At 36.5% G+C, this 288,358-nt stretch overlaps 3 protein-coding genes and 1 long non-coding RNA gene across 12 annotated transcripts in view; 1 reads left to right on the top strand and 3 right to left on the bottom strand.

Moving 5' to 3' along the window:
* Positions 1 to 142,746, bottom strand: part of fam184ab (family with sequence similarity 184 member Ab) — a 182,253-nt gene extending 39,507 nt beyond the window's left edge. For 3 of the 9 annotated variants that reach the window (XR_003598534.1, XR_003598535.1, XR_003598536.1), the window contains exons 1-20: positions 141,639 to 142,746; positions 82,957 to 83,076; positions 80,817 to 80,975; positions 79,386 to 79,625; positions 78,601 to 78,684; positions 77,430 to 77,681; positions 69,782 to 69,917; positions 67,655 to 67,836; positions 65,598 to 65,783; positions 59,802 to 59,924; positions 58,475 to 58,636; positions 58,230 to 58,351; positions 54,498 to 54,648; positions 50,716 to 50,928; positions 43,858 to 44,011; positions 41,433 to 41,560; positions 32,170 to 32,354; positions 29,545 to 29,691; positions 21,764 to 21,881; positions 21,039 to 21,143 (exon numbers count right to left, since the gene is read on the bottom strand). Coding sequence is in view for 2 of the 9 variants with exons in the window: in XM_028041115.1 (XP_027896916.1) it covers positions 12,169 to 12,250; positions 17,571 to 17,821; positions 21,039 to 21,143; positions 21,764 to 21,881; positions 29,545 to 29,691; positions 32,170 to 32,354; positions 41,433 to 41,560; positions 43,858 to 44,011; positions 50,716 to 50,928; positions 54,498 to 54,648; positions 58,230 to 58,351; positions 58,475 to 58,636; positions 59,802 to 59,924; positions 65,598 to 65,783; positions 67,655 to 67,836; positions 69,782 to 69,917; positions 77,430 to 77,681; positions 78,601 to 78,684; positions 79,386 to 79,625; positions 80,817 to 80,975; positions 82,957 to 83,076; positions 141,639 to 141,806 (3,468 nt within the window). In the remaining 7 variants the exon portion in view is untranslated. Of the gene's footprint in view, positions 1 to 1,815; positions 2,470 to 11,354; positions 12,251 to 17,570; positions 17,822 to 21,038; positions 21,144 to 21,763; positions 21,882 to 29,544; positions 29,692 to 32,169; positions 32,355 to 41,432; positions 41,561 to 43,857; positions 44,012 to 50,715; positions 50,929 to 54,497; positions 54,649 to 58,229; positions 58,352 to 58,474; positions 58,637 to 59,801; positions 59,925 to 65,597; positions 65,784 to 67,654; positions 67,837 to 69,781; positions 69,918 to 77,429; positions 77,682 to 78,600; positions 78,685 to 79,385; positions 79,626 to 80,816; positions 80,976 to 82,956; positions 83,077 to 141,638 lie in introns of those variants that run through there. The other 6 variants (XM_028041113.1, XM_028041114.1, XM_028041110.1 and 3 more) reach the window with 4 other exon arrangements.
* Positions 9,562 to 10,182, bottom strand: ptrhd1 (peptidyl-tRNA hydrolase domain containing 1). Its single transcript, XM_028041118.1, has 2 exons — positions 9,937 to 10,182; positions 9,562 to 9,838 (listed from the first exon to the last, which is right to left on the bottom strand). Exons 1-2 carry the CDS (start codon positions 10,144 to 10,146, stop codon positions 9,668 to 9,670), a joined length of 381 nt encoding a protein of 126 aa, XP_027896919.1. The 5' UTR covers positions 10,147 to 10,182; the 3' UTR covers positions 9,562 to 9,667.
* Positions 142,747 to 163,231: 20,485 nt separating the features above from the next.
* man1a1 (mannosidase, alpha, class 1A, member 1) lies at positions 163,232 to 284,894 on the bottom strand. Its single transcript, XM_028040415.1, has 12 exons — positions 284,162 to 284,894; positions 255,402 to 255,498; positions 236,747 to 236,862; positions 230,576 to 230,656; positions 195,339 to 195,433; positions 177,745 to 177,868; positions 177,579 to 177,672; positions 173,526 to 173,641; positions 170,479 to 170,698; positions 169,332 to 169,504; positions 168,254 to 168,369; positions 163,232 to 167,333 (listed from the first exon to the last, which is right to left on the bottom strand). The coding sequence occupies exons 1-12, from the start codon at positions 284,663 to 284,665 to the stop codon at positions 167,207 to 167,209; spliced, it is 1,863 nt and encodes a 620-aa protein (XP_027896216.1). The 5' UTR covers positions 284,666 to 284,894; the 3' UTR covers positions 163,232 to 167,206.
* Positions 178,386 to 180,310, top strand: LOC114158683 (uncharacterized). Its single transcript, XR_003598461.1, has 2 exons — positions 178,386 to 179,513; positions 180,176 to 180,310. It is a non-coding gene; the product is annotated as an uncharacterized LOC114158683 (long non-coding RNA).
* Positions 284,895 to 288,358: the final 3,464 nt, after the last annotated feature.

Below are 288,358 nucleotides of genomic sequence, written 5' to 3'. Positions count from 1 at the left end.
TTCTTATTATTGGTCCAATGTAATTTTTGTTGTTTTTATTAGCTGCAAGCAAGAATAATAATGAACAGTAATAAAGGTTTGAAAACATCAGCCTGGGTGGAATTAATCTATATAAAATGAATAGAGTTCGTGAAATAAATCAGATTTTTATTCATATTTGATTTATTGAATGCTAAATATTATTATCAAAACATAAAAAAGAAATAGCCTGCAGACCATCTAGATTGTATTAAGTGGAAGAAGTTTCAGGATTTAACTATTTAGTTTGAAAAATAATGTCAGTTCAATTTATTTATTTTTTCCTTACTTAATTTTTTTTAATAGTCTGTTGGTCCTTTTAATTATAAAAATATCACATATAACAGTTTTAATTTTGATCTTTTGGGTGAATAAAAGTAAGTTAACAGAGTTATTCTGAGCACTAAAAAGGTAATTGTTCAACATTTCAAGGCTTTTTTTTTTTAAAGCCTGAAATTAAAACATTTTTGGGATTTTGTGTCAACATTTCACACGTTTTAGTTAGAGCTCCTTAAAATATATTGAATTACAGCAATAGTTAAATAATCAAATAAACATTAATTTTGTTACTGTACTAGAACAGGTACAGTAGATATTTTAAATATCCAAAACAAAACAACCAAAAACAAAAAATAAAATGGAAATAAAACCCACACATAACCAAAAACATAAATAAAATGGATTAAGAAGTATCTGGAAATTATTGAGCTCATTTATCATGTTAATATATCATCATTAGGGCTGAACAATAAATCTATAACAATATACATCTTTCATACATGTGATCAATATGAATAAATAATAGATCTGATAGAATATTCAACCCTTTAAATGAATTAAAATCTAGAACTGCACAGCATTGTGGGAGGTGTAGGCTTCAGTCGTTCAACCTCTCCTAGCAAGCTAAGCTAGGTTGGTGGAAACAACTAACTCACTCCCTCTTTGGTTACCTAGCAACTCACTCATTCCTAGGCTGCCTAGCAACAACCTGTTGTGTAACAGTAGCAGATTAAGGTTTTCCCACTTTGCCTCATAACATCTTAAAAATAAAATACAATTAAAAAATCAACATTGTAGAGTGAAAACTGAATAAAACAGGAAAGGTCACGCCACAAGTTTGTCAGTATTTCAGATATTTACAATAACAAAAAACTAATCAATAATTATAGATAGACTGATGTGAAACTCTTACATTTTACAGCCATATCGTCCAGCCTTAATTATTGTCATTAATGTCGGCCCACATTTTCAAAGTCGGTGCATCCTGACTTCCTAAAGTGCTTTCAGATAAAAAAAAATATTTAGACTTTAAACTCAAATTTTCTAACATGCTAACCTATTTTCATTTATATATGTATTTTTTATATAAAATATCTGAAGAAACCAACACAACTTTCATTAATTAATGATAATTAAACCAGATATCCGCAGTTAAAGCCGTCCTCGCATGTTTTTAAGTGTTTTTCCAGTGAACATGAGTTACTTGTGTGGCTTATTTTAAAAAAGCCTCAGATGCCATGTGTCAGGAGGTCAAGGTGTTCTTTCAGTTTTCGCGTTCAGGTTACAGAAACCCCCCAAAAGAGCTGCGACACCTTCAGGCCGTCTCCCCCGGCTCCACGTTACATAACAGCCGCCTGCTCTGGAGCAAAGCCGCCCCTCCGGAGCGACGCACGGTTATACTTTCAGCAGGAGTGGGAGAAAAACGTAGAGAGGAAAGAAAAACTCAACAATGAGCCGAGGCCTTGCAGCACACATGAGGCGCCCAGGCATCCATCTCTCACATGGAGCCTCCCCTACCTGTTCGGGCTCCAGTTCGGCTTGGTTCCGCAGATCCGTCCGGTTCCGTTGATTACTTCCCAGCTTCAACCAATGCCAGTCGGCTAACTTGGCTAACCAGCTTAACCTACTGCTTGGTCTCAGCGAGGATACTCACTCAGCTGTCTCACTTTTTTTTTTATCCTCTCCTACTTTAGGTTGATAATACTGCGGTCAAGCGTCGCGACCATGTTAAAAACACGCGTGGGTTAATCTGGAAACTTTCCAGAAGTTGTATGTAAGCTGGCTCGCTGTCAATTTAACGTCAGCTTTTGTTGACAAACAAGCCTGCGTGGTCGAAATCACACACGACGTGAAGTTAGCCAGGCTGCTAGCTCGGTTAGCTCAGCCAGCTAGCCAAGCTTTTGCTAAATCTCGCTCCAAATATCCGTTTTTCACGCCGTCCGTGGGGGCCACGCGAGTCCGGTCGGGAGCAGCGAATGGCGGGGGACTCAGTGGATCACGCTCGCGGGTTTGTGCGTGTCGGTGGCGGTGCAGTTGCGTTTGCTAAACCAAGTTATCGCTCTCCTCTCTGCTCTCCGCCATTTCCAATCTCTCAACACAAACAAACAGGGCTGCTCGTGCACGGGGGACGCGCGTTCACGAGGCGACCGGACTAAAGTCCCAGCCTTTGATGTATGACCACAACAATCAGTGAAGTTGTCAATTTAACTCTAATTATTTATGTTTTACTACATATATCGAGAGAAGGATAGCAACTACTTATATTTACTTGAGTAACTTTAGAAAAAATTACTTTTAGGAGTAGTTTTTACTTTTAGGGCTGACTCGATTAATCGGATCAGTCCTCAAGAGCCGCAGTCCTGCAACTTTTAGAAGTGCCTCTGCTGCACCACCTGAATAGAATAATTAGGTCATTAAGGCTCTGGAGAACTGATCTACACCAGGAGGAGGCAATTAAGCCATTTCATTCCAGCGTTTTGTACCTGTGGCCCTTGTGAACTGGAGTTTGACACCTGAGGTTTTGCTACAAAAACAGAAAATGTATCGATTTTAATTGAAAATGGCTCCTATAAGTGGATAAACCAAAGTCTGCTTTTGAGAAGATTTGATTTCACATCTTTGCATTAAAGTAAGAGTCAAAAGATTGATTTAATAAAGAAAATACTGTTGAACAATAAATCTAATTAATAGTTATTATTTCAAAATTAATTAATTAATTTAGGAATCAATTAATAGCTAACTGAAGTTGGCAATTAATTAACAAACTTTTTTTTTTGACCTTTTATGCTATATTAAAAAATTTAAAAAATAATCAATAATTATTTTTAAATCAATAATTAAAAATTAATCAACAGATCAGCTCTTTACTGTATTAATGTTAACAGAAAGAGCTGAGCTTTTCACATGTGAAAGGTATTTTTTAGCTACAAATTCCCTAAAGGAATGCTATGTTATTACTATGTTATTTAGATAATAAAATGTTTATTTTATTATTTAAAATAAGAATTGAATTATTTGTTTAACTGCATTTGAAACAATTTCTAATATTGTATGAAAGAGGCTTTAGTAAAAACCAATTCTGCAGAACATACCAATTTTGTAATCCGATTAATCTATAAAAAATCAATTAATCATTTTTACATTTGTGTGCTTCTTGTTTTAAAGCACAATTCAAGATAAAGCCACACTATAAGCTCGATGCAGAAATGATCCCATATCTGAACGTGTTGTCAGAACTGAACTGTTGCTCAATCTTTCGGACATTTGGTGCCATTCTTTGAGACATATTTTCAGCTAATCTTTGCTGCAGGGCTTGTTCTGCTCAACTTCTCCCATGAAAGTACACTTTAACTGTTCTGTTAAATTACTTGCTTGTCCAGGTCTTAACATTTTTTGCATATGTGACGACTCCTGTATGTGGACATCCTTTGTCAACACATTTCTTTTCTCGTTTTAGTTGAAAGAACAAGGTGAAAATCAAAGTCTGACTCTATGAGACATATATCTACAGAATCACAAAGGCTCACTTTTCTACACGAGGCAGCCATGTTGCATTTTAATGTGGTTTGCAAGAAATCTTCAACTTTTCAAGTTGTTATTGTAGATATTTTAGCACTAGAACTGCAATTTGTTTGGTGCAACTTGCTTGTTGTAAGGTGCTGCATAAATAAAGTATCTGTGCAAAACCAGTGCAAACAGATTATTATCCCAAAATCTACATGAACAGAAGAAATTTGAGCAAAAAACAGATGAGTTTTATGATGCTCTATAGCTAAATCCTTAAAGCCAAAAGGAAACATATTTATTGTCATACAGTATGCAAAGCTTTTGCTTTCTCATTGCATGGCTTACATTTTTACATTTGTGCATTTTTGCTGTTGTTTGGAGTAACTTGCTCTTACAGAAACAAACTCTGTGCATATATTGTTGTTTGAATTTGATTTTTTGCCTCTGTGTGTGTGTGTGTGTGTGTGCAGACAATTGTGATGCTGCATCAGTGATTTTAAATATTTTATTAATAGAGAACATTTTAAAATATTCGTTAGAACAGAAGAATGCAAGCACATGTAAGAAAACCCAGATAGACATATTTTTATCAATGAGGTTGACATTTTTACAGATAAAATATTTTTTTAATTAAAAATGTTAAGGAAGGACATCAAAATTTTTAAAATATCTTAATATTGTAGTAAATAGAACAACAAACATCCAGCTACTTTTACTCAAAAGCTTCCATTAATATAGCAAACACTAAAGAAATAGTGACTCAAATATTATTGCTGATTAAATTTTAAAAATTCTTCAAGCCCAACAAAGGAAAGCAACTCAAATAAATTTCTATACTATACTGATAGATCACCTTTCTAAAAAAGATCTATTGGACTATTTGAATTAAATCTTCCATCTTTAATTTATAATTGAGCAGATACAATTGAAAAAGGCACAATAAATTAATTTGTACATTTTTAAATAAAAAAGGCCCTCTGTTTCTGTCAACTTGATTTTTGCCCTTGTTGCAAAATGTTTCAGGTTGCATGACTACCATCCGACCACAAGGGGGCGAATTTTCATAAATATTTGTCGTGCCGCCATTTCAACCGTCCGCAACTCATGGAGGTTTCAAACCAACTGCTAGCTAAAAGCTAGCGACTCGGCTGTGCTTTAAGTTAGCAGTTGTTACCTTGGGAAAGATCCAATTTCCCATGCTAACATTTTCTTTGTACACGTCGATGTTTACACAGTGTACTATTTTCCAAATCAAACAGGAGCTGTGTTGCTATGCTAATGCTAACCGGCCATAGACATGAATACGTAGTTATGTCTATGCTAACTGGGTACATACAGTTAGCCTAGCATGTCCCCAAACATAACAATAAATTCAAGAAGAGCTTTTTTTGGCTCACACTTAAATCTTTCAAATAAACAAATTTTAATATCAGATGAAGATAACATAATTTTAAATCATCTATTTTGTAAAAAGTTGATATGATCTAATAAAGGGGAAAAGCTACACAAACGAGTAGTTTCTTCCCAAACCTAATAACTGGTTGGAGCAATTGCTATCAAGTAGGGTAGAAACGATTAATCGGATTTATTGTGATAAACAAGACATTTTTCCATGTAATAAGTAAAAAAAAAAAAAAACTGCCAGTGGAACTAGAGAATTTTAAAATTAATCTTAAGGGATTATTTACTTACGCTGTAATGTTTTGCTGAAAAGTCACTTGTAAGTTAAGATTGTTTTATTTCTAGTAGTATACTATGATATTTATACCAGAAATTAGAGCAAAAATACTTGAGAAGATTTTGTTTTTGCAATGTACCCACCTATTTTATTGAAAAAACTTAATATCTTTTTTTGTTTTTAAGCCATTGTTATTTAATTACAAGAACAAATTTTTTCATAGTAAATATTTAGCAAATATTATAAGCAGTGTTTTTTTTTCTAGATATCCTAAACAAGTTTTCTTTAGCTGGGCTGAGGGCAAAATGGCTGCCAGACAAAGAAAGGTTTGTTGTTTTTGTTTATATTATACTTTAAGCCAATTATCTTTTGGTTTTAGGTGAATTCAGGATGTAAACAATTATTTCAAAATAATCACTTTACATTTAGTGAAGCTAACTCATATATCTGTATTTATATCTTATATATTCAGCCTTTTACAGAGGAATTATGGCAGATAGATGAAACACAACCAGAGGAGTATTTCCAGGAAAACATCAGGGAGAAAAACTGTACACTGCTATATTTATTAAACTGGATGAGGGCACAATTATCTGGTGGGTCAAGGCAAGCGAGGGCTTTATGCCTGCTTTTACCCAGACAGGCGCTTTACACACTTCTGGCATTTTTAAAATGTTGTTCACCTTCATCTTGTTTTGCTGATAAAACACAGGAACACCAAGTCACAGAGGCAACGTCTACATTTAACGCCTTGTGATCAAACCGTCGGGCAGAGACAGATATTTAGGTGAAACAACAAGGTCGAGTCTAAAGTACTCACAGTCCAAAACAATTTAAAAAAATCAAGCAAATTAAAACATTTAAAAAGGATTTGCACATTTGGTGTATTAAAAAAGGCATCTAGGTTTCAAATTTCTTTAAAACTTGGTTTAACAAATTTATTCTAAGTTTTAGTAATATTTAACCAAATTCAATACATTTTAAAAAAACTGAGGACAGCTTTTCTGTAAGTTTGGAAAGACTAAATGAACTTTTGCAAGGAAATCATGTCAATAGTAATTTTACGTCAATTAGAAATATAAAGTTTAACAAACAAATTTGTATAATAGTCCAAAAATAATCAGTTCAAGGCCACAGACCCTTTTCTGAAAGTTGTTAGAAAATAATACTCATTATTTCTTTATGGAGTTAATTTCCTGCCAAAATGTTCCAAACAAATACAACATGCTTCACAAAATGCCCTGTAAACGATTATAGTTCAGAGTGATGTCAGCGCTCCCAGGGCGGCCATTTTGTTTGAGAAGCGTATTACAAAGCTTCTACTTATTTTTACTTTGAATTCACATCAACGCCATGATGGAATATTATTTTAATTATGAGAACAAAGTCATCATATTAGGAGAATAACGCAATAATGTTATGAAAACTCCAACATGAAAAATCACAAAAAATGAGGAAATGTTGAGAATCTTTCAGAAGTTGTACTTTGGTGTAAGTTTCTAATAAAAATGTTAAAAGTATTTTTGAAACAATTGTGCATAAAAGAAAAAAAAAACCTGAGACAATAAAAATATATATTATGACAGGCAGGTGATCAATATCAATAGTTAATACATTTGATTTTCAATATTCAATAAATAGAATATTCACGGAACCGCACAGCATTCTGGGGGATGTAGGCACAGGAAAGGCTAGCTGGTCACTGCTAGCTAAGCTAGGTTAGTGACTTTAACTAACACGCTTTCTCTTTGGTTACCTAGCAACCCACTCATTCTTTGGTTACCTAGCAACCCACTCATTCTTTGGTTACCTAGCAACAGCCTATTGAGTAATTGGCGAAGCAGCTCCGGAACTGCTTAAAAATAAAGGGAAAAATAAAAAACAACGGTGTGGGACGAAAACTACGGATGTAACAGGAAAGGTTACGTCTCTAGGTTGGCATATTTCAGATATTTAAAACGAAATGCTTACATTTCTTAGCCAAATACTTATAACTAAGCTTTTTTTCTTCTGGTAAAATTGCACCCTTATATTAATATGACTATATTCTCAAAATTAAACAAATAGCTTCAATATTTCAACAGGTTTTACAGGGAATGAATGGATGATTGGATTTTCAAAAGCAAATTGCTCGTATTTCCGGTCTGCAGGGGTAAATTTGATCTGATCAGTTCTGCTGGTTTTGTCTTCATCGCTCAGTTTGTCTGATACGTGATGAAAAACAGACATTTTCTCCGCATCCTGTCCGTTTTCCTGCTGTCCCTCAGGTAAACACGTCTGCAGCCTGCGGACGTGTTCAACTGGTTGCTCCTGTGCAGCTCAAACGATTCCCAGTTAGAAAATGAGTCAGACTGAAACTATTTCAGTAACAGATCATTTCAGGCGAGTTTAGTCCTGACAAAGCAAAGCGTCGCCATTCTGCTCTGAAAACTCAAATTAACCATTTGCTCTATTTAAGGCTGCTCTAAAACATATATAGTTTTATTGTTATTGAGTAAAAAGTATCTTATTAAACAGGAACAAATCCATTTCATTCGCCACGCCTTGTTTAGATTTGTATATGATGTCAAAGTAAAACATTTTCGACTTTTGAAACCCAGAAATTTCCAAAAGCATTTTTTTTTTTACTTTTGAAGCTCAGAAATGTCCACGTTTTCCCAGAAAACTTCGAAGATCAGGATAAAAGTTCTCACATTTTTTGACTTTTCAAAATTCCAAGTTTTTTCTAGAAATTTTCTGATTGATTTACCAAATTTTCCACTTTTCTCTGAAGCCCTCTGAATTTTTCTTATTTGTTTCCTACAATATATCTGAGATTAATCTAAATATAAAAATTTACTCTTGTTTTCTATAGTCGCTGCAACACGCCGTCATGAGTTAATTATAACTTTGTCTCCTTTTATTACTGAAGACAGTTACAACATTGTACAAAATTTAGACTTTAAAAAAAATCTTTTTAGATCAAAAGTTATAATTTTGAGATTGAAGTCTCTTCCGAACCTTTTAGTCTTACTGTGCTTTTTGAAAAGTATTTTATTCTAATGTGATTAATTATGCTGTAAAAACGGAGCAGTTCTGGGATGAACACAGTCTGCAGTTATCAGGCAGGTCAAGGCAGGAGCATTTCAGGGTTACGCCTCTACCACGGGAAATTCACAAAGTTGAAGAATATTGTTTAAAAATGTACATTTCCACAACAAGGGATAAAAATCTGCAGGCGACAAAAGAAGGTCAGCCATAAAATATGTTTCCTCTTAGCGATTGTTAAACCTTTGAGAAAAAGCGGCTGCTTGTATCTTTAAATAAATTTTTTATAAAATGTTGTTTATAGAAAAACTCACATTATTCTTTCTGATCGGTTGATAATGGAATTGCAAGAAATTGATTATCAGTGGCGCAGCGATAAAAAGTTAAAAATCCAGAACAAACGCCTTTTCAGGAATTATCGCTATTTTTTAGCGCCCTCTTGTGATGAAAAATAATATAAAATAAACATTTCTTTAACTTTAAAAAACGAAAACGCTTCACTTATTCGAAATAACATTTCTCCAAACAATTTAGGTTTAGTCGTTAACCTGATTTTTTACATTCTTTCATGTTACAACCACCAACTTTAACATATTTTATTGGGATTTTCTGATTAAAAATTGAAGAAAATAAATTAAATTAATATTATGTAAAAGTGCAAAGATTTCCTTTATTTTCAATTCCAAAAACAAAAGAAGAAAACCTTCCAGCAGGACATCGCCACCAAAGCATCGAGCCAGTGATACAAAGAAATGTCAGATTTTTAGAATTTTTTTTAAACTAATCTCAAATTTTCTAGCATATTTTTGACTTTTCAAACTCAGAAATTTCCTTGTTTTTTCTAGAAAATTTGAGGGATTTTTTCTCCAGAAATGTTCTCCATTTTTTAATAAAAATCTTAATTGTTTTACCTTTTCAAATAATAAAAAAAGGTTATGTCACTTTACAATTCAACTAAACCGAAAATACTGCATAGAGTTTGTCGTTTCTGTTGATTTTCCGCAGTTAAAGTAACAGTTTTTTTTAAAAGACAAATGTCTCTTGAGACAAACTGCATTCAACAAGGATTTATTCATGTAAACATGGAATCATTGTGTAGCTTCATTTTGGCGCCACCCAGTGGACACATAGATTTCTTTCACTTTAAGTCGTTTTCCATTATTTAAACAGTTTGAACTTCTTCATCAGCGGCTGCACCGTCTCTTTCGGGTACGGCTTCAGGGCCAAGCAGGTGGGGATGTTTTCCGGCTGCTCGATCCAGAGTTTGTGGGAGATTCCGGCCTGAGTCAGGGAGTCCGACAGTCCGGAGAGCGCGGCTTCATCCGGGGCCTGCGGAGCAAAAACAACCCGGTTTTTACTCACATCTGGATCCGTTTCCATCTCCGAGGAGTAAAGGAGGACTAAACGCTGCTCGCGGCGCCGCTCACCCCCAGCACCACCTTGTGCATGGCGTCCAGCTGCTCCAGGTACCGCCGGGTGTCCGGGTCTCCGTAGTGCAGGTGGATGGCGGCGGTAGCGGCGTGGCAGGCCTGGGTGATGACGGCCCCCAGCGGCCATGACAGCTGGTGGACCAGATCCGAGCGGACCACCACATACTGGACCAGCCGGCTGGGAGCGCCGGCACCGGGGGCGGCCATCTTCAAGCTGTGACCGGAAGCTGGTTTGTTTATGTTCCGGGTTTGAGTGACGTCACCACTACGAACTTTAACACCGCCCCCTAGCGGTTTGTTTTTATACCACTACTTTAATAATGACTAGATAAATTTATGCTTGAAAAGATGCATATAAAAATTTCCAATAATCATAAATAAAAAGTAATTTTATTTTTTACTGCCTTTATGTCAAAGAATTGAAAATAGTAATATTTAATGAAGAGTTTTGTATTGCAAACATTTTTGATTTACTCTTCAGGTAAACTGGCCTAAATAAAAATGTCAATACCAAAAAATAAAATAAAAATTGAACATTACATTTTAAATAGAACATTGCTCTTATTACTCACTTCTCCTACTAATATATATGGTAAATACTGTAGACTACCACTTCCAGTAATAATGCAAATATTAATTTATAACAATTGAGCGAAAAAAATCAAATGTTCTGTTCTTGCTAAATAATTATTGACTATATCCTAAAATAATAGTAACTAGTGAACAACAAATAACTATTTGAACTATGAATTTTAAATAAATTTCTATATTATTGCTACTACTTGTACTACTAATTTTAATATTTAGTTTTTCTCTAGTAACACAAATACTTTTTCACATGAGTTATTAGATAATTCACAATCCAATATAAAAAAATTGTATCCAGTTATATTCAATAACATAACTGATTATTATTGATTATTACAGTACTTTATTGAATATTATCAAATCTGATTTAAAAAATCACCTTTCATCTCTTCGAGCTAAAAAATGAATCACTAGAATAATAACGATATTAATCGCTAATGAAAAACTTTCTTGTTATATTGAGGAATGTGGAGCACTGCAATAATTATTTGCTGTAGCCTAAATGCTAAATAACAACAAGTTATAATTAATTGCTTAATTATAAAATAAAATTCTAGAGCTGCGCTGCTCATGTTATGTTCTTATTATGAATCTTATGTTCTGTTTTGTCGACTTTTATTCATAATTTACTGGTTGAATCGTTGAATGTTTGGACGGTTTCAGACGCTGTGCAGCTGGAAAAATTTCTTCTCTTTTAAACAGCAACAGTCTTCCATCAGAGGCATCTTCAGATCTGTTGCAAGACTGACTGCTACTGGAGCTCCTTAAAAACAACAACTGCACTTTCATTCAAAAATTCAGACAGATAAATGACAGACAAGCACAGCTAAATGTCACAATAAGTCTTTAATAAGCATACACATTATATTATAAATATAAAATGCTATTTTTGTTTTTAAAATCGGTGAGACATCATTATATCTGTGTTGAGACAGACAACCATACAAACAGGTTTTAATATTCTACCAAAATCTGCTGAAACGTCTACACAGCTGTAACAAACCGTCCTAAAGTCCGAGCCTGTTGTCATGGTAACTGATCTAGGATCAGGTGAATGTCACCAGAAATGAGGAGGGGAACTGGTCCTGGATCAGCCCTCCTAGTCTAAGATGCTGTGTGCAGTAGAACCACATACAGACAGAGAGAGAGCGAGAGAGAGCACAATAACCTACCATTTATTTCTTTATATATATTTATTCTCACTTTAATCCAACTATGGCATTTAGCAGCATGATAACGCACCACTTGGTGTTTCCTAGCTCAAAGAAACCGCAACAGAAATCAGAAAGTAACGGAACCAAATAAACATCGAACGTACAGATGATTATAGTCACTGTACTAAGAGAGAAACTCGTCCATAGTGAGCCAATCAAATCAGGTCGGAGTGATGATCGGGCCGGGCTCAGTTCACGCTCGTCCCATCGGCTCTGCCAAAAGTGGGAATTAATGACATCAAGTTCTGTGCGTTTCACCGATTCTCCAACTGCAGCCGACTGAATCTGAGGTGAACTGACCCCAAAGCCCCAAGATGACAATAAATAACAAATAGTTTCAACATTTTTTCTCTTTTTTTTCTTTGTTTTTTTTAAAATCTCTTTAAGTTTGGTTGACATGCTGAATCCTTTTAGAAGTTCTGGTCAGTCAAAAGGAAAAGTACTGGGCGAACCACTCCTGGCGCTGGGCGTCGGCCGGGTCGATGGGCGAGTCCTTCGTCTCAGGAGGGCTTCAGGAGTCGCACACAAAGTCAGACAGGAAGTCAGAGTTAAATCACAAACCGGGGCGGAGTGTAACGGAGCGGTCCAGAGTTTAATTAGACTCAGATTTTAAAAAAACAAACTTCAGAAAGTCTGGCTGCTTAGGAGAACAACTGCTTTCACATTTCTCAGTAAAAACGCTTTTTGTGTCTAATTGGATCTGAATAAAACTTTGGATTTAATAATCTGTGTTTCCTGACTGAAGCTGTTAGATTTAGGATTTCTAAACTGACGTCTTTCAGCACCAAACAGCAACACATTAATCAGCTCACGATTATTTTGTTAATCGATTATTCTGACAATTAATTGATGCTTTCTGCTGATTTTACATTAGACAATTTCTACAAAATTAGATATACACAAGAAAATGCAAATAAACAAATTAATTTTTTTAAATAAAAAAACAATTTTGTTGCCTAAAATACAACAACAAAGTGTGGATTTAGAAACTATTAATTATTTGTAGCAAATAATGAATTAACTGCTAAAAATACTTCTAACATCAAAATGTGAAAATTTGTAGGGCTGATCTATTGATTATTTTGAATATTTTTTTTATTTTTAGAAAGTTTCAACCAGGTGAAGTTGGGTAGAACATATTTACAGACAATGGGTTTTTTTTTATCTTAAATGCAAAATGTATTTATTGTTCTGTAAAGTTTTGAGTTAATTTCTGCTCTGAATGTTATTTCAGGAAATCATCTTTTTCTAGAGTCTTTATACTCCAGTTAATGATTGATAACAAAATTAGTTGACGATTACTTCAATAATCGATTAATTATGATTAATCGTTTCAGCCCTGGGGAGGGTGAGCATGCAATGCACAGCTGAGCCCACCAGAGGGCAGCATAACCCAGTTATATGATACATGGGCTGCAAATGGCACCAGATATCAGAGGCTGAGTAAACACAAAACAATGTTTTTTATGATAATTTAATTAATTAATAAGGAAAAAATAAGCTAGTCAAACCAAAGAGCTGCGAAACAATAAAAGCTGCTAAATTTAATAACTGTGCCACCATCAAGTGTTTGTGACAACTTGAGTGTTGAGAAATTTTGTCCCTCTTTTTTACAGAACTGTTTTAATTCAGCCTCTTCAAGGCTGAGACCCAGACCATCACTCTGCCACCACCGTGTTTGACTGCATTAAAAATGCTCTTTTTTCTGAAATGCTTCGCTGGTTTCAAAATGACGAGTCAGGCATGAACTCTTCAAATAATTTTAGGTTTGAAATCAAAATTTTAATCATTTAAATATGACAAAAAGCGATGAAAGAAGAAATCTGTAACTGATTCAGTAGAAATATGTGAATTTTCTTTCTTCCTGTTTTACTTTGAGACAAATGTTGAGGCCTTACGGTATTTTTATCCATGTGACGACAAGAAGCTGCGGTTTTAATCTTCCACGCGTCTCTGGGGTGAAAACATGTTCCCCAAAGTTTCATCTAATTAGGTTAAGTGCTAAAAACAAACACCTACTTTAGGCGTTCCTGCTTCCTTAATTGGCTACTTCGAAAACAAACAGTCCCAGAATCCCTCAGTGACATAAAAGTTTTTTGCTATTTTTCATGTTCAAGGAAGCAAATCCCTTCCCTGCTGACTTCAGCATAATGAATCAAATTCGAAGCTCTAGAGCGTCGTTTAAACCGCCAGATAATAAATATATTAAATTAGTTTAGCAGATTTCTTTTCACAAGACAATGAAGTTTAGACGACAAGTTGTGCAGAAAAAGAGGAAAAGAGAGGAAATGTAAGGAGAGAGGCAGAAAAAGGGAGGGAGTAACGTGGAAAAGGCGTGAAAAAGAAATTAGAGGATGATAAATGAACATCGCAGGAAGCTAGAAAAGAAGAGGAAGGATGATAAAAGATGATTAAGTGATTTTTCTTTGCATTAATGGCCGAGAGGATGGAAGATTTCCAGAAATCCTGCAGAAATTCAAAGTACCTGGGCTAAGATTTTAAATTAACAACTTCAGCTCTTTCATTCTCTTTGGAAATTCAAACAACGTGAAAATAGCTGATGCGATTAATCCCTGAAATAAACTTCGTCCCACCTGAGAACAGAAACTAATGCAGGTAAGATGGGGCTGAATGAGGATTTGGAGTCACTTCTCTGCAATTTTACAGCCAATCACATCGACTGATGCTGTAAACCTGAAGCAACTTTTGATTGGAGGCTTTACATCGATTTTAAACAGATAACTAAGACTTAAAGGTGACTTATTGTGCTTCCTTGAACATGTTTGAATAGGTTTATGTTTTTTTTTGTACAAAATCCTTCTTAGATAATGAGATTTTAGCTTTGAGTTCCTTTCAGAATGAGCTGTTTTAGGGCAACCTGTCACTTTAAATCCAAATAAGTTGCTGCTGGCCACTCCTCCCAACTCAACGTTGCAAACAGATTCACTGCTATACAACCGTACATATTTGAAAAGCAGAAATGGAGCCTCCTGCACAACCAACAAGAATGCAGCAAGCGGTTTCAGGAATGTAAGTCAACAACAAAACACTTACAGCAGTAAAACCAGCTGAGCAAACATGCTGGAACTCTGTTTGGGTTGCTAGGTAACGGTGAAGCGCCTATGGAATGGGACATAACAATCAGCAGGTTTTTGAAACTCGTTTTCCAGACACCAATAAACAATCCACTTTTTAGCACCTGGGCTGAATAAAAACATGCAAAATGTGAATTTTTAGTGAAAGTATGGATTTCTTTTTATTGCCTTCACCTGGTTTCCTTAAAAAAACAGCTTCCTTAAATAAAAAATATATTCATGTAATATAATTACAGATTAGACATAGAGTAATGGGAATTAGCATAGAGTTATTTGGTTTTAGTACAATGGCAATTTAAAAGTTAAAGGTCATTAACTAAAACGTGGCCATTTATGCTGAATTCATTATAATTTGACTAAAATGTGAAAAACAGGCCTTTCAACTGTGTAAAAGCTTCTTTGGTGCCAGTTTTCAAACTGACATAAACTGACAGAAATGTAAACATGAACTAAAATCTACGTTATCGGACCTCAGACTGTAAGGTTGTAGTGGGTTAATGTGTTGCTGTAGTGCTGGGACAGTATATTTAATTTGTTTTTTTATAGTTAAAATCATTTCGGTGTGCGTGAATGTTTGTGTAGAGAAAATGTTTGTCCCAAGCTTTGCAAAGCAGCCATCTTGTTTCGTTCCTGAAACGAACTGCAGAAAAGCATGCAGCACACATGCTACACACCTAAACACTCCCATCAGAAAACACCAGCTGCCATGCAAAAAGATCCACCGCATGTGTTCATGTGTCACGTAATTTATCACCTGGATGCCACAAAACAAAGAGAGTCGCTTGTTGGACCGCAGAGTAGAGCTATTTGTAGGTCAGAGGTCACAGAAACAACAGTTCAGAACTTTTTATGACAACAATCATCATGTTTCGGAGCCGGGAAGGAAAGAGCATCATGCTGAACTTTGGATGAGGATGAAAAAAAATCACAAAATGACAAAATGCAACAACATAAAGGAACCACAAAGATTTCTGACAAGTGTTATAACTTCCTGAAACAAAAGACAAACCTGCAGGCATGCGGACAACATTTACACACTGACGCACACGACTGAGGAAAGAAAACTTAAAGGGAAAAACATCATGCCCCTTTTGCATTCCAACGCCATTCTTTGAAGCTTCAGTCGCGTGTGGGACTCTTGTGTTTGTGTCCAGCTGGTATTTTTGCCCCTTAAATATTAGTAGTTTATTTAAGGAGCTGTGCTGCAGCAGAAGCAGTCAACAGTGAATTTCAGGCCTGGTTAGGAGGCAGAAAGTATCTCCTGTATGTTTGCTGAACCTCCTTGTTGAAGAGGAAAACTGAGTAAAACACAGAACTTAAGTGATCAAAAGAAACTATAAAATAACTTTATGTAAATATAAGGAACAGTTTATCCACTGCTACTGCCCTGGAAGCCTCATTTACATTTAAAATGTACAAATATTAAGTTGCATTATGTTTTTTGAATTTGTTTTAACCAGAAAGGCAAAAACTAATTTAATTATTATAGAAAACAATAAGTTACTAAAATACCAAAATGCTAAACTGTAAGTTTTAAAATAGTTAAATATTTTTGCCTTTTTGCAATAAGCAACTTTTATGTGATTTTTAAAGTAATTCTAGTTATGAAGTTCTGATATATTGTGAAATGTGGAGGTTAATGCATCTGAAATAGCTAATGCTAACATTAGCCATGCTAAACAAGAATCATTCAGTTAGCTTATTAAATATAAGCAACTGCATCAGCTAGTTAAACTTTGGAAAGGGTTTGATATACAATTTGACAGATATTTTGTTGTTTTTTCTCACTTTAATGCTAAAAACTTTAGCAAAGATGATTTAATATGCTAGCATCGAAAGTGTTAGCATGATAGCACAACAGTAGCGCAGACAATCTTCAACAAATCAAATCAAAATAAAACAATTGTGTTTAGTGTTAGAATTGAAAATGCGTTAACATGATACATCTGTCTAAAAACTAACACCTGAGGCTGTTTTCAGTAAAATAGTAATAAAATGTATATTTCTGATGATGCTTTAATGTGTGTACATTATACTGGCAGTACACGTATATTAAATAACATTTTTAAAAATGTGATTTGTTGTTTTTGTCCACTTTACTTCTAAAAACAACGTAATGCCAGAAAACATTCATTAGCATATTAGTATTAGCATGCTAAGCTAAGAACAGTAGCCAAATGTTACTCGCTTTTCAGGTCAGTTTACAGCTGTTTTTAAAAAACAATAGTTGATTATTAAATGTTGTTGACCTTACTGATTTAAATAATTAAATTTCTATGTAGTAAATTTGAACTAATTGTATTTATACAAAGTAAAAAAGTGGATCAAAAATCAATGTAATAAAACACCAACCCACTTCAGTGGAATCCATATTTATTGGCACGGAGGCCAAAAATGTCAAAATGAAAATATTCTGAAGTTTTTTGTTTTTCTGTCTAATTATAACTGCAAAAGGCATTTTATTTATTTGTTTTTACCTGGTAAATAAACTAAACAAACTTTTTGCTCCAAACATGGAGGTCAGCAACATTTAGGCTCTTAGTTATGCTAACTTTTGAAAAGAGATCTCAGTATGACTGCACAGAAGTGTAAAAATACTTAAAATACTTTATTGTAGAATCAGAATCTAGATTTTTTTTTTTTTTTTACATTAAAGGCGAGCTTCGGCTCAGAAAGTTTCTGTCGGACGGTAAGCGTTTGCCGAGCCGCTGACCGTCGGCGGGAAAAGTCTCACCTCATGAACTTCTTGGGTTCGGTGGGAGGGGTCGGCGGGGCAAGAGGTTTGTTGGAGTTGAGCTCCAGGTGGTGGAGGGGGGAGTTGGGGATGGGCTCTAGGCGGCTGGGCGGGGGAAGGGGCGAGGTCAGCGGGGTCTGCCCGGTCCCCGTGCCTACCACACCCAAACCCATACCTGCCGCCTCCAGAGCCCTGAGATTAGGAGAGCTGCTCAATCTGCTGGCTGCTGCTTTCTCATTCTTTTTCTTTTGCTACACAGAAACAGAGAACAGGAGGGGCACCGGGGTCAAAACGGGAACGTTAAAGGAAAATATCAAAATGAAGGAGGTGGGGAACCAAACGGAGCACAGGGAGGTCCAGAGCAGGGCTGTCCAAACTTCTTACATTCAGGGATAAACTGCGACGTTACAACCGGCCATTTTGTTATGAACAGCGTTGGGTAGTAACAAGTTACATTTACTCAGTTACATTTACTTCAGTAGGAGTATTTTTACTATGCTGTACTTTTTACTTTTTCTTGGTTAAGTTTCTAGATTTTCTACCCACTGAATGAAAAACAAACATGTTTTAACCGAAAATTCACCACAGACACAAACCTGCAGCTTTTGTTAAAGTTTCATAAGTTTTATAATGAAAAACTGATTTGGAAACATTTTCTTTTGCCTGATTTTGTTATTTTTTTGTTACTTTTATGAATTATTGTCATTTTTGTCTTTAAAATACAAAAATTTCTACTTAATATTTTCGGCCATACGATTATGTAATTTTTAAATGATCATTTGATCAGTTACTCAGTTGTTGAATGTACTTCTTATTAAATACTTTTTACTTTTACTTGTTGAAGTAGTCCTAATCCTGAGTATACTTTTTGGGTTTAAAAAAAAGCAAAAATATTCAATTATAAAAAACTAAATATACAATATTTTAATAAAACGTACCAGCAGAAATAATTTGCAGATCATTGTAGATGTTTTCTAGTCTAAGAGACGACGATACGAGTCTCTTTTTCTAGTTAAAACATTCTTATTTAGTCCAGTTTCATAAATGGGTATATTGTACAACTTTTACTAAAAGTTGCTGGTGTAACCTGCACAAATTAATCAACCTGTATTTTATTTTGGAGGGTATACTTATAGGAAAATATTAATAGTATTATTATTATGGAATACCTCCCTAATATATGCAAAAATACAAGTTTGAATACAATAACTTGAACTTACTACCTGTCTGTTGGTGTTTTATTCACACACACAGGCTCCTTTCTGACTGCCTATTACCATATTTGGCCGTAGTCAGGCTCCTAGCCTTAATTAGCGATACACTGGATGCAACTAACCATTATTTCAGTCATCGGTTAATCGATTTTTCTGATGATTAATCACTTAAATGGAAAAGAAATTGGCCCAAGCAGCAGATTTCTCCACTTAAACTCTTTTTGGACATCCCCGCTCTGGAGGGAGCAGAAACCCAGCAGAAATCCAGCCGATGAGTGACAGGAAAGAGCAGCGGCTAACTTGATCCTAATAAATAGTGATTGAAGCAGACAGAATGGATCAGTCTGGAGGTCTTAGGAAGCAGCAGTCGCTCTGAGCGGAATGAAGAGATGAGTCAAAGCAGGAAACATCTCGCTCCAGCAAATGGCTTGGAAAGCAAAGGAAAGCTGGAATCAAAAAGCGGTTAGGAGGGGCGATCGAAGAGTCGCACACAAAGAAACGAACAAAAGGAGGGACAGAAAACGTACAGCGGTATGTAGAAAAAATACACGCAACGACAAAAAAACAAACACTGGAAGTTATAAAACTTGCGCTGCTGTTGACATTAAAACCCAAAAGTCCAGGAGATTTTAAACTGAAAGGTGGCAACATTTGATCTTTTTCTGATGTTTTATGAAATATACCTGCAGGTGAAATGACGACGTCTAAATAAACTAAACTGTACATCTTCAAGTTAACAAAAAACAAAACTTGTAACAGTTTTGAATCAAGAAAACATTTTAAATCTAATTTATTTCTGAATAAAAATCTAAAATTTGTAACATGCTTTTGTATTCAGAGTCAACACTTTCCAGTAGAGCTGGACAATATGGACTTAAAGTTTTTTTGAAGTACTATTATGATAACTATTTATTACATTCTATTAGGTTAGTGTATGACTGTGTGTCACAGCAATTACAGCCCCACAAACACAAACACTGCTGCTGAAAAACATTCCCATTTCTAATGCACTATTTCAGGTCAGATAGAGAAGCATCATTTGTGTCACTAAACTGGATTTTCAATTTATTTTGAACAGTGGAGAAAACCACCAGTCCTGACAATAAGGACAGTTTTGGAAGGTTTCAAAAATCATTCATTGAAATTTATTGTGACAATGACAAATCAAAATTCTTATAAGAAATTTATCACAATAAATGAAAAGATACCTGTATTTAGTGTTTTAAACTAATGCTACGTTCACATACCAGGTCTTGATTCTCCGTTCTGATTCTTTGCTCAAACATTTTTTTACGAGGTTGTTCATATTACTAACTAAATGAGACAGCAATCAGATTTTTTATGACCCCAAAGCGACTTGAATGCGCAGAAGAAGAACGCTGACCTCACACATCAGCGCTCTGTTTACAGAATTAATCATGGCCGCCGTCGTCTGAGGATCGATTTTAAAGTCTAACAAGATGAAGGAAGCTAATAACAAAAGTACAGCGAATAGCAGCGGCCTTTTACAGAGCAGCGACTGAAACGTGTGTAACGACATCAGTTTGGATGCGTAGCCAGAACTAGTGGTGAGACTGAGATGTGATTCAGAGACTCATTTCATAAGTATAACTTTCAGCCGTTGTTTACGTCTGATTTACAGCGTCTGGCTTCTTCTGGTGCAGAATTATGACGGATGTCTCACATCAATAACGTAAAAGTCGGATAAAACGAAACATTACTCTTTGAAAACAATCGGTTATGTGTCTGAATTAATAACATTTATATAAGTGGCTCAAATAAAATTTTTGGGGGTGAAAAGATCGAAATTGACTGCTGTGTAAAAGTTGCACAAAAAAAAATCGGATTTGGGTCGCAGTCGGCTAGCCTCAGCTACTCCATGGTAGCTCCTTTTTTTTATCTTTTGGTTCTGCTGGAAGTTGAATCTCAGCTTTGGTCTCAAACTCGATTTAACCTCCATCCAGGTGACATCGGTCCTGACTCTGATGGGAATGTGTAACGTTTGGTTTTCAGGGTCTCCAACATGGATTGTTGCAAACTTTAAATGTGATTTATGGCTTTCTTCCTACAATTCTTCCGAATACAAATGCTTGCCACATTTTTTAGGTTTTAAAAATAAAATACTTCAAAATTTGTGGTCATGATGTGGAAAACGTTTGAATCCGAGTATAAAAACCTCAGCGATGAACGTCCTGTCTGCCTGATCTGCAGGTAAAATGCTTGTGGTTTAGCATCACAGCGTTGCAGGACCTACCTTAATGAGAGGGTTGATGACTCCTACGTTTGGACTGGCGTTGAATACTTTGTTGAAGTTGGTCTCCCTGTTGACAAGTTCCAGCTGGTAAAACTTCTTATCGTCCTGGAGGAGAAATTACTGTTAGCCAACAGGCAGTGGAGCAGCAGAGGACTGACAGGGGGGAGAGAACATTTCATTTCAGTTAATAAGTTGTGCATGCGGAGTTTTCCAACTAAGACGCAGAGTTGGCTCTGCAGTTTTTCCTGCATTCATCAAATCTGCAGAAACAGCTGCTGACTTTTCAAACCGGCACTTTCAGTTTAAACTTTTCACCTTTCAAAGAATCTGGTTAGTAGCAAACTTAAAATATTTATTCCTCTTGCGTTTCACTTTCAGATTTTTTTATTTATTACTGGACAAAATTCCGTTTGCTGTTTCTAAACTGCTCAAACAGTTTTTTCTGCAGCTGCTGCAGGAAAATACACACACACACGCCAACACGCACACACATGCTCTCTAAGGATTTTGCCTCATGAAAATTTGTACAAACCAGTAAGAAGTCTCAGTTTTCTATAAATATCTCACAAAGAAGCGCTAAAACCAAACAGTGTCTCAATCCGAAGCCAGTCGCCTCATTCACATAAAGTAATATGCATGAATCTGAAATATTTGGGTGAGATACAGCTACATTTTCCTTTTGCAAAGATAAAAATCAAACATTTTTAATTTTCTTGGTTTCTTACCACCAGCTTCTTGACGAGAGATTCTCTCTCGGCGACCATCTCCTTCAGCTCGGCGATGACCTGCAGGTCTTCAGGTCGACTCTCTCTGTTCCTGAACTTCTCCTCTGTTCCCTCCAAACTGTGGGAGAACAGAACGAGATGGTTCGTCTTTGAAAAGCAGAAGTGGAGCCTGCTGCACAACCAACAAGAATGTAGCAAGTTGTTTCTGGTCGGTATGTCAACAACAAAACACTTCTCTTTTCTAGTGGCCATTGTACAGTAGTAAAACCAGTCGACAAACATGCTGGAACTCTGTTGGGGTTGCTAGGTAACAGTGGATAGTGACTTAACAACTGGGAGGTTTTTGAAGAGGCTCGTTTTCCAATCACCGAAAAACGTTCATTTATTGCCCCAAAAAACGGTCAGGTGTGTTTTTAAGCCCATGGTCTGTTTTTCTAACCCAAATTGAAGTATAAAAACTTTCGGAATGTAATTTTTGCATAATAGGTTCTCTTTAAAGGAACTACTCCTCAGGTCCCGTTGAATGAAACGTTGCAAAGTAAAATACCCGTTTACCACTTGGTGACATTTCATTTCATTGTTGCAACATTAGCAAAAGTTGCATTTTTGAGGAAGGAGAATGTCCAGTAATTTGCAGGTGGTTTCATTGCCTCACCGCTTGGTGTACAGCTTTCATAATGGCATTTTTATTTCTTCTCGACGTTGACTAGTCGCGGTGACGCCATAGTGACGTAAGCGCAAAACGCTTCACAACTACTTGGAGGCTTATCAGCTATATTCAAATATTTTCAGTTTCTCTTTGGTAAATTATTTACATTTTTATACAATTTGAGCTTTCTGACGAACTCATCTACTGTAGTTCACCTTTTTTCATTTCCTTGGAAAAATCTGTTTTGTCACGTGATTGCGACTTGTCGACTGGCCCAGAAAAAAGTCATTGCAGAGAAAAGAATCGACTAGTCAACTAATTGGTGCAACCCCTAGTTATTAGGAAGGCTTTCAACGTGATCAGAGGATGGACGTTTCTGTCATTCTCAGATGGGAAAACAGAGATGATTTTGCTTCATTGAAGAGGAAATGCTCACATCTGCAGGACTTCATGAGGTTTTTCCCACCAGCAGATAATTGGTGCTATTTGCTGTGTGAGTACAGAGTGCAGAAAACAATGGGGAGGAAATAGCTGTTGGCTCATCTTAGTGAATTCATGCCCATGTGTTTTTACTAGCAGCTTGAACTTCATCTGAATTTGCTAAGAGCAAAAAGAAACTGAGGCCAAATGTTCAATGCGAAGAGATTTTGCACATGAATGCAACAATGTAAGCATCCTTTCCTGAGCCTGAGGGACCGGGGGAGCCTTGGTCACGACAGGCCAGGAAGTCTGCTTCATCCCAGGCATTTATGATACTTCTTTGCCAAGCCATGTTTGCCAAGTTGCAGGCAAGCCAAACCAGATTATACCTCCTGCTCCTTTGTCCCCAATTCTGGTTGTGGATGATCCATTTGGAAGGGTGATTGTAGATTGTGTGGGGCCTTTGCCAAAGTCTAGAAATGGAAACCAGTTCATCTTGACTATAATGTGTGCTTCCACCAGGTTTCCTGAGGCCGTGCCCCTGCGGAGGACCACAGCTCCCATGATTACCAAAGCTCTGGTAAAGTTTTTCTCAGTGTTTGGTCTTCCCAAAGTTGTCCAAACAGACCAGGGCACAAACTTTAAGTCTAGAACCTTTGCCCAGGCACTAAAACAGTTGGGTGTAGAGCATGTCACCTCCAGCTCTTACCACCCTGAAAGCCAAGGTGCACTTGAAAGGTTTCACCAGACATTAAAAGCGATGCTGAGAAAATACTGTATGGATACCGAGAAAGACTGGGATGATGGTATCCCATTTCTATTGTTTGCCGTGCGTGGAACAGTGCAGGACACTTTAGGGTGTAGCCCCGCTGGACTTGTGTTTGGACATGAGGTTAGGGGACCTTTAAATGTCCTTAAAGACCAACTAATCTCACCCTCTCACTCTGTAAAAAGTATTCCAGAGTATGTTTCAAAGATGAGAGAGCGCCTTCAGGCAGCTTGCGCACTTGCGCAGAAAGCCTTGGCTTCAAAGCAGGTCAAAATGAAACAACGTTATGACCAGAAAGCAGTCGCTCGTGAGTTCAACCCTGGTGAAAAGGTTTTGATCTTGCTGCCCGTCCCTGGCTCTTCTCTAGAAACAAAGTTCTCTGGACCATATGTGGTAGAAAAGAAACTTAGTGAAACAAACTACATTATTCAAACTCCTGATCGCCGCCGCAAGACCAGGCTCTGTCATGTCAATATGATAAAACCATATCATTCAAGAGAGACCAACCCACCAACCCAGAATCGGGTTGAAGCTATTTCCCATGTAACCTGTGTGTCAAAGTCGGCTGAGGAGGATATGGTAACACGCAAAGATCCTCCACAAGTTGCCAGGCTTAGTAATAGTGAAATACTGGCTAAACTGCCTGACTATTTGTCACATTTAGCAGGTGACCAAGTGGAGGACATCACAAAACTCATATCAGACTTGGGGATGTTCCTACCAGGACTAATGTGGTGTCTCATGACATTGTTCTTTCCAATCCTGCACCTATAAAGCAGAGAGCATACCGTGTCAATGCCACAAAGAGGGAGATCATGAAAAAGGAAGTGGAGTACCTTGTTAAAAATGGACTCGCCATTCAGAGTTGCAGCCCATGGAGTTCTCCGTGTCTATTAGACATGAAGGCTGATGGGAGTCCAAGGTTCTGCACAGACTTTCGTAAGGTGAATGCTGTCACCATCCTTGATGCACACCCGTTACCCCTCATTGAAGACTGTATTGATGAAATCGGACCAGCAAAATTTGTCACTAAACTTGACATGCTGAAAGGGTATTGGCAAGTACCGCTAACCAAGCAGGCCTCGGATATCTCAGCCCTTGTTACACCAGACTGTTTTCTTCAGTACACAGTGATGCCTTTTGGGCTATGTAACGCACCGGCTACATTTCAAAGGCTTGTCAATAGAGTACTGGGAGATGTGCCAAACTACCGAGTATATTTAGATGACATTGTGATATATTCAGATGACTGGTCTACCCATCTTTCTGTTTTGCTTGAGGTTTTCAAACATCTTTCAGCTGCCTCGCTGACGCTCAATCTTTCAAAGTGCGAGTTTGGTAAAGGTACCATTGTCTATCTGGGCCAACAGGTTGGTGGAGGAAAAGTGTGTCCGGTGGATGCGAAAGTCAAAGTGATTTCGGACTTTCCTATTCCTTCGAGCAGGAGGGAGCTCCGTCGATTCCTGGGGATGGCAGGATTCTACCGTCGCTTTTGTAAAAACTTTTCTACGGTAGCTGCTCCTTTAACAACCTTGACCAGCCCTTCTACACCTTTTACTTGGTCTGATGAATGTCAGCATGCTTTTGAACATCTAAAAGGATTGCTCTCGTGTTCTCCTGTTCTTTCCGCCCCAAATTTTAGTTTGCCATTTCAACTCGACATAGATGCCAGTGCTGTTGGGGTAGGAGCTGTCCTTTTGCAGGATGATAAAGATGGAATAGAACATCCTGTAAGCTACTTCTCAAGGAAGTTTAATCTTCATCAAGGTAGATATTCTACCATTGAGAAGGAAGCGCTTGCACTACTTTTGGCATTACAGCATTTTGAAGCTTACCTTGGCTTGAGTGTGGAACCGATTACTGTCTTCACAGACCATAACCCCCTTGTCTTTCTTTCCAGGATGTTCAATCAAAATCAAAGACTCATGCTGTGGGCTTTGATCATTCAGGAGTACAACCTGAAGATCTGCCATAAAAAGGGGTCTGAGAATGTATTGGCAGATGCTTTGTCACGTGCTTTTTGAGCTTGTTTTCTCTTACCTTGAGTATTCCAAACATTTCTGTTTGGACTTATAAGGGTGGGGGTGTTACATGCCTGGCAGGCTGTTTGTTTCTTTTTTCCCTCCCCCTTTGTTTCTTCACAGGTACTAGGGAAAGCTGGTGTCAATCTCCTCTGATTGATCCTCATCAACTATGGGCCAATCAGCATGCAGGGAGGCCTTATTTAAGCAGCCCAGCTGGGGAGAGCGGAGGGCTGGCTTTGTTACCTGACGCATGTCTTGTTGCTCTTTGTGTGAAGGTTTGTGGTGGGAGTTAGAGGGCGAGGTAAGTTTGGGGTACCCTGTACATTTCATCACGTAGGTGTATTTTCTGTTAGATACACTAGGTAAGGAGGTGGGTGCCACCCATGTAAAGTTTTGGTGGAAACTTTTGTTAGATTAGATAAACAGGATTTTTGTTTTCTTTTTGTTTCTTTAGTTCAGACGGTAGTTAGGCCCTGTTTTGTTTTATTATTTTCTATGATTTGGCATCCCCCTAACCGCCCCTTTCTCCCCCACAGTTTGTGTGAGCCTTCCGGGATTTTCGTTATCAATAAATCCCTCTTTTTTACAACATTCACCTGGACTCTGTCAAATGATTGTGGCTGTCGTGTTACTCCCCTCCTCACAAAAAAAGGGGGGGGCCGTAACACAGGCTTCGGTTTGTTTGCAGACCATCAACCTGGTATTCTTCAACACATCTTGCAGGGTGAAAATCCACTGCAGGGGTCCGCTGATAAGAAACACGGCCGTCAAACGAGTCGGTAAAGACGCCAAGAGAGGTGCTGAAGAGCGGATTTTGAAAGTTGATGAACTGAAACTCACTCTGAGGTAAACATGAATTTCAGGAGGAAAAATTGTTGTTATCCTTTTAAGCTTCTAGCAGCACAGCAGCTTGTGTTGCAAGGCCTTAACATTTGCTGTATAGACGCAATATTTAACCACAAACAGGTCAAGGTAGAGCTGAAACGATTAATTGATTATTGAAATACTCATCAACTAATTTAGTAATCGATTAGTCATTCCTAGAGTATACAGACTCAAAAAAAGACTATTTGCTGAAAGGACAACATATTCAGAGCAGTAATCAAACCAAAACTGTATATAAAAAACGCTTAAGTAGAAAAATATACAGAATGTGCCATTTTTTAAAATTGATTACTCGATTAATCGCCAGAATAATCAAGTAGTAAAATAATCATTAGTTGCAATCGTAAAATGAATGTTTCTCCTAAGTTTGTTCCTTTTTTAATCTGGTTCCACAATTTTTATGTACCTGAGAGAATCCAAAGGACAGACTTATATTCCTTCACTTTCGATTAAACAGTTAATCGGATTCATCACGATGAATCGATTATAGAAATAATAGTCAACTAATTTAGTGCAACTGATCAGGCATACGCTAAAGGAATGCTGTTATTGCATTTCAGTGAATAAAATGTTTATTTTCTCATTTATTTAGTTTATTTTCCTCTTTTACTGTATTTCTAATATTGTACAAAAGAGGGTTAAATGAAAAATCTTTAGAATATCTATTTGTTTTAGCCGATTAATTGTGAGAATATTTGATTAATTGTCAGATAGATTAATCGATAACTAAAATAATTAAAATACTAAAAAATGTACATAAATCTACAGATTATTGTAAAGAGGAAGATGAACCAACGATGCAGATGAGCTGAAGGACGATATTAAAGCAAACAACTTCTAAACTATTAACTGGCAAGAGGCGAGAGACACCAGAAGACTCAAACTGAGGATCTGTTTTTAACGTGAAATATAAATTTTTAAAGAAGTTTTCATTAAAAAATCTAGGAAAAAAACAAACAACCCTGTGAAGAGAACTTTAAAGACGATTCAAAAATGGAGAAGAGTTTTCTGAAACAAAGAGCAAAACAGAGCTAAACTCTCAGAGGCTTCAAAGTGTTTACAAGCCGTCGGCCTTGGCTTGCAAACTGTTGCCTCAGGCTTCCTTTAACCTTTTTTATCATTTCAAAGCTTGAAAATATAAAAAAATACAAATAAAACTTTACTTGATGCACACCTTTAGGAAACGTAGGAAACTTTTATTTAGTTTTGTAACTTACAGTGAAAAATCTGGATCAATAGATACGAAAGGGTTGTTTTTATGTACATATAGTGATTAACGGTCAATGACAAGTGAAGGCTGCAGGTTTTCTGGCCATTTATTTGACCCAAATGGAAAATGAAACATTAAAATATGCATTAAATCCAATCAGTTCAGCTGGAGTCGTTACAGTGATTGATCAGGTAGGAACGGACTAAATTTGTTAAGATAGATTTGTGCTGTTCTTACTTAAATTAGTAGAAGTGAATTTTCCCCCAAGCAAAAAGCAGAAAAGCATCAACAGGAATTAAAGTCAGAAAGATGAAGAATAAAAACAGATGAGATTTAAGGTAAGCCATAAATTGAACTAACACTGGAACTAAAATTATTTCAGTCGATTATTATCACGATTAACTGATTAATCAATTAATCAGATAAGAAAATTTATACATTCTGTAGATTTTTCATTTAAGGATTGTTTGTACAAGATTGGAAATATATTAAAAGATAAAAAAATAAACAATCCAATTATTCTTTTAAATAAGAAAACAAACATTTTGTTCCCTAAAGTTCAATAATATTTCATTCCTTTGATGTAGGTTGTAGCAAAAAATGCATCTGCAGCTATAAAAATACTTATGTTCTTAAATTAATAAAAGTTATTTTGCTCCTGTGCAAAATAAAACAAAAAAGCATATATAAGAGTTGTTAAGTTTTTTTAATCTTAACTTTAACAGAGCTGGAGCTTTTAACCATAAACCAACTTAAAAATGCTGGAAAATGTAACTTTTTACAGGAAATTATAACAGAGATGAGATATTTTCTCCAGGAAGATGAACTACATTAAAGACTAAACTATTTTTTTTTCTGTACAGACCAGCAGGTGGCGCTGTGCTGTCACCAGAATCCGACTGAAAAGGAGGTCAGCTATGATGAAGAGGGTGACTGCTGCCTTTAAGAACAGCAGAGCGTTTATTTCACTCATTCGTCTTCCTCTGACTTTCACTCTGACTCTTTATAAATTTCAGGTTCGGTCTGTTCGCCGCCAGCAACTAAAAACCTTCCACTTCCTCTGCTTTTCTTTTCCAGCATCCATTGTTTTCTCTCCTGTGACATTTTATCTGACAGCTTTTTTTTTTCTTACACAAAACTGGCTTCAGCTAATGGCTGATGTCACCTTCATATCCCTGGAATAAAAACAACTTAGATCATCAGAAATAATTATATATATATATATATATATATACACACACATTTTAACTAAAATTATATCAATCTTCATAATTTCTCGCCATGATAAATCTATCTGGGTCACATTTTATCTAAATCTGCACATTAGTTTCCAACTCTTCTGACATTCAGGCTGATGAGCCGAAATCCAAATTATTTAATATCCTCCAGAGTCTCTGTTCTTTTTGTTCAATTTTTACAGTAAAAGTATAGAAGAAGATTTATGGAAAATTTCAATAGAGGCCAGACTTTAAAAACGAAACGTACAAAAACGACTGGAAGGAAGAAAAGCTGGACAAACGGATGGATGGATGGAAACAGTTTTCAGACGATGTAAGGAGTAAAAATTCAGGACAATCACATTTTTTTATGAATTGTAAAATCCTTTCGTTAAATTCCAGAGTTTTCCAGATTTCTCAGTAAATCTGATTTGAACAACAAAATGTTTTCACTGAATTTGTCTCATTAATGTCCTAGCTAAAGTTTGCTCAGCATCGTTTTCCTCCATCTTGTGGAAATAAAGTCCAGTTTTTAATCTCTTTCCAACCAAATCCACAACAGATATTCTCCGTAACAACCAAAGTCAAATTCGTTTTGCGTACGTACAGAATCTGAAGAGCCGAGATCTTGTCCTTGAGGAGTTCCTGTGCTTTGTTGAAGTCCGACAGCATGTTCTGGGTCTCCCTGCTGTGGGCAGCGCTCAGCTCCGTCAGCTCCCGCTCGTGCCTCTTCATCAGCTCCTGTTCATGAGCCCTGAGGAGAGAGGAAGAGCTGAGCGAATCGCAGCATCGATCTGCTGAACTCTGCAGGTTAGTTTACACACGCAGAACGAGCCCAACCCGAGCTGGAGCTGCAAAAAATCAACCCAGTTTATAAAGAAATGATGATAGCATGTCATTTTCTTACTTGGAAAAACGTAAATATGAAGTACAGATGTATAATTCAGCATTAAAAGCTCAGAATTGGGGGATGAATTTGGGAAAACTTATGCAAGTTTTATTTTAATGTTTTAACATAAAATTGTTTTAAAAGTATAAAAACGTTCCTTCAGAAACAAAATCAGATTCAAAATTTAAACAATTACCCACTTTCTGATTGAAAGCCTTAATGTTTGCCAGCATTTTAAAGGAGTGTTGTGTTAAGTCTGGCGCCATCTATAGGCAAAGCTGCACACTGCAGCTGTTTCCTATATAATCATCCTCCAATCAGAGTAAACATGAATTAAAATCTGGTTGAATTAATTATGTTTTATCCTGTATTTTAACTAATATCTAAAATAATTAATTTCAGAAATGCAACTCAAATTGCAGAGCGACAAAAAACATGTGACTCCAGTAAACCACATTTATTGGAAAGCCAACGTCTCCTCCTGGATGGATGGATGGATGGATGGATGGATGGATGGATGGATGGATGGATGGATGGATGGACGGACGATCAGTTGGATGGATGGATGGATGGATGGACGGACGGATGATCAGTTGGATGGAAGACAGCATGTCCATCCTTAATTTTTCTTCCTTGATCTGAACCAATTTGTTGTGGCATTGGGCCTTCACCGCCGTCATGGCCGCCGTCATGGCCGCCGTCATGGCCGCCGTCATGGCCGCCTGAACCAGGCGGCTCTGCGCCATTTTCCAGCAGAGCAGAACTGAAACAAATCTCCTCTTTCATCCCATTCAGCTCTGCGGTGCGGTGACGCACACAGAAAAATAAATAAAGAACCAGAAACAGATTTCATTTTAATCTGCAAATGGCCGACGTTTCGCCTGAAGACTCAATCAGGACGTGGCGACTGCGTGCGTCTCCCGGGAGAAAACATAATTGATTGCTCTGAGGAGGAAGCGGGAGTGAGATTGGAAAAAGGAGACGCACGACGCATGGAAATAACTTAAACAACAAACTGCATGAAAAAAAAACAATGGCTGTAATTAAGATGGAGGGGAAAAAATCAACCAAATGAAAGCAGTGAATGTGACATTAAATAATTTATTACGTCAAATAAACGATGGTGGAAGTTGATCGTCTTTGATGGAAGGATGTTTGATGAAAAAAAGGAGAAGAAGGGATAATGAAGAAGTCTGCCTCTCACTCCGACTAGGCCGACTCTCCCTGAGGGGCGCACATCTTCCTCTTTTTTTATTTATCAGTCTATTTTTAACCACAATTCAGATCTTATGTAACAGAAGAGGCCTGTCAGCAAACTAATGGCGAATAACGGCGCAACAGGAGGGCGGCTGGAAAAACTAAACAAAAAACCTTGAAACACATAAAGATGACTGATTTCAACGCATCAGCTGCAGAAAACTGCTATAAAAATTCACATGGAGCCGCAGGGAACAACATGGCTGCACATCAGGGTTTTTCTTTTCACCCAAAATAACTAAAATTCCCAATTCGATGATTTAATGAGAAGGCAAGCGAGGTGTCATCAAATATAACTAGGAGAGTTTAAATTTAGCACCAAAAGGTTGGAGACGGATCCGCTGCTTAATGGATTTAAAGGAAACTTGTAATTCTTCCTTTAACAGGTCAGGATAGGCCTGCGGCCTAAACAAAACATGTTCATTATATTTTTTGCACAAAATTGTTCTTAGATTGTGAGACTTTAGTCCGCTCCGTCCTCCTGTCACTTTAAATCCAAATAACCTGCTGCTGGTCATGATTCAACTCAACACTTACACTCAAAATAGCTGCAAACGAATGCACAATTATTAATACCGTAGTACGTCTTTGAAAAGCAGAAGTGGAGCCTCCTGCACATCCAACAAGAATGGAGCATGTGGTTTCTGGATGTTAAATCAACAAAACACTTTTTACAGTGCTCACAGCCGTAAAACCAGCTGGCCAAACGTGCTGGAACTCAGCTGGGGTTGCTAGGTAACAGGGCTGGGACTGGATAGGGTTGCTAGGTAACATGGAAGGTCACTTAACAACTGGGAGGTTTTTTGCAATGGCTCATTTTCCAGACACCAAGAAACATTAACTTACTGATAAAAAACAACAGCTGGATGGTTTTTTTAAGCGCTTGGCCTGTTTGTAGAAGCAGCTAAAGAGGATGTGAAAAAATGAACAAAATGTGAATTTTGCAGAATACGTCCCCTTTAATATCTTTAAACTCTTTACTCTCAACATGATTTACTGGTTTAAAAGCCTAAAATGAAGGCATCTCAAACTGTAACTGGATCTGGCAGAGGAAAACAATCATTTGGGCTTTGGGTTTCGTCTTACCGGATCTGCTGGTTGGCTTCGCTGCGGATCTTCAGCACCTCTTTGCCCTTCAGCTCCAGCTCCCTGGTCAGGGTGCTGATGTTCTCGTTGAGCGTGTGGATCTGGTGGTCCAGCTGAGCGATGTGGCTCTTCCTCCGGGAAACCTCCTCCTGCAGCTCAGAGATCCGGCTCAGCAGGTCCCGCTCCTGAAACCAGGGAACAAATTCAGTCCAATCATCAGCGTCTTTCTAAAGGCTTGAGATGGATCCCTGTTCAAGTATTTTTCAAGCATTTCCAAGGTAAGTTTTCAAACTTTTGCAGCATCACTTTACAGATAAAAACAACACAAATAGACTAAAAAAGACAGAATTTTTACATATCACTTATTACTGTTATTAATAATGTTTTGTGATAGACAGCAGGGACAAAATAAATTACAATAATAAAAAATATATTTTTTAAAATGTCTCTCATACACTTTATACATCAGATTGATTTGAGAACAAAACACTAATTTTACAAAAAAAATCCAAAAATGTCAACAACGTTGTTTAACGTATAAAATATAAACCAAATTAGGAATAATAAATATTCATTATATTGAAACAATCCAAACATATTTAGGGTAAGTTAGCTTCTTGCTTAAATTAAATGCTTAAACACAATATATAAAGAAAATCTCTGTAGGTTTTGTGGCATTTAATAAATAGAAATAATTTTGTTGATTTTAACTGACCTAAAATAGACGAAGTTTAGTCTGATTTATCTTTAGACAGCGAGAAAACATGTGTGTATTTTCATCAGGTTTATGTAAATATCTGGATTCAGGTGCAAATAATGTTTTCCTAATTTGGATTATAAATTACTAAATTGTTCCATTTGAATATCAAGCACTTTCAATGACTTTATACAGAAATCAAGCACTTCCCAAACCTTGAAAACATCAAATTAAATTCAAGAATTTTCAAGGATTTGTATGAACCCTGTACAGATTCCTGCTGATTGTTTAATTATTAGATTCAGGTGAATAAAAACACAGAAACATCAAAAAGTTGGTTCACATTAAAGCATATTAATGTATTAGAATGGCCTAGTCAAAGTTCTGACTTAATTACAACTAATGAAACTGGAAAATTAACAATCTCCATCCAATCTGATGCAGCTGGACCATTTTTTGCAAAGAGAAAATGGCCTGAAGAGACATCTTCTTTGTTAAAGCTAAGGGGTCTTCAACCTGAGGCTCCAGAGCCACAAGTGGCTCTTTGGACGTTCCAAAATGGCCCCTGATAACTTTGGCTAAAAATTAAACCAAACCAGTTAATGCATTTATTACGTATACCGGTAATAATAAATGCATGTTTTAATATGAAATATTTGGCAAAATATTTTTTCATAAAAATGACACAAAAAGCACCAGTAACATGTTTTTAAAGTCATGAGACATTTGCGGCTCTAAATAATTTTTTTGGCTTTTCTGAGAGCAAAATGGCTCTTTGGGTCGTAGAAATTGCCAACCCTTGTGACAGAAAGTGTTCCCTCAGGGAGGATGGACACAAACACACTCAATGCAACACTTTCCTGACCCAAACCCACAGCCCGAGGAGAGCTGCATTACTGGATTAACTGGTTTACAGACAGAAGGAGCCCAGTGAGGAGGAAGGAAAGACGCCAGCGACTGAATCCATCTGCAGCCAGGCGCCGGCCTTGCATCCTCTCTGGAGCGGGATCAGTAGTTTCAGAAACAACATGTTGGCTGCTCAATAATAAAAACCAAAGCGAAGGAATGACAGTCCACTGTTTGGCTTCTCTGAGGCGTTTGGCTTCACAAATGGACGTACAAATTGTGGAAACTTGGAGGAGTGACAGGATTTGGAGATAAAAGAGGGACAAACATAGGAGGAACATGAACTTAAGGCTGCAGCTAATGATTAGATCTGTAATTATTTTATCAACTATTCTGATGATTAATCAATCATAACAAAAGATACAGATTTTTCACTTTACCACTTAAGCCTTTTTTAAGTGGTAAAATTAGAAACACATTAAATTATTGTTTTTTAACATAAAATGCCACTTGAGTTTTAGTTAGAACATGTTAAACAGATATAGTTTTCTTTCTTTAGTTTTTTTTTTATCTTAAATGCAAAACATACATATTTTATATTTGGCTTAATTATTGCTCTGAGTGTGTTTTTTCCCCCAGAAAATTGCATTTTGTTGAGTCTGTACACTGGAGTTAGTGATTAATCAGTTATTAAAATTAGTTGACGATTATCTCTACAATCAATTAATCACGATTAACCCGATTAATCAAAAGCTGAAGAATGCATCTCCATCCTTGTCCCTTGCAAATCAAAATACAAATTGCACAAAATATGGAGGAATATTCATCTTAGTGCTGCAACTAACAATTATTTTATTAATCAATTCTATTCTGACAATTATTGAGCAATCGGATAAACAAAATTAATTACTACTTTGAATGTGTTATTTTATCAGCAGATGGCCTTTAATTGAGTCTGTATACTCCAGTTAACGATTACTAAATTAGTTGACAATTATTTCCATAATCGATTAATTGTGATTAATCGATTAATCTGGAAACTGGGAATGCCAGTCCATCCTTCAAATCAGCAAATTTACACAGAACTTCTGGAACCAGGGAGGAATAACAGGAATTAGTGATAAATACAGGCAGAAACGGAAGAATATTTGAAGTTTGTTCCTTGTTCTGTCAACTCTTCTGATGATTAATCGATTAGTTGACGATTATTTCAATAACTGATTCATTGTGACTCATAGCAATTTAATTGTTTCAGCCCTAATTTATTTGAAGAGCAGTTTAAAACACTGAGATGCTTTCCAATGATCAACCTGGGAAACAAAAACATCAAATTATCAGAGAAAACCTGAAGCATCTTCCAATCACTTCCAAACAGAACCCTTAAATTAAATGTTGCTCCTTTTCAGGTGAATCTGATGTTAATTGTGTCTTTGAAAAATCCCAACAAATCTCAACTTCAAGCTTGTTGGTTAAAATATGCCGCTTATATCCAGGTAAATGAGATTATAACAATAAGATTTTGGGTAAAGTGCTTTGAATCCGTCAGAACATAAAAGACAACAGCGCTCCAAGCTGCCAGATGACTGCATGTAAACATGACCAGTGGGTGAAATTACTCATGGCCACCTGCTGAGCTGCTCTCTTTTCCTTCTCAGCTCCTCAGGGACTCGAGACGTTTCTGTTGTGGTGTGAAACGGAGAATATGAGCAGCGATTTTCCCCAGCTGGGAGAGGAGGCAGCGAACAAACGGTGCGTAGGTTCAATGGAGCGCCCACACAGAGGCGACACAATGAGTCCATTATCAGGACGTCACTAACGAGTGACGCATCCGAAACTTCAACATGTTTTCCACTTTGGCTTTAAAGGGAAACAGAAAATAGTTTTGACACCTTTTATTTAATGTCTGATATGCAGATGATACTCAGTTCTACATCACAACGTCACCAGGTGACCATGAACCCATCCAGGCATTGAACAGAAGCTAAAAACTAAACAATGTGGATGTGCCAAAACTTCATTCGGCTGAACAGAATCAAAATCGAAATAATTTTTTTACCTAAAGAGGAACGATCTAGAAATTATGCAGGAAGAATATTATGTGAAAATATTGAATTAACACCCGGAAGTTAAATGTTGGTCTTCCAACAATGAGCTTGAGACGCTTATCTTGAAAACTTTTGACCCAAGTCATACAGTTTAAAAAGCAATTCTATCAAACACAGACAAAATGTGAATTTATAGAAATACAGCAGATAATTTTTTTCTTATCCTAATTCACTTAAAACAGCTATTTTATCTGATTTTACAGTTCAAATTAAATGTTTATTTCAATATGTAACGTGCAGCTGCAGTAATCAGTGTTTTCATAATAATTTGTAGATTCACTTCACAATTAAACCTCCATTTTCAGAACAGAACCAACAACCTAAATACTCATTTTATACTGTTGTGAAAGTTAAATAAAAGTTAAATAGATATGGTCCTATCTTTTTTGTAAAACTTTATAAATAAATAAATAAATGTAGCTGCCATTTAAATCTAACAACCAGACCAGCCAAGTTACCATTAGAGACAAATTTGTTCTTCTAATGAGGCTTGAAAAGGAGAAAATGTTTCATCTGACGCAATAGAGAAGCACTTACCTTCATTACAATTAGATTAAGTAACTTTACTGTCCACTGATGATTGGCCCTCACTTTAAAACATTTCAACTAATTCAACTTGAATTTAAGACCATTTATATGATTTGTGTTCAGTCTCTAAAGGTCATATTATTTGTTTGAAACACTTTTCTCTGTCCAGATCCTCTTTAAAAACCTAAACCTTTTCTTCACTTTTCTGCTTTTTGTTTACATCCATTTTTGTTCTGTAATTTTGAAATTATCAACTGAAGAATAATCCAAACAGAGAAGTCAATCTACAGCAAAATAGCTCAGAAAGTGAAGAATCAAAGTGGCCTAATCAAAGTCCAGATATCAATGTGATTTAAAAGCCGTGGTGCAAATAAAAATAAACTTTTATCAGTTATTCCTGCTAAAAATTATTAAATATTTTTCATTTTGGCTTCATGTTTGTTCAGTAAAAGGTGATATTGTAGAATCTGTTACACTGACATCATGTCCTGAAGTTGATTATTTTCCTAAAACGAATAAATCCACAAGTTTAATGATGATAGTAAAAGACGGCAGCAGCTTTAAGCGTAACCTTATTGTCTATTTTAGAACAGTGGAGTAAAAATAAAACAGAATGTATAACAGTGAACGATCAGATCATTTAACAAAGTTTCTGTTTCCTGACCTGAAACGTGTTTGTAAAAACTCGGCGGGTCGCAGTCAGAGAGAGAAAGAGAAAGCAGAAAGGAAGGAGCGGTTTTAATCCGGAGCGACTAAACAGCGACTTCTGGCTTCAGAGAGATAACAGAGCCGCTTGCTGGGTGACGTCCCGAAACACCACAGACACTTTTCTGCTCCAAATCTCCTCTGGAGGCAGAAAATATTCCCTCCAAGGAACATTTTCAGGACCAAGAAACAAGACCTGTCGCAGTATATTTCTGCATTAAAGAGACGAGTGATAAGGTAACCGTTTTGTCATTACTGCTGAGAACCTCAGGGTGTTTTGTTGGGATTTTATGTCAGAGAAATGCAAAGTATTGTGAGGTGGCAGGGAAATGATTGATGGGTTGCAACTTTTTAAAACAGAAAAAACAGAAACAATTTACTGCCAACTTTACCAGATTTCTTTACAAACTTCCTCAAACTCAGATTAGACGGAAAATGTCTCTGAGATCATCACAAGTTTTAACTGGATTTATATTTAGACTTTCTAACATTAATTTAGATATCTGCTGTGTGCTTGGTATCACTTTCAATTCACTTAAAAAATTATGTATTTTAAAAAAAAATACATATTTCTATGTCATATTTAAGTTACTTACATCACTGTTAGTTTTATGTATATTTTATAAATTGCTATCAGTTACGGTTATATTTGTATTACTAATATTTAACACCTTGCAGGGAATAGCTTGTCAACTAATAAGCAATTTCCCCTTGGCGATCAATAAACCTTTTTTCCTTCCTTCTTTCCCTCTCCAAAGGGAAATTAAATGTTGATGATGTTGAAGCTGTGGGACGAAAGAATCTCCAGTAGCAGTCAGTCTCGCTATGTATCTGAACAACCCTCTGAAGCTGAAGCTGGAGTAGGGGATATGATCCTGTTCTTTGTTTGAACTTTCTCTTCCTCCTCTCTGCTTTGCTTCCTTTTGACCCCTGTGAGTTTTGGGGTCGTATTTCAGATGTTATTTGAGCTTTTGAGATGATAATCAGTGGCTCCCAGTTGTAAAAACTATATCTTGTTGCCATGGATACATCCAAAAGTAAAAAAATGAAAGGAGCGAAAATACATCCAGCTGCACAGCATTTAGAATCAGAGGGAATAATTGTATAAAATATGCAACAATTTAATCCAAAAATTAAGAGTAAAAGATAATATTGAGATTTCTGAAGATGCGATTTTTAACTTGTTTTAGAAAATTTTGAGTTCAGGAAGACACTGGAAGAGATTATAATTAATCTAATTTCATGTTTCGGTGGATTTATATCTGATTACTGCAAATAAAAGCAAATAAGAAAAATTGGTAGAAAGACGTCGATTTATCCTTCACAGGTCCAACCATTTGTGTTCAATATTGAAACTCATCCAGTTGAAACCTGAGGAAAAGGAAATTCTGAGCAGAAAGTCCTGGTTTCTTCGCGCCGAGCGTTTAACTGAAGCAAAGAGAATCGATGTTTAGTTCCCGTTGGCAGGCTGCTGCTCTGAGGTGACGGATGGTTTATGAACTTCATGTGATTTAATAAACCGACGTTTATCAGTCAGACAACCGTCAGCAGAGGCAGCAACGTCCGCAGGACCATGTGTGAAATTTGCGATTTCAATTAGTTTTTCCCTTCGTTTGTCGCCTGAAATGCTCCATGCAGCCGAACGCATCGCTACGGCTGAAATCAGGACTCTGATGGTTTTAACACAGTCAAGTTCAAGGACTTTTCAAGCATTTTCAAGGCAAGTTTTAAAACTTTTCCAAAGATAAAAACAATTAACTAGACAAAAAAAGTTTATATCCATGATTACATGATATAATTTATTACTATTATTAATGGATTTTCACAGTATTCTACATAAGAAAATAAAGTAAAATATAACAAAATGTTTTGAAATTTCTCTCTCACATATCTTTAAAATCTATAACTTTGTTTAACATAGAAAATATAAAATGATCAATAAGTTATTGAGTTATTAGGAATAATAAATACTGATTACATTGAAACAATCCAAACTAATCAACCTTCCTGCTCAAATTAAATGTTTAAATATAATACACAAAATAATCCCTGAAAGGTTTTCTGACCTTTAGCAAATAGAAATAATTTTGGTAATTACAAATTTAAAAAAGTTTATTCTGGTTTAACTTCAGACAGCGAGGAAGAAATGTGTCGTTTAATTAAGTTGTATGATTCAAGTGTCAATAATGTTTTCCAAATTTAGGCTTTTAATCAAACATAAATTAAACTTTATTACAAAACTGTGCAGTTTGAATATCAAGCACTTTAAAGAAGTTTATACAAAAATGAAGCACTTTCCAAACCTTAAATTTCAAGAATTTTCAAGGATTTAAACAAAAACACTGCAGCCCTACAATCTGCTTTGCTTTAGTTTAACTGCAGCATCTGAATGGAGTCATTGCTCTGATTTACTGCATGACTGGCAGTTCAGTTCAGACTCTAACGCTCAGATATTAACCTTTATTGACTTCTTGTCACCTCAGCAGCAAAAGACGGAGGGAATTAAAGACAACCAGCTGCGCATCTTTGGTAGAACATCTGAATCATAAGGTGACGAAAGAGGAACCCATGGCGTATGAGGGTAATTAGGATGATTTACAAGCAACAGTAGGACGGTTCCCTGCAGGGCAGGGATGGGGTGTGTGTGTGTGTGTGTGTGTGTGTGTGTGTGTGTGAGAGAGTCTGCATCCTAAAGCACGCTCACTTCATCATTTAATCATTTCACCATCCTCCCTCTAATTTCTCCGACTTCAAATGAAAACAAAATGCAGCTAAGCAGTGAAAGTTTTCTGCACAGATAAAAATAATATGGGTCATGAGTGATGGAGGAAACTTTTATTATTGGGGGTTTCATTCCTAAAACTGAAGATAAAGTGCCAACATTTCAGCTGTAATTCTCTAATTTAACTGGCTTTAGTTTTCCTTGATTAAAACTATAATAAACTTTCTGTTGCTTAGGAACTCAGCTAAACACCTTTTAGCTTCAGGACCCTCTCCAAATGTTTTTAAGCCTTAACAGTGAAATATATTAAAAAAACGTTTTAGAGTCAAGGCTTGACGTTTTCCAGTTTACATTATTTTTGAATGATTCAAAAGGTTAGGTTTACTAACCACGAGTTCACTTAAAAAGAATCTTAGATCTGCAAAAATTAGAGGAAGCTAATGCTAAATCACTATCAGATAAAGAAAAGTTAACAGAAACAAACATTAAACCATTAAATACATACACAAATTTGAAGAAGCCAATGCTAAATAACTAAACATGAAAAAATTTGCAGAAGCTAACGCTAAACCATAAACACATAAAAATGTGACTTATAGCCGTTACTTTCTACTCAATATTAAAGAATTACAGACTTAAAACCAGCTTTTATATCTTGTTTTTAAGTTAGTTTCGTCTTCTTTCAAGTGTATAACAATATTTGTACTGAAACTAGACCAGGATTACTTGGTAAGATTTAATGTTTTTTCAGTGTAGGAGCAATGAATCTAAAAGCAATCTGAAGGTTGACTTGTTATTTTTACAGTTTGATGAAGAATCTGAAGGAGCAAATGGTTAAAATTTTAAATCTAGGGTGAGAAAATTCTCCAGATCTGATTGAGAAGTGATGGTTAGTTATCAAAAAGCAAGTAGAGAAATAAAAACCGATAAACTGCGGCTGTGTTTCTGTTACAAATGTGAGCAAAACTTTGCTAATATTCTGTTAATGTCAAGAAACACAATTTTGTAATTGTAGTGTTTCCATAAAATATGAATAAGTTTAAGTAATAAATCATTAATAAACATCCCGTGCCATCATCCTCCCACCACTTCCTGTTGTCGTCTTCTTTGTGGTTTCCACCAGTAGCAACATCTAGTTGTTAATCATGTGATTCATGTGATGTGAAAAACGTGACTTCAATAATAAATTAAAAAACTTCCATTAAGCGAATTCATTTCCTTAATGTCAAATTGCACAATCAAATGATCAACGGAATCGCAGCTTTGATGACCGTCAGTCAGGATTTGATCAACGCTGAAAATATCGACTCCTGATGCATTTGCAGCTTTGCTAAAACTTTGAGTCGTTAAAATAATCTACACTTCATTTGTCTCAGGAGGAAGTTCTTCAGAAAGCTTCCTCAGACCCGACTTTAATGACGCGATCTCGCCGCCGCCCATCAGAGAGACGAAGTCTGAAGTGTTTGGGAGGATTCAGACGAGACGGCAGAGTCGTTCATCATGCAGCGCGGCTGGCAGCTTCAGCAGAAACCATTAACGTCACACTGATTATTACAATTAAATGCTAAAACACAGTTCAGTCCGCAGCTGTCAAGCCGAGATTTATGATCATCTGATAATGAAAGTGTGGCTGAGGACAGATAAGAGATGAAGGTTCTACCTGGCTCTGGTTGTCCTCCAGGACTTTCTCCAGCTCGGCCTTGGCAGCTGCAGACTCCTGGTGGTGGGCCTGCCGCAGGTGTTCGATGGCCGAGGCGTGGATGTGGTTCAGCTCCGATCGCAGAGAGGCTGCAGGACGACAACAACAAGGAAGAATTTATCTTTCAAGAGGAAAAAAAGAGGCTGAACATGAAGGAGTTAGAAAGCTCTGGAAAGACAAAGGAACTTGCTTTTTTGAAAAAATTGTCCAGATGGCCACGATTTTTTAAGATGGTCATCAAGGAAAATATATTTTTTCACTAAATTTGTCAATATTTTTCCCTGATGAATACTTTTGCTGTCAAGTCCTACATGACTGGACCCTCAGAAAACATATTTACTGACCTATTTTTTTTATTTTTCATGATGGTTAGTATGGTTGTCATGAAAAATAAATGTTTGGACTAAAATCTTCAATTAATGTGTCCGGTGTCTAACAATAGCCAACACGTTTTGAATCATAGAAATCACTTATATTTTCTTGATCTTATGTTTACTTTTCCATTGAACATTTTTCAAAATGGCCACCATGGTGGTAATGGAGGAAATATGTTAGCACTAAAATTAGCAGTTGCCAGTGGTAATCAAAGCATTAGGTTCATTCACCACTAGTTTGTTAGATCTTTGCTCTGCTAATGCTAGGCACATACAAAAATTTGAAGAAACTAATGCTAAGCTGCTAAACACATAAAAAATTTAGCAGAAGCTAACACTAAAATGCTAAACATATAACAAAATTAGCAGAAGTTAACACTGAACCACGAACACATACAAAAAGTTGCAGAAACTAACCCTAATCCACAAAACAGATGAGGAAAAATTAACAGAAGATCATAAAAAATTGTTAAATACATACAAATGTTTGAGGAAGCTATGGCTAAACTTCTAAACACATTAAAACAATTAGCAGAAGCTAATGCTAACCATTAAGACAACTGACTCTCAGTCTGTCACGTCTTCCGACTGGTATGAGACTCACACACCAGTAGCATTTTATTACAATAATTAGTTTAAAGGTTCAAAAAATGTCGGCCATGTTGAAAAATGGCCGCCATCCTCTAGAAACACTTGAAAGATTTTTACAGGAGCCAAACTCTGAACAAAGAGGAGAGAATCTGCTTCCTTTAGCAGATTTAATCCTCACTTCAAACATCTGTTATTGCAAATGGATCAAAAGAAAGAGGAAACGTTTTCAGCTTTTCTATCAACAGGCTGTATTTCTCTGTAGTGAATAATGTCTGAAAACACAAAACCCTGAGTGGGGAAGAGTATGAAAATTGGTGGAGGAAGTGATAATGAGAAAAGGAGGGTAATAAAAGGATGTCAAGAAGCAGGAAGAGAGAGACGGATGGAAGGAGCTCTGCAGTGTCAGGACCGAGACATGAAGGTTAATGGAGGCCCATTCATCTCACTCTGCCGCACGGCGCTAGCACTATAAACTGGGTGGTCCTCATATTTTAATACGCCTCAGATATATTTAGTGCAGATTTAACTCCTCTGGCATTTATTTTATCCAATTTCTCATATATGTTTGAATATATTTATAGACACTGACCCAAATTGTGTTGTTTTATTAAACAAATTTGAGTTTTTTAAAAACCTTTAACTCGCCATTTAAGGAAATTTTTGCAAAATTATTAAAACTTTTTTAACATGACTTATTTAATGATTTCAAGACATTTTAAGGCCTTAATTAAGACTTTTTAAGGGTGCATGGACACCGTGGTCAATATGTGTTGCTAAGACTGTCACAATACATTTTTCTGAACAATAAATTGTCCCATAAGTTATTGCTGTAAACGATAATATTGTTGTCTTGAGACCATTTTCAATAATGGTAACGGCATAATAAATCAAGAAAACCTTCTCAAAGATCAACAAATGTTAAATCTTGTAACTGGAAAACATTGTAAATATCCAAAATAAGTAAACAAAACTACAGAAACAACAAAATTATTCTAAAAAAAAGAAGCTAGTTGAGACCAAAGTAATAAACTGCAGATCTTTATCATCCACGTTTTGGTAGAAAAAAGAGAAAAATGATAAATTATGCAAATGGAAATTATTGAACTTGTTTTAATTTTTCATTCGATGAACTGATTTATTGCAACAGGCCTACATTTACTGCAAACTGAGATGACTGACAGCTGCCTCATATGGGTAAGACACTGACTGCTTCTTACTACTCCACACAATCCCATTTAAGTTAATCTTCAATGTGAAACTTTCCAAACGATGTCTGCCTGTATTTGAATAATCCGGGTGTAATATCTGTCCAATTTGAAAAGTAAAGTAAAACTTCTACCGGTTTTATTAGCTTCCATGCTAAAAGCTGATGATGAGAGGAAATGTGAATCTGACACAGTTCAGATGCAGGGAACCCTCACCCAGCATGGCTTTGCCCTCGTCCTCCAGCTCGAAGCGGAGAGTCTGCAGCTCCTGTTCTGACTGCTGTTTGAGCGTCTCGATGCTCTGCCGGTGGACCTCCCTGAGCGACTGCAGCTCTGCGTGGTGATGATGGCGCAGACGCTCCTCTAGGTCCTGATGGAGGCACAGAGGAAGAAAAATGTGAGTAAAACGAGAAAAGACGATGCACTAAAAGGCCAAACTGTTTGTTAAAGAAAGAGAATGACAACAACAAAATATGTCCCGAAAAGGTCAATAAACGATGGATGATTAGAAAATACAAAACCAACACTGGCTACAGCAAACTGAAACTTTTAAATTCAAGCAGGTTAATGTTGCTGTATGACAAATGAATGTACGACGGCGTATTAGGGTGACTGTAAATATATATATAAAAATGAACTGACTGGTAAAAAAAAAAAAATCTGAAGTTAATCTCAGAAATCTTCTAGAAATAAAAAAAAGGACATTTCTGAGTTTCAAAAGTCAAACATTTTCAACTTTTGGAAATTTTCTTAGATTCAGAAATAAAAATATGAGCAAATGGCCCCCGGCCTCCCTTTGGACACCCTGCTTCAGCCTTTTAAAGCGGTAGCGTCGCGTTTTTCAGGTTCCTGCTAATCCCCATTGTCCTGAAGCAACCAGCGGTGGAGGAATGAGAAAGTGAGTTTTAAAACCCACTAATCTGCCTCGGTCTTCGCCACAGATCAGTGGTGCTTTTGTAAAAATGGCGGCTCCATCCCTTTAATTAAAGGCAGCGCATTAATCTTTACTAAACGCAGCGAATCCCATAATTACCATCTGACTGAAATGCTGCTGCTGCGTTCATTTCCTCCGACTCGCTTCTTTTAATGGACCGTCGATATTTTTCATCAACAACATGGAGGAACATGAGCTGACCTTAATCCTGACCCCTGGAGCTGCAGGAAGTGAGGCGTGAGAGCGGCGTAGCTGAATTTTAATGTCCGAGCTTCCCTGAAGGCAACACAGGAACTCGGAAGTTAAATGATTTCTGATCCAGGATCAGAGAAACGGATCCAGATGAAGGATCGGACACAATTTTCCAAAAACATGGAGAAATTTTACAAATAATAAAAAAATAAATAAGAATAAAATGATACAGAAGGCGATGCAAACATGTTTTCATGTTGATTAAATTAAGATTTTATCAGTTATTAATTATTAAGTAACATTTCTGCAGCGTATATGTAAATTGTGTTATAGCGTCAGACACATCTTTAACGAAGGAAGGAAGGAGGGAAGGGAATAAGGATGGAAAAACTGAAAGAAGGAAGCAAGAAAGGGATGAGGGAAGGAAAAAAGAAAAAAAGGAAGGCTTGACAAACTAAAGGAAGAAAGGATGAGAAGAGGAAAGAAAGAAGGAAAAGAGGGATGAAAAACTGACAGAAAAAAGTAAAAAGGGAAATAAAGAAGAACAAAAGGATACAAAAATAACAAAAAGAAAGGAATGACATAAGGAAAGAAGGATGGAAGGACAGATGGAAAAAGGAAATACAGTAAAGGATGGACAAACTAAAGGAAAGAAAGAATGAGCAAAGGAAGGAAGGAAGGAAATAATGAAAGAAGGATGGACAAACTGAAAGAAGAAATTAGGGAGGGAAAGAGAGAAGGAAGGAACAAGGAAAGAAAGGAAAAAAGAGCAAACAAGAGGAAGGAGAGACGGAAGGATATCCAGAAAGAGACTCGGTCGCTGCTTGTCGTTTTGTTGATGGAGAGAATCAGAGAGGAAGAACTCAGAGTTTAGCATCATCATCGTGAAGAATCGTTTTATAAGATGAAGAATCGTTTTGGTCAAAACTGAAGTTTGCTCTGATTTCACTTCAGACAGACAGAAAATAACGACCATGTCACTTTTCACCCGCCGAATGTAAACTTCTGGCTTGCACTGCGAGTCACCCTCAAACTTCCCGAACTTGCAGCCATTTTGATTTGGAAACTTTCTGTTTTGTGCCGTAATAAAATCAACCTGCGCTGCGAAAAGAACACTTATCACCATAAACGCAACACGGAGGCAAAACGAAGTGAAACAAAAGAAGATAAACTGCCAGCCGCTCCTCGCCGCTTCTATTTGTAGCTTTTTGTATCGGCGGGAATTAAATCTGGTTATGTGACCGTGCGCGCGCTCATGTTGCAGGGATTTGGAGCTACTTTATTACTCCCTGGATATGACTTCCTGTGAACTGTGAAGAGATAACACCGGGCGCCGCCATCCAGCCTAACACGCATAAAACACACATTCACAAATCATCCTTCAAATGGCTCCACTCAGGATAATTGAGTTTGCTTTCCCCGGCGCTGCAGACAGAAATATAAACAGCACCTCAATATAAAAGCCCTCCGTAAAGCTTTTAACTCCCAGTTTCTCTGCTTATTAACTAAGACTGCAGCGGGAGGAAAGATGCTTCCGATGATTTCGTCGTTACACAGAAAGTTTCCTCTTAATGCCATCAGAGAGGAGAATATTTCTGATAAAACTATTTATTTACGTCATTCAAGGATCTTCAAAGAGCCGTGTTTCCATTGATTATATAAGTGCTCAATTTGATGTTTAGAAAATAAATTTGCTTAGTGGAAACATAGGAATTTTCGGCCATATTGAAATTGGTTTATTGGGCAAAACTGCAATGGAAGCACTTTTTTTTGCATCACACAAGTCACATGATCAACAACCACATGTTACTACTGGCAGAAACCGCAAAGAAGAAAACAGGAAGTAGAGACGTTGTTTTGTTTTTACATATTTATTAAAATAATCAAAGCCTTCTTTTCAACTCCTCTGGGATTTGGGGTCAGAGTTCAGGTAGTGTTTCAGCTATGAGATGTTCATCTGTTCCCAATTGCAAACAAAAAATTAATATTAGGATTCTTCACAAAAAATCGATTAATCCTTAACGGGACTATACAGATTTTAAAGAAGGCCAATTGATAAAAACAATACATTAGTTTTTTTAGCAATATAAAAACAATATATAAGTACTTAAGCCAAATTTTCTTTACAAAAATATAAACATTTTGCAGTTGAGATAAAAACACTTTTGTCTGTAAATGTGTTTTAGCCAAAACTCGACAGTCAGTTTTAGCTTCGCCTGATTCAGATGAACTAAAGTTATGCTACGTTGCTGCATTTCAGCCAATAAAATGTTTGTTTTCTTAAAATATTTGTTCATTTGCCTTTTTAATGTATTACTTATATTGTAAGTTAAATGAAAAATATGCAGAATTTGCTCATTGTTTATCTGATTAATTGATTAATCGTCAAAAATAAAATAATCTTTAGTTCTACAATAAGTACTTTTTTACCACAGTTAAGAATCCTAACATCTGTTCAAAAGTAAAAAAGTAAAAGGGAAAATCCTTTTAGCTGCATACCATCCAGAAAAATAAAACAAAATTCAAAAAGAACAAATCAGAAGTAATGAAATGGAGCGACTCCAACATGCTGCCACAGCAAGCGCCGCAAATCAGAGTTAATAGTGAGTTTACAGAAGAATATTAAAAACTGAGCTGCATGACTCAATCGCTCTTCCTTGTTCAAATTTATAGTCAAATAGTTGGCAGCAACACATGCGAGGACGCTGTTCTCTGACCGGCAGCTTTCTGACAATTACAGCATCCGAGAGGAGAAGGGGGATTTAAAACCGAGATGTATGGCTGATCCACATCGACCTTGGCTGAAACGGAGGGATTAGCGCTGAGCGACGACTCATTGGCACGTTGAGGAGCGCGGGCTTTGTTTTGGAGCGTGCATATTTCCACATTAAGCAGAGAAGAGACGGCGCTGTCAGAGAGAGTGAGGCGCGGCGGCGATGAGTCACTGCAGCTCTAACCTTGACTCTGACAAGACGGAGCTGAATTAAAATGTCAAGTAGCTGGGCTTGTTCTGAAGAGCTGCTTCCACTGCCACACACAACGGTCAAACTCATCGGTTTTTAAAAGAAAGAAAAGATTTGCACATGAGTGGGTTGGCAATTCTGTCTCGCAAAGTATTTGGATCCTTTGAAATAGCAAAGCAGTGCAAAATTGTGAAAGAAAAAATGCCAAAAACAACATTTTGGTGCAAATACACTTAAAATAAGACAAAACTAGAAATAACTTTTCAGCTAAATATAGGAGCTTATAAGTCAATAAAAAGGTATTTCTTTCACTTTCAGACTATTTAACAGTCTTGTTATATGTGAAGAAACCTTGTACTTTTCATCAATATTAAGGAATTATTGATTTAAAGGGGCAGTATTATGTAAAATTACCGTTTTTAAAAAGCTTTACATCATGTTTTTATGTTACTCCCTCATCAAAAACATACCTGGAGTGACCTTTAATCTCCATTTCAACATTCATCTCTGCAAAACACCTGGGCGGACATAGCTCCGCCTTCAGGGCACAGCTCCTCCCCCACTCAGCTCCTTCAGACTAGCCAGCAGCAATTAGCAAACACCTGGTGAGCTCATCATAGGAGCTGCGTCTCAGTGAAAATGTTGTTAAACAGAGGAGCCATGTTGTGAGAACTTTTAAAGAGACAGGTCCAATATCTAGGCTTTAAATCAGGAAGTGAAATTTCTTTTAAATCATATTTGACGTTTTTATAATAATTAAAGATAGTAACATGGTTGTACTATGAAATGACACTGTGTGTCTGGAAAACATAGAATACTTACTCTTTAAAACAAGCTCCTAATTGTTACATTAAGTTAATTTTGTATTATTTGAAGTGTAAGATATTTGCTCCAGAAATAAAACAAAAGTACTTCAGATTTTGTACTTTTTCAGTGCAGATTTACGCAGAAGGACTGTGACTTTTGAAGGAAACTGACTTCACTGGATTTTTAAAGAATTTTTTTATTTACACAAAAATAAAACAAAATCCTCCTCCATTAATTAGGAAACTAAATACTTTTTCCCCCAGCATGGCTCTGTTATTATGAAATCCACTTTGCTGTCTCAGACATTAACTCCTCTGACCTGAAATAACACAGCTGAGCCTGCAGGCAGCAAACAAGATGATTTACTGCTGTAGCATTGTTTGTGTTCCCCTGACCCTGTTTCCAGCTCATCTGAGTCATGAACCAAAGCTGAGAGGCAACCCAACCTACAGCCTGCAGGAGAAGATTCTATTGTGGGCTAAGAAAACAGAAAAAGCTCCCAAATGTATTAATAGTAACATCATGGAGGATTCCATTTGGCTTTTCTCTCAACAAAACTCAACAAAAAATTATTAGAATGAAGAAAAACATACATGTTTTACTGTAATCCCTGCAGTGAATCACATTTGATATATAAAAAAAGCAACAGAAATGCATTGTGATTAATATCTAAACTACTAAACTGCACACAGTATTTTCAAATTTATTGCTATTTACTGAACAAAGAGTGGAGAAAACAGCAATACAGTTAATCTGGAGGGATTAAAACATTAACTGGAATTTATTGTGACAACGATAAATTAAAATTCTTATTGTGAAAACAAACTTACCACAAAAAATGATACATTCTTTTGTGCAAAAACTCAAAATCTCACCAACTATTTTTGTGTACTTTCTAGTGCAAATATCTCAGTTCATCTGAAATAAGACAAAACTAACTTACCGGTAAGAAATAATAGATTGTGTAAGTAAAAAATTATTTGGATGAAAAAGTTCTAGTTCCATTGCAGAGTTAGGCAGTAACTAGTTACATTTACTCAGTTACATTTACTTAAGTAACTTTTTTGAAGAAAATAGTTTTAGGAGTATTTTTACTTCGATGTACTTTTTACTTGAGTAACTTTATTATGACCAAAAATTCACCAAAGAGACGCACACAGTTTCATACATTTTAAATTGGAATAATTTTATTTTTCCTGATTTTGTTACTTATATGAATTATTGTCATTTTCATCTTTAGAAAAAAACCCCTAAATTTCCACTTGACTTTATATTTTGTTCAGTCAGATTATATAATTAAGTATTAAGTGATAATTTGACCAGTTACTCAGTAGTTTAGTAGACTTTTTAACAAAGTTTTTTACTCTTGAGTAATTTCTTGAACGTCTACTTTTTACTCTTACTGGAGTAAAAGTAAACTGAAGAGATGCTACTCTTACTGGAGTCTAATGTTTGGGGTTTTTGCTAACGGCTCTACCCACCTCTGTTCCACTGGCAGATTATTTCACATGGGAAAATGTTTTGCTAGAAGTGAAATAATCTGCCAATTTCAGCAACAATAAAGAATTATTGAATTACAACAAACTGCTACATCCAACAGCTCTGGAAAAAAATTAAGAGACCACTTAATCAGTTTCTCTGATTTTTTACTCTTTATAGGTTTATGTTTGAGTAAAATGAAAATTGTTCTTTTATTCTATGAACTAGTGACAATATGTCTGTGAAATTACAAGCAAAACTTTTGTATTTATTTGCAGAAAATACGAAATGGTCAAAATAATGAAAAAATGCAGTACTTCCAGAGCTCACACTCAAATTCATATTCATTCAGAAACAACAATACCAATGTTTTAACTTAGGAAGAGTTCAGAAACAACAATATTTGGTGGAATACCCAGGAGGTTTTCAACGGAGTTCAGTGAAGTGGAGCTCTTAGTTTTTTCCAGAGCTGGATATGCAAGTTAGTTTTATCTAATTTCAAGTGCACAAAGCACAAGATTTTGTGTTTTTCCAGAGATAAATGGTGCATTCTGGTTCTGGTAGTTGTACAAGTGTGGATAATAAAACATCTGGAAGAACTTTAATGATACATAAAGCATCGATTTCCTTTGAAATCCCACACAGAGGTAGGATTATTTTGAGATTGTATTGTTTGTACGTATTTCACCCTTCACCAACCTTCAGGTCGCGCTGCCTGGCGTGCTCCATGTCCTGCATGGTGCAGCGGTGGGCTTCCTGCAGACGCTGCTGCCGCCTCTGATGTTCTGTCTGCAGCTCGTCCAGCTGCATGCGCAGGTGCTCCCTCTCCTGGCTGAACTGGTGCTGCAGCTGCTGCAGCGAGGACTGCGACTGCGACAGCTGCATCTCCAGACTCTGCTTCAGCAGAGATATCTGCACAGAAACCAGACAACATTAAACAACAAAGGGTTTTTAAATCAAACGTGTTTAGTTCATCGGTGTATGTTCGGTTCATCCTGCAGGATAATAGAAGCAGAAAAAGAGGCAATCAGTTTGTTTAGAACTAATTTTTTAATCCCAAAGCTTGAAGCAGAAAAGCTTTTAGCTTTATGCTAATAACTTTGAGTTCATGGCAGAACATAATAAACTAAAGCTGCAATGCAATGAAAGGCTCGCTGAAACCCATTATTGGTAGGAAGGAAGGAGTGTGACTCAGTAGATTAGTCTGTCTAGACAGATTGCAGAAGCCTGGTGAATACATCTTTGTCTAATGATAAACTTCTCCTTGTAGAAGCTGCTAACATAAACAGCTGTGAAGGCAGAAAAGCTCATTCAAAAAGATAAAAGTAGCTTATATTTTTTAGCAAAATATGCTCTGCATAACAGAAGTTATTGCGATAAACAATAATATTTTAGCTTTAAGACAATTTTCAGGTAAAAAAAAATCTCAATTATTAAACTTTAACCCTGGTGAACATTTAACGCTGGAACTGGAAGACATTTTAAATATCCAAAACAAACAAACAAAACAACAAATAAAATGAATTATGAAGTCTCTGTAAACAAAACTTTCCTTCAAAAACAGAGCTTGTCAAGACTTTTACCATCCAGAAAAAGAGAAGAAAGAAAATGAGAGAAAATGTATTTATTGCTTATTGTGACAGTTTTAAATTGACAGTTTGTGTGAAACTCCCAGATGCAACGTGAAGTTAGTAACGTTTATTAAAAACATAAAAGGTCTCATGTTAACCATGCAAGACGCTAATCTGTAGGTTTGTATTTAGGTTGAGTTACTAAGTTTAGTTTAATGACTGTGTTAAAATTAAACTCAACAAAAACAGCAGATCACAGGGGAATGCTTAAGTTTTATTAACCCGTGTAATTAATTCATTTTTAATTTGCTGCTCTGCATACGGTAAGCTTTCCTTTTAAGTCTCCTTCTAAAAATGTTGCACGCTTTTACCCACAGCAAAACTAGATTTCATGAGGTGAAACCTGCGACTTTTGCTTTCAGTCACGGGATAAAAGTAAGTACACCCCTCTTCAATCCTAGAGTTGTATCAATGAGGATGATAAAAAGAAGGTTCTAAAATAATTTAAGCCATCAGTTTCCTCAGATTGGCTACAGGAAACATCTGAGCTGACCAGCATCATCATTCTCAACATGCTAGCTAACACCAGCTTCTCCAGGTCATTTACTGTTTTCTATCATGTGCTAGAAAACAGCTCAATATGTTTTACTGCGTGTAACTTTTATAAAAAATGTTGTTTATTTTTTACATATTTGTTGAAACGGTCTATGTTTTAACAGTTCAGTATGAGACGGATGATCTGTGAAAAGAAATTGATCTCATCTGCCTTCTCCCAGTGCTAACTAGAAACAACCAATCAGAGACAGGAGGCGGGTCTTAGTGCCGTCAATCACTCCCCCTTTGCTACGCTGAAGCTAGCATAGCATGCTGTGAATGATAATGCTAGTTAGCATGGCCACCAATGACAGTTTTCCAGTAACGGTTGTTTCTCAACATTAGAACATTTAGCAGCGAGTACATACGGTTGATTAACAGCACTAAGCCCCTCCTCCTTGCTCTGATTGGTTGTTTTTGGTTGGGAACCATAGATTTCTTTAGACAGAGACAGCAGCTCAGGTAGGAGGAGGAGGAGATTGATTTTTTTTCACAGATTATCTTTCTCAAACTGTAACAACATGGTGACAGTTTTAATAAATATGTACAAAAAACATCTTAATTATAAAAGCTATATACTGAAGCTTTAATAAATAGCTTTTCTGATTGGATAAGAATCTTCTGGTTCTGTGAAATAATTATCTTGAAAGGAAAATGGGCCAACGTGGGTCATCTTTCTCCATGGCGTCGCCCGTTCACCTGAATCTGAATTATTGTGGTCCAGCTTTATAAACAATACTTGATACACAAAACAGAGGAAAATGTAGCTCAGATTCTCTTCCACCAACTTTTCAGAAAGTTTAAAAATAACCTCCAGCTCTCCATGTTTGCACTTTTTTCTGCCTCTGGTAAGGCACAGACCCACCAGTGGTTCGATACGTCAGAATTTATTTTGCTAATGTGTTTGCGTATCAACTCTTTTTCAGAAAAGCCAAAAACAACCAGAAGAGAGTGTAAAAACATTTTAGCAAAATTGAAGAAGTTCTAAGAATGTTGTTGCTGCTCCAATACAGCAAAGTTACATCCTGCAGCTTTAATGATAAATAATAACAAAAAGGACTGAATGTTTACTGGGGTGTACTAACTTTTATTTTTATAACACTTTGCTGTATTATAGTTCAGCTCTCTGAGGAGTTAGCTGAGCTTTCAAGGCAAACTTGCTCATTTTGCTAACAGAAGATCTTCTTCTTCTAAACGTCACATCAGCTCCTGCATCAAGGCGCCGCTGACATCACTTCCATCTGTTAAAATACAGGTCATTAGATTTTGTAAACGCCATCCCGCCTGTCAGAGTGCATCCATCCCGAAGATGAAAGCTGCTCCTGTTTGGCATCAGATTGGATAAATATAGTTTAGCTGCCTGTGTGGCAGCAGGACGACGCGCCGCCGTCGCCTGACGCAGGAACGAACTTCCAGTGTGACGGCGACAACAGAGCAGCTTCGCCGCGCTGCGTTAATATTACAGAGCAATGATTAGGACTCTGCTGCCGTCTGTGTTACACAGAGCTGAGACAGTCAGTCGCTGCTCTTTTTGTTGTTCTTTTCTTTTCTTCCAGCATATCGATTTTCTCACAGCTGCTTTCATTACATTCATTCAGCTAAAAAAAAAATCAAGTATTTCATGTAAAAAAATAAAACCAGAGGTTATAGGATGAGGTTCTTCAGATCAAACCTGTCGCAATAAGCAACATATAAATGTAATTAAAATGAGCTCAATAATTTCTATTTGCATGATTTATCGTTTTTCTCTTTCTACCAAAAACTGGATGAGAAAAGTGTTGAATCTGTTGCTTTCGTTCACATTTCTACATATCAACAATTTTCTTTAATTTACCACTATCACACAAATATTATTTAATTTTCTTCATCTGTGAGTTTTGCATCTTTAACAAATGAATAAAATGAAAACCAAACCTCCTCAAATATTTTTGCTTCTGATTGTGTGTACATGTTGTTCTTTCTGGGGGAAAAGTTGCTCAATTTTGTCTAATCCAAAAGAACTATTAGTTCTTTTTTAAATGTTCAGTTGAGTTTACAGTTTATTGATCTTTGAGAACATGTTCTTCCATTATTATTATGGCATTACTATTATATTAGTAGAAAATGGTCTCAAAATCATATTATCATTTATCACAATAATTTCTGGGACAATTTACTGTGACAGATCTAGTCGAATTACGTCTTTCTATCTTCAAAAATGTATTTGTTGTAGTTTTTAAAGTCCTGATATTCAGCCACTATTTCTCCTGCTTTCTGAGAATGTAAATAAGATGAGGAAGACTTGGAAGAAGGTCAGTCACGATGTGCAAGTCACACCTGTTCCAGCAGGTCGTCCACTTTCCTCTGCCAGCTCTCCCTGGCGCTGTTCTGCTCCTGCTCCTTGCTCTGCGCCAGCTGAGCCAGAGCCGCAGTCTTCTCCTCCTCATGCTCCTCTCTCAGCTCTTCACGAAGCTTCTTGCATTCCTGCCTGTAAAAAAAAAAAAAAAAAAAGTAATTCAGAAACAGGTGAACAGTTTGTGTAAAAAAAGGAGGAAAATAAAAACTTTAAAAACTGAGGACCAAATTATCTCCAAATGTAGATCTGTAACCTGAACATTTTCCCATTTTGTGAAGAAGTTGCGCTCAGTTTTCATGTTGTTCTCTTCTGTGGTTCTTGGTGCAGCGCCCCCAGAGGCGAGGAGGGGAACAGTTTTTTCCATTAGCTTGGATTGTTTGACACAGTGTGAAAGAAAACTGCTCCAGTATTGTAGAAAATGTTGCAATTTTGGTCCCAAATCAAACAGAATCTACCAGACTATCAGGTCTGAAAACACCCCAACACACCCTTGACTGGGTTTATATGTGGATATTTCCCACTGCTAGGTGATGTAGAGGATCTCTTTTGATGGGACTTTGAAATACCATGACAGTATAAATTAACATATGGTGGCCTCTGCCAGAAAACAGAGCATGACTCAACAGGATTATGATCCAAAACATCAACAGAGAAACTAAACTCAGTCTGTCTGTTAAACGGACAGAGGTTCTGGTAAACTTGGTTCTATTGCAATATTTGTTATATTTTCAGCCACTGCGGTTTTTTTTCACAAAAACAGAAATGGAGAATCAACAGATATTAATGGCCGTAGCATTTCACTTTTGTCTTTGGTAAACAAACACAACCCATTTCTCCTGCTATCACTAGGCTAAGCCATTTGCTCTGGGTGTATTTACCCAGAATGCCCTGTGCTGTAGTCCACTTCCTGCTTTTGGAGGCACTCAAATATGAATTCGAACCGCAAACAGAGTTCACTTCACCCAAACCGAGACTGATGTTTGCTGGTGGACCAGAGTTCACTGTTTTTGGTCCGCATCAGAGTTTGATTGGCATCCACACCCTCCCAATTGAACCAGACTTTCTAGACAAACTTGAGTTTGATTAAAGCGAACGCACCCTGAAAGTCGCAGGATAGCAGATCTCAAAGACTGGACTTGGGCATCCCTGATCTAGAACGACTGCAGAAAGAGGAATGATCAAACATCCTTCTTTATCTTTAGTCTCCTTTTGGCTAGACAAAGGTATCCTTGGTTTCCTTGAATCAGTTTTTGTCTCCTGTCTGCATAGAAGGGTATATAATGGTCACAATCATGTTAACACTCACCCAGAAGTTTGCCACTAAGGTAAAAGTGCTCCAGAGAGCTGAATGTCCCCCTAATGGCAGCAATAAATTGTCTTGTGCCGCTAGACCCCAACACAGCTTTTAGTGGGTGACCATCTCTCCTTAACGCCGCTGCTCCCACCTCCGCGCCTCGCCTCCTAGATGAATGTGTGTGTCTGCACGCTGTCAATGTAATAGCTGAGTGGGAGTTGAAATGGCAGCTGTTAAATGGAGTATCCAGCAGGCGAGCATGTTTTTTTTTGTTGTTTTTTTTGTCACTCAGAGCTAGAAAGTGTCAGCCTGAAAGCAGGATCTCACAAAAATGAACCCATCTCCTGAAAAACGTGCAGCTGTGAGGATCCAGGCGTCCTGAAGCTGCAGATCAGACGGCCATGATGTCTTTTATTTGGACTAAAGCACAGAGTAAGAGAAAGATCGATTTTTTCACCACACACAGGGAATTAAAGCTTAGACCATCAGAACTGGCGTCCCTCAGGGCTGACTTCTCACCCCACTCTTCTTCTCTCTGTACTAATGACTGACCAATCAGTGAATTTGTAGATGGCACCACTGTTATTGCTTGGCACTAGAGAGACAGTTTCTTCCCCCATGACCAGTCAAAGCACCAGGACCAATAACATAAATAAGTGAAATTCAATTAAAATGTGACCAAAGTACAAAGAAAACCTACAGAAACCGTGGAGAATTGATGACCAAAGAATACCTTTTCAAATATTCCATGGAGACTCTTCATTTTTAAAGGAGTGAACGTTTTTAGTGCCAATTAAAAGTGATGTTCTTCGAAACACATCTCTGTCTATTCTCTCAACAAAATGTTAACTATTTAGTATCTATTTCTATACATCTAAAACATATTTACACTCCACTCGCAGCACTTTTAAACTTTCAAAGAGGAGAAACACATCGCCACAAAGATTTTCAAATGTCCAGTCAGGGATTATTGAGCTGCAGATGATAAAGAAGGTGATTAAATATTAGCTGACATTTAGCTTCACAGTCTCAATGTTTAGCTGCAAACAACTGTACACAAAACCTCGACCCCGAAATTCAAACCCAAGAAAATATCAGATATTCCTGAAGGAGAAATCCCTTCAAATTGTTTGAAGTAACTTTCTGAGACATGAAGGGTCAAAGAAAAGACCATTTGAGTCTAATTCTCATATTTGACAGAGAAAAAAACCTTTAAAGTTACCACATAAATTTGATAATTTCACAAAAGGCATATTAAAAAAGCTGACTTTTTATTTATTAGTATTATTTTCATGCGTATAAATGGTCAATGTTATTAGCAGTTATTATAAGACGAGAAATGCATAAAGTGAGTGCTTGGTAATCTGTAAATCATTCGTCTTTCCATTTTCAATTGACGACCAAAAAACAAAAAATGAAAAAGCAAAAGTAGAGTTTTCTTTTATTTTTTTTTAATTGGATACAAAAACCCTAAAAAGATCTTGTTTTCCATATTTCTTATTTGTCTTAGACTAAAAATGCTCAGATTCTTTTCTTTACAGAATCTGAAGAGAGAAAGACGTTCGTCACCAGAGTGTTTAGGTTGGATCAATATCTGAATTAAGTTTAGACGCAGATTTCCACTGTTTATTTTGTAAACTTTGCCTTTAAACATGCAAGTTTATGACTGCTTCTTCTGCATGAATGCAGTTTCAAATTATTCCCTTTTGTCACCTTTCAGCTGTGCTGCTCCCTCAGCAGCGGAGCTTCAAGCAGAAAACATTTGAATTAGACCCTAAATTGGCTCTTTAGTTAACATTTAGTGAGATAAATCTCTCCAACAGCAAACGTTTGTGGAAACTTTAAAGTCTGTACTTTCATGACATTTTAAATAAAAAATACTGACACCTGTGGGGCAGAGCATTTATTCTCATCCATTTATTCATTATCATCTGAAGTGACTTCAGCATCAAAAGTACAAATTGGTTTCCAAGCATAGAAACTTTAAAGTGTTGAAAACGCTGAGTCATCGCACAGTTTCTGCTTTTACCATATAAAATAACACAAGTTCCCATAATTCCATGGGACTTTCTTCATGGACTACTCTAGAGCTGCAACTAACGATTAGTTGTCAGTTTCTGCAGATTTTTCACTTATGCCTTTTTATGAAATATTAGAAATCCATTGAAAAATGCAGTAAAGGCCTTCCGTTAGTGAGCGGTTTAAAGAAAATACTTCCAACATCAACATGTGGAAAGCTCAGTCTTTTCTGCTTCACTTATCAATATGTTTAAAAACTGATCTGTTGATTTTTTTTTGGATTAACAGATTAATAATTGGCTAATAAAAGATGCTTTACAGCAGATTTGTTTTTTTTGTTTTTTTTTACAGAATTTAAACTGGGTGAAGCTCTGGTAGAGACCCGAACGCTCAGACTTACCGGAGCGTCTCGGTCCATTTCAGCTCCAGCTCCAGCGCCATCTTGTCCATCTTATGCTTTTCTTCTTCTTTGGTGGTTATGAGTTTGGCTTCATGTTGGCGTTTTTGGGTTTCCAGCTCTCCCTGAGGAACAGACAGACGGACTTCTTAGTGATCCTCCCAGTTGTGAATTTATCAATAATATTGATCTTTTGTCATACAGAAGGTCCAGATTATATTTCCCTTAAGATGTGCGGTAGAAGTTACCTGCAGCGCAGTCAGCAGGTTGCTGGTCTCTCTGAGTCGGGCCCGCGTGGCGTCCAGTTCCTCCAGCAGTTTGTCCTGCGCCTCCTTCAGGGTGGAGATCTGGCCCTCCGCTGTCCCGAAGTCCTCCTCCCCTTTCCGCACCTCCTGCTGCAGCCGGTACACCTGCAGGAGGGTTGAACAGAACGGACCTAAACTCAGCTGCACCCTGTGCTTCTCAGTGCAGAAACAACCTTGAATTAGCCTCTGCAGCTCTTTGTTCAGTCAGCTGGCATTTTATCAAAAATATGTACAACTTTATAAATGTTGCTGACATGTAATGTTAAGCATTAAATGGTTTAAACAGTGGCATTGAAATAAAAATATTTTATTAATTCCAAGGGGAAATTAAATGTCATCCAAGTATCTATAAAGAGTTCTTGTGGATGGTGATGCTGAAGGATTTACAGTAGCAGTCAGTCTTGCATCGAATCTGATGGAGTCCCTGACTGAAGACTGTTGATGTTATGATTTCTGGGAAGCAAAGATGATATTCCACAGTAACCTGTACTGTTAATCTATTTATATTTATCTATTCTATATATAATAAATATAAAGATGCAGGGTTTGTGCACTTTTCCCACAATACATTCAAACATTTCCAGCACCACACTTTGAAGATAAAAAAACAAATAAACTAAAGAAAACAGTTTAAATTCACCATGTATGATATGATTAATAATGTCTTGTCAGTTTTCTACATCCTTCAGTAACTAAAATTTTATTTTTACATCTAGAATAATTTTGGTAATTCTAAACATTTGGTGTGATTTAAATTCAAACTGAAAAAAAGTGTGTCTTTTTATTAGATAAATTTAAATACCTAGTTTCAACTGTAAATATAATTTTCCAAATTTAGGCTTTTGATCAAACTTTAGATAACAATTCATCACAAAACGGTGCAGTTTTAATATCAAACACTTTTCCTTGAAACCTTGAAAACAGCTAAATTAAATCCAAACATTTTCAAGGACTCAGATACTTTTTTACTATTTGACGTTACATCAGAATAAATGTTTCTTGTTTTAGGTCAGAGGGGATTACCAAAATTATTTCTATTTTCTAAATGTAAGAAATATATGACCTTTTATTAAATTCTTACGTTTCTTTTTAAGCACATTGGTTGATAAAACAAACTATTTTATATTTATTATCTCAGTTATGTTCCATCTGTTACCGTTTTTACTCCAGAAACAGAAAGTGAAGGCTCTGATGTTGTGTTGTCAGTATTTCTATTTTTGCAGAGAGGATTGCAGATGTTAGATATCCAGAGGTTTGGGAGAAGTCTCACCTCCTCGTTGGCTGCTCTGAGTTTGGACGTCAGCTCCTCCCTCATCTTGTCCAGCTGCTGACTGAGGAGCGTCTTCTGCTCCTCCAGAGAGAGGCGCTCCTTCTCAAACTGCTGCTCCAGCTCCTGATAAAACAGAGAAATTAAATCAGTTATGAGACTAATGTCATGTCAGTGAAGCTCCAGTTACAATCTGATCCCCTCACTATCCACTGCAGGACATTAATTACATGCCGCACTGCAGCTGGATCTTATTTAACATATCATGAACTTGTTTATTTGTCCAGATTTTATATTTTTGGACATGAAGATGGAGCCATAAATCTGTAATAATTATCCAGGAGGAAATTATAGATAAGATTTGAGACAAAATGGACAGCAGATGTTTAAATGTTTAGGACAAAGACTCAACTTTAAAGAAAGTTGATTAAACTACAGTCATGTGAAAACAGTCTGTTGGTTTTTCTAACATAGTTAGCCTGAAAATTTGAAAATTGAATAAATGGGAACACACCTCTATGGAGCTAAATTGGGGCCAGAAAGTTTGTTCAACAAAAAAACTGAAACTGAAAAAAAAAATTCAAACTGAAAAGTTATTTAGAAATTGAAAGAAAATCTGAAACAGAAAAAACCCTCAAATTTGAAAGCAATATTGAATATTTTTTTTCAGTGTCACATCTTTTGTTTAGTTTCGAAACATTTCTTTCAGTTTCAAAATTATTTTTCAGCTTGAGAACTTGTTTTTCAGTTTAAATTTTTTCTTTTGAAGAATCCTTTTGGCCCCAATTTAGCCCCATACACCCATATTTTACATGAGTTAAAATTACACAATTAAACCACATCAGGTACAGACAAGAAAATCAATTTGCAACGTTACATTTAATTTTTCATTTAATATTATTTTGCATTTCATTCATTCAATAATTAATATGAGTAGTTCTCCCTAAAACATGCACAGTTTGGTCTGCAATAGTCACCAGATGACATGTAGAAAAATTTAATAAGACTTAAAACCTTTTGGTGCATTTTTAATTTAATTTCAGGCAGTAAAGCAACATTACTGCAGGTATTAAAGATTGACTTTTTCACTGCATTCATCTTTAGAAACTTTTCAGAGCATCTTGGTCGTCCTTGACTGAGGTGAGAGGAAGAACTAATCGTCAGTGTAATGCGGCTTATTATGCCTGCTTATTAGTGGACAATTGTTTCTGTTGCACTGTGAGATGACCGTGACTTTCCAAGGACAATTAGAGCCGAGGGAATCTGCTCTAACGCCTAATACAGTTTGCAACATTTATTCATTACACAGAGGGAAGCATTTAAAAACAGGATGTTACAGAAAACCGTCGCAAAAAAGCAAAGCGTGAGAAATTACTTATGAGAAGCTCTTAGAGTGTGATTTAGTCAATCTAGTGGATCAACGGTCGTTTATTTCCCGTGACATGAACTCACAGTTTGACGCGTACAGGTAGCTTACCAAAGTGTTTAAAAGTAATAATGGTCACTCAACAGAAAAGCTGAAGATACTGGTGCAAAGAAAACACCAGAAGTATTCAGACAATTGGAGGAATTCATGTGAAATCCTTGTGGTTTTGTTTGTTTTCTGATTTTTATTTGTTCTCCCCTGGCTCCCTGTGCTCCACATGGTTTTTGATTGTCACTTTTCTCTCTCCTGCATTTGATGGATCCACCATCAACCACACAATCATGACAGGAGCATTTTCAAGTTACGAATTTGTTAAACGGCTTAAGATGTACGCTTAGACTCACTGAAAGTTTTGGGTTTATTCATAACTTCATCCACCTCGACAGAAAGCTTAGTTCTCTCCGGAAAAGCAGAACCATCATATGATGTTGCAGAGGATCCAAACGGTAAGATGGTGGGGGAAAAAAGGAATGCATAGTTTAATTTGGACTCAAAGCCAACAGCCCTGTGAAGTGAATCCATTGTCTCCTACTTTCAGCTGCACAAAACAACATTAAATCACTGCCGTCTGTGTGATATTATCAAAGGCTTTGTGGGCAATTTTGATACTGAAACTGAAAAAAATCAATCGTGACGCATCGGGATTGATTTTATTACTCGCAACTCGCAACAAAGGCAGAGCAGACCCATCCATTTAAATTCAAAACGCTGCTTTCACGGAGAGAACTCATTATGATTCAAAGTGTTGAAAGGCTGCATCTGATGAAAGAAAAGATCATTTACTAGATTAAAGTTGGACCAGACGACAGAATTAGGTGCTGATGAACAGAGGGATCATCTGTCTGGCCTGTCATTTGTCAAGAAAATAACTGATGGCAGAGTGAGGACTGAAGGAAAGCCTCGGCAGCCATTATTGTTCAGCAGAGTTCAGGGAGGAAGTCCTTATATGGAAAGCATGGCTTACATCCCTTGGAACATGATTTAAAACACATTCTTACTGCACAACTTTGATGCAGGAGAACAGTAGATCAGCGGTCGTGCTCTGTGTGACTGGGATAAGGCCTCTGTGGAGACTGGGAACCATTACAAGGCCATTCCAGGCTGGAGGAAGCGTACGCCTCAGCAGCAGCTAAACGAGAGGTGAGCTGCGGTTCGGAGCGGCGACTCATTAACCGGTCCTGTTTGTAATCCCAGGAGACAGGTTTGGCCTCGTATCAGACCAACCCAGCTGCTGGGTTTAATTTGAACATTAGGCACAAAGGAACGAGCAGTTCTGATGGATGTGGACTGGCTGAAATGAGAAAACTGCAAAACAGCTGAAACACTGAGTTCCTTTACATCGAGGCTTAAAACCCACATGGTTAGAGATGCAGGTAACACTTTCTTTGACGATGAGTGTATAAGACTGACATGACATTGTCATGAACATGAAGGAGTCTTAATGAAAGATTATGACTGCTGTCATGAAGTGTCATTGGGTAAATAATGACACTTTTAATGCAAAGCTGCTTTACAATTTGCAGTAAAAGTGTCATTATTTATCAAATAATGCTAAGTTGACTCTTTTAATTCACCCCTAATGCAACTTTGCATTAAAATTTGCATTAAAAGTGTCAACTTTGGATTATTGTGTAAATAATGACACTCTTAACACAAAGCTGACACTGTTAACGGCCCTTTTATGCAACTTTTAATGCAGCTTTGCCTTAAACGTTTCAGTATTTACTGAATGACACTTCATGACAACATGACAACTGGATCACTGATCAACATTTTTAATGTGCATTTGATTGATGATTTTGTTTATTGTCTGTGTCATAATTGGTGACTGCATGATGTTTTTATGATTTAAAGCACTTTAAATATTCAAGATTTTACACTAAAGCTTCCATTTTGGTGAAAAGGTGAAAAGAGAAACTCTTATTTTTCACAGGAGTTAAAAACAGACTCTGCAGCTGGCAGGCGGTGGAAGTGGCTTTGTGTGTGAGCCTGCGGCCGGTCAGGACGGCCGACCTCTGTGCTAAGTAAGAGGGAGTAAATTATTAAACCTGGATGTTTTAGAAACTCTCACACAACGCCTTTCAGTATCGCTCTGCAGCATTCATCCATCTTTTCCCATCAAATCAACACCGTCTAATTTCTACTTTACTTCCTTTTCCCTCTTTCCTCTGAGTTGTACATGAAGTAAATGTCATCAGCATTCAAGCGGGAGTTTAAACTTAAAAAACACATGCATTCTGCACCTTTCTAAATGTCAAAGCTGCAGCGCTTCCGCAAAGCCCAATTTCCTCGTTTGTTTGAAAGAGCAAAAGTGACAAATACCCAAGTACGTGAGGAGAATATGTAGTGCAGAACCTGAAAATAGATGAGCTTTCTTTGCTCCTTTGTTGCTGTGTGGGCAGGATTTTAACCTGATTAGTGTCAAACCGTCGACCGCAGAGCGAAGCAGCTGTGTGGGGTAGATGTTTTAGCTCCTGCTTTAAATGGCAACAAAAACACCCGTATCACCTGCGTGACTCATCATCAGGCAGATTGCGTGACGTGGCGTCACCAGGATTTGTTTTTTATTTTTGGAAAAAAAATCTGTTGTAACACAAAAAGGCAGAATTGACAGAAGCAGCCCCAGGTTGCTCACATTTCCAGCAGATTATGCAAAGTGACCCAGATGACTGTTATAGGTGGTAAATATAAATGTGCACCCACGCAGGGAGGCTGTGTTTTCTCATTTAGGTGTGCCAACCTCTTAGTCACTGTTGCAACCTCTTTATGATGAACCTTTTCCACAGAGGGCCCCAACAAACTGCAATTTTTCTGCAGGAGTCTCAGGTTCAATCACCTGCCACCCAAGTAAAGGAATCTGACGGAAAAGGCTGAATTTAAATGTGTGTGTGGAGCGATAATACACTCCTGACCTATATTCAGTAAAAAAAAAAAAAAGAGTTGCTTGGATGTAACACAAGTGAACTAAAATAAAATATAGTCCTGAACATCGTCTTTCTGCAAAACCAGAAAAACTCATTTCTTTCTGGCAGCCAAAAATCTGCAGAGTACTTTAATGGAAATAACTTTTCCATTTGCATTTTATCTCTATTTTTACCTCAGAGGCAGAAAATCCTTAAATCCTGCCATAACTTAATTAAGACAACTAACTACAGAAACAGAGAAAGATTTCACATATCAAGTATTTTACTGAAGTAAATCACTTTGACAGCATTTAACAAGCTCATTTAAACGGGTCATGTAATCTGATTATACAATCTGAATTGGAAACCTGAAAAGTTGTATTTTATTAGGGATGATGAATGGATGGATGGATACACATTTTTTTAAACAGACAAATTAATGCTGTAATAACTTTGTTGTGCCAGCTGGTGGCGCTAACATCACCATTAACTGCATCAAAACTCAGAAGAAGAAGAACCCCAGCATGGCTAAGGCAGTGCTAGGCTAACTGCTCCAACAAAACAACAGCAGCTGTTTTTTTTGCTCCTTCTCCTGTTTCCTCTCTGTCATTATGTTCTTCAGAATTATAGTTTCTAATCTACACAAAGTTTATCAGATTTTAATCTGTTTTTCCTCACCATAATCTACAAAATGTCTGTAAAATAGTATGTAAAAGAGCATCTCCAGAACCCGACTGGATGCTGAGCCAAAAAACAACAGATTAATAAGCTTCCAGAACCAAGTGGAACCGCTTTTTAAATGGCTGCTTTTTCGCCCTTGCAGCAGATGGTTGGGTCGGAGAAAAACGTTGGCCTGTTATAAACCAGAGAGTTTGTGGATAAGTTAACAAGCGCTGCTTCCCCACAGAGAACAACTTTATCAGCAGTTCTCTGCAGAATCTCTGCTACCTGGATGAAAATACTAACTGGGCAGATTTTTTTTAAAACGACTTTTTTTTTAGCAGGAGATATAATATACATGGATGGATGGATATAGAAACATGGCAGGTTTTTTTGTCTTCAACCTGATAGTTTTTTATTTTAAACCTGTTAATTTTTTATTGTAAACCTGTTAGTTTTCTACTTTAACCCTGTTAGTTTTTTAGCTGCCTCTGCTGGTGGAGGCTCTCTGGATTCACCAGCTGCTGCTTCTGATCCCGAGCAGACAAAGCCACTCAGTTATAAACAGATACAACATCAACAGACTGAATTGAGTGGCAGGAGCAGATCTTTTGGCAGGCGGTGGCAGCAGAAAGCAGACGGACTGACAGCTTGTATTTTCTCTGAGTCACTCCCGATTATCTGTCTGTTCAGGTTAAACATATTTAAAATTCGCTGTTGCTTTAAGATTCTCCCTGGCTCTGCACTGTAACTTCACCTTGAGGAGGAGTGAATGTCAGCCTGCTGGTGTGTGACGGTGTGGGGACTCACAGCCAGCAGGCGGTTCTTGTCCTTCTCCGCGGTGGTTAGCGTGTTCTCCAGGGTCATTCGGTGCTTCTTGGCCACTTCCTCCAAAGCGCGGGCCTGGCCGTCCTTCATCTGGCTGGCCTCTTCCTCGTAGTGAGCTCGCGCGCTCCTCATGTCCTTCTCGTGGGACGTTTTCTCCTCATGGAGGGTCTGACGAACACAACAAGGCACAATGAACAGATTTAAGCAGATCGGAGGCCATTTCTCTGACCAGCATCATATTGATTCTGTTTGTGTTTATGCTTTCTCTATCTGAAACAAAAAACAAAACTTTATCCTTGAATCTTATGAATGATCTAAAGCAGTGGTTCCCAAAGATTTTCTGGGTCCCTATGGATTACAATAGACCCCCCACGCCCCCAAAAAGAAAAATAAAATCAACTGGGCACACACATCATTCAACCAGACATAAACCTATACACATATTCTGTTTTCATACTCCACTGAAGTTTATTTCACATTTCAACAAGTTGCAACAAAACAAACTACATTCATCCATACCGAAGTAAAGCAGAAAAAACTTGACTTGAATATGTTGATGTTAAAAGTATTTCCTTTGCTACAAATGATCAAATTTTCACTAAAGAAATTGTGTTTTTGCATTTTAGGCAATAAATGTAAATTTTTGCGTCTGAAAAATTTATTTGATATTTGTTTACTTGCATCTTTTAATGCATTTCTAATATTGTATAAGAAGGCTCATGTGGTCAAATAAAAAATTTGCAGAATCAGATGATTTTTTTTATCTGATTAATCAATTAATCAGATAACTAAAATAATTGTTGGAAAACATCTAAAAGATGCAGGACAGACTGTTTGTTCTAAATCCTCAAAATGAGCAGCTTTTTTCTTTCAAATGATAAAAATGATCCAATATTATATTTTGTATGTGCTTAAACTTTAGATATCTTTAAATTTTCTTTGCAAATCAACTGAAACATCCAGTTATTCACCATAGCTGTGTGCCTTGGAGGCCACTCTGACAGAAAAGTGTAGTAAAGTTTAGCTGATCTTCTGTTTTCCTGGGGAAAGCATTGAAATTCACAGCAGCCGCAGCCAGTGGGAGACCTCTCCCAGCTCCCACAGGATTAAACTGCACAAATGTCAGAGACAAAAGGATGGGAAAACACACATGAAGCCGCAACACTTGACATTTACTGTCTGCTGCGCTTGGCCGGCTGACTAAACTGTTCCACAAATCATCTGACCTTTAAGGCTTTTTGTTTTTAAAAAGCTTGTTTTGTTTTTGCTTCGCAGTTTTTTTTAAAGCTGTGATCGACAGGCTTCGCAGCCAAACAGTTTGAACTTTTTTTTGCATTGAATTCAACATTGCAGAAAATTACTGCAGTTTATCTGCAGCAGACCTAATATTGGACGTAAATCTAAGCAAAGTAAAAGATACTTTGATACAGTGGAGAAAGAGGGTGAATGTAAACAGAACAGATATTAATTTAACACAGTCGAATGAATTACACTTTTGCAAACCAAAAATAAATAGATAGGAATAAAAAAAGTATGAAATGGACACCAGAGTTAGAAGATAAGAACATGAAACACAACGTTACTAAAATATTTTACACAAAAAGTAAATCTAATCTGATTTCAACACATTACAATAATAAAGTTCAATTCAATTCATTCAAACCAAGAAATAAGAATTAAGTCATTCAGAATCCATCCATTCATCTTTCTATCCATTGATCCAACCATTCACCGTTACATCCATCCATCCGACAGACGGACTCATCCATCCATCCATCCATCCATCCATCCATCAGATTATCTTGATTCACAGCAAACTGAGTTGCTGCCTACTGAGTTGTCACACTGCATCCTCATCCTATTAGCATAAAGTAGCAGAATTAATCTGATACAACTCTGCATTCAAACAGCAACATGCTGACTATTGTTCAGCTTCCCTACAGTCTACAGAACGGATCAGCCTCAGCATCCTGATCAGCTTTTAGTTATTCATAACAGTAACTTGCAGCCTTGCATGAATTCTAAGCAAACACACAGACCTTCTCCAGGGACTGGATCTGCTGTTTGTGTCTTTCTTCCAGCGCTTTGCTTTGGCTCTGCAGGGCCTCCCTCTCTTCCTCCATCCGCAGCACCTTGTCCTTTAGGCGGCTGCGCTCATTGTCCAGGTCCCTGATGGCGGCTTCCTGTGTCATCTGGGTGGCCTGCAGGCTGCTTATCTGACCTGTCATGAGAGAAATGTTACAGATCAACACAGTTATACAACGAGCGATTATTTTAGGAATCAATTATTCTATTCTGACGATTAATCGATTAATTGGATAAAAACAAATTCAGTAGATTTTACTTTTAACCACTTATGTTTACTTTACACACTAAAATTATGTAAAAAAAAAAAAAAAAGTGCAAAACCCCCCCAATAATTAATTAATTGTTTTAAAATAAGAAAATAGACATTCCTAAAAAAAAACCATTGTTAACGATTATTTTAGTAATCAATTATTCTACTGGGACGATTAATCAGATTAAAAAAATTTGATACATTCTACAGATTTTTTGTTTTACCATGTAAGCTTATTTTATGAAATTTTAAAATTATGTGATAATTTTAATACATCCTCCCTCCCCCTAATAATTAACTACTGTTTTCAAATAAGAAAATAACATTTTTTATATAGCTAATTATTATTTTAAGAACTGATCTTTCTATTTTGGTGATTAATTGATTAATCAAATAAGAAAATGGGCACCTTCTGAAGATTTTTTATTTTAACAATTAAGCTTATTTTATACAATATTCTGACTTTGCATAAGAGTTTAATTGTGCATTCACTCCTCCCCAAATCAAACAAACTTTCAAGGCTGGAGTTTGATTAAAACAAACTAAACAGGGCTGCTGGGAAACCACACTTAATTACAGTCTACAGATTTTTCTCCATTTTTAACCAAATCAATCAATCAAATTTTATTTGTACAGCACATTTCAGCAGCAAGACATTTCAAAGTGCTTTACATCATTACAAACACAGAATCACAATGCAATATAGAATCAATAATCAAAACAAAGCATTAAGTCAAGTTCCATCCATAAATTTGTAATTGATTACATTTCAAATACAATTCTAAACAGGTGGGTTTTTAGTTGAGATTTAAAAGAAGTCAGTGTTTCAGCTGTTTTACAGTTTTCTGGAAGTTTGTTCCAGATTTGTGGTGCATAGATGCTGAAAGCTGCTTCTCCTTGTTTGGTTCTGGTTCTGGGGATGCAGAGCAGAACCAGAACCTGAGAGGTCTGGAAGGTTGATACAACAACAGCAGATCTTTAATGTATTGTGGTGCTAAGCCGTTCAGTGATTTGTAAACTAACAACAGTATTTTAAAGTCTATTCTCTGAGCTACAGGGAGCCAGTGGAGGGACTTTAAAACTGGTGTTATGTGCTCTATCTTCCTGGTTTTAGTCAGAACGCCAGCAGCAGCATTCTGGATCAGCTGCAGCTGTTTGATTGATTTGTTGGACAGACCTGTGAAGACGTTGTTGCAATAATCAATACGACTGAAGATGAACGCATGGATGAGTTTCTCTAGATCTGGCTGAGACATTAGTCCTTTAATCCTGGAAATGTTCTTCAGAACCCAAATAACCCAATCAACCTTTACAGGACACATTTCAACAAACCAGCTCCAACATTTCATATAAAATTTGAGAGAATGTGTTTTTCATTGCAAAACGCCCTCCATGTGCCCTCTGAGCTCCATTCACCAGCAGGATCCCAAGCAGCTTTGGCGGAAAGCGGAAAAACATTTTTCTAATCAAACTTTAGGAGCTCATGAAGCTAATGAGGCGAATATTATTCCGCTCTAACGAGCTCAGATGGCTCACATGCATCAGACTGTAATGTTTTTACAATATAGTTTCAGCAAAAAAGAGAAAACATAGATAAGTTGTTAAACTAGATTGTGTTGCTTAAACTGGATCGACTCAAAGTGTAGAGCCCACTGCCTTTTAGGGACAGGGAATGCCATTAGCTTTGATATGGAGCCATAACTTTAAAACGTTTTGGGTTGTGATGCCTCAGACGAGACAAGAGGAGCTGTTAGTCGATGTCTAATGTGTTTCTGCGACTGCCAGCGTGACGAGAAGTGAGGAGAGGTGATGACGTTTAGGTCCTTACTGGCTTTGAGGAGTATTTCCGTGGCCTGCTGCTGAACTCGGTCTCTGGCTGCCTCCAGCTCACACTCTGCCTCTTTCTGACGGATCTCTATAATCTCAGAGTTCTGGGTCACTTCATCCAGCTGCTTGGTTAAGTCCTAGAGAAGAGTCAAAACAATGCAAGAAAACTTAAACGGTGCAGATGTATGACTTAAAACAGAAATAAAAGACAGGGCTTCCTTCTACAACTCTCGTCTTCTGATGTCATTTCCAGAGAAAGGATGAAGCTTTTATTCCTCCAATGTGTGTATATTGATCAGCTACTTATCTATTAGTGCAAAAACCTCACCCAGGGTTTCACCAACTCAAATTTAAGACTTTATAAGACCTCTTTAAGACCATTATGAATTAAACTTGACGTGTATTGCAACAGAAATGTACTTTTAAAACTTGCTAAGACATTTCTAAGACCATTATGAATTAAATTTAAGACTTGTATTGTGATAGAAACATATATTTAAGATATTTTAGGACCTCTAAAACCATTATGAATAAAATTTAAGACTTTTATCATGACACCAATGTACATTTAAAGCTTCTTAAAACCTCTTCAAGACCATTGTCAATTAAATTTAAGACTTGTATCACAGGTTTTTGAGATATTCTACAATCATGGCAATTCACGCAAAATTTGTTGATCAACGCATTTTTTCATGCTAGTGCATAATTGTGAGCTTACTTAATTTTCATTATGAAAATTATGCAGTAAGTCTTAAAATGTTTAAAACGTACCGTCTTAAAAAGTCTTAAATATACATTTCTGTTGGAGAGGATATACAAAAACGCTCAAACCCTTAGCTCTAATAAGGTGAGCTAAAGTAAAAAATTGATTTTTACTGATGTAATATTGACTTTTGGGATCCAAATTCAGATTTGATGTTGACGTGCTTAGCGCTGAGTATTAACACTAAAACCAGGAAGTAATTTAAACATTAAATCAAAGATCAAGTTTATTTTGTTACATGACATCAGCTAGTTTCTTTCAGTAATTCTTCTGCTCGACTCATATTGTGTCACGTTCTGTTTGCTGTATTTCCTGCATCAACTTTTAGCTGCCAGAACCATCTGTTATTTATAGGAGCAGATTCATTTTGTTCCGTTTGTAAATAAATAAACTTGTATTTATCTCCTATCCATCTGGTTCCTGCCTGCAAACCTACATTTTGCTCCCGATACCTCCACAGACATCTGTGACGATTAGCAGAGCAAATTAAAACATGCAGCTCCTAAAATGAAGGAAAAAGCCTGTTCATCTAATATTTAAAAACAATATTGGTGAAAAGTTGTATTGTAAACATAACAGACCAGGGATGCATCTAATGATTAGTTTACTGATCTATTATTCTTTTGATTATTCTGACAATAGAATTAAAATAAAATGGCGTGCAGATTTTCACTAAACCTCTTTAGCTTTTTATTACACAATAACAATGATTTCTTTCATTTTATTGCAGAAAATGCAACAACACAGCCTTCCTTCAGTGACTGAACAAAATGAAAGTTTTACCCAAAACTTGAGACGGTTTGGGTAAAACATATTTACACAAAAAAGCGTTTTAAAAATAAGTCGAAACGTATATGTATTGTACAATTTTAGCTTAATTACTGCTTTAAATATACTGTTTATTTCAGCAAACTCCCTTTTTTAGAATTAACGATTAATCAATTACTAAATTAGCTGATAATTATTTCAAAAACTGATCAATCACGATTAATACGATGAATCATTTCTGCCATTTTCAGCTTCCAGAACAAAACATATTGCTGGCAATATGTTTGCCAGCAATACATATTGCTGAGGATCAGGGATTAAAAAAATCCCAACTGCTGCTCAATTAATAAGGAGCAGACTTCAGGGAACGATGCAAATCGACACACATGCAGCGCAGAAGTTATGCGACTCAGAAACTCATGAGAGGTAATTTCACATCTCCGAGTCGAGCCAAACAGCCTGCCTAAAACCTAATTACCACAGCCACAGTTAAGACAAAGAAGCCCCAGAATGACGAGACCCACTGAGGAGTCACACCAATTAGACTTTATGGGTGCAGGAGTGTGAGAAAGTTGTCCTCCGTTTGAGATGAGAAAAGTAGCTGCAGCTTTTCCCTGTAAGATTTCACATGTGAGCCACAACGCCTAAAAAAGAAATAAAAAAATCTGTCTTTTTAAATGTTTATTTTCCCATTTGTGTGGTGAGTTTTGCTGGGTGAAACATTCAGACAGAAATGGAGGCTGTTTAATTTTTGTGAGCATGAATTTCTAACTCCAGATTTGGAAATTCCTGGATAAAGTATTGGTTGCTATAGTCTCCATCTCTACTAGATTTGTAGTAGAAATCTACTAGAAATTTATGGATTGTTACCAGATGTATTGTTTGAAGCAGGTTACAAAGCTCCAGTCTGAAAACTCTTAGGAAAATCAAAGTTTATTACAGTGGAGCCCCGGCTGTACAATGTAACTTTAAATTGTTCCACCTACTGGCTTTTCGTTCAGATCGTCTAAAATATTTGAAAGGAAATGAAGCGTTGGACGCTGAAAGGCAGCCAATCCAGGAGCAGCATTTTCTACCCCTTGGTGCTGATTGGCTGATGCCCAAAGATTGGAAATACAGTGAATGTTAGCTTCTGCTATAATGCACAACGGTTTTCAACTTTTTGTATTAATGCATTTTAAGGTATACTTGGTGTTTTTACTCTTAAAATGGGCAGTTATAAGCATTTTAATATAAAGAGTTGTTCTTTAAAGGTTTGGATAAATTGGACATAATTTTTTTTTTTTACCAGACTGACTGACTTCATGAAAGTTTGTCCACATGTCATGGTGTAAATTTTGTCTCTGAATAATAAAATCACTACTTCTGTTGAGCAGAACCAGGACTCTGTGTTTGGAAAATAAACCTGAGGCGATTTTATTCTCCTGCATTGATGCATATCTGCTCATTTTCCAACAGGCCTTGTTTAAAAGATCAACACTTAGAGTAAAGTAGTGGAGTTCAAATGTTATTGATCATGAGCCAAAATCATCCAGTTGGGCTTAGCAACAAACTAAATATGTAAATTTTTAATAGCACGTGTAAAGCAGTAGCTCTTGTTTAAGGTGATTGTTCAGGTAATGCAGACCCAATTTTTCAAAATAAAATCTTACTATTTTCAGCAACAATAACAGCATTTGGGTCACTTTCTCTGAAAATGTTTGCTATATTTAGTTTATTAAACTAATTCAAAGCAGTTTGGGTAGCAACAGGTAAAAGCTGTTACTATTTAAATTGAAATGTAATAGACACTATGTATGATTGGTAAAAGATGAATACTTTGTCCAATTTGAGTTAAAATTAATTAAACATGAGTTTGAATGCATGTTTCTAAACTGGATAAAGTGACTTGTTTTATGCGTTAACGGCTGAATGCTACAGCCTATAGAGCTGAACTCAGATTTATCTGGACTTTATTACATATTTTGCTGTTTCAGGCCTGGTTGCTTCACCTTAAACAGTGACAAGCCTTTTGATACTTCTGCAATGCTCCAGGGTTCTCTTTAGTTATTTGTTTAGTTAAAAAGCTGATGTCTGCAGTTAGTTTAATTAAACACCATTCTTCTCTTAGTCCTCCAGTAAATTCCTTTGTCCTTTCACAACCTTTGTACTCAAAGAGAAACATAAAGTTGTTTAATGCCACATCGATCCTCTTGGATCCAAAAAGGCCTAAAATCCAGCATGCGTCTCTTTTCTCCATGCTCATTTGAGCCTACTGAGCCAGCAAATCTTTAAAGGGCTCACAAAAATAGCTCCTCTGTTTACTAAAACCCTGCTCTGTTTTGTGGAAGGCAAGCAGAACAAGAGGATGAGACGGGATAAATTTTAGGAGCAAAACCTGCTTGGAGGTGAAGTGGCTCATGGAAACAAACCGATGCAGGGAAAGAAACAATCAGGAACGAAAACACCTTTAAATGTGGCTCCTGCTGTCTATTCATTATGGTTTTGTTTGTTTTTAATAATGAAACATGGTAAAAATGTAATGTTATAAGTGAAATAATCTGCCAGTGGAACCAGAATTTTTTTTATTATATGAGTATTAATAAATTAGTGTCTTAAAACAAGTTGAAAACTTACTTGTATGTTAGTTTTGAGACAAAACGAGTCATTGCAAATGTTTTTGCAGTGTACTTCAATTAGGATATGTTCTCAGTTAATTAGTAACCGATTATTCTATTGAATCATTGATTAATCGGTTATAAGAATGAAACATTCTGCAGATTTTTTATTTAACAACTTAACCTTACTAAATGCAGTATTAGAAAAGTATATCTGAGAAAAATAAGCTGCACATTTTGAGGATTTAGGACAGCCTGTGCTGCATTAGATGTTTTCCAATAATTACTTTAATTGGTTTAATCTAATTATTAATCTGACTTGATTAATCGGGTAAAAAACTGGCAATAATTCTGCTGATTTTTCATTTAATCTCTTAAGCCCATTAATGTAAATAAGCATTTTATTGCCAAAAACTCAAGAACAGAATTTCTTTAGTGAATGTTTGATCGTTTGTAGCAAAGGATGCATCAGCAGCTGAAGAAACTGCGTCTAACATCAACATGTGAAAAACTCAAACCCCTCATTGATTTATCATCAATTGGTTTAGACTAACCAAGTAATAATTGCATAGCAAAAGGTGTTTAATAAGTGATTCATCAGATTTGAAAAATATCTGATTAATAGAGTAATCGTCAGAATAATTGATTAAAAAAACAACAGGTAGTTGCAGCCCTAATAAAACTAATAAAACCGTTTTCAGTGATGATAAATATGCACAAGTACTGAAGTTTCAGGTGTAAGAAGTAAAATCCCTGAATGGAAATGTACGGATGAAACCTCTTTGTGGGAAAACTGCCTGAAGTCAAACTTTAGGCGTTCTTTAGTTTTTACGGTTTAATCCAAATAGATGGAGTTAAGTACAACATCACCCCAAAATCCCTAAAGAACCTCTCTGATTTTTACATTTCCATTTCAATTCAAAAACTCATGATTAATTGCTTTTGTCTTGCGGGGAAAAGCCTCTGTCAGCCAACTTGGACCAGCTTTTCTCGAGAGCGAAATATTTAGTCCGAAGACAGTGACAGCAGCAATTTAGCACAGCGTCACTGGTGTATTTCACTCTGGGGAAAATTTGTAATTTTTGGCAAGCACGTTCCCGCAGTAGCTTGTGAACAGTCAGCCATTAATTACGTCTGTCTGAGTTACTCCGAGCGATCATTTGCTTGCATTTCTCTGAAGATTTGCCCACTTCATCATGAGCTAAAGGAGGATGACAGAGAACATTGGAGCAGTAAGCTGAAAACAGGAAAAAGTTGTTTAAAGTTGGAGTTAAGTTGATGCCTGATTAGTTTTTTTCTGCATTTATGCTTTTGTATCTGCACTGGCCTTCAAAATATTCATACAGCAAACTTTAATGGATTTTATTAGAAGTTTAGGTGACAGACCAACACAAAATGGAGCATAAAAGTGAAGTGGAATGAAAATGACAGATGGTTTTCATTATTTTTACTGATAAAAATGTGAATGCAAGTTAATATTTAGCTTTTTTGTAATGAGATGTCACTGAATCAGTGAATCTGTAGTTTAGGTTTAAGCTTATTGTCATTACAACTTTCTCATGTGCCGCCATTTAATTTATTGCTAAAAAAAGAAACTGGTAAAATAGGCTGAAGTTTTTGTTTGTAACATGATAAAGTGGAAAAAGTTAAGGAACCTTGAATCTAAGTGAAGGAATAAAATGCTCCTCCACCTCAGCCAAATATTAAAACACTTAAACTGAAGGTTAAATATAAATCTATTATTTCCCAACCATGAACACTTGTCTGCATCTGAAGGATTAAGAGACTGGCTCACAGACAGTCTAATTTAGAGATTATTCAGATATTAACCCACCAAACACTCAATGTATGAGACAATCAGATTTGTTTGTATCAAGTAAAGTCAGTTTCAGGCTTTCTGCTTTGTTGACTCTTCTTTATCTGGGTTACAGTTAATTGCGCTGATAATTAAATGAAACTAATAACCCCAGGCACACAGCAGTTTCTGCTGACCTTGATCTTATTCTTGGTAACTCTGCAGAAGGAGGACCTCTTACTGTCTTCTGTGTAATCAGGCTTCAAACAAACCAGACCCACTTTACCGATTCCCCTCAAGCACTTGTCATTTGTTATTTTCAGTGGGGAATCCCCTCAAAAGACCTTGAAGACATCAAAACTCTGAAAGTAGGAACAAATCCTCACCTAACAAACATGCAGCTTGTTCTTACACGATTTAATCTGATTGTGCTGAAAAAAGTCAAATTTATCCAAATTTACCTTGAAGGCATCAGAATGGAAACATATTGTAAGATTGAAGTTGTTTGTTTAAGCAGAAGAGTTGGAGAGTAAACACTGAGTGTGTTTTTCATTAGCTTCCTAACCTTTGATTTGGTATTTTACTTACTTCTATAAAACAGACAGTAAGGTTTAAATTGTTAGTTGCCGTTATTAAGTGCTGGGAACACTTATGCTAGTCTGCTAATGTGCTAGCAACAAAGCACATTTTTTGATTAGCGCGCTTATACTAACTTTGAAAATGTTTTAAAAACTTAGCTTTCCCTAAATTTTAAAGCACCAGTTTACTTTAGAATTTGACACATTTACTAAATTAGTCTAGTTTAGTAAATTAGTAAAACATTAAGTTAGTAATCACAAAAACAATGCTTTACTAATTAGCATTAGTGTAGTGCTAATTGGTGCTTATTAATTTAATAAATATTAATTAAATTAGCACTCAGCAGTAAGTAAAGAACTTAGTAAAGCACATAAGTTAGTAAAGCAACAGATTAGCTGCTAGTGGAAGCACTAGCTTGGTGTTCCTGCTTTTTGTTCTCCTTTAGGCTCCAACATGGAGGAAAACAGCTGTTAAAAGTTTAAAAGTTTCAAGTTAGTAACTTTCTGTGCCTGCTGCTGCGTTGTTTGGACCAGAAGCATTAACCTATGGAAATAAAACTAAAGGCCGCCTTGAATCCAAAACTGACAGTTAAACGCTCCTGTGGGGCCAATTAGAAAGTGTCGGATAAATTAGAGCAGCCGCCATGTTGCACCTGTTAGAAGTTTAAGGTTTAGTCCACAGAGATTGAAAAAGTTTGATTTTATTTCAGTTCAGTAGCAACTTATCAGATTTGATCACATATAGATCTGCATCTTATAGATTATCTTACTTTTATTATAGTAGTTAAGGGTAAACAAGCTGTGTTACAAAGGATTCATGTTAAATATTAGCTGCAAATTTGAATAAATATGAATTTGTGATGGATGGATGAAAAAGCTCATCAATGGATGGATGGATTAGTAGATGGATGGATGGACAGATGGATGGTAAACTAACATTTCTCCCGTCTCTTTCTCTTCATATTTTTCATATTTGGAGGAAAACAAAAACTTTCCTCCATGTTCAGACTTCCTGTCTGAGCTGAAACGTTTATTTAAGTCAAACCAAATTATATCTTGGCACTACCCCAACATTTCTATTGGTCCATAAATGGCAGGAGGAAGTAAAACCATAGAAACCGCCTCCATTTTGTGTCCGTCCCACTGACCTTGGTGGAGCTCTCTGCCGTGCTGAGCGCCGCCTGCAGCTTGTGCGACTTCTCACGGTTTTCCCGAGCCTCGTCCTTCACGCGGGCCAGCTCGGTCCGGAGCTTCCCCAGCGTTTTCTGGAGCGCCGCCTCCTGAGTCTGGAACTCCCGCCGCAGCTCGGCCTCGGTCCGCTTCCACGCCAGCAGGTTGTCGGCCGTCAGCTGCTGGGTTCGCTTCATGGCCTCCAGCTCGCGTTCGTAAAACGCTTGAGCCTGGAGAACAAAACGGAAAACAGAGCTAGACGTAAAACTCCCGCAAACACGGGAAAACTACCAAGTATTTCTGGTTTAGTTTCTAGTGAAAATATCTTACTACACTTAAAGTAAGACAAAACTAACTCATCATATTAAGTCAATCATTCCTTAATATTGATGAGAGAATATTTATTCCATTGGCAGATTTTTGTGAAAATTAAAAACTGACTTGTTATAATAACTGAAATAATCTGTCATTATAATTAGTACCTTTTCATCAATATTAAGAAATTATTGACTTAATTCTATTTTTGAGTCTCTTAAAAACAAATTCTCTAGTGAGTCACTTAATCTGGCTGCCAGTAATAAAAGAAAGAGCCTCTCCTACTTTGACTAGGACGCACCATTTAAAGCTCGTGTTAAACAAGTTTTTACTAAGCGTTTAATCTGGTGTGCATCATCACTACCAGTCACATTAGTAAGGCGTGGAGTGCTGCTGTAGTAAAATACTCTTGTTAAAACGCCTCGTTTTCTGTCATGAAGCAATAAAAACTCACTGGTAGATCATTCTTACCAGTATATTATTCATCTGATTTTATGAACCAAGTTTAGGACGAGTACACAGGCCTTTAAACTCGTAGTTACTTTGGTCAATAAAGCACAAAAGCTACTAAATGAGCATAATGATGTAACAGGAGTGTAAGCTGAACTCAGTTTACAAATGTTCTATAAATGAACCTAAATAAAAGTACACTGAGTGAAGGTCGTTGGATTTATCATCTAGTACGAGGCACCTCCAGTCAAATTCATTACGGAATCACTAAATTTAGCTCCGTGTTGAGATGCAACCCCAAATATCACTGTTATTAGCTGGCAGGGGGGAAAAACTCTTATCCACGATGTGTTGGACTCGATGCTTCCCGCTGCTGGGCGGTACCTTGCTGAGTTTGGCTTCGTATTCGTCCACCAGCCTCTTCTTGTCCTGTTTGAGCTCCTCCACCCGCTCCGCCAGAGAGTCCACCTGCAGCACAACAAGACTCATTAACCGTTTCTGCTATTTAAACTGTAAACTTAAAGCTGTAAGAGTGGATTTTATTTGGGAAACATTTACCATTTCCAGTGGAACAAGTACTTTTTTTAATCAAGATTGAGGAATTATTGACCTAAAACAAGCCCTTTTTTCTGGCTGAAGAGTTAGTGCATTTGAAATAAGACAGAACTAAGAAATTTACACTTCAAACTGAACCAAAAATACTTGGTAAGATTTTGTGCTTATATACAATTTTTGAAGTGATTACACTGCAAAAACACAGAATCTTACCCGGTATTGTTGGTCTGGTGTCTAGTGGAAATTTAAGTTAATAAAGAAAATATTTAATCCATTGGCAGATTATTTTACATATAGCAAGACGTTTCTCTAATGTTATGAGTGAAATAATCTGCCAATGGAACTAGTACTTTGTTATCACTGTTAAGGAATTATGGACTTAAAAAAGATCACATTTCTTGCTGAAATGTTGCTTGTAAGTTAATTTTGTTTCACTTCATTGAACTAAGATATTTGCACTACAAACTAGACCAAAAATACTTGGTAAGATTTTGTGTATTTGCAGCGAATGAGTTTTTCCGCTTCACAAACTTTCAGTTTAATAGGGAAACTACAGCACACTCAGGCCAACAGGTTGGGCTGTTCTGGTTTTTCAGAAGTTAACGGTGCGTTACCTCAGCTTTGTGGAGCTGCCCCAGTTTCTCCTGGTCTTTGCTGTAGTTTGCATTCTGGCTCTGGTGGCTGCGAAGGAGCTCCTGGATCTCCTGCCTGTGCTGAGCCTTGAGCTCCTCCAGAGCCACTTTCTTCTCCTGCTCAAACTGAGCCTGGGCCTGGCTGAACGTCCGCAGCTTCTCCTCAAAGGACCGTCTCATCTCCTCCACCTCCCTCGACATGGACACCACGCGCTGCGTGTGCTGCCAAAAGAGACACAAAATGAAAGGCTGAGTCAAAGGAAGGGGGGATTGATTTATGGGTTTCTGGGTTTCAAAGTGAGCCAGTGAGTCTTTAAAAAGGTCCGCGCCAGGCGGTGATGCGCTGGATTGGGGAGTTCTGCTCTGACTGCCAAACCTTTCGGCTCTGAATGAGCACAAAACAATCTGAACATTAAACTCCTTCAACTTTTTAACATCCAAGTAACACAAATGTCTAAACTCACTGATCTAAAGTAGCTTTAATAGTTATATTTACATTCATTTTCTCTTAATTTCAGCATTTTATTTGACTAAAGTCACAGATAGCATAATTATAAACTTGCTCTAATTAAATAAGATGTTTGTCTTTGAAAAGAAGTGCAGGCATAATATACCAGAAGTAGTAACTATTTAGCAAATCAAGGAGCTGCATTCTACGGTGACCCAGAAGGGTAAAAACAAAAAAATATAACGCCACTAAGCAGCAAAAAAAGCCACGACAGATGTTGGTTGTTTTGCTCAAATGGAAGCTATGCTAGCAAGTTTTGCATAAGTTTCATTTGAGTATAAATTCAGGTTTAGCCTAAACTTTGTTTTAGCATAAATCCCATTTTAGCAACAGAAAAAACAAACAAACAAGCAAAAACCCGTTTTTTAAAGAATAATTAAATTTTTTTTTTTGTTTTGGCCGGAATTTTGTTTTAGCATAAATTGTGCTTTGCCAAACATTTTGCTTTAGCCGAAATAACCGTATGTGTTTATCTAAACCAGTTTATTCTGCTCCACTTCACAGTCCTGGACTACTCTGTGTTCATCTGTCACATGAAATCCCAATGAAATACTTTAAAGTTTGTTGTTGTCAAGTGACAAAATGTGAGAACTTGTGAAAAATATTAAATGGTTACAAAAAGACTTGACCAAAATCCAACTTCTCCTTAATGAAGAAATGTTTTGGCAAACAAATTCTTTCATTCAGTTTTCCAAGATATTAGATCAGCTTAGCTATTATTGGAAGTCAAAGTAAAATGGTGCCCGGTATCAAACCATGATTTGTAATGACAACAGAACATGTCTGGGTGGATCCCTGCTGTCGACAGCAACAACAACTCGCCGCATGACGCTGATTACCTGCAGCTGTGCCCGCAGGACCCGGGCGGACACAGCTGCTTGCTGACAGGCGGAGGCTGCGTGTACCTGGGCCTCGGTGCAGAGCTGCATGTCCTCCACCCGCTGACGGTAGCTCTCGAACTCGGCCAGCGCCTGCCTCTTCATCCTCTCGTGCAGCTCCATGGACTCCTCCAGAGACTGGATCCGTTTCTTCAGGTCCATCTCATCGCTGATTTTACTCTTGTACTGCAGCAAACATGAAACGCTCAGTAAGCCAAATAATCGCTTCATAAAATGAGCTCAATAATTTCCATTCTGATTAATCATATTTTTGAAGGGGAATTTCACTTACAGACTACATAATCCATTTTATTTATGATTTTGGTTTTGTGTGGTTTTTATTTACATTTTGGTTGTTTTTAAAAAACAAAACTTGCATTAATATTCCATTATCAATATATTATTTGAAAATGGTCTCAAAAATACAATACTATCTTTTATTGAAACAATTTATCGTCCAGCAAAATTTGCTATTGGGATAACGTGATAATACTTTACATTAATATGTTCTACAAAGTTTTTGAATATTAATGAGATAAATAGAAATAAGCTCAATAATTTCCATTATGACAATAAATGTTTTTGAAGGGCAAATTTGTTTACAGACTTCAAAATCTATTTTGTTTATCATTTTTGATATTTGTGTTTTATTTTTAAAATAACTTCCAGTTCTAGTGTTAATTGATTAGTTTTTGCGAGGGAACACAAAAAAAACAAATCCCCATGTCCCCTGCGGGGCTCCGTATCACTTTGTTCAAAATCTTTTAAAAAAATTTCTATTAAGTAACTTTTGCAATTCCCTTATTAATCGATCAATAAAAACCAATACTCAGAACTAGACAAAATCGGTAGATTTTTTTGTATTTGTGTAGCACATGCAATAGGAATGCTATTTTATTACATTTTAGGCAAAAACATATATAATCTTATTTAAAAAAGTAACTGAAATATTTTTTATTGGCATCTTTTAATAAATTTCTGATGTTGTATAAAAAAATCTGCAGAATGTGACAATTTCTTGTCAGAATAATCAATGGATTAATCCATTATTGAAATAATCATTAGTTGCAGCTTATTAGATTTTTCTCATTCATTCTTTTACATAATTGAGAGATAATAATTAATTAATTAATCTCTTAATTAAGTAATTAAGAGATTTTATTAGTGATTTTGTTATACATTTTTTTAACTGAGCCATATTTCTACAGTGAAAAACACATTTCTCCCAAACATAAGATCTTTTTCATTTCATTCACAGGCAGAAAAACCTAAAAGACGAATATTCTGCTGATAAAATATTGATGATTTCATTCTGAGAGCTGGATGTGAGATCCTGGCTAATCTGATAATACTTTACAGTGGTGAGTCTCTGTAACGATGCTTTGAGGTGATGAAATCATGTGTTTGATCTGGAGTTAAAAAGGAGGGAAAGAAGACCTGGCAGGTGCAAAAAGGTACAAAGTTTCACTCCTAAAGTCACGTTTTCATGGAGAAAATGAAACAAATGAAGCATTTTCTGACCAAGAAGAAGAAGATAATTACCAGCTGTTGATACTTGATGGGGCTTATATGACTTTATAACCATAAATTCAATGTTTACCCAAAAACCCCAAATTAGCATAACATTCATGTAATTACATATGAGATCAACACACCATGTCTAAATCTTTTATGCTCATTTTGCAGGAGTTCTTACAACAAACCCTCTGATAAAAGAGTCAAGCTGTAGTTCAAATGTTAACTAAACGTTTACAATGAAAACACTGTAAAAACACTAAATCTCACCAAGTATTTCTGGTCTCGTTTCTAGTTAATTTGAAATGAGACAAAACTAACGTACAATTTATTTTTCAGCGAGATATAAGAGCTTGTTTTAAGTGAATAATTTCTGAATATTGATAAATAAAATTGATAGTTCATCTGGCAGATTTTTTCCACTTAGAATATGGGAAAATGTATTGTAATAATTAAAATAATCTGCCAGTGGAACTAGTATGTTTTCCATGAATAATAAGGAATTATTCACTTTAAACAAGCTTACATATTTTGTTGGAAAAAAATTCTACGTTAGTATTGCCTTATTTTAAGTGTGATAAGATATTTGCACTAGAAAATAGACTAAAATGACTTGTTAGTTTTAGTTTTTGCAGTGTGAGTGAAGACTCACCTGCAGGATCTTCTCTCTGGTCTCAGACAGAATCTGCTGCACCTCCTCTTCATGCGCCTCCTTCAGCGTGGCGATGGCCGCCTCGTGCTCATCGTTTTTCGTGTTCAGTGCATAGATAACCTGCAACAGACACGCATTAGGTCAGGGGTGTCCAAAGCGTGGCTCGGGTCCCATTTGTGGCCGTCCAAGAATAATACCAATTTGTTTGTTCAACTTTTTATTTTAAATCTGGGTAAAATTATTTCTGATATGGCTTTCTTGCAATAGAAAAGTAGAGTAGAATCCCGTCTATCCAGAGACTTTGCTTCACCCAAATCAGCTTTTATTTTATTTATTAAACTCAGCTAACCCTCACAGGCTTTCTATGAAAAATCCTGTTTTGTAACTTAACTAGATGCCTTTGTTATAAGATAGAAAATGTGCAAAATCCTAGTTGTTGAGTGTAAGATTAAAAAAAAATATCTGGCTACTTTATTTGTTTTATCTTAGTTTTTTGGCCACCCCTCCATTAGATGTTAAACACGATCACTATCAGGATTTAATGCAATGTTAATACTCAACTTTGCGACTCGTTGCATATATGTTCCTGAATATTTAATGCAGGCTTGAGCTGCAGAACATCGTTTTCAGGATGAAGTGTAACTGGATAAAAGCGAAGCCGTTACAATGATTTCAGTTTACAAGACAGAAAAGGTTTGCATTTATTCATGAAAAGCAGCTGGAGTATTGGGAATGTGCAGAAACGTTCAAAAAAGTCAATTCAGTTTGAATATATATATAAAAAAACCACTGCTCTTTTGATCTTTTATTTGATTATTACAGATGATCAATCTCTCTTTTTGTTTCTGTCAGAAAGTCAGGACTTTGATGATTATGATGGCACCTATAGATTCCAAAGAATATAGAATAAAAACATGAAATCAGATCTTCCAAATCAAACGAGTGGATTAAGTAGCCGTAGCATGAAGCCTGTAAAGCTTCTGCATCACAAATAAGCAGATTCAGGATGTAAATGAGCCTCCATGATCCCGGCATCAGCTCAGCGACGCCCTGTGGTCATGAATTAGAAATGGGCTGCTGCTGTGCATCACCGGGGTTAAAAATAACACAAGCAAACCGCCGCGCACGGGACCGACCTCTGACCTTTAAATCCCATCCCCAAAATACACGCGGCCGTCCGGAGAGCCGTAATCTGACAGCGCGGTAATCCCCCGGCTCATGTGCACAAAGAGCGGGACGGGGATGAGGTTTCACATAAAAAAGCAGAGACACATTTCTGTTTTTCAGAAACAGAAAAATGTGATGCTGCCGCTGCTGCTGCTGGAGAAGCAGGTCAATAATTCAGGACACTGAGCTGCACAAAGCTGCTGAAGACACTCAGAGATTACAGACCATGTGTCAGAATCAGAATACAGAATATCTTGATCCACAATTTGTGATAGTTAATGTCGTTTTTGGGTCGAAAATAATAAGTTCTAGCATTTATGTTAAATACCTGAAATCATTTCTATATTATTCTGAGATGCATGAGAACATGGGAAAAACCATGGGACAGGGATCAACCAATCACCGCTCAGTCACACCACCCTCTTTGAGAATTTGAAAACCTTTGATCTTTATTTACCAAAGTTATGGGGGGATCAAATATTTAATTGGTTTGAAATAATAATAATCTGTTTCCCCTCCAAAACGTGGGAACTAATTAATTTAACAGCAAGTATTTAACTATGTTCATTCCTCTCACCATGGACAACAAATGCTGTAGATTTGGGAACATTTGCTCTTTATTCACCAAAGTTACCTGGGGAAACCAAATATTTCAGCCATCTGAAATATTTGGTTCCCTCCCTGTAACATGGGAACTAATTATGAGTTTTCAAAAACTCTTCAATTGTATTCATTCCTCTCACCATGGACAACAAATCCTGTAGATTGGAAACATTTGCTCTTAAATGGAATTAGTTCCCATGTGATTGAGTGGGAACAGATTCTTTCAGACAGCTGAAATATTTAGTTCCCCCAGGTAACGCTGACAAATAAAGACCAAATGTTCCCAAATGTGCAGGATTTGTCGTCCAACGTGAGAGGAATACATATAGTTAAAGACTTGCTGGTAAATTAATTAGTTCCCGTGTTATGGTGGGGGAACAGATTATTTTTAACAGTTGGTGTTGGAAATAATTGGTTCCAACACCAACTTTGGTAAATAAAGACCAAATGTTTCCAAATTCTCAGGGATGGTTTTGGGTGGTGGTGTGATTAAACAACCCAAATCTCAAGATGATTGGTTAATCCTTGTCCCATGGCTTCTTCTTTGAAAAAAAAGAAACTACGTTCTCATACATCTCAGAATAATAGAAAAATTATCTAAGGCATTTAGCGTAAATGCTCGAACTTATTATTTTCAACCCGAAAATGACATTAACTATCAAAAATGATCAATTAGAGATATCTTTTATCCAGTGATCTGTCATATTTTACATTAGAACAGGATTTGCCAGAAAACCTACCCTCTCATTTTTTCAGAAAGTCTACTCTTTGTGCCATCAGCCAGCTTTCATCCATTTATATCAGCAGTAAAAATATAAATACACACAATGTGTTGGAAGACAGTGTTTGATGGCTGACTGATCAAAAGTGAGGCTAAAGTGAACTGAGCTCTTTGTGATAAAAAAAAAAAACTAAGTAAACAAAACAGAAAACGACTATGTTTATTTATTTCGTTATTGTAGAGTTTTGTTGATTTTTTTTAACAGCAGCTGTTGATTAAACTGACAGTTACAACCTGATCATGATTATTTGAGTCGTTTTACTGAGAAATTGATCAGAAGCTGCGTGAAAATGATTGGCTCCTGCAGTGCGCGCTCCCAACACAAACAGGGACAGATTTTTACACAAAACTGGCGCTCTAAAATGTATTGGTTCAAAAAAGATCATTTCTGGTCTCCCAAGCCTACATGACAAAGAAAGAAAAAAGAAAAAAGAAGGAGAAGCAGGAAAAACAGTGTAGAGAGAAGGAGACGATCACATCTACATCCAGGGCTTTTAATACGATGAAAAGAAGCAGATAAGTTTCTTAAATTAGTTTTTGTTTTTTCTGTTTTCACTGACAGCTGCAGAGCTGCAAACTGCTGACTCTTCATAAACAACAACTTGTTTTCTTCCTCTGTTGCAGATGACCTGTGAATTTAACTGTGACCATTCGGTCTTGTTTTTATCTGTCGCGCCTTGTAATTTAACATTATAGCACTAAACAACAGCTCTGTGTGTTTATATATTCATCTAGACGGTTCAGTGTGGCGTATTTTTAAAAAAAACGTTATCTTCAGTCCCCCGCTTCAGATTGATGCCATTTACAGCAAAAAGTCATATTTAAACGAGCAAATTGCTGCTGCTTGTGTGAACTCTATAAACATTTAAACTGGTGCTGCTTTAAAATTAAAACAAACTTTGGCACTTTCCTGATTTATTTATTACTTTGGATGTTTTCAAAACTCTATTCTGTGTACTGATTGATTACGTATTGCGTAAACTCTGGGCCATCGGAGCCAATAAAACTTGCAGGTCGGCAACTTTTTCTTTCTTTAATTTTTATGTTTATTGTGCTTTTCACTGGGAACTGAGGCCTTGTGGTGTCAGGGTAGATTTGCTCTACAAATGTGTTAAAGGAATGGTAAATTACAGAGAAATCATGCATTTACTTGTATAACTTTTGGAAAAAATTTACTTTTATAAGCAGTTTTACTAAACTTTTTACTAGAAAAATATTTGGATACTTTCCCCAGTGAGAAAAGCGTCACTGAATGAAGAATCTACGTTAAATTGAGACTTCTTGTTTATACACAAGCTTTGTTTTTCTAATGTTTTATACAAAAGATCCAAAAACATAATATACTGTCAATGGAAACTCAATTTTCATTTGCATGATTCAGAATTTTTCTCTTTTTCTACTGGATGATGAAAGTTGTAACAAGCCCTTTTTTAAAGGACAATTTTGTTCACAGACTTTATAACTGATTTTATTTGTTATTTTGGTTATTTATTCTAGATATTAATTTTTTTTTTCCAATTCCAAATGTTCATTTAAAGTTTATTGATCTTTGAAAATGGGTTCTTGAATTATGTCATTACCAGTATGTTGGTTGAAAATGGTCTCAAAACAACATTATTGTTTATTGTAATAAATGCATGTATAGTTTTGTCTTAGTTTAAATGTACTAAGACATTTCCACTAAAAACTAGAGCAAATATACTTGGTAAAATTGAATGTTTTTGCAGTGTATTCATGGTGTGTGCTCAGTTTTAGCTTTTCCTTGACTGAATCTGGTTAAAAAAATAATGCTCCATATTCCAATTATGAGCAGTTAAAACATGGAGCTAACATTTCAGTCAGTAGCAGCAGGTCGGCACTCAAATCCAGCGCAAAGTGAAGCCTTTCCTGCTGAAGATAGAAGCTTTTAAAAAGATAGAAACACGTTTCTTTGCCTTTCCTGTCAGTTCAACTCAACAGTATATATAAAGGTTCGAATTCACAGCCTGTGCTTTTATTTGGAGCTTTGTGTTCATAAATGAGCAATGAATTGCCCGAGATCAGAGACCAACAGCGACTGAGAATATTTGGTTTGCAGTAAAATAAAGCATCTTCTCCTCGGAGCGGCTGAATTATTCAGACTCTCATCAGCTTAAGACGAAGAAGCTCTTAGAGGAGCTAAAAATCTCCGTCACGAGACACTTCTGCAGATGAAATGCACTACTCAGAATGCTGCAGAGGAACAAACACAAACACACACACACACAACCAGAACAGGCTGCCAAGATCCTGGTGAACCAGTGAACCCGGGTCCAAACGCATCAGTGTGATTGGCCTGACTAATGGCCACCAGGCGGTAGAAACCATTGTGCAATAAAGTGTGTGTTTCAGAGATAAAGTCTTCTTTTTCTGGCTCTGCCACCCAAAAAATACCAGTAGTTCATTTAAAAATTTGAGGTAAATTTTGCCAGATTTATCCCCACATTCAAGGACACACTCTGCTTTTGGGAGTGTGTGAGCACAACTCAATTTATAGGACTCATAGCGCCAGCAGTGAGCCTCTCAGGCTGGTTTTTCAGTCGCCTTCGCTCTGATTAAGATGACACGCGGCTTTAAAAAACGTCCTGCTTTGAGGTCGAATTTAACTCCATGTCAAGGCATTTTATGGTAACCCTGAAGGGACACGCCGAGTCAAACGCAGTTTGATGAGCGGACATTTTTAAAACCAATACCAAGAGTAAATTAAATTAAGTAGACTATAGAGATTATATTTGCCTGGGAAAAACCTGAATGTACTTATTTTTTATTTAGTTTTAGGAAGATTGTACATGAAAGAAAAATAATAGTTGTGCACAGAGGAATAAATTTCTGCCAAAAAAAAAAATCCTGTGAAACTTCTAGATTTACAATAAAAAGATTTAAAATTCTCCATCAAAAAATGTTAAATTTGTGAGAAAAAATATTTTTTATGATTAAAGTGGCAGCATTATGTGTTATCCAGGCATGTAGGGCCATTTCATAGCACAATCAAGTAACTATGTTGTTCTAAAAATGAAACATCAAATATGACTTTGGACTCTATGGTCTTGAAATTGGGCCTCTGTGTCTTTAAGATCTCCTGCTCGTTCTGAAACTCCGCCTCTAGGAAGTCATCGTAACACAGCTCCTTTATTAACCCTTTAAAAACGTTTTACCGGCGTTTCACCGAGAAGCAGCTCCTATAATGGGCTCAGCTGACCCACCAGGTGTTTGCTAATTGCTGCTGGCTAGTCTGAAGGAGCTGAGTGGAGGAGAGCTGCTCTTGAAGGTGAGGTTAGGTCCATCCAGGCGTTTTGCACAGCTGAATGGTTGCCATGGAGATTAAATCATTTCTCAAACATGCATGAAACAAACAGGGCAACACTCCAGGTTTGCTTTCAAGAGAGAATAACATTATGACATGATGTAAAGCTTAAAAAAAGAAGTCTATTTTACATTACACTGCCCTTTTATAGATTTAAATTTTAAAAATCTAAACTAGGATGCTCTCTGACATTGGAAAGTCAGGAGTTTGTAAGAAAGAAGAAGTTTGAGACCATATAGGTAGTAAAAGCAGAGGATGGAGTATCAGTGAGTCAGAAAGGTGCTGGAAATGAAACTATAATAAACAACAATGATCCTAATGAGACGAGAGCAGTCCATGTGAGGCGGACTGCTTACTGTTTGTGGTTCCATCACTGAAAGCCTTGTTATTTGATTAGCTGCATGAATTCAGCTTTGAGAGGCTGGAAACAGAATTAAAAATAAGTCCAGGTCAGCTTGAATATCATGTCCTCAGTACAACAGGAGCTACAAACCAGGAGGATACTGTCCTCCTCAGGGAGCAGCTTATTTTTATTTATTTACTGTTTACTTTGGGTAAAATGTTCTGCATCTCAACTGCTTTGGTCTGTTCAGTCTACCACTGAAACGATTAATCGGATTAATTGTGATTAATCGATAATTGAAATAATAATCCACCAATTTAGTAATTGATTAATTGTCAACTAGAGAATACAGACTCAAAAAGGCCATTTGTTGAAAGAATTACACATTAAAAACAAAATTAAACGAAAACTGTGTTTTCGTTTAATTTAATTTCTTATTTTACCAAACAAAAAAAACACTGTCTGTAAACATAAACTCAAAACTTCACCTGAATCAAATTCTGTAAAAAAAAAATAATAAAATAAATAAGCATGCTGTTCAATTATTAATCAGTTAATCCAAAAATGAATCAACATGTTGCACTGTACTGTTGTTAAATCGATTATAAGGTGCTGAGCTTTTAACATGTTGATGTTAGAATTCTTTTTTTTTTTTTGCTGTATTTGCATCATTCGATACAAATGACAAGCGTCCACTAAAGGAATGCTGTTTATTTTCTTAGTTAAAAATAAATGTAATTACTTGTTTATTAGCATCTTTTAATATATCTTTAATACTATATCAAAAAGTTCACCTTATTAAATTAAAAAATCTACAGAATGTGGCAATTATTTATAAAATTAATTGTCAGAATAATCGATTAGTAAAACAATCGTTAGTTGCAGCTGTAGTTCAGTCTCAAATTGAATCTGAAACCGTGAAGCTGAAAGAATCCAGTCAAATTTTGCATTTTACTAAAGAGCATTAAATAATCACTGAAGTCTTGTAAGAGAATGAGTGAGACAAAGTCGCTCACGATCGATCTTTTCTCTTCTCCGCCGGTCGATCACTTCGTGTTCTAGCAGCGCTTTGCTTAAATAACAGAAGGCAGCGGATCAATAAGGCGACAGAAAATGCAACACACTGTGTGTGTGTGTGTGTGTGTGTGTAAACACTGTAGACTTCTGCAGCTAGTGACTGGAAAAGCAGGAAAAAAACCAGAAATTTGAAGCTCTTTCTTCGTGTTTTTTTTTATACTATATTTGAAATACAATAAATATGGAAACATTTCTGCCCTGTGACAGACTGGCGACCTGTCCAGGGTGACCCCGCCTCTTGCCCAAAACGTTCACTGGAGAGGCACCAGCACCTCAGCAGACCCCACTGGGGACAAGGGTGTTAGAAAATGGATGGATGGATGGGTGGATGGATGGATGGATGAATACATTTCCAGAAATATGAGAGTTAAGGGAAGGACACTGAAAAAACGAAGTGCCAAAGTCTAAAAACTAAAGAAATTTTTCTAAATGAAAATAAAGCAGCTTTCATCTGAACAACAGAAGTCATGACTTTTTAATTGTGTTCTGCTGTAATCAAAGACAAAGATGCCCTTTTAAGTTCACCTCAGTCAAATACACAAGTCAATCTAAATTAGTTGAAAAGCCTCCATTAAGCCTCCGTATAAATATTTCAAGAACAAAAGAAGATTTATTGTAATACAAAAGATAAAAAGCCATGTTGTAGATTCTGATTAAGCCTGTCACAATAAGAAAATAATCAGTTAATCACATGATAAATTAAAATTTGATCTTTTCCATTCTGATGATCAATCATTTTTGAAGGGCAATTTTGTTTGCAGACACATAATAATTTTATTTATGGTTGTGGCTGTAAGCGGTTTTTATTTCTGTTTTATTTATTGTTTGGATTTTTTTTAAATATCTTCCAGTTTGTAAACTGTTCTTTACAAATTTTAAAGTTTACTGATCTTTTATAGGGTAAACTTGCATTTTTATGCCATTATCATCATGTTACTGGAAAATTGTCTTAAAACAACAATAATATCATTTATCACAATAATTTACTATCCAGCAAACATTGTTTTACTAATTCTGATGCCTACATAAAGTGAGGAAAATGAGAATTTGGCTAAATATTAATTTTGTTTTTTCCCTCCTGCTTAAAAGTTTGAGATCATAAAACAAATGTTAGAGTAATCACAGCTAAACCCAGTAACTGTCATCAAGTGTTAGAGAACTGGTAGTGAGTCTTCACATCTCTGTGCAGGAATTTGGACATAAAATTCAGCCATATTCGAGGATTTCCAACTTGATTTATAACTGGACTTTGATTAGGCCACTCCAAAAACGTTTTTTGAGACAGCTGTGAAAGAGTTGCCATAAACATACCGTGTCCCAGTAGTCCTTTGTAATTGTGATGCTTTCAGAGTTGGATAGTAACTAATTAGCTTTTCCCAATTACATTTACTTTTTTGAAAAAAATTGCTTTTTACTTTTACTTGAGTAATTTTATTATTAAGTATTTCTACTCTTGCTTAAGTAGAGTTTCTGGATTTTCTACCCACTGAATGTAAAACAAACATGTTTTAACCAAAAGTCCACCAGACACAGACCTGCAGTTTTTGTTTCCTAAGATTTTTATTGAAAGAAATTGATTTGGAAAAAAAATATTTTGTCTGATTTTGCTATGTTTTGTAACTTATATGAATTATTGTCATTTGGGTCCTTAAAATACCAAAATTTCCATTAAACTTTATATTTTGGTCCATCTGATGATGTAATTTTTAAATATTAAATGATTGATCATTTGATCCATTACTCAGTACCTGAGCAGACTTTTTTACCAAATACTGTTTTACTCTTGAGTAATTTCTTGGACTGCTAGTTTTCACTTTTTACTTGAAGTATTGCTACTTTTACTTGAGTACTTTTTGGGCACTCTACCATTTTTTGGATGTTTTACACTTTGAAGTTGTTTTGACGCCTGTGATTCAATATATTGTGCGGCGCCAATAAAAAATTTAAAGCAAACTGTGGCGGACGCCGACCTCAGGAGAGTTCACTTTTTGTTCTGCTGGCTTTACAAATGTTCAAAGAGATCCTAATAATGAAAAATGAATAGTTGCAGCTCCTCTTGAAACTTATCAAAGGATTAAATGAATAAAAACGGTTGGCTGTCTCTTGTTACTTTTCCAACAGTCACACACTCCTACAAAGTCTATCATCCAGGTCAACTAATGAGACTTTGATGATAATGATGATGTGTAACGACCATCATTTCTCCACCTTAATGCTAGCCTGCAGCCATTTCCCACCTTGTGGAAAAGGAGTTTAGTCTTCAGAGTGCAGAGGAGTGGTGCAAAAACGGAGGACTGAACATATAAAAATTTATTACATTTCTTGTATCTAGGGCCAAAACGATTAATGGGATTAATCAGCTATTGAAATAATTGTAAACTAATTCAGTAACTGATTAATCGTTAACTGGAGTATGCAGGCGTAAAAAAGACCATTTGTTGGAAGAACAATAAAGTCAAAGAAGTAGTTTAACCAAAATTGAACAAAAAATATAGATTTTGCATTTAAGGTCTGTAAATGTGTTCTTCCCAAAACTCCTCAACTGGATCAAATACTGTAAAAAACAACAAAAAAAGTCTCAAAACACCTTTTGCTATCCAATTATTAATCGGTATATTAGTCTATAAATAAACATTCACTAAAGAAAAATTACTATTGCATTTTGAGCAATAAAATGTCCTCTCATTTAAAAATGGCTTTTATTTATTTATTTATTTGCATCTTTCAATGCATTTCTACTATTGCATAAAAAATTATTGAGGTTACACTGCAAAATGTGAATTTTTTTATCCGATTAATTGTAGAATAATGAATTAGTAAAATAATTAATAGTAGCAGCTCCTTTTGAATCTGTAAAATAAAATAATAAAATGCAGAGGTTCCAGGTTCTGCATTAAATACGGTTTATATTAATATATGGATACACTGTCACCACAGTATGGAGCCAGAAATAGATCATTAGGGTCATTATTTAAGCTCTGATCTTTTACAGCTCACTAAAAACTGTAAACTGCATCTTGTAGATTTTTGTTTAATCAAATGTTATTTGATTTGCCATTTCAGCTATAAAAACCTAAATAAAAACATCACAACTTTCAACGGCTCCACATTTAACCTTCTCCAATAGCTTTGGTTTTTAAAATGAAGCCAAAACAGAAAATGATTTCCAAAGAAACGCTCCATGATACGAACGGGTGTCGTTGCGTCGCTGGGTATTGATTTCTGCACACTTGGGGATAAAATCGTTACCTGTGCGGAAAAATGTCCGAGGGGGGACGCGGCGCTTAATTACTGGAACAACTTTCAATGTGTCATTTCGCAGGCAGAGTCTTCAGAGATGAGGCAATTGCACAGTTGGCTTAGTGGAAAACTAGTTTAGCAAGCAATTATCTTCATCATTACTGCTGCATACCAAGTCATTGTTCAGTTGGACGCCTTGTTTTCCTCTTTTCACACCCGTTCTCTCTGCGCTTGAGTCGTAGCAACTATTTGTCACTTTTCTTTAGCAACTCAATGTTTTCTTGATGTCGGGATCACCCAGCCTGTTTGTCGCTGGTAGAATAGTTCAGTTTCTTTGTCAAATCATCAAAGAGTGCAGAGTGTGAACAACCATCAGACAAACTGAAACTGAAGGGCCATTTTAATCTGTCATACGGCCAAGCCAAAAAAAAACTACAGACATAAAATTTAACAAGAGTGGCCTTTCACTCTGATCTGAACAAGTTTTAGTTTTCATTCAGCAACGGTTCGTTTGAGACTCAAATTCTTGTCAAAAGGGACATTTTTCTTTTTTGTGCACATTTCCAGAATTATGTTTTTCAGTAGTATCCTTGTTCTGCCTAGGCAAAATTTTTATGCCCACTTTAGTCCCAATCTTAAGTTAAAGGTTATTTTATTTATATAGCACATTTTCAGCTATATAAATAAAATGATTCTTTGTATCCTTTAGCAATACAAGGTGCTAAAGGATGCCCCGAACATCGTGATGGCCCTAAAGACAATCTTAAAAGATATTCCTACCATGTGTGGAGTGCAAGAGTGACCTAGTCAGCTCAGAAGGATAAAACCGGATAAAAACATGTTGGATATCCCACATCCCGAAGTGTGGGGTGTTGCCTGAGGACAAACAAGAGCACAGCCTCTTGAATGTGACCCGTCACCAGAAAGCAAGGTGACGGAAACACAAAGGAGAATCTTAGGGCGTTTTTTCATTGGTGGTCCGGTAGATGCAACATTTGTTACATTTTCAGCTGCTGTGATTCACTTTCACACTGCACTGTCTCAAACGATCCAAACTAATTGAAAAACCTGTTCCCTTCCCCACCTGTGGTGGCGCTGCACCAAGAACTACTGACGGAAACAACATGAAAACCTGTGAAGAAGACACTGAACGCAACTTCCTTCTTCATAAATGTAAACAAAAATGGAGTGGTGTCAGATTTCAGTGGTTGTAGGCTTTCTATTTTGTCTTTGGAAAAAAAACATGAGCCATTTCTCCCGCTAGCGCTAGACTCAGGAGTTTGTTGAGTTTGGATTTTCCCAGAATGGCCTGCACTACCATTCACATATTCACACTAGAGTTCACTTTAGTTGAACCGAGATCAATGTTTTTGGCGGACTAGAGTTCTATTTTTTGCAGTCCACATCGGAGATTGATTGCACATTCACACCTCCCCAAAGGAGCCAGACTTTCTAGACAAACTAGAGTTTGATTAAAGCAAACTAAACAGGGTTGCTGTGAAAGCAGCTTTAAAAACAGACAGACAAAATAACTGCTATGGAAAACCAAAAAGTCCAGTCAACATCGCAGACATCTTTTTCTCGTTTTTTCTGTTAAAGTCCACAAACCATCTCCATTGCTCCTCCCCAGTCAGCCATGTTTGCCTACTCTGAAATCACGTTTGGTTTTGTGAGATTTCCAGTTTAACATCCGTCCATTGAACATGAACTGAATGAAATCAGTTGGCATGTGCTGAGAGGCTCCAAACCTGTCATAACTAGAATGTTTTATTGTCTTAGGTTTTGAAAATTGGATGACAGTTTTAAAATTAAGATTACTGGAAGAACAGCTAAAATATAAATTCAAAAGATTGAGGTTGTCCATTCCGAAAGCTTAATATTCCCTTATTCATTCCTTCTAAAACCGGATTATGTTAGATTATTGGTTAAAATGAGCAAAAGCAACACAGAAACCAGCAGGACTCAATCCCACCACCAGCTGCTGAAACACCACTTTACTTTGGAAATATTTTTTTAGGACTCAACTTCATTTCTGTTTTCTTGCTGCAGCACAGTTTTAAACTTTTAATATGTTTTTTTTACATAAAAAAAAAAAACAACTAAAACATGCACATGAAGGCAGTCTTCCATTTAATTTCCACAGCTTCAGTTTTATGCATTTTCTGAGTAAGAATTTACCAAAGCATGGAGAGAGATAGGTTGCTAATTACTTTAATTAGAATGCAAGGCTGTGATCTGCTAAACTGTAAGGTGCACCTTAATCCGCCAGCTAATTATGGGATGTTCTGTGCTGCTATAAGTGGTGGTGCTGTAAAATGCAAAAAGTCTGTCCTTTAATTTAATGCAGAATCTCTGATGAGTGCATTGGCTCATTTAAGAATCCGCCAATTGAAGTGCATCAGTAATGGCTTCTAAATGAAGAATCCCGGGAAAGTAAAGTCGTGACAAGCCTGGTAAAACCTGTCCTGATCACAGAGGAGGAAAAGAGGACAGACTGAGGCCGCAGCAGATGATTCGTCACTTAGAGTTGAACCGAGGAGATCTGGAAAATACATGACTTCAGGAATACATGACTTTTTTCCAATGAAACCGTTTTACAGTTTGATCTGTGGGGATATGAACCATCTGATGTACCAATGCGATGCACAATATGTCGCTATTTACATCAGTATCAAACAATTTTAGATGTATTTTTAGAATATAACTGATGTTTATTTCCATCTTGTAGTTCGTGTTTAAGAAGGAGAGGGTTGGAGAGAAGCCATGTTTGGTAGCAGTTTCACGTCACAACTTGAATGTTTGAGCATTTATTGTTTGTTGAGGATATAATGATGACGGGCATGAGTAAATTATATGAACCTTAAGAAAGCAGTGCAAAGAGATACAAGCAGAACAGATTGTGGATCGCACTTTCTGACCTGAGACAAGAGGACACTGAAGAAGTCGTGCTTTCTGTCATATTTTTACAAAATAGGAAATGATTTTCCAAATTGAGGTCTATGGAGAGATAAGACCCAGGAAATAGAAGGTGCAACATAAATGTCAATGCAATCTTATCCAAATATCTCCAGTTCAGACTTACTACAGTTTAAAATAAAAAGGTAAGCCAATAACCTATAAACCTTTATACTCAACAGCCTTTAAGACGTCACCTGTCGAAAGCAAAACATCTAAACTATTTTAAAATGTGACTCCTGAATATTGAATTTGTATACTTTCTGCCTCTGCTTTCTGCAGACAGCACAGATCTATTCAACAAAATTAAATGTTTCAATAAAGGACTAAATAAATTCCATCAGTTCTCAAACTCTGACTCAGTTTAATTTGCAGTGATGCATGACTGAATGAGCGAACAGTGAAACAGACAAGCGGAGACCTCGGTTTTATTTAAAGGGCTGCTCTCAGTGATCAGATCAGAGTTTATTATACTGTCGTCTAATGGTTACAAAAGGTTTGTGGGCATTTTGCTTCTTCCCACATGCAGTGTCTAGAAAAAGAGCACTTCTCTTCATATTGTCACAAGTACTGACTTCAAAGATGCACATTTTACGAATTAAATCAGAAATGTATGGCAGTCATTTGTTTTCTGTCCACAAAGCTTTGGAGATATTTCTCAACCCGTTTTGCTCATCTCCTTTGTTATTTTTTGCTTATTCAAATTTGCAAGTAACTTGAATTCAGAGTATCACAGAATAATTTAACTTCTGGATTTAGGCCTGGACTTTGAGATGCAACACAAAAATATTCTTGGGGAAGAAAGAAAAGAAAAAAGGAAAAGGAGAAAAGTGGAGGAAAATGTTTGAAGGGAAAGAAGGAGATGGGGGTATAGGAGAAAAGAAACTTAGAGAAAATACAAGTCAACTTCCAATCAATCAATAAATGAATTATATTTGTATAGCAACACAGCAGTTCAAAGTGCTTTCCATCGCAAAAATAACAATTTGCTTCTACACATGCAGAAAGAGAGAAAAACCAACAAAGAAAAAAAACAAAACTGAGAAACCACAGCAACAAACATCACATTCTTATGTAGTAATAATTGCATCACTAAGTTAATGTAAGATGTATTTAGTGGAAACTGCAGCCCCACAGAGTGCATCTGGAAAACACCAGTAAAATCTTGAATATCAGTTCAGTTACAACGTTTAATTCCCCTTTGGGCTCAATTTTGAATTTGAGTCCCAAAAAAGTCGAAATAAAGGTTTATTATTACAATAGGACAAAAAGTGGAAAGGTTCAAGAGCTTCTCATAAGGCTTTAACTGAAATGTAGTGTAATTATTTCGATTCGTTGGCTGTTTGTAGCATGTGTGCGGTCACTGCATCATATTAGCTACACAGAACATTGGTAACTTGCCAACTATAAAATGCCATCTGGATGGTGTTAGCCTGCATGTTTGAGGTGTTTCACATGTTTCATCCTTGTTGACACAGAAGAAGAGAAGAAAAAACAACTGCTTGTTTCTGCTTTTATCATGTGAATGAAATAGTAGAGGAAATCCAGCCTAACAAAATGCTAGTTTGCAAATAGATGTCATAATATCAACAAAAAGCAGTCTCACTCTGTATCTGTGGTAGATGGAGGGATAAACTAATGCGTCTTCTGTATATTTTGCATTAAGCCCAGTTTAACTATGACAGATGTGACTCATTTTTGAATCATATTTGCATCTCAAACTAATCCTGCAGCTAGAAAACACATTCTGAGCTCCAGATGTTTCCCTCTTATTGACTAAATACTGTTTTCCTTTTTTTTCTAAGTTTTCAAGTAATGAGTAAAGCATCTGGTTCCAACTCCCCTGCACAGAGTGAGCTAGATTAGCTGGAGTTCAGAGGAAAACAAAAATTAAGAGGCAGAAAGTTGCACAACAAACTGAGCAAAAGAAGACTTGGGAGAATCATGCTGCAGACTTGCTGCAGTGTAACGTTATGCGTGAAAGATCCCGCCTGTCTCCCCGCTGGAGGGCAAAAAGCTGCTCGCTAACGATGACTAGCATTGGTTTTAGTTGTTAAGTTGTCAATGTAACACGCAAAATCTTAAATGTATTCGTGATATATAAAAGAAAAAGGGGTACGGTGCTTTGCTACCAACTGTCAACACTACGACAACTAGATAACAAGGTCAGGAAAAAGATTTCATTAAGAAAAATTATAGTGAGGGAGAGGGAAGTAGGTTAGCTATGTTAGCTTGACTTTTACAACTGTAACATGTAGATGTGATGTTGAATCTACTGTGTTTTAGTTCAGTTAAAAAATAAAAGAAAGGCGACCTAAACAACAACTCTGACAGATAATCAGTAGAGCAGGTGTTTAAATTAGCTAATCTACCACTGCTGTGTTATATTAGCTAATAGCAGCGGTAGCTAATCTACCTCAGCGGTCACTTAATAATCGCAAAATAAGCATCAAGCCTACAAACATAAAACTGTAACGGACTGAATGTTCTGTTCTTTATGTGGGAAATGTCTGCATATATGAAACAGAGTGGTGGTGTTGTTGGTTGCTATGGTAACGAGTGTGTGTAGTGTAGCCCACACAGAGGAAAACAAAAAGTGGTTTTGAGTTGTTCGCCAGTTTTTCTGCGTTATTTTTCCCTTTCTAAGTCAATAATACCTACATCTCCAGGTTTCATTTAGTCAACTGGATTGTGTTGACTGCTATGGATGGCATGTAAAAGAAAAGTCTTTTTGCCTTCCAGCATTGTGTGCATGCACGAAATTTCTGGTTGTAAACAATAACATATAGGGGTTTATAGAGATTTCAAACGGAGGAATGCACTATTTGTCACTTCTGGCAGCACAGGCTCAGAAACAGATCACAGCAGAAGCTTTGGGCCACACAATAAGGTCTTTTTCAGAGCTCAGCGGTCCAATCTGAATGCAGTGTGCTGCTCTTGGTGGTCCTGAGTCTCTGTATGGATGCTATAGAGAAATTAATTTGATTAGAGCCCGTCCTTCTCTCCTTTCATCTCTCCACAGACTGTCTCACTGTCAGACTGTTGCAGTGGCTCTTTGCTTCAGCTTTAATTGAGCTGGACTGACGAAGAACAGTTTTTCTTTTTCTCTTCAAGGCAGCAGAAAAACTATCGTCTACAGTAGGTTTCATTTCCTCACTGTGGCTCCTGTAACAGCAGCAAAAAACAATCTAAACCTGCAAAATTACATTCCAACCGGATGAGTTTTTTATGCCAGAGGGGAAATAACTGTGTTCATAATTCAGATTTAATGTAAAAAAGCAAAACTCACCAGGACTAAGTTTTCTAAAGGAAAAAATATCTTGATGTACAGTGTGGTTAAAAAGTGTTAGTGCAGGTTTTTACACTAAATGCCGACACGAAGGCCTGTCTAATAAGCAATAAATCAATTAATTGCATGATAAATTAAAACAAGCTTATTTTCCATTTGCATGATTTGTCGTTTTCCCTTTTCGCTCTACCAAAAACTGGGGAATAAAAGTATTTAGTTTGGTGTTTTGGTCTCAACTAGCCCATTTTTTGAAGGACAATTTAGAGACTTCATAACTCATTTCAATTGTTTTTTCTGCTTTGTTTATTTACTTCTGGATATTTAAAGTGTCTTCCAGTTCCTGTGCCAAATGTTCAGTAGAATTGAATATATATTGATCTTTGAGAATGTGTTCTTGCATTATTTTGTCATTAACATTATATTATTTGGAAATGGTCTCAAAACAACAACATTATCGTTTATCCCAATACCACAAATACGTATTGTTTTTAAAATTGTTATCACAATAGTGCCACAAAAATAAATCAATTAAGAAACATAATAAACCTACATTTTGTTGATTGTGATTTGGGAATATTCAATATATTCACTGAAATCTGATCCAGGACCGCACAGCATTCTGGGAGATGTAGGCAGAGGAAAGACTCGTGACCAGCTAAGTGAACGTTGTTGGAATCACAAACTCACTCATTTTTTGATTAATTAGCAAGAATCTGTTGAGTTACTGGCGCAGCAGCAGTTCCTCATAACTTATAGCTTATAAATAAAAAGCAAGCATGGAGTGAAAACTGTGGATAAAACAGGAAAAGTCACACCACCAGTTTGGTGGTATTTCAGATATTTAAAACTAAAAACAAATCAATAGTTATTGATATCAACTGATATGAAATGTTTATATCATGAAACATTTTTCAGTCATATCTTCCAGCCCTATCATGGTCGATTTGTAAAAGCGATGAGAAGGGGAGTGAATATTTTTTACAGGTACTGTATATTTCGTTTTTTTCACTAAGATATACATTGAATCTTGGCATCAGTGTTTTAAGCTTTGTGACCTTCAGAAAACTTAATGGAAGGAAGATGCCAAGAACCAAACTGATATTTCTGTCATCTTTATCTACCAAAATTCACTGCATTATTAATCTTCGTGCTATATCCTCTCAACTAAGAAAATAAAGAGTTATAAAATGCTCAGCATCAGTTACGCTGCAGAATGAAAGAATTAGCTCTGACTCTGTTCTTCCTCCACAAGCAGCATGGAGCAGATTCACTCCTGAGCCAATGGCATGCAGCCAAAGATGCACCAACTTTATTAGTCCTGATATTATTTTCCATCCGGTGATCCTGGAATCCATCTGATCCGCTGGCTCACATTCACATCAGGCCATTTCTTATGAATGAACTTAGATTCTCTCCGGACTCGGATCCCGGCAGCTATTATCTGGAGTTTGCTTTGCTCAACAAACTGTCAATTCTGATAAAAAATTTCCCACAAGTCTGGATCGGAAGTGGTTAAGTAGTAGTCGTAATGTACTTGTACTGTTTATAAGTTGGATTTGAACGAGGCAAGAGCTAGTTCCAAGCTTGAGGCTTAGGTCATGACAGTTAGTTATGAATACCTACCAAGATGGCTGTCAAGGTTGACAACATCAGAACTGTGTATTGATTGCACAAAAATCAGCCCAAACACAAGCTAGTTCAAATAAGCTTGTGAGGCAGCAGGTATCTGGCAGCTTTTTTAACGGTATTTTAATGAAACTGGAATAAATGAGGACACCAACTTCCCTGAGAACCTACCAACAGTTCCTCCAGCAGGTGCAGCTCATTTCAAACCGCCTCTGTTCCCCAGGAAGGAGCCAAATGAGACGAGTGGCATTGGAGGATTAAAATAAGTGGAAGCAGTTTATCATTTATCCCCCTCATCTATACACTCCCATTTCTCTGGTGTCACCCATGGCCTCAGAGGAAAACACTCTGATCTCATTATGTCTGTGAACGCGTGTGCTTCAGAGGAGACAGAAATGTGTGTGTGAGAGAAACACGGCCAACATGACCCTGTGGTAGATACACAGAACGTGGAGAAAAGCTTTAAATCGTTCATGAGGCAGCGAGACAGACAGCCGAACTATGACCTTCTGCCATTTTAGGATTAAAATTTTAAATTGAATAACTAGTTTGCTTTTAACAAGTCAGATCTGTCAATGTTAGCTGCGACTAACGATTATTGTGAAGATTAATCAGATAAAATAATTTTCACTTTCTGCAAAATATTTTATTTAAGCCTTTTTATACATTATAAATCCACTAAAAGATGCAAATAAACGTCTCAATTCCTTTTTTAAATAAGAAATCAAACTCGTCATTACCCAAAATGCACTAACAGCATTCCTTTAGTGAATAATTAACTGTAGCAAAAGATGCATGTGCAGCTAAAAATACTTCTCACATCAACCTGTGAAAAGCTCAGCCCTTTCTGCTTGACTTAATATTAATGATGTAGGGCTAATCTATTGATTATTTATGACTGGATAGCAAAAGTTGCTTAACAGCAGATTTTTTATTTATTCATTTATTTTTCTGAATTTGAACCAGGTGAAGCTAAAACTATGGCACTTCAGGATCTCTGGGTAGAAACTTTTCACAGGAAAAGAAGGATTTTTTTTAAATATAACTTAGATGCAAAATATATGCATATTTGTATAATTATGGCTTAACTGCTCTGATTGTTTTCATCTGAATTTGATTGATTCTGTATACTCCAGTTAATGATTAATCGATTAATAAATTAGCTGACGATGGCGAATACGTAGCAGTAATAGTTAATATTTATAAGATATTCTTGAAAAATAGCTATTTATTTTGTCTGAAGGTCTTTTAAATTAAATCTTAGTTACTTTTTCGTCTCTTGAGCCTAAACCCATTTTACAGGTTTCTTATTTGTTGGTTGAAAAATGTAAAAGTTTAATTCAAGTGTCCAACAAACAGTAATTTCAGTTGTGTTTTTTGTTACATATAATAGGTGGAAAGTTATGATTTTTTTACCTATGTCTACAAAGTAATGTTATGCAGCATTTGCTGGTGCAAAAATACTATTTTAAATATATTTTTACCGGTCTAAAAACCAATTTAAGCTTTTCTCAGTGCGCTATTGGCTAAAACTCTCAATATGCTGCATCTCTAAGCTCCTGTATAACGTTCTGATAAGACATTTTCCACCTATACACTCCTTTTATTAAAAGTAGATAAATATTTTTTAGAAGGTACAACAGCTTCAAGAAACATAGAAAAATGTTCAGCCACCTTCTTATTCAAGCCTTTAGCATGCATGTTGCCATAATGAAAAACATGTCCGCCTTTGGAAAAGGTTTGATTCCAATATGAGGAAAAGGAATTACAAACAGTCAACAGTCAACAACTACAACAGTCAAAAGTTTCCGGTTTGATTACGTAAGAAATTTAAAATACATTTTTTTCCAAGATGCAAAAATTGCTACTGTCCAGTGAAGGTAAAACAAGGGGAATTGTTAGCTGATTAGTGCATCTCTAATAATTGTTAAATGACATAATTTTGGTATTTTCATAGAAAATCTGCAGAAAGTGGAAAAAATGTGTGAGAAACCTTCAGGTGTTAGTGACAGATTACAGTGGAATGCTGATAGGAATGATTTTTTTATGTTTTTTTACAAACTCCAACAAGCACAGCGGCACAAATCACTCAAACACTCATAAAAGCTCCCAAATAAAACCAGCACAAAGCAGGTCTATTAAAACCTGTACTTAATGCCCACACACAGGCTGCCTCCATGTTTTCTTCCTTTAAGTCTCATGGGTTTCTTTCATTCCTTTTATCTTCACTCTCAAGTGTTTTAGCACAAAAAAGAAACTCGTCACTCACTATCCTCTGTGTGGTTCAATCACTGAGGAAAACAACGAGGAGAGGAATGCTCCTGGGCGAAGGCGCAAGAAGGTGCAAGGTGTGTTTAATCCATCAAAATGGAGCTTTAAGCTGCACCGTGTGTGAAAGTCCACACCTTCTGCTACTGTGATCTGAAGAAAATATATGTTTTCTTTCAGAGCTTTCCTGCTTCTGCATGGAGCTAAAGAGGTTTGGTTTTTTCAAAATGAGAAACGAAAAAGAAACTTTTATTGTTGAATTATGGCGTCTATCTGCCATCTACAGCTGCCATCAAATCAAAGAGCAAAACTAGACAGGAGATTAGGTTTTCTGTCAGATTAAAAGTCATGGGTTTACGACACTATAACCGATTTGGTAGAGTGGTTATCTGTGTCTGAACCAAAACCTGTGTTAGAAAGTAAAGCAAATAAAGGAAGTTAATAAAACAAGTAAGTAAGTAAGTAAATTAAGTAAAGATATTGAGAAAAGTAATTAACGACATTAAGTAAAGGAAGAAAAGCTAGTAAAGTAAAGAAACTAAGGAAGTGAAGGAAGTAAATCAAAGTAATGACGCAAGTAAAATAAGTGAAGTATGCAATATAAGTACAGCAAGTAAGTAAAGTAATTAAAGTTGGCAAGTAAAATAAGGAAGTAAGTACAGTAAGTATATAAATCAACTAAAGTAAGTGTATTAAGTAAAGTAAAGCAAGTGAGTCACGTAAATACAGCTAATAACTAAAGCAAGCAAAAATAGTAAAGAAAGAAAGTAAAGGAAGTAAATTGAGTAAAGTACTTAAAGTTAGGAAGTAAAGCAAATAAGTGAATTGACTAAGTAAGACAGGTAATTAAGTAAAGGAAGTAAATAAAGAATGCAAATTAAATGAAGCTGGTAAAGTAAGTAATTGAGTAATTAAATCAAGTAAAGTACAGTAAGTATAGTATGCACAAAGTAAATAAAAACCTGTGGTATCAGTAAGTAAAGACCATATTCAGTTTTTTGCCACTAGACTTTAAATCTCCAGGTGATTTCATCCTGCTGCCGTTTTTATAAGTTATATTCAAAGTTTAAAAAAAAAAAAACAAGTCAAACTATTGAATTGTGATGATGTATAAATCGATTTGGTAATAAATACTCAACAGAAGAAACTATTCTCTCGCCATTTTGCAGACCTGATTGGTTCTCCTTCCTAGAAGTTTTAAAAGGAAGTTTTTTACCATTTAACTTCCTTTCATTTGAATGCAGTGGACTTTCCCGTTACATCACCTGCACAGACTGCTTGGCTTTGTAATTATTGTGAAGATCTCAGGTGTGTGTCTTCAGCCAGGTTTATGGAAACCATTCTGCTTCGTGTTCAGCAGCTGCAGTGTTTGCTTCACAGTAAACAAGCATCTCTGCCTTAAAAACCTGTTGGGTTTTCAGTCTGTGGCTCATTCAAAGCTTCACCCAGACAAATTACATCTGGTCTTCATCTGACGACTCTGTCTTACAGCCAAGCAAACGGCAGATTACCGTTTCAAGCCTGCAGAGAATAAAAGGTATCTGGGAGCTCAGGCACAAAGCTAAAACTGGCACCAAAACTATTATCCTCAGGGTAAAACCAGAGATTGTGTCGCCACAATGGTGAACTGATAACAATAAGCCATAAGCCGTGATAAGTAGACAGCATATGACAGTGTGTGATATTTCTGCTGTCTTTTTAAATTCATGCAGAATCATCCTTCATAGCTACAGATCATTTATCTGGCAGTGAAAGCTTTGTATGCTGAGGAATATTAATTCTAGGGTTGGGATGGGAGTGTGACAGGCGCTGTGATATGAATGAGGCGTTTGTTTAAAGCCTGGAAAACTCTGGATTCCAGCAAATCTGAGTCACTTTTAATTAAATCTTGGGCCCATGATTTAAATAAATTCATGTGCTTTTGTTCTACAAAATAAGTGTTAAAAAGTGTTTAGAAGTCATAAAAGCAGAGTACCAGCAACCTTTATTGCAATGCTATGTAGAGTAAAACCACATATCAACACATTTAAACTCAGCCCAAAATAATGTATATTTTTGTATTTAATAGCCCAACTGCAGGATTTTAGCAACATTGCAATATGTTAGTGAAACAGAACGGGAGGAGAGACGAGTGAAAAAAGCTTAAATAATACATTGGGTTTAATTATTGCCATCTGCCAACTGGAAATAAAAATTTAAAGCAGGATTCTGGCAGCTGGGACACGGTTAACCTGCATGAGTAGAGCGTTTTTAAACAAAGTCTTCTGGTAAAATTAATTGACATCATTTAAAGAATCACCAGTTATTGTTTTATTCTTAAACACCTCAAATGCAACTTTAAAGGAGGAAAAGAACCAAAGAGATGCAGAAAAACATGTAGAGAGCGGATTATAAACACCAGTGAGAACCATCAGGGTATTTTCATGGCATTTTGCATGATATGATTAATATTGTAGGGAGGAAGTATACATGTTTTTCTATTTTTCTATGATAAATTATGGAGTGTGTTTGTTTTAATACACAGCACAGTGAAGGATAAAGTTATGAAGAAATTTAAAGCAGTGTTGGGTTAGACAACAATATCCAATGTTTTGAACATCTCTAGGACTATGATTATGATTGATTTTGTGTAAAAAGTGTAATAAAAATGTTTTGTAAAGCCATACAGCTATCCTAACTTGTTCAAGGAAGCATAACAGGTCACATTAAAGGACGGATGAACATGCTGATTATTAGACTGACTGATAATGAACCAAACCGTCTTTCTGCTCAGGGAGACATTCACCAGCAGAAATCCTATTTTGTTTTTTCACATATTTTCCATAATCCTTGCACACTGCTCTTTACATTTTCCCCAGTTTATTTTCACAAATGTGCTGACGTCTAGCTCTGCTGGTACAGACCGAGTCGACAGGATCTACACAGCAGGAGAAGGAGAACAGCATGCGAACAATGTGCTGAAACAAGATCAATATGATAGTTTTCTACAAATTATGTCCTGATGATTACAGCCTGTTTGTTCAGATGATTTATTGCTAGAAAAACACTGCAGGTCTCGTAATCAAACATGACAGCTCATCATTGGGTTTAATGGCTTTGGACTAAATTCGAAACTTGGCAAGGAGAACAAATAGCATGTACAGTAGCATTTGATGAGGATAAGTTGCTTTTTGTTCAAAGTGCTGACAGTTGCTCTGATGTTTGGCTTAAAATCAGATCAATGTTGTAACGATGACATAGGGATGGATGATATTGGATACTAAAGTTAATGTGGTCTCGAAGGTTATGCTCCCTGCAGCCTGGAGTGACCTAAAACTGATTTTTTTTTTTTTTTTTTGCTTTAATGCGACCTGCATCTGATCTTTTCATGACCGTCTGAACAACACAGATCAGATTTTTTGAATGCGACCCAGGACACTTGGACATCTGATACACATCTAATAATTTTAGATGTCTCCTGTGTTAGGGTAGGGTTAGGGTTAGCACTTCTTCTTCTTTTTTATGGCGGTTGGCGAAATACTGAGCACTCTCTGTGTGCAAAATTATTGCGCCCTCTACCGAGCATGTGGGTCACTTTCAGGTTGTTCATAGTTCACACAGGAAAACATATTCAAGTCGGAAATGTGAAAAACTACACAAAACAAAACTGGTATTGAGTTTTAAGGCCTGCAGTAGGAACACAGCCTAAGAGACAAATATATCTGACATTCTTTATAAACAGACATTCAGTTTTAATGATAAAACAATCAGAAATGTGTGGCTGATTGTGGATTAAAGTCCTGTTTATTAGTACTCTGTGACATTAAATTCATAGCTTTGTTTTCAGAGGGGTGCAGTACCTGTCTGCAAGTGGTCATCAAATTTATGCTTAGATGTTCCTGAATCCAAAACACTGGTTCTGTCATTGGTCCCGCTGTATTGATGGGGGAAACATTCCTGCTTATCGGAGTTCAGAAGAACTTGGGAAACTGGAAATGCATTTCCTCTAGATTTCCTCTGCATCTCCATGCAGAGAAAATGCTTTCTGGAGGTCTACATGGCCGCTGACAGGGTAGAAAATGAAGGGAACTTTGTTTCAACCACCTCTTCTGGGTTTGATTCCCCTCACACAGGCCGACCAACACACACACACAGACACACACACAGCCCAGTACTGTAATCTCTTTGGTCTGCTGGTCGGCCTTTTATGTTTTCCCCACAGTCCTGCCTGCGTTCTGCAGTTGGCCGTGCGCCGCTTCGGTGAGGATTGGGAGAACCTGAAACTGTCTCCGTCAATCTGTTCATTTTGTTCTCTCTCAAGTGCAGGTGAAGGTCATACATACAAATTAGTCAGCAGTACAAATCTCTCTGCAATTCGGTGCAGAAGTAGGGACTTTAAAGAATCCACAGTGGGACAGGGTAATATGGAAAGTAGTTAACATATAAAGTTAGACATAGAATATATTAATCTATGGTTCCAATCATAAATTTATAGACTTGAATGTTAAATATTAGCTTTTAATAGCCATTACAACTGCTTGTTTTGTTCCTGTTTTATGCCCTTTAAGATCTAAAGATACAAAGGGGCATTGTAAATAAAATTTATTATTCTTATTATTAGAGTTTGTCAATATCTCATTGGCGCAACACAAATAATCATCTGGCTAAAACATAATTTTACAAAGCCTCAATTCAGATAATTTTCCTCGAGGAATTTTAAAAATTGAGATTTTCATCAATGAATCATTACAGCTCTGGTCGCAACTTTAACATCTGTTTCTTATTTTGCTGTATGCTCTTATGCTGAGAACTTGTACAAAAATAAAGTGCACATAGTAACAAATGACAAATGGTGTTTAGCATTTTGTTTACTCTGTGGTGTGAGATGCATCTCTGCTCCAGTGGACTGGTTTCCTTGGCTACTTGCGGCATTGTGGCCCCATGTGCTCAGTTCAGAGGCAAAACACGGCTGACAACATTTGACGGTGATCTGCTGGGACGGAGGACAGCGCATCACACACACAAACATATTCTGCCGTCTCGTGTGTGTTTGCATGGGGTAGACGTAGCTAATGATGTTTTCCTTTGCTGCCCGTCTGCAGCAGATGGCAAAATGCAAAGTCTAAAAAAGATCTAAATTCAGGTCCTCTTGATGTTTCTTTTAATGACTAATCATTTGGGTGTTTTGCTTTTTAAGCGTTTGAATAGGAACCTGAATGCTAAATATTCACAGTTTTATTACATAAATCTTAATTTCTGAGGCATTATTTTACATTTTAAATTACAACTAGAGAGACCGTTTTATAAATAAAGGCAGATATGCACAAATATCTAAATAATACCCTCTAAAATTACACCACGAAATGCCTTTAGACATGATTAATGTATGCATAGTAATACAGGGTATGTTTAGAAACATTTAAAACATTTTTTTGCATGTTTAGTCTTCCCAAAGTAAATTGAGTTTAAAACTACAGAAATGCTGGAAAGCTTTAATGTAATGGAGCGTAGAAGCGTTTTACTTTTATGGGAATCTGAAGAAAGATCAAATGTTTGTTACAGATTAGTGATTTTTAAACAGATAAAAATCCACCAATCAATCACATAGTGATCTGAATGGACCCATTTTCCTTTGGTTGGCTCTGATTAGTGACTATTAAAATATCTACAGTTGAACTTAAACTTATTTAACCTCCTCTGCAAATTCGATTTACGCACAAAATTTAAAGCTGTTCACCTGTTTGCAACTAACAGCAGTTAGTTGCTAAAATAACAAGGGTTATTTTACAAATTCAAAACTAAATCCCATATTTAATGAGTACTGCCACCTAAAATGTATTCAACAGTTTCTAGAGTATTAGTCTGAGGCTCACTTGATGCAACCTGCATCTCTTTTGGTCTTTAAATGATACAGAATCAACTAATGTTTTAAATATAAATTTAATAACAAAGGCTGTTTTTACCTGTTTCATTCTTTAAATTTATTTTCCACAACAGAATAAGACTAAAAACAATGACAATACTATTTTAGATCTAGTCTTTTTTTGTCATTAAATTGGAAAATCTGTGTTTTTTAATCACATTAATTTCAAAATATCATAAGAAAAACCTAAAAACAGTCTTTGATGACAACAAATTTTCTGAAGTCAACATTGATAACTTCTATGCCTGTAAACAAGACTTATTTATCTGGACTGGCATTAGTTCAAGCAGGTGTAGTTGAGACTAAAAATGTGGGTGATTCAAAAAAGTTGTCCACATAGGTCTGAAAAGATGTTATTGCTTTACAGAAATAAGGAAAAGCAAATAAAAAGTTAGAAAACCTGCGACTGACTGCAGCAGACATGCAAAAAGACTTGGTGGAGTTTCAGTTCCCACAGTGAAGGACTCCAAGACATTGACCACTCCTGACCCAAAAGCATAAGAGAAGTCAGCTCCAATTTGCTCAAAACTACATCAATATGACAAAGAGATTTTGGGAGTCAGTTCTGTGGAGTAACGTAACAAACCTTTCAGCCCAAAGGAGGAGGAAAAAAACACCTACAGTGAAACATAATGGTGGGACACTGAGGATGTAAAGATAAAAGATGGATTCACTCAATATGAGATTGAAAAACTCACAATGGACATTAATGCAAGGATCAGATTTCTACAAATATTTCCTGATAATAACAAAACTGAAGTTATTGTCTTTGGACCTAAAGAGGAACAATCTAGAATCAGCACACAAATTCAGTTATTACAGCTGGAAACTAGAGATCAGACCTGAACCCTCAGAGACACATAAAGACGGTTACAAAGTCAGCCTTCTGTCACCTGAAGAACATTTCCAGGATTAAAGGACTATTGCTCCAGCAAGATTCAGAGAAACTCATATGCTTATTTTTAGTTACATTCATTACTGCAGCGGTGTCGTCGCAGGTCTGTCTAAAACGTTTTAAAAAGAACAAATCACACAGCTTCAGTTGATCCAGAAGCAAAATTCAGCTTCTATGAACCACAAATCTGAAACAAACTTCCTTTTGATCAGTAGAGTAGTGCATTGATCAACATTTTGACATGTTGATCAATGTCAAATGACATGATGACATTTGACAAAATGTAATGTTCATTCCTTGTTTCATAATTGGTGATTGTTTAATGTTTTTGTCAATGAAATGTGCTGCACAAATTAACTTTAATATGTTCTGCACTGTTTCTGCATAGTTTTATTTAAACAGAGAAAATAAAATTCAGTATTACACCTACACAGGGTATTACTCTGTGACTTGTACAAGTCATTAATTTATACATTTTTAGGGGTTGAGATACTTAACCGACATTTAGAAAAAAGATTTGGATTTGTTTAGCGTGTTATACCGCGGAAATCTAATGCAGATAACTGTGGCTGTTTGTTTAAGGTTAAACAAGTCCAGCTATCCATTATTACGCTGTCCATCCACATCTCCTGAAATTTGAAGCACCGGGGCATGGGAAAAGCATGAATATAATTTGAAGGCAGAGGAATTTGTGTTTAATATCAGATGAGCGCAGGCAGATGGAGCTGACCGATATCCCAGACAGCAGATCCTTCTGAAACCTTCTGAGTGTGTGGACAGATCATTTTCTCACAGCTCTGCAAACTCTCTACACCAAGACAGGAAGGAAAAGAGATCTGTGTGTGTGTGTGTGTGTGTGTGTGTGTGTGTGTGTGTGTGTGTGTGTGTGTGAACAGTTCAGCAGTTCAAGATTTCCAAAACTGATTGCAAGCCACAGTGGCAGAAGGAAAAATATGCTCCAACATTTGCTGCCAATGCTTGCCATTAAAATACAGGACTGCGGCAGGAGCTAAATCCCCTTCAGCCAGTAAATATGCATAAGCAATGTCATGCTAACACTGGAGCTACAACGTCAATGGGTGAATATATTTAAAAAGTAGACCCAAGGAAAGACAGGCTGCAACTCAAACTGTGTCAGAATCTTTATTAATCTCAATTATTCCAATATTTAGTCTACCTACAGGTTAAAATTCCTTGTCAATGAATCTTTAATATAAGGCATATTGGTTAAAAATATCAAGTTTCTTTAAATATGTCAGCATCATAAGGTTTTCTAGAGGGTCTGACCAAGGAGAAGCAAGAGTAGCTGAAAGATAAAAGGAAAAAGCTACAGCAGCAGTTGCTCATCTGGAGACAGCTGCAGAGTTGACTTGAGGCGTTTTTCGGGTTTTTCTTGCCATTAGAAGTCGGCCAGTGTCTGTTCCCTCCAGCTACGCGAGGGGAGACGTGAAATTTCAAACCTGTAACTTCATCCTCAGACTGCAGGAGCTGAGGCTTCCACAGGTAAATGTTGACTCTGGGAATATATTTAGAAACGAGTGGGAAGGCAGTAATTGCACGCTGCTCAGACAGGTGATGAAGGAGGGCAGGTTAAAACATAAGAAGAGAGAGAGAGAAAAAACTTTTACACACATTTTCTTTTTCCCTTTTTCCCCCACAGCGCACAAACAAAACCCGCCTGATTGGCAAGGCTTTTCGCAGCTGGTTGCCACGGAAACGGGGCCAAGTCACTGCCATCATGGAGGGCTGGAAAAGGTGTGGAGAGGAACAGGTGAGCGAACGACGAAAGGAAATGTCAGCAGCGGATAAGAGGGTGACAATGTTTGCGATTCAAAGTGTGTAATTTTCCCTAAGCGGCTGACGCACATCCTGGAAGCAGTGATTGAGTTAAGGTTGACAGTCAGGTGTAATCTAACAGAACGCGCTGCAGACAGGAGATAATTGAACTAGCCTGAGTGATTATGACCAATTAAGGTTGACGCTAATTAAAGTAATTCTTCAGCAAGCCTCTGTGTGGATGGGGAAGCTATCGCCAAGAAATTATGATAAAAGTAAATAACTCATTAATAAATTCTAATTTGCTCAGGCTTTGTTGTTGGTGCCTTCCCAACCACCAAGAAATGATTCAATAAGCAGAGGAGAGAAAATGAATTTAACAAAATATTTCTGGATCAATGTGAGGTAATGCTTGAGGTGCATATTTAAGGTCGACATCCCGCCCACATTGAAACTGGAAATGGAGATAAAGTGATCAAACCCTGCAGATTACGACAACATTTGAGCTTTGCTTTGTGGCTGTGGCGAGTCATGAGTAGGTTGGGGTTGAGACACAAACATGAAAATGCTACTTTTTAATGATAAATGCTCTGAACAGGAGACAAACATGGAAGTTTTATTTTGTCTTTTGGTGGAATACCTTCAAAGCAATTCATTTTTAATGAGTTGCTTTTGCATTAATCACTGGAACATTGACCAGCGTATTTGATGTACATCTATGGTTTTGATGACGGCACTGGAGAAAATGTAATGTTTGTTACTGGTTTCTCAGTTGACGACTGTATGGTGGTTTTATGACATTTTTGTGTTTTTATGATGTAAAGCACTTTGAACTGCCTTGTTGCTGAAATAAACTTCATTGAACAATTGAATAATTTTTTCAAAGGGTAAAATGTCTGTCAGTTTTACCTTAAAGACAGGGTTTGTACGGGGGCCTTGGAGTCCTTGAAAATTCTTGAATTTCAATTTGGTGTTTTCAGCATTAAGATCCAAACTGCACAGTTTTGTAATGAAGAGTCATTTCTATACATCTAATAAAAAGAGACATTTTCTTCTCACTGCCTGATGTTAATTTAAACTAAACTTTTCTTGTTTTAGGTCAGTCAGGATCACCACAATTATTTCTATTTGCTAATTGCCAGGAAACTTTGTAACTTTTTTTAGTGTATTCTATTAAGGTAATGAAGCTTCCAGCTCAAATTAAATGCTTTAACACAATGAGTATTTACTTAATGACTTACTAATCTGTGTTATAAAAATAAACATTTTATATTTTATATGTTAAACATTAAAATTGGAGGATTTTTTCCCCCTTTTTTTCTCCAAAGAGTTTTTGCGGCGCTAGTGGCTCGTATTTTTTGTGACAGTAGGCAGACAGGAAAGAGGGGGGAAGACATGCGGCAAAGGTCGCCGGGAGTCGAACCTGCGACATCCACGTCGAGGACTAAGGCCTCCAAACATGGGGCGCGCTAACCCCCTGCGCCACCACGGCACGCCCCTGAGGATTTTTTTTTTTGTTGTCAAATTAATCTTTTGTTCTCTGACCAGTGAGGTTTATAGGTTTTGAGAGAGCATAAAATTATGTTATATTTTAGTTTATTTTGTCCTTGCTGTAGTAGGTAGAGTATCATCATAAGACACTGCCAATAGTAGTAAATACTATCATATAACAGTGAATTGACACTCTCTTTTAGTTTATTTGTATAGTTTATTTGTTTGTATTATGGTTCTGAAAAAGTTTGAAAACTTACCTTGAAAACGGTTAAAAATGCTTAAATTTTACTGAGAGAAAAGTGAATTCGCCCTGAACAAAGCTAGTAGTAAATAACAGAGGAATGCGGTTGCATCTCTCTGTGAGAGACGCTTTTTGGCCCAGGATCATCATTTATTAAGTGGAGTAAAATCCACAGCTTTGCTTAACCGAACGGCAGAATGTCAACTGAATCATGTGTATGAGATCCGGGCTAATAAACGCAGAACACAGTAGGACTGTTTACAACACACACGAGCTGCACAATAATTGAATTTTAATCTGGATTACAAATTTGGCTTCCCACAAATGAATGAATCTGATCCAAAGTTAAAAATGCATGCTGTGCCAAAATGACTCGCAGCAAAAGCAAATCAACGCTCCCTCCGTCACTTTTAGCTGCAGAGATTGCGACAAGCTGCAGCATTCAAAAACACGAGCGTCTGCAAAGTTTTCCAACTTAAGCCATTTAAAATTTTGTCAGCAGCAATTAGCAGCCAAAACACTCACTGTATATTAGTGGGATTTTTTGGTGCAGATCAAAACAAAGCAGCAAAATCATTGTGAAATGGATCAATATGAACAGCAGATGTTTATTTCCATCTTGTTGGCGAGTCATATGCTATGATTCCCAGTCAAAAACTAAAATAAATAAAAATCAGCATCAATTAGCTTGCTGTTGATGTTTCTTTTAGGGTCATTGTTAGGTTTATTACAATTTTTAAAAATTACAAACAGGTGTGTGTGTATTGCAGTCCTTAGAAAGAAAATCGGACAAAAATGGGAATGAGAAGTCGTAAAAGAAGAAAAAACTCACATTCATTAAATTAATAAAATGATTTGTAAGCTGTGTGCACAAAGTTCAGTTGTGATTTTTAAAAACTGTCGAGGCTGCATGTCCTTCGTAAGGTACTGCAGTCATAAAATCCCATTCAGCAAACCAACATCATAAATTAAATATACCTCAATCTGGTATATTTAACCTGGAAAAAAATCCACCACAATCCGCTCCATTAACCAGCCAAGAACTGAACGAGAGATTTCTTCCCTTAAACCAAATAAAAAGCAAACAATTCTAAATGATTTTCTGTTTTTGATCTTCACAGCTGTTGATCTTCCACAACAGCTGTGGCCTAAATAAGTACTGTACCAACAGTGATTTACACCACGTCACATTGTTTTCCACCAATCTCCGTAATATTTCAGCTGCATGGAACAAATAACTGAAGAAAGATTCTAAATCAGCACTTTATCAATAGAAAGCATGCATGAAAACTAAACCATTTCACACGTAGAGTCAGGTATGTGATGGATGAGAAGTTTTCCTCTCGCTGGCTGCTGCTGCTGAGAATCAGGTCAGATGAGTCACCGGCAGCGCGCGCCCAGAGCCACAATCTCTCGCTCTCTAATCCACCGTCAGCCTGATGTGATAATGTGATCTCATTCAGTTTGCTTTTCTGACGCTTCCCCGCATCAATGTACAGTTCCTACACTTGTTTCCTTCTGAGGTATTGGTTTTAGCCAAGAAGAATAAAAACTGCCGGGGTGTGTACTAACTGTACACACCCGGGAGTTTAAGACGTTTATTAAAAAAACGTTTAAATGTACTTTTTCAGCCTGTATTATTGCAGTTCTTTAGTAATAATAAGAGATCTTTTTATAAAAGTTTGGAAAAAAGAGACTAACATTTTTCTCTCACTATCTGAAGTAAAATCAGAGTAAACTTCTGGGGGCTACACAGTGGTGCAGTGGGTAGAGCTGTTGCCTTGCAGCAAGAAGGTTCTAGGTTTGATTCCCGGCCTGGCCTAGGTGTGAATGTGTGTGTGTGTGTGTGTTGTTTGTCCTGTCTGTCTCTGTGTTGCCCTGCGACAGACTGGTGACCTGTCCAGGGTGACCCCGCCTTTCCCCCGGAAAGTTAGACACCAGCACCTCCCAACCCCACCAGGGTGTAAGAAAATGGATGGATGGATGGATGGGTGGACTTCTGTTTAAGGTCAGTTAGAATCGCTAATCTGATTAATTGTTCCAGCCCTGATAAGGTATGTTGTCTTGTCTCCATCTTGTTTTTCAGTGTTTTGTTGTTTTGGGTTTGTGTGAGTGTGTGTTTGTGTCCAGGTGGTGGCCGCCTTGTTCAGCCGACCATGCCTCTCCAGCTGTCTCCCTCACTGTATGGGCTAACCCTGACTGACATGGACCCGGCCCAGAGGCTAAGCACACAGCGCGGCGGGTTCAAACGCGCCCAGCGACAGATGCACAGTGGTTGGTTGTGGCACTGACAGCTTGATCTAATCTGACCCCAGCATTGGATGTCTGGTTTGAGGTGTGTGGGGGGTGTGTGCCACAGCTGCTGAATGATGAGGTCCACTCCATCACCTGCCTCCCAGTCAGCCTCCTGTGAAACACAGGATGAATGTCCTCTGAGGAGAAACACAGCTGGAGTTATTCCTGTCTTTGTGAGGACAGATGCATTTATTCTCTCTGTTTTAAACTTATACAACCAGCTCGTAACCTTTAAGCAGTGTTCTCATTTTAAAATCAGTGTGCTGCGAAGAATCCCACGGTGAGACAAGCAGACTCCAGCCTCTGATTATCTCACCTCAGTCCCACGCTAATCCTTCTCCTTCTGTGGCCTCTTTACATTTGTCAGTGTCTGCAAGGAGTGCAGAGTCAGCAGAATGACTGTGAGGCTCCAGCAACTCCAAGTCTATTGTTCACACACACACCCCTACACACACCTGTTTAAACATGGAGGATCAACACCAGGATCCTCTATTAGTCAGATCTAATGTATCTAATCATTATGGATTGTTGATTTGATTTGGTTGGTTAGTTGGGTTGACTGGTTAGCTTGTTTGGGGTGTGTTGGTTGTTCAGTTTGGTTGTTTGGGTGGATGGTCTCAGTTTGGATGAAGAGAACTCTGGCGGTAGATTGAACTACAGTGCAGGGCATTCTGGGTAAAAACAACCAAAACAAATGTGAGTAGCACTGCCGGCAGAGATGACAAAAGAGAAATCTTACAACAAAAAAGTGACGCCACTCCAATTTTGCTTACATTTTACAACAAAGGAAGTCGAGTTCTGTTTTCTTCAGAGGTTTTTGGTGCAATGCCATCACAGGAGAGGAGGGGAACATGTTTGTCAAAGGGTTTGGTTGGTGTGATGCAGTGCAGTGTAAAAGCCAACTACAGCTGCTGAAAATGTAACAAATGCTGCGATTTTGGTTCCAAATCAAACCGATTCTATTGGACTATTACGGGTGAAAACAGCCTTAGACACAAAGGTAGAAGATTTTTTATCTAGAAGACCAGCTAGTTATTTTCTGCCAGGTGCTTCCATGGTTACCCTAAAGTTTGAGAAATAGCTTTTATTCCATTAGCCAAAAAAGGAACCAGAAAGCAGCACTGTAAACGGAGAAAAAGCCAAAATGAGCAGGTTTCTCACATGCTGTGTTGCCTGAGTTACAGCAACATCAGGTCAACCTCTGAAGCATGAAACCCGTTTGAGATGCAACCAGATTCCCTTGATCTACACCGAGGATCACAGCTATAAAGCTGGAGGTCACTCTGCACAAATCTGATGTTTTATGTTTACCTTGAATGCATTTCTTTGATGTCTGCTTCAGGAATCAGTGTTGAACGCGTGCCGCATCAGAAATGATGTATGAATGGGACGGTTATTATGGAGTGGGTGTTAAGAATAGCACAGCGCCAGGCTCCTGTGGGAGCGGCTTGGCTCGTTCTGTCTCACTATTCTCATCTTTCTCTTACAGTCTCTGTTTTGCTCACACAGTCGCAGCATGCAGAATTCCATTAGCACTGGCATCAGTCTGTAACACTTGTAGCCTGCAGCTTCTCGCCATCTTCTGCCATATTTGTGCGTGCGTGGGTGTGTGCACGATCTGTGTTCTCATCATTTGTGAAATTTTAAACGCAAAAGGACTGCAGGTACTGTAAAAGATGCAATGTTCAGGTGTTTCATGCACATCTGTGTAATGGTGTGGTTAAAAAAAGACAAGGTCAATATGTCATAGCTTTCCTACGAAGCGGTCAGACAGAAAAAAAGAAATCAACAAGCAGCAGAATCCCATTTGCACCAGCCAGTCAAACATTCTGCTGAAGTGGTAATGAGCTGTGAATCCACAAATGACTGCCTGAATGTTGCATTCACAGAAAAGCCAGCAGCCTCAACACACAAGACGCTTCCCACAATGTTCAGATTGGCGGTCAAGATGATTTTTCCTCTCCTACTACATTATTTTTACAAGGTTTCACACACAAGCCCACAACATAAAACATCAATCATACATAAGCAAAAGCAGTCAGTGAGCCAATGAATACATGAAACAGAGGAATGCCCTCCATTTTTTTGCAACTGCACTGGATTTAAAAAAGCAAATAGCAATATATGCAGGAAGGCTTGAACACAATAGGAGAAATTCACACCAGTTTTTTGTGTGTCGTCTCCTCAGCCACAAACACAGCAGCTGAAACGATTAATCAGATTAATTGTCATGTATTGATTATTGAAATAATAGTCAACTAATTAAGCAATCAATTAATCATTAACCGGAGCTCACAGACTCAGAGGACATTTGCTGAAGGAACAACATACTCAGAACAATAAATAATGTGTTTTGGTTTGAGATAAAAAGAAAAACTTTGTAAATATTTTCTACTCATGTAAGAAGAATTTTTTTTAGCTGTTTATTCATCCATTACTACAAACGTTCAGGTGTACACTAAAGAAATGATATGTTGTTGTATTTTAGGTAATAAAATGTTTATTTTTTTTATTTAAAAAGTGATTGAAATATTTGTTATTGGTATTGTTTGGTGTATTTTTAACATTGTATAAAGAAGGCTGAAGTGGTTAAATGAAAAATGTGCAGAATGTGTCAATTATTCAAAATAATTGATTACTAAAATAATTGCTTGTTGCAGTGGTCAAAGACATAGATTTTTATTTACCTTTTCTTTTTACTATTTTTATTAGCACAGATTTCCCAGTTCTGAAATTGTATAACATCTGACAGGAGGAATCATGTCAGAATGACACCGCTAAATTAACGGCATTGACTAATTCTTTCGGGGGGCAAAACACATTTTAAAAATGTCCCTGATTACAAAACTGTTATAAATAGTCTAAACACATATCGTATCGTGTTAATTTTTAAGTACATGAAAATGTCATGTACTTTGTGCACCAATCTCACCAAATACATAAATCAGATTATTGAAGTTAATTTATTTCCATAAGTGAAACATGTTATATCGATGAATTAAACAGAGACTGATGCTTTCAAGCTTAAATTATGATTTTAAGCTCACAGCTAATGAAAACACATTTACCATTAAAATATTCCATCAAACAAATAAAAAAAACATTTTTTAAAACCAAAAGGGGTTTTAAAAGTTTCAGCACAGTAGCTTATGAGAACCGCATGCATGTACAAGTGGCTTTGTTTACTTAATTTATCCGTAGCGTAACTGAATTTGTATTGAGTCTCTTTTCTAAAAGCAACACCCATTTCACAGAGACTGAAATGAATTTTTCCTTCTGACTGGGGAACATTTCTGTTAAATAACTTGGCTAAAAGTGCCCTGAAGCTAGGGATGAACTGAGTTTGCTTTTGGATTTGTCTTTATTGATCACTAATAACTTTCAACTGTGTGAAAGTGTTTGCAGTCTATTTTTGACTGTGAGAAATGAAACACAAAAGTTCTTGAGTTACACGTTCTAAAATAATACTTTGCATCCTACCCTGCAGAATGTAAGGAAAATCTGAATATTAGAGAGAGATTCAGATGTTTATTAAAGTAGGAGTTAGAAAAACTGATCAGAGCATCTCTGGTCTTTAAAATTTCCCTTTCTGTAACAGTTCATCTCTTAGGGACCTTAAAGGTGACCTATTACGCTTCCTTGAGCAGGTTAGGATAGGTCTACGGTCTGTCTATACAAAATATGTTTATTACATTTTTCACACAGAATAATTCTCAGATAAAGAGATTTTAGTCTGGTCAGTTCTGCCTATGCTGAGCTCCTTTCTGCCGTTTTAGGGCCTTTGTCACTTTAAATCCAAATATGCTGCTGCTAGCCTTGCCCCCCAACTCAATAATACAGCCATGCATCTTTGAAAAGCAGAAGTGGAGCCTCCTGCACAACCAACAAGAATCCAACAAGTGGTGTCAGGATGGTAAGTCAACAACAAAACACTTGTCTTTTCCAGCAGCCATTGTATAACACATACAGCGGTAAAACCAGCTGACCAAACATGGTCAACTTGGGTTCCTAGGTAACGGGGCTGGGCTCAGCTGGGGTTTCTAGGTAACGGATCAGTGCCTATCGAATGTGCCGATTTTGAAATGGCTCGTTTTCTAGATACCAAAAAACATTAACTTATTAAAATGGCTGGGTGTTTTTTGTTTTAAGCGCTTTGACCATTTTTAGAAACAGTTGAAGTCCAAATGTAAGAATAAAAACGTGAGGAAATTTTACATCAGGCTGTGAAGAACCATTAGGCAATGTCAGAACTTCAGATCCGAAAATCTGAATCACCCAACCTCTTTCCTAAACTCCAACCTAAACCACCACCTTGCTAACAACCATAAACACAAACATGAAAATATATTACATTTCTAACCATTAGCGTTTCCTCTCTGTGTGCATGAAATGGAACAAGTCTGGAACCAGCAGGCCCTCCAGGTGGTGCTAAGCATCCAAAGCAGAATATAAATGATTGGTTAAGTCTTGCCTTGATGTTTTCATTTCCGTATTTATGATGTTGTGTCTTTTCTTCTGTCTAAACTTTCTGTCCTGGCTGCACGGTTGGTAGCACTGCTGCCTTGTAGCAATAAGTTCTTGGGTAATTGTGTAATAAAATAAAAGTGATGCATGAGTTTTGAAAGAGGAATTGGGTGCTTTTATTGTTTCAAATGGATAAGATGTATTTCCTTCCACCATCTTCAGTCACCTCAGTGAAGCACTGAATGACTGTAAATTAAAGGTTTTATACTGCGAATGTGTTTGTGCAGATTAAATGTCACTCTGTAGGCGCCGTCAGCAGCTGCTTCATTTAGGAAGTGAAGCATAATGTTGAAATGTTTTAAAACTCAGAGACCAGCGAAGAAGAAGAAATTCATTCTTTGATTCAGCTTTTATTATGTCCGACGCTCCAGGCAAGAGAGGCAGACATCAGCCGAAGGATTAAACTTGAACAAATGGCTCCCTGGTTATAAATCCTGTGCCGTTTCTTGTTTTCAGCTTTTATTTTTGATTGTGATCATAAGACAGGCATGAATAAGCACAACTCTTGCCTAGAGCTGCTTAATTACAGCTTCTAAGGTGTTGTTTTTACATCAATAACCACATGCTGTATTTTCTGTGACGCTTTACCGTTATGCCTGCAGTCTGCAATGCAAAAACAGTTCATTAAGGAACCATTTAACTCACTGTGAGACACAAAGAGAAAAACGGAAAGAATCTGCTGAAAACTGGCCCTTATTGATCGGTCACAGCTCAACATTTACAACACAAAGCTGTAAATGTGTAGAACACAAGTAAGAAATCCAATCAACTCAATAATCCCACATTTTTCTGATTTACTTAATGAAAATTTGAGATTCTACAAGTGTAGGCAATGCATTTCATTCACTAATTGTACAGCATTCTCAAATTACTCTCCATTAAATTTGTTTATGCTGTCACTTTCCATTGTTGGAGAGTTGGTCCTGAGGCAGCAGGGATCAGTTTGATCTGATTTTAATGGGAAGACAGACTGGAAGCCGGGTGGGTGATGTCACGGCGAGGCCTGCTGCTGTTTAGATGCCCTTTAGCTGGAGGAAAGGACAGACTGATAAACAGGGAGGAGGAGTGGACGTGAGGGGAGCCAAGTAAACATGTCTGCCAGCTTCAATAAGAGTGAAATGGGGCCTAATTTTCAGAAAGACGTATCAAAAAAAAGAAATAAAAAAACAACTAAGGAGTTATCAGGTGGAGGGTAAATATTAGTCTGCCGCAATTAATCGAATGATAAACTAATATGAGATGATCATTTCCATGCTGACAATTATTTTGTTTGCAAGGCCATTTTGCTTATCATTTGGGTTGTGTGTGGTTTGTATTTCAAATTTAATTATTGCTTTTGGTTGTGTTTTATTTTGGAAATCAAAAATATCTACCTGTATTACGTGTTCTTTTAAAAAATAAAAAGTTTATTGGTCTTTGAGAAAGCAAAGTTGCACTTTTTTGCCATATACATACATATATTACTTGAAAATGGCCTTTATTCATTATTCCATTAATTACTGGGACAATTTATTCAATTATTCAAACATTTTGATGGTGAGAAACACAGTAACAGAATTTTATGTGAACATACATCATTTGTCTCTGACAAAAATAGAGGCACAAAAAAAATCTTTTCCATTTTTCAACTTTAAGTGCATACATTTTTGATTAGTAAATTAATGAGGAATTATTTTCTTAAAAGAATCTCCTATATCTTGCTAAAAAGTCAATTGTAAGTTAGTACATTTGAAATAAGACAAAACTAAGATATTTGTATCAGAAACTAGATCATAAATACTTGGTAAGATTATGTTTTTGCAGTGCACTAGTGAATCAACGACACTATATTAGACTTTCCAAAATAAATCTGAGACTGAAAGAGTTTTGTTATTAAAACTCTCATATTTTTGCAAAAAATTTAAGATTTCTTATAAAAAAGTCAAATCAACTTAAATAACCTAAGTGTATAACTACTGCTTAAAGTTATTGAAACAGTAAGTTGATTGAGATGTACTAACAATCACTTTACAAATAAAGATGAATGGTTTGATTATAAGCCAATGACATCATGAATCTAAAGATGCTTAGTGAAACTGGAATATTATTCCCTACCTCGGTTGTTGCAGCACCGCGAGGTTTAATGTTGTCTGATTTGTTTGTTTTGAAATGCAGAGACACAATCTTATCTGAATCTCACCGACTTCAGGAAATAAATCATGGTATCGATGTGAAGCAAGAGAGAGGCAGATTTGGTCTGGCTGGAGCTAATTTCAGAGCTGTAACAGAGAAAGGAACATTTAGATTTGTAAAAGTAGACTGGCCTCCCAGGCACTCCATAGATTTGATTAAAGATGTTGCATAAAGGTGAATATAAATTCATAAATCTCTCCTGGAGCCATCTCATTTCTATGACGCACTTGTTAAGCACAGTGTTAACACAAGCTTGGTGAGCCTGCACCGTCAGAAAAGCAGAACCCAGTAAGTAAAAATGGCTCCCTGGTGGCCAAATACTTGCCTGCCAAGAAAGAGTAGAAAGTTGAAGTAGCTTCAAGCCTTAAGGAAAATTCAGGCTGTTGCTCAGAGCTGACAAAGGCTGCTAAATAGTTCACTGCCTGGTTTGTGGAGCAGGAAGAAGGTTTAGAGTTTCTGTTAACACTGAAATTAACTTCAATTTTTTTCCCCCAATTTCTAAATATTCTTAGCTTGTTGATCATTTTTATTTCTTGTTATGTGTGATAAAATCGATAAAGAGACCTTCAGGAACAGGTGGAGGCTGAAAATAGAAGTTTGGAGAGAAAAGAAATGGGTGTCAACATTTGTCATGAATGACAGATTGCATGGTTTCCAGGCACCCTGATGTTCTCATCTGCAACTGATTAAATCTATTTGTAGCCTTGTTATTGTGATTTATGTGTCATGTGAAGAAGAAAAGTACAAAACGTGACAAATCAGATACATAATCTGAAGCCGGACTTACAAAACCAGCGAGAACACAAAGAAAGACACTTTATCAAAGGATACTTTATCATATTAGTATATTTTCACATCTAATTAATCAATAAATTAAGGGTTTGTTTTAAGGTTTGTATTAATAGCTGTTCAGTGTGCTGGTGAAAATTTAACAACCAACTTAAGCAGTGACGCTCCGGAGCCGTCAAGGCAGTAGTAAGTAATAAATCAATTAATCGCATGATTAATTAAAATGATTTCCATTTAAAAGCCGGCATTTTGAAAAACGCTAAAATAAATAGCAGAAAAAAAATCAATTCTATAGCGAATCACAATTACTAGTCCTGGGAATTCAGAATCAATTCAAAATATTCAAAACTCAGTTTTAGTCTGCTTAATGTTTTTGTAAAAGAAATATATTTTGAATAATTCTTTGATTCTTATTTATTTAAGAAAAAGCCAGGCAGCTAAACTAACCTAGATATGGTAATTTAAGTTACAGAATCGTTTACAAAAATTTATTTTAGTTTAAATATAAAGTCATGAAATTTGACACAATATGAAACCTTGTAAAATTGTTTTAAATAAAAGTGCATTTTGTTTACACTGTTTTTTACTCTTGGCACATAATTTAAACAGAATCCCAAAACCATTCAAACACAAACATTGTTTCTAAATCAAAAGTTGTAACCTTAAAACTCAGTAGTTAGTTCACACTTTTTTCTTTTTTTTTTTTTGTTTTATTATAAAACTTCTACCTGTCCCCTTTGCCTATTTTCCCTGTCAAATTTGAATAGTTCATATTTTTTGAAAGCAACTTCATAATCCATTTAAATCGTTGTTGTTGTTTCGGGTTGTTTTGTTTATCTATTTTGGATATTTCAAATGTTTTCTAGTGTCAGTGTTAAATCTTGGCCAAACATTAAAGTTTTTGATTTCTGAGAGTGTACACATTATGCCTTTACTATTATTACTTTATTAGTTGAAATGGTCTCAAAATGACAGCATTACTGTTTAGTGCAAAAGTGACAGGCCTAGGGACAAACCACCATATGTCAGTAACATCACCTGAGAGGGTGCCATGACGCTTTCTACGCCATTCCAGACTTAAAGTTGAGAATGTTTTGTTCTTTGTAAATGTGCCATATCTGTCGACTTTGAACAAGTCTGACAAAAAACTTGAGCGAGCTCAGACAGATTCCTCCTTCACAGCTGGACGACCATGAACACAGAGAGGCAATTTATAACAAAGGAACCAGAGAGCAAGACATTCAGAGAACAAAGAGGATGAAACTTCTACGTTTTTCTTCCTACTGGAGGAAAAAAGATGAAACCAGCTTCCTGATGATACACCTGACCCTTCTGTGTTCCCTAATAACCAGCAGAGTTCTTCGGGCTTTTAGGTGAGAGGAGAGATGCATAATGCCCAGCAGAATGGGTAAAGTTACTTTAAATCGCAGAGTTTCTGACTCTGATCATAAATATTGGCCCCATTCCAGAAATTTCATTTGAACAAACATAACCATCGCATCAAAAACCAGTTTCAACACATTTCCTGCTAAAACATCTCACTGTGGCAAAGTTTAAACAATCCTATGCTATGTACACGCAGCAGGTCTTCATTCTTAATTATGATTTTGTTCTGAAAACGTTTTTTTTTTTTTTTGCATGGTCGTTTATATTGTGGTGCGCCGCAGTACTCCGATGTTGTTTTGTTACTCATTCTGCTGCAAGTTGGCTCAATTTTGACGCGCAAGACGTAACCGGTAAAATCCAGTTTAGGATTTTCAAAATAAAAGATCCGGAAGTAGTTCATTATTTCTTGCGCGGCCCGGTACCGATTGGCCTGGTGGTTGGGGACCACTGGTTTATACCACTAATTAAATGCAACTGCCTTTGCTGAAGTTGTTCAGAAATGGGATTTGAAAGTATCGTCATACTATGAAAAAAGCTCAACTGATAACTATGAACTTTAATGGAGCATTGACTAAAACTTCTGTAGACAACATCTGTTTGGATGTGTAGTCAGGACTAACTGTGGTGGGATTGTGATGTGATTCACTTCACTGACTTATTAAATAATTTCAGAACGTCAAAGAAAATCCTTGACTTCAGCCATCGCTTATGTCCAGATTTACTGCGTCTGGCTTCTTCTGGTGCAGAATTATAATGAATGTCTCATGTTAAATTTGGATAAAATGCGACATAACTGTTCTTACTGCTTTGAAAACTATTTAACATGTCCAACGTTAGAAGCACAAGTGGTTAAAAATCTGATTATTTTTCGGGAGTGAAAAGATCAGAAATGGGCTGTTCAGACTGCCGTGAAAAAAGCTCAGGTGAAATAGCTAAAATTCAGAGCTGGGTTGTATTTGCCTGCTGTGTGTACGTAGCTTCACTGTTGATTTGAGATTAATGAGGAAGGCCATATTCAATACTGACACTGGAAATCCGTCCAATATCCACCAAAATACAAGCATCAGATTATATAATAATTTATATCCAGAAGACTATTTTATTTAATCTAAAGGTGATAACTTGGGTCAGATACTTTGGTTGAACCACAACAACAAAAATGTCAAATTCTATTATCACACTGGTCAACAGCCAAAAAAATTGTCTGGGGCTTTTCAACTGTTTTAGGGTAATTTTGAGGTGCTGAATTCAAAAATCACATTGGTTTTGCTCAATCAGTTAAACTTTCTGAACTATGGATGCAACATGAGCATCAAAACGCATGACTTGTCACATATGGATCGGTTTCCTGAGAATCTGGGCTCAATGAGTGATGAGCAGCCGGAGCAATCCCATCAGGACAGAAAAGAGATGAAGATGTAATGTTCAATTTACATGTACTTAGATTATCAATGTTTATTATTCCATTTACTGAAAACTAAGTTTAAACCAACATTTAATTAACACACTCTGTAAGAGAACTTTTTTTTTCTCCTAAAACCTTTATTTGGATGAGAAATAACTGATAACGTCACAAAAATGCCATCAATTTAGTCAGAAGATTAGATTTCTCTAAATCAAATTAGAATAAAAACCTGACTTGATAGAGAAAAAATTATGTCATTTTTTGGACTCAGTGGTGCAAAATAGTCCTAATTCAGATGAAAAAACAGACAACTTCCAAAAAATATTTTTTTGCTGCCCAGTGTTATTGGTGATTTTTAAAATACAGAAAAATGCAGTAAAGGAAGCAAGGGAACCTGTCAAGAAAATCCGAGCTCATCCCACTTCCCCATGCTGGAGATTTTAGTTTAACAGTAATAATAAATAAAGTTATCTTTAAAATGAATCACTCAAGTGACATCAAGGCCCAACAGTAGACTTAGGTGTCAATAAAATAAATCTAGTTGTGTGTGTTGTTTTTGTCTCATGCAAACTTTGCTTTAATTCTACTTTTTTCTATCTAATCATAAGAAATCATAGTCAGTCAGAGAGAGTCATTAAACAGGAAAAGCAGGTTTCCTGGAAAAAGAGGAAGTTTCCAGCCTGCAGATTTATAAAAATAGCTGAGACTACTCCTTATTTTAAAGCATGAAAGTTTGAATGAAATCTAAACATTTTGAGTAATTTGATAAGATTCAAAGTAAAATACTTATATTAATATTGGTTTACTTGTAATAATACTTACATGTACATTTGTGAGAACACTTACAAGAAAAACAAGTAACTGTAACTTTGGTATAAAATAATTAGAATCATGGATTATTCTTGGTTTCTTTTCAGAAAACATCTGTAATAACTCACATTAAGATCATAATAAGAGTAACTAATAAGTTATGGTTATAAAATCATAAATGAATGATAGATCAGAGAAGCTGAAGAAAATAAATGTGATATAAGTTATGGTTATAAAATTATAAATGAATGCTAAATCAGAGAAGCTAAAGAAAATAAATGTGATATAAATGTGATTTTGACATTAAACTTGAAATGGTGTAAAAAGGTGTAACTGCAATTAAACATCACTGATATGTTGGAGGTAGAGAGTAGGTGAAAGGTTGTGCAGGCAAGGGACATAGGAGGTTGAGCAACCCTGAGACATTAGCACAGACATCATGACATGATGTCTCTTAAGACAGTGACGGATATGAGATCATCTGTCTAAGCAGACAGATAAACCCTATAAAAGGTGGGTGCAAAAGAGGAACCGTTCGTTGGATCCTCCGGGCAGCTTCGAGCCAAGATCGAGATGGACAAAGAACTCTGCAGCTGAAGAAGAGCCGGGGCCACGGAGCCGGAGACTGTCCTGCACATGGAGACCAACCCGTCTGGCCCACAATCTGTGGCTTCGAATCGCACTTCTCTCATCGGCTGGGTTCTGACCCCAAAGACAAAGATGAAGACAAAGACAAGGAAGAAGAACTGGTGCCTTTTTTCCTGCCAGCACCAAGTCCTGTGTGACCTCAGCATCCATGCGGAGAGGAGGCTCATCAGACCTGCGGAGATCCTGGCCTTCATCGATCGGCGTCCTCCTCCTGCTGCCGCACCTTCTTCGTCGTCGTGCCAGGTCTGGGGTTCAAGACGCCAAACTCCGTCCGTCTCTCTCAAAGGTTCCCTTTTTTAGTTCTCAGTATCAGCAGTAGGGAAAGATAGACTAGATGATTGATTTTACTTATTTGATTATTTCTGCTACTGAATTAAGCTGTACTGACCCTTGCAAAAATGCCTTACTAATAAAATATTTAGCATAAAGAAAATCTAAAAGATGTTGTGGACATTCAGTTAATGAGTCACCTTAAAGTTCTTTGATGGTTGTAAAATAGCTATGATGTTTGATTCTGGAGAGGAAAAAGTGGAAAATGTTTTTAGGTTGCTGGTAGCCCATATTTAAAACATCATCCTTGGGACTCGCCCGAGTTACTAAAACCTACCTGGTTCAATAACAAATGCAAGTTGTAAAATAGAGAACGAGCGACCGTTAACAGGTGTGCTCTGTGAAACTAGTTGGCTGTAGGCTGCTCAGTCTGGCTAATTCACAGGGGGAAGAAGGGTGGGACACCTGGATGTAGGCCGTCAGATAACCAGGCGAATCGTTTCTCGAAACCAGCTTAAACAGAGTTTACTTCAGTTCTGGACAGGGTAAATCCCAGCAGATTTAGGAAACTCAACGTACCCGTTAGACGGAGAGCTGGTAGCACATCTCCCCTCTCAGAAGAGGAAGTACGAGAGTGAGAGAGTAGAGACAGAAAGGAGGGGGGGGGTGTTGCGCAACAACAAACCTACATAGAAAGGCAGTTAAATAAAAACTACAGTAGAGACTATTGGAGTGAAAACTGTGGATTAAACAGGAAAGGTCATGCCAATTTAATTTTATTTTGAGACCAATAAAGTATTATTGAATTTAAATTAATGCTCACACAGTTCTCCAATACACCAGACTTTAATAGCTTAGGAAGGAAAAAAAATACTACTTTTTAATTAGGGGTGGGCAATATGGACTCAGAATTTTACAGCTCTGTTTTGTGTTATTATTGTGATAATGATAAAAACTATTATAACTTTTACTTCTTTTTTAGATACATCAAACAAACAAATACTGCTCTTAAAAACGTTCCCATTAGAAACAGGCTTCTTCAGAAGAGTGATTTACATCACTAAGCTGCACATAGTAACTGCATGTAATTATATTTTCATATGTACTGATATTTATTGATGTTCTCGTGGAACAAACTGTGGAGAAAATAGTAAAAATATAATTTCCAATTATTGATTTTCTTTAACATCATTAAATGAAATGATAAAAGATAAACGATACGATAAATGCACACCCCTGTTTTCAGGCTTCTTCTATTTTTGTGCCTTTTATTCAGCCTGATTAAGTAAATGGATTTCTGAAACAGACACCATCAAAACACCTCACAAAATCATCGCCGAGGCGGGTTTCATTTCTGCTTTTCCGCTACGTTGACTAAAAATCCCCTACAACACGCTGGACTGAGCTCTCATGTCAGACACTAACAATAAAAAGCCCAGAGACGCCGTCTACCAACACGAAGACAGGTGGAAGACGCTGACAGCCTCTTAGGAGAATCTGTCTGACAAATCAGGTACGCATTACAGCCAGCTGTGCATCGGAGCAGCGCCGTGTCCTGCCTGTAACACCCACATGAAATACTGCAGCATCAGCCAATTAAACAGGCCAGAAAAAGGAGGAAGCAATATGGTTGACGGCTGTCCAAAGGCAGAGGAAACCTTGAAGGTCAATGTTAACAGTGACTCATCAAATCCACACTTTAATTGTGTGTGCATTGTGATTTTTATCTGTGGACAAAGCTCCAGGCTGGTCCCCGTCTTCCTGTATGTGTGTTGGGGTGTATCTAAATACAACCTGACAGTGAATTGTGACAATAAGTGATTAAGCTTCCTGCACAGGTTAATAAGCAGTATGTCTCACAGCAGTAGCAGTAGGCCACCACACACACACACACACCCACACACGCACACACACACCTCACTCTTGAGCCTTCATTCCCAGAAACTATTTTTAGAAATTAAAAAGCGGAATGAGTTGAAGAGTATTTTGAGGAGAAATCTGTTACATCCCTAAACTCTGGGAACTATCGCAACCAGAACGGTTCATAATAGCAGCAAATAAAAGGAACCACAGGCATTTTCTATATTTCTACTGTTTACCAAACTAAAACTAGCCAATTTCTCAGCTACAGATTTCTGACTGATTTCAAAAATGTATAAATAAGATCAAGTTATCACATTCGGTATGAATTTTGAAGTAATGTGCTGCTAAAACTGTCAAATTCAATCAACTAGAATATGTATTCTTATGACAGACTTTCTGCAGGTTTCACCAAATTAACTTAAAGACTTTTTAAGACCATTATCAATGAAATTTAAGACCTCTAGCATGACAGAAATTTACAGAAGAAACTTGCACACTTTGCGATGCTCTTTACAGTCTTAACCTCATGTAGTGCTGAGCTTTTTGGGACAGAATGAACATAGCATCAAATTTACATCTATCCATAATAGGTGCAAAAAAAATCTAGCTAAGCCAGTAAGGATATGTTAGCAAGTAGTTACCGGTAGCCTCAACCACCTCGACTCCCAGAATGCAATGAAGATCTCTGCAAATGACTTTTGTCTGACCAAAAAGTCCAGTGAGAAAAAAAACTACATAGAATAAGAAAAACATACAAAATTTAATACCTGTATTTAAATTTTTTTAAATGATTTTAAGATATTTTAAGGCCTTAAAACATATGCATTTAAGATGTTTTAAGAATGTGCAGACACCCTGGATGAGGCTTATTTGTCAGATTAAAATCATAATAATATTCTTTAAACAGGTATTAAACATAGCTTAGACTTAGCCCACATCTCTGTACTGAACATCTGTTGCTTTATTCCTATGATGGAATATTCTCATTTTAAATGTTGTATTATCTTTATTTTGAAGGTGTTGATGGCACTAGTGGCCTTTTTTCAATAGTAGCTGGACAGGAAGAAGAGCAGCGAGAAAAACTTGAAGTAGAAGACCTGATTGGTCTGAAAGACCATTCAGTGATTTATAAACTAACAAAAGTATTTTTAAGGTGGAGGTATTATGCGAAAATCAACTGTTTTGGGCTTTATAGTGTTATTCTCTCATAAAAAAAATATAATCAGCGTTGTTTTGACTCATTCATGCATCAATACACAACATGGATAAGCATTGCTGTAATGACGTGTTGAAGTACGAGTGTGGGAAAGAGTAGGGGGTTCTTAAAGAGACAGAGGCCTATTTCTACGTGTCAGATATGGAAATGATGCAAAGTCAAAGTTATTTCTGATATATAAAACATTTTTACAACAACTGAAGGAAACTTGGTTTTATACTTGGTTGTGGTATAAAATGGTAATACTATATGCACTTGGGAAATACATGATTATAGGGAGCCATTGCAAAAATGGATGGATGGACTGACAAATAAATGGAAACAACTTTTAGACTAATGGAAGAGGAAATCAACTTATTCGTTTCTCCACACCTGAAAACACTTAAATCCCAGACTTTTTCTTGCTGTGCAGAAACATAATCACTGCAATCACTCTGGAGAACAATTGATTGCTGTAATCAATGTAACAACCATTAATACAAGCAAAATATATTCAACAGTTGTTGAAGGAGTACTTGGAAAAAATGCTTGAACAGTTGTAGTTTGTTGTGATTATCTGCAAAAAGTACAGCTGGTTTTGCTGTAATGTATCTTTCTTGGCTTCTGGAAAACACATTTACATATATTTATACATCTTCATTTCTATAACTATCTTTAATCATCTTTTGTTTGTTTCTGTCTCCACCTTTTCATCTTTATCTACTGTATATATTCTCCGTGTTTCGTTCAGTTTTTGTCAACTTTGGCTCTTCATAAGCAATCTGAATGTAGAGGGGTGACCTCGTAGAGACAGAAATAACTCACAATGTGATCTGGTAGCATTAATAGGCTGATAAAATTAATGATATTAACTGTGAACACATACAATTACTACATGCTGTGATCTTCTTAGGGAGGCGGGCGGTCTTGTTGGCGCCCCCCTTGGATAATATTAGGGGGGAACAAGCAAACAAAAACATTTAATTCAATAAATATTTTATGTGCATCAGCAGAACATGCTCAATCGATAAATATGTTTTTCTTCATGTTTTAAGTTCTGTTCAGTTAAAAAGTTCCTAAAGAAATAAACTCTGAACTATGAACATTTTCTGTTATATTTATTCCAAACTAAACAAAATCCACAGTTCAGAAAACAAAACTCTTAACAAGCAAAGAAGGACTAGGTTTTAACGAGTTCTTCTAACCCTGAATGACCTGGTGTCTGTGTTATCGGACATCTCCAATGCTTACAGTAAAACTGGACAGAAGTCCCTATATAACGTTTTGATGATCCTTTTTCAGAGGCTTGAAATCAAATTTAGCAAAAAGCAGAGTTTCACAGAGGATGTTCACAAACTGGAACAAGTTATTTGGAAGCATCCAGGAATCCAAAGTGAATCATGCGCCTCGTATTTCTGAAATAAATGTCAGATTTATTGCTGTTACCTTTATGCATTTAGCATTACAACAACAGAGACTTATAAACACTTCTGTGCTACAAAACGTTTCATTTATTGGTGTGTAGTGGCATAAAAATAAAAACAAATGTTTTATATGTACATTTGAAGACACGGCAGGCTTTTTACCATGAAACAGGAGTTGCATGGCTTTGTATCAATGATACATGATGCATTTATTGTATTATGTATCATTTAACATGGCAATAAGTTAAATTGATGATTTGTTGCGATGAATTCCAAGTAACATTTAAAACAAACTGTCCACATTGTTAGTTTTAGTATTGTCTTCACTGTTGGTTCCATGAGAACATCAATCAATATCAATATATTTGAAAATATAATTCAATGCAGTTAAAATATGGAGTTAAGCAATCCAAATTACACTTGTTTTTATCTGACTAAAGAAGCGTATTACAAATGGGAATGATTTTCAAAAGAAGTATTTGTGTTTTTGGGGCTATAATCACTCTGCCATGAAGTAACAGAAATACAGTTACTTTAAAAATAAGTAATAAATGGTTCTTATCGTCACTTTTAGCATTATCATAATAGTACCACAGAATATCGTGATAAAACTTACCTACCACTATTCATAATGGAAGTGCATCAAAACCAAAACACAAACTTCAGAGACTAAATCTGTTCATTTCCTCTCCTTTAGATCTGAAACACATTCTCAATTCACCAATTTAAGGAAAATGGGAGTAAAAATCCAAAGTGTGTGGATTTTTGTCTTGATTTAACAGGTCATTTAGCAGCTTTGGCAGCGTTTAAAAGGATAATTTGTTGATGATGTTGAAGAAATAGAGAGAGATTAAAGTCACTGTGTCGGGTATATGGTCTCAGTGTGGATCTGACCATCTGCTTTCTAATCCTGCCCACCCCTCGCTGCATGGATCACTGCACTACCCCTGAATTATGGCATCAGCACACACATTTTTCTGCCAACTGAGGACGGCAGATTCGGTACTTTAGCAGAAAAGCCAAGAACCAGATTCCTATCTCATGCCGTCAATTTATAGGTTTTATAAATTATATATCCAATTACTGTTTTTGTTTTTAAATTTGTCTGGACTTAGCTTTGATAATTTAAGAGAAAACTTAATGGATACAAATGTAAAAAGGAACTAATCCATTACTAGTGTCCTACTGTGCTTCCTTAAACTATTACATTAAATATTATGTATTCATATTATTAAAGTCTTGTGACAGTATTTTACATTCTACAACAGGGATAATGTAAAAACAAACAAAATGGTGTTTTTAAATGTCTCCGTCAAACATGCCGTACACACCTGAGTGGTTTGAGAAAGTTACAAAAAAAGATCTCCAAATATTTTCTTGTCAAGTTATCTGGCATTTAGTGGATAGAAATTATTTTGGTGATTCAAATTAACCTACAAGAGAAATTTGGTCTAATTTAACTTCCCACAGTGAGAAAATGTTATGATTATTTTCCAATTTAGGCTTTTAATCAAACGTTAGATTGCACTTTACTACAAAACTGGTCAGTTTAAATATCAAGAATTTACAAGGAGTTTACACGTAAATCAACCTTGAAAACACCCAACTGAAATTCAAGGATTTCAAGCACCCAAACAGGCCCTGGTAAAAGGAAAAAACACTTTTCCCAAATTAAAGTTGATGCATAACTGGCCCTGATAAATAAAAGTTGAAATAATGAATAGTCATCATATCAGCTATATGTTTGTTCCTTATTTATAATGTCTGGTTTATAATGATGTAATATTTGGTTAAAAATCAGTGGTTGGGAATCAAATTTTAGATCTAAATATCTATAATAATATAGTCACAAAGTGTTGCCTTGATGTAAAGTACAATGTTGACATCCGAATATTTATTTATTTTTGAGATGTCACCAAAAGAAAGTATTTAAATATTTGCTTCAGTATTGGTCTATTTATGAGGAAAACAATGCCGCACACACACGCGCGCACACACACAAACACACACACACACACAGAGTCAACACAACTGTATTTGACTCTCTGTCTCTTTGAATCCCTTCGTCAGGAAAAACATGAGAGCTCAGAGGTCTATTTCTGACTCACTCACTTGAAGACGAAAGTCAGTCAGGCATTGCTGATGAAACACACACACACACACACACACACACACACATTATTTTCTACATCATTGTCTTGATGAAGTGAGCAGACATGTTGCATTGGACTTCCCAAACCTCAGGTCTGACAAGAGCTACATGCAAGAGCTCTGAACTATAATTTATATAAAACGCGTTGCCATGGCAGCAAAGCCTCTGCGCTGCCTCCTTAACAATAAATCCAACCTTTTCAAACAGAAATAAAAACTCACAAAATACAGCTTTCAAAAGGAATTAATAAAAAACTGAACAGAGGCTGAACAAGAAGGTGATGAGAACTGCTGTGTGGGATTAAAGATTACTGCCAGGAGTCTTAAATAACGGCGGTGGCTAACAGGTCCTTCATCACAAATCATGAGGTTCAGAGCCGCTGGAGAGCTGCAATCAATGGCCCACTCACTCCCTATGCATGAAACGCCTATAGAGACAATATGTCAGGAGCACCGAGATGGAAACCGTCTTTCTGCGGATTGTAAGGTTTAAATTCATGACAAAAAGATGATAAGACAGGCAGAAAATGGTTTATAGAAATATTAAACGAGAAAGCTGGTCAGTCAAAATACAAGATCAAACATAAACAAATAATCGGATTAATCATGATGAATCAATTACTGAAATAATTTTCAACTAATTAAGTACCAGATTAATCGTTAACTTGAGTATACGGACTAGCTAAGAAAAATAGCTAACTGCTGAAAAAAATTACATTCAGATAAAGATGCCCAGAAATGTTATTTATTGGCTATTTTCTCCACTTTTTGCATCAATAAATATCAGTAAATTCAAAAATATGATTAAGTGCAGTTTCAGTGTGTACTACAGTGATATAAATCACATTTTTCAATCCATTTCAGATGAGAATGTTTTCAGGAACAACATTTGTGTCTGTGGCGCTAGGAATGCTGAACCATGCACTCCCCAACCTGCAAAATGATTTATTACCCATGAAATGAGTAATAAATAATTATTTTATTATAATCTTTATTGTTATCATGATACTACAAAATATTGTGATGAAAAATCTTCTTTGTTTGCAAATATGTTCTACCCAGACCTCCTCAAGTGGCCTAGTTTTAGCTAAAGGAATGCAATTGTTGCATTTTAGGTAATAAAATGTTTATTTTCTTATTTAAAAAAGAATTACATTTTTTATTTGTATTTTAATGCATTTCTAATATTGTTTAAAATAAGCTTGAATGGAAAATCTACAGAATTTGCCTAATTTTTTGCCCATTAATCGATTAATGGTTAGAATAAGTCGATTGCTAAAGTTGCAGCTCTTTCCCAAACATTTTCAGTCCCTGTGGGTTTGTCCTCTGCACCTGGAAATCTCTCAGCCTGGGATGTCAGAGGGTTGAGGAGGCGGATCGGTGAGGTTTCAAGGTTGATATTTATTCCTGAACGCCTCTCCCGCTCAGCGGAGATCAGCGGTCAGTGTGAGCAGCAGATGGCCCAAACACTGCCGGCCGATTCCCCAGCTTTGTTGTTGTGACCTCACTCAACACGGCGCTGGAGAGAGGCGAGGCTCAGACGTGTCGCCGGTGGGAATGTGTGCAGCCTGCCTCATGAAAATACCATCTACTGTTGTTCCAGTTCCCAGAAACAACAACTTCATACAAACTTTATGTGATTCAGTTTTCTCTTGTCAGCCATTTTTAAACTACCAATTTTATTCTGTTGCAAGGGCTTTAAAAGGATGATTATTTTAGTTCCTTTCACTCTGATAATGAACTGGATCTATGGATGCGTTCACACCAGTCCTGTTTGGTCCGCTTTAATCACACTCTAGTTTGTTCTTCTAGAAAGTCTGGTTTGTTTGAAGAGATGTGAATGAGAAATCAAACTCTGGTCCACCTACAAACTCAGGCCTCAGTAAATAAATCAATTAATTACATTTACATGATTTACTGTTTCTCTCTTTTCACCAAAAACTGGATGATACAGATGATACAGGCTTCATAATTCATCCATTTTATTTGTTGTTTTTGTTCTTTTGTTTATTTATTTTAGATATTTTAAATGTCTTCCAGCTCCATCGTTAAATATTCACCAGAATTGAAAGTTTATTGATCTTTGAGAATATATTCATGCATTATGATCCCATTATCATTAATTTACTTTAAAATGTCTCAAAACAACAATATTATTGTTTATCGCAATAATTTCTGGGACAATTTATTGTCCAGCAAAATTTGTTATTGTGCCAAACCTCTCTCGGTTCAGTTGAAGTGAACTCTGGTTCGGTTTGAATACGTATAAGAAACCAAGTGGACTGGAGACTGCTCCAAAAACAGGAAGTGGACAACAGCGCATGGCATTCTGGGTAAATAAATACAACAAAAACAAACATAAAGTTCTAGCCCTGGCTGGTGTTTTATGGTTGAGCCGCTGACTACATTTTTGTTTATATTTTGTGAAAACGGAAGTTGAGCTCAGTGTCTTCTTCTGAGGATTTTGTGTCATTTCCTTCAGTGGTTTTTACTGCAGCGCCACCACAGGCGAGGAGGGGAACAGGGTTTCAAAGAGTTTGGATTGTTTGACAGTACAGAGTGAAATCGGACCGCTTTCTGAAAATGTAACAAAAGTTGCCATTTTCTACCATGCAATCTATTATGTGTGAAAACACCCTAAAAGACATACGACACCTTGGGGTTGTCGTATGCCTCCAAAATGTCTGATGCAGAGATCTTCACTCCTCTATTCTTGAAAAATTAAAAGAAAAAACACAAAATGACCAACAGAACATTTAAAGTAGACAACAATGAGCTAAATCATTTTTGAAGAAATCTGTGAGCCTGGCTTGTTATTTCTGAACCAAAACATGAATCCAAGTCGGCCATCTTCTACAACATAAAAAAAAACTAATTTACACATGTGCCATATTCCTCTCATGTTTTGATCATCTCATTGTGATAATGTAGCACCAACTGACTGGACCTCTGTTGAATTATGTCTGTCACTTTAAAGTGGAAGAACATTTGTCCAAACCCTTCTTTATGTTACATATTTTTATTTAAATAGAAAACAGTTTTCAATTAAGGCTTTTTTTTTAAATCAAAAAAGCCAAATTTTGTTTATCATGATTAATTTGTAAAACCAATAAAAATGGTAAAACATGCAAGAGGGTGAATACTTTCCATAGTCTCTGTATACTGCTGCCTTAATTTCAACTAAAATGGGTTCCATCTTTCATGTTTGACCTCCAAATGATGAACTGCTGTGGATAACAGTAGTCATTTTTAAAACTTTAACCCAAAACTGTTTATATTTTCCATCTGGTTTGTTTCTGTGTATATTTACCATCTAAAATGAGCACATTTCATATTCTGCTTGCATCACCTTCAGTAGTTAAGTGAGTTGCCACTAGAGTGAAACTGTATGCTTGCTGAAGCTTACTCAACCGATTTTTCTCTCTCTGACTGCCAAGCAATGAGTTTATTCCACAGTTTTCCCCCTTATTTTTGAATGGAAATATGGCAATTTTAAGTGCTGTCCTTCACATCTATGCATTTATTGTTACCAAATCTTCCTAAAATATCTGCAGTGCTGTCTTACGCACTTCAAACACTTTCATGTATACGTGTCAAATAAAATCAATGAAAGTAATGAAGGAATAAATTGTGGGGAAAAAAAGAAGAAATGATTAACAAAATAGGAACAGCTGTCCAAGATACGTTGCTATAATGATGAAAAACTAAATCTAAGGAAACTTTCCCTGATCTCAAAAAGCTCTGGCTGGCAGCTTTAAGCATAGTTTTGCTTTAAAACTATTTTAATTCTTGAAAGATGAGGATTTCTTTGCACCTTGACTTGTTTTTAAGTCAAGGTAAAGTTTTAAGAAGTTTTTTCATTATGTTACTATTTGATACAATTGAACACTTGGAAAGTTGGCTACAAATGCAAAAGCTGAAATTGTGAGAACAAAATGAATCATAAATTACACAATTTAAACAACTTTTTTTAATATATAATTAAATTTAAAAATATTTTATTTATCTCAAAGAGAACTCATATCATCCAAGTGTCTCCAAAGAGTCGTGGATGTGATGCTGTGTAGCAGTCAGTCTCGCAGAGAATCTGAAGAGGCCTCTGACTAAAGACAGTTGCTGTATGATAGACTCATGAATGCTATGATGCTAACAGAGATGATATTTCACTGTAACATCAGTCATTTGCAAGTACTCCTGTTTAAATTCCTGTCTGTACGGTGAGGGGAGATCACTCTCGCCCATTATAATCAATGTACGAGATGGTTTGAACTTCCTCCTTTTATCTCTGCTTTGCATCCATAAAGCCTCCTTTTCAACTCCTCATAGTTCAGGTATTAATTGAGCTTTAAGATGCTAATTAGCTGCTCTGGTTCTAAAAACTATGCCTTGTTATCACGGTTACTCATCATGGCAACTGTACAAAAGCAAAAAAGTGAGAACAAAAATTGCACAGCATTTTTGCATGTTTGGAGTAACCATCTAAACATGCAACGGCTCAACTAAAACAAACAAAAGTTGACAAAAAGAACAAACCAAAGCTAACGTAACAGAGCTACTCCAACATGCTAGCTCTTGCAAACCCTGCAAAAAGCACAGATTTTATGTTGAGAGTCAGCATTGGATCCTCCCTAACACACACTTTAGATCACAGAAAAGCCACCTCACAAACATTTAAAGCTCCATAATGACAGACTGGGGGCACAAACGTGCCTTTGCAGGCCTGAATCTTCCAGAGTGATCGCTACACTATGTTAGACGTTTTCATTTTGGTAAAAGTCGGATGAAAGCTGTGATCCTCAGGGCAAAAGATTGTTTCATATCCATTTGAAATGCCAGTGAAAGCCCACAAGTAGATCATCCCAGCCATCTGGCTAAAAACAAATCCCTCAGAACGAGCTCTGAAATCTAATACACAACACAATACCCACAGCTTTCCATGTAACGTTGCTCTGGATATTCAGTTTATTTCAAATTTTAGACATATACGTCAATAAATAGCAACTCTACAGTAGTTTGAACTATTGCAAGGGAAAAGTGTGATGAAAAGAAATGTTTGACTACAAAAGGTTAAAATATAGAAACGTGTGATTTTTTTTATACTCAGCCCGTCTCTAGGTGATTCGTAATAAATTAGAATATCAACAAAAACTTGGTTTATTTTAGTAACTTGGTACAAAACGTGAAAATATACTAATTAGAAACGGAGTTATGTATATTCCAAGTGTTCATTTTTACTAATTTTGATGACTATAACTTTCAGCTAAGGAAAACACAAAATTATGTTATTTAGAAAGCTTACATAATAAGACAAATTAGAAAAGAATATTTCTTTACTCTCCACAATTATGAAGAAGGCTGCTCAGCCTCCACTAAGCTACAAAATATCAATGCTAATGACTCTTGCTAAGCATAAGCTACAATATCCAAACTAATTAATGGAAAGTTATGCGGAAGGAAAAAGTACCACACTGTCAAAAGTATAAATATCTGGTTTAATGACCGTAACATCATTGTGTTTGGTGGAAAGCAGTACCATTAACTATACTCTTCTGTATTAAATTATATTTATACAGAAGATTCAGGTGAACTAAAATTTAGATTTTCATAGTTGTAAGTCTTAATCATAAGTGGTAACTCTGAAAAACATTTTAAATGCATCACTCCACACGTAATGAATCTAGAGTTACTGAACTAAATTAACTTTGTTATAATGATATTCAAAATTAATGAGTTGAACCTGTAGAAGTCTGTGTCCTCCTAGTGCAGCAGCCTCAGCACACCTGAGTCAAATGAGTTCATTAACTCCAGAGTTCCTTTTTAATGGCCCATTCACTGGGTTCAGGTGTGCAGAAGCATCTACAACAAGGCAGGAATTTTAAATAGGAGCATTAATTATTTAAAGCTTGTAGAAGTCAAACCAAAATTAGGTCATAATCAGAGGTGGGTAGAGTACCCAAAACTGTACTCTAGTAATAGTAGGACTACTTCAACATATTTTTACTCACGCTAAAGTAAAAAGTCACCATGTAGGAAATTACTCAAATAAGAGTAAAAAAGTATTTGGTAGAAAGTACTGAGTAACTGATCAAATTATCAATCATTTGATTTTTAAAAGTTACATCAGATGGACCAAAATATAAAGAAAAGTGACAATTTGGGAATTTTAAGGACCAAAATGACAATAATTCATATAAGAAACAAAAATAATCAGGCAAAAGATAATTTTTTCAAATCAGTTTCTTTCAATAAAAAACTTATGAAACTTTCAACAAAAACTGCAGGTATGTTAAAACATGTTTGCTTTTCCATTCAGTGGGTAGAGAATCCAGAAGTTTTACTCAATCATTGCAATACTTCAAAATAAATTTACTCAAGTAAAAGTAAAAAATACAGCATAGGAAAAATACTTAACTTTTTTAAGTTACTCAAGTAAATGTAATTAAACTACCAACTCTGATAACAATAAATAATAATCTAGGATATGTTTTAATAGATTAAAACTTTTAAATTAATGAGGAACATTTAAGTGTTTCCCCTTTTAATTTTTTTTGGCAAGTTAGTCTTAAATTAGAAACTTTCAAATTTTATTTTACATAAATTGACTTGCAAAGTTAGATTTAATCATAATAGACCCCGAATGTACTAGAACGTACCTTAAATCCAGTGGGAAGTCATAATGTTTTTGCATCTATTTGTTTTGTTCAATATTTAAATATTTCCTGTTAAATGTGAGGAAATCATAATGGAGTCCGGTGGAAGAATTCTGCTTACCTTGGTTAGCTGTGCGATCTTCTTGCTCATCCTCAGGTGCAGGTCCTGGGTATATTCCATGGCGACGCCGGACTGGAAGGAGGCGGTGGATGATGAGGATGATGATGGAGTAAATTTCCCCTGACTGGTAGGGCAGTAATACTGCTGCCAGCCCGACCCAGTCGCCATCTTCACGATGATGCTTGAGTGAGATAAGGGCAGCGATGGTTAACTGGACGGGGGGCTAGACGGTGCAGAGACGCACAGAGCTGGGACAGCGTGTTTCAGCGAGGCACGGCAAGAGTTAATCAAAAATATCAAGCCTTTCTGACACACAAACCGCTTTCATTTTGCCCGCTTCCCGTTAATAATAAACTCAAGGGTCAGATTTTACTGATTCAACCCCAGAAAATACCAGCTACTAGCATCGTTTCTGTCCGTTATCAGCGGGTCGTAGTGCGGGCACCTGGCGCTGATGTGGAGCTCCGGTTCTCCGGGCGGCGGGCGGGCTGCCTCCCTCCCGGTCGGTCACCTTGGTACCGATTCTCAGCGGCAGCCGTTAGGAGTAATTCCTCCCCGAAGCATTCCGGCTACATTTACCGGACAGAGCGGAGCGCAGACCGGAGGGGATAATGGGAGAGAGTTGGAGAGAGAGCGAAAGACGAGCTCGGCGGTTGGTTGCTGCTCCTCTTGTTGCCATGGATCATCTCAACAGTTTATGCTGCATTCACGAAGGATGGGAGCAGCGCTGCGTTCACGTACCGTCGGAGATATGAGCTCACGCTTTGTGTTCCAGCTAACAGTGGCGGTTCGAGAACAAATCTTTTCTTAAATTTCTTAAAAGAATAAGTTGGCCTTAAATGTGTTAATCACAAGTCTTAAATTTTGTTGTGGTAGCCTGTTTAATTTTGTGTATTCTATAGTTTTTTTGTTTTTCTTGCTGTTACACGAACGTTTCAGTCATCACAGACCCGAGGCGGTTGCTAGCTAGCTTAGTATTTACGCCCGTCACTGATTAGCACAGATTTACCCCCAGTTGGGTGGGCGTAAAATGGAAAGGTAAAAAATTGACTTTTGAAACTCTTGAGTTTCTCAAAAAATTAAAACTTTTGGAGATCACAAATGTACTTGTTTTTTATATTTAAAAAAATTCTGAGAGAATGCTCTTTAAATTTCTGAGAAACTTACCTAAAATGGCTTTAATACGCCTTTGTAGCTCTGTCACTTGAAGCGGTTGCAGGTATCACTGTGTAGCGGTCAATATAGCATTGCTAGCCAAATAATTAGCTTTTTTTAAAACTCCTGTAATGGGTAAGTGCAAACTTACCGCTAGCTGGGTGGATGATGTTCCTCTTTGCAATTGGTTCAGTTCTGTTGCCAATCAGTTTTATTTATTTTCAATGCTTTTAGTACATTTATGTTGTATTGTCACGAAACGCTGTGTCCACGTACTGTTGGAGCAATAAGCTAACACTTACCCAGTAATGTAAAGACAAACAGTGGCGGTTCTAGATCCAAATTTTCAGCTCTTTAGAAGACGCTGAGTGCAACTTCCTCCTAAGCGAAATGGAAACAAAACTGGAGTAGCGTCATTGTTGGATTTGCTTTTTCTACCTTTTTGGTAAAAGATAACCAGCTAGCTCTCCCGCTAGAATTCGACTCTGGTTTGTTTTGGTTGTATTTACCCAGAATGCCTTGCGTTATAGTCCGCCTTCATTCACATAATATGCATTGAACTGCGCTAGAGTTCCTATGTAATTTGGTGAAAAGGGTAAAAATCCATCATTGATTTACATATTTTCCAAAGCCTGAATGTTCAGCTGCTCCATGTTGTTCTTTGGAGGATCGAATCCATAATTTATTTTTAGCAGGAGTTGAAATAAAGACTTTCTCAACAACAAAAAGCATTTTAAATCTTTTACAGTACAGTGATAATTTAAAGATAAAACCACACACCTACAGAGGAAGCTGTTCTGTAGGGAGAACACTAAAAAAGGGCTCCTGCAGATGTTTTATGTAAAATCACAGACTCAACTCTCCAGAGATGGCAGATTTTTACATTCTAATATAAATACTGAAGCTTATTATACATTTCTGACACGTTTCTACAGGGTTTCATAAACTGAACCTTGAAAAACACACAGGAAATAAAAGAGAGGATGAAATAGCACACCAAATAAAAGAAGGCAAGGAAAGAAGAACACAAACGGCAATAAATGAAAAGATTTTAAGGAAGAAAAGAGGGAATGACAGAAGGTAGCAACAAAAAACAAAGAAGTAAGCAAGGAAATAAGGCTGTAGAACAGGAAGGAAACGAGGACAAAAGGATGGGAAGGCAAAAGAAAGCAAAGAAATACAATGAAAGAAACATGGGCTCCAGGAAGGAGGAAGGACACAAAGAAGGAAATGAAGGAAGGAAAGAAAGAAGGGGACAAATAAAGAAGAAAATGAAGGAAGAAAGAAAAGAATGAATGGCACCAATAAAGAAGGGAAGCAAGGAAGGGAGGCACTTTAAGACAGGTGGAAAATGAAATAAAATCTGGAAGTACAAATACTCTTCTTTGTGCATTTTCTTTACTCAAACCGCTCCACACCTGGAAAATTCCTGAATTAACTTCCAGACTTTTCCAGGCCAAGAAACGAAAAAAAATCAGAGTAAAATCAGAATAAATGGCGTCAGAAAACACCGTATTAAACACTAGGTCAAGATAATCAGCTGGAGTCAATTACTCCACTTCCACCCCATAATACGCTTCTGTTAATCATTTACCATTCACCCAGAAAATAACTGTTTTAACATCAAAGGAAAAAATAAAAGTAACAGCAAACACAATGTAAAAATATGACATTTAATTTATTTCTCACTGCTTGTGTTTGTTCTGATGAAGCGGTTCACCAAGATTTCTCAATACTGTCCAAAACGTAATGAATTTATTGCTGGCTTGTTCTTTTTACGCACCTAAAAATGTGTGAAATCAGCCGAATCTCACCTCACTTCACAGGTGGAACAACTGAAAGGATTTTCAGTAAAATATATTTTTTAAAAACAGCAAAATCAGTGTTTGTCTTTTTTTATGTGTGAATATTAAGATCTGCTGTGCTGTGCAACAGAAATGCACCAATCTGCGTTTCAGTGACGTCATTTCATCCATCAAAGCAGAAAGAAGAGGAGAGAAGAAAAATAAAAATAAAAAATTCAAGCTGACTGGAACGGCAGCTGCAGGCGATCTCTCAGTCATAATCACAGCCGTGACGCAAACGGTTTGTCTTCTGCGTTCTATTTATGTTTCCAAATGGATTCTTTATTTTATTTTCACATGAAAAAGTGTTTCTAAGGAACAAAAATCATTGGTGCGCTTTATTGTGCAGGAATTCAAAGAAACAACCCCAGAGAAACACTCTGGTATGTCAAGGTAAAAAGGATTTTCTACTTTTGCTCTGTTAAAAGAAACATATCTAGCTTTTTATATTTTGGGCTGAGATTAAATTTATTCTCAGTCATAAGAAAATTATTTGAGGTCACTTTCTTTTAAAACTCCTGCTATATCTAGCCAAATTCAGTAAATTAAGTAAAAATGGATTTGTGTGTAATAAAGTCTGTAAAAATATCTGGATAAACGTGATTCTGCTTATTATTACAAAGGCAATTTAGAGCGATTGTAGAGGAGAGAGAGAGAAACAGGAGAAGTAATTTCACCAAAAAAAAAATCAAAGTTTCAAAAGCTGAGAATTTGAGATCAAATGTCAGAATTCTGAGATTAACCTCAGAAATTTTCTAGAAAAACTTGAAAAACTTCTATGTTTCCAAAGTCGAAAAGTTTTGATTTTTGGAATTTTTCTGAGTTTGAAAAGTAAAAAAAAAAGAAGAAAAAAAAGCCTTTTAAAACTCAGAAATTTCAGAGTTGTTTCTAAGATTTTGACTATTCAAACTCTGAAATTTCCCTGCTTTTCTAGAAGTTTTCTGTGATTAATCTCAGAATTCTGATTTTACAATCAGAATTCTCACTTTTTAGATTTAAGTAAGAATCTGAGGGAAAAAACATCCAGATTCAGAGCAAAAAAAAGTCAAAATTTTGACTTTTAAAAAAAATTATAAATCTGACTTGTGTTTTAAATCTAAATTTGATTCTAATCTCAAATTGTTTTTTTGAACAAAACTTGGAAATTTCTGAATTTGAAAAGTTGAACATTATGTTTTTTATCACAATCACAATTTTGACTTTTATCTTCTCAAAAGTCTAAAGTCAGAAATTTAAAAATCAAAATTCTACTTTTTAATCTGAATTCTGATTTTTTTTTTTCCAGAATTCTGACTTTAATCTCAGAATTATCCCTTTCTTTACAGATTTACAGATTTTTTCAGGATTCCGATTTTAATCTTCTGTGATCAAAAGTCAAAATGATTTTTTTCAGTGATCCCAATCCTCTTCTGTACTTTTCATTGTTGTTCTTTCTTTTTTATTGCAGTTGAGAACATTTCTTTGTCCTGAAGCAGAAAAACTCCAGGTTAAAGAATCACCAGGTTCGTGTTGTGATGGATCAGATGCCAGTGTTTCCAGTGTTTCCAGTGTTTCCAGTAACTGAATGGTTTTGGATGCCAGTTGTGAGAAGTTTAACTGCAGCTTCAGATCTGGAGGAACTCCATTTATTAGCAGTTATGATGTGTTTTTGCACCGATCCCATGCTGTGCTGTTTTGGGTAAAATAAAACAAAAGCATTTCTTTTGTGTAATAACCTCTGGAGTTATCCAATTATCTTCCAGTTTGATTGCTTGGCCTCTAGTGTTAACGATGTTCTCTGTTTATTTCTGAGAGCAGAGATTAGATTGTGGCCGTTATTATGTTGTCAACTTCATCAGGTTTTGGTTGTGCCATCGGGTCCTTCTAATTGGATTGTGTTGGTCTGTATTCCCTCAGCAGGAGGAAGCGCAAATGTACAAAATATACAAATTATTAAGCTGGGAAAAGAGGAGATGAAGGCCTGCCTTGATTTTATTCTCTCTAAAAGTAGAAACGAATGCATCGGTGTGGGTGTTTATGCCAAGAACAAAAAACAGCAACAGATAATCATCACTCTATTGCAACAAAAGCAATTCATATTTCCCCAGACTTCTTTATTTTAAAGGTTTTCTTACATTCCTCAGTGTCTGTATCATTCTGTTGTTTACAATGGATAAATCTTTGTTTAGTTTCGTTTTGCCGTGTTGTGTTAGAAGCTGGTTCAGTCAGCCGATGTAACGAGTTCATTATTCACTGAGAGCAGCGTAAATGAGGATGTGACCTATTTTAAAATTATTATAATAAACATGCTGCTGCCAGAAACACACAGAGAAATTATTACCATCAGAAAATGATATTTATTTATTTACCCCTAATTTTGGAAAGGACAGAGTTTGAAAAGTCAAAAATTTCCATGTTTTTTATGAACATTTCTGAGATTAATTTCAACATTTTGGAGTTTTATCTAGAAAAACTTTCATCTTTTTAAACTCAGAAATTTTCAGGGTTACTTTTTTTGTAGAAAATTTCTTAGATTAATCTAAAAATCTCTGAGTTTTCTTGCAAATGTTCTACTTTAGAAACTCAGAAATTTTCAGGTCTTTTCCAGAAAATTTTGAAATTATTTGCAGAATTCTGACTTTGAAATCAGAATTTCAATTTTAATCTTTTGAAATCAAAAGTCAGAATTTTACTTTTTTATATGAATTCTTTCTGTAAAGCAAATCAAACGTCAGCAGCTTTTACTTTTTTACTTTCAGACACTTGCTATGAGTAACCGTGGCAACAGTGTGTTGTTTTTACAATTAGCCGCTGATTACAATCTCAAAACTCAAATAATATCTGAAATATGACTCTAAATCCCATGGATGTATCTATTCCAGCCATCATAAAGGAAAAGAATAAAATCCCCAATTCCAGCAAAACTATGAACGACATTTTAATGTTTTCTGAACAGGTTGTTGATTGAAATAAGAGTTAAATTAAATTCTTATTTAATTAAATAAGAATTCTCATTAAATGAGAACTTAATATAATGAATTAAAGGTCAATAAAGTAACCCAGAAGTAACCCAGTAGCCCAGATGGACCAGTGCCAGTAAACTGTTTGTCTCTGCTCACATCAGCACTTTGATGGCTGTTTTAAGAAAACTTATGAATAAATTTATTTGTCGTTTAACGAGTCAAATAATAGAATTATCCTACTGTTGACTAACGTTAAATATAGTGCAGTAAAATTAGTTTTCTTTTTTATGTAATTTGTACTTTGAGTCTGTAATAAAATCTGTCTGTCTGTCTAACCATTATTTAATTATATGGTTAAATAAAGGTTAAATATATATATATATGTATATTTTTTTAATTCCAGGAAAACCTCACTGAAAATAAAGCATCAAATATGGCATTATATGGCATTTCTGTATTAAGATAGTTTGTTTATTAGTCTGATGTAATGTTTCAATCTTAAATTATTATGTTTTAATTGGTTGAAAGTGAAAAATTATCATAATTAACAGAAATAAAGGTTTGAAAACATCAACCTGTGTGTAATTAATCCATATACTTTGCTTTTCTTCATGAACTGAGTTACTGAAATAAGCAATCTTATCTGTAATTTTCTAATTTATTCAGTATGACTGTGAATGGACTCCATGTTCTGGTCTTACTGAAGTGTTTTTAAACGTACCAGTCACATTCAGTCATCAGCACACGAGTTACGGCTGAACTAACGGCCCTTACTTTCCCCCAGTGAGCCGAAGCTGCCCGGAGTTAAATTAGCATTGAACCCGACAAATATGCAATTTAACGGTCGGCTCGACTGAAAAAGACCACAGAAAAGAATCCATCTTGAATTTAAAAGCCTTGAGGTTATAATAGAAGAAAGATTAGGTTTGGTTGCAAAAAAAAAAAAAGGATCATAAAGGCTCAAGTGCCCTCCATGTCCAGATTTGATTAGTACAGAAATATATTTTATCTTTAATATTCAGCCAGATGCAGCACGGTTAACAGGAGGGCAGATGAGCACCGATCCTGATCACATCGTCCAATAAAACCAAGAAGTTAATGAAGCCCGATGTTCTGCCAGAGGCCTTTCTGAAACCTGGAAGCATCAGGTTTTTGTCAGGAGGTTGGATTTGATCAATACACTGCAGAAATACACAGCATATTAAAAAGCAAACATATAGTTCAATCCAATTCTTGCCTTGGGTGTTTACTGGCATGGTCCATCAAATAACGCCTTGCATAAAAATTCAAACTTCAAAAAGCAAATTTTAAAATTCAAGCTTCTGAGCCGACGAGAAGCAAATCATTAAAACTCTTCGCGGCGCTATCAGTGAGACGGTTCTGCCTCCACATCATCAACAAAGATGATAAAAATCAACAACAACCATGTCACCACTTCCAAATATAACTACAAGCCGAAATCAAAGTGTGTATTTCAATTTGCTCAGCAGCAACGAACGTTTAAATCCAATATGAGCGCCTCTGGATTCGTCATAGTCAGCAGAACTGACAGCTGTGAACTGATGAGAAGAAAGAGTAGAAAACATTTCCTCTCCTGTGTGTGTCGTTCCTGCTTTTACTAGACAGCTGATCGGGAAGATGTAGACGGCAAACGAGGGATTAAAGAAAGTGGAGTGACATGCAACACGGATCCTGGGCTGGAAACAAACCTGAGACGTTTCATCGACCGAAACTTAAATCATTTACAAGAACAGCTCTGAAACTTTTAATGTCAGGAAAAATCATTTCATGAAAGAAAAACTAATTCAGGACTGCAGCTTAGTATTATTTAAGGAAGTGATTGTTCTATCAATTATTCTGACGATTAATCAATTATTATGATGACTAATCGATTATTCTGGTGATTAATTGGATAAAATTGGATTTTCATTACATTTTTATAAAATACTAGAAATACATTAAAAAAGGCAAATGAACAATTCAGTTCCTTTTTTAATAAGAAAATAAACATATTGTTGCACAAAATCCAATAAAACAGTTTTCATTTAGTGAATTTGAATCAGGTTAAGCTAAAAATGCCACTTGATGAGTTTTGAGTAAAACATATTTACAGACAAAGGAGGTTTCATCTGAAATACAAAATATTTTGCACAGTTTTGGCTTAATTACTACTCTGAATATGTTTTTTAGAATTTGTATCCGCTAGTGAACGATTAATCAATTACTAGATTACTAGACGGTTATTCAATAATTAATTAATCATGATCAAATGCTTCAGTCGTAATAGATTATGCAGATTGAAATATTTTGAGCTGTTATTTCTTGCATTTCTGATGACTTGGACTTACAGATAATCAGGACCCAAAATTCAGTGTCTCAGAGAATTATAATATTTCCTAAGATCAGCAAAAAGGGATATTTTACGTAGAAATATCACTTCTGCATGGATTACTGCATCAATGCGGCGTAGCATAGACGCAGTCAGACTGTGGTTCTGCTGAGGCGTTCAGGAAACTCAGGAATCTGCTTTGATTATCTCCATTGTTGGCCACCATTTTAGCTGATTCTTCTTGAAATAACGAATAAAAATATTTATAAAGAATCTCTCTTTGATTTTCCTAACATTTAACAGAAAGAATGATGAATACTAATACAACCATTGATGCTCACACCTTGAGTTTCCAGTATTGTTTCTAAATAGTTGACAGAATAAGCAGAGTTAACAGGTTTTTTCCACCCTTCACTCCTCAGGAGAAACTTCCCTGACAGTTCCCCCATCACAGAAAATGCTAAACAAGGATACATATGCATGTGCAGGCTGTTTAGAGATTCAGCTGGTGTTTTTGTCCCCGCTGTGTGTATGGAAACGTATTCAAAGGCACCGTGTCACTGCCTTGTCATCCTCTGCTCTCCTGCCAACTGATGGAGAATGTTGGGATGAAAATCCACACTTAAACCCACTGCAAAGTTCATATCATACACAAAAATTCAGAATATTAATACAGAAGCAATTTGCAAAAAATATCAATACACTACATTACCAGCTAATTTAGTCATTCTCCACTTATAGAGAATAACTAAGTTAATTAGTCCGCTGAGTTAATTTTAACTAATACCATTCGAAACTTTGAGTAGGATTCAAATCTTGTTGATTGAATTCACTCCAAATTGTAGTACAACAAACATTATGATGGACACAATATGTCAGAAACACCACTTCAGTGTAAGTTTATAGCTAACGATAATTTTAGGAGTCAATTATTCTAACGATTAATCAACTAATCAGACAAAAAAAAAATTGCCACAAATAAACCAATTAAGCCTTCATTATAGAATATTAGAAATACATTAAAAGATGCAAATAAATAATTAATTCCTTTTAAAGTAAGAAAATAAACATTTTCTTTCCTAAAATGTATTAACATAGCTTTTTAATTATGGGGTTCTTTTGCTATAATGGAAGTTGAAAATAAGATATCCAAGGAAACCCAGTCAACTGCTTCCCATTATTGACTTTGCAGCATTTCCTATTCCTGGGGAAGTATGTGGTGACAGTAGAGAGGAACCACCAGGCCCAATATGAGCGTCCATCAGGTGTGACACAGGAAGCACAGAGAAAGCATGAAACCCTGGGCCAGGTGTGCTTTCTATTGGAGTTAAAAAGAAGTTGATGGCTTCTTCCAGACAAAGCTAAGATACAGCTAAATAGAGAAGTCAGCAGCACTTTCTACAAAAATAAGAAAAATAACATGGTAAACTGAATTAATTTTAGCTACATGTGCATAAAAAACAGCCAGGTATAAATATTGGCAGTGTTTCAGTCAAGAAAAGAACCACAGATAAACCCCAAAATAATTATTATGCTTCTCTGAACAGGTTAGGATACATCTACGGTCTATACAAAACATGTTGGTTACATTTTTTGCACAGAATCCATTTTAGATCATTATATTTTAGTCTGCTTTAGTTCCTAAAGCAGCCTGTTTTGAGCTGCTTTATGGGTTCCTGTCACTTTAAATCCAAAGAAGCTGCTGTTGGCCACGCCCCCCAACTCAATGTTTACACTCACAGGTGAAAATGGCTGCAGACAGATCACAGCAAATATTTTCTGGACGATATGTCAACAACAAGACACTTGTCTTTCCCATTTTACAGCGGTGACCGAACGTGCTGGAACTGGAACTGAACGTTTGGGTTGCTAGGTAACGAGGCTGGGCTAGGCTGGGGTTGCTAGGTAACGGCGCGGTGCCTGTGGAATGTGACTTTGAAACGGCTCATTTTTGCGCACATTTGTAATGGAAACAGCTAAAATAATGTTAAATATTTTAGCATTTAGTGGGTTAAATAATGCTTCACTATTAAATTTACTTTAAATTTTTAGAGTAAGGCATTTTAGAATACAAAAAATACAAAAATGTGGATTCAATGTGATAGTAGAGGAGAGGAGAAAATGCTAACCAAGCTCATCTTGCTTGATGTGAAAAGTAATTTCCCCACCACTTTTGTCTGATATGAAAATTTGATGACTTGAAACATTTAAGTATGACAAAGAATGATGTAGCTGCAGGTGTTTATCCAGGTTTAAAATGGAATATTATTACCAGCACTGAAATGGGAGTCTCCAGGGACGGCTGTCAAACACAATAAGCTGGGGAAGGAAAATGTATGACGCTTTTTTAGCTAAATAACCTCTGATAAAGGACAAACTGTGATTTTACTGGTCCAAATATGTGAAGCTCATCATTCTGACTGAAACAATAACTTGACTTAAGTGGCCCAACAAACCATAAAATGAACAATATATGGGCTGTCAAGGCTATAAAAACTCTGGGTGAAGGCTTTCTACCCTTTATGGCTCGTTTTATATAGTCTGAGGGTTAAAATGTGAAGTATTTATCCAGGCAGCTTCAGACACTCTGGCAGCATCCATGTGAAGTCAGGAAAGCGACATTTAGGATGTGGAAATGGAGCCGGATTTGATCTAAATTCACAGCATCAAAGCTGCAGTCTAATCTGGACTTGTCCTTCCTCCAGGCCAATACTTTGTCTCTCTAGTTAAACTTGAATACGTTCCTCTTGTGCCGACATCCCTGCACACCTCAGGGCTACATTTGTCTCAGTTTTTTCTTTTTTGTACCAAGATACTCTCTGGTGAAATCTTTGAGTTTTCTAAGAAATGGGCCAAGAAATATCACAGCACATACTTCAAATTAAGGGCTATTTTTATACTATCTCAGTTATTTATATTGTGTCTGCGTGTTTTTATTTAATTTAAAGATAAAAACTGACTTTCTAATAATCTCATGCCTCTCAAAACTGCTACACTGTAAAAAATATTCTTTTTTAGAAAAGTGTTGTTTTTACAGGAAAACTCTGGCAGCCGTCGTTACCCGAGTATTCATGTAAAAATGACACGTTAGGTAATTAACTCTACTAAAAAAATATGTAAATTAATTTACAGCAATTAAAATGACAGTGAATTATATTAATCATCTGTTAAGTCTACTAAAATTTAATATTAACTTTGCATATGTATAAAAAATTGTTAAGTGTTTTGTATTTTCAAAGACTGACAAAATTTAGTTTTTGCAGTTTTTGAATGTCATATCAACAGAATTGCTCTAGGATTTTTACAACAGTCTTTTGTCTCCATTCGTAGTTTTAACTAATAAATTTGATTATACTCATATTGTTGCTGTAAACAGAACACAAACATTTTACACAGGTTTACTGTGAATTCAACGAAAAATTTGTTTTTCGCTTTACAGTATTTTTCTGTTGTGATTTTACAGTTTTTATGCAAATCCCATGACTATTTTTTAAAGTGTACATTCTGTTAAAATCAGAATAGTTATTAGTGTTTTTATATATTTATGATGTACTTTACATTCATTATGTTTAACAAGTGTTTGTAGAAATAAATCTCAATAGTTGCTTATTTTTTCCAACGGTTCTTTAATTTTGCCACATTTACATGTTATTTCCAGTTAGACCACCAGATGGCAGCATTTATCCCATCCTGCTCCTTTAAAAACAGAAAAATTAGAGCATAATGAAAATATATAAGCTGTAAGATATAAAATAAATTCCCTACATATTTTCATTCATATAAAAAATAACTGCAAGATGCACATTTTATTTTCATCCTGGCATTTTCAGGTCAGCATTTGGTGGAGATTTCAAATTTAATAGAAATAAGATGTTCAGGTGAATTCCTAAACACTTTAGTAGAATCAAATTAATCATGATGAATCGATTATTCAATTAATCATCAACTAATTTAGTTATCAATTAATCATTAACTGGAGCATACAGACTCAAAAAGGCTAAAACAATTCAAACATTTATGGAATTTGCATTTAAGATAAAAAAACTGCTGTAAAAATCCCTCTAAAGAAAACTGAATATTTTATACAGATACTATTTATGAAATTATTATAAAAATCTGACTGAGAAATAAGACGATATCATTCAAAAATTATATTTAGCTACATTTATTAGCAGATCCTTAACGTACATCATATCAGTTTTTTAATCTCTAAGCTTCATTGTCTACCAGAGACGATGATAATAGTTGCATAGTGAATAATCTCCGTTTAGATCATAATCTCCAGAGACTCAGAAAACTCTCTGATAAATCTGAAGTCTGTTTGGCTGCTGCAGCTAATCTCCAGGAAAAACGTTGTTCAGTACAAAACTAACCCACAGGTAACTTCTCAGCAAGAAATGAGCAAATCATTTCTTAAGATAGATGAAAAATTCCATTGGCAGATTATTTCACTTATAAAACGTCTTATGATAAGTTAAATAATCTGCCAATGGGACTAGAACCTTTTTAAGATCAATATTAAGGAATTATTGGCTCTTGACGAGAAGCTACATGTAAATTAGTTTTGTCTAACTAATAAAAACAGAACTGAGCTTCTCATTGGGACTTTTTGGACCACAGTAACTTTCTTACTGCTATGCTAATTTTTCAGTCCAATTCCTGGTTTTTATGTGCTGAATGTCCTTAAAGCTGCATTTGTAGGTGTGTTTTTTTGTTTTGTTTCTGCCACATATTAGAAACTCCTACGACTTCACGGCATAAACCATCAGATGTTTAGTAAATCTTCACTAAATGTTCAGTGTACTTTAGAAGGTGACCTTCAGCAGTCATTTTTGTTGGTTTAACCAGCTTTTTTACAGTGTAAGTTTTTAGAGAGCATAATTCCTTCAAAGTTTCCTAAATGTTCTACAATCGTTTTTACTTCCTCACAATGTTTAGGGAATATTTGCTAAAAATTACTCCTAATATTCTGGTTTACATTACTTCCTAGTGTTCATGGACTGTCAGGGTACATTAGCTAACGGCTACAGCTACTTTTCACTGTCCTTTATCCAGCGTTAATAAACTTTTAGCTAACGGCTACAGCTACTTTTCACTGTCCTTTATCCAGCATTAATAAACTGTTAGCTAAAGGCTACAACTAACTTTTCTCTGTCTTCTAGCTAGTGTTCAGGGTACATTAGCTAAATCTTAAAGCTAACTTTCTAATATCATCTAATGTGTGTTCTTGGCTAAATGCTACAGCTAACATTTTAGTAACCTTTAGCTAGTGTTCAGGGATTGCTAGCTAAATGCTACATCTAACTTTCCAGTTTCTTCTAGCATATGTGGAGAGTGGGCTAGATGCTATAGCTAACGTTACAGCATCTAAAAACCAGTGTTCAGGGTACATTAGCTAAATGCTACTGCTAACTTTCTGAATCCTTTATCCAGTTTCATAAAATGTTGGCTAAATCCTAAAGCTAACCTTCCTGTCGTCTTTAATCATTGTTCAGAAAATATTAGCTAAATGCTACAGCTAACTTTGAAGTATCCTTATGGCAATTTAATGTTCAGAAAAAACAAGGCTAAAAGAAATATTGTAGATTTCAATGAATTATTTTTTTTAGTTTTACTTCCAACAAAATGTGTATTTTGAAAAAGAGGTGGTGAAATCTTGAGGCAGGGAGATTTTAGCATAAAGAAGAAACCATTAAATAGTGGCAATTTAAAAAATCCAAATCCCAGATAAGCTGATTGAAGATTTCCTCGCAGGTGTTTAAAATACCATTTTCTGTTAGTTAAACTATTTTATCTTTGTTATTTTTCATCAATTCTTTTTACCAAAGAAATGGAGAATTGTGTCTGTGTGACAAACTGCTGGTGTCGACTAAACAGAAATAGAAAAATCTCTATCAGAAAATGGAAAAATAACAAATAACTTCACATCTTCTTACAGTTTCACGCCACAAACTAACTGCTGCCTGTTTCTGCTTTATTTACTCTGTTGTGCATCATCTCTCTGCTGGTTGATCCAAATTAGCAGGTATCAACATTGTGTGGATTAATTACACGTTGATCTCTGCACTTTCTGCCACCAATTAAACAAATCTGAAACAAGAATTAACTCATCAACTGGAGACACAAAGGCAAACAGGATTATTCATTATGTACTGTATGCAGAAACTAAAAATCGACCAGTTATATTAATAAAGTGGTTAATACAACAGCAGCATCTTGTTTTGCTGTTTCTGGTATGAATTCTCATACAAAGGAAAATATTTTTGACCATATCAGAGCTGCTGAAGGTCGACTGAGACAGAAAAATGAACGCAGACTTTCGAAAACTTGCAGCGAGGGATGAAGCTTTGCTTTACTGGTTTCCATGACAACAAGAAATACTGCAGAAAAAAGTTCAGATAAAAAGACCAATCACTTGAGCGAGGTATCGACACATTTTTATGTCCAAACCCAACAATTCTTCACACCGAAATGGTAGACTGGTAGGAAAGGATAAAAGTAGAAAAATAACAAAATGTGTCCTTTAGGAAATATAAAAACCCTTTTATCACCTGAAAATCAGAGTACAAATCCATTATCTGTAGGTCAATGACTGCTAGCAGCTCTTTGGGAATCACATGGTTGTGGTTAAAGTTTTAGTTTTGTCTGTGAAACTGAATTATCTTTGGAAATGGGAGAAAAATGCCACAGGCTGCTTGTCTAAGGATCTAATTTAGTTTCGCTCTTGACCTGTAAAAGTAGCTGCAAATATTCCAGAGACAAAATAGATTTATTTTGAGTAAAGATACAGAAGCTGCATTTCCTCAATGTTCTTGATCACATTTGGAAACGTTGATGGAAACAATAACATTTTAAATTATTTCCTCAATTTCACAAAAAAACGTTTTTACGCTGGATTGCTTTTATCATTTCAAAATAAAACTAAATGTTAATACACTAGATTTTAACTGAATAAGTTCAGACTTAGAGAAAGATCCCGACCACTGGTGTATCTGTGCCTTACCAGAGGCATGAAACTCTCTTCAGTTTTCAAAACATTCAGTTTATTATAGGCATGCGTAGCTTCAACATCTGATTAAATCACAATATTTTGGATTCGCTCCAAACCAGTGGATGGAAACATTAATCAATTCACATTTTTGTTTTTTTAAATTTGCTCAAATTTCGAAAACCCGTTTTAGTTGAAGCTGATTCATCCTTCGAGTCCCGAAAACGAACCTTTTGCCTCCAAAATGATTCCATATTGTTCAAAATTTGGTAGAAAGAAGACTCAGTCTTAGACAAAACTGTGTTTGAACACAGTGTCCCAACGCCGGACTAAAAATAACTTAAAAATGAGTTAAAAATGGAAGAAAATTCTTTAGAAAACCAGCAGGAGTTCTGTCTCTGTCCACGGTGCTGAAATTCATCTATTTCCAGTAGCAGAACGTTTCACATTGGCGTCAGTATTTTTACATCAAATGTATCGCTGTGCAGAGACATAAATAACTCTCTAAAGGATCCAACCAGGCGGCAGGAACATCTGTCCAGAATGTGGGTCAGACTTCCTGGTTCCCAGTGGGACTCCAAACAGGAAGTGGAACTGCAAACTCCTGGGGGATTTCCTGGTTTCAGAACAACAATCTGCTGCTGGTCAACAAACCAGCCATGATGGTGGCAGAGGAGCGACGTCCCAGCAGGGGAAACATCCGACACCCACAAATTAAAAACTGGGGAAACAAAATGAAATCATGTAGTTTTAATCTGTCCCAGTTAATCCGTGTGACATGTTTTCTTTGGCTCTTTTACTCTTGTGGTTTTCGTGGTAATGGTGCAGAGGTGAGGATGGGTTGCCCGAAGACTCCTGTGGGATGACACAAGCAGAGAATAATCTAAAAACGTGAGGCATTAATATTTAAAAGGAGTAACTGCAGCAGAGGAAGTCATCTGGAGCGCATATATCGTCCTTTGCTGCCACCTGGTGGCAGGTTTTAGGAACACCCGCATTTAAATAAAATCTATGATTGTTTTATTTTGGATAAATGAGAGCAAGTTGGTATCAAATGAAGACATTTTGATCTAGAAATCCTTCTAATATGCTCCAACTTCTCAATTAATTCAGTTGAAATAATTCACACAACCGAGAACAAAAAATTAAAACTGCCTTCAATGACAATGAGATTCAACACAAGTCTTCTTAACTTAGAAGAGTCCAACCGACCTTAAGTTCCGCCAAATATAAATTGTAAACTAAGTTAAAATCTGTGAATTAAGAGAAATTTAAAGGCATTATTGTATAAAATACAGCACCGAAGGAACTGCCGTCACAAACTGGATTCAGCTGAAACACTGTGGGTCCAGTTCACATCGAGGTGCAGTTTGTCCCAACATGGACAAACCAAATGGACCTGGAGGAAAGAACTTTGGTCATATCAACGATCCCAAACACAGAATGCGTAAACTGTGCTTAGAAATAAACTGTCTTTGTGCCAGTCAGCCACTCCAAAGAGCTTCTCAGTGGGTCGAATATTCAGCCAAAATTACCTGAAACTGGAAAAAGGATTCAGAAAGTTAGCTGTAGCATTTAGCTAATTGTGACGGATGTCTCAGATGTATTTACCGCATGCGCAGTTACTCGGGCCATGGCGCGCGCGCAGAGTGGGAAAGAGGAGAAATGTGCGAATAAAATTAATTTGCCTTTGTCCAGTTTTCCTATGTCTCTGTGTTCAGTGAGTTCACGGCGGAGCAGCAAGCCGATGTTTCTTTGAGGACTCTTTTCGATCAGGTGCGCCCGCTGAGTGAATTAACAGACTGTGCATGTGGATACTTCCTGCAGGACGCGTTGTTGGTGAGGAAATGGTCACCACATGCTGACATTGTGGGTGAGCCGGTGTTTCAGGTAGTGGTTCCCAGTAAACTCCGCTCCGCAGTGTTAAAAGTTGCTCATGACGAGGCTGGCCATTCTGGTGTACGCAAGACGTATGACCGGGTTCTAAGACATTTTTTCTGGCCGCGTCTTAAAAAGGACGTTTCGTCTTATGTTAAAATGTGTCATGTCTGTCAGCTCATTGCCAAGCCTAATCAGGTTTCGAAACCGTTTCCTTTACGCCCAATTGTTGCCGCATCTGAACCATTTGAGCATTTGATAATCGACTGCGTGGGCCCGTTACCCCGCTCAAAGGCTGGGTCATCATATCTGCTCACTGTGATGTGTCAAACTACACGTTATCCAGCAGCTTATCCGTTACGCACAATTACTGCTAGGTCAGTTGTACGTGCACTCACTCAGTTCTTTTCGGTGTTTGGCATCCCTAAAGTAATACAGTCTGACCAAGGAACTAATTTTTCATCTCATTTGTTCAGTCAGGTTCTGAAACAGCTACGGGTGCGACATAGTAAAGCGACAGCGTATCACCCAGAAAGTCAGGGGGCCTTAGAGCGCTTCCACCAGTCTCTGAAATCTCTCCTGCGCGCTTACTGTACAGAACTGGCGGGTGACTGGGAGGAAGGATTGCCTTGGCTAATGCTGGCCGCCAGGGAGGTAACCCAGGAAAGCACCGGGTTTAGCCCAAATGAACTGGTTTTTGCGCGCACCGTGAAGGGTCCGTTGGCTGTGGTGGCGGACGGGCTGACAGAGCCTGCTCCACCGAAAAACCTGGTGGATTATGTTAATGGTTTCAGAAGACGCTTGTATTTGGCACGGGAACTCGTTAAGGAGAAATTGACTGTGGCGCAGAAAAAAATGAAAAGCTTGTTTGATCGGCGTGCTGAGGCGCGCACATTTCTGCCAGGTGATCAAGTGTTGGCTTTGTGTCCAGTCGTGACTTCTCCGTTTCAGGCGAAATTCACTGGTCCGTATTCAGTTCTGGAGCGGGTTTCCGATCAGAACTATCTACTATCTATGCCAGAGCGGAGAAAGAAAACCCAGTTGTGTCATGTCAGCATATTAAAACCGTATTATGCTCGTGATGTTGATTTATTTCACCCACAGAGTAATGTTACCACGCCTGCGTGTGCCGTAGACAACCTTGCTGGGAGGAGCGAGACTTTCAGCACCACGGACAGCGCACTGTCACCTGTGGGGGATGACGGTGACACGGATGGGTTGGACAGCTCCCTGATTCATGGGCGTCTTAAAAACTCCGAAACTTTGAGTAAATTGGACACGTTGTTGGCTCACTTACCTGCAGGTCGTGCTATGCAGTTAGCAGAGCTGATAAGAGAATTTCCATGCCTATTTTCGGACACGCCGGGTCGTACACATTTGATAGAACACGATGTAGATGTGGGAGACTCTAAACCCATAAAGCAACGATTTTACAGGGTGAATCTGGAGAAGCGCGAACGCTTGGATGCTGAAGTGGATTACATGCTTCGTAATGGGATTGCAGAACCGAGTATGTCTAGTTGGGCATCACCTTGTATTCTGGTCCCCAAGTCTGATAACACTCCGCGTTTCTGCTCGGATTTTCGCAGACTTAACTCTGTGACAAAACCAGATTGTTTCCCATTGCTGAGGATGGATGATTGTGTCGACCAGGTGGGTTCTGCTAACTTTGTCAGTAAATTTGATCTCTTAAAAGGTTACTGGCAGGTGCCATTGACAAAGCGCGCACGTGAAGTGTCGGCATTTGTTACACCTACAGGCTTGTATTCTTATACTGTAATGCCGTTTGGTCTGAGAAATGCGCCAGCGACGTTTCAAAGACTAATGAACAGAGTGGTTGGTGACATGACTGGTTGTGCGGTTTACTTGGACGACGTGGTGGTGTACTCCAACACGTGGGAAGAGCATGTGGAGCGTATCCGGGAGCTTTTCACTCGTTTGGCGGGGGCGAGGTTAACGGTCAACCTGGCCAAATGTGAGTTTGGAAGGGCGACTGTTACCTATTTAGGTCGTGTGGTTGGCCAAGGTGAGGTCCGCCCTGTTGCAGCAAAGGTTCAAGCGGTAGAGCAGTTTCCTGTTCCTGCTACAAAGAAGGAGCTAATGCGTTTTCTTGGGCTGGTGGGATATTACAGATGTTTTTGTCGAAACTTCTCATCTGTGGTGGTGCCGCTGACAAATTTGCTGCGCAAAGACGTTAAGTTTGAGTGGTCTACCCTTTGTCAACAGGCTTTTGAGCAGGTGAAAAGGCTCCTCTGTGCTGCTCCTGTATTGGCTGCACCACGTGTTAAACATCCTTTCCAGCTCTACGTGTACGCGTGGGTGCTGGAGCTGTCCTTACACAGACTGATGACCTGGGTATTGGCAGGCCGGTGAGTTATTTTTCAAAAAAGTTCAATAAGCATCAGTTGAACTACTCTGTGATTGAGAAGGAGACGTTTGCTTTGATCTTAGCCCTGAAACATTTCGATGTTTATTTAAGTGGTGGCGTTAACATCGTGGTGTTTACAGATCATAATCCGCTGACGTTCCTGTCATCACTGAAATGTCCAAATCAGCGTTTGATTCGCTGGTCATTGTTCCTGCAGTCCTACAATCTGGATATTCATTACATTAAAGGAAAAGACAATGTCATAGCCGATGCGTTATCGCGCGCTCCACTTTTGTAGCATGTTTGCTTTTTGTGCCTGTTTTTCTTCTTGTTCCCTTTCTCTGTTCCTTAAAAGAGCTTCTGAGTGCACCAGTTGCTGGTCTGGAGAGTGAACTGAGGAAAGAACCTGTACATTAAACATCAACTTGGTTAAGTATAATATGTGGGAAAGAGCAACATGTTAATGGTGACTGGGTTTTGCTTTGCACATGTGGTGAATTTAGGTTGGCGCAGGGTTCCATATAGGAACCTGCTTCTTTATGGGCGGGGGTGTGACGCCCCTGCGGTGCTGTTGTATGTGTGTGCTGTATAGTGCAGGCTACTTTTCCATTAGGTCCTTGATTGTGGGAGGTGCCTCCCAGACCTGGATGGTATATAAGGAGTGCTGTTCCATCAATCGGAGTGTGTGGCTGGCTGACAACAGAAGCAGACGATCCGGACTCAGAGGCGGCGCTGACACCTTGTGTTTTTTAATAAATGCCTCGCAAGAGGTTAAAAACCGTTGGGTTTGCCGTGTCCTCCCTACTTTTTGTTGCGGCCATCCGAGCCGGGTCGTAACACTAATGTACCAGGAATATTGGTTAATAGATACTGTAATGTTAGCTATAGCATTAGCCAACACTCCGTATGTGCTAAGGGAGGCTGGAAAAATAGCTGTATCATGTATCCAACAAGCACTGAACACTGGATAGAGGGCAATGAAATATTAGCTGTAGCAATTAGGTAGCAGTACACTTATGCTAGAGGATACTGCAAAGTTAGCTGTAACATTTAACTAATGTACCTTTAACACTGATTTAGATACTGTAACGTTAGCTAAAACAGTTAGCCAGTTCTCCGCATGTGCTAGGGAACACTGGAAAGATAGCTGTAGCATGTAGCAATCCCTTAATAGAGGTTAAAGGACAACGAAATGTTAGCTGCAGCATTTATTCCACACTATACAATAGATGATATTACAAAGTTAGCTGTAGCGTGTAGCCAGCCTGAACACTGGCTAAAGGACAATGAAAAGTTAGCTGTAGCATGTAGCCAATACCTCACTTGCTAGATAATACTAGTCAAAGGTTGTCATAGCAGAGACAAAATTCTTTTTTCCACAGAATAATGAACCTCAGAGCAAAAACTGGAAGATTTCAGCAGATGCAGCTAAAAACAAATATTTACATGAAAATAAAGACACAGCCATTTCTTTCCTCTGTAAACTAGAAGAGAGAATATGTAGCCGATTTAGCAACATTTAAATTTAAGCTTCCTTTCATTTCCTCAGTATTTGGTAGAATTGCACAAAGTTCTGTTAAACATTCTGGGTTTCCTTCCACAAGTTTGTCAATAATTTGCTGGAATTTTGTGTTATTTCTCCTGACAGAACTGGTGAAACTAGATCAGGTTTGCAGGCCTCACATTTCCAGCTCAGAAAACCAATTCATTAAGTGCACCAGTCCCTCCTGCTGCTAAACATGACAAGCTGCAAGCTTCCTTTATATATAGTTTGATCAGACTACAGGTCATGTTATGCATTTGTCTGTTTTTTATGGCTTCTTTCTCGCTGAATGGCCTTTCAGCTTGTCGGTACAAATCTTGATTTTAAAAATGTTCTTGTCAAAAAATAAGATTTTTTTTTTACCCACATCTTTGATCAGTTTGTTTTTTACATCACATAAAGATCTAGTTTGTTCAAATAGATCCACAGGTGTATGGATAATTAACCAATCAGAAGCTTGCAAAGTAATGACATCATCATCTGAGAATTCCAAATTCTATTTGCTGATAAAAACAGAAATTTGTAAAAAATGTACAAATGCCACAATTATTAGAAGATGTTTTATTCACAATAGAAGTGTAACAAATATAGTTTATTAAAAAGTCTGCTGCTCAATATTATCATTTTATTCCATATATTCAGAAGAATCTTTATATAAATGCCAAACGGCTCGTCTGCCGCAATGCAATATTTACATTTCATATCAACAATAATTATATTTAACACAATAAATCAAATTTCCCCACAGAATTAAAACACTGCATACAAATGTAAAATAATCTTTGTGCAATGGAATGATTCTCAGTGAGTTTTTCTACATTTCTGAGGCTGTTTTCACACATTTGAAGCTCTAAAACGTCGGCTGATTGGGCGACTGAGTCAGTGACAGAAAAACAATGAAACACAAAATGATCAGAAAAAAAAAAAGTCCAACCATTTTTATGGAAATAATTTAAATCTGAAGGTGAAAATTCAACCAAATTAAAATAAAAAAATCTGCAGATCAGCCCTATAAAGAGACTAAAACCCAATAATTCTCAAAACTCTGAACAGCTAATTTCATTTCCTGCAAATAAAAAAAACTTCTGATTTAAAAGGTAAATTCAAACCTACAAAACAGCATCTCATCTTTTTAAAACCTTAATTTCACCACAAATAAATTGAGAAATCAGAACAAAAACTCTAAACTAAACATTTTGGCTTGAGTTTTATGAGAAAATTGTGTATTTAATGTAAATTATTCATGTTAAAGCTGTAGAACAAATATGAAAATGCTGTTTTATACACAAATAAAAATCCATTGATTCTGAGTTGAATTACATCCAATAATTCATCAAAAACTAAAATTAACACAAGTGAGCAAAACGTTTCTTTCTGAAGCAAAATGATTCAAGTTTTAGATTTTTTCTTCCTTTGATTTTTAGTTTCCCGTTTTTGCGTTTCTACCTCTCAGTAAATTCGTTCTGCAGCTTTTTGTGCTTTTCAAGACAAATAACGAGTGAAATAAAGTAAAAGAATTTCACATTTGCTGGTACATTCATTCGGCTCCATCTGATCCTTTGTTTTGTCGACTGTCACTTGAAAAATATTTTTTAAATAACTGACGAGTCTTTTTTTGTTTTTGCAGATGATAAAGCAGCTGTTTCTGCAGTTTGTTTACTGATTAACCCACAGCGCCCCCTGGAGTCGGACCCCAGCACCAGCATCTCCTCTGATCTACCAGAAATAAATTATCACAATCAGCTGTTACAGTTTCAGACAAACAAAAGACAGAAAAACTGAAAACTGTTCAGAGGAAAAATGATTAAAAAAGGCAAACTTTTTGAAGTAAAATATTTAATTTGAGATAAATTAATTAGAATTATTTCCCTGTTGGAGGAAATTAAAGCTTTTTAAGATTTGATTCCCATAAATAAATAAATTTAAAAAATCCCCTTTTGACAAAAGAAAATGACATTAAACTGATGTTTGATTTTTCTATTCAATCAAAACAGGAATTTAATTTAATCAGTTTCAGAAAAATTAAGTCAAGTAATCTAATAGACGCTTTAAAAACAGTCAGAAAAATTTCAGTTGAATTTCACAGTTTTTTCAACATTTTCAGAGAATAAAATTAACAATCTTCCTCTGTAAACCTCAAAAATCATTTTTTAAAACAGTTCTCTGCTTTTTTTCACTTTTTAGTCAAAATGTCTTGGTCAGAATTAAAAGATCACATCGATTCTAGTTGGTTTCAGTAACTTAAAGTGAAGGAATCTCAGATATGCTTTAAAAACAAACAGATTGATTAGTTGATTTCAGTTTAATTTGACTGTTTTTGGTACTTTTTCAGAAAATAAAATCAACAAATCCTTTTTCCTAAGCGTCCAGAAAAACCTGCCTGCATTTTTCTAACATTTTTCTGTGTTTTGGCCAAACTTAAAGGTCAGACAGATGTTTTATAAACCTCAGATAAATAATCTCTGGCGGTGACGCGACTTTTTTAACGACTAGCCATCTGCTGTCTGTCTGCTTTAAAACTCGGCTGATGAATTTGATCCGCCGCCTCCAACATCATTATTTGGCAAGACGAGAGAAAGATCTGCGAGCCTTGTGCATTGTGATTGGTAATTACTTTATAATGCAGCTAATTTCACAGTCTGCAGGCATTTGGCCCAAGATTCAAGAACTGCAGTGGCAGTCTGCCACCACTAGATGTCACTGCAGCCCAGGAAATCAGACTTTTGACTCTGGAGAGGGAATAACACATCTGATCTCCTATTACAGATGGATTTTCCTCAGAAAGGAGTGGTAATCCTTTTATTCGTGTCCACTTTTGGTTAAATCTTCATCTGTAGGATGGGAATATACTTAAAGCTGAGAGTCTTTGCTAAAAAAAATCCCTTCTTTGTGTTCATATGAGCTGCAACTCCTGTTTTTACCAGCGAAGGCACTAGATTAAAGACTAAACTGGATGAAATCTGGCTTCGTCTCTATGGTTCTGTGGAAAAAAACGATAAATTAATCATGATGTAAACGACAACGTAAATGGTAAAAGCTGCGCTACGTCAGTATGGCTTCAGTGTGACTGAAGGTGAAGCTTTTAGAGCAAAGTTGAGCATTTCCTCACAGAGGAGAAGATCCTGCCTGACGGAAAATAGAAGAAGAGGAGACGAAGGTTACATCCACTCATCAATACCAACTTTAACTACATTTAAATCACCACTTCGCAGAACAAAATGATTAAAAACCGTCCAACTTTAATGATTTTTTTAACCGTGGATTTCCTCTAATCACAGGGTGAAATATGTACATACACCACCGAGGCCTGAGTGGCTGTTTACTAAGATCTCAGTTTCAAGAATTCGATAAAAACAAACAGGCTAACCAGCTAATCAGGTTTACTGGGACAATTCCCAGTGGACTGGTCTTTTTTTTTTAATCATTTATTGTGAAAAGTTTCTTGAAACTTTAAATGAGGTTCGAGTCTAAAATGATCACTTCAAGTTGATTCAGATGAGTGGATGTAATCTCTGGAACAGCAGCGTAAATGTTCAGGGTCTCAATGGAGGCACTGATTTCAAAATTTGAGCTGATATTGATATCCGATATCAATATACTGGATATTTTCCCATATTTCTGACATTGGAAGAACAACCAGGAAACTCATATCCCAGAATCCTCTGCAGCATCACCATCACATCGGGTATTAGTATTGGGCCAATTCCGGTATTTCATGCATCCCCAAAAATAAAATAAAATAAAATAAAGCTCCCTGACAATTTAAACTGCTCCAAAATCCATCAAAATTAATATTAGTTCACCGGTTTAAAAAAATATTCAAGTCTGAGGTCATTAAACCTAAAATCAAACCAATTTTTTCAGGATAAAAAGGCAAAAACAATCGAGTTAGGAAGAAATATCCGTTTTTAAATCCTTCTTGGTCAAACTCCGATGGAAATGTGAGATAGAGGAACAAATCAAACAGCTGGTCAAAGAAAACCAGTTGAATTTACTGGCAGATATGAACAAGGCATGATTAAGATCGATGAAAACATAAAAAAAGGAAATCCCAGTGTTTGTCCAACCAAACAGATCCTCAAGCAGCGAAAAGGAAACAGAAAGTGAACCGGGAGTCTTTCCGCTCACCGTGTCACTTCGTCGCCCCTGTCAGTCAGAGCTGAGACGTCTTTAATTCACAGAGCCGCCTGGTTTCACCCTCACAGAGAAAAAAACTAAACCCAACAAACATCCTGATAAATAACGTGACCAGACGAAGAGCAGCTGATTGATTATCTCTGCCGTTTCCAATCCAAACAGGAAGTTCTCATGATTCCGGTTTTAAATAAGCTGCTCCGGATCCGACCCAACCGGAGATCAGTGTTTGCAAAAAGATTCAAAATAAAAAAAAACAAAAAAACAAATCAGATAAAACCAGAACAGATCCAGTTCATAAAAAGAACAAAAAAATCAAAATCCGACAAGGAGGAACCTGTCACCAGCAGGAGGCTCAGATATACAGGGTCAGAGGTCACTGGGAGGCTACTCCACTTCGTTGGGCGTGTCTGTTTTGTCCTTCCTGATGACGGGCAGAGGGTGAGCCTCAGTGTTGAAGACCCAGTGTTCGAACGGCAGGTGGTCGTCGTCAGAGAACAGCAGGTACAGATACCTGCAGAAAACACAAATTAAACAGAGAAACTTTTTCAGATCATTTTCAAACCAACGGACTGGTGGGCTAACATTCGCTAATCAGTTAGCGCTTTAGCTAGCGCATGAAAACATCTAGCGCATGAAACGTAAACCGTGTATATTTGATCCTGTTGATCAAGTATCAGCTGGATAGTTGATCAACTCTATCAAATACCCAGTTGATCTGTTACAGAACAAAACATTTAAACTTAGCACTTTAGCATTAGCATCCACTAAATACCATGTTGTTGAAGTTCCCCTGTTATCTGATCATAAAACCTCAGGGAAAATATATTTATTTCTGCCCCCTTATATTAAATGTTGGATTATTTGTGTGAAATGATGCAAAAATTGTTCTGCTTGTGGGTAGACAAAAACCCTGCCGACATGATCAGTAAAAACAAAAATAACTGGAAACAATTAGAGCTAAACGTGACGCTGCGGCTGGCAGGGAAGACTGGAGACATTTGGTGTTTTTCACAGTTTCTGTCTCTACTATTTGGAGCCTTTTTTAATTAACTTTTTTTAGATTTATGTAACAGACATCGTCTGGCTGACATATCTGTAATTACTGCAGCTAAATTAGAAGCGTTTGTTTTGTCATTATTCCTGGAACTTTCTCCAGATTTTAGATTTGTTTCTCTGGTGCTCCGTGTCGGAGGACATGCAGAGCAGCTGAGACCTGATTCGTTTGGAGATCGACCCGAGCAAGCAGAGACATTAAGAAGGTTTTTAATGAATTTTAATTCACTCAAATGAATTAAAACCAAAAAGATTTTAAATTTATTGTTATATGATATTTATTACGGCTATTAGTACTGTTTTGTGACAGTATTGTACATTATACAGCAGGGACAAACTAAGCTAAAATATTTAATTTAATACTCAGTTTGGACTTACTTTAGCGTTTCGGCCAGGTAGAAGCTCTGCTGCACGTCGTCGTGGTTCGGAGACGAGGCGTAGACGTCTCTGACGCCGCTGTAGCCTCCTTCTAGTCGGCAGTGCTTCTCCAAGGCCTGGATGAGACGCAAACAGAATATCTTAAAATATTCCTCAACTCCTCAGCTCATGCTGTTCACATAGAAAGGGAGCTAAATGAGTTCTTGTTTTATTTTAAAGGGGTGTCATTATGTGTTGCAGTACCATTTTATATCACAATCAAGTAACTATTTTAATTTCAGTTATAAAAATGCTACATATATCAAATATGACTTTAAAAATGGCCTCCGTCTCTTTAAGAAGCTCCTGCTCTTCCTGAAACTCCGCCTACAGGAAGTCATCTCAACATTGCTCCTGTAAGTCTGTCTTGGTAACAAATTTTGTCAATTTTTGCGATAGACAATAATATTGCTTTGAGTACATTTTCAGGTAATAACAAAGCAGCATAATAATGCAAGAACACATTTTCAAAGATTAATACACACTGAATTCTGATGAACATTTAACACCAGATCTGGAAGACATTTTAAATCTCCAAAATAATTTAACATAACAAATAACAAAATTAAATTAATTATGAAGGGGCTAGTTTAGAGTTTTATCATCCAGTTTTTGGTAGAAAGAGAAAAAAATAAATAAATCATGCAAATGAAAACAATTCAGCTCGTTTTAATTTATTAAGCGATTAATTGATTAATTGATTTATTGTGACAGGGCTCCTCCATTAACCCTTTAACAATGTTTTACCAGAGTTTCACTGAGAAGCAGCTCCTTTAATGAGCTCAGCAGATGCTCAGTTTCAACAGGTGTTTGCTAATTGCTGCTGGCTAGTCTGAAGGAGCACAGTAGGGGAGGAAACTTGGTTGCCATGGAGATTAAAGGATTCCTCATATATGCATAAAAGAATCAAAGCAACACTCCAGGTATGTGTTTAATAAGGGAATAACATTATAAACATGATGTAAAGCTCTTACTGCTCCTTTAAATAAAACTACAACAAATTGAGCTGAACTTTATGAGTGTTGTGAAGTTATTTCACCTGGACAGCCTCCCAGCCCCACTCTCTGTATTTGGGGTCGTGGGTGAATCTCCACATGTACATGTAGGTCTCGATGACCTCCGGGCGCAGGATGAAATATTTCTCGTTCTGTCGGGTTGCGATGGCCTCGACTCCGCCGTCGAAGCGGAACGCCTCCGGACCGAGCTTCAGCGCTTCGGAGAAAGGAAACAACACAATTTAAGACTCAGATTGCAGCTTTTATTTACTTTATGTCAAGGATTTATATCACCTGACAGCCAGTGTTAGTAGACTTTAGATTTATATGATAGCTGCAGTATCATTTATCATTCATAATTTAGTTTATGCTACATATGTGGGTGCAGAGAACAACACCATCATAAAACTGTTTTCATTTTGCTCATGGTCGTAATCCTCCAGAAACTTATTGAAACATCTAACAAAATGTAATCATTATCATTTTAATCCTTTTCCAATGTTTAATAAAATAAAGATAATACAAAGACTATGATAAAAGAATAAAAATGAATGCTAATAAAGACAATTTTAATGATAACAGCGTAGGCAAATATTTGACAATTAATTGAAAATTCTTCAGTTTTTTTATTTAACCACTTTGTCATTTTTATACAATATTAGAAATACATTAAAAGATGCAGGAAAACAATTATCCAGTTAGTGATTAATCAATTACTAAATCAGTTGATTATTTTAATAATCAATTAATCACAATTAATTTGATTAATCATTTCAATGGATTTGTTTCTTGAAGGTAAATGCAAAGCATTTGTCTTTTTTAAGTAAAGCTTCTTGCTTTTATTTGAAACTGAAGATGTGGAATAAACAAGACAACATGTTCTTTTATTAAAAAGCAAAGTTTACTTTATCTCAAACTTCACAAAATAAAGGAGGCATTCCATTTTGTTTTTGTTATGAAACAAAAAACAAAAACAAATCCTAGATGGAAGAATTTTAAAATACTTTAAAATATTTGAATCCACGAAAATGTAATGATCAATTTACTCAAAAATAGAGAGAAAAGGCACAACATGCTTTAAATCATAAATAAAATCTTTACTAAGACTAGAATCTATTTATAGTTCATTCTGAAGTTATTATTATGAAATATAACATTTTCAGACGATTCAAAGGCTCGTCATGGAGTTACCTGTCCTGGCGTACGACTCGTGGCAGGTGCGAGCGATCTCCGCCGCCTGCTCCATCTGGTGGCCCGTCTTGTCACCAGGGGCCCCGTCGGCACCCAGAGCGATCATGCCGCCGGCGAAACACGTCAGGTGGCCCATCTTGTGCTCCAGCAGCCCTCCCTTCCACTCGGCTATGTAGGTCAGCCCGTTGCTCGACTTCCTCATCAGGTTGGTTTCTATCGCCTGGAAGAAAGAAACAGGGTGGCGAGAATCAAAAAACTTGAATCCCATGTTGTCTCTATGATAGGGATGCAATTGATCAATTATTTAGTTAATCTGAAGTTAATTGATCTCATCTATAAACTAATGATTAATTAATAAGCAGCCATTTTCTTGAAAACTTGAGTTTTCTCCAAGGCTTTGCTTTGATTGCCTCTTTTTGACAACAAATCCAAGAATGTTTATAAAAGGGATGCAAGTTACCAATGATTTAGTTGATCTAAAGTTGATTAACTGTAAACGTTTAATTCATTAACAGCCATTTTTTTAAAACAAGTTTTTCTAGTATCATAATGGCTGATCGTCTTTCCATAACACAAAGAACTAAATTGTCCATAATATGCTGAATTAAAATGATTACATTTTAATATTTTCTATCAGTTGTGTTTAATACAACTGATAATGGCGGAAAATTGAGGTTTTCTCACATTAATTAACTTAGATATACATCTATGAAGTATAACAAACCAGGAACCTCTTGTGTTGCTGAATTGAAAAATATGTCAAACATGTAATTAACATAAATAAATACCGTCTGTTGCTCTTGAAGGAATGTTAAAACTTCGCTCTATAAAGTGCACTAACTCAAGTCAGCCCTTAAAATCAACCGTGCTTACTGGCGCCATGTTTTCCCCCCATCATGTTCATTTTCTCAGTTGTCCGTCCTGCTTTTCTATCAAACCCTCACCTTCGTAGCACATCGTTAATATTTGGTGGATAAGTCGACGCTGCTCCGCCACACAGTGATGATGTTAAGGTGAAACTTCATCTATATTTCAAAACAGAACACAATAAAGTACACTTCTCTTTCCCGCTCCGCCATTTTGTTTCGCTGTTTCAATGGCTACGATTAAGAATGACCAGCAGCGCCTTCTGCTGGATGGCGGCCAAACTACAACACTAAAATGGGGTCTAGCGGACGTTACAAGTTAATCGATTAGGATTAATTTTAATCTAAAATACAATTGCTCTATGCTTCCAGATTTAGTTATTGTCGATGTTTAACTCCAATATTTACGCTCTTGAACGCACCACAGTGAGCCAAAAGGACATCCAGCAGCTTTCTCCAGCTGAGACCCGTTGCTTGTCACCACAACTTAACTTGATGATTTATTATAATGGAGGAAATAAATAATCCTCGGGGTTCAGGAGGATTTTTATTTCCTTCCTGCAAATCATCTGTTCAGCATCTTTGACTCTGTGTGAGCCGCTTTGTGAGGTTATTTAAATAACCAGACTTTTGTAATGTCTGCAGATGAAAGCAAATACCACAGCATGACTGCTTTTTATTATCCACAGCTGACCTTGCAGTTGTTGTCCGCCATTATACAGCATCATCTATAATGACTCAGAGGCTGCATGAGGGATTTAAAGCCTGTGGAGTAAACGGCAACACTTCACCAGCTGTAAACAAACACCACGCTGTCTGCTTAGAGGGAACATGTGGAAATTAGACGGCCACTGGCTGTGAGGTTTATGTAATACGACCAGGTTCTAAAAGTTTCATTTGGTTGGATCACATACTGGGGATATGTCGTCTCTAATTTAAACTAAAGAACATTGACCACTGTAGTTTTCAGTTGATTTCCCTATTTTTTTTTTGGTCTTTTTGCACCAAAAAGAAAAGTTACTACAGTAGATCCTAATATTAAGCTAACATCAGCTTATAACTGCCTATTTCAACAGTTTGAACACCAAATATACCTCAATATGTATTAATACACATTATATTGCTTTCGACTCATTATCACTGGAGCATTGACCAACATATTTGACATCTATTGATGATTTTTATTACAGCACTTGACAAAATAGGATGTCAGTTGGTGACTGTATGTTGTTTTTATGACTTATTTTGTGTTTTTATGATGTAAAGCATTTTTAACTATCTTCTTGCTGAAATGTGCTATACAAATAAAATTGATTGGATCTATGTTTCCATTTGTCAGGTACAACTCTCATGTGGATTTTGTGTAAACATTTAAAATGTCGCAAAAAAAGAAAATAAAATGCGAATTAGACGTGTCCATCTACTGGTTTGAAGCGAAACAACTGGGCTACGCAAAGTTTAATTTTCATCAGATGTTGGCGCTAAGCATGGCAGTAAAAAAGCAAGAAGTAAAGGTTGCAAACTACCTACGAACTGCAGTGAAGCTCAGCCCGTTACCTAGCAACCTCAGTGGAGTTCCGTCCGTTACCTAGCAACCCAAGCAGAGCTCCAGCAAGTTTGGTCAGCTGGTTTCCCACTGTATGAACTGTACAATGGCTGCTGGAAAAGAGTTTTGTTGTTGACTTACCATACAGAAACCGTTTGTTGGCTCCACTTCTGCGTTTAAAAGATGTACGGTTGTATAGTTGCGCATTTGTTTGCAGCCATTTTCACGTGCGAGTGAAAACATTGAGTTGAGTGGGTGTGGCCAGCAGTGGCTTATTTGGATTTAAAATGACATGAGGCCCTAAAACAGCTCAAAATCGCACTGAAATTTGATTATCTAACAATGATTTTGAGCTAAAAAAAATATAATAAACTTGTTTTGCATCACCCATAGAGCTAACCTGACCTGTTCAAGGAAGCATAATAACTAAAGTAGGAGATCAGAAAAATCACCCTGCATTAAGTTTGACAAAGCCAAAGTTGTGGATAAAGACATATTTAGTATTTCTGACCAACCTCTGAAGCTTTATTTAAGTCCCTGCCCTTTGTTTAACTTGAGCAGCTAATCCAATAAAGACCCTCTGAGCATGTGGGGATGTGTGTGTGTGTGTGTGTGTGTGTGTGTTTGTGCCTCACCTGCAGGGCATCGTAGTACATCTTCTTCCCTTCCTCGTCGGTCTTGTCGGACATAAGCCAGGCCTTGAGCAGATACTCATAGAAGCTGTCGCCGAGGCCACCCACAGACACGTGATCTGCAGCAAAGATTAGCGGAGGAACATAAATCAGCGCCGCGCGGCTCCAGCGAGGCCGCTGCACAAACACCGCTACATTATTCTGGTGGCAGGCTGATCGAGTAGTTTTCTAGTTTTTGTCCCGCTGATAGTCGGCGAAGGCACATCCATATGCATGCGTCATTAACGCGGTCCGGCTGCGTTGAGAAGCACAGAGATTAAATGTCAGCTGTGATCATCTTGAGGCGAAAAGAGAGGAAGAGGATAATGATGATGAGGAGGAGGGTTTGGTTTAAAGATGGGGAAATATTTACAAATAAAGAATCAGCGATGAACAAAAACCTAGAATAATAATTGTACACTGCAAAACACAAAATCAGTAGTTTTGGTTTAATTTTCTAATGTAAATATGTAAGCAAACCTGAAATAAGAAAAATAACTTAAAAGTAACTTTTCAGCAAGAAATAGGAGCTTATTTAAAGGAAATAATTCCTTTATTTTGATGAAAAGGTTGAAATTATTTAACTTAAAACACGAGATTTTTCCCGGTTTGGAGTTTTAAAAAAATTAAGACTTTTTTATGGTAATATTATGACTTTGTTTTGGTAATATTAGAACTTTGTTTTCAAAATGTTGCTTTAATTTCAATTATCCCTTCTGTGAGTTGAACAGATTACTAGTGCCAAGCTACGAGAACTTTTCTTTAATTATGAGAATATATTCCCAATATTAGCAGAAAAAGACACAATTTTACCAATAAAATGTCCTCATATTACAAGAAAAAATTTTATTTAATGAGAATTTTATTGTTGTTATTTTTCATATTGGAATTCTCATAAAATTACGACTTTATTTTCAAAAAGTTGCTCTGATTTCAGTTATCTCTTCCTTGAGTCGGACAATTAAGTCCGAGCTATGAGAATTTTGTTTAATTACGACATTAATTATAATATTAGCAGGAAAAGATACAATTTTATCAATAGAATGTCTTAAAAAACTAGTTTTAATGAGAATTTTCTTTGTCTTATTTGCTGCCGTTCATAAAATTACTACTTTATTCTGGTCATTTTAACATTTATTGTCATATTATTTCAACTTTGTCATACGACTATTCTTGTACACCATTCTTGCATTATTATGACTTTATTGTCCTAATTAAAAGTAAATATCTTAGCCTGACCTTTATATTTTGTTATAGAGTTGATCTGAATTCAAAATCCAAATAAAACACGCTTATAAAACAAGATGGCCGCCATGGGCATTCTGTTAGGAAACATGAACTAAATCTTAAAAAACTTGATTAAATCGATTCATTTCTAAACACAACTCAAACCTTAAGGTAGAATATAAGAGTTTATAAGCGTCTCTCCTGTCAAAGTTCATAGTTTACAATTTATTAAGCAAACCCAACATACGCCACAACATACTATCAGCCTGGATAAACAACTTTTATGCATTCATTCCTCTTTTCTTTATGTTATCTAAACAGCAATTCTACTTTTATGCATCAGTTAATGAAATACTTGCCTGAAAACACCGTTATCAGCTTTGTGTCACATAAATATGAACAATTATAACCGCTCATGTGTTTAAATGGTTGTTTTACTGAGCATTTCAGAGCAGTCTGCGGGAACAGATCCATATTTATCCGACTCAGACAGTTGCAAGCCTTTCATAAAAAGCTGCGCAGTAAAACTATACCTGACAGCGCTTAATAAAAGCTGAGAGCATATCAGTGGATATAAAAACAAAATAATAAAACCAGGCAAAAGGATTTTTACTTTAATGTCACATTCTTTTTTGGTGAAGAGCACAAGTTTCTCTTTATTTTGTTTTACAGAGAACAGTAAAATTAACAGCAAAATGATGTGAATAAAAGGTGAAATTGGATCAAGAATATAGAACTTTTTATGGCTGTTAAATGTAAAACACTAAAAAGTAGAAGGTGGGTTTAAGGAGGTCAATCTGAGCTTGTCTGAAAGCATCTTTTTGCCACCTTATCTTCAGACGTGTGGCTGCTGCTGCTGCATTTTTTGGACTTCCTGAATAATTCTTCAATAATTATTTTTATTAAGTTTTTGTAGATCAGTAGATTTAGTTCAGTTGTTGTAAAGGTGTCAACAGCTAAATATTGTTTTAATCAGTTAGTTACACTTATTCAAATACAAAAACCTTTCAGAAAAAATTTACTTTCAGGAGTATTTTTACATTTTACTTTTACTTGAGTAATTTTATTTTGAAGTATTTTTACTCTTATTTGAATTACATTTCCTTAATTTTCTACCCACTGGATATAAAACAAACACGTTTTAAATCCATCAGACTCAGACACACACCTGCAGATTTTGTTAAAAGTTTCCCAAGTTTTTTATTGAAAGAAACTGATTTGGAAACATTTTATTTTGCCTGATTTTGTTATTTCTTGTTACTGATATGAATTATTGTCCTTTTGGTTCTTAAAATACAAAAAATTCACTTAACTTTATACTTTGGTCCATTTGATGATGTAATTTTTAAATATTAAATGATTGATAGTTTGTTCAGTTACTCAGTATTTCAGTTAACTTTTATAAAACTTTTTTACTCTTACTTGAGTACAAATATGTTGAAGTTGTACAATTTACGCCCACCTGTGGTTTTAATTATGTTTTATTACATATTGAAGCCCGATTTTAATACATTAGATATTTCAGTGTTTCAGGAATCTAGTCAAAGTCTGGACTAAAATGTAATTCAGATGTTTTATTCATGGCTGAATAAAAAAAATTTGGCAAACAGGAGTGGGTCCACATTTCTCCACAGATCAACTTTCCTTTAATAAAGAAGTAATAATTTAAAAACTGCATTATTTATTTATCTAGGCTAAATATGACTGATGAAAAACTTTCTTTGATATATAAAAAACACCAACATCCCAGCTTTTATCTTCGCTGTCCGTTATTCTTTGCTCGCCGCTTGTCCTTCACGTCCGACGCCTCCATCATCATCATTTTTACCTGTTTAGCTCTGTGGTTTTAAGAATCAGCTAATGGGTTTAAAATTTCACCCTATCAGGAACATAAAAGCATCTGAACGGACCGAGAATGAAAATACTTGACGGGTGAAGAGCGGGCAACCAAACCGTGAGGTCATCCAACAAGGTTCAAACGGCAGCTTTAGGAAATGGAGCATGACTTTATCTGATGCTAGTAAATATTAGCATGCTGTTGAGCACGTGTAGGGATGATTTTTTTTATTTATAAATTTAGTCAAAGTTCAAGAAGAAAATGAAAACATTTTTCTTTAATTTTCCTGTTGAAAATGTTTATTTCTACAGGAATCTCTCTTCCTCTGCTAATTCAATATTTCAATTGTGCATCATTTATAAACAATAATGAATAATCTCAGTCTGATCCAGAATGTTTAATGATTACAGCAGAATAAATGTATATCAACTCTGCTGATTTGAATCTGTACAATTACAGGTGAAAGACGGACATAATGCGCTGCAGAACAGCAGCAATTTGCATGAATTAGTTCAAACCTGGGCGACGTTCATAATGTAATAAATTCAGATTTCTATTGTCGGTTTACATAATGAATTCAGACAGTGTCTTATATGTTAACTACTGCATTTCTTCTACATGGGAAGCTTTAAGTTTTTGCATATTCTTCTGTTCGTAGGAGTTTAAAGATGTGCTTTAAAAATGTGTGTCAAGAACAATAAGAGTTAATTAATATAAAATTAATGTCCTAAAAGCCCCAGAGAGATGCTTAAATTAATTCATTGGAACTGTTCTGTTTTGGTAGGTATGCTGGTAACTACTTTCTAATTTAAATGAACTGTGTTTGAATTTATTGACACGTTTATTGAAACTTTAAATCATTTGTGTCCTGACCACACGCTTCTCACAGCCACCGTTAAGGTTCAGATGTAAACAGATAAAATAATACTTTATCAAGTAGCAGAGTTACTTACGTTGGCCCCACTGGCCGCTGTTCGGGTTCAGGTAGTTCGGATAAAGTCCCTGAGGTTTGTCCAAACGGTTCAGCACTTTCCTGATGTTCATTACCTACAGATACAGAAATCATATTTCAGTGAAATGGTTGCTTTGAACAGATTTCCATGGCTTTGCTTCCGTTACCTTTTGAGCAAACTCTGGGTTTCCGGAGAGTTTGCTGAGGTGCATGAACTCCAGATGGAGGGTGCCGTACTCTGCCAGGATGCTGCTGCCGCCTGAAGCCCAGGGCCAGTTCCTACCGACACCACTGGGACACAAAGAGAGGAACGGTTAGAGACGGAGGGAGGGAGGGAGGGATGAGTGGATGGATGGATGGAGGGAGGGATGGACTGATTGTTGTTGATTGGATGAGTGGATGGATAAATTATGGATAAAAGATGGATGGATGAACAACTATGAGTGGATGGTTGGTTAGATAAATCATAGATGAGTGGTTGGTTGGACGAGAGGATGGATGAGTGAATGGATGGATGAATTATGGATAAATGTATTTATGGATAAATCGGTGGTTAGACAGATGGATGAGTGGATGAATGGATGGATGAGTTGGTGAATGAATGGATGTTTTTAGAGGCATTATTGTATGGATTATTATCATTATTCTATAGATTTAAACAGATGAATTGACGGAGGAAATCTCAACATAAAGACTAATTTCAAACTAATGGAAACAGAAATTTTTTCCATATTTCCCTTTTCCATAATTTTGCAGATCTAAAAACAATTCAAACTATTTTCCAGACTCCAGTTTCTCTAGGAAGTGTCATAAAAAAACAAACTTCCATTAATGTGACAAAGAGACGATGAAGAAATGAAACGGTAAACCAGGAGTTAGGGGTCAAATCCAAACATGGAGGCATTTATCAGCTGGATCCTGGATGGGAGCATTAAACCAGCAGCTGTTTAAAACTGAGCAGCTCCTTTGATCCAGGAGACGTCATTACATTTGCATTCTTCTTCTTTTGTTTTTTGGATTTTAACAAACAGATTTCTAAAATAAACCTGGAAGGATTGACATCACAAAAAGCAGCATATTTTCCTTCCTGGAGAGCAACCTGCTTCCTTGACAAGTACAAAAGACTCTGCAACGCAGTGTCTGCAAGATCATTAAAGCCACTGATGAGACAATTTCAGGCCAAGGACTGATGACTCTGATGGCAATGCCTCAAGTGAGTACTCATGAATACATATTGGCTATTTACTTCACTGTCAGTGCAACACGAAGCGCACAAAACAACCGCCACATTCAGGGAAGAGATCCAGCAAATGAGAGGAAGAAGAAAAAGAAGAAGAAGAAGAGATCTGTGAATTGGGAGAAGAGCCACACTCGCACAGATCTCTTTAAGGACGTGGAAGAACATACTAATTATCCCCCCCTTTCAAGTCATCATGCTGCACAAGGCGTAATTTGTTTCCCATTACACCCTGGATTTAATCAAGTCAGCCAAACAGAGGGAGGACCAGGGGAGCAGCAGGCGGAGAGACGCGGCAGGGTCACCGGTGAGAGACAAACCCATCAGCGGAGACCCGGGTTCATCGATGATTCAGTCTGAATACACGTTTAACCCCTTCAGGCCTGAATCCACTGGAATGGACGTTTACAGGCCTTTTTCCTTACTTTCTTCTGGGTTACTATTACAAATATTAGCAGCTTATTATTATCATACCATCATTATTATCACTTTTTTCTTAGTTTTAAAAAAATTGTATTCATTTTTATGTAGCAGAGATTAGGAAGAATTTATAGGCATACATTTGCAAGGAGTTGGTAATTATTCTGACTATGTATGAGTGAGTATTCAGCCGTATTCTTATAGAAGAATACGGCTGGATCGAGGCTTACTAAAAGGGCCGAAGGATTAAATTGGGTGTTTCCTGTCGACCGCTCGACGGTGAGTCGTTTAATTTACGTACTTTGTTTTCTTTGGAAATAGAAATGCGGTGGCGACACGCCCACTTAATCTGTGCATTAATGACTGAAAAGTTTATTTATTGATTTAAAAGGTCATTTTCTTTTTGTTAATTTTGTGGCCGAATAGATTATATATTGTTAAAATATTAAATAGGCCTTTTGATTTTTGTAGATTCGTCCTTTTAGGACAGTTTTAGTTATTATTTTTTTTTGATTGATTTTTGCTAACGGCCTATAGAACTCTGGGCTTGGTCATTTGTTTTTATTGGGGAGTTGCGCAACGAAATAAAAGGGAAAAAAACAATTGTTTATTGAAACGATATGGAAGTCAATTAAGTTTAATTGACTGCGTCAATTAAACTTAGATATAATGTGAAAGTGCACTTTAATTTGATTCGTACCTTTGACCGGTAACTTTAATAAGGTCTATACCCTTGATTTGAATCTGAATGTAACTTTGAGTTTGATCGCGATCTTTAATTGGAAATTCATTTGAAAAACTCATGAGAAAACACTTTATGGAATATAGTTATTTGTTTATTTTTTTGTAATTGTTGAATGTTTCTTTATTTTGGATAACAGTTTGACAATGTTTAAACATGACAGCTAATTTGTTTTATTTTTATTCATGACCTTGTTTAGGTCAGGTTTTTTCCCACCCCCTGTGTCACGTCAGGATGGCGAGCTACCGGATCACCGCAGCTTCGCGGTAGGATTTAAATGAACCAAGCTATTTTTTCATTCTGGACCTATTTGCTCTGGATCATGGAAAAAAAAAACAATCAGATATTGATTGATGGACTATTGATCACCTTGGATTCATGAATGGACCAAAATAGAAACTCTTGGGTGACATCAGGGTTTATTGTTTTTTGTTGCTGAGTGCTTGTTTTTTTCCTTGTTGTGTTTTTGGTTATATTATAGAAAATCACTGTTATTATAAATATTATTATTATTGCATATCTTCATATATATATGAAAGAAAAAAACAAGTTGAATACAATAACTTAAACATACTTTTGTCTAATGGTATTTTATTCACACCCACGGGCTCCATAGCCGAATCTATCTGAGCGCCATTTGTTATATTTGGCCGTAGTCAGGCGCCTAGCCTTAAGTAGCGTTACAAGTTGTTATTTCCAATCATCATTATTATTATTATCTGTAGATTTTCTTGTCTTGTTATGAATTGGTTTGTAATCATTTTGTTTGTGTAATATAATTTATTTGTTTGTCTTTAACACAATATATATAGAACAACAGGCACAAGAATATTATAACATGGTTTTAATTACAGATTTTGGTTAATTATTGAGTTGGTAAGTGATATATTTCATTCAAATGAAAAAATTTAATCACTTCTTCCAACTCATTTCAAACAGAAAAGTAATGGTAACCTAACTATTTTGTTGTTTATGTTTGCACATGTTGTCTCCGTCCCACTGATTGCTTGTTTTCTTGTTTTTAAAAACTTTTTTGAAATAAATAAATAAACAAAATCAAATCTGGCTGATCATGTAAATTTAAAAGAGAACCTTAAATGTACAATAGAGAATGAACTTCTATTGAATTGATGGAATAGTTAAATTTATAGTCTAAGTTTGTTATTGTTTGTTTTATTTATCTTTGCTTTTAATAAAGTTTTGATATTGCTGAAATAGTTTGTATGGTGTTTATGCATTTCTGTCATGTTTGTAAGACGTTGAAGAAGTCGATTTAAATTTTGTGTTTAATTTGTGTTTTAATACCATTATGTCTCTTGTACTGTTTGGCGTTTCCTATGGTAGACACTAATGGGAATCCCTAAATAAACAAAAATAAATAAATATAAAACAGGATTTTGTAATATGAATGACTAGTTTGCTATAGACCAATGACATGGACAGATGAATGGATGGATGAAGAGTTCAGTTATTAAAAGAGAAATATTGATGGATGGATGAATTGTTTAATGGATGGAGAGTTCAGTTATTGATGGATGGATGAATGGGATGAGTGGATGGACAACTGTTGTGATGATGGACCGACAGGTACAAAGTTCAGACAAGATGTTAAAAAACCTAAACTTCATCTTCTTCATTTCTGCTCCACTTTGGACCAAGTGAACCAGTTTAAAAACATTAAACCAGTTTCTTTGTTTCCAGTCCCAGTGGCTCCTGTTCTGGGACTGGAAAATGGCAATAATCCATCGTAATACCGAACAATGGAGCTTCGTCTGGCCCACCTGGGTCCACTGTTGTGTTTGACTACTGAGGCACATGGCCCACTGACCCAGTTAGCAAAGCTCCTTAAACAACTCCACGCTCCACAGAGTGGGGAGACACTTATACAAGTAAATTATTTGGTTAATGTCCTGTTGCATTACTGAAAGTGGAGCGATCTTATTCAAATAATATGATGTTTAAATGGATGAAGTGCACACATGTCCTTGATTTCAGCTTTTTAATGGATCTTCAGGGAATTAAATAAATCAAAACAAACTTCACCTGCAGGCTTCTTTTATGCCTCTTTTCATTTAGCTATTAGTAAAAGCCTTGAGATGTTGAATAGAGCTGTTGTAGTGGCGTCTTTTTGGGTTTTTTAACATCCACCAAGATTAAAATTTACTCACTGATTCTCTTTGAGGCACACAAGAAATGTTTATGAAACGTTACGGTGACCCAGAGCTGCAGCTTTATCAGGAGATTATGAAAAGACCTTCACTAATGCACCAAGGCTGATACGCAACTTTCATTATGAATCCAGAGATCAACATAAATTATCCAACTCTGATTGAAGCGATATGATGCTGTTTGTTTAAAATGGTATGGATTTATCTGCTTGTCCCACATTTTGGGTAAACATTGTTTATCTGTTATGTATTTGCAAACCCAGAGGGGTCAAGGTGTTGATGAATAACAGACTGATGCTGCTGTGATTTAAATTAGTTTCCAGTAGAGGACATGAGTCGCTCCTGGTGAGGTTTCATTTCACTCAAATCACAAAATCATGAGTTTTTCAGCCTTCAGTGCATTCTGCCGAGAGAACAACTCCTATTTCAAAAATGACTTTCAAATATGGGTGGGGATTTTTCTGATTTTTGGTGCCATGATTCAATTTAAAACTACATTTTTTAATCAAAACAATTGTTCATAATGATTTCTTAATCTATTGTGTTCAAAGTATCCTCTTGATGTCCAATCTGCTTTGGGCTGAAACGATTAATCGAAATCATGGTGATTAATCGATAATTGAAATAATTCTCAACTAACTTAGTAATCGATTAATTGCTAATTGGAGTATATAGACTCACAATAAAGCTATTTGATGTAATAAGTCAAAACCTTACAAAATATATATATACATTTTGCATTTAATATAAAAGTACTTTTGTCTGCAAATATGTTTTAGCCAAAACTCCTCAACTAGGGTAGTTTTAGCTTCATCAGGTTCAAATTTACTAAAGGAAAGCCATGTTGTTGCATTTTAAGCAATGAAATGGTTTCTTAATTACAAAAGGAATTGAATTGTTTATTTGCATCTTTTACATAATTGTAAAAAAAATGCTTCAGTAAGAAAATGAAAAATCAAAGTGCTAATTTTTGTTTCAGACAAATCACTAAAATAATCAATTACTAAAATAGCTTCAGCCCTAAACAGGATATACATTAAAATGTCACATTTGTTCAATTTTAAATATTAATTCATGTTAGAAGGCCATAGTTAGTATACTTTAACAATTAATTGATATAATTAGTTGACGATAATTTCAATAATCAATTAATCGTTTCAGTCCTAATGTGAATCGATTTTTTGGCACACTCCTACTTTTCAACTTCATACATTAATAATCAAGTTTCCCTTCCAGGGTCATGAATTAATCAAGAAACATTAGCAGTGCACTTTGTAGCTGGAGAAAAAAAATAATATTTTCACACTTTCACTGTCCTCAGCCTCAACAGGAAGCCTGGACTTCTCTTTTTCCACCTCATTTTCTTTGCTCCCGACTCAAAATCTATTGCACCTCTCCTGCAGCCGCGAGGAAAATGTGGATTACGATAATGTCAGAGTTTGGGTGGCTTAATTAGAGACCTCTAATCATGGCTGCCTCAGGTTGCTGCTGAGGAAAGCTGCTCTGAGAGTTAGAGCGAACATTTGGGCAACTTGTTCCCTCAAAGAAATTTGTGTAACTTGAAAGCCAATAATTTATTTTATGGTTAGATAAAAAGATTAGGGTGATGATATGGTGCTATGACTCTAACTTCTGTCCGACCACAGCATATGTGCTCAGTACTTGGAGGATTTGTGCTTTTATTGATTTTATATATCAATCACAATCAACAACGTTTTTGACAAAAAGACAATAAAATGATGTTAATTAAATAAAAATACAGTACATAAGTGATTGCTTAAATATTCAACACTTTGATTATCAAGAAAATACCCAGAAAAGGCCTCAGAATCACATCAACTAGGACTGTTTGATAAATTGATTTAAGCAATTGCTCAAATTTGTGTTTTTGAAGATTTAATTTGTGGAAAATCTGGATTTTTTTGGACAACGGATTAATAAAGCCAGGATACGTTTTCTTTTCTGTCAATTACCAGAATAAAGTCACAATGTTACAAAAACTGCAACACAAAAATGAATAAAAAATCTAAATGAGGAATGTTGAGTATCTTGTGAAGTTATACTTTGCTATAAGTTTTACAGATAATATTTCATGTTTAATAGAAAAATTTAAATCTTAATACTTACAGTAAATTGATAGTTATTGAAGCAATACGTTTTTTTCTCAATAAAAACTTTTTTGTTGTAATTTTCAGATGTTTTTCTGGTAAAATTGCATAATCTTTTTGCTGATATTATGATTATATTTTTGTATTTATACTAAAATATTTGTACCCTGGACTTAATACTTTAAAGTAAAACTCACAGAAGGGATGGCTGGAATAAAAGCCAATTTTTTAAAACCATTTGCCATTTCTGTTTTCTAAAAAAAAAAAAAAAGATAAAAAATTGGAAATGAGTTTTTATTTTTAAGTCATATCTCCCAACTCTAATAACCCCAAAAAGTATACAGTCTAAAAATGGCCGCTACCTGCTAAGCTAATGCAACTATAAATTAGTATTTTAAACAGCTGCTTTTGTTGAAATCAAATGTCTGAGTCTGTAAAAGTCAGATGGAATATTCTGTGAAATGTTTCAACTTAAGTCGGAGACCAATCATGTAACAGCTTCCTAGACTTGGTCCTGATCCCCACACATGAACACAAGTTAACTAAAACACTAAATACCAACTCAGATAAACAGTTCTCACAGTTATCTGCCTCTGCTTGCCAAACTGCATGAATTAACAACTTAATTTTCCTCTAACATCAAGAGGAAAATGCTCCAGGACAGCATGGGTAAACATGAGGTCAGCTGGAAAGAAAACATCTCCCAGCTGCCAAACACGTCCATTCCCAGTCCAAACGTATTAATCACAGATGCAAATTTGCCCCAAAATGGGATAAAAACACAGAGGGAAAGAGACGGTTCAACTCTTCCACTGTTATCAAAAACATGATTGGTTTTTTGCTCCAGTTCAGTGACTAAGTTGATTTTTTCCCCATAAATTACTGCCATTTGTGACATCTGTTGATGCAAGAACAACACTAGAGAAAAGAAACAATCATGTAAAATATTCTGAGCCTAAACAAGGTGAATGCTTTCACATTTTACTATAAATTAACTTCATTTGATGTTCAAAAAATACGCATAACAACTGCAAGGTGGAAGAAAAATAATTTTTACAGACAAATGTGAAATCATAGCGTCTCTTGATAAATAACGTATGAAACTAACACCTTCATTGTAACATGGTGGTGGCAGCATCATGATGTGGGGTTCCCTCATTTCAAAATCTACACTATACTATCACATCTACTGGCACATTCACTAATAATGGAGCTAATTTTTCATGTAGCGTTTCTTCAGCATTTCTGCTAACTTTTTTACTAACATTTAGCTCACTTAGCTTCCAAGCAGTAATGATGTTTATATTAATGCTCTTATTTTGAAGGGGGTTAAGAGTTTACAGGTAGGTGTGCAAAACCAAAATTTAACTAGAGAGAAAATAACTGAGAACCACTGCTTTATTCTGGCAGAATATCTTCAGGATTATATTTTTAGTGCAAACTGTGAGCTAGATGTTTGTGTCCAACATTAGTGTCTAACCTCACAAATCAATAATCATAACTGCACTCCTACACTTTATAATATACTGTAATGTTTACTTTTAACTATAGGATTATGTAAAAAAATTTTAAATCATACATAAACAATAAAATACATTTATGATGTGGTTCTAGTAAGGTCGGTGCTGCCAAAGACGTTACATTTATTCAAGCTTTTCATGTTAAAATCTATTGATATAAAATAAAATAATAAATAATAAAATAAATAAAAAAATGCCTTAATATGTCTGAATACAATAAGATGGAAGTGTACATGTTAGTGTTTGATGCAATCATTGGCTTGGTGTCTGTTGAGAGGACGGAGAAGCTAATTTCAGGATCCAAACACCTGAACAAAAGCCAACAAAGCCCGCTGCCTTGTATACACACAGAGACACAATAGCCCAGCTCATTAAGACCTGTCAGTATGCATTGAGGTGGGAATGATTTGCAAAGGCTTTATCAGTCTGGATGTTAATAAGAAGAGCAGTGGGACATAGTAGCCAGATCTGATAGCAACCGTGGAGCTGCTGTGTGCCTGAAAGACAAAGTGCCAGGGGGGAAAAGGTTTCTAAAAGGTTCCTGTTCCAGCATTAAAAGTATAAAAACCCATTAAACAGAGAATGCAGTTATTTATAAAGACAAACAGCTCAATGATGCTGCAGATCTCTAAAATTAGAGTAGCTACCGTCAACAAATTCTTAAAGACAGAACTTTATGAAAAATGTTTGAATTAAATCTGTTGCTTAAAGGGGAGATATCAAGCAAAGTTCACATGTTGCACATTTTTATTCTTCCATTTGAGTTTCTACTTTTTTCTTAAAACAGCCCAGCCGTTTTTTGGCAATGAGTTTATGTTTTTTGGCGTCTCAAAAATGAGCTGTTTCAAAAACCTTCTGAATGTAACGTCACAAATGAGTAGGCACCCGTTGCCTAGCAACCCCAACGAGAATTCCGCCAATCACCTAGCAACACAAGCAGAGGTCTAGCTTGATTGGTCAGTTGATTTTATGCACTGTACAAAGGCTACTGGAAAAGACAAGTGTTCTGATGTTCACTCAGAAACATTCTTGCTGGTTGTGCAGGAGGCTCCACTTCTGCTTTTCAAAGATCCATCCATCCATCCATCTTCCTCCGCTTATCCGAGGTCGGGTCGCGGGGGTAGCAGCTTCAGAAGGGAGGCCCAGACTTCCCTCTCCCCGGCCACTTCTTCCAGCTCTTCCGGGGGAATCCCGAGGCGTTCCCAGGCCAGCCGAGAGACATAGTCTCTCCAGCGTGTCCTGGGTCTTCCCCGGGGCCTCCTCCCGGTGGGACATGAACACCTCACCAGGGAGGTGTCCAGGAGGCATCCTGACCAGATGCCCAAGCCACCTCAACTGGCTCCTCTCGATGTGAAGGAGCAGCGGCTCTACTCTGAGTCCCTCCCGGATGACTGAGCTTCTCACCCTATCTCTAAGGGAGAGCCCAGCCACCCTACGGAGAAAACCCATTTCGGCCGCTTGTATCCGCGATCTCGTTCTTTCGGTCATGACCCAAAGCTCATGACCATAGATGAGGGTGGGAACGTAGATCGACCGGTAAATCGAGAGCTTCGTTTTTTGGCTCAGCTCTCTCTTCACCACGACGGACCGGTACAGCGCCCGCTTGACAGCAGACGCTGCGCCAATCCGCCTGTCGATCTCCCGCTCCCTTCTTCTCCCATTCGTGAACAAGATCCCGAGATACTTAAACTCCTCCACTTGGGGCAGGACACCCCCCCTGACCCGGAGAAGGCACTCTACCCTTTTCCGGCTCAAGACCATGGCCTCGGATTTGGAGGCACTGATCCCCATCCCGGCCACTTCACACTCGGCTGCGAACCGATCCAGCGAGAGCTGCAGATCACGATCTGATGAAGCCAAAAGGACCACATCGTCTGCGAAAAGCAGAGATGAGATCCTAAGGCCACCAAATCGGATCCCCTCAACACCTTGGCCGCGCCTAGAAATTCTGTCCATAAAAGTGATGAACAGAATCGGTGACAAAGGGCAGCCCTGGCGGAGTCCAACTCTCACCGGAAACGAGCCCGACTTACTGCCGGCAATGCGGACCAGACTCTGACACCGGTCATACAGGGACCTGACAGCCCGTATCAAAGGGCCCGGTACCCCATACTCCCGGAGAACCCCCCACAGGGCTCCCCGAGGGACACGGTCGAACGCCTTCTCCAAGTCCACAAAACACATGTAGACTGGTTGGGCGAACTCCCATGCACCCTCCAGGACCCTGCCGAGGGTGTAGAGCTGGTCCGGTGTTCCACGACCAGGACGAAAACCACACTGCTCTTCCTGAATCCGAGGTTCGACTATCCGACGGACCCTCCTCTCCAGGACCCCTGAATAGACCTTGCCAGGGAGGCTTAAGAGTGTGACCCCTCTATAATTGGAGCACACCCTCCGGTCCCCCTTTTTGAACAGGGGGACCACCACCCCAGTCTGCCAATCCAGGGGAACTGCCCCCGATGTCCATGCGATATTGCAGAGTCGCGTCAACCAACACAACCCTACAACATCCAGAGCCTTAAGGAACTCCGGGCGGATCTCATCCACCCCCGGGGCCTTGCCACCGAGGAGCTTTTTAACCACCTCGGCAACCTCGCCCCCAGAGATTGGAGAGCCCAACCCAGAGTCCCCAGGCTCCGCTTCCTCAGTGGAAGGCATGTTGGTGGGATTGAGGAGGTCTTCGAAGTACTCTGCCCACCGACCCACAACGTCCCGAGTAGAGGTCAGCAGCACACCATCCCCACTATAAACAGTGTTTGTGCTGCACCGCTTCCCCCCCCTGAGACGCCGGATGGTGGACCAGAATCACCTCGAAGCCGTGCGGAAGTCTTTCTCCATGGCCTCTCCAAACTCCTCCCACGCCCGAGTTTTTGCCTCAGCAACCGCCCGAGCCGCATGCCGCTTCGCCCGCCGGTACCCATCAGCTGCTTCCGGAGTCCCACAGGCCAAAAAGGCCCGATAGGACTCCTTCTTCAGCCTGACGGCATCCCTCACCGAAGGTGTCCACCAACGGGTTCGAGGGTTGCCGCTGCAACAGGCACCGACAACCTTGCGGCCACAGCTCCGATCGGCCGCCTCGACAATGGAGGCACGGAACACGGTCCACTCAGACTCCATGTCCCCCACCTCCCCCGGGACGTGTTCGAAGTTTTGCCGGAGATGGGAGTTAAAGCTCCGTCTCACAGGGGATTCCGCCAGACGTTCCCAGCAGACCCTCACAACACGTTTGGGCCTGCCAGGTCTGACCGGCTTTCGCCCCCACCACCGGAGCCAACTCACCACCAGGTAGTGGTCAGTGGACAGCTCCGCACCTCTCTTCACCCGAGTGTCCAAGACATACGGCCGCAGATCCGATGAAACGATGACAAAGTCGATCATCGAACTGCGGCCTAGGGTGTCCTGGTGCCAAGTGCACATATGGACACCCTTATGCTTGAACATGGTGTTCGTTACGGACAATCCATGGCGAGCACAGAAGTCCAGCAACAGAACACCGCTCGAGTTCAGGTCGGGCGGGCCGTTCCTCCCAACCATGCCCCTCCAGGTCTCACTGTCGTTGCCCACGTGAGCGTTGAAGTCCCCCAGCAGAACAAGGGAGTCCCCAGGAGGAGCACTCTCCAGTACCCCCTCTAAGGACTCCAAAAAGGGTGGGTAATCTGAACTGTCGTTCGGCTCGTAAGCACAAACGACAGTCAGAACCCGTCCCCCCACCCGTAGGCGGAGGGATGCTACCCTCTCGTTCACCGGGGTGAACCCCAATGTACAGGTGCCGAGATGGGGAGCAACAAGTATGCCCACTCCTGCCCGACGTCTCTCTCCCTGGGCAACTCCAGAGTGGAAGTATGTCCAGCCCCTCTCAAGGAGACTGGTTCCAGAACCAGAGCCATGCGTCGAGGTGAGACCGACTATTTCTAGCCGGAACCTCTCGACCTCACGCACTAGCTCCGGCTCCTTCCCCACCAGAGAGGTGACATTCCACGTCCCAAGAGCCAGTTTCTGCAACCGAGGATCGGACCGCCAGGGTCCCCTCCCTTGGCCGCCACCCATCACACAGTGCACCCGACCCCTATGGCCCCTCCCACGGGTGGTGGGCCCATGGGAGAGGGGGCCCATGTTTCCTCTTCGGGCTGAGCCCAGCCGGGCTCCATGGGTAAAAGCCCGGCCACCAGACGCTCGCCATCGTGCCCCCCCTCCAGGCCTGGCTCCAGAGTGGGGCCCCGGTGACCCGCGTCCGGGCGAGGGAACACCAAGTCCAATGTTTTTACTCATCATTGGGGTCTTCAGGCTGCACTTTGTCTGGTCCCTCACCTAGGACCTGTCTGCCTTGGGTGACCCTACCAGGGGCATGAAGCCCCAGACAGCATAGCTCCTAGGATCATTGGGGCACTCAAACCCCTCCACCACGATAAGGTGGCAGCCCATGGAGGAGCTTTTTCAAAGATGTACGTTTTAAATATTTGCTCATCTGTTTGCAGCCATTTCCATGTGCGAATGTTAACTTTGAATTGTAGGACGTGGCAGCAGTAACAAGAGGGACTAAAACAGCTCAACATAGGCAGAAAACTGTGAACAGGTTTTGAATATTCCATAATACAATGGCATATTACAGTCACTATAGTTAATAAGAAAAAAGCAAGAGTAAATTTCTGCAAAAAACTAAAATTTTCTGATTAATCTCAGAAATTTTCTAGAAAAATAACATGTAAATTTCTAAGTTTCAAAAGTAAAAAATATTCGACTTTTCAAATAAGAAATGTTCTTGTTTTTTCTAGAAAATTTCTGAGATTAATCTCGAAATTTGAGTTTTGGTGGAAATTTAATACTTCTTTTTTTTTCTTCTTTTCTGTCTACAACATCCCTAATACGCTGCTGTACCATCCAGACCAATCCCAGCCTGTTGAAGAAAGCCTATAGGGCCACTTTCAAGGACTAAAGATTAAACTAAACATGTTTAGGAATTTCTTCACCCTGACTGCAGCCGTCTGGTCTCTCTTGTGAACGCTGTAAGGATTTCACCTCTGTCCATCTGGCTTTAGTGCTTCTAGATCTGCTCTAATGAGCCATGAGTCCTGGGGCAGATCAACTGGGACAAATCCAGTGGATCTTAGTAGCAATTTCCACTCCGCCAGCAGGAATCAATGAGCTCACGTACCGATGAAAGGAGGCGAGGAAGTCGGAGAGAAAAAGAAAGTAAAAGTCTGTTGGATGTGGGAACATGGGGCTGGCTTTATGACCCTTTATGACGTAACCTTGATTTATCGCTCCTCTCCAAGGGACCAACTAGAACTCGTTTTTGGTGAATCCAGCAGATAAATCAACTGGACACAGAGTTCAGATCTCTAATCTCTAAAAATAACTCCCTAACCTTATTTTTTAAAAACTACTACAACTAATTTAGAGTCCTTTCATAATATCCAACAGCTGGAACATTTCACAGCAACACAACTCAGGTCATAAAATCAGTTTCATCTCTGAATTAAATAAACTCAACTTTTAAAATCAGTAAATAATTTAGATATAGAACTAAAAGTTTATTTTCTACGTTTATGATTGCAGACATGACTTGAAAATGCTGCAGGGAACAATGTACAGTGGAAAAAAATATAAATACAAACTATTTTTTTTTTAAAAAGCTGGAAATTGGAAACTTTGGCAGAATTGTTTGATTTTAGCCATATTGGACCGTTTTCAAGCTCAAATGGCCTATTTAAAGTCATGCCACATTATTACTACTAGTATATTACATGCACATTTTCTATTTTATTTAATAATCCGACTCAGATGCACATTTCTCTGAATCTTAGAGCTTTTTTTAATAACTATACGGTATGGTGTAAACTTGCCCTTACTTTTTATTGTTTTAATTAAATAAGATTTTTATCACTAACAGGTGAAATGACTACAACCGCTAAATTCTGTTTACATTTTGTGAAGAAGGAATTTGCAGTTAGTGTCTTCTTCAGAGGGTTTTGTGTCATTTCATTCAGTGACTTCTGCTGCAGCGCCCCCACAGGCGAGGAAGGGAACAGTTTTTTTAACTGGCTTGTTTGGTTTCACACAATGCAGAATGAAAGTGAACCACACCAGCTGAAAAATTTAACAAAAGTTGCAATTTTGAACTGAATTTACGAGAATATAAGGTATGTAAACAAAAAATGTAGTCAATTCCAGCTAAATAATGACTTGACAGCTAGGCTAGTTTGGCATCAGTGAAAGTTTCTTTCAACATAAAAACTTGAGTTTTCAAATGCAGGTCACTACTAATAAAACTTCCTCATTATCTGCTTCTAATAAACATATATTTTTTTATGATTTCAAGACATTAAAGTGTGGTAAAAACAAAAACGGAGGAAATCTGTAAGGGGGGTGAATACTTTTTCCATGTCTCTGTATCTCAGGAAAAACAAAGTTTTTATTGCAGAGCTCGACTCTCATGGCACCAATAACAGAGGCAGAGAGGTGAAACCTGTAATCAGCCGTCTGCAGAGAACATGTAAGATGACAATCACAGGGAATGTTTGATTTCTACGAACAACAAAGCCAAGCATTACAGCCGGTAAACACTGACTCCAGGAGTTAAAATAACAGATAAAGTTTGAGGTCTGACCTCTGAGAACTGGAGCTGCTGTTCGTCCTCTGCAGGACAGAAAGACAAACTTTACCGAAGGATGAAAAAAAAATAAATCGGGTCAAGTAAAGGAGGAGAGAAAAGACAAAAGGACGAACCAGAAAGTGAGAAGAAACTAAAACTTGTGCAGGGAATAACTGAAGGTTACACACAAGGTGGTTCACCTTCAAACCATTAATTCAGAATTATTTTAGGTTTAAACTCTAAATATTCTCCAGCTTTATATCTCATTAAATCTCAAACTGCAGGGATCAATCTGTGGGTCAGTCTGAGATATGAATAGACATTTTAAATTAACAAAACAAACCTTAATTATTTAAAAAGTCGTTTTGTCTAGTTTCTAGTGCAAATATCTTACTACACTTGAAATAAGACAAAACTAACTTTCAAGTATTTTTAAACAAGATACAAGAAATTATTTTGAGTAAATAATTCCTTAACATTGACAAAAATGCTGGTTCCATTTTTCAGATTATTTCACTTATGAGGAGGTCAAAAGGTCATGTTACAGGTGAAATAATCTGCCAATGAAACAAGTACTCAAGTAAAAGTAAAAAAGTATTTGGTAAAATGTACTGAGTACTGAGTAAATTATAATTTCATATTTAAAAATTACATAATCGGAAAATGTAAAATTAAGTGGAAATTTTTGTATTTTAAGCACAAAATGACAATAATTCATAAAAGTAAAAAAACATAAATAAAATCAGACAAAATAAACATTTTCTAAATCAGTTTCTTGCAATAAAAAACTGATAAAACTTCAACAAAAACTGCAGGTGTGTGTCTGTGTCTGGTGAACTTTTGGTTAAAACATGTTTGTTCTTCATTCAGTGGGTAGAAAATACATAAATTTTACTGAAATAAGAGTAGAAATACTTCATAATAAAATTACTTTAGTAAAAAGTACTGAGTAGCAGAAGTACTCCTAAAAGTACATAAAAAAGTTACTCAAGTAAATGTAATTGAGTAAATGTAACTAGTGACTACCAAACTCTGATGTTACTGTGACTGCTGCATGGGAGTGTGTGTGTGTGTGTGTGTGTGTGTGTGTGCGTGTGTGCGTGTGTGTGCAAAATATCACAGCTCAAGTCATGCAGGTAAAGTCATCATCTACAACAATCTGCTGCAACCTCATAGGGGGGAATCACAGATCTGAGCTGAATCCCATGAACATTAAAACACACACACCTGCAGAAACACACTCACACCTTCAAACCTTCACACACACACACACACACGCACACACACACACACACACACACACACACGCCTTCAGAAACACACGTCTCTCCCCCCAGGGCGTTCCTCTCTCCAGGAAGGAGGCCGTGGGGGCCTTTGGGGTCCATTCACCCGTTCAGGCACAATGGAAATTAATTTATTACAGCACATTTATCGTCATGACAACCTGCCTTTTAATTAAAAGCCAACAAATAGCAGAACGTTGCGTCTTTCTCGACAGAAAAGGAGAAGACCGGAGGAGTCAGCAGGATGAAGGATGACTTCAGTCCAACATGAGAATTTAGTTTGTTTAAAACAAAGTCATGAAAATTAGATTTTAATTTGTTACTCCTGCTCACTGTTGTAAAATTATTCAGAGACTCAAGCAAATTCATCTTTTATATAGAATATTAACATGTTTTAAATCAGGAGTTTCTAAACCCACAGACAATCAACTTTTAGAATGTTTTTTATTCACTATTCAATAATTATTGCATTAATTTAGCATAAATGCTGCCTCATATTGTCTTATTTTAGATGGCAGAAAAATCTTCTTTTTCTTGTCGGAAACTTTTCCATTTCTTGCTTGCTAAGCTAGCTTCAGGAGCAACACAGCTAAATGAATTTGACTGGCAGAAAATGAGCATCAGAAGTAACATATAAATAAATTATTTTAATCAAAATTTTATTTTTTAATGACTGAAAAGCAGAAAAAAATTATGAAACTTTTAGGATAAAAAAATTGTGGAATTACTTTTTTTGTGCACGTTTTTTCCTCATCTCTCCAACGCCCCCTGGTGGCCACTTAGAAATATACTGATACAGATCATTTTTGAATCCTACAACTAGTTATTTAATTAAAGTTTTGTTTTAGATGTTGCATCAAAGACACATTAATTTAACAAATGCCTATGTAAAGATACTTCTGTTAAAAAATGACAGGATTTTCTATAATTATCAGAAACAATTCAGTTTCATATTTTCTCCATGAAGCAATAAGATGCCAGAAAACAATTATTGATTTCAAGTCAATAGTACCTTAATATTCGTGAAAAAGTGCTATTTTCATTGGCAGATTATTTCACTAAAACATGGGAAAAATCTCTCGTCCTAAATTAAATAATCTGCAATTGGAACTAGAACTTCTTCATCAGTATTAAGGTATTATTTACTTAAAACAAACTCATTTCTTGCTGAAAAGTTACTTGTAAGTTAGTGCACTTAAAATAAGACAAAACTAAGATATTTTCACTAGAAACTAGTTTGTGTTTTTGCAGTGTATTACATTTCCTGCTGCTTTATAAGCAAATTCATGTTTAATAAACAGTTTGTAGAGATTGAGGGAAGACTTCTTACGTTTAATCTATTATTTAAGCTCAGAAAAACATGGTGACACCAGTCAGATGGAAACATCTAAGTGATGGAAGACGACCAACAAAACGATTCTCCATCTTTATTTGTGGTGTGTGAAACCGGGGGAAACTGTGTGTCAGCATTTCATGGCGTATTAATAAAACCTCCTTCAGGTTTGTAACCTTCAGAGAGCGCTCGGGGAAAACAACAACAACGTGTGTGTGGCGGGGCGCCGCCGTCATGTTAAACCAAAACATCTTGGTGAGTGAGAGCGGCGAGCCGCAGACCACACGGCGCTTTAAAGCAGCAAACCATCAAAACGGAGCGCCGCCGGAGTGGACCGCCGGGGCTGTGAGTGTTTTACCTCTTGAGGTTGAGCAGAGCCCAGGGGATGCCTGTGGGCGTTTTGAAGGCTGGCAGCAGCTTTTCACCCAGCTCCACCGCCTTCCTGCGGAACACCTGAGAAAAAACAAAAGCGTTTGATTATCTAAGGGTTGCAGCAGGAGACAAATTTGTATTTTCTCCAGCACAGCTTTAAAAATAACTAAATACAAACAGTAAAGAGAAAAGAGACTCCACGGGTACAGGAGTTTAGCGAGGGGAAGCTGTATCTTGCTAGCCAGAGAAATAGCTTTTGTGTTTTGTTGAGAAAAATCAAGATAAACTCTAGTGTGTTTGCCTAGAAAGTCCAGTTCGTTTGTGGAGGTGTGAATGCTAATCAAACCAAAAATGCAAACTCTGGTCCGCCTGAAAACCAGTTTAAGTAAACGCTGGCGTGGCTTGTGTGAACACCAAGTGGACTGGAGACCACTCCAAAAGCAGGAAGTGGACTACACCTCAGGGCATTCTGGGTAAATACAACCAAACAAACATGCTAGGCTAGCCCTAGCGGAACAAAATGGCTTGAAGTTTTTACCGGTGAACAGAGAGAAATCCTACAAATGTTACTCCAATGTTGTTTTCATTTTATGAAGAACGTTGAGCTCAGTATCTTCTTAAAAGGTTTTCATGTTGTTTCCTTCAGTAGTTCTTGATGCAGCGCCCCCACAGGCAAGGAGGTGAACAAGTTTTTCAAAAGGTTTGGTTCTTTGACAGTGCAGTGTGAAAGTGAACCAGGTAACAATGTAGCAAATGTTGCATTTTTGGTATCAAATTGAACCGAGTTCACCGGACTACCTGGTGTGAAAACACCCTGAGGCTAAAGGTTGTTGATAAAAGAAAAAAATGTCCAAGGAGGAGAAAAGTTCTGCTAAAATCTCAGAAATTTTGAGTTTAACTTTCCCTTTTTTACAAGAAAAAAATGTGGATATTCTGTTGAAAAGTAAAAAGTAAAAACTTAAAGGACTTTTGTGTCAAAATTCTGAAGATTTCTTCTTACAAATTTCTGACTTGTCAGAAAATATCCCAGCTTCAACTATAAAATTATTAATTTTTTAAAATTTAAAACAGAGAACATCCAAGTTTCTCTAAACTACAATATATTCTTTAAGATAAAAGAAAAACAACAAATAAGAATTTCAGCAACTACTTTAAATCTCACCTGAAGGATTTTGACTCCTTTCTGTTATTAATGTATACTCTTATCTTATCTCTTTATCTTTTTGTAGTTTCTTTTTGAATGAGACATCCCATGTTGTAATTTTTTCTGCACTGATATCACTCTGCACAGTTTTGAAGCCATAAAGTAAAATTTTCATGCGGAGTAACCTTCGGCTCCGATTCAGAGCCGACTGCAGGGACGCTGCGCTGCTTTAAATAACTTCATGAATATTAAACAAATGAAAAGATGTTTCTAATCAACTAGACTCTTTTCTGCACTAAACATCGATTCTGATCTAGTTTTAAACGATGACTTCCTTATAATGTACTTAGACTTTCACAATTCTGTAAATTCATAATACATTGAAGAATAAAACTCTGTTTCTCTCTTTTTAAAACATAAAATCCATACAATACAGCACCCTTCACATTTATTGGTAGCAGAGAAATTTAACTTTTATTTTCAGTACATTTACTTATGGGGGAAAAATAAATTATTGGGATTCCTAATTTTCATGACCAAATCAGTCTCCAAATCTAAATCTGATACAAAACCTTTTTTTTCTGACTGACTTATCAATACAGTGTAGAGCTAATATGTCAATTATTATTTAGATTGATTAACAACTGGATAGCAAAAGGTGCTTAGGAGATTATTTTTAAGGAATTTGAACCGAGTGAAGCTAAAACTGCCACTTGAGGAGTTCTGGGTAGAAAATATCTACAGTCAAAGAAATTTTTTTTTTTATCTTAAAAGCAAAATATGTATATATTTGTGTAATTTTAACTTAAATACAGCTCTGAATATGTTGTACATTCAGAAAAAGGGTTTTTTCAGTATAATCCAGTTAACAATAAATTGATTACTAAAATAGTTGATTATTTTCATAATCGATTAATCACGATTTACATGATTAATCATTTATGTATATAATTTCTCTGTGTTTATTCCACCTCTAAATGTATACTCTTGATTTTTCTCTACATTTTCAGTGAGATTGTGTGTTATCTTAAGGATTTTTGTCCAGAGGAAACTATAAGTGTTGAGGCCTCTGTAAATCTGTGCTTCAATCGATTAATCACAATTTATCCAATTAATCATTTATATATATTATTTTAATCTCTCAATGTATGCACTTGATTTTCCAAACATTTTTGGTGAGATTATAGTCTTATCTTCAGGCTTTTTTTCCAGGGTTTGGAAAAGTGTGGAGACTGCTGCATTTGATTAATCACAATTAATCCGATTAATCATTTAGATATATTATTTATTCATGTGTTTTTTCAACCTCTAAATGTATGACCTTGATTTTCCAAACGTTTTCAGTGTGGTTGTAGTGTTATCTTAAGGCTTTTTTCCAGGGGCAGCGATAAGAGTGGAGGCCCCTGTACTGTCAGCTGTAATCAAACCAGACTTCTCTGTCGGAGAAGAACCTGCTCTGCAGACTTCGGAGCAGTGTTAGGTGAGGGGTCTCGGTGTCTCTTTCTTAGAGAGACGTTTTATATTTAGCTCCAGGCACAGGTCCAGTAAAAATGTCAAGATATTGTGAGTTCTGCCCTAACATGCAGCCGACAGTTTGACACAGCTGCTGGCAATTCAGCAGCTTTATTTGAGCTGCTGTAGCTGACCACTACCATGAGGTAAAATGACACTTTTTTTTATTAACTCCTGCTTTTGACTTTTTAAATCAATTTTAAATCAGCCAAGCTACTTATTTATAACTCCAGCCTGCAAAAGAAACTATCTGATCCCAGCTTTGAGATTGAATTTTTCAGATTGGAAGGAGAGAAAAAACAAACATGAAGCTCTGTGACCTGTGTCTCTCTGTTCTCCGTCTTTCACACAAATACACTCAGAGGTGTGAAGTAGCAGAGACTAAACTGGCAGCTATCCACCCCAGGGACGAACCACTCAGCAAAGTCTGAAAGACGGGGGCAGATTGGAGGACACGTTTTCTGCTTTTTTAAAAAAAATAAAAGCTCTAGAGGGGCTGCACGTCAAAACAATGAGGCAAGTTTACAGCGTTTCTTTGAAACCGGATGGCAGGAAAAAAATACTCTGCAGATAACAGCAATGTACAGAATCCACAAGCAAAGACACACGTTTACATTTTTGGATCAAACACGTCTTTGAACAAATGCAGTTTTAAAGCGAACAGGCTTGTGGTTAATGAGAAAATGAAACAACCCTGACATTAATCAGACTAAAAGCACCAAAAATGCCTAAAGTGGTTGAAGCAACATGATGGAAATGGGCTGTAGAAAAACATTCAGCCGAGATTTGTGACTGTTTTCTGAACAGAAAGCAGCCAAAACAATCCGTGCAATAATCATAAATATTATATGTATTCAAGTACCGCAACTAACAATTATTATAAGAATTTATTATTTAGACGATTAATCAATTAATCGGATTTTTAAAAAACATGGCACAGTTGTAAAAAATTTCAATTAACCTCTTAAGCTTTTTGCTTATACTAACTTAGCATGAGAAAATAAAACTGTCATTGCCAAAAATGGCCATTAATTCAATTATCAATTATTCAAGATTATCCAATTAATCGTCTCAGTACTAATATATTTATGAAAATGAACAGATTAGAGTATTTGTCTTTGTTACTTATTTTGGATGGCTTCAGGCTTTGCTTTGTGAACTTTCTCTGCATATAAAAATATTCTAAATGTTTTCCAGATATCTAGAACAAGATATGATGAAAGTAATTTTTTCTATATTCTGTACTCAGAGCCTGAGAGGCACGTTAAATGTTTTTTCCTCTCAGTGGAGTATGAAAAACTGCCACTCTGGTGAAACATTACCCAACTGCACAACACTATTTCTGTGCAAAATTCACTAAAAACGTTTTCAGCCAACTGCACTCTGAAACATCCAATTCATTTTTTCATTTCTGAGTAAAACACACTCTAGTCGGTCATTTTGTGTGAAGAAACATTCACTCTTTTGGTTCTAGGCTTTAGTAGCTTTTCTTTTAATCATTAACCTGACTTAAACTAGGTGGAAAACCTTACTGAGGGAACTCTGTGGGATCTGCATAATTAAAATGGATAACATCCTGAGGCAGGAAACACAAAACTGACAACCTGTAGGCTAATTTTACACCTTAGTTACAGATCAGTATTTCTGCTTTCAAGTAGTACTAGTTTAAAACAACACTATAATTTCAAAAAGAAAACCAAAATCATATTAACTATTTTCCGTTTTCAGCTAATTTAGACAGAAAATAGAATCTAACAGAAAATATGAATGCATATTTAGTGTTCGGACTATAAAAAATAGGCAGATATAAGCATTTTTTGAGGATATATTTATGTATTTATCAGCAGTTGTGATCCCTAAACCCAGTGAATACTGGGAGTCGAATGTAGAGGGATTTCTTTAGTGTCTCCTTAGGAGGTTCTGCACCACAAACCACTGAAGGAAACAACATGAAAACCTCTGTAGAAAACACTGAGCTCAACTTCCTTCAACAAAACAACAACAACAACAACAAAAAAGGATCGGCATCAAATTCTAGTGGTTGTAGGATTTCTCTTTTGTCTTTGGCAAAAAACCACAAGTAATTTCTCCTGTTAGCGCTGGACTTGAATGTTTGCTTTGGTTATATTTACCCAGAATGCCCTGCGCTATAGTCCACTTCCTGCTGTTGGAGCAGTCTCTGATCTGCTTGGCGTTCACATACGCATTCAAACCGCACCAAAACTCACTTTAACCAAGACCGAGGATTATAGACGGACCAGAGTTCACTTTTCTGGTTTGATTAGCATTCACATGGACTTTCTAGACAAACGAACTAGAGTTTGATTAAAGTGGGCTAAACACATTAATCAAATTTCAAGAACATACAATAAATACCCAAATGGCTTTCCATACTCAAGATATTATCTGTTCACTTGGCTTGCCAAATGGGTACAGTTATATTCCCTGCTCTTTATTGATGGAAATCAAAGCAGTTTCTTTAAATTTATAAATGGCATTATTCATTATTCTAGCATTACTTTGGTGTGGAGTGCTTTTCTGTCTTACATTACCTAAAAACATTGTATACAGAGACAGACTCAACCCAAAAAGTGACATCTGTACCATAATTTGTAACAACAACATGTAGTATAACACCACTAGCAGGTTTTATGTCAGAACCAAACATTTGAATTTGAGTTTTGCCGTCACCAACAGAATGATGTGAACCAAAGGGTTAATTTCAGAGCAACGCTATCAGGAACTACAATCTGCTAAAGCACTAGAGAGCAGACGGTGCTCTGCGGCAGAGACAGAAAATAAAAAAAACAAAGCTGGGTTTATTAGATGGATAAAACTTTCAGCCACCCAGAGTGATACTCTGAAATACATACAGCATAATCTGAAGGGAGAATGCCAATAACTGCTACAATATACCTGCAAGCAAGGAAACATGAAAGCAGTCAACAGATTGCAGAATTTAAAACTCTCAGATAAAATAAAGCTGTTAAACTTTTCTTTCTTTAGAGAAATTGCATTAAGCACGCCTGCTAGACTTCAAGGATAGTCAGAGTGCATCTTCTCGAGAAAAAAAGCCCACCGGCTCTCATTAAACACATTTGCAAACACGTCATCACATCCACAGCAGAACGACCGAGCCCAAAGGATGCTGCAATCAGATCAACAAACGCCAAACAATAAATGAAAATATTGAACATGGAGCCTAAATCCAATTTTCCTCCTTAATCTCCGGACTTCCAAGGCAGATTAAGTTCAGGATGATGTGCGAATACATTTCTGTTTTATGTTGCACAAAATGGGAGCCGCGCCGTGTCGTAACAAGACATCAGATGCCAGAGATTAATGTCTTTAATAATGCTGGAAGCACACAGAGGGAAAGGAAAATCCCAGCGACGCACAGACGAATGAATTACACACAGCCCGAGTCCGAGGCCATCAAGCAAGCTGACAACAAGCTTTAATAAGTGAGTGAATCATACAGAACCTGAGGAACACGCTCAAAAACCCGCGGCTGATGCCGTTAGGAAAGGCTAATGTTGATAATCACATTTCACACCTGAGTGCCTGTGACAAAATATCCATCAAGAAGATTTACTGCTGCACTACAGTGTGTTTGTTTCTCAGAGTTAATCCTGGTTAATAGATAAATTAGTTAACAGTATGTGACAATTCAGTCCCCGAAGACATCAGCTGGCTGCTTCAGATGCACGACAAACGTTTACGAGCAGGAAAAAGAGAGAGACGGGGAAAGCGTACAAACTGAAAGCAGAATGCAGTGATTTGGAAAACAGTAAAAAAAGAAAGAAGAGACATCAGATCTAAAAAGGGAGAATTTGCTGGAGGCAACATATTTCAAAGAGCTGGCCCAAAAGCAAGTTTTACACGGCATTGCATCACTCCTTTTAACATCTATTTTAAATTAGGAACGTTAGACATTAACTGTAAAATGGATGTCAGAACAATATTAATATGTAACGGTATTCAGTTTACAAATGTAAGACATTCTGCTGCAGGGACGGACGAAATATTGTTTTGCTTGGATGGTATTAAAATCATGCACCTATCCATCACCGCAGCGTCTGACAAATCAAGTATTCTATCGATTAATTGAACATTTTTCATTATATTTTTCATTTAATCACTTAAGTCTTTTTTCTACAATATTAGAAATACATTTAAATATGCAAACAGACAATTCAATTCTCTTTTTATATTAAAAAAAAAAGTTAACTACAATGGAATAACAGCATTCCTTTGGTGGACGAATGATCATTTATAGCAAAGGATGCAAAAATACTTTTAGCATGTGAAAGGATCACTAAACATTAATACATTTTCACTTAACTGATTAATAATTTGATAGCAAAAGGTGCTTAATCTGAGATTTTTATTAACAGAATTTTAACCAGGTGAAGTTAAAACTGGCACTTTAGGAGTTTTAGGTAGAAGCAATTTTACAGACAAAGGTGTTTTTTTTATCTTAAAAGCAAAATATATAATTTTTTATACAGTTGTGGCTTAATTCTTCCTCTGAATATGTTGTTCTTTCAGCAAATGGTCTTTTATTTGCATCTCCAGTTAATTAATTGATTACCAAATTAGCTGACGATTGTATTAGTAATTGATTAATCACCACTGATTCGATTAATCGTCTGAATTCCTAAGCTATCCATATCAAAAACTGACTAAAGGCAATCACACAGTATATATTTGCTTTTACTGCTGGTGTAACAAGGTCATATGATAAGAGATCCATTTTCACATGATTCCACATGATTCAATGCCATGAGTTAATCTTGTGTTACGCAATAGAGATGCTTCACTCACATCGGCATGCTGGATGCTTGAAACTAAAAATAAAACTCACTGAATACTTTATTTCTTTTGGCCAATGATTGTCTGACCAACATCATTGAATTTTGCTCCCAGGCTGTAAGTTGATTCTTAAATATAAGTTACCTTGTCCTGACAAAGCAGAACACTGTGAATTACACACTCTTGATCCTAACACACATGCTCTATTCAGAACGTAGGCACATGTTTAGAACCATGTACCATGTGTTTTTCAGTACATCAGCGTACATGGCAAGATAGGAAAAGTGTGAAAGCTGCTTTAGGATCAAAATATCATAAATGCAAAAATCCAAACCAGAGCTGCACAACAGAAAATCCCAACCGTCATGGCAAAACAAGTATTTGGGACATTGCAATTGCATCAGATTTGTTTCGATGTGATTTTTGGTGGGAAATTTCAAATGGTGCATCCAAACTCTGCATGCTAATAATATCCTGTGAGGGACTTGAATTCGCTTTAATGCCTGAACCTTAATGGAATTTTATGTAGGGCTGAGATGATTAATCAGATTAATTGTGATGAATCAATTATTCAAATTATTGTCAGTTCATTTAGTAATCAATTAATTCATGGATACAGACAAGAAAACATAGTCAGAGCTGTATCATATGTTGATATAATCGTATAAACCTAAAATGCAAAATTAAAATCAGAATTTTATTAACACCTTTGCATGTTAATATGTTTTGAAAAAAACTCCTCAAGTGTCTTTGTTTCAGTTTTTTCCCAGTTCAAATTCAGTACAGGAATGCTATGCAACTGCAATTTAATCACTAAAATGTTTATTTTCTTATTTAATAAAAAATGTAATTATTTGTTTTAATCCTTTAATGTATTGTGTAAAACGGTTCAGGTGGCTAAATGACAATATGTAGAATGTGTCAAGTTTATTTTATCTGATTAATTGTCAGAATAATTGATTGCTAAAGTTATTGTTAGTTGTAGCCATATTTTCATGGCTAAGATTGTAAAAGGTCCCTGAAAATGTCAGTTTTTGTGAAAAATAGAAGGCCAACAGTTGAATCAATAGATCGTATACGAGTAGATTAAGAAATATTTCTCTTTTATTTATTAGAGCCATAACCTTCCACTCGACATCGCTGACCTCCCCGTTTTCTTCTTTAAATCGAAGAACAAGCTTTGCAGTGATAAATAAATCTCAGATCTGGGTTAGGGTTACGTACAGCAGGCGGCTGGGATGTAATTCAGTGAGGAGGCATCAGAAACCTGTAAGGTTTGCGTGTTCATCAGGTTCTGTGTTGGTATGATTACGTGTTGCAGTCCACAGAGAGTGGAGCGGACAGCTTCCTAACTAAGATGAATCACTCTGCCTGGACGCTGTGTGACCAGCAGGCCCAGTGGGACATGTGGCCCAGATTACAGCAGCGTCGCTGGGATGAAGTGGGGGCCCTCCGGCCTCTGTCATCTCCTTCCTCATCTCTCCTCTGATGTTCACCTATTACTCAAGATTTACTGTGTCAACTCTCCTTTTTCTTATTCTGTCTGTTGTGCTTCAGTTTCCACTTCTATTTGTTCAATTATTAAACTCATTATTTTTTATTTTATGTCTTATTTAATGAGCTGTCTTCCCGTTCTCAGACACAAAATTTAAAATCTTATCTACCATTCGTGCTTAGATTTTAATCAGTGATTTTTTATTTTTTAACTGTTAATGTAGTATTCTGGAATGTTTTTCTGCTTTATTTGTATTTTATTTTTTTCACCAGGAAAATCCCAGAGATCTAAAATCTATTTTGCAAGAGAATCCAGGCCAAAAACAAATAAATTGTTTAAAAGATTTGCCATTTAAAGCATTTAGAGCCTGATGATTCCATCTCAAAATCAGTAAGAACAGAAACTTTAGATTTATGTGTTTCTGCAACTCGTTCCAAGAAAAAGGAGCAGAAAACAGAAAAAGATTTCTTTGCAAGTTCAGTTCGGACCTGAGGCACCGAAAGTAAAAATAAGTTCAGCAGTTTTCTTTAATTTTGAGAAAAACACTCTTATATTTGTGAAGCTATTTGAAACTAACCAATTTAGATTTTTTTTCTCTATCTTACCAGTAAAATCCCATTGAGATAGTTATGTAACTATTGCTGAAATTAATTATTTTCTTGTATTTTTCTCACTATATAATGCAGATCTTGCTCAGTATTTGTGTTTTTCAGTTAGTTTTATTTAAAATATTCTGTTTTGAATGCATCTATTTAGCTTTCCTTGATTGTGAAAACATTAATAAATCAGAATAAAGAAAACTATTTATTTGTAAAGCCATTTAAAATGAATCAATCATTCAGTTACGTAGCTATTTCTAAAATAAACTTTTTTTTTGTATTTTTCTTTCAATATAAAGTTAATCTTGCTCAGTATTTCTGTTTTTTAGTCAGTTTTATTTTTAAAATATCTTGGAATAAATCTAAACTTTCCTTGGTTGGGATAAAAATAATTAAATCAAAATGTTTTGCCTTTTTGTATATTTGAAAAGCGCTCAATAGTTTTCCAAATAGTTTTTACGTTGATTACAGGTTTATAAAATTCACATCTCGACTCAGACACTTAACAAATTTACAGTAAACAGCGAACAAATCACTTCTTGTTTTCTTGTAGCTGCATGTAAAGGATTCAGGATTGTTAAACTCAGAACATGCAAAGCGACTGAGGATGAAGAAAACAGGCGGGGAAGACTTAGCATCAGCTGAAGGAGGTCGTTCTGGAGGCTGCAGCTGCACTGGAGAGGCTTATCCAACACACACGCAGCACTCTGAGGAGGTGACAGCTTTCAGTAGTTAAGAAGCCTGCTGTTGTGTGAATGGTTGCTCTTGTCCTCCACTCCACTCTGCTCTCTGTCAAAGCCTGTTCTCAGCCTCTGTCTGGGTTTAATTCATTGCTTAAGAAGGGAAAAAAGCCCCACAAGGACAGGCAGAGGGGAAAAGCAACACCGGGATCTGTAATCGATGAAGGTGCAGTAAAGGAAAGGAAATGGGGGAAAATATCTAATTATTAACTTCAGTTAATTAATTAATCTGATATGCAAATTACAGAATAACAGTTAAGCAGAAGATAGGGTTTCCTACTCTCACTATCCGATGTAAAACATTTCTCAGCAGGAGGTGAAATATTCATATTTAAGGTATTTAAGGATTTTGTGTAATTAAGGTATTTAATTATGCAAAATCCACATTTTGCACATTTATGTACTTCGATTTGGGTTTCTATTTCAAGCGCTTAAAAACATTTTTTGGTAATAACGTTTTGTGGTGTCTGGAAACAAGCCATTTCAAAAACCTCCACTTGCCTTGTTACCTAGCAACAGTGAGCCCAGCTCGTCACCTTCCAACCCAAGTGGAGCTCCAGCACCTTTGGTCAGCTGGTTTTAGACAAGTGTTTCGTTGCCGTCTTTCCATCCAGAAATCACTTGCTGCATTCTTGCTGGTTGTGCAGGAGGCTCCACTGCTGCTTGTCAAAGATGAATGGTTGTATCATTGCATGTCTGTTTGCAGCCATTTTCATGTGCGAGTGTAAACATTCAGCTGGGGGGCATGGCCAGCAGCAGCTCATGTGGATTTAAAGTGACAAGACGCCCTAAAGTGAGCAGACTATAAACTCATTATCTAAGAATAATTTTGAGCAAAACATTTAATATACATGTTTTATATAGCTTATAGACCTATTCTACCCTGTTTAAGGAAACATAACAGGTGCCTATTAGCATCTGATGGGTTAACACTTGGGTTACTCTTTGCTGTACATCTAAATGACCCGGAAGTGCCGGTAAAAGTCCGAAAGCATTTCACAGTGGCTTGAATCTCTGCTCCAACTGAACATTGTGATTAAAAAAACAAGCATATCACCTTTCATTGTATGCAAAAAAGTTAAATTCCCAAACTTCAAATTTAAAATTCCAAACTTTAAACGACTCTTTTTAAAAGGGGCGGTGGAATATTTTGCAAAATTGACTTTTTTGAGCATTTAAATGATGTTATAATTTTACACCCACATCTAAAACAAACCTGGAGTGTTGCTTTGACTCTTTCATGCATTAAAGGATTTAATCTCCCGTTTCAGTCATTCGAGGGCGCCTAAGCACTTACTCATACAAAGCGAAGCCAATTCACACAACACTCCTCTAGACTAGTGGCAGCAGCAATTAACGAACACCTTGGGCACGGTGGAGCTTATTATAGGAACTATTTCACTGAACACTTGTCAGAAAGAGCAGGAGTTTCTCTTCTTAAAGAGAATTTCAAGGCGTTAAATTGCAAATTTAACTCATTTTTGATACAGTATTTTTAAAACAACTGAAGGTAACATATTTACTTTATTGTGCTATGAAATGGTACTGTGTGTCTAGAAAATGTGTAACACTGCCCCTTTAAATAGAAAGAGGCCAATTCAAGGCGTCAGATATGATTTTGATGTGAAAAGAATTTTTTTTAAAGTTGTTTATTTATATATATATAACAATTTAGTTATTTGAATTGTGAATACTATAGCAGGGACGACAGTCATCAAATGCAAAAACACAGATATAAAATTAACTGGTTTAGTCACTTTTACATGAGAAAAAGCTTTAAATTTAGAGTTCCTGTTGGCCAAAACCAGCAAGTCAGACCTTCCGTCTTAAAATCTATCAAATTTGTGCAGTTCGCTCAGAAATGGCTCTAACAAATTCCTCTCTCAGCAGAAAACTCTGCCTGACTGTTTAAAGTTATTTGGACCAAGTTGAATGCAGCTCTGTTTAGTTAGAGGGTAAAAAAGCAAATGTTACTGCAGAGTGCCAGATAATCTATTAGCTTAATTTAACACAACACAGGCCAGACATCAGCCCTCCAGGCCCAGTTCAGCAGCTGGGAGCGCTCTGCCCTTTACTTTATAATTAGTCTTTCAAGCTGCAGCGCGTCACAGTTTCAGAAGAATTAAACTCACTGTAAATTTCATGAGTTTATTTTCAAACATGAGCTGTAATTAGTCACGATAAAGTTTCCTGGACGATAAATTACCCCACAAGTTATTGCGATAAATGATGATGATGTTGTTTTGAGACAATTTTAAAGTAATATAATTGTATAATAAAGCAAGAACAGATTCTCAAACAACAAATTTAAAATTCTCATGGAAATTTAACACTGGAACTGCAAGACGTCTGAAATATCCAAAATAAAACAAAACAAATAAAATTAATTATGAAGTATCTGTAAACAAAATTGTTCTTCAAAAAAATGTATTAGTTGAGACTAAAACATCAAACTGAAAACTTTTATCATCCAGGTTTTGGAAGAAATAAAGAGAAAAAAGAAAAACGATGAAATCATACAAATGGAAATTATTAAGCTCGTTTTAATTTATCTTTCGATTATTGATTATTGAATATTGCGACAGGCTTATCTGCAATGAATTATCTCTGTGATTCAGTGAGCAGCTCTTAAGTCACTGATTTTGCCACAAGAGCCAAAATCAGTCATTGACTGAACTTGGGAGGCCGCAAAAAATATTTTAAAGCAAACATTTAGTGCCAATAATGAACTAAAGTAAAAATCAAAATTATTGTAGATGCAAAACATAAAAGGAACACAAGACCAACCCTCAGTTTCTGACTTTTGGGGTTCATTGTTTTCCTATTTTTGCTGAATGAGTTTGAGTAAAAGTAGTTTGTGTTTCCAGTTAATAAAAACGAAGATAAATTCAGAAAAGTTGTTAATAAATGGGAATTGAAGGCGTTAATCTGCAAAAAAACCAACTTCATTCTTCATAAAAATTAAGAAAGTGAAGGAAAACATTCACCACCCTATCCCTAAGCTCTTTCTGAGACTGTCTTCAGTCAGAGGCTTCTTCAAATGCGCTGTAATACAGACTGCTACTGTAGATCTTTTCTGCCAACGGCCATCAATATCTACAACAACTCTGAAGAACTTGAATTTAATTTCCCTTTGGGATCAATAAACTGTTTTTAAATTTGAACTGAATTAATGAACAAATGCCACATGACTTGCAAAGAAACCATCTAAAACCAGCAGCGAAAGATGGGATGTGATGTTTTTGTTAGTGTCTCTCAACCCAAACCATCAATATGCGTCCATATACGATATGCAAAGCAAATCAACCGCTGATAAAACACTCCCTTGTGTCCTGTGGCACGATCTCTGCTGACTCTGCAAACCTTTGACAGTCATCTTTTTTGACAGCGCCGCTACGGAAATAAGAAAGAGCTGGGAAGGTGAATTTACATAGAAAATTGCCACCTATGTGAGAAAGTTGCAGAAATAGTAGAGAAGGAAAGATGGAAACTGCAACATGAGCAACCAGATGAAAATTTCAAGGTTTAAAGGTTTGCTGCTGCAGCTCGTATCATCTGTGTCAGAACAGACATAAACTAAGAGGCATTTTCACAATAAATCAGTGTTTATGACTGAAACACTGGGATTAGCAGTTAAATCTGATTAGTAAGAATAAAAATGATATTCCGATATTTGATGTTTGAAAAATGTTGCATTTCTATCTACTGAGAGAAAAGTGGAAGTGGGAGGAATTAGAGATGCACCGATCAGACGTTAAGGTCAGTATCGGTGACCATAAGGTCAGATTACAATTATTAAATGCACTTTCTTAACCGTTTTAAAGGCTTGCAGTTTAGTTTTTACGTGTTTGACCAAGGTAGCTAAATGCATTATTTTTGTCAGTTTATTTTTTATTTTAAATGGACTGTTATAAATAAATTTGTAATTCAGTACATTTATGTCTGTGTTTAAAAAAAAAACGTTTTTCTGTATCAGAAATGAAAAAAGTGGATCGGTGCTTCCTTACTAGAAATCTGAATAATGGATGAAACTGTTGGTACATTAATGTAAATATCAATTAAACAGCTAAATCAATACTTCACCAACTTTAATTGTTTCACCCAAGAGCATTTCTTTTAAGATGTTTTAGCTTTTCCATATGTTTTTATATCAAAATGTCAGATTTTTCCAGACTTTAGTTTCTCTTTCCCAGGACGTTTTAGCTACTATTGAGCTACTAATACAAAACTTTGAGTCTGTATGGATGTAAAAACATTTAGACATCAGGTCAAAACATTAAATTTGGAAAAACAACCTATTCCATATTTTATTTTTGTTTTTACACTTATTTAGAACAGAAAATGCTTAAATCAAATTCCACACTTTTCTCAGACTGTATAAGAGTTCTGACATACCTTGAACTACATTTAAATTTTATGACTGAAAACAAACATTTATTTGCTTTTGCAGAATAAAAACACACTACTAAACATCAGTGCTTTATGCTTAGCGATGAGTTTACTGGAAACCAACAGACCTCATTTACTGGAGGTCCATTCATTCACGTCAGCAGCCTCTATGGGAATTACCAGCTGGACAAATATAGGCCACAGTAAATGATCTGATGCTAATGATGATAAATATTTCATAACACTGTGCTTCCTGAAAAACAAACTAAAAGCAGAGATGAAACTCCCAGAGAGTGCATGTGTGATAAGGAGCCAGTAAAGCGGCGTTTAGACCTCCCAGTGGAGGATTTGCCCCGTCGCTGAGCTGTAACCCTGACAGCTTTCATCTGAAGGAAAATGTCAACGATTCCTTCAAACAGTTCAAGAAGGCTAAAGACCATAAAGGCCCTGAAGTTCCCCCTCCTGGCAAAGCAAACAACTGTTTAAGCCAGCGACAGTGGGACCTCCACTGCTTCCTGGAGGTCAACCAACACCAGCCAAAGAGGAAAGATTCAACTATTTATGGTTGATGCAGAAAAGTCAAACCCTTTTCTATCAGTGTTTTGGCTTGTTTCTATTTTTTCATTCACCATTTCATATTGTTGCAATTTTGGTTATTTCTTCCAGGTATGTAAAGAAGCCATCCGTCACTTTGAGGATGTTTTGGAGCTGATGATTTAGATTAGATTTCCTTCTTTATTTTGAACAAATCAATTTAAAAAATCCAAAACAAAACAAGAAAGCATATACATACACTTAAACACACACACACACAAGAAAACAATGCTTTGCAACTTAAGAGTCGGTAATTTTAGCTGGTCTGAAAAGAACAACATTGTTTTTAATTTCCACACTTTTATATTATTCTTCAATATACATCTATAATTATTGAGATGCAGAAATAAACATCTATATAACAATACATGTCACAGAATATATAATGTATAATATTATATCAATACACAAAACATCATTTTAAACATATAAATATTAAATATGTAAATTTTTTAACACTTTGTTAAAGGTAATTTTCTGTAGCTTACTTAGAGTTGTTTTCATTTCCAAGCTGGAAATAAAAGGAAACTAATTTCATAGTTTGGTTGTTTTATAAACATAAACCAGTGAAAATGGGGATCAGATCCAAAATATAATGAAACATTATACAACATTAGATTAACAGTAAACAGTTTTGAGGACTTTTATTATTTAACTATCAAGATAAATTGATATTAGTACAAAATGGTTTATTTGGAGACATAAAATGAGTGTATATAAGTAAAAAACCCAAATTTTAATAAAACAAACAGACTAAAACTATAAATTATAATTCTTCTTGGGTGTAAAAACAACGTTAAAACTAAGATGAATACTTCCATGACTTTTTTTTAGTGCAATTTAACTCAATTGACAAACTTAACTGAGTTTAAAACAAGATTATAGATCATGGAAAGCACATGCTTGTGTAATATTGGTTATTCCCAACATTCCAGTTCCCAACCAACTGGGCTTACTGGTTTTTGTATAACTAGGCTTACTGGTTTTTGTATAATTATGCAAACAATGTTTCTTCTATGTTGGTTGTTGCTTTGCAAAAAAGAAAGGCAGCACAATCCAAAGGAATTTATAAATAATTTGGAGATGAACTTGAGATATTTTGTGCTGTGAACAAAAAAAAGAGCCAAGAGAGGCTTAAAATCTCTCATGGAGTTGAGAAAAATGTAATAATTCATCCACAGGTTCTACGGTAACGTTTAATTGCCGAGTTAAAAAACATAACAGGTGGGAAAAAAGGACAGTTTGGTCATTTTGGTTGAAAAAGCAGAAAAAACCCAACTTGGACATAATGAAGAGAAGCCCAGCAGAGAAGAAAAGTATTTTAAATGTAATGTTGCTTGAATGGTAAACAAAGATACGTGTCAAAAAAACAAAACAAAACATCAAAGCTACAGATCTTCACAGTTCAACAACATGAATAAAAAAATTCACATATAGGTTCTTGAAAGCAGTAAATCATCAAAAAAACATCAGCAGTAACTTTGGCTGCTGCTCATGCTCAGACGTAAAGATCCAGACAGCAGGAAACAGAGACAGGGAGACAGCTGATGTAATTGGACTGTAAGTCCCACAGAGGAGAGAGCTGCCTGGTGAAGAGTTCGGCTGTTTACCAACCGCACTTTCACTGACTCCAAATTTCATGCTTGAGGTTTATTAACATTTTGGATTAACCAGAGAACTAGAGTTGGTAATTTAATGAAGAAAATTCTTGAAAATAAGATGTCGAATTAAACTTGGCATGTAGGACTGAAACGATTAATCGTTACTAATCGATTAATCGCTAACTAGAGTATACAGACTTGGAAAAAGACCATTTACTGAAACAACAACATACTCAGAGAGGTAATGGAGCATAGTTTTAGCTTGCTTTAGTTCAGATTCTGTAACATCTCCTATTAAGCATATTTACTCTCTAATTATTAATCAACACACCAGCTCTAAACTGTATTGATGTTAAATCAAGCAGAAAAGGCTGAACTTTTTACAATTTCACAATTTTTTAGCTCCGTTTTGCTACAAATGATAAAGTGTACGCTAAATGTTATTACATTTAATGCAATAAGATGTTTATTTTCTTCTTTAAAAAATAAATGCAATTGTTTACTCGCATCTTTCCGATTAATCGTCAGAATAATTCATTGATGGTGCCTAACTTGCATGGTCCCTTCATGTTAAACTCATTCATATCAAAGTCATTCATGGTTCTGGTGAGCTGGCTGCTCCTCCATCCACTCAGAGATGCAGAAAGACCAGTGAGCTGCTGCCCTGCAGTCTAGCCCAGGGAAACTCTTGCTCTTTTCACACCACTGAGCAGCACAAGAGCCCGCTGCATCCTAATAGCACATTTAGGTACTCGAGACTCGCCTGAGCTGTAATTAAAAAAAATGAGCACACTATGCCGAGGTAGTATTTCGCAGTATGCGCCGGGTCAATAGCTTTTTAATCAGAGCATTCGCTGGAACTGTTTAGAAAATGGGTGCAAAGGCCTACAGGCCAGGCCTGAAATATTGTTCTGCAACAAGCTCATCTGCACCCTGGGACTTAGTTTGTTAATGACATTGGTTTAAAATAGTCTTACAGCCAGGCTGAGGAGGCCATGCAGGGGGCTGCTCTGGAAACATGTTTCAGCAAGTCCAATTCAAGACTTTTTAATGCCACCTTGAATTAAATTTAAGACAGAAAAAACCCACATGGGGTAATCCTGCTGTGTTATAATAAATAATGGCTAAAATTATGACATTTATGAAGTCTATTTGTGTCTTTTCAGCAGCTTTGTGGACGCTGAAAAGCTTTAACTCTGCTTTTTTTCCACAGAAAGCACCTAGCTTGACTTGGGTTGGCATAAATGAACGTCATACGGCCAACTGGCGATAAATTTGAGATCAACATGCAGGAAGTGACATCACTCTCTCTCCATTCATTTCCTATTAAAATAGAAATCTAGCAACGCAACCGATGATCTTCATGCATGAGAAGTTTCGCGCTCAAACACGTAGAGGCACGTGTGCAATGTGACAGTAAAGTTGAAAAACGTCAACATTTCTCCAGTTTTACCCCCAATGGAGATGAGTTTTGCCTGTCGCTGTTTGGTTAGCTAGCTATCTAGCAAGTGCATGTTAGCTGCTAGTTAGCAGCAGTCTCAATTGTCTTGAATCCCAGAATACAGCAATGTATTTAGAGCCAATTTGCATTTTGTTTTATGACTTTAACACTAGGGCTGAAGCGATTAATCTGATTAATCGTGAAGAATCTGTAATTGAAACAATCATATTTTTTTAGTTGCAGATGTTTCCTTCGCTACAAATGGTAAAGCATGAACTAAAAGAATGCTGTGTTATTGCATTTTAGGCAATAAAATGTAAATTTTCTTATTTTAAAAAGGAATTTAATTGTTTGGTGGCATTTCTATGTATTTTTAATAATATATAAAATAAGTTTAAATGGTTAATTTACAAATCTGCACAATGATTAATCGATTAATCATCAGCATAATCCAAATAATAACTAATAACTAAAATAATTGTTAGTTGCAGCTCAATTTAAGACATTTAAGGCCTTAAAAAGTCTTAAATTCATGTAGCTGAGAATAAGACTTTAAGGACGCTATTGGAAAAGACCCTCATGCCTAAATCTTCACAGCTCAGGTGGGCAAAAATGACTGATTTGAGACAAAATCTTCTCTCTAACATGCAGCTCACACTCACAAAAGAGAAAAAAATGAGGGAAAGTAAAAGAAAACAAAAAAGGCACCAGAATGAGTGACAGGCGAACAAGGTGGCGATACGAGTGGTGAGAAAAAAGCTGAACAATAGACATGTCAGAGTCAGCGGCTAATCTGTGATTAGATAGCGCCTCAGTTTGATAATACTCCAATGTGAGAGGAAAGAGGGAGACTCTCTCAGCTTCCTCTGTCACTCAAAGTGTGTGTATGTGTGTGTGTGTGTGTTAGTATATTAACTAGGCAAATGGCTCCCTTCCCTTATCTTCCTTGCAAGGGGACGAGATAAGGTCCAATGAGGGCAGGAGTGGAAAGCCGCTTGGCTCCCTTCAGGCCAGATGACAGGAATAAGAAACAAAGCAGCAGACATGAACTCTGGGGATATTTCAGGCTTTCTAACAATAACCGACTGCAGATCTGCCAGTCAGAAACACCGAGGATTAAAGTTACATCCTACATGTGCAAATATGGATGTTTAATTACATAACAGAAAGCATTGTTAACTCTCTTTACTATTTGTGGTTCTAGCTCAGGCATTCTGGCATAATGATGTAGTTTGTAGGTTGACTGGAAGCTAGTGTTTCTTTGGAGTAACAATAACTATTTAGCATAAACACTCGGGGGATTTAGGACATAAAACGGAAAGCTGCCTTTGATGATGTTAATACGGAGGTCTCAAGACGCCAAGCAGGGAATTTTCCACCAAATAATTTCTCCTGGTAATCATCCTTTCAATTAATACCCCCACATTAAGATAATTTCAGCAGAATGCTCCCAAATTTGACTCAGGAACAAAACAGATTTTACAAAAATTTAATCTTTAATTTCATGTTTAAGAACAAGGATTAAATGTTATTCTGATTATTTCATTTTTAACGTCTTATTGGTGTGATGCAAATGTCAAAAACTGGACCCACAACCACATCAAAAGATTTTAAGTAAGAACGCGAGCAACAGCGTTCTGGGTCAGCTGCAGCTTTTTAGTTAGAACTGTTGCAGTAATCAATGTAATTAGAGATAAACGCTTATTGTTCCAGATGTTGTTTGAACATTTGTTCAGGTGATGAAAGCCTGACTTTGTAACCGTCTTTATGTGTCTCTGAAGGTTCTGGTCTACATCACAACACCCAGCTTTCAGACCTGATCTCTAGTTTCTACCTGTAGTAACTGAAGTTGTGTGTTGACTGAATCATTCCTCTTTAGATAAGAAGATCATAACTACAGTTTTGTTTCTGTTTAAGGTGAAAAAGGTTATGGCATGTATTGATTATGTTCTATCCATCAGTGATTGAAAGGGTTAATCATCACCTGATGAAATTGTAATGTAGAGCCGTGTGTCATCTGCATAACGTCTGATAATGTTCTAATAACTAAGGGCTATAGCAAAAGAAAATCCTTATTTCTAAGCATAATTTTAAGACTGCATATGAAAAATTTAAAAAGTCACAGATAATCATGAATGGTGATTTCACAGATGTCCAGCAGCCAGTTGTTTACATCTTTGAGGAGGAAGGAAAGCCACAAAACATCATTGTCAACGATGGCAGCCATCGACAGGGTTGGATCCATAGTGAGTTCAACAAATAATACATGGGTTTCAGTTAAATCATTCTGAAATAAAGGTTTACAGTGATGTTAATGCTCTGGTTTATCACCTGCAACAAACGTCTGCCTTCATTTTTAAGTCCAGCAGCGTTATTGCTGAACAGCATTAAAGAAGATGACTCCCTCTGCCAAAAATCCTTTACCGCACACTTTTTGATTTTATTGCAAAAAATAAAATAATTAATTAATTCTCCTGCAGTTCAGATTACAGGAGTTCTGAGAACATATCTGGGATTTTAAAATACACTTTCCTGTCCTTTATTTGAATAAATGAAAAAATAAATGAAACTAGGAATGAAATGATTAATCACATTAATCATGATGAATCAATTAATGACAGTCAACTAATTTAGTAATTGAATAATCATTAACTGGAGTATAAATTTGCTCAAAGAACAACATATTCAGAGCGTTAATTACACCTTTACTGCAGTATATATTTATTTATTTGGCATTTAAGATGAAAAATACATTTTAGCCAAAACTCCTGAAGTTTTAACTTCACCTGGTTCAAATACACTAAATTAATGCTATGTTATTGCATTTTAGGCAATAAATATTTATTTTACAATTGTAAAAAAGGAAGTGAATTCTTTACTTTCATATTTTTAAGTATTTCTAATATTGCACAAAAAGGATTAAGTGGTTAGATGAAAAATATCTGTAAAATCTGTCCATTTTTGACTATATTATTTGATTATTCGTCACAATAATTGATTAATTGACTACTAAAATTGTCATTAGTTGCAGTCAATGAAACCCAATTTCTTTCAGTGTTTTTTATTTGAGTTGGGCTCATGACATTTTCCTCTGTGCCATCCCACTCTGCCGCAGAATGTGTTTTATTGCTACTGTGATGCTGAGATGGGATTACAGAAGACATGGAGATTTATTCTGTATGTGTTGAATCATGCATAAGCAATAATATAAAAAGGAAATATACAGATGCACAGATTTAAATGCAATCTTGGCAAGAAACTTTCACTACTTTTATGGTCACCAATAATTCTGTATTTTATGTGATTCTTACTGTCAACACATCAGTTTTATCATAAATATAACTATTTTGAACTGCTGTTCTCAGGATATTAAGATAAAGTGTCTATCTAATGATTTTCTTCTCTTTAGGATATAAACTGTATATATCCTAGGATATTTACAGTTCCACTAACATTTCCTAGGAAATGTTGTAGTGGAATGTTTTTAACATTTCCTTTTAGTAAAAGTTTAGTAAGAGTTTCAAACCTCAACTTTTCAAAAGTTATAATCGTCTGACCATCCTGGGCTGGAATTTAATTATTTTTACTTTTACAATATTTTATATGTCAAACAACTCCTAATTATTATTTGAATTTTCGAGAACACAAGGTCAACTCTACTGCCATTTCAGTCATCATACTGAAGTAAATTTCATCTGTGCAGACAGAGAGTCTGCATAGCTTAGCATGAGATTACGTAAAGGCAAAAATGTGTATATATAGTACAGTTTGGGTTCACAGTGCCTGTATGGTCCAGTTAGCGATAAATCAATTACTAAATCAGTTGACAATTATTTAAATTATCGATTAATCAAGATTTTTCCAATTAATCGTTTCAGCCTTAGATGCCAGGTTTAATTGTGTATGTTATTTTGGAGGATTATCTTTATTAGCCACAAACTACGGTGCTCTTGACTAATCCAAGGCTGAAACTATTAATCAATTAATCAGTAAAATGAAAACCTTTAACCGTTTCTAGTCATGCTAAACATGTCCTATTCTGAAAGTGTATTCCAAAAGCTTGGTTTTAATTTCTAAACTCTAAAATAAAGAGTGTTTTCCCTCTCATGCAGAGATTAAATCGTTATTGGGGAGTTTTGAGATATACTGCTCAGAAAAATGTCATTTAGTTGACGTATCAAGTGCAGAAACTTCCCTTAGCATTTATTTCATAAAAAAGTTTCAGTTTCTTGCTGTGAATGACTTACAGACACCACTTCACCCTCCTGCTCAGTGTGTATATACCCATACAAGACAAAAAGGGGAGTGCAGGGGGAAAATGAAGCTGTGTGGTGGAGCAATTACTCGACGTGTCAAAGCATGGCGAGAGGAAAGGCCTGGATCCTTTTCTGACAGCGAACATGTGTGGAGCTGTTAGGATCCTACAGAGTCTCGCCTCACAGCTGTCTGAATTAGGGAGCGAGCTTTTAGGTGGACACACAGGGAGGGCTGATAAAGGTTTTGGTAAGCCACAGGAAGGAAGAGAAGATACCACCGATGTGTGACCCTGCAGACCAAACCAATTTTCTTGGTGTCGAGCAGCCCGCTGCCGTGTGGAGCTGTGTGGGGTTTTCCTGGCTAACGGACAAAAGAGTGTGAACTAATATTGTTCTGCAAGAGCCGGATCATAGGGGATAGAAAACAGGGTAATAAACCAAATTCGTCCTCTATTTAGAACGGACGGTATTCTAGTGTGTTGGCATGTGCAACAACTAACAGCACTACATTAAAGCCTCAAGATGTCCTACCATTATCTCAGACTCTTCCATTAAATAAGAAATTAAATTAAAATCACACGTGAATAATATTGTTCATGCGACAAGCGTGATGTACACAGTTAAATGACATACATTCAAAATTCAGCCATCGAAGATGTTGACATCTTATTTAGGTGTTGGAGCGACAAGAGCGGCTAATTATGTGGCGTTTTGGGGGAAAATGTGGTCGACCATTTTACAGAGGAGCTACAGATTCAAAACCTTAGAATGACACACAATCCTTTATGACCTGTTCAATAAATTTTTGTTGACAGGTAATCTGGAGAAAATAAAAATGATCAATCACCCTTTCCTCTATGCTACACTGCAGCTAGCATAACCTGTTGTGAATGCTAACTATAGTTAGCATAGCCACTATTGATGGTGGACAAACAGTTTTCCTGTAATAAGTGGTTTTGCCAACATTCGCATATTTAGCAGTGAGTAGATGAGGCTGATTGACAGCATGAAGCCCCTCCTCCTGGCTCTGTCTGGAGACGGCAATAGTAGCTCAGAGAGGAGGAGGAGGAGGAAGAGGATGTTGATCTTTTTCACAGATTATCTGTCTCAAACTGTCACAACATGGTGTCAGTTTTAACAAATATGTAAGAAACCTTTTTTAATGAAAGTTGCATACTGCAGCTTTAAAAGAAATCTTCCAATTGTGATTGGAAAACTGGTCAAATATGGAGGTAAGATGCTTGTTGATGGCTGCAAGAGGGTGTTGCTTAAGGATATTTAATCAAATACTGTTTGTAACTTTATGAGTAGTTTATTTCTTAATGTTACACTGTCAGACCATAGCAAAAACAAAGATTTAAATGAACCATAGAACCCAGCATGTGTATAAAAGAGATTTCTAAGTATTCATAAGTGTCTTGAAAGTCTGATATTTTTTGCGGATAGTGTTTAAATTTGAGTAAGAAACCTTTCATATTGTAGGAGGTTCTGAAACTACTTTGATGATAAATTCTAGACGATACATTTACTGGTGATAAGCCAACAACCAAACCCATCTTCCAGGTTCCTCAACAAGAGAGAGATAAAAATATGAATAAAGACCCAATCTGCGGATTTGAACAGGTTATAAAACGGATACAAAGCAGTGCATTACATTTGTCCGACACTTCTTACTTTTTCTGTGTCCTCAAACAGCTTTTTTCCAACTGTAGGCCCGCTCGATTTCCTCAAAACAGATTAGACCAGTCTAAAAAGGGATTAAGATAGATATCCAGAAAAATTCATTCTCCACGGTTGGTAAATAACCTTTTCTTGAGTGTGTGCGTGTGAATCTAAGCGGATTCGTAAGGGGCTTTGCTTGAACGCAGTGGGAGGGAACAGCAGAGAAGGCCAAGAGGGGAATGGGTTGGCGTGGCTGTTTTTCTCCCTCCGTCCCTCAAGCAAAGCCAATTTTCACACAGAGCGAAATGGATTTCCTGAGGACAGCAGGTAGAAGCTGTCCGCTGGCTCCAGCAAACACAATGCATCACTCTGTGTGTGTGCGTCTCATATGTCACTGATCAATAGTACAGGTTGTCAAGATGACCTGTACAGCATGAGGTCAGTGATGGGATTACACCGTGGGTGGCTCTGTGAAACAGAACCGGTCCCTTCCTGTGAGAGACCGACTTAAGGTCTTAACTTTTACAAAGCTCAGTGTTTCGGTTTATATAGACGTCAAAAAAAGGTAGAGTTGTGTATAAGTTAACTGATAATTATAGTTGTACAATAAACTGCAAATAAATTTTCTAGGGGTGAAACGATTATTCGAAATTAAAGTGTTTAATTGATTAACTGATTATTGAAATAATCAACTAATTTACTAATCGATGAATTAACAGACTCTAAAAATTCAATTTGCTGAATGAACAACATACTTAGAGAGGTAATTAAGCCTAAACTGTACCAAAAATAAATATATTTTGTATTTAAGATGAAAAACATTTTTTGTCTGTAATTATTTTTACCCAAAACTACTAAAGTGGCATTCTTAGCTTCACTTGTGGTCAAATGCTGCAAACCTGCTACCCCAAAATTTACTACCTCTTGCTATTCATTTATTTATTGGGAAAAAACAGTTAGAAGACAGTATTTTATTACTGCAGATGTACCAGAAAAAACAAACAAATTTTATTTAGGTAATACAATTTATGTGCTTTAATAATTTGCATATTTCAGTATATTTCAAATATTATTTTTGAAAACGTTTAAGTGGTTGATGAAAAATTTGCAATTTTTTTAAAAGGTACAATTAGTCGATTAAACATCAAAATAATCAACAGAATAATTGATTACTGAAAGCCCTACTTCAGGGATCAGTTCAGGAGCCATTTTTGTACCTTGTACTGACTTTTGCGGCCCCTGAAAGTCAAAATGAGTTTAATTGTCAACAAGATGGTAGAATTAGGGCATTATTTCATATCGCCAGCTAATGCAGTGACAAAGCATGAATAACAAACCAGTTAATGACCATAAATCCTGAAAGGTTATGTTTAATAGCAGCATAATTCAGCATTTAAGAAACTTGTTTGTGGTAGAACAAAATTAAACAAGCCACTACATTTTATGTGGAAGCAAAAGACACTTTTTGTCCCGGAAACATGTTAATTTTAGCACAAAAACATACAAACAAGCCTATGAGATTGGAATAAATACAAGGAAATATTGTGCCAGATCAACAGGTGGGACAATTGTTAACTTTTACTTATAGGTTTAAAGTCATTCTTTTAACTCATTAAACTTTTTTAGTTGCTAATACAGTGTGAATAAAGAGAAAGTTGAAGCTGATATAAATCTTTTTGGGAAAAGTGGTACCTTAAATTCAATCATAACACCATGTTAACATTCTTTTCTCCATCTTATAAAACATTTCACTGAATAATTGTGATTTTTCATTGAAAGAATAACTTCAGTTATTTTTTTCTCTGAAGGAAAATTTACACCCATGTGAGAAATGTTATTTTACAGAACCGAAACCTTTTATATTTTTGGTACTTCTCAGCTGCTGAGATGAGATCTGTCCAGCTGTGCTGTAGATTGAATAATCACACATTTCACTAGCTGTGACATTGTCGACATAAACAATGCAGACCACCTGAGAATAAGTTTGAATACAGGATAAAGATGCAGATACCTCAAGTTTTCATCAAGCAGACTGAATAAAAAAGGATTGCTAAGAAATAAAATAGTAAAATCCATTTTTTCTCATTTTATTTTAAAGGTGGAGGAGTACATGTTCAATCATTTCTAATACCTGCAACTCTTCATGTCTCTCATGTTTAATCTCGGCTTTCTGATGAGAACAATAAGTGAAAAAGTGAAGTAAAACCAGGATAGAGGAAGGCAGTATGTCTCCATCCTGCTGCTTCCAATCTCCAGCGGTTCTTTTCTCATTATCGTCATTTTTCACTCATCAATATAAAGCCGTTTTTCATGCCAGAAACACTGTTTTGGCACATTATCCAGTGTTTTCCATTATCTGAACAGCTGGACAACATTCCTCAGTCCTGATATTATTCTCAGTGCTGTAATTTAACTTTTCCGTCCCTCTGAGACGTGTGTTTGGTTTTGTTTTAGGCATATTTTAATTAAAACTTGATGTGGTTTTTTTTATTGAGCTGTGACACGTGTTAAATTAAACAGACTACAGGTCTGAACACGATTTCCCTGTAGTGCTACTGGGATAATAATGGTAACAATAGATAAACTTTCACTGGAGTTGAGATGAAGTAAGACTTTCGCTTTTGTTTAGACGCAAAAAAAACAACTATGACTTTATGGAGACCCTGAATTACACAAAAAAGACAATAAAGGACGGTCTGGCAGGGAAGATGTAACTTTTGTGTATGTCTAGGGGTGGAAAATAAATCAATAATAATGTATGTTGTGATAGACACGTAATTAGTATCAATTGATAACACATCTGATAGATTATTCAATATATATATGTATAATATTCCCTGAACTCAGATGAAGAACTGCACAACTTTTTGGGGGATGTAGACAGAGAAAAAGGACTTTAGCTGCTCAATCTCTCACTGCAAGCTAAGCTAGGTTAGTGGAATCAACTAACTCACTCTCTGGTTACCTAGCAACTCACTTATTCTTTGGTTACCTAGCAACAACCTGTAGAGTGACTTGTACGGCAGCAGTTTAAGTTTTCAAGTTTTGTTTATCGTAATAATTACAGGGACAATTTATCAAAGTTTATTATTGTGAGAGGAGTAAATGAAGCAAAGTAAAAGAAAAAACTTTCACCATATGATCTTTTAAGAGTCACTAAATTATGAGTCCAGAATTGGTTCTGAAAGCTTCATACAGTCAACACTGCAACAACACAAAATATCTCCAAGTATTTTTGGTCTAGTTTCTAGTGCAAATATCTTTAGTACACTTTAAATAAGACAAAAGCACATATAGGAGTGTGTTTTAAGCAAATAATTATTTAATATCAATGAAAAGGTACTTGTTCCACTGACAGAAAATTTCACTTATAAAATGAGAAAAATGTCATGTTATTGAACAAGTGGAACAAGTACTTTTTAATCAATATTAAGGAATTACTGAATTAAACAAAGCTCCTATATCTGCTGAAAAGCTATGTGTAAGTTAGTTTTATCTTATTTCAATGCAATAAGATATTTGCACTATAAATTAGACTCTTTACTTGGTAAGATTTTGTGCTTTTGCAGTGAAAGCGGTCCACTCAGCCTATTAGGACCAGTATTGGTAATCAGTAGTCCTGTGATCGGCTCACAAAGGCCTAGTATGAAGAGCGAACACACATTTCTGACTGCAGAGTGTTGCTGAGATTTGTGAGCGTACTCTGGAAAAGTTATCTTAATGGATTCTAATAAAGTAGTGGAGGGATTGGCAGCGGCATGCGGCGGTATCCTGGGCCAGACCGCCCGGCTTGTTGAGCAATCGGATCAATCGCAAATAATAGAAGCTTTCAGGAAATGACTAAAAGCCTGGTAAGAACCACCAGCATTCAGCTAATTTCTGAAGCTACCAGCACAGAAGCAAGAAAAATCAGATAACTGGGTCCTCGCTATCAGAGGGTTTATTCATGTTGATTTTAAGAAAAGAAGGAGAAGATTGCTCAGCTTAAATTGCCGTGGAAAGGAAAGTTGAGTCAATTTAACAGGTAGGATCATTTAATGGTTATCTTAGGGAATTACAGCTCTAACTGGATGGATAGAGTCCGGAAGTTATTTTTAACCTTCAAAGTCACTGATTATTGATTGGAGTTAAGACTAGACTTTGACTAGACCATTCTAACACTCGTATGCTTTGATCTAAACCATTTTTTTCATCTCTAGCTGCCTGTTATGGCTTTCAGACAATTATTCCCTCTGGTTTTAGAAGCTTTTCAGCTGGAAAGATCTTTGCTCTCAGTTTCTTGATTTTGCAACAACATGGGTTTTTTTTCACAACTGGTAGCAGCTGATTAGCGTAAGCATGCTCAAATAACACCTGAAGTACAATCCTAAATCCCAGAGGACCTGAAACTAAGGCTTCATGGATGCAGACGGAGGGAAAGAGGAAGTTCAAACCATGTTTTCCAACCATAATAATGGGGCAAGGATCATATCCTCTACTTCAACATCTCTCTAACCATATGGCTAAACGCATATTTTAAGAAGTATTACTCCTACCATAGATCATTCCATCCCGCAGAGTCACCATGCAAAATGACTCTTTGAGGATACTTAGATAATTTGAATTTACATTTATTTTCTCTCTGCAAGGATGATATCCTCTACTCCAACATCTTTGTAAGATGTTGGAGTAGAGGATATGGCTAAACAGAGATTTGAAGAAGACCAGAAAAAACCAAATGAGGTGGATTGCAGTGCTGAATCCTGAACATATTACTGTTACATTGTCTCTGCTGCCCTCTACATGCTAATTTAGCTACTAGCATGTAATGACAGCTACAGTCTTCAGTCAGAGGCATCTTCACATTCACTGCAATACAGACCGTTACTGTAAATTATTGCATCCCACAGCTTTACCATCCAAAATGTCTCTTTGAAGATGCTTGAAGTTACAACGAAATGTAATTTCTCTTTGGTATAAATGAAGTATTTTTAAATTGAGTGCAACAGTACAGCTATATTTATGCTGAGATGAGATTATATGAATACCTCAGCATGCAGCTGTAGATATGCAGCCTGTTTATGGGGAATGTTTAGGTGATGCTCCTGCATGAGCCACTAGACTCTTTTCGATGCATTTTTCTGCCTATAAATGAGGTCATGTGGGAATCAACGGTTTGTTTGGCTTTAACTGTGATGATGGGTTTTGATTTAATCAGGTTGGATGTAAGGGTTTGAGAAAAACATTCAACAGATTACAACAGCAGATATGACTAAGACGTGGATTAGCTGTCATCACAGCTAAGCATAATCATCTCTACGTTTTAATCATTGTGGAGGAAAGGGCTTGGAAGGAATACAGATCTTTTATATTGAATATTGTTTAGCTTTAAAGATGATTTTTCAACTCAAATAATAAACATGGGATATTTTCTACACGATTTTCATGGAGACATTCTGTTGTTTAGGCTCCATTTTATGTAAAATATAAACATTTATTGTGAATTTATTGTATTTGAAATGTTTAGGTTTTAAATATGGAAGCTGGAAAAACTTAGGAAGGAAGGAAAGAGAGAAAGAAGAGACAGAAGGAAAGATGAAAGTGTACAGGGAAGGAGAATAAGAATAAGAACAGAATAAAGAAAACAAGGTACCAAGAAAGAAAGGAAGGAAGGAAACAAACAATGATTTGAGTAACTAAGGGAAGGAGGTATGATGGACTCAATGAAAGAAGGATAAAAAAATGGAAGAACAAGGAATGTAGGATGGAAGGGAAGCATGGCAAATGAGGGAAGGAAACATGAAAGTTCACAGGAAAGAAGGAACAAGAATGGTAAGAAGGAAGAAAATAAAGACAGAAGGAAGGAACAAAGAACGGAAGACAGAAGGAAGCATGATAGTGTGCAGAAGAGGAAGGAAGGAGACAAGTGAATTAAGGATGGAAGGCTTAAGGAAGTAAGGACAGAAGGAAGGAACGTCTAAAAAATGAAGGATGGAAACAATGGAAGGAAAGGGGGAAGGATGGATTGAAGGCAGGAAGATAAAAAGAAAGGAAGGACAAAAGGCAAAAGGTAACTTGAAAGTCCACAGGGGAGAAAGGAAAGGAAGGAAGACAAAAAGGAAAAAGGAAGAAGGAAGGAAGTAAAGAACTGGCTAAGAAACAAAGGATAGACAAAAGAAAAGAAGACAAACAGAGAAAGGGGTATGGTATAAACAGAAGGAATTGTGTAAGTAAAGAAGAAAGAATAAATGAAAGGTCAGAATTACAAGGACACAAGGAAAGGAAGAGCAAACAGAAGGAAGGTAGAACCACAGCAAGGCAGCAAGGAAGGAAGGAGAAAGAATAAAGTGTGGAAATAAGAATGTTTCTCTAAAATCTATTCTCTTTCTGCGTGTTCATCTAATCCTGGAAAATGATTCCAGACTTTTCCAGACCTTTCTGCTGGTGAATCCTCTGCGTCTGATTTCTACTCTTCCCTCCTTCTGCACCTTTTTTCCTCACCAATTCCTCCCATCAATTTAGTGCTTCCATCCATCACCACTTCTTTCAGGTGTTTCCCCTCATTTTCCCGTACAATCTCTTCCTTCATGCTCCGCTTCCTTTCCTTTCGCGCTCCCTAGCTTTCATCCTCTCTGTCCTTTCTCCGTCCTTGCCGCCTTCCAGTACTTAGCTTTGATTAGCAGAATGACTGGAAGCCTTTCAGTTAGTTCATCATCCCGTACATGCTTTACCTGCTCCCTACCGTTCTTCATTTCTGTGCAGGAAGAGGACGCACGCTGGGATCTGGACGGACGCTAAAAGCCTGCCAGTAGGGCGCAAGCAGCCGCTACCAGCTCTGCTCTTACTGATCAAATTTTCATCAAAGCGAACAGGTTTTGTTCTCTCTCTCTCTTTTTGAGTCTGGAACAAACTGCAACAAATGCCTGACTGAGTCGCTCGTCTTCCAACAAAAATAATACAAAAACAACCCGACTTGGTTTGAAGTTTTAAATGGAGGAAATTACAGCCAATCTAAAATCATACTACTGAGGACAACGCATGATTTTAAATGGTAGTGTTGGGCAAAAATACCTTCAATGAGTCACAAAACATGTTTATTTAAAGTGCAAATCAACTTGTTTTTTTGCTTACAAACCGTCTAAGTAGATTATCAAGGGTTGTATCTTTATGTTTCTGCGAATTTTGACATTTTTGTGTAAATTTGCTTAGTTCCACATTATTTAGCCTAAAACCTTCTCAGTGGTTGAACCAGTGCCTAAGCAGTTGAATTTTTCTATTTTTTAAAAACTCTTCAGACACAAAAAGTTGCTACATTTATTACTTGTTGATTTTTTTATTTGAAAAAGTTGATAAATATAGCAACAAACTGTGTAAGTTAAAAATTGTGCATATTTTGTCCAAAGCCTTTGACTGAAGACAACCTGTTTTTTTATGACAGTTTCCTAAAGAGCATGCTAAGGGTTGTTTGCAATGTTCTTGATTTTATGAAGAACCCTTCTTTGCATCATCATCTCCACTGGTTCCAGTCATCCCCAGAACAGAATCGGCCATCTTTGTCAGGTCTTTCTGATTAGATCAGGATCCTACAAAAAGCTGATTGGTCTTCAAGGCAAATGTTATTTCCTTAAATATACAAGATCAAAAACACTCATTCTTCATTAAAATGGGAAAACAGACCTCTTGTTTAGATTTAAATCTATTACAATGAAATCACAAATCTGGTTTAGAGTTTTTTAATAAGCTCTAAAACCAACAGAAGACAGTCTGACAGTTTTCAGCTTTGATGATGAAACTGAACAGGGATTTAAGTCAAAAATAAAAGCACATTTTCAGCAGCAAACCTTTTAAAATCCACTAAAACAAACGTCCACAGCGCCACACCCGTCCTTTTAACCCACTCATAATTAAATTACTCAACTCTCCACTCAAAGCGCAGACCTCCTGCTTCGTTTATGTTTGATTTGTATAATATACGGGATGTAATAAAACCGAATATGAATGTCGATACTTTCCATTTCTCCCCGTCATTATCGAGCCTGTTGAGTGGCTCTAATGTTGACGAAGTCTCCCCATCTCTAATGAATATGATTTAAATTCTGAACAACATGCAGACAAAGTCAAGAGGCTGAATATTCGCTAAGGTCACAGACTGATTCTCCACATTCAGGCTGTTTGTCTCCTTTCTCTCTGGATGTTTTGGTTTAAATAGCTTCTCAAACAGCCAGGTAGTCTCATAGCAAAGAGACAAATCATTAACTGTTAATAAAATCCAGTTCTGTTGAGGCCCATTGATTCCTCAGGTGGTAGTTTTATTAAAAAAAACAAATACATAAATAAAAACGTGTTGATGAGTAAGAAGAACAGAAAAGTCCAAATAAGACAGTAAAAACCTAAAAATGATAACTTTATATTTAAACACAAAAGTTTATCAGAACCATTTCTGAACAAAGATTTGCTTCACATAGTTATAAGTTTCCACTGCTTATCCAGGACTGAAACGATTAATCGGATTATTTGTGATTAATCGATTACTGAAATAATCGCCAGCTATTATAGGAGTTGATTAATCGCTAGCTAGAATCAAAATATGGATATTTGCTGCAACAACAAAAACTCTGAGAAGTAATTAAGCCAAAACTGTACAAAAATATAAACTTTTGCATTTATTACAAAATGCCATATATTTTTGGCGGTAGAAAAAAACCCTTTTCTATCTAATTATTAATCAGTTAATCCAAAAAATAAACAGAACTAAGGTTTCAAATGTTGGTTTGTAGAGATTTTTAGTTGCAAACCTAAATGATCAAATGTGATTAAAGGAATTCCATTTTATAAAATTTCAAGTAACACAATCTGTATTTTCTCAGCAAACAATGACTATTTTGTTTATTTGCATCTTTTAATGTATTTCTAATATTGCATAAAAAAGGTTTAAATGAAAAGCGTGCCAATTTTTTTATGTGATTAATCGGTTAATCGTCAGAACAATCTACAGATTAATCGATAACTAAAATAATTACTTGCAGCTTGAAATTGATCAATCTTCCCCGACTGTAATAATCTTCAGTATTGGCTTTAAATTTCTTTTTCAGTTCTTACCAGCATAAGCTAATTTCGTTCCTTTAACATCTCCAACCAATCTTTTACCGAAGTCAACTGACACTGATGTCTTTTTACCCCCTGCAGCAGAACCCAGCGTTTCTTCAGAACCGTGTCGACTTTCATTCAGTGCCAGAAAATCCTGCAGCAGTCCATCATCTTCTCAATCAAAACCCCCTCAGCTCTCCAAGGCTGCCCATCAGCCATTTATATACCTTCACCAACCTGCAGCCAGAGGAAGGGTCATGAAAAGTACAACTGACCTGAAATGAACAAATCTCATTCAGGGAACAAAAAAAAAAAAAAAAACTGCTTTGAAATATTAAGAGTCGTCTGTTTTTAAATCAAGTACATCAAACTTTAACATCTTGATAAGTTTCCAGCTAATCAACAGCAACCAATACTTTCCAGGGGATTTCCAAGGTAATGAAAGCAATTTAAAGTCACAATAATTCAAATATACTTCTAGCTTGCCATTTGTCTTAAAACCAGTTTGTTTCAACTACATATCAAAAACTTTATTGATGATATTTAAATCATGTAGCTGATGATTTGTAGTTGTTTTCCATTATGTACTCAGTCTAATCTAAAGCAACGTGCTTCTCAACTACAAGGTCGCAAATCGTTTTTTTAAGCCCAAAACAGGGATCATAACAATAGATAATTGAAACAAAACAAGATAGTATAAGATATAAGACAAAATATTCAAAAATAACAGCTAACATAAATAATACATCACGTTTAATTATACAGAGCTCATCAAAATCCTTAGGAGACACTCAATTATTTAGTAGAAAATGGTTTGTGTGCAGTGGTGGATGGGCAAATTTATCTGCAGTCAGATTAGAGACAGTTTCCAAGAGAAATGAAAACATGGAGCACAGTTTTAGATCCAACACGATACAATTATATTTCATTTAGGCTTTGACCTCCAGAAGAGGGTGGATGGACAGACAGATGTACAAATGTTCAGGTGAATGGATGAATAGATGGATGGATGGTTAGAAACAGAAATAGGACAGAAAAGTCTGAAAATTTAACTGTTTTCTATGGTTTAATTTTTAACCTTCAAAGGTTTTCCAAACTTCCAGTTTTTCAGACCCTCTCTGAATCTTAATGAGAAAATAAATAAAAAAACTCCATCAAATGGCCTCATTTTAAAGTGAAATTTGGAGACTTTTTTCCTCCAGATGTTTTCAGGCAGTTACAGAGTCTGTTGAATCAGATGAGAAAAAAATCCCACCTAATTCCCACACTGACTCAGCACTGCAGGTAAAAATCTCATAGCAACATCTCCAAGTCTTTCACATTAAATTCACTGAAAGAATCTCTCTCTAGACTCAAAACCTGAATTAGTTTGGATATAAAGCGACTCTGGTGACATATTCCATTAGCAAACTTACATTTCAGGAAATGTTTTACCTCAAAAGACCAAAGGAAGATCCCAACTTCCAAACATACCAAGTATTTGTGATCTAACTTCTATTACAAATATCTTACAACACTTAAAATAAGACAAAATAACTCACAAGTAACTATTCAGCCAGACAGGAGCTTGTTTTAAGTAAGTAATTATTTAAAATTGATGAAAAAGTATTACATCGTTGGCACCGTTACCTAGCAACCCAGTTCTAGTTCCACTGGCAGATTATTTCACTTATAACATGAGTGAAATAATCTGTCAATGCAACAGTACCTTTTAAAATCAATATTAAATAATTGTTTTTACTTAAAACAAGCTCCCATATCTTGGTGAAACATTATTTGTAAGTTAGTACATTTGAAATAAGATAACACTGAGATATTTGAAGTAGAAACTAGACCAAAAATACTTGGTAAGATTTAGTGTTTTTGCAGCACAGAAGCAGCTTGAAAAACAGCGAATGAAACTCCTTACCTCTTTCCCAGACAGGTAGTAGGCAGACAGCAGACCTCCAACAAACCTGATGTTCACCTCAAACACAGAAACTTCTGCATTCTGCACCAAAAAAAAGAAAAACAAACGCATATGAGTCAGAAAACTTATATAAAGGTCATAATATATCCCCCAACTTTGTTTCATCATCTGAACCCAAACCAAAAGGGAACTCCAGCTCTGTCAGGGAGACGTTTGGTTTATATTGTTGCACTGATTGACTTTACAGAGCTGCTGGCATGGCTGCTGCTTCGGCTTAAATGCAACAATAAATCACAGGTCTCCTGTTTTTTAAAAGCAGGAGACAAATTAAACAAGACAGCTGATTTCTTGCTGCTACAACCAACACTGCTACCCTGGACTGTTAGTTTCCGAATATCGCTCCCAGGGGCGTCCCGGAAAACGAGTCAAATTACGTCTGACTCTCTGATGAACATGGAATTCTGGGAAATGTTGTTTATTATTTCTGGCTGGAAGGAGTTAGCCTATTCAATTCCTTGTTTAAATAAAAATAAAACTCTTATTGTCTAAAATGTAATGGCAGCATTTCTTTAGTGTAAAGGATTCATCTGCAGCTAAAGAAATACCGTCTACAAATTTGTTGACTATTTTTCGGATTAATAACTGGACAGGAAAAAGTGCTTACTAGTATTGTTTTTATATATAATTTGAAGCAGGTAAAACTAAAAATGCCACCTGAGGAGTTCTGGATAGAACATATTTATAGATAAAGATGATTTTTCATCTTAAATGAAAAATATATATACTTTTGAACAGTTTTGGCTTTATTACTGCTCTGAGTATGCTGTTCTTGCAGCAAATGGTCTTTTTTGACTCCAGTTAACGATTAATTGATTACTAAATTACTTTCTAAATCAATCACGATTAATCTGATTAATCGTTTTAGAGCAACACTAAAATGTGATACAAAAACACATTTAATGGCAAAAGCCTGGACTTGTATAGCACTTCATCAAGTTCAGAGGACTCCAAAGCACTTTCCTCTACAATCAGTCAGAATGGTAGGCTACTTCATAACATAAGAGGCTAAAGATAGTTTAAAATGCCAACTCTCTGTTTCAAGTGAGTAAAAACTCAATTTTAACGTCTTTTCTTAATAAGCATAAACAATAATCCTCTGTTTTCTATTATAGTCTGCAGATTATTTTTAAGAAAAAAATAGTTTGTACCATGGTAAATTTATTGCCATGTGTTAAACAGCACTAATACATCCTCCAACTCTTCAGCAATATGACAGAGATTAAGTGAACAATATCTACAAAATAACAATGCCCATCTTTCTAGACAACAATAATAGCGCATCTCAAAATTACAGTTGTCATAGTATTTGTCACTGGGGCAGAAAATTGTTTTTTTCTGAACAGATTCCAGAGTCAGATGAAGAGTTTGAGCTTGACTGACAGCTCTCATAAGCCGCTGCTGCCAAACTGAGATATGACAATAGGTTGTCCTGTGGAAAAACAAATAGAAAATATCTCCAGTCATTTTACTGAAAGCCGGAACCGCTGACTGACGCGGCTGACAGTTTGGTTCATTTCTGCTGATTTAAACTCAGAGCTGGAACCAGAAGTTTGCATACACAGAATAAATGCATCTTTTTTTCTCACTACCTGAAGTTAAAAACAAAACATCTCTTGTTTTTTTTAGAACATTTACAATTACCAAAATTATTTATATTTACTAAATTCTGCAATAATTAGAGCAAGAATATGTCAGAGATTAATCTGTAGCTGTTTTCATTGACCATATAATTTAATTGCGTTTCTTATTTATATGGAAACGCTGCAATTACAAAATTTAATTTGTTCGACAAGTATAGACATAATGGGAATGTCCAGCCATTGTAATGTTGGGATTCTGGTGAAAAACATTCAAACTGACCTCAAAATAAAAACTAAAGACTTTGTGAAGTTGCTGCTGAAGCTGGTAAGATTGAAAGAAACGTGTCCTGTACAGACTTGGGCTGAAAGGCCGCTCGGTTCGGAAGAAGCCAAAAGAAACCTAAAAAGCCAGATTTCAGTTTGCAGATGCACACAATGACAAATACCTTCATTTTTGGAGACATGTCATGTGGTTGGACGAAACTAAAGTGTAACTGTTTGGACATAATGACTGTCATTGCATCTGGAGGACAAACTGGGATGCTTGTACCATCCTAACTAAATGATGGCGGTGGCAGCATCATGTTTTGGGTTTTTCTTTTTGCTTCAGGAGGAACTGGTGCACTTTATAAACTAGATGGCATCATAAAGAAAGAACATTATGAAGAAACATTGAAGCAACATCTAAAGACATCAGCCGAGAAGTTAAAACTTGGGCTCAGACTGGTTTTACCCCAAACCTGACAGCTAAAGTGGTTATAAAATGGTTTAAGGGCAACAAATTAAACTTTTGAGCATGATATCAATCATGTAGAGAATTTGTACACCTGTCAAGAGGAATGGACCAGAACTCCAGCAAACTATGAGAAGACGGCAATCCTACCAAACACTGAGGAAATGTATGTAAACTTCTGATTTTGACCACATTATTAAATATATGTTTTCTCTTATTATTGTTGTTTGACAAATAGAAATAATTCTGGAAATTCTAACTGACCAAAAACAAGAGAAGTTTCGTCTGATTTAACTCCAGATAGTGAGAAAAAAGAAAAATGTATTCAAACTTTCTCATACTCATTCTACTTCTTCCTCTTTAATTTATTCAAAATTAAAACTGAATAACTACTTTTGGATTCTTTAATTTTGCCAACTCAGGATGATTGTTTCTTCCCATGTACAGCAGTGATTTATTAATGTGCTGGACTTCAGCAGCTATTACAGCTTTAAACTGTTGGGCAATGACCCTGTGAGTCAGCATTTGTATGACACTATCTCCCTCCTGAAAAAAGGTTGGCAAGCTCAGAGTCAAGTCTCCTGATGTTGCAACATTCAGGCCATTACGGAGCATGCAGGAAACTGACTAAGCATGGCCATTTCCAAGTTGAGAACGATTTGAGGGACTTCAGCAAAAGCCAACGACTTAATGATCCACCTAAAAATCTTTGGATCAGAAGAGACGCCTATCATCACCAAGCATCTGCTCTCTTAAAACGCCAAAAAGTGAAACTTGAGAGCATTTTGAGAGGCTACCACTGGAGAAATAATCAAAATATGCCTGTTGGTGGTTTAAAGAAGAGCGGCAAAAACAAATGAAGTGGATTAGCAGAGCTTGCCAACAAGAGATGGTGTTATCCATGTAGTGTGATATTTTTAAAAGTTAACATGTCACAAAGACTCTTTGATGAGACTTTAATGTTAAACTATTTCTGAATTGAATGAATATTGTATAAATACAAGCGGGGATAAAACAGTCAGATTAAACATGATGAATTGATTATTTGAAATAATCGTCAACTAATTAAGTAATCGATTAATCGTCAACCAGAGTATAAAGACTCACAAAAAGCCAAAACTATTCAAAAATTTATACACATTTTGCACTTAAGATAAAAAAAGCAACTTCTTTGTCTGCAAATATGTTCAGCTTAACCGGTTTCAAATTCTGTAAATAAATACAAGTAGGGCAGAAGAAATTAATCAAATTAATTGTGATTAATCGATTATTAGTCAACTAAATTAGTAAACAATTAATTGTTAATTACAGTGTACAGGTAAAAAAAGATAATTTGCTAATTACAGGGCAGTATTTAATGCAAAACTGCATTAAAAAAAAGGTTTTTGTATCAAAGTTAAACCTTCCCAGAACTCCTCAAGTGACATAGTTCTAGCCCTGGTCCAATTTCTGCAAAAAATCAAATAAAATCTATTAGGCAACTGTTGCTATCCAATTAGTAGTCGGTTAATCTAAAAATGCAAACTGTATTGTTGTTAAATAAGGTAGAAAAGGCTGAGTTTCTTTCATTTTAGCTATGCTTTGCTACAAATGATCAAGCATACGCAAAGGGAATGCTTTGTTTTTGCATTTTAGGCTATAAAAAGTTTATTTTCTTATTCAGCAAAGAAATTTACTTACTTATTTTATGTATTTCTAATATTGTGTTAAAATAATCTTAAAAGCCTAAATAAAAAATCTGCAGTATGACCAAATTTTTCATCCATTTAGGTTTAGGGTTAATCGATTCATCGTCCGAATAATTGATTACAAAACATATGAATAGCAATAATTAATCCAAACTTTTACAAACATTTTTTTACATACAAGATAAAAACATATTTGTCTGTAAATATGTTTTAGCTAAATCTCAAGTGGTATTAATTTCAACTGGTTCAGATTTTACTAAAGTAATGCGATGTTATTGTATTTTACTTAACTACATACTTATTTTTTTGTTTAAAAATAAATGGTTTATTTGTATCTTTAACAAATTTCTAATATTAAACTAAACTTGGGCGGAATTTGCAAATGTTTTATTTGATTAGTATTGTAGACATGGCATAACTAAGTCATTAGCAACATTGTCATATCCCAGTTCTCATATTCATGATCCTTTCTGTCCTCCAGGAACTAGTAGCATGCTGGAGCCTTCCCGGTTGAAATCCTCTAAATTGTCTCTACAAACTGTGTCGTGAGCCGTACTTCTCTGGGTTTTTCCACTCCTGCAGGAAATAAGAAGTTTACTCCAGGAAACAATTGGCTCTCTGCTGATATAATCCAGTTTGACTGACAGGGCAACAACTGCCACACACTGGAATCAGGAAGGATTATGCAAAAAAGCAGCAACAGCAAAAAATAATAATAAAAGAAGAGATGTGCCTTCATTTTACAAGCACATGAAGAAAAACGTCTCGTATTCAGAGCATGAACCCTTTTTCTTTAGATAGAAGTCTAAACAAAGACACTGATTTCCTGTCAGTTGTGCCTGTTGCAGCTGATTTTTCAGTTATATCTGGTTGGTTTAGATGAATCTGGTTACGCCACCGATCCGCAGACACAGTCATGACTACGCTAAAGCAAAGCCAGAATGGTTTTCTGCCTCCTCTTAATAAGAGGCTCTTAATCATAATGAGGATGGCTCGAGAATAAAGGGAAACATCAAAGGAGAAGAGGGCAAATTGTCTGCGCTGTACCGACGTTCATATCTTTAGGAACACAAGCTGCTGAGCTCATTAGTCAACGCAGAGTAAAAAATACACAGTCCTATTTCACCTAAAGAAACTTTAACTAACTCCATTTTCAGTAGCATAAAGAAAACTTGTTGGAGGTTTAACTTTTAAAACTCCTCTTATGATGATTTGATTAGGATTTTATTGACGACAATAAGGAGAAATGAAGGAGAACTAAATTCAGTAAATAAAGCTGCATTTTATTAACTCAAGGCAAAAGTATTTAGCTCCGTGTTCATCATATTTATGAACATAAATCAGATCTTTTTATATAATTTCTAAATTACTTTGATAAAAACAGGAATATATTTACTTATCCATCTTTTTGCATTAAAAAAATATCAGCATTGTAATGCTGTACACTGAGGAGGTTTTAATAAAAAAATCTGAAATCTGCATCTTTTATAAATTCACTTCTTGATATGGGTGATATGGCTCAGGGCGGCATAACGAAGGGGGCGTCGCAAGAGATCAACTCTCAAGCTAACAGCTTTTATTTTAACCTGAACATAAATAAATCTTTGTCCATTTACACGTTTATTTTCAAATTTATTTAACTACTTTTTAATTTATTTTTGCAACTTATTTGCAATCACACCAATATAATATTTTTATATTAGTACACAGGGGAGCAGTATGCACAGGTGTTTCTCTGGAACGTAATTTCAAATTATTCACATAACATTTTTTAATCAAATTATTTTTTGCTGATTTTTTTGCTCATCTTTCTTGTTTTCTTCACAATATTTTTTTTATTATTATTTGTAAGTCTTGCCAGAGCACATATGACACCTTTAAGCCAAAGAGTCTCATTAAAAACATGATAACTCTTGATCAGAATGTTTAATTTAATTAACCGAAGCAGACATCTCTTTATAAACAATAAAAAAAGCTTCAAAACTCAAAGGTTTTTTTAACACTTGAATGATTTAATGTACTGATAAACCACAGCACTTTTTTATATTTTTGAAAGTAAATAAACTCTTTGATTATTGATCAGTTGATGTATGTTATTTTATTAACTTACCACATTGAAGTCCAGGTTTTTCTCCACCCAATCTGTGGCAGCTTTAAACTCCTCAAACATTTCCATGATGTAGAGCGTATCTAGAGCGTCCACTATTGTTGCACCTTTTATACTCCCTGGAAGAAACAGGGAAAAAAACATATTTCAATTAGAAATAAAACAATTAATCAGAAAAATCGCAATTAATCGATTGTTGAAATAATACTCAACTAATTTAGTTATCGATTAATCATTAACTGGAATAAACAGACTCAAAAAAGGGATATTTACTGAAAGAACAACACAGTCAGAACTAATAAAATTGTACAAAAATACATACATTTCATATTTATGGTAAAAAACAAAATTTGCATAATTGTACAAATGATAAAGTGTAAACTCAAGGAATGCTATGTTGTTGCATTTTAGGAAATAAAATGTTAAAGAAATTAAATTATTTGCATCTTTTGATGCATTTGTAATATTGTATAAAAAGATTTAAATAAAAAATATGTAAAATGTGCCATTGTTGATCTGATTAATCAAATAATCACCAGAATATTTGATTAATCGATAACAAAAATAATCCTTAGTTGCAGCCCTCATTTAAATGAAAAGTTTTTGCAGGTTTTTGTGTCATAAATATATATTTAATTTGCCATCAGAAATAGATTTAACGAAGGCATAAAAAGATTTCTGAGCTGTTGAAAGCTTTATCCGAGTCCAGATGTTGGCCTCAAATTTACAGCAAAGTTCTGAAAAAGCCGTTAAAGTTATAGAGGTAAAGTAAATCATTAAGCAGGCAGATGGTGAGCGGTACAGACGAGCCGATGAAATGTAAAAACTTCTGTTTATCTGCAGTGATTAATATAGCAGGAGGCAGGACGTATAGATCATCATTTCAATGCACTCATTACTCCAAAACCAGAAACAAATGTGGGTCTGGGTCGGCACCAAGCAGCTCAATAAGTCATGAAACATGCAGAGCTTTTAGTTCTGAACATAAAATCCAACACGGAGAAACCATTTGACCAATTAAAGGAAGAAAATGGAAGCAACACAAAGAAAGACGTACAACAGGAAGTAGAGCTACAGAGAACAAAGGAAGAAGAAAAACTCTGATATTTAGATAAATAAGTTGGTTTTTTTACCCCTCCAGGGGGTCTTTTGTGGCTCTAGTGTCCCTTATATGACAGTAGGCTGACAGGAAACGGGGAAGGAGAGGGGGGAAGACATGCGGCAAATGTCGTCGGGTCCGGGAATCGAACCCGCGACGGCCGCGTCGAGGACTCAAGGCCTCCAAATACGGGTCGCGCTAACCGCTACGCCACCTAGATAAATAAGTTTATGAAGTAATTCAATAAAGGATGCTTTATTAGACACAATGCTGATTCATAAGAACTACTATCCTTTATAAGCAGCGATGCTCCACTCTGATTATTAAAGTAAAAACAGGATTTCAACAGATTTTTAGAGAGAAACAAATTCTGCAACGATCCAAGAGTTTCTGTTAATCCATGGGAGGGAACAGCAGACAAGGGAGGAAGGGAGAAAGGAAGGAAAGAAAGACCAACGGAAGGAAGGAAGAAGGGAAAGAAAAAGAAGAAAATGACTAAGAAGGGAGGAAAGAAAAAGAAGGGAAAAGAAGGGTGTACAAGGAAGGATGGAAGAAAGGAAGGAGATTGGCTAGCATTTCGCAAACAGCCAGTCTAGGAGCACCAATCATTTATAAACTGCAGATGTTAGCTTCTGCTGTCCAGCTTCCACTGAACGTATTGATAAATATTAATTAATATTTGGTATCTGAACCTTTAAAATAAGCAGTTATTTTATTTTAACTGAGATCTCAAAAATTCATAGATTTAAGCTTTTCACACCAACATTTGTTGCTTCTTAAAACCTGCAAATAACAGAGGTTAATACTTAAAACAATTAACAAAATTAAAGTATGTAAACATGAAATTAAACATTTTCTATCATCTAAGATAAGATATTTGAGGCATAAAAGTGATACAGAAATGAAGAAATGCTGCTTAAAGATAAAAATAAATCTAAATGTCTGAATACGCATTACTGTTGTCCTACAGATTTTTCTGCAACACTGAAGGAGCTTTCATCTTAATGGCCTGTCTGCAGGAAAAAGCAATGGAGCTGCCACTCAAATCTGCATTAAATAACCGCTTGAATGTATAAACGCTCCAAGTATTTCAGTGTTTTATTAAAGCAAAAGCTTTTCTTATAGACTTTAAAAAGGGAAAAATGATCCAAACACCAATTAAAACATAGAAAAGGTAAAACTGTGGTGTCAATCATGTTTTCTGCTTTTATTCGTCTTCTTTTACTAAACTGTCAGGTTCGTTTGAGTTTCAATTGTTTCACAGTGGGAGTAGAGTTATCTTTCAGGTTTTTGTTTTTAATACACTAAATTAAAGAATATTTTGGGGAAAAACCACAATATATTTAGAAGGGTCAAAGGTTAGGAAAAACAGTTCGTACAGTTTTCCTATTGTAAAATTCCTGTAGTAAAAATGCTTTTTAACCATTTTTAAGGTAAGTTTTCAACCACTTTAATTCAGACAGTTTTAATTCTCTATTAAATATTACTTATTACTGTTTAAATAATGTTTTGTGGGAGTATTTGACATGAATAAAGTAAACTAAAACAACAAAATCTGAAGTTTTTAAAAGTCTCTGTCACAAAAACTAAAACACTAATTTAAATAAAGCCTTTATTGCAATTACACAGTTTAATAAATCATTGAACCATTAGGAACAATAAATAAAGCAAAGTGAAACAGTCCAAAGAAATTGTGTTAAGGTGAGCAACCTTCCTGCTCAAATTAAATAAACACAATATACAAATAAAAAATATTTTAAAATTGTTCTTGCTAGGTTTTCTTACATTTAATAAATAGAAGTAATTTTAGTATTTCTAACTGACCTAAAACAAGAAAAGTTTGTCTGATTTATTTTCAAACTGAGGGGAAAAAAACAAAAACCTTGTATGAAAATATCTAGTTTCAACTGTAAATGTTGTTCTTCACATTTGGATTGCACTTTATTACATAACAGAGCAGTTTGAATATCAAGCACTTTCAAGGAGTTTCCAAAGCTTGAAAACTCCAAGTTGAAATTCAAAACTTTCAAGGATTTCAAGCTCCCTGAAACAGTTTCTAAAATCAGATCAAGGATGTGTGTGTTGGTCCAGATGGAAAGATCTGAGGTTGTGTGAAGGCTGGGTTTTATCTGAGGTGTGTGTGTGTGTGTGTGTGTGTGTGTGTGTGTGTGTGTGTGTGTGTGTGTGTGTGTGTGTGCGTGCGTGCGTGCGTGGTGAGGCGGCAGATGGTTCAGCAGAGGGAGGAATCAGTGTGGCCTCTCCATAAACATGAGTAGCAGAAGAAGAGACGACTCTACAAGCACCGAGCGAGAGGGAAGGATTTGTGACGCTCGTTCTGAGCGCTTAGCTTGTTCGCGTGCGAGAATTTAGCTTCATATTTGAGTTTTTGCAGAAATTAATAAACAGAAGTGCTGCTGCCAACAGCAACAAATGGTATATTTAGCACATTAATATTTTTTTCTACAGATTTCCTGTTTAAAAAATTATTTTTATGGTTTTAGCTCAACTTAAAATGCAACTCCAATGTTGGTCCATCTGCAACTTTCAATTTCAACTTTCTACAGCGCCAATCGTATTCTTCCAAGATTTTCCACATTTTGTCGCGTTACAATCTGGTGGATTTCAGGTGATCAAAAGATAATAGATCAAATTCACTGATTGTGTAATTTTACATTTTGAAAATAAATTTGTTTAATGGAAACAAAACTGCAATTGAAACATATTTTTTTGCATGATAGGAGTCACATGATCAACAACAGGATGTTGCTACTGGCGGAAATGACAAAGAAGACGACAACAGGAAATAGTCAGAGAATCATGTTTTATGACTTATTGTGTGAATATACGTATTTATTTATGATTTTAATTTTGTTTCTTATTTTAAGGAAACACCACAATCGCCAAATTAGAAAAATACTGACAAAGTTCTGCGCATATTTGTAACAGAAACACAGATAATGCAGCACATATCCAAACTGGAAGTAGGATTTGGTTCTAAGGCTTTAAAATAAAATCTGATTTTTTCTTACCAGATCTGATTGAACATTTATTGGTCTTTGAGAATGTGTTATTATGCCATTACTATTAATGAAAGTACTCAAAATTACAGAATCATCGTTATAGAGTTAACCTGAGTTCAAAGTTCAAATAAATAGAAGTTTGCCAAACAAGATGGCGGCTTTGGCCATGCTGACATCACCCAAAAAAAAAATTCCAAAAAGAATCTTCAAAAACCAAATCAAGTTTTCGCCCTGCCCTATATTAAAGCATATCCATTTGTTAAAATAGCCTAGTCAATGTCCTGACTTGAATCCAATTGGCAAAACATATTTCTGCTTTTTGATGTTCTTTATCTAACCTGGCTGAGTTTGTTTTACCCCGACTGAAGTCACAGAAGCTGAAGGAGGGAAGAAATTGACAGATAGATGAAAAATGGGAAAGCCAGTCCCCAGAAGACAAGAATCATTTCGGCTCTGTTCTGAGGTAGGACACAAGGATAGATTGCAGCAAACGGAGGCAGAAAAATGAGAGGAAAGGGGTCCAAAAGTCATTAACCAACATTATTCTTTTTTTCCTGTGAAACACACTCCATCCACTCCTTCCTCTTCCAACACCCACTTCTCTTCTAACGACAGAGAGATCAATATTTTATCCAACTTCTCGTCCTTTCATGGAAAAATCACCAACATTAACCTTAATAATTAAATTCATCATTAAGACACGACGTCACACAAAGTCCAGATACATGTCTAACAATGTATCTGGACAGAACAAATGGGGGAAAGTGACATGAATGGAGTCATAATGCACAAATTGGAGGCAAAGTGAAAGCTTTCTGTTTGTGTGGGAATCGGACTGACACTTTTATTCTGAAAAGCACATCTTTTGCTTCCCACACAACAACCATTCAGGTATCCTTGGACTGGATGAAAACCGGAAATCAAAACAAACATGCAATCTGTGAACAAACTTTAACTTTGAGAAAAATAAAACAGCTGTAACTTGAATTGGACCTTGTTGCTTAACTTAGCTACAAAAGTTAAGCTGTGTGTTAAGTTTGTAAAAAACAACAAAAAACTGACTCTTTCATCAGGAGTTTGAATTTAAAACCGATTAAAATCACTGCAAAATGTGAGACCTTGCTAATTTATGGCACTGGTTTTTGTGGACTGTATTCCAACATATCTTTTGCTTTAGTTAGGCATAAAAAAGCTTTTCTTTAAAATGTTTCAAGCGATTCTTTTAATAGCTGATGCTGTTTATGTCTTTTCAACTAAAAGAGGAATCTGACTCCAGTTCAAAATGCATTTTTTCATTATATCAGTGATTTTTTGTTGCCTATTTTTGACAAACCCAAGATTTATAAAAATTTAAAAAAGTTATGGTGACAAATCATTTTTCTAGCAGAAATTTAGTAATTATGAAAAAAAAGCACAGCTGCAACTGACGATTCCCTATCTGTAATCAATTCAATTCTGATTATTAATCGGATATAAAAACATGCCACAATCAACAGATTTTCTTTTGAACCACTAAAGTCTTTTTCATACAAATACATTAAATGATGCAAATAAACAATTCAACTCCTTTTTAAATAGGAAAACAAATATTTTATGACCTAAAATACAATTACATCACATTCATTCAGAAAATCTGAGTTGGATTAAGCAAAAAATATTCCATTTAAGAATCTGGCAAAAAATGTTTTCAGATAAATGTGTTTTTTCATCTTAAATGTAAAATCTACATACTTTTTGTAATAGTTCAGCTTTATTAGTTCGCCTGATTATGTTTGTTTTCCTTTAAGAAATTGTCTTTTCTTTAATCAATTAATCAATTACTAAATTAGTTGTTTCAGTAATTGATAAATCATGACTAATCTGATTAATCACATTTAATCCGATTAATCATTTTAGCCCAAAGACAAGAGTAACCAACATAGTTCGAATTTAAAGCGTTAAAACAAAAAATAACAATTATTTGTGATAAACAAGGAGGACAAAAGTTAAAAACATTCTAAATTAAAGGGGAAAAATATGCTGATCCTTAAATTTTTCTTTAGAAGTGCATTTTGTGTCAGAAGGGCGCAGGTGCAGCTAAAATTTAACAAAACCTTAAGATTTAAGTCAGTATGAAGGGTTACATTTTTAGAAGAAAAGACAATTTAAATTTACAAACTATTATCAAATATATATTTTTGGAAAGAAAATGGGTTCAGCCACAGCTCCTGGTTTACAGTATGAATTATTGTATGTAGATGTAAATGGACCTTACCACAGGGGCCGCTTTTCATTGGCTGATGCCCATTCTACGTGGCCGTCTCACAAACACACTTAGCTTCCCGTTAGCTAAGTACAGCATAATGGCAGAACTGATACAACTTGTACACCTTGAAGCCTGTCTGCTACACAGTCTGACGTTAGATAAACAGATCAATATGCAATGTGTCTGTATCTGACATACACTAAAGATTTTATTTTAGCAGAAAAGGCTTTGGACTAAACTGTTACTCGTGTTAGCCACGTTAGCACCAAGTACAGCTAGTCAGTCAACCATCGCTGTGTTCAGGGAAGCGCTGATTAATAATCGAGAAATAAATATCAAGCCTGGAAACTTGATATATAACGGACTGAATGTTATGTTTTTAACGTATCTTTGCTCGTCTTGCAGGCGGTTGCCATGGTAACAGGTGTGCTTAAACTACAGAGAGAGAGAGAGAGTAAACAGGTAGGAGTGGTTTTGAGTTGATCACCTGTTCAGGTTATTTTACCTTTGTTTCCCTTTGCTGTGGCTCATTACAGCCGCTGTAGTTTCTAAACGTTGGACTAATTACCTCGTTCGTTTGTGAGTTTACGTCATTCACAACAAACATCAAATAGAACAAATATATTTCATAAAATTTTAACAAACAAATGGCTTCTACCGAGGTAATTATATGAAATTAAATTAATTATATCCCAGCTTCAGAAGATTTGCCTTTACCTTTACAGAGCTCTTTGGTTCCTCCCATCAGTCTGTAGCTTCTCATATTGAGGTCAAAGTTCAGATCTACCATAACTGACTGACACCTGCTGGCCTCAGGTTTGCAACCAGCTTGTGACTGAGAAACCAGTAACCTCCTCCCAGTTGATGACATGAACTTGTTAGTTCCTCTGTCCATGTAGTAGCTGATATATTGTGAAAATCCGGTAGAAATGATGCACTAATCATGTTTACATAGAAACAACGCGCCGCGAGGCTGTTTGTGAGACTTGCGGTCACGTGGGTCGGTTGTGGGCGGAGCTTGGTAAGGTCCATAATCTTTGGGTTTTCATTGAATGTTTGAGGTTAAAAGATAAACTTTGTTTTCTTTTAAATTCTGAAGATCTTTGATCAACTATTCATGTCTACCTTGACTCTCTATACTGCTTCTTTTAACCGTTTGGATCTACAGACATTTGGCTGCAGCCATACCGAATATAAATGAGACCCTGCAGAGGGGAAAGTTGATTAAAAACGGAGGGAAACACAAATAGATGTGCAGAAGCCAAACCAGCAAACATTGTAGATCTTTTTTGACATTTTGCTACATATCATCTTGTTTTCCCTCTTCTCAGTAAAGAGAAATTGCCCGGTGCCTCTCCACCCTGGACTCACCAATAAAAATATCCAGTGAAAACACTGTTCCCTGTCAAAAACCAAACACAAGGTGAGCTGACAGCGGCTGGAAAACTCCCTTGACTTTATGAAATACGCCGTCACCCAGCCAGGCGACGGAAAACAGACAAGGCTGCAAACTCAACCACTCGCCAGCTTTCCAAGGGAAGTCAAATGGATTAATGAAAGATGTGCTGACTCTGCAAAAAATAGAAACGGCAGCATCAGCCTTCACAAGTCTGGAAGAAGCCAAAGAGTGACTGGTATTAAAAAACACAACCCTGAAAGCTCTTTTAAATAAAAATCCTGTCTTCAGCTCACTGTCTTTCTAACCAAATGGTCTAAAATTGTTCCAACCCTAACTAGACGTTTAATCCCTAATCCCACAATATCATCCAGATCTCAACACATTCAGCTTCCAGTGATTCAAACACTTGCCTCATTTTAGTTTTATTTTTTATTTCAGGAGGTCAAAAAGGGTTGGGGAGGAAAAGTGATGGCTAAGGCTTTGGGTAATCGCGTTACTGTGAGCAGGAAGCAAGCACACACACACACACACACACACACACACATCCCAGAGCGTGTTAACCTCTTGGCTTTGGCTGCCACATATTCAAGCGTCAACTGTTTTTTGTCAAGGTTACAGCGAAAGGCATTAGCCAGACTCCCTTCTTTTTTTACTCTGTGCTGAAGTAAGACGGGCAAATTTAAAGCATCCATATCATCTTTTAGGATATTCTTAGGATTTTATACAATAGGCCAAGACAAAAGTGATAAATGATTTTCTAAATGTCATTATTTTTACATCAAGCCTCTTGATGTGGTTACCATCAAGGCTGAAACGATTAATCCCGATTAATCTGTTATTGAGATAATTGTCAACTCATTTAATAATCGATTAATTGTTAACTTGAGTACACAAACTGTGTGTACAAAACTGTACAAAAAATATATTGGGGCTGAAACGATTAATCGGATTAATCACAATTAATCAATTATTGAAAAAAGCGTCAACTAATTTAGTAATGGATTAATCGTTAGAGTACATTGACTCAAAATGGACAATTGTTCAAAGATTTTCATATTCAGAGAATTAATTACGCCAAAACTCTTCAAAAAATGTGTTAAGTTTGAAACTATTAATCAGATTAATAGATTATTAAAATAATTGTCAGCTAATTTAGAAATTGATTAATTGTTGACAGGCTATTTACTTAAAGAACACAGTGAAAGAAATAAGCCAAAACTTTACTATTATTATATAAATATAAAAATCAAACAGAAAGGGTGAGCGTGTGGCTGATTGGATGTCTGCTTTAACGCACCAAAGCTGTTATTTGATTTTATTTTTAGATGTTTTCAAAAGTTTCATGATAATTCCTGATAAATTTATGATAATTGTTAACAATTCCGGATTGCTTTTGATAAATTCTGATGGTTTGATATTTTTCTGATGAACATATGTAGTATTAATGCAGCAGTTCCTGCTAGTATAAAAAAATCCAAATAAAATGGGCATTTTTAACATTTCAAAGGGCTGAAACCGGGCAAAGGGATGGTATAAGAATAATCAGTAGTTTGAGTGAAAGCTTGTGTCTTTAGTAGAGCTAATGAGAGGATGAGTGGCGCTGCAGTGTTTGTCAAACCCTGGGAGGTGGGACTTCTTGTTGTTTAAGGTGCATTAAGCGTGATTAATTGAAGCAGTCGACAGTTTAAAGTTTCACAACAAAAACCCAGGAGAAAAGTTTTAGCATCTCAGAGATTTCATGTCACGGCGGCAACATTTCAGCTCCCCTCTTGTCTGAGTCCCATCCACAGCCGTGCTGCGGAAGATTTACATCACTCCAGACTCAACCAAATTCAACTCCCTCCGCCTCATCATGCTGACAAACACACAGCAGAAAAACCTGAGGGAAGGCCACAGCAGAATTACTCCATCCATTTCAATTACAAAGATTGAATATCTGATTCACAGGCACACTGAATGCTGCGTGGGAGCCGAGGCTGCAGCCCGGGACTCAATGTCAAATTACATAACCAACTAAATGACTTGTCGGAATAGAAAGACACCAGAAACATCAGTCCTCTTTACTGGTGGATAATATTATTTTTAGCTTTGCTCACAACAGTGGCGGGGCTCAGAGGCCGTCGGCGAGCAGGAAGCAGCAGAATCAAATGTGGGACGACATAATGAAAGGAATGTGGCCAAGAAGCACATGCAGCCAACTAGTTTACACACCTCAACCCTGCAAGCCCCCGATGCCTCCACATCATCAACTCTGCCATCTAACTGAAGGTGAGCTGCAGACCGGTGTGTCTGCTTCTCGTCCTTTAAGTCTTTTTTGCTGCTCAGCATTTGGAATTACATTCATTCAGCTAGAAATGTCCAAATTGTACACATCTCCATACTCAAATCTCCTTAATCTTTAAAATTATAGACATACATTTTCTATGAATTTATGGCAGGTATTTCTACAGAGTTCTGACTTTGGAAACTTTGAAAAATAAAGATTGACTGGACAGCAAAAACTTTGTGGACAGATGGATGAAAACACAGATGGATTAAAGTGCAGACCAATGGCAGGTTGGGTGCACAGATGGATAAATTAAAGATTGGACAAACGGTTGATGATTGATAAAAAGACAACTTAATGACTGGACAACTGTCTATGTGATTGACGGATGAATTGAATGACAATTTAATGGTTGGACAACTGTCTAAATTGTTGAAGAATGGATTACTGAAGATTCAATGGTTGGACAATGATCTTTGGACAATGTGGTTGACAAGTTGATAAATGGATAAAAGTCTTCAAACTCTAAAAGTCTGGATCGATGCATTTAGAAGAAAATAAATGTAGACAAGTTAAAGGATGTTGGAAAAATCCACACAAACTGCTGGGTTGGACTTTAATTCAAACAGCAAAACAAATGCTTAACAATATAAAAGTCAATTTTTTCCAAACATCTCCTGGTGAAACCCACTAATTAAACCTCCAAAACTCATGTGAGGTATTTAAATATCACACTGTTCATTAATTATAAATATCGCTTTAACACGCATAACTAAAACTGAGCAAAATTCAAACAGATTTTGAACTATTAAAAGAGATCAGTTATTCTAAATATATATATATAGTTTGGTCAAAAAGTGCCCTGCAATAAATTTCAGAGATTAGTGGTAAGATGCTCTCAACCATTAATCTGAAATAGAACCTCTTCCTGTCCAAAGATCACACTTTCCACTTCGAGTTTTATTTCCTATCTTTTTATTTCTGATGGTATTGATTGATAAATCCAAGTTTGAAGGACAAAGTACAAATAGGACAGCTGGGCAGTCTAGCTGTCTATGAGCTAGACTGTCCAGTGAAATAAACATCTGCGCTGGATATAGACCAACAACCTGAATCAGTTCTTGGCAAAACCCCCCCCAAAAAAACAAAACTCAGATCATCTAAAAGCTGAAACAGAAGATGATTATTTTCACTGCTTCCGTTTATTTCCTTTGCAAGTACAGAGATCTACAAACTTGGCCTGTAGATGCAGATGGAGACTTTATTGGTAATGAAAGTAAAATTTTCTTACATAGAAAAATTTAAAGTACAACACAAAGTATTTGTGTTTTAAAAAAATATAAATTCAATCAAGGAAAAAAAAATCCCCTGAAAACTAAATGTCTTTCTTTAACTATAGCAAAAGTGCAAAGTAGCAGATTTACGTAAAGAAAACTCTGAAGTTTTGAGAGTAATCTCAGAAATTTTCTAGAAAAAAGGAAATTTCTTAGCTTCAAAAATCAAATATTTGCAAGAAATAGAAAAACATTAAAATTTCTGACATTAATGTCAGAAATTTTCAACAAAAAAGTTGGAAATTTCAGAATTTCAAATATTTAGAGAAAAATTAGAAGATTTCTGAATTTCTGGCTAGAATTTGCTCCTTTATTCCCCATCTACTAAGGCCCTAATGAAATGTTGTAAAAATCCCTTTCAAGTTTTGGTTGTACAATAGATATCAGACTAATATATTTGCTTGATTTTATCAAAACTGAACACAGTTCAATGAAGAAAATAATACCAAATAAAAATGCAAGACAAAAAGACATCCTCAGGTGATTATTAAACCTGAAGATTTGTCTCAACTCTGCATTAGCTGCAGTATCGCTTCAACTAAAGGCGATAATAAATAAAAATCATAGTGCTCTGACACGGGCATGGAGGAAAGACCGCAGGGAGAAAAACAAAGTGACAAAGAAAAGCAAGTCTCACAAAAGCCTTGCAGCATCTGTGGCAAAGCCTGCCCTTCATCCTGGGGCCTTTTTAAAGCACTGCACACGGGGCCAGAAAGAAAACCTGCACTGCAAAGCCACTGTGTCTCAGGAGGAGCTGAAGGTCTTCACTTCTTCACATCGCCTGCAGCTACAGCTCCATCCGACTGTCCGGGAAAATAACCACACTTTCAGGTCAATGTCAAACCTAAACAAGCCGCACCCGATTAATAAAAAATTGAAAATATTGTTTTGAATGCATTATGTGTTAATAGGTGGGGAAAATGTGAAGTATTACCATTGGTAGCTCAGTATTTAAACAACTTTTGCAAACAAAACGGTTTCTGCAGGTTTCACCGACTAAAATCTAAGGCTTTTTAAGACCATAATGAATGAAATTTAATACCTATATTGCAACAGAAAATTATATATAGTAGTAGTCCCTTGCATGGGCTAGCAAGAGAAGTGAGCCAGTTGTGGAGATAAATTCGAACTTACCCAGGAGTTAGCAAAGGTATATTAGCAGCTAGTTAGCGGTAGCCTCAACCACTTCAAGTTACAGAATGTAAAGAGGAAGTCTATGTTAGGGTGGCCATTTATTGTATTGTTCATCTTGATAAATTTCTCTTCTTGACACAATCATTTCCCCCAAAAACTTAGTTTTACTATTTTCTGTTTGTTCAAAGAAACTATCAATAAAACTATGATTAAATACAATTACTATGAGCAGTTTAGTGATACAAATCACATTTCTTTATGCGACTGAGGAAGTGTGTTAAAAATGTTTTCCAAGCACATTATCTGTGTTTAAGTGGCTATTATTATTATGTCATACATTTACAGTCTTACAATTAAGACATAGTTCTTAACGTCACTTTTATTGGTATTTTAAGTGTCACAAAATATTGTGATAAAACTTTAAGTCCACATCGTCCAGCCTACATAGAATACGAAAGTAAATATTCCTGCCACAACAATATTTAAGATCTGTGATTGACATATTTATAAATAAATGTAAGACACTTTAAGGTCTTAATTTTAGACACATTAATTTAAGACCTTTTCAGACTTTTTTTAATGATGATTAACAGTCGAGTCCAAATGTCCAACAAAAACAACAACAAAAAAAGACCTTAAGAATGCAGGAAAAACTACTGATTTAAAAGTTACAAACCTTGAAAAGTTACAAGCCAGCAATTGAAAAACAGAGATATACCTGCTCTGTATCAGAGGCATTTCAGTCAGGTAGAGAAGAAGTAGCGGCGACAGGCGGAGAGATGGATGCCACCACGCCTCTAGCTGGATTTAATTTTAGCAGAGCCAATGAATCTACAGAGTCCTAAGGCACAGGATCTGAAACAGCCTAGTCATCTTTTCAGGATATTTGTTTAAAAATACAAGTTCGGCAAAAACCTTTTAAGACGGCGAATAAAAGGCAAGAAGACAAACAGATAGTCTGCACTGGGACAAGAAGAAGAACTACTCATATTGAAGTATTTGTTTATTGGCATCACGTTTATTTGCAGAGCACATTTCAAAGTGCTTTACCTCATAAAATCATCATATAATCTTCTATTATGAAACAAACATTATATTTGGTCAAATGTCATTTTCTAAATTACCAAGCAAATATGCTCCACATATGTTGATCAATCTTCCAGTTGCTGTGAATAAAACTCTGCACAGACGGGTCTAAGCCTCGATTTAAAGGAAATCAGTTTTCTGGAAGTTCGTTGCAAATTTGTGATCCATCCATCCATATTCAAGGACTACCGATTTATACAATGCAGCAAGCGTCTTATTGGTCTACTGTTTAGGTAAAGCCAACAGGCGATAAATTTTAGGCATAAAAAGCTAGCTAGCAATGCTTATTAGTGGCTAGTTATCAATTTGAGTCACAGAACACAATGAAGGTGTCTGAGTGCTACTCAAACTTTTGCGTGACAAACAAGTCCTGCGGGGAAAAAACTGCAGAATATGAGATTAAATAGTCTTGTCACAACGACATTTAAGACCAATAATAAAGGTATTTAAGGCCAACTTTAAAAAATTTAAGACCTTTTGAAACTTGAGTATGAAGGATAAGCCACCTTGTCCTTTAATATCTTTATTTTTTACCTGTAAACAAACCAGATCATTCCCCTAACCTTAAGTTAATTCATCCAAGTTTTAAAATTTTTTGTCAAACCGTAGACTCCTAGTATTAATGGGGTTTAGGAACTACAGCCTCTAAATAGCTGAAATCTGCAAATACTTGAGAAGATTAATCTAAAAACGCTACCAACTGCCTATTTTAATGGTTCAAACACCAAATATACATTAATGGAAGCTGTGTTAGCATTGTCACAGAAGCTAACATCTACGGTCTTAATCCTTACTAATGTTTTTGGGGATTCAATCAATCAGCACCAAGGAAAATTAATATTTGTTTTATCCAGACAAATAATATTTTCCCATTTCTGGACTCCACCTTAAAGCATTTTAACTCTCAGAAAGTCGACAACAAATGTAGTTATTTTTACTTTAATCTTTTTGTTTTGTGAGAATCAAAACTTGAATACTTAAAAAGCTCCTGGTTTTGTCGCTGAGATATCCAGAAAGCAGAACATATGTTCGATGCAAGATAAAGACGTCCCTGAAATGAGCCAAAATCCAGCTAAACGCACTTAAAGTGGAAACAGCTGATGGAACAGCTGGCGTTTCTCCACAGAGGAGACACAGCCACCCGTCAGTCTATCCCATCCCTGCTGGAAACACACCAATCCGCCACGACATTGAAAACATTAGAATAACTTATCATCTCAACAACTTCCAATGTTTTGCTGGAGAAGTCATGAGGATTTTCCCAACCCATTTCTTTGAATGCATCCTGTTGGCAGGAAAATCCATGAACTCATGCCAAAAAGTAGCCAGCTTGAGGCGCTGAGTAGGTCTCCAGGCCCACCAGACGGCGATACTCGAGAAAAACGGCGATCCAAGATGGCAGCGAGCCGAAACTCACAAAGGAAACCTTCACAAATAAGCCAACATCTAGATAAAATACAATATTTAATCCTCTTTTGAAGCATTGATCCCATATTTTCCAGCTTTTCATTCTTTATATTTCCACCAGCGAATGCCTGAATCGGAAAATTCAACAGCAGATGAACCAAAAGACCAGAAACCTAAATAACCATCATGATTATATACAATCATGCAAGAAAGTTTATTTTATTATCATATGAAGCTGCAGTGTAGCATATCTATCTTATCTATATAAATATGTGAACAAATATGTCTCACTATTTGGCAAGAAACAGGTAGATTTTGTCTCCTTCTTACCCTTAATGCATAATAAACAGTAATAATGATTTATTAAGTTTTAGAGATGGATTAATAACATGGCTATGAACCATTTATTAGCCCAGCCACATTTTAAAAAGTTCCATGCTGCATCTTTAAGCATGTTAATCCTAAATAGACACAATAACTGTCTGTTACTTCTGAGTTTGATAAATGAAGTTTTGAGTTTATTTTGATTGTCGTGTTTAATATTGAAGTGTATGCTGATGATAGTGTTGTATGTTGTGCTGTGCAGGAGCCAGAGAAGGTTGCGACGAGGCCCTGAGGGCGAAGCGTCCTGTTTACTGATGGGATTGGGTCTGGAAGAACAGGAGAAGAGCCTATTTACTCCTCAGAACACCAGGAGGGGAATGTAAAGAGAAAGGCAAACACAGGATTGAACAGGCTAATCTAATAATTAGTATTCATAGACCTGGATTGTTCTCTCTCTTCCTACATTTACATATGCCTAGGAACACGGGGGGAAGGAATTTACACAAAGCTGATTGAATTTCCTCATTAAATGTAAGAGGTGCAGCACTAAAACAGTGTTCAGTATGAAAAAACTGGAGCAGCAGATCATATACAACCAGACTTGCACTGTGAGCAAGTCTGCAATGCTGAAATCACAAAGGATTATAAGATATGGGCTGCATTCACACCGGCGTTGTTTAGTCTGCTTTAATTGAACTCTTGTTTGTTTGGGGAGGTGTGAATTCTCACTTTCTTTTCTTAAAAAGGAATTATAAATGACAGAATAATTTTTTTTAAAGTGGCTTTTATTTCAATAATTCCTTCTGAGAGTTGTACAATGGCATATTAGAGCCAAGTTACACAAATTTTTATTTAATTATGAGGTAATAGTCATAATATTAGCAGAATAAAGATGCAATTTGACCAGAAAATGTCTAAAAATTACAATAAAAAAGTTCATTCAGTTATAAATATCTGGTGGGACAGCTCAGTTCGTGTAGCTCTTTCTTTGAAATAGACTCAGTCGTTTCAAAGTCCTGCTCTGGATAATAATTTGATGCTGAGGTGTTAAAAGACTAAATATTTTCTTACCTGTAAAACCAATACCTAAGTATAACTTCACAAAATTCTCAAAATTCTTCATTTAATTTTTTATTTTTCATGGATTTCTCATAAAATTACTCCTTCTTTTCCCTAATATTACGACTTTAATCTGGTAATATTAACGCTTTATTCTCATTATTTTGACTTTATTGTCATACGACTTTATTCTCGTATTGTATTACTGTAAATTATGACTTTATTTTAGTAATTAAACACATAAAAATCTTAGCCTGGCCCTAATATTCCATCACCTATATGTCCAGATAAATGGAAGGTGTGAAACACGCTTGTTTAACAAAATGGTCAAATCGGGCGTGTCCAATAAGTGCATTGGTTTAAAATTAAAAAAAAGATTTTCCATTTTCCAAATATTAAATCTTCAAAAACCTAAAATTTTACTAATTGATAAAACCAAAAAACAAATAAACATATATTTTGCCTTTTTTAAATGTATTTATATTGGCTATTGAAAGTAAAGGAGAAGCAAAGTCCATGTTTATGTTCATAAAGTTGGTAAATGATCATTTCTGTCGCAGTGGGATCATCATGGTTGAGTGAATAAAATGTGTTTTTTATAACAGTCCACTTGTTTTCCAGAGCATTCAGCCTTAGAAAGGATTTTGGGATTTTTATGTTTAGCAGGTAATAAAAGATGTTTTTGCAGGTGAGCGTCTCTTCAATGGGACGGAGAAGAACGAGGCCACCTGCCGGAGGATTTACCTTCAGGCTGGGCTGGGCCAAGTTGTGGTTTAACACCTTTACATAACACCCAGACAACAAAAGCAAATGCTTAAAGACATGTTCATTCAACAACTACAATACAACACCAGAAATGTAAAGATTTCAGGTTAAAACAAACGGTTAATCGCTGTGTTCAACCAGTGAGGAGTTGGATTTTCCACCAGTAAAACTAAGCTGCCATCTGAATGTAAACTGTTGCTGAAAGGTTTACTTTATGTCCATATCTGTGTTTAGAGGTTTCACAGCTGCTGTGAGGTCAAAACCCACCAATATCTTCAACATTCAACACAGATTCCCCTCCATTTTCTTAAAATTACAACCAAAAAAATTAAAATCTAACTGCTACAACTGCTAGCAGGAAAAACTGAGACCAAACTTGTGGGAGTGTTTTGTTGTTTCCTTATCAGCAGTTGAGGCCATGCTGCCTTCTTCACACACGAATGGCATCTTATCATCAGAATGCAATGGCACTAGACTAACTGACACCTCTGATGCACAGATCCCCAAGCTGCTAGCAACTCTAGCAATATTTTCAGCAAAGATCTGCTGCAAGATGTCTGTTTGTTGGGATGCAACTACTATGACGATTAATCTGCCTGATTTTAAAAATGGCACGTTCTGCAGATTATTTATTCAAACACTTTTTTATACAGTATTAGAAGTGCATTAAAAGATACAATAATCTTTTTAAAATTACAAACATTTTATTGCTTAAAATGCAAAAACAGTGTTCCTTTAGTGAACGTTTGATCATTTGTAGTAAAGGACCCAAAAATTTAATCTTTTTCTTCTTGGATTAAGTGATTAATAATTGGATAATAAAAAGGCTTTTTGGGTTGTTTTCTTTTTTACCGAATTTGAATCAGTTGAAGCTAATACTTTGCCATTTGATGCCTCTTTTGAGTCTGTTTACTCCAGTTAATGATTAATCGACTACTAAATTATTTGACAATTACTTCAATAATCATTCTTCATAATGAATCATAATAATTCAGTCAGCTGCACATTTAGCTTTCTTAACTCCTCATATGCCATTGAGGAGTTTTGGGTAGAACATATTTACATACAGATTTGATTTTTAAATCCTAAATGTAAAAATTTATATGATTTTTGTACAGCTTTGTGTTAATTACTGCTGTGAGTGTGTTGTTCTTTCAGCAAATAGCCTTTTTGAGTCTGTATACTCCAGTTAAAGATTAATCAATTACTAAGTTAGTTGACGATTATTTCTATAATTGATTAATCGTGATTAATCGTTTCAGCCTTAGCTGTTTCACCATGTAAAAGCTGACAGCTACAAACCCTGCTGCACTCATTAGAACCATAGCTGCTGACAATTGGTTAGATGCATAAACAGAATATAAATATATGATAAAGTTGACATTTAGAGGCATGCATAGTCGGATGGGTCTAAGTAGCGGCCAATTTGGCTGCTAATCTAAAGGGCAAGGCTGCTGGCAGCGGGGAAACGAGATCAATCCTGAGTGTGTCTGTGCTGTGTGTGTGTCTGGGTTTCTCACCGAATAGATTGCTGGAGTGGCCCTGCTTGGAGACCGGCCGGAGCTCATTGGAACCCCAGGCGTAGCGCTGGTAGCTGTCCCAGGCGTGCTTCATCATCTGACAGGTGGGAAAGAAAAGGAGGAGGAGGTGGAGAAAGAGGGGGAAAAGAGAAACGTTAACCTGGAGAGGAAATACTGAGCTGCAACAACTGATTCATTTTAATATAAAGTGTTAACACATCCACAAATCCATGATTCACATCTCTATTAATAACAGATCAAATGTTTAAAAATGCAAACATAACCCAGCCGCACTGATGCTCTTTCAGCTTAGATCGTCCCTACAATATACTGACTTTAATTCAAGCAGAAAGGCCTGAGCTTTTTTTTCACTTGTTGATGTTTGACTTTATTTAGCTGCAGACGCTTCCTTTGCAACTGACCTAATGGAATGCTTTGTTATTGCATTTTAGGCAATAAATGTTTATTTTCTTGCATCTTTTAACATATTCCCAATATTGTATAAAAAAAGACAAAGGAATCTTCAGAATATGCTAGTTGTTTACCTGATTAATCGATTCATTGTCAGAATAATCAATTAATCGTCTGAATAATCAATCAATTAATTGATTTGCAATGTGAACACAACTTTCCAACAGAGAATCTCGACACTCGTTTCAGGCGAAGCCATCTACGGATGCGTCCACCGTGAAAATCTAGGTTAGCCAACATCGACCCAAAGAACAGATCCTCTAGAACCTGCATCCAGATTAGACTCCAAATCCTTTTATCCTCCACCTTCTGACAGATCCGTTCACTCACAGTTCACCGCTCGGCTGCTGCTTTAATAAACACACGTTACTGGAAGAGGAAACTTCTGCCTCCAATGTTATCTTGAGAAACCAGACGGCGGTTCTATAGATGTACAGAAACATGCTGCACTCGCTTCCTGTTGCTACAGTCCGTCCAGGTGTGAGAGCATGATGTGCGTTCAGCTGCAGTTCTTCCCGTTACAGCTGCTGACTCAGTATTAAGTTCCTGTTTGAAGGATCAACACATGCTGAGAACAACAATAATTAGAGGTACAAATAGTCGCAGCAGGCAGTAAACCAGTAGGTCAACGAGTCTGCTAGTTGGCGTAACTTGTTGCCTGGGAAACCAAAGTTATAATAGTGAGTCAGTAAAGCTGTCAAACAACAGCAGAGCCATTTAGCAAGTCACTCAAGCAGGAAAATATGCTCTCTGAACCGTTATGCCACCAACTCTGAATGCACACAGAGAAGCTTAAAGTCGACAGGAAATCAAATTAAAGCCCTTATTTGACCTTTCATGATATTTTTTAGAGCTGCAGAGACCAAACCATCAATCATCAGGAAGCCTACGCATTTAAGCCAAGGTCCAGGCAAATTTATATATTTTGATCACTGCAGCTGTGAATGTCAAAATTGAAGTTAAAATCCTCAAAGGCATTTATGTTATTACAGAATATGCTTAAAAATGACACTTTAATCATGGAGAGATGAGTAACGAGGAGAAATTCGTGGAAATCACAAATAACGCCATCATTGTCAAATAAATACACAGATTTTTTGTGCCCTCATTGTGTTTGCAGCTGGGCACTCAAGTTTATTAAAAGCAAACACTTTGGTGAAGCAACAGCTCTGGCGACCATGAGAGACGAGCCACAGCTGCTTCGTCTCGTTTCACTGCAGTATGGAGGGGAAACACTCTTTTATTCAGATATTTAGATAACTACTCATTTCTAACATACTTTCAGTTTGATTATTTCTTTAGTTTAGTATTTTTTCATTGAAAATAGAGATAGAAAATCATAAAAATACTCAATCTCATAAAATATTAAACAAAATTTAAAAAATGATATTCTAGTCAACTAAAAATGACTAAATAAAATAACTAATTCAAATATACTTTCAGTTTTGCTATTTTAGTTTAGTATATTTCATTGAAAAAAGAAATAAAAAAATTTAAAAACACTGATTTCACCTAAAATGTTAAATAACTACACAAAATACTTTAATAAATTTTAAAATCTTTTTTTATTAATAAAAAATAAGAGTTAGTTACATCAAAAATCCTGAATGTTGACCTTAAATAAAAAGATTCACATTTATGCAAAGTATTTTTAAATATGTTTATATTTGTTTTCACCTCTAACAAACCTGTATGTTTTCTAAAATGCACATCCGATTAAAGGTGGAAAACGTTTTAAAATTATGGTTTGTTTTTCAAAAACTTAAACACCTGTAATCCTAACTAAGAATATATTGTGAATATATGCATCTGTAATTAACTATTCACTTTAAAACTACTAACACTTAATGAGGAATTTCAGTGTATTTGGCTCCAGATAGAAGAAAAAACAAACTGTGTTTACATTGTTGTGCTGCAGCGGCTTACAGCGTCGCTGCCGAAGGATAAATGCTCTACAGAGTTACATCATGAGGGGATTCCCTCAAGTGAACTGACACGGGTTAACCCTGCTACATAGACTTCATCTCAGCTATTTTAAACATTAACTATTTTAAAGCAGGTAGCTTTAAAGAATCCCTCAACCAGAATACGATTCTTCATAATAATAATTGGTAATCTGATAAGACACAGATAAGAAAGTTTTCAGTCTCTTTTTTTCGTGCTAACCTGTGCTAGATTTATTGCAGAGGGCAGCTACGTGTTGACTCTAATTGGATTAACTGTTCAGGATTTTCTGGGATTATTAGAGTCTGGTGGCAGAGATTTCAAACTAGGAATCGCTCAGAGCACGTCGGTGAAACAGTCAGATCTACGGAAGATTATGTCATCTAGATCCAGACCCGTTTCCACCACAAAACAGGAGTGATAAATCACCACCACTTGGAAACAGTGAGAGCCAGGAAGAAGGAAAATATCCTGCTGATGCCACCATGTTCTTACAACATGCATGACAACGTTCCGTTTTCAGACGAGCTCGATGTTAGCCAAGGGGATTGTTTTCCATCCGTGTCTGTGTTTATGTTTCCAGAATTTAATAAACCTCTCTCACTCCCCCAATCTCTTTATGTGGAGACGGAAAAGAAAAACAGACCATCTGTAAAAATTTTACTGCATCTTGATTTCATCCAAATCTCAAAGAGCCAATGCTGCAACTTTAAATAGGCCGTGTGCAGCGGCGGACACACACATGGCCTTTTATGGGAAGGAACTGGAAAGTTGAGACTGGGAAGGAAAAAAATGGTTGTGGTTCAGAAACGAGGAGGTAAATCTGAAATGTTTTAGGCGAATCGGGAGACGAGAACTGGCAGCTCTGAGATCAAAACGCACTTCACATGTTTTAGAGAAAGATGCCTCTCTGCAAGCCAACACCATCATCCTCAATAAAATAAATAAGTTCAACACAAAATCAAAAAATGACTTCTAGTTTAGGAGTTAACCCCGGACTCTGATCCGCAGAAACTGATGGCAGCTAAAGAAAACAATGTTGATCAATCTTGACGTGCTGTGGCGTTTCTGGAGCCATGGAGAAAAAAATACATGACATGTTTTTATTTGGATTGACAGAAAAAAGTCAGAACCCAGATTTTATGCATTTCATGTCCATTGATCCTTTTCACTTTAGATTTATCAAAAAAACAAACAAAAAAATCTTTTTATTGCTTTGGGCCTAGAGTGGAGAGCATCTGAACATTTCAGTCCAGCTGAATAAAATTCATTTAGAGTCACAAATGTTTTTGTAAAAAGACAACTTATGATTTTTCTAAAGAAATATCTGTAATAGGAGACGTGTTATTTTTAAAGAACTACTATATTATTAGGAGAAACATAAAACCTTCTTCTATGAGATGTTAACCAAACCACAAAGTTTCCAACCATATTAGTGATATTTTCTAGTGGAAATTCAGTGTTTGCGTGATGAGAAAACAGAACAACTGCTCAAACTTAAATTTGTTATTATATCTATATTTAAATAAACATTATTAACTTCTATGTGGAAGGTTTAAAGAGTTATCACTTTGGAGTCACAAGTTGTACATTTTTCTAACATCTTTCCTTCCAGGATTTTCCTGCATTTAGCCCCATTCATTAAGCATTTTCCCTCAGCATAATCCTGCCACCACCATGTGTCATTTTCCGCCAAAACAACATTTTGCATGTAATCCCAATGATTCTGATTTATTACAATCTAACAAGACTATTCAGATTTTACTTAGGAGTATCAGAGCACAAATGCATAAATTTAATATCAACTTTCAAATTCTGATTGTAACAAATTTGTGTGAAACCTGCTTGGCCACTTACACAAGACGCCATATAAGGATGAGGAAAAAAGTGGACATAAATCATGGAATAAATGACTATAAAATGAAATTTTGTCTCAATCTGACTCCAGATGTGCATAAAAGTTGTTTGAAGGAAAGAATTAAATATTCCTGACGAACGGCTTAATAATTAAATACCTATGTGGTTCATCTCAATCAATCTGACACTAAATGTTAGTTTGTCCTGGTGGTAGACAAACTTCTCTGTTTAATATTTCTAATCAATAATGGCTCAACTTTAATGTGGCCAGTTCAGTGATAAATTATAGTCATTAGCTTGCATAGAAAAGCTGCTATTGCAAGTATGAATACTTTAATGTCAGCATTAATCATTCAATGAATGAGTTGATAAATGAGCCATAATTGGAGACTTCGGACACATCAGGACATTCTTGATGTCAGTCGTCCAAAATATGTCGTGGTTGAGCGGATAAATGATCAGCAGCTTAAATTCATTCCTGTTTTACAATAAAGACACTAACTTTGGTCTTATTAATTCAGCGTACTGGTTTAGTGGTAATGGTCAATATGGATCCCTATGAAACTAGCCCAAATGACAAGAGTGCTGTGACAGTGACCCAGATAAAACCGTCACTACGGGAATAATTCCTCTGAAGGCCGACAGCTGTTCAGTTCTGTAGGAAACGGATTTTATCACAGCAACTCATCTCCTACTAGAAGAAAACCTCAAACTGAACAAAAACTCAAAATAAAACTAACAAAATAAAATGTTTTCTACTTCACATGTTCTTTATGGTAAGAGGAGGATGGCAATTTCTACCAATTAAATGTCGACTTCAGATTTAAGACTTTTTAAGACCATTATGAATTAAATATAAGACCCGTATTACGACAGAAATATACAAAAGAAAATGACAAATTATATATAGTAGTGCCAAGCACCTTATGGGTTGGAAACAGAAGTGAGCCAATGGCAAAGAGGAACAACCAACTGGTGACAGATGCAAAAAAAGCTAGCTATATAGCTAGCTGGGGTATATTAGCAGCTAGTTAATGGTAGCAACAACCTCTAATCACAGAACACAATGAAAATGTCTGCGTGTGATTCAAACTTTTGCCTTACACGAAAAAAATAAACTACATAGAATATACATGACTAAGTTTAAGACCTGTGATTAATGTATTTAAGGCCAACTTAAATATGTTTAATGAATTTTAAGGCCTGAATTTTAGGCCTTAAAATTCAGGCCTTTTTAAGGATGCACAAACAGTCTTATGTCATAACTCGCATCATTCAAGTATCGCCTAAGAGTAGCTGTGGATGGTAGCAGTCAGGGTTGCAATGAATCTGAAGAAGCTTCTGACTGAAGATGACTGTCATGACATGCTAACAGCTCAATATCTGGGCAGCAGAAACAATATTCCACACTAATACATCCTGAATGGTCAACATAAGTTACCTCATCTCTGCCTGGCTGTTTGGTTCAAAAATCAGGCAGAGAGATGTTGGAGTAGGGGATAAGATGATGCTCTTTCTCTGCTCTGCATCCATCAAATATTTAGTATGCTAATCAGCTACTCCCAGTTGTAAAAGAACAAGAAAAATAACATTGTTGCTTTAGTTGTGCATTCTAACAACTGCACAACTAACAACAATTTTAGGCAGTTAGAATGCACAACTAAAGCAACAATGTTATTGTTGCTTTATCAACCACTGGCCTAAAGAAAAAGTATGAGAAAAGATCCTCCGAGCTGCACAGCATCCAAAACCAGCGGGAATAATTGTCCAAACATGCAGCAACTCCACAAGAAATATGAACCGAATTCAACAAAAAAGAACAAATCAGAACAGAGCTGCTCCAACATGCTGCCACCAGGAGCGCCGCATATTTTACATTCCCCAAGTCGTTCATATTTGCTACAATTGTATTGAGCATTGTGATAAATGTGGATGGATGTGGCCTCACCCTGTTGTCTGCAGACAAAAGAGTCGTTTCCGACTGACTTTTGTAGGCAGTTCGGCTGCAGCTGTGAGACAGTGCAGCAACAAAAATATTACCTATTGGAAAGCATTTTGTCGTAATAAACAGCACAGCTGTGTCTGCTGAGTGGAAGAAGTTCAGAAATTTCCGTCCGAGTTTGAAAAGAATATTTCACGTTTTGATGACTCGCAGTCTAATCACCCAATATAATAAGACACAAACTATATGTAGGAAATCTCCCAACGCCAGACTCCATATGTAAACACAGCAGCAACAACCAGACAAAAAGATACAAAAGAAGCTGAGATTAAATATTCTTCAGAATATAAATGTTCTGCTGCGTTTGCATCTCTACTCCGGTTTTTGGTGACAAAATAAACTAGTTTTTTTTAAAGGGCTTGTTCATATCTGCTATTGCTTTACAAGCTAGAAATCTAGGGTTGTGTCCACCTACTCAAGATTTATTTGCAGTTGACTTCTGTAATTGTTACATGACCTTTAGAAAAAGAGAATTTAAAGCTTAAAAAATATTTGCTTTGGAGAATTTGTTCTAATTTCTAAAGGTCCACCTTTTAAACTTTATTTTTAGGCTTTAAAATGAAGAAAAACATAAAAATAAATCCTTGCAAACAGGGGATGGATATTTTTTCTTCTATGGGATGTTGGTTTTGTGGAAAAATGTTTTAAAAAACAGCTTTCAGCCAAATAAATATTATAAATATATTATGGTACTTTTCATGCTATCTGTTGTGGAAATTCCATTAAATTTGATTGGTTTTGATTAGTACTAAGTGCAACATTGATCAACATATTGGATGTGTATTTGCTTGATAATTTTGAATCTGGCATTTAACAAAATGTAATGTTTATAGCTTGTTTCATAATTGATGACTGCATGATGTTGTCATGACGTAAATCAGTTTGAACTTCCTTGTTGATGAAAGGTGCTTTAAAATAAGCTTGACATTATTCCATTAAAAACTGGAGAAACCACCAAAAACCTAGATTTGCAAACATTAGCAGATTGTTTATTTTTTACTAAAAAGCACAGCGGAAGGTTAAAAGAGGTACTAAACTGAACTGGAAGAAAGAACTGGATTTGTTACTTTCCTGGTCAGAAATTAAACTACAACACAAGCCAGTTTATAAAAATACACATTTAGTATTTTAGCAACAGCTGTAAAGATTTGCCCTTAATGAAACCAATCTGCTGGCAACACTTTGTAAAAATAAACCCTACAAGCTAGGTGCTAATGTATGCGAGTCGTCGGCCGGTGCCTGGGATAATGCATTCACGACGCAGCGAGCGCAGGGATTTCTCCTGCTGCATCAAATGAAAGAGACATTTAATAAAGATTTTCTTTCACCCTCTGATTCAGACCACGAGCTTTGATTCATAAAGACCTGACAATATTTATTTCCACAGTGGGTAAACCATTATTACTCCATTTGTGCTGTTCACCACAACAGGCACATCATCATGCAGGCAGCGCAAAGGACACGACCGGCTAATAAGAGGTGTGAACATGAACCAGCATGATGGAAAATGATCAACAATGCTTTAAAAAACTCATTTTCGATGTAAATGTTGTGCTTTAATGAAATTTTATTGAATAATTGAATCAATACACTTTTTGAGTTTGCATGATTTTGCTGACTGGTTGACAAATGTAGTAAAAAAAAAGTTTATCAAGCTTGTTAGGAACAGAGTTTGTCCACTTTTCCCACAGTAATATTTAAGGATTTCGTTCAATGATTTTAAGCACCATGTAGGAATCCATGAAAGGCTAAGTGAGTGGATCCATTTCAAATCCATATTACTTTTTCTACTACATCATAAACTGACAGCAAGACTTCTGCAGAGCAAACAGTAATTCAGAGTCTGACGTTTTTAGATCCATATGAGGTTTTTCAGAGTGTCCTTTTCATTTCATTGTGGCTTTAATGTCATAAAATTAAGTCCAAAACTCTGTTTTTCAAACCTCCCAGCTGTGTGGTTGGCTTTCTCTGGCTGTATCAAAATTCATACGCATGCATTTATTGACTCGACCTTTCACGTGGTTGTAAGGAGCAGACAAACTTGGTTTGACCTCGCCGCTTCACAAAAGGCAAACTAATGAAGACTTTGTGAAAGGCAAATTGATTTTTCTCTACCTCCCTCCATGTGATCCATCGCCCGGTACGATGCGGCGGGCAGGCAGGCGGCGGCGGAGCCTGAGCTCATCACTCATTTGTTTAACAGGTTGACAGGGATGAGGACTGAACAGCAGACAATGCCAGAAAATACACACCATGCTCCATTTAAGTGATTCGAGCCAAGAAAACAAATAAGGATCGGATGGAAATCAGGAAATTGCACATGACGGTGATGAAATTAAGATTTATCTCCACTTATTGACATTAAAAAAACCCTTCAAACACAACTTTTAGTGATAAAACAAAGTAGTTTTATTTAGTTGTGAAACGATTATTCGTGATTAATCGATTGTTGAAATAATCGTCAACTAATTCAGTAATCAATTAATCGTTAACTGGAGTATACAGATTAAAAACAAAAAACAAATTCAGTATAGTAATTCAGCCAAAATGAAACAGCAGATAATGCCAAAAGAATACACACCGTGCTCAATTTAAATGATTCGGGCCAAGAAAACGGGTAACGATGGGTGGAAATGTCGGTCATCGGATACTGAGAAAACTTTGATTTATCTCGACATAAGAAAAACTTAAAAAACACAACTTTCAGATATAAAGCAAAGTGGCTTTTGTGACTAATTGTGATTAATCGCTTACAGAAACAATCATTATTAACAGTTAACTGGAGAATACAGACTCAAAAAATGCCATTTGCTAAAAATTTTTTCTTTTTTTTTTTAAATCTGCCAAAAATAGATTTGCAAAAATACATATCTATTGTACTTAAGATAAAAAAACTATTTCGTCTGTAAATATGTTTCACCCAAAACTCCTCAAGTGGCAGTTTGAGCTTCATCTGGTTCATTTTCACTAAAGGAATGCTATGTTATTGCATTTTAGCCAATAAGTTCTTAATTTTCTTATTTCAGAAAATAATTTGTTTGCATCTTTTAATGCCTTTTTAATATTGTATAATAAAAAAAAGACATATGCAGTTAAATAAAGAATGTGTACAACGTGCCATTTCTATACCTGATAAGTTAATTAATCGTCAGAATAATCAATTCATCGCTAACTGCAGCCATAGTTGAGTTACTGCACATTTATGTTAACAAATTCACTGAATACATGTGAAGCAGCAGCAAAGAGGAAGAAACAAACAGGTGATGAATGAACTCAGTCTTAGATGTTCGCCCACCACATGTCGTCAGAACAACTTAATGTGCCTTTGAAGTTCCTACAGCCTCTGGAAAGCCACAGCAGAAAGACGAACAAAATATTTTCTCTTATTTTGCCTAAAGTCTCTTTTTTATTACTGGAGAGTTGCTAAAGATCAGATAGAGCCCATGAATGAAAAACAAGCAAACTAATTTAACAGCGATTTGGTCTTGTGGTCACTTTCATCCACAACCTGCAGATATTTTATCAGGATTTGATGAGACAGTCTAAAACAAAACAGTGAATAGTAAATACACATCCCATAACGTTCTTTGCTAATCAAAATCTGAAAAGTGTGGTGTATATACCACATCCAGAGATGTAGGGTGTAAAACCCAGACTAGGTTTAACAGGGGACCAAACTGCAACATTTGAAACATTTTCAGCTTTCACAGTGCACCGTGTGAAACCAAACTAATTGAAAAAACTGTTCTCCTCCTCGCCTGTGGGGGCGCTGCAACAAGAACCACATGAAAACCTTAGAAGAAGACAGGATGCAAATTTCTCTTCATGAAGTGTAAACAAAAAGGGAGAAGCAGCAAATTTTAATATAAAAACTGCAATCCATTTCTCCAACTAGTTCTAGACTCTTGTGTTTGTTTCGGTTGAATTTACCCAGAATGCCGTGTGCTTTAGTCCACTTCCTGCTTTTGGTTTACATAGGCATTCGAACTGAACCAGAGTCCACTTTAGCAGAACTGAAACTTGGTTTTTAGGCACTTTTTGGTCTGCATCAGAGCTTGATTTTGCATTGCCATTGGATGGAAAACATCCTATCATTTTCAAGTCTCAATTTAGGTCTGAACTTTGACTAGGCCATTAACACACTTCTACTGTAGAAAGGAATTTATATTTTGGGTTATAGCTTCACTGAAAGGTTCAACTTCTAACAGATTCTCCAACTAAATTTATCTTGACAAAGTTCTCTGTCCCGGTTGAAGAAAAGCATGATGCTGCCACCACCATGTTTCACCAAGAGGGAGTCTTTTTATTAACCAAGAAGAGTTGTTTATGTTTGAAAAAAGCCAAATGTGTGGAGCTATGCTTTTTCCATTCTTAAAGTAAAGTTTACAACATGCTCACTATTATAAACAAACATCCTTCTATGGACTCAGGCTATATAAGCTGCACTTCCATAAGATATATTCAACACATCCTGAGTAGAAGTTAATTATCAGCATGTATTATACCACAGACAATCTGCACTCTCCTTCCTGCGATGTGAAAGGGTTGCTGCAGCGCGGTGGCTGAATTATTTAGCCGATGTTCGTGGTTTCTTCCTCTGCATAGCAAATTGAAGCAGGCTGCAGAGAACCACTGCAAACATGGAAACAAACCACAACTAACTGGAGCTGAAGCCAATGGGGAAGAAACATGGGGCGAATAATAACAGGGAGGACCCAAGAACAACAACAGATAAAGACGAGCTTCATCATTTGGATAAAAACAAGAGCTGTCACATTAAAACATGAAGGAAGGGGGTCGATGTTTGAGATGTGGAGGAGGGAAGAAGACAAAGAGAGACAGGGGAAAAAAGAAAAGGAAGGAAGGAATCACCCAAGGTAGCAAGACGCAACATAGGAAGGAAAGAAGGATGGAAGAAAAGAAAAAAGGAAAGAAGAATGAAATAAAGAAAAGAAGAAATCACCTGAGATAAAGACATAAGAAAGAAAAGAAGGAAGAAGTCGCCCAAGGGAGAAATGGAGTCCGTGGTTTTCTTTGCATTGTGCAGGATGCTACGCTAACCTTTGCAGGATGCTACGCTAACCTTTGCAGGATGCTACACTAATCTTTGCAGGATGCTACGCTAATCTTTGCAGGATGCTACGCTAGCCTTTGCAGGATGCTACGCTAGCCTTTGCAGGACACACACCAACATTTTCAGGATGCCACACTAACCTTACCAGGATGCACCGCTAAGCACTGCAGGATGCTATGCTAGTCATTGTGGTGGAGATTTCCTGTTGCACAAGAAGTGTGTGGTTCAGTTGGTGAAACAAAGCTACAGATGGAAACAGCACAAGAGCATTTATGAGGCGGCTTCGCCAACTTTCAGATGGTCAGGAAGAGAAAAGCTGCTGCAAGACCAACATTTTCTCTTTTACTGTGATCATAAATATTTCAGCTTTTCTATTTCAACATGAATGCATTTTTTGAACAATACTTCTGAGCTTGTTTGTCTCAGACTCAAACCCAGTGCAGCAACATTTCAGCTCCTAATCACTTGCAGTGCATGCCCACAGGGCAATCCGATTTACTTAATGTGTAATTACCAACAACTTAGGTAAATCAGAAGCTAATTAAACAAAATTACAAACACAATTACAAATAATGTTTTTTTCCTTCTTCCAAGTATGTAAATCTCTCGTGACGCTTCATCTGCAGCTCAGTTTGTCTCTTCAAGAATGAGACTTTACATCTTATTATGTGTCTAAATATTTACCTGTGAACCGATTTGGCATTGTAACATTCTTCCAGACTTCACTTTTAATCCTTCATGCTCTTTTATAGATCTGAAAAACTGAAGTTTATTATTTATTTATGCCAGATATTTCTACACTGGAGAGGCTGGATGGGCAAAGAATAAAACAAGAAGGAAAGAAAAAAGGAGAGATGGAAGGAAGGAATCACACAAGGAAGCAACAAAAGAGGGAAGGAAGGAAGCAAGGAAGGAGTGAAAAATGAAAGGAAGGAAGGAAGGAAGGAAGGAAGGAAGGAAGGAAGGAAGGAAGGAAGGAAGGAAGGAAGGAAGGAAAGACAAGGTAATCAGGAAGAAAGGAAGGAATGAAGGAGGGAAAGAAAGTAGGAAGAAAGGAAGAAATCACACAAGGTAGCGATGACAGAAGGAATGGAAGAATAAAGGATGAAGGAAGGAATTACACAAAGTAGTGAGGAAGGAAGGAATAATTAAATCAGATTTTCCGGTAAACATTTTCCCATCTTCAGCTGCTTCTGACAACCAACCATCTACTTTTTTTTTTTTTTACCCCTCCAGGGGGTATTTTGTGGCTCTAGTGTCCCTTATGTGACAGTAGGCTGACAGGAAACAGGGAAGGAGAGGGGGGAAGACATGCGGCAAATGTCGTCGGGTCCGGGAGTCGAACCCGCGACGGCCGCGTCGAGGACTCAAGGCCTCCAAATACGGGTCGTGCTAACCGCTACGCCACCACGCCCACCAACTATCTACTTTAAATAAGAACTTCTGCTTTTCTGACACATGACTCTCTAGCAGTTAGACAGTCACTTCTCCTCTGCTTCCTGATGCAGTTTCCATGTAAAATGAAACCATCACACCTCATTATTTGAATTATGTAAACCAGGAACTAATAAAACAACCACAACTACACGACATCAGCAGCTGCTTCAGCAACCACAGCTCTGTTCTTCACAGAAACTAGAAACTGTTCAGGCTCCTGCACACCTGTGGAAACGTCCGAGCCCATTGTTCCCGTTCAGATAGAAACAGAAAAGTTGATCAAACATTCAGCATGGCAGAGATTTCCGTTTTAACATTCCAGCCCTCACATGGAAAAGGGGCGAGAAGAAAGCAAGGGGAGATTGAAAAATAAATGGAGTATATGAGTGACAGCTTGTGATTCTGGGTATTTGACTGAATTGGATTAGAGAGAAAATCAGCCAACCGTTACCCCTGTAGTACTTGAGACGCGCCAGTATTGAATATCCAAGAGGATTCCCCTTCAAAAGGCGACAACACTGGATGTAAATATGCCAGCATAAAGAAAACCAGCTCAACGATAGACACATTATCAGTATCAATATATAACACATCTGACAGAATATGCAATAATGTCACTGAACCGCACAGCATTCTGGGAGATGTAGGGAGAGGAAAGGCTTTAGCTGCTGAACCTCTGAAGGCCAGCTAAAGTAGGTTGGTGGAATCAACTAACTCACTCATTCTTTGGTTACCTAGCAACACCCTGTTGAGTAACTTGCACAGCAGCAGTTTCATGTTTTGCTCCATGCCTCATAACTGCTTTAAAATAAACTATGGCGTGGAATGAAAACAGGAATGGTCATGCCACCAGTCTGGCAGTATTTCAGATATCTGAAATAAAAAAATAATCAATAATTATTGATACACAATTAGCGATTTCAACTGATATGAAACAATCATATTGTGGTAAGTTTTTTACCATCTACTCTGAAGACGTTCTAAATATCGATAATGCTTAGATTTGCTTTTGAATCATAATAATTGGAACTCTGGTCAATATATTTGATGTATATTGATCATTTTTATGACGGCACTCAACAAAGTTTTATGTCTGTTACTGGTTTCTCACTGCCTTATTGTTGAAATGTGCTACACAAATAAATTTTATTAATTGATAAATTCAGAAATGGGTCAGTGTCAAAGCAAACGGTAGAAATAAAACAAGATAAGTCTAACAGTACTGTAACCAACCCTGGAGGAATGTGACGAGCTGGTATCAAATAACCCAAAAGGTCCAAACGGAGTTTTACGGCTTAATAAAGGACGCTCATCATATTTCCTAGATCATCCATGTACCGCACCCTTAATATTATCCGCTAGTAATGCGACACTGCTGCGGTCTTCAGTAAACAACCTCAGAATAACAAACATTTTGAATACAGCTGAAAACACCCTGATAAGTCACATTTATTTGTAAAGCAAATTTAATCAACAAGGCATTTCAAAATGCTTTACACCATAAAAACATAATACAGAAATGAATGAAACATGTAAAATGATGGCATTTTGTCAAATGCCATCATCAAGAAAATATACATCAAAAATAATTATCAATGTTCCAGTTGTTACTAATCAAAAGCAACTCTTAACAGTTGGGGTTTTTGTTTTGATTTAAGGGAATTCAGAGTTTCAGCAGTTTTGCAGTTTTCTGCAAGTTTGTTCCACATTTGTGAACTGAATCTAACCGAGACTGAGATCATTTTTAAAAGAGTTCCTGAAGCTAAAATACTAGTGTTGATTTTATTACCAGTTATTGGTTGAATCCTGATTATGATGGACTTACTGTTGAGTGATTCTAACCTCTGACCCCTACAGAGGTCAAGATGGAAAATAAAACCAACCTGGTGATCTGCTCAGTTAAATTTGTGTAATTATTAGTCATACCTATAAAGACTTGCTTTAAATACACAAAAATAGGAATCACACCTTGTAAAACCAGTTTGTACTGCAGTAGAGAGGCCAGTTGAAACCATTTCTGACTTGTTTTTAAATACAACGAATAGCATTTAAAATATAAAATTTTCTACTTTTTCAATTAAATGAAAACTCCCTTCTCTTAGTAAGAAGACAATTGTAAAAAAATATCTATGCAGCACCAGTTGGCTAAGTGGTAGAGATCCAAATCCAATTCATCTTTTCTGTCATTCTGCTACCTGTCCAGCTAATTATGAAAAACGGTCACAAAGCCTTTAAGAAAGTAATTATTGGGCGTGCCGTGGTGGCGGAGGGCGCGACCCACATTCAGGCAAAACGTGGCCTCGACGCGGCCGTCGCGGGTTCGATTCCCGGACCCGACGACGTTTACCGCATGTCTTCCCCCCTCTCCTTCCCCCTTTCCTGTCAGCCTACTTTGAAAAAAGGGACACTAGAGCCCACAAAAAGACCCCTTGTGGGGCGATTAAAAAAAAAAGAAAATAATTATTTTCACTAAAACACCCTAAATTTAAAGCTATATATTCTACTTCATCTCTTGAAATGAAAATCCTCCAAGTTACAGATCTACAAAAAAAGACATCATCATGTCACAAGTGAATAATCTCTGCAACATTTCCAAATATGAAACTAACCAACAACTATCCGTGTTTCTTCAAGTGTTGCCATTATTTCATGCATCAATCCACATTTACAATATGGCTGTTATTCTACTAATACACTAATTGCTTTTTAACAGGGTCATGCATATGTAGTGCCGGTAGTGTTGCAGCTTTATCAAACAGCAGACAAACTGCACACTGGCCACTCTAAAACCAAGAGCTACAACAATTTTACACGGCCATTAATACCATTGCTGGTTTGTTGATTTGTGCATTCCCCCAGAACCACTGGTGGTTGCGCTGCCCAGTGTTTATATCACTGTTTTCAGCAGGGAGAGCTCAAATAATCCTGCTGCAAAAGTACAAAATGCAAAACGTGTGCAGCTCTCCTTTTCATTCTCCATAAAGCTCACATTCAGCAGTAACATTTATAAAGAGAAGCAAAAAATTGAATACAAGACGCTTCTAACTTCTGTATTTTTACTTCATTTTAAGAACTAGTGCACTGATCTACATTATTAGGATCATAACTGATCACTATGACAATATAATCTAAAATCAGCAACTTCTCTATTTAGAGATGTAAAAAGGAACAGAAAAGCAAATCAAAGAAGATTTTTTAAGACTTGAGGGAGCTGTTTTACCTTCTTTCATGTACCAAATATAAAAATATAACCACAGGGGAAGCAGATCCTTTTGTACAGGAGGTCAAAGCCTGTAGTGTATTGATAAAAACTTAACAGCTTATTTTTGCTGAAAAAAGGTCAGGCTATACATAAAGGTGGTGTGAGATAGTGAGAAGAAATTGAAACTCTACAACACTTATTTTGCGACCTTTAAGTCCACTTCAGATTTTTTTTTTCCATTCAATGAGGCCAACGGTGAACAATGGACTCCTCTGGAGTTTTTCCCTTCGTCACATTAAATGCATTTCGGCCTGTTTATGTCTGGCTGTGACGGTTGGGCAACGAACTCCACAGAAACTTAAAAGCGAGTTTTAAGTGCAGGAGAGTGAAGCCGACTGAGGCGTCCAACAAAGTGATTTGCTGAAGGAGCAAGAAAGGTTACCGACGACTTGTTATTGACATTTCATTTAGCCAACCTTTCCCAGACACCACTTCTTTTAGTGTCTGGGAAAATTGAAGAACTAATTTAAAGCTACTGGTCAGATATGTTTGTAAAGATGTATAAAATTCTTGTTTGGCATAGTTTTTAATCTATACAACATGTCATGTTTTGGGGTTTTTTTGTAAATCGTTATTTAAATCAACAGTCCCAAAAAAAAAGCCAATTAACTCTAATGACATCACACAAGGTATGAGGCAGCTCAACAGAGCTCTAGTGTTTTATTCTTTCTTTTCCTTTCCTTGTACAGAAATTGCTAGACTGTAAACGTAAACTTCCATGGAAGTGCTAACACTGTTCTCACTGTGTTTATTCGCAATTTTGCCCTCTTAAAACCCAATAAACATTAATTTTGTAAGAACATGTAAAATATTTTAAAAATAGCAGCCAAAATCAATACAATTTCAAAGTAGCAACAAGTGAAAGGTCATGTGAGTCAGAAGAGGCCAACACAAAGCTAACGCAAAAATATTAGCTTGTTTTATGAGTCTTAATGAAATATATAAACTATTTCTGCCTTTTCATGTATAAACACTAAGCTTAGAAGTTAAAGGTTTAAAAAGTCAGTTAAACTTTTCCAATAATATGACTTCTTTTCATGAATTTCAGAGAAAGTGATGGAGAAACTGGAGGATATATCAGTGCTGCACACTACTGCTCAGATAAAGAGAAAGCCTGTTCCTTTCTCACACAAAAATCATGTTCTCAGTTTATTAGGCGCCTTTAGCTACATTTTTCTGTAATAATCATGTTTAGGAATGAAGTATTGCTATTCTGTTTAAGCAAAATTAAAGTAGTTATCTTTAAGTATTTTTTTTAATCAAAGATACACCATAAAATGTAAACATTTATTTACTTCAAACATTAAATACAACTGCAGTTTTGAGTTCATTTCACTCGGTAGAGTACACTACAGTGCTGTCTTATCAATTTATCTCCCCTCAGGCTGCCTCATGGTTTCAACTTTATTGCAAAAACTAGATGATAGTATTAGTGATCCATCGTATTTGTGTTCCCTAAAGCTTTCCAAATCAATGCTCAATGACTATGTGAGAGCAGTAATGAAGCTGGGAGAGTAAATCCAGCGACAGCAGTGAGGAGTTAAATGTGCCTCTGAGATGGTTAGTCCAAGTAGATAAAGCTTAGTATACTATCTAGGTTTGTGGTGTGAGATTGTGGGGCTCGCCTGGGGCTCTGGTTGGACATTACAAAGGCTGAAACACACACACACACTGAAAGACGCACACAGTTGGAGTGTGTATGGAATAAGAATCAGTCAGTCACACCTAAAAAGATCTCACACAGCGAGCAGGCGACATAAAAACCAGGAGAAGAAGGATTTTAGTCATCCTATCTGCAGCGTGAACTCGAAGATTGCCTGAAAGCCAGACAATGAATTAATCAATCTGCAGAGGCCTGCAGCAGAAATCCATACTAATGTATGGATTTAAATTATCCACAGCTAGAGGGCTGTCCATTAGGACTGCATTTTAAATGAAGATGCACCAATCAAAATGTTCCCACCCAAATCCAACTTTTAAAAGAATACAGCCCAACTTCAGTTTAAATTAGATTTATTCTTCTCACAAATTTTGGTTAAAATAAATGCGTATTCATTAAAAACTGTCATGTTAGAAGACCTCAAGCAACTTCAAATAAGTCTAACATGTTTACATTTTATCAGGACACTCAAACGGATCAACATCTTTTTTTTAGTAACGGTAATAATCAGGGCCGGATTTAGAAGTCTGAGGGGCCCTGGGCTGGAGCCAGGTTTGTTTTGGTGCCCAGTCCCAGAAAAAATAAACATAAAAAGATATTTTAGTCATACAAATTATAGATATTTAATAGATAGATATACATATTTGCAGGTATGACATGATTGATGTGGGTCCAAAAAAGATAAATATTTACTTCCAAATATTTGAGTATCATTTAATAAAAAGTCAGCGATGTAAAAAAAAAACCATGAAAAATGAGCTCATGACTTTAATATGAAGTGTAATGTTTGTAAAACTTGCAGAACACAACAAAAGCATGATTTTCTTCTCCCTTTTAAATTAACTGTTTTTCCTGATGAACAAATGCAGCATGCCTACACGCTATGGCATCATGGCAACACTCTTCAGTGTCAAAGTTGTTACTGAAAGAAGACTGTTTTTATTAACAGAAATAAGCCATAAAGTTGTAAGAAAAAAATTGAAAGGAAACTTATTTAGCATGTTGAGCAAAGCCTGTGGTTCATTCATGCTGTGAGAAAGCGAGCAATAGCAAGACACTCAGCAGATAATGGGAAGGCTGAGTGTAGCATAGCAACATTACTATGCATGCTTCCTGTTGTGACCGGTACATTGTCACAACAGTTTAAATTTCTACTTTTTAAAAAATAAGGAAGAGTAAACAAGGCAAGTATGGTTTGTTATGCAGTTCAGCATTTGAGGTGCATATTTGTGTCAGATTCAGTCTCCATGTAGAACATGGTAAAGCAGATGTTAGTTTGATTTTTCTCTGGAGGCAGGAAACAAAATCTCACGCTACAAGCAAAGCAGATGTATTATTTAACTCTGGGCAGGCATGCCAAGAGAGACTAATATAAAAGGCCATAAAAAGTAGGAAAAAATCTTTTAGAGAACAGTTTGGTTACAGATTACTAATTTCCATTTCCGCTTGTTATTGTTAAGGTTTTTGAGTATTTTTGACTGGGTTTCTACTTATCTAGAGTCAAAAGATCCAAGTTAAATACAGCTATTATTAGTTTGTGTTTTCAATAAAACAAAAAGGGCTACAGCCTACCTTTGACCCTACAAAGACATCCTGCATATAAAGCTTTACCTCTGCAAGGATAAGTGGTGGTGCTTGTGAGCCAGAGCCATTATACCGTTTAGGCAATTAAAGAGAGCACCTAGCGAGGGCTGGCAGTAACTCTAGCTGACAAACAAAAAGCATGTGTATTGTTCCCACTCTAAAGGAAAGGAGCAGGACCAGGGAAACCGAGACAATTAGTTCAAAAGGCAAAACAGAAATAAGACTAGAAGCAACCAAGTCTGATGGAGTTAGAAATCAAGCTCTAAAATTTACAAAAGCACATAAAAAAATTTAACAGAAAAGAATTCAGAATTTAGCTAAAAAGAAAAGAGACCGATGAAAAAATCTGAAGTCAACAACCTGAAAAGAAACAAACACACCTGAAGGAAAGAGCAGAAATGAGTAGAGAAAACACAGAGTAGGCTGAAGTGTTTCATCTTTCATCAGCTGTCATCTCTGGAAAGCATTCAGTCACTTTTACCAACATCTGAAGCAACTTGCCTCCAAACCATAAGATGGATGTTTACAAGAAACCATGCATGTTTTCTCTATGTGCATTCTAAACAAGCGCCACAGGAGTTTACCGGCTGACAGCCTTCAAAATACATAACGCCACTTACACTTCGCCTACGGCAAGCCGAGCGCTCATTTGCATCTGTTTTGCAAAGCAACAATCTCCACCTCATCAAACTTCATCTTTCATCAAAGGCCCAACACTGAGCAGGACAACGAGTCACAGACACAACAGCTGCCCTGTTGTCCAATGAAAATGTCACAACAGTGGACAGTTTTATTAATTCAGAATTTTACAACTCAGCTAACTTTCAATAGAGCCAAGAAATGAAGATGAATGGACGATGAACACACATAATCTTAGAAATGTTATAATGTAAAAAAATAAATAAATAAATTGTAATTTCCATTTTTATAATTTATTGTTTTTCTCTTTTTCTACCAAAAACTGGATGATAAAAGTTTTCAGTCTGGTGCTTCAGTCTCAACTGGCCCTTTTTTGAAGGACAATTTTGTTTACAGAGATTTCATAATTGATTTTATTTGTTTATTTATTTTGGATGTTTAAAATGTCTTCCAGTTTTAAATACTCACTAGTATTTAAAGTTTATTGATTTTTGAGAATATTTTCTCACATTATTATTTCATTACCATTATTTTACTTGAAAAATTGTCATTTATCGTAATAAAGTTTGGGACAGGGCTGCACAGTGGCGCAGTTGGTAGCACTGTTGCCTTGCAGCAAGAAGGTCCTGGGTTCGATTCCCGGCCGGGGTCTTTCTGCATGGAGTTTGCATGTTCTCCCTGTGCATGCGTGGGTTCTCTCCGGGTACTCCGGCTTCCTCCCACAGTCCAAAAACATGACTGTTAGGTTAATTGGTCTATCTAAATTCTCCCTAGGTGTGTGTTGTGTGTGTGAATGGTTGTTTGTCCTGTATGTCTTTGTGTTGCCCTGCGACAGACTGGCGACCTGTCCAGGGTGTACCCCGCCTCCCGCCTGGAACGTAGCTGGAGATGGGCACCAGCAACCCTCCCGACCCCATTAGGGACAAGGGTGAACAGACAATGGATGGATGGATGGATGGATGAAGTTTGGGACAATTTATCAACCAGCAACATTTGTCATCTAAATTGTCATACTCAAAAATTACAAAAGTTCCCACTAGATGGCCAAATTTGTACCACTGCAGTGAGGGGCCACACAAAATTGTTCAAAGGACCACAAATAGCCCCTGAGTCACATTTTGGACATCCCTGCTGTAAGAGGTCTGAGTGCAATAGAGTTATTAAATAATTATTAGCTGGATTTATCCGAAAATTGGTCAGACTGAAACTCTGAGCAACCAAAGAGTGTGTCTACGTGAGTTAATGCTAATCAGTGCAGACAGAGAGTCTGTACAGCGTAGCATGAGATTAGGTCACCTTATTACTGGGTCATGGTGAGTCCATTGGACAAAATATGTATAAGAGGATCAAATGTTCAGAATGTATAAGATATCTTTAAATTGCAACTATTGTGTTTGTAAATATCCAAACAAAATGTGGGGAAGTTTGACTTAACTTGCCTACTTCATTCTGTCAGACAATAGTTAATATTTCTTTATTCCAGAGTTCAATCAGTAATCAGGCCTGCTTGAATTCAGCACTCTAAAAACTGTGGTTAGTTGCAGTTCATTTAATGATTTAACAATAAGGAAGCAATTATATTTTCACATCTAGCCATGTTGGTTTGGATTTCTGCTTTCCAGTAAAAAGTTAAATAATTTGAAAACTGTTCGACAAAAACAGCAGTTTTCAAAAAGCACTGAATAAATATGTAAAAGGGGCCGATGCTTTTTCACAGCACTAGACTTAAACCAAAGAAATAAAATGCAAATCCACAGCAATGTGACAAAAACTTTTTCAACCAATATCCTTTTTATCTCTTGCTGTGCTATTTTTAAAACTCAGCACTCTTTTCTTCCCCTGATCTAAATCTATAAGCACTGTCAGTTTTCTTGCAGTTGGGGAAGAGGCAACATGAATGTTTACTGTTTATTTTAAACAGTATGTGAATATTCTGTGTATGGAAGTAATTTTTGCAAAGATAGGCCTGACAGACTTAATATTCTATGCAATTTTGTCAGTTTATCCAGAAAATCCAGAGACACTGACCATGAATGGATCATCTTTGCAACCTAATTATGTTTAATGTATGTGATTTGGACCAGTTTTCCCATGTAACATTAAAAATTAATTGAAGTTTCCTTAAGGGTGAATTCACACCAGCCCTTTTTAGTTTGCTTTAATCCAATTCCAGTTCATTTGCCAAAAAAGTCCAGTTCTTTGAATGTGCAATCGAACTCCGATACAGCCAATTAGGTTAATGTTCAGTTGAACTGAACTCTGCCGTGGTTCAAATGCATATGTGAACGCCAATCAGATTAGAGACCTGAAAAAAAGCAGGAAGTTGACTAAAGCGTAGGGAATTCTGGGTAAATACAAACAAAACAAACGTGAGAATCTAGCGCCAGCAGGAGAAATGTCTTGTGGGTTTTTTTAACTGAAGACTAAAGAGAAATTGTACAACCGCCAAAATCTGACGCTTCTCCGTTTTTGTTTACATTTGCTGAAGGACGTTGCGTTCATGTCTTCTTTGGAGGGTTTTGTGTCGTTTCCTTCAGTGGTTCTTGGTGCAGCGCCCCCACAGGTGAGGAAAAGAACAGGTTTTTTCAATTAGTATGAATCGCTTGACACAAATGTTGCCATTTTGGTCCCTAACTGAACCAAGCCTACCAGACTATCAGGTGTGACAACACACTAAATCTCATCCAGTCTCAAAATGTTACAGCCAGGCAGAAAAGCATGTTAGTTCACATAACGCAGGTGTTCCAACAATAATGCACTGGCCTAATCCAACTCCATTTTCCTTCTGTTTATCAGCCAAGGTTTTCATTATTACCCCCAACTGCTGCTGCCTCCAGAGAGAGAGAGTCCAAACATGGGCCACGCTGTGAGGAGGCAGGATCCTCCAGGGAGCCTTTGATTTTTCAGGGTACAAACATGTTTAGCAGATTTTAGGACTGTGGTGGTCCCTCACAATCAGCTGTTTTTCCCTTACAAGGCGCCTCATGTCCTCCGCTGGTAAACACAATGATGACAAGGCCAGAGTGCCGAACAGCACTGAGCAGATCCCCTTGGGAACCGGGTCAGATGGTGATGGTGTGGTGTAATAAGAACCTGGCTGTATCAACAAATATTTCTAAAATAAAATAAATAAAAATCTATCTCTAAATGACAGCAGGGCAGCAAAGATCAAGGAGAGCATGTAAGAGTGGGTTTGTGTTGCCGTGTTTGGTCAACACGGTTATTGGTTTGCCAAACAGAAAGGGCAGAGAAATCAAGAGGTGGAAAGGTTTGAGCCTGAACACTTCAATTTAACAGAGATGTGTACTTAAAAATATCCCAAATAAAGGTTAGAAATATTATTCTAAGTTTGTGATGGCAGATTATCAAATCAAATATCAATGTACAGGACAAACCAAAGCACAGATGCTTACAACATCTTTAAAACTTAATTAATATTGTATAACTTTTTGATAAAGGTTTCTACGTATAACTTTCAGTATATAGAAAAGGATCAAACACTTAAAGTATCAATTCCAATTAAATAAATTTTTTGTAGAGATAAACTGAAAACAACACTCTTCGGTGTGGATGTTGTTGCAGATGGAAGATGACTAAAATTACATACTTTTCACTATCAGAAATTGCTTAGAAATTGATCAAAAGACAGCACAAAGTAGTAAAATACACTTTTACTTTATAAAAGAACATTTGGCCAAACTAGATAAATTTCTATTTACTAACATTATTATTCACACCTTTTTGACATAGATATACATTTTAGAAAATTATTTACATTTATATACATTATTTTTATTAGATGTATTTATTTATTTATTTATAATTGTGTTAATTAAATTATAATTTTATTATTTGTTGATCACCAGCTGACTTCAGTAGGTACCATCCGAGTTGAATATATGGCAATAAAGTTCATCTGCTAAATAGTTTTGAACTTTAAAAACAATGATTAGGGAAGTTGTTGGGTATGGAAATGTTGATGGCATTTAGGAAACTTCAGTCAATATAAGGGGCCTGCATTCTTTAGAGAATATACACACACACCGATGTTTACCGTTAGTAACGCTAACATTGCTGATAATGCTAATTGCTAATTTAAGATTTTAAAGTCAGCTTAATATATCAAGCTTCAATTATTCCATGTTTGTTTTAAATTAATTTAAAACACTGATTTGCTCTCTCACACACAGTGTGACATCACCTCTACTTGAAATACAATTAAGTGATGACAATTGTATATATATATATAAATTTTGGTTAAATATGAGAGCTGAAACTACTCGCCTCTTGACAGTGTAGAGTATCTTTCATCATAATATATCCCAAAAAGCTACCAGGAAAATGTTTAACAAAAGAAAGTTAGGATTTCAGAAGGGAGTGAAGCTGAAGCAACGTCCCATTTTTGATTTGGAAACTGGTGTCATTAATTGAAGACAGGCGGCAGGAAACCCAGGACAGCATGTTTAACCTTCTCTGGAGGAAAAACAGAGTCTGAATATTTGAAATCATACCCAGAATATCCAATTATCTCTATTCAGGCAGAACATGTGTGGCTACAGGTTATTTCACAGTGCCAGTCAACTGTTGGCCACAGCTGTGAGATTCTGATCAATAGCTATGACTAAAGGATATTGATGGAGACAAATGAAAAGCAACCCCTGCTGAAATTTCTCATGACTGATGTTGGTGTTTAATAACACGAGGCGTAACCAGCAGTGTTGTGTCAATACTCCTCCTAAGCTTAACAGGTTTGTCAAAGACAGTTTCCTCTTATGGATTATTGTCACACTCACATTTTTGTGTAAATTGTAATGAAGAAAGAAGATATTAACCAAATGTTTTGCCATCTTCTTCTGTGATAATACTGTCTGGGGTTTTTTTCATCTCAGTGACGACAGTCCTGCCAAAGCTTTCTCCATCTGCTGGAGTGTTTACTTTGATCAAACATAGATTAAGACTCGTGCAATGAATGCCGTTGAAGGTGACCTCTTCACACACTTGATCCTCTCATCCAACCATGAATCACACAGTTGATTTTCTTTTCAGTACCTGCCGTTCATGTTTGCTTTTAGGCCAAAGCAGGAAGGAAATGGCGTTTTGTATTTATCGAAAGTAGAGCTGGAACACTTTGATTAATCGTGAATAATCGATTAATCAACTAATTTAGTAAACAAATAATTATTAGATGGAGAAAAAAGACAAAAAAACACATATTCAGAAATTAAACTAAAACAGTACAAAAATACAGACATTTTTGCCTGCAAGACAATAAAATGCTCTGATTTCAAAAAACAGTTTAGTTTAAGTATCTTTTTTAACTGCAGAATAATCCTTTGCTACAAATGATCAAGTGTACATAGTTGCATTTTAGGCAATAAAATGTAGATTTTCTTATTTAAAAATGAATTGAATTTTTAATATTTTATAAAATAAGCTTAGTTGGCAAAATTATTATTTTTTTAATCCAATTACTCGATTAATCACTAGAATAATTGATATAATACTTGATGACTAGGCCTGTCACAATAACAAATTTTGCTGGGTGATAAATTGTCCCATAAGTTATTGCTATAAAAGATAATATTGTTTAGAGAAGATGTTCAAGTAATATAAAGGTAATGACATAATAAAGCAAGAACATATTCTTAAAGAACAATAAACTTTAGATTCTAAAGAACATTTAACACTGGAACTGGAAGACATTTTAAATACCAAAAATAAGTTAACAAAACAACAAATAAAATTAATTATGAAGTTTTTAAACAAAATTGTCCTTCAAAACAGGGCAAGTTGAGACTAAAGCACCAGACTGCAGACTTTCATCATCATGTTTTTGGTAGAAAGAGAAAAACTATACATCATACAAATGGAAATTATTGATCTCCTTTCAATTCATCAAGCAATTAATTGATTTACTGTGACAGGCCTATGATTACTTAAATAACTGTTAGCTGCTGTCCTAACTGAAAGTCCTATCTTAATCATAACCGTCAGATTTTGCCCAACAGATATCTGGATTTAACTAATTTTTCCATAAATACACACATCGGAATATGTCCACCAGCAGCTCTTTTAGGTCATTAACTTCTTATCTTTGACTCACTCAGCAATCCTCTATCAGCTGCCCATGTGAATGAGAATATTTAGTGGAACTGCACTCTAAAAATCACGTTTTCCAATTAAAAACACTCCAGAATATGGCCCCTGCTTATCTAAACACTATTTCTGAACAAACGTCTCATAACATCAGCTGGAGCAGCAGGCTGACTGCATGCTACGGGCTGCCACCTGACACCACCTCTGGGACTCCAGCACAGGGCTTTCCACTTGTTTCCCTGAACACACTTTGCAGAGACATCACAACACCAGACACGCTGCAGGCGGCTACAAGATTTACTGAAAGGATTTTTAGGAATAAGATGCCAGATGACAGGGAACACAACACATCCCGATTCTGTTGGTGTATATTGTGTCTTGTGTGAACGCTCGGCAGCCATGATGCTTTTGAATATGGGTCACTTCATTTCGGTATATGGCAGGAAACCTGAGCTGGTTTTACACAGTATAGGGAAACCAACAGAACAGGCGGAGCAGCCTGGAAGGCGGTTCTTCCTGCATTTTTTCCCCAAAGACCAGACGCCGAGTGAGTTTCAGAGAATGTCACAACATGATAATGACTAAAGGTGGAATCACAGCACTCCTGATTGATCCACTTTAATCCAACTCCAGTTCGTTTGGGTTACCACCTGAAAGTGAAACAAAGGTTGGAATTTTGGTCCCTAATCAAACCAGTGTGAAAACACTAAGTGGCTGCATTTTGACCTTCAAAACAAGGTAAAAAAGATTATGAATATGCTGTCTTCAAAAGTCTTCCCCAAGACTGCGTAAACCATAACATCATATTTCTGTATTGTTTTCAATTGATTTTTCTAATGAATTTTAGGATTTTATTAGCTTCAGGTCAAAATCATCAAGATCTTCATAGATTAGCAGCAGTCTATACTTAATGAATCTATATTATATGGGTTTTACTTTATGAATTAAGTTACTGAAATATTTTCTATTCTAATTTACTGAGATGCAGGTATTTTAATAAATCAATGCTTTTCAAAAAATTGCTAACATACCAATTCCCAGTGAACATTTATTGGTCACGTATCTGTGACCAATAAATGTCTGAATGACCTACAGGTGTCTGGGTGAGAATGTGTGAAACTGAACCGTTATCTGACTTATAAATGGACATTTAAAACTCTAAACCTAGCCTTCTTTAAGCAGCGATTGACAAGCATAAATAAAAAAGCAAATTCAGTGACCTGGACTAGAACTGTAGGCCTCTCAGTTACACAGACACCACCTTTACTAGATAAGCCACAAGACCGTAAATAATGTGTAAATAATAGATGAGTCCAGTATTAGCATGTGTAACTGTATCTCAGTGCTGCCTCATCTGCAACACAAGAAGCTCGATCGTAAAGGTCTTACCAGCATCTCCAGAGATATTCAGATAAGATTCTTGTCAATAAACACCTGTATTAAATATTTATACACTTTTTAGGTAACAATGTGTTAGCCATTAGCCTGTGCATGTCAAATATGTTAATGTGGTAGCATATTTTTCACTTTTCTCTCAATTTTGAGCTCTCAAAGCAAAAATTCATGTTAATATTAGTGCAATAACACCAGTGAAAAAAATGACTATTTTAGCTTAATCATACTAAAATAAATGAAACTGAGTTTCACATAGAGATTTTAGGTGGTGTTGTATGGTTTCTGTGGCTAATGATACCGTTAAAAACACTTGTTTAATAGCTTATCAACTCAAATCACATGGCAGTAAATCAATGCATTCAAGCATCAAGATATGGCAAAGATGACTTGCTGATATTCAAACACAGAATTAAAATGTTGAAAAATTATTGTTATTTAAGTGAATTTAAACATTTTAACCCTAACTCCTGTCAGGTAAGAACAGAAAACTGAGGCTACAATCCACACAAACTCAACCAAATTGGGCAATAACTCCAAAAAATGTTGCCTGGTAGCATCAAAACTTGGTGTTAACAACAAATACGCCTTGTATCAACAGTTCATGCTGCTGGTGACCAATGTCTACTTTCAGCAGGATAATTTTCCATATTTCTAAGTTCAAATCATCTTAACCTGACAATGAGTCCAATAGTTTTTGCAATCACCAGATCTCAACCCATTTGATTAAAAAAATGGAGTCAGGGCCTCATAGGGTGTTGTGAATCTACAGGTTTGAGGTGGAAATGTTAGAAGAAATTCACAGTAAACTAATACATGCATCTATTTGTTACCAATATTCGCTGGTAACAATGATGGTCAGAACCAGAAACGTTCAAGTACAACCGCATTAGAGCATCTTTAAAACATGGAGGAAGAGGAGATGGTCATCATGGACATGCAGCTAAAAATCTGCAGCATCTGTGTGATGCAACTAAGTCAGTATGGATCTCCAAAAAATGATTTGCTGAATCTAAACCACAAAATTAAGGTAGAATTACGGGGTTACCAACTTGTTTCTAACAAGGTATGTCCAATAAAGTGTTTCTTTTACATTGTGCACCCTTGAAATATATAGGTCAAATAATTTTTTTATTTTTCATCTCTAAATCAGGTCCAGATGTATTTTTAAGTATTTTTCTCAGTGGATTAATGGTATTGTCTGCAGTTTTTGGTGCATCTCCTCCATATTATCAGTCGTTTAACCCTTTTGAAAACTTTCTGGAGGCGAGTCTGGGTTTCTAAAAAACGTAAAATCATTTATTTACCCATAACCCGGTTAATGTTGCTCAACAGATCTTACCTCTTTGATCTTAGCCCGTCTCTCCTTAGTTTCGGGGTCCAGCGGTTCGTGTCCCGTCGCTCCGGGCGGACGGTGATATTCAATGAGAGGGATTTTATTCACATCATTTTCAGCCTGACCCGCAATGTTAACTTTCTTCTTGTCGTTTATTATGTCCCGTTGTATCTCCTCGGGTCGCTTTTGGAGCGTGTCCTTGGCCTCCAGCAGCGCCTTCTCGTGGTCCTTCTTGATCTTGGCCAGGACCCGGTCGTCGCTTCCAGCCGGGCCGGAGTAGCTGCTCTCCGGACCGATGCGGGTGTTGGTCTCCACCGCGGGGGAGCGGAAGAAAACTCCGCTGAGTAGCTTCGACGAGTCCGGGAGGAAGAAGATAGCCCCGAAACATAAGGTGATGAAGGCGCTGAACACCAGGAGAAGAATAAATTTCTCTGTCAGCCTGAAAGAAGTCGGGCTGGCAGACTTCCTATTTGGCGGAGCGGTGAAAGGTAGAAGAGTTGCAACTGGCATTTTCACCCTTTTTTCCTTTAAAACAACTCGAACCGAGAAGAAAACAAAAAGATTTTAAACACTCTGTTTAACTCAACTTTGGCTTACTCCGCTCACAAACCCATTTCCACGTCATATGAGTGGACTAAAACGTAAAGCGGACGGTTTAAAATCTCCGGTGAAAAGTTGGTGGAAGAGAAGCTGCCGTCCATGCCGAAGCCTCTCTGCAGACAGACCGAGTTCCAAAGGCTCTCACACACAGGAAGCAGCGCCGCGTGGGCGTGGTCAAAGCCGTAACTGACAGCAGGAGCCAATCACATTCCGCCCCGTCAGAGGTGGCAGTTCTAACGGGGCGTGGCTAACAACAGCTGGAAACAGAGCCATAATGAGGAAATGTATGGTCGTCTGAAGCATGTGAGATTCTTAAACTTGAAAATTGAACCTTTAATTTGAGTACATTTATTTAACAGGGAAAGAAAATCCCACATTAAGGAATATCTGAAAAAATTGATTATTAATTTGAATAAATTTATTTGACAAAGGAGAAAAAAAAATCACATTAAGGAATATCTGAAATATTTAGCAAAAGTCAAACTTTTGTTTCATTAAATTTATTTGACAGGGAGGAAACAAATCCCAAATCAAGGAATCCCAGAAAAATTTAGAAAAATTCAAACTTTAATTTGAGAACATTTATTTGACAGGATGGGAAAAAGTCTCACATTGAAGAATGTTTTTAAATAAGAATAAATGGAGGTTCACTTATTGAAACAATTGTGAACAAATTATATTTTTAACCAGGGCCGATTAGGGCCATTGTAGATAGAAAAATAGAAGGAATAAGTTACTGCCATAAAACTCTGAAATTTTCTAGAAAACAATAGGACATTTCTGAGCTCCAAAAGTTTAACATTTCTAGATTAAAATCTGAAATCTTTACATTAATTCCACATATTAATGTGGAATTAAACTACACAGGTTTAATTCCACATACTGTATAAACCTGTGTAGTTTCTGAGCTAGTAAAATAAAATAAAAAAAAAAGACTTTTGGAGCTCAGAAATTTTCAAGCCTTTTCTTGAAAATGTTTGAGATTAATCTAAAAATTTCAGATGTTTTTCTGGAAATTTCCAACTTTCAAGTTTTTCTTCACACATGTTCAGTCTTTGGAACTCAGAAATGTCCTTCTTCTTCCTAGAAAACGTGAAATTAATCTCAAGATTTGACGTAAATGTATTTCTATTTTTTTCTATCTGCAATAATACGTTCATATGTTTTCCTTGCAAAGTCCCTGGAAATTTTATTCAAACACATGAAAACATGAACTCTGACAGATTTAAATTACAAATTTAGATGTAGTTTAAGTAAAATCTACATCTACTGTTTGAATTTGTAGGGAGAAAAAAGTGTGACCCTGTTTTTTATTTTTATTTATTTATAAAAAAATATTGTGTTTGTGGATTTCAGGAATCATAAAGGTTTTAAGGAGACAGAAATTCAGTCACACAGCATGATTTGTGCAGAACAATTTCTGACACTGTTTGATATTTGTTGTTTGTAGTTTTTGGTCACGGGATTGCTGAACACATTGTCGGTGAGTCTCTGACCCAAAATGGCCACATACTGCTGATTCAACCTTTCTAATATCTACTTGGATAAAAAACTCAACAAAACTCATTTGGACTTTGTGAACGCAGCTCAAAGTGAATCATGTGACTCCAAACCTTTGCAGTTTATGTCCTATTGACTGTATGTACAAGATAACTACAAGGATAAGTACATGGTTACATAAATCCTAAAGTACAGTCAGATTAATTTATCTCTTAATTCCATTTGTGTTTGCAGAAAGTTCAGATAAACACTTCAATTGATATAACAAGACAAGCACTTCAATAGGGTTAGTAGATAACAGCTCAGAACAAAAGAAAATAAGCTAACTCTCATGGATGCGAATGACAAAAGCACATTTTTCCACTCTTGGCTGCATTGTTTATTGGCTTGCCCTTTGCCCATGTCATATGACTTACAGCTTTCTGTCCAGTGACCTGGTAATTTCTTTAAGAATGAGGAGATTTTGTTTTGCAGGCTCGTTTCTCATTAGTCAGCAGATGATCTGGCAGAAAAAGTAGAAGTTTTTGCTGCATCTCATTTATGGTTTTTATCATTAATCATCAAAAGATGATCCCACAGAGATGTGGGAAACTTCAGGTTAACTGTTTATTGAATACTTCCAACAAAATATTCTTTATAATTGTCGGATTTTGCGTTTATGTAACCTTAACCAAAAATATAGATTTTGCATCCATTAGAAAAACTTGCATACTTAAACTTTGACAGTTTTTTAAAACTATAAACTACAAACATTTCCATGTATTTTGTAATTTTATTGAGAATCCACTGAATATCCAGCTGAAAACAAACACTTATATTCACGTACAAGGACTGTACTTCATTGTCTGACATTAAATCAGAAACTTTTCTTGTTTTAGGACAGTAAGTTTTTGTAAAATGATTTCTATTTGCTAAAAGACAGAAAGCAAAAGAAAGAGATAAGACACATGTAACTTAAGGTAACACCTCAGAAAGGAGGAAACATTTTTATCCAAATTTGGTCATAGAGGATTAAATAGTATTTCTTCTTAAATGGGAAAACATCCTACAGTGAAATATGATTTTGTTTTCAGAAAGAGAGAGTGAAACACTTTATTGCTCTGTATTCAATTGAGTTCAGGGAACTAGTAAATTACAAGACAATAAATTACTATTGAACATACAGGACAATTTGGAGAAATGTTCACTTGTGAATTGTTTTGCTTTTTATTAAAATACCTTAAGAAGAATAAATTCAAAGAGGCTATAGTGGTGGGTTTTTTAAATTTTAAAATCTGTGTAATATATATTTAGCATCACAATCCACACTCCATTCCAGTAGATGGCAGTAATGCACATCTAAACGTTGCTTGTCATCCAAAATAAAAAAGAAGATTGTTATTTTTTTATTTATTTCTTTATGTCATGGTTCACATTTCTTTCTGGTTGGTGGCGGTACCGCTTACCTAAGCAGTACCGCTAATAAAACTCAAGAAGAAGAGAAAGAAGAACTCAGTGCTGTATTAACCCTTTAACAACTTTTACTTTTACCAGCATTGCATTGAGAAGTAGCTCCTATGATGAGCTCAGCAGTTCCACCAGGTGTTTGCTAATTGCTCCTGGCTAGTCTGAAGGAACTAAGTGGGGAGGAGATGCACCTTGAAGGCGGAGCTTAATCCATCCAGGTGTTTTTCACACCTGAATGGTTGCTATGGAGATTAAAGGATTTCTCATACTTGTATGAAAGTATCAAAGCAGCTCTCCAGGTTTGTTTTTTGATGAGATAATAACATTATAACATGATGAAAAAGTTAAAAAAAAAAGTCGATTTTACACAATACTGCCCCTTTAAAGCGTCTAAAAACAATAAAAGCCTGACACTGTTTAGAGTGGTTTTATGGATGAACACATTCAAGCTGAAATATGTGACCTTTGATTGACAGATAAACGTTTCATCATTTAAATTATCTGCAATCTTAGTAATAACAGCCTGTGCAAACAGCAGGTAGTTTGCATGCTGTTTAAAACTGAATTTAGATTTAGATAAACGACAGCCAAATGAGAGAAACAAGTGCATCTCGGAGATCTGCCGTGTTATAACTGATGGGTGTGTGCTCCTGTTTT

This window comes from Xiphophorus couchianus, chromosome 15 (genome assembly GCF_001444195.1).
Source record: "Xiphophorus couchianus chromosome 15, X_couchianus-1.0, whole genome shotgun sequence".
NCBI lineage: Eukaryota > Metazoa > Chordata > Actinopteri > Cyprinodontiformes > Poeciliidae > Xiphophorus > Xiphophorus couchianus.
The sequence above is the reverse complement of the archived record's forward strand: the minus strand, read 5'-3'. Positions and strand labels throughout refer to the sequence as shown.

What these genes read in the sequence shown, in the direction of transcription:
- ptrhd1 (XM_028041118.1), bottom strand. Translation starts at nt 10,146, where the DNA reads ATGGCCGCCCCCGGTGCCGGCGCTCCCAGCCGGCTGGTCCAGTATGTG. An exon ending in TGCACAAGGTGGTGCTGGGG is followed by an intron (nt 9,839 to 9,936) that starts GTGAGCGGCGCC and finishes TTTGCTCCGCAG; the next exon opens with GCCCCGGATGAAGCCGCGCT.
- man1a1 (XM_028040415.1), bottom strand. Translation starts at nt 284,665, where the DNA reads ATGCCAGTTGCAACTCTTCTACCTTTCACCGCTCCGCCAAATAGGAAG. An exon ending in CCACTCCAGCAATCTATTCG is followed by an intron (nt 236,863 to 255,401) that starts GTGAGAAACCCA and finishes TGTTTCTTCCAG; the next exon opens with GGAGTATAAAAGGTGCAACA. An exon ending in CGAGTCGTACGCCAGGACAG is followed by an intron (nt 169,505 to 170,478) that starts GTAACTCCATGA and finishes CTTTCTCCGAAG; the next exon opens with CGCTGAAGCTCGGTCCGGAG.